The sequence below is a fragment of the Bufo bufo genome, chromosome 4 (genome assembly GCF_905171765.1).
Source record: "Bufo bufo chromosome 4, aBufBuf1.1, whole genome shotgun sequence".
NCBI classification, from domain to species: domain Eukaryota; kingdom Metazoa; phylum Chordata; class Amphibia; order Anura; family Bufonidae; genus Bufo; species Bufo bufo.
The window spans coordinates 631,442,554-631,710,706 of NC_053392.1; the positions used below are offsets into that span (position 1 = coordinate 631,442,554).

Sequence of the window (268,153 nt, forward strand, 5' to 3'; positions counted from 1 at the left end):
CAGGTTCTGGTCGCCCGTTACGCTGACAACGACTTGGGAATTGACTTTGACAACTTTGTGTGCTGCCTGGTGAAGCTGGAGGCCATGTTCAGTGAGTAACCCCCCCCAGGGCCGGTGCAAGGATTTTTACCGCCCTAGGCAAGATAAAAATTGCCGCATTTCCCCTTATCAGATGATCTGCCCATATCATGACGTCACATATGTTCCAACCCATTTAAATTAAAAGAGAGTTATATGTTGCAATAAGGAATGGTGGAGAATAACTGCCATAAACTAAGCCACAGCTAAAGAAACAAGCCTGGGGCGAAAAACAATAAGGCCCCCCCCCCCCCCAATAACACTTGATGACTTTTACAGAAGAAACTGTATATTGTGGGGCACAGTGTAGAGGTATACTGTATATTGTGGGGCACAGTGTAGAGGTATACTGTATATTGTGTGGCACAGTGTAGAGGTATACTGTATATTGTGGGGCACAGTGTAGAGGTATACTGTATATTGTGTGGCACAGAGTAGAGGTATACTGTATATTGTGTGGCACAGTGTAGAGGTATACTGTATATTGTGGGGCACAGTGTAGAGGTATACTGTATATTGTGGGGCACAGTGTAGAGGTATACTGTATATTGTGGGGCACAATGTAGAGGTATACTGTATATTGTGTGGCACAGTGTAGCGGTATACTGTATATTGTGGGGCACAATGTAGAGGTATACTGTATATTGTGGGGCACAGTGTAGAGGTATACTGTATATTGTGGGGCACAGTGTAGCGGTATACTGTATATTGTGTGGCACAGTGTAGAGGTATACTGTATATTGTGGGGCACAGTGTAGAGGTATACTGTATATTGTGTGGCACAGTGTAGCGGTATACTGTATATTGTGGGGCACAATGTAGAGGTATACTGTATATTGTGGGGCACAGTGTAGAGGTATACTGTATATTGTGCGGCACAGTGTAGAGGTATACTGTATATTGTGGGGCACAGTGTAGCGGTATACTGTATATTGTGTGGCACAGTGTAGAGGTATACTGTATATTGTGTGGCACAGTGTAGAGGTATACTGTATATTGTGTGGCACAGTGTAGCGGTATACTGTATATTGTGCGGCACAGTGTAGAGGTATACTGTATATTGTGGGGCACAGTGTAGAGGTATACTGTATATTGTGGGGCACAGTGTAGAGGTATACTGTATATTGTGTGGCACAGTGTAGAGGTATACTGTATATTGTGGGGCACAGTGTAGCGGTATACTGTATATTGTGGGGCACAGTGTAGAGGTATACTGTATATTGTGGGGCACAGTGTAGAGGTATACTGTATATTGTGTGGCACAGTGTAGAGGTATACTGTATATTGTGTGGCCAGTGTAGAGGTATACTGTATATTGTGTGGCACAGTGTAGAGGTATACTGTACATTGTGGGGCACAGTGTAGAGGTATACTGTATATTGTGTGGCACAGTGTAGTGGTATACTGTATATTGTGTGGCACAGTGTAGAGGTATACTGTATATTGTGCGGCACAGTGTTGAGGTATACTGTATATTGTGTGGCACAGTGTAGTGGTATACTGTATATTGTGGAGCACATTGTAGCGGTATACTGTATATTGTGCGGCACAGTGTAGAGGTATACTGTATATTGTGGGGCACAGTGTAGAGGTATACTGTATATTGTGCGGCACAGTGTAGAGGTATACTGTATATTGTGTGGCACAGTGTAGAGGTATACTGTATATTGTGCGGCACAGTGTTGAGGTATACTGTATATTGTGTGGCACAGTGTAGTGGTATACTGTATATTGTGGAGCACATTGTAGCGGTATACTGTATATTGTGCGGCACAGTGTTGAGGTATACTGTATATTGTGTGGCACAGTGTAGTGGTATACTGTATATTGTGGAGCACATTGTAGCGGTATACTGTATATTGTGTGGCACAGTGTAGAGGTATACTGTATATTGTGCGGCACAGTGTAGAGGTATACTGTATATTGTGTGGCACAGTGTAGTGGTATATTGTGGGGCACAGTGTAGAGGTATACTGTATATTGTGGGGCACAGTGTAGAGGTATACTGTATATTGTGGGGCACAGTGTAGCGGTATACTGTATATTGTGCGGCACAGTGTAGAGGTATATTGTGGGGCACAGTGTAGAGGTATACTGTATATTGTGGGGCACAGTGTAGAGGTATACTGTATATTGTGGGGCACAGTGTAGAGGTATACTGTATATTGTGTGGCACAGTGTAGCGGTATACTGTATATTGTGGGGCACAGTGTAGAGGTATACTGTATATTGTGTGGCACAGTGTAGAGGTATACTGTATATTGTGTGGCACAGTGTAGAGGTATACTGTATATTGTGGGGCACAGTGTAGAGGTATACTGTATATTGTGTGGCACAGTGTAGTAGGGTTGTTGCGGGTATCGAAATTTCGATACCCAATCGATACTTTTGTCCCGGTATCGATACGATACCGGGATTTCCGTTTTTTCGATACTGGGCTGCGCTTCTGCGCAGTCTAGTATCTCTGAACATTAGCGCGCTGCTATCGGCGCGCTCATGTTCTCTCTCAGCAGCACGGGGAGAAGGAAGCTGTCCTCCCTCCCCCTGTGCTGCTGCTGCTGCTGCCGCTGCCACCAATGAGAAGAGAGGGGCGGAGGAGGGGCGGCAATGAGAAGAGAGGGGCGGAGGAGGGGCGGCAATGAGAAGAGAGGGGGTGGAGGAGGGGCGGCAATGAGAAGAGAGGGGCGGAGGAGGGGCGGCAATGAGAAGAGAGGGGCGGCAATGAGAAGAGAGGGGGTGGAGGAGGGGCGGCAATGAGAAGAGAGGGGCGGGCGCACTGCGCCACCAATGATAGGATTACTATCGGAGCGATGGGAGGAGACATCAGCTTCACTAGTGGGCGTTCCTTTTCCCTGCGCTGCGATTGGACAGCGCTACAGCCAGGGAGAAGGAACGCCCACTAGTGAAGCTGATGTCTCCTCCCATCGCTCCGATAGTAATCAGCAGCATGTGGAGCAGGAGAGGAGACAGTAATGGGGCACTGCGGGCGAACGGAGCGGCGCCCAGGACTAAATGGTGAGTGCTGAGACATCGCTGGGCGCCGCTCTGTGTGGCCTAATAGTGAAAGTCTGGACTCATATACAGTAGTCAGTCTTTAACACATACAGGAGGCGGGTGCCGGCAGCAGAATCGCATTGCCGGCACCCTGCCCCTGACAGGGAGCTGCGATCAGCGGCAGTTAACTGCCGCTGATCTGCTAGTACCCGCCTCCTGTATAAAGGGGTAAAATCATTGGTGGTGCAGTGTGCCCCCCCCCCTCAATCCCCCCATCCCATTAAAATCATTGGTGGCACAGTGCGCCGGCCCCTCTCAACCCTCCAGTATTAAAATCATTGGTGGCAGTGGCCACAGGGACCTCTCCACTCCCCCTCATTGGTGGTGCAGTGGCAGCTTCTGATCGGAGCCCCAGCTGTGTAAGCCTGGGGCTCCGATCGGTTACCATGGCAGCCAGGACACTACAGAAGCCCTGGTTGCCATAGTAACATCCCTGATGCTGTGTGCACAAAGCACAGAGCAGCAGGGACAGTGTGGAGTCCTATTCACCCTGATAGAGATCTATCAGGGTGAATAGGACAAGGGATGAAAGATCCCAGGTTCTAGCCCCTAAGGGGGGAAATAGTTATTAAATAAAAAGTGAAAAAAAAAAAACCCACTAAAATATGAAGTATAAATCACCCCCCTTTTCCCAATTTCACATATAAAATATATAAATAAACATATTACATCGCCACGTCAGAAAAGTCCAAACTATTAAAATATAAAAAAAAAATCTAGGTGGTGAATGCCGGAACAGAAAAAATAAAATAAAAACTGCACGATTCGCCATTTTTAAAAATGAGGAATGCACGTGGCTTTTTTTGTTTATTTTTTTCGCGTGGTATCGAATGGTATCGAGTATCGCAATACTTTTTCATGGTATCGAAACCGAATCAAAAATTTGGTTTCGCAACAACTCTACAGTGTAGAGGTATACTGTATATTGTGTGGCACAGTGTAGCGGTATACTGTATATTGAGGGGCACAGTGTAGAGGTATACTGTATATTGTGCGGCACAGTGTAGAGGTATACTGTATATTGTGCGGCACAGTGTAGAGGTATACTGTATATTGTGTGGCACAGTGTAGAGGTATACTGTATATTGTGGGGCACAGTTTAGAGGTATACTGTATATTGTGGGGCACAGTGTAGAGGTATACTGTATATTGAGGGGCACAGTGTAGAGGTATACTGTATATTGTGGGGCACAGTGTAGCGGTGTACTGTATATTGTGTGGCACAGTGTAGAGGTGTACTGTATATTGTGTGGCACAGTGTAGCGGTATACTGTATATTGTGGGGCACGGTGTAGCGGTATACCGTATATTGTGGGGCACAGTGTAGAGGTATACTGTATATTGTGGGGCACAGTGTAGCGGTATACTGTATATTGTGGGGCACAGTGTAGCGGTGTACTGTATATTGTGTGGCACAGTGTAGAGGTGTACTGTATATTGTGTGGCACAGTGTAGAGGTGTACTGTATATTGTGTGGAACAGTGTAGAGGTATACTGTATATTGTGTGGCACAGTGTAGCGGTATACTGTATTGTGTAGCGGTATACTGTATATTGTGTGGCACAGTGTAGAGGTATACTGTATATTGTGTGGCACAGTGTAGCGGTATACTGTATATTGTGTGGCACAGTGTAGCTGTATACTGTATATTGTGTGGCACAGTGTAGAGGTATATTGTGTGGCACAGTGTAGAGGTATATTGTGTGGCACAGTGTAGAGATATACTGTATATTGTGTGGCACAGTGTAGAGGTATACTGTATATTGTGGGGCACAGTTTAGAGGTATACTGTATATTGTGGGGCACAGTTTAGAGGTATACTGTATATTGTGGGGCACAGTTTAGAGGTATACTGTATATTGTGGGGCACAGTTTAGAGGTATACTGTATATTGTGGGGCACAGTTTAGAGGTATACTGTATATTGTGGGGCACAGTTTAGAGGTATACTGTATATTGTGGGGCACAGTTTAAAGGTATACTGTATATTGTGGGGCACAGTGTAGCGGTATACTGTATATTGTGGGGCACAGTGTAGAGGTATACTGTATATTGTGGGGCACAGTGTAGAGGTATACTGTATATTGTGTGGCACAGTGTACAGGTATACTGTATATTGTGGGGCACAGTGTAGAGGTATACTGTATATTGTGTGGCACAGTGTAGCTGTATACTGTATATTGTGCGGCACAGTGTAGAGGTATACTGTATATTGTGTGTCACAGTGTAGAGGTATACTGTATATTGTGTGGCACAGTGTAGAGGTATACTGTACATTGTGTGGCACAGTGTAGAGGTATACTGTACATTGTGTGTCACAGTGTAGAGGTATACTGTATATTGTGGGGCACAGTGTAGAGGTATACTGTATATTGTGGGGCACAGTGTAGAGGTATACTGTATATTGTGTGGCACAGTGTAGAGGTGTACTGTATATTGTGGGGCACAGTGTAGCGGTATACTGTATATTGTGTGGCACAGTGTAGAGGTATACTGTATATTGTGTGGCACAGTGTAGAGGTATATTGTGGGGCACAGTGTAGAGGTATACTGTATATTGTGTGGCACAGTGTAGCGGTATACTGTATTGTGTAGCGGTATACTGTATATTGTGTGGCACAGTGTAGAGGTATACTGTATATTGTGTGGCACAGTGTAGCGGTATACTGTATATTGTGTGGCACAGTGTAGCTGTATACTGTATATTGTGTGGCACAGTGTAGAGGTATATTGTGTGGCACAGTGTAGAGGTATACTGTATATTGTGTGGCACAGTGTAGAGGTATATTGTGTGGCATAGTGTAGCGGTATACTGTATTGTGTAGCGGTATACTGTATATTGTGTGGCACAGTGTAGAGGTATACTGTATATTGTGTGGCACAGTGTAGAGGTATACTGTATATTGTGGGGCACAGTGTAGCGGTATACTGTATTGTGTAGCGGTATACTGTATATTGTGTGGCACAGTGTAGAGGTATACTGTATATTGTGGGGCACAGTTTAGAGGTATACTGTATATTGTGGGGCACAGTTTAGAGGTATACTGTATATAGTGGGGCACAGTTTAGAGGTATACTGTATATTGTGTGGCACAGTGTAGAGGTATACTGTATATTGTGTGGCACAGTGTAGAGGTATATTGTGTGGCACAGTGTAGAGGTATACTGTATATTGTGGGGCACAGTGTAGAGGTATACTGTATATTGTGTGGCACAGTGTAGAGGTATATTGTGTGGCACAGTGTAGAGGTATACTGTATATTGTGTGGCACAGTGTAGAGGTATACTGTATATTGTGTGGCACAGTGTAGAGGTATACTGTATATTGTGCGGCACAGTGGAGGTATACTGTATATTGAGGGGCACAGTGTAGAGGTATACTGTATATTGTGGGGCACGGTGTGGAGGTATACTGTATATTGAGGGGCACAGTGTAGAGGTATACTGTATATTGTGGGGCACGGTGTGGAGGTATACTGTATATTGAGGGGCACGGTGTAGAGGTATACTGTATATTGTGGGGCACAGTGTAGAGGTATACTGTATATTGTGTGGCACAGTGTAGAGGTATACTGTATATTATGTGGCACAGTGTAGCGGTATACTGTATATTGTGTGGCACAGTAGGTATACTGTATATTGTGTGGCACAGTGTAGAGGTATACTGTATATTGTGTGGCACAGTGTAGAGGTATACTGTATATTGTGTGGCACAGTGTAGAGGTATACTGTATATTGTGTGGCACAGTGTAGAGGTATACTGTATATTGTGTGGCACAGTGTAGCGGTATACTGTATATTGTGGAGCACATTGTAGCGGTATACTGTATATTGTACGGCACAGTGTAGAGGTATACTGTATATTGAGGGGCACAGTGTAGAGGTATACTGTATATTGTGGGGCACAGTGTGGAGGTATACTGTATATTGTGGGGCACAGTGTGGAGGTATACTGTATATTGTGGGGCACAGTGTGGAGGTATACTGTATATTGTGGGGCACAGTGTAGAGGTATACTGTATATTATGTGGCACAGTGTAGCGGTATACTGTATATTGTGTGGCACAGTGTAGCGGTATACTGTATATTGTGTGGCACAGTGTAGAGGTATACTGTATATTGTGTGGCACAGTGTAGAGGTATACTGTATATTGTGTGGCACAGTGTAGAGGTATACTGTATATTGTGTGGCACAGTGTAGAGGTATACTGTATATTGTGTGGCACAGTGTAGCGGTATACTGTATATTGTGGAGCACATTGTAGCGGTATACTGTATATTGTACGGCACAGTGTAGAGGTATACTGTATATTGTGCGGCACAGTGTAGAGGTATACTGTATATTGTGCGGCACAGTGTAGAGGTATACTGTATATTGTGCGGCACAGTGTAGAGGTATACTGTATATTGTGGGGCACAGTGTAGAGGTATACTGTATATTGTGGGGCACAGTGTAGAGGTATACTGTATATTGTGCGGCACAGTGTAGAGGTATACTGTATATTGTGCGGCACAGTGTAGAGGTATGCTGTATATTGTGCGGCACAGTGTAGAGGTATGCTGTATATTGTGGGGCACAGTGTAGAGGTATGCTGTATATTGTGGGGCACAGTGTAGAGGTATGCTGTATATTGTGGGGCACAGTTTAGAGGTATGCTGTATATTGTGTGGCACAGTGTAGAGGTATACTGTATATTGTGCGGCACAGTGTAGAGGTATACTGTATATTGTGCGGCACAGTGTTGAGATATACTGTATATTGTGCGGCACAGTGTAGAGGTATACTGTATATTGTGGGGCACAGTGTAGAGGTATACTGTATATTGTGGGGCACAGTGTAGAGGTATACTGTATATTGTGGGGCACAGTGTAGCGGTATACTGTATATTGTGCGGCACAGTGTAGAGGTATACTGTATATTGTGCGGCACAGTGTAGAGGTATACTGTATATTGTGGGGCACAGTTTAGAGGTATACTGTATATTGTGGTGCACAGTGTAGCGGTATACTGTATATTGTGGGGCACAGTGTAGCGGTGTACTGTATATTGTGTGGCACAGTGTAGCGGTGTACTGTATATTGTGTGGCACAGTGTAGAGGTGTACTGTATATTGTGTGGCACAGTGTAGGTATACTGTACATTGTGTGGCACAGTGTAGAGGTATACTGTATATTGTGGGGCACAGTGTAGCGGTATATTGTGTGGCACAGTGTAGCGGTATACTGTATTGTGTAGCGGTATACTGTATATTGTGTGGCACAGTGTAGAGGTATACTGTATATTGTGTGGCACAGTGTAGCGGTATACTGTATTGTGTAGCGGTATACTGTATATTGTGTGGCACAGTGTAGAGGTATACTGTATATTGTGTGGCACAGTGTAGCGGTATACTGTATATTGTGTGGCACAGTGTAGCTGTATACTGTATATTGTGTGGCACAGTGCAGAGGTATATTGTGTGGCACAGTGTAGAGGTATACTGTATATTGTGTGGCACAGTGTAGCGGTATACTGTATTGTGTAGCGGTATACTGTATATTGTGTGGCACAGTGTAGAGGTATACTGTATATTGTGCGGCACAGTGTAGAGGTATACTGTATATTGTGGGGCACAGTGTAGAGGTATACTGTATATTGTGGGGCACAGTGTAGAGGTATACTGTATATTGTGGGGCACAGTGTAGAGGTATACTGTATATTGTGTGGCACAGTGTAGCTGTATACTGTATATTGTGCGGCACAGTGTAGAGGTATACTGTACATTGTGTGGCACAGTGTAGAGGAATACTGTACATTGTGTGGCACAGTGTAGAGGAATACTGTACATTGTGTGGCACAGTGTAGAGGTATACTGTATATTGTGCGGCACAGTGTAGAGGTATACTGTACATTGTGTGGCACAGTGTAGAGGAATACTGTACATTGTGTGGCACAGTGTAGAGGAATACTGTACATTGTGTGGCACAGTGTAGAGGTATACTGTATATTGTGGGGCACAGTGTAGAGGTATACTGTATATTGTGGGGCACAGTGTAGAGGTATACTGTATATTGTGGGGCACAGTGTAGAGGTATACTGTATATTGTGGGGCACAGTGTAGAGGTATACTGTATATTGTGGGGCACAGTGTAGCTGTATACTGTATATTGTGCGGCACAGTGTAGAGGTATACTGTATATTGTGCGGCACAGTGTAGAGGTATACTGTACATTGTGTGGCACAGTGTAGAGGAATACTGTACATTGTGGGGCACAGTGTAGCGGTATACTGTATATTGTGGGGCACAGTGTAGCGGTACTGTATATTGTGTGGCACAGTGTAGAGGAATACTGTATATTGTGGGGCATAGTGTAGAGGTATACTGTATATTGTGGGGCACAGTGTAGAGGTATACTGTATATTGTGGGGCACAGTGTAGAGGTATACTGTATATTGTGGGGCACAGTGTAGAGGTATTCTGTATATTGTGGGGCACAGTGTAGAGGTATTCTGTATATTGTGTGGCACAGTGTAGAGGTATACTGTATATTGTGGGGCACAGTGTAGAGGTATTCTGTATATTGTGTGGCACAGTGTAGAGGTATACTGTATATTGTGGGGCACAGTGTAGAGGTATACTGTATATTGTGTGGCACAGTGTAGCGGTATACTGTATATTGTGCGGCACAGTGTAGAGGTATACTGTATATTGTGTGGCACAGTGTAGCGGTATACTGTATATTGTGAGGCACAGTGTAGAGGTATACTGTATATTGTGTGGCACAGTGTAGCGGTATACTGTATATTGTGTGGCACAGTGTAGCGGTATACTGTATATTGTGTGGCACAGTGTAGCGGTATACTGTATATTGTGTGGCACAGTGTAGAGGTATACTGTATATTGTGGGGCACAGTGTAGAGGTATACTGTATATTGTGGGGCACAGTGTAGCGGTATACTGTATATTGTGGGGCACAGTGTAGAGGTATACTGTATATTGTGGGGCACAGTGTAGAGGTATACTGTATATTGTGGGGCACAGTGTAGCGGTATACTGTATATTGTGGGGCACAGTGTAGCGGTATACTGAATATTGTGGGGCACAGTGTAGCGGTATACTGTATAGAGGTATACTGTATATTGTGGGGCACAGTGTAGAGGTATACTGTATATTGTGGGGCACAGTGTAGAGGTATACTGTATATTGTGGGGCACAGTGTAGAGGTGTACTGTATATTGTGTGGCACAGTGTAGAGGTATACTGTATATTGTGTGGCACAGTGTAGAGGTATACTGTGTATTGTGTGGCACAGTGTAGACGTATACTGTATATTGTGTGGCACAGTGTAGCTGTATATTGTGGGGCACAGTGTAGCGGTACACTGTATATTGTGGGGCACAGTGTAGCGGTACACTGTATATTGTGGGGCACAGTGTAGAGGTATACTGTATATTGTGGGGCACAGTGTAGAGGTGTACTGTATATTGTGGGGCACAGTGTAGCGGTATACTGTATATTGTGTGGCACAGTGTAGAGGTATATTGTGTGGCACAGTGTAGAGGTATACTATATATTGTGTGGCACAGTGTAGAGGTGTACTGTATATTGTGTGGCACAGTGTAGAGGTATACTGTATATTGTGTGGCACAGTGTAGAGGTATATTGTGGGGCACAGTGTAGAGGTATACTGTATATTGTGTGGCACAGTGTAGCGGTATACTGTATTGTGTAGCGGTATACTGTATATTGTGTGGCACAGTGTAGAGGTATACTGTATATTGTGTGGCACAGTGTAGCGGTATACTGTATATTGTGTGGCACAGTGTAGCTGTATACTGTATATTGTGTGGCACAGTGTAGAGGTATATTGTGTGGCACAGTGTAGAGGTATACTGTATATTGTGTGGCACAGTGTAGAGGTATACTGTATATTGTGGGGCACAGTGTAGAGCAGGGGTGCACAATGTTTTCTGGGAGGGGGCCACATTGTCAGACTGAAGGAATAACAAGGGCCGAAAATAAAAGTTAAAGGGGTATTAACAAGTGAAATACTGTATTTATTGCATATTGTACACACAGTTATATATCATAAATGTCTAGTTATACCTCCAGGACTCCCATCTAATGGGAGAATACATGGAAAATGCATGTGAGCAGCCACAAGACATAGGCATACGTGTCTGTTACCAGATGGTTGGGGGCCGCACAGAATGGTATCAAGGGCCGCATGTGGCCCCCGGGCCGCAGGTTGTGCACCCCTGGTGTAGAGGTATACTGTATATTGTGGGGCACAGTTTAGAGGTATACTGTATATTGTGGGGCACAGTGTAGAGGTATACTGTATATTGTGGGGCACAGTTTAGAGGTATACTGTATATTGTGGGGCACAGTTTAGAGGTATACTGTATATTGTGGGGCACAGTTTAGAGGTATACTGTATATAGTGGGGCACAGTTTAGAGGTATACTGTATATAGTGGGGCACAGTTTAGAGGTATACTGTATATTGTGTGGCACAGTGTAGAGGTATACTGTATATTGTGTGGCACAGTGTAGAGGTATATTGTGTGGCACAGTGTAGAGGTATACTGTATATTGTGTGGCACAGTGTAGAGGTATACTGTATATTGTGGGGCACAGTGTAGAGGTATACTGTATATTGTGGGGCACAGTGTGGAGGTATACTGTATATTGTGGGGCACAGTGTGGAGGTATACTGTATATTGTGGGGCACAGTGTAGAGGTATACTGTATATTGAGGGGCACAGTGTAGAGGTATACTGTATATTGTGGGGCACAGTGTGGAGGTATACTGTATATTGTGGGGCACAGTGTAGAGTATACTGTATATTGTGGGGCACAGTGTAGAGGTATACTGTATATTGTGGGGCACAGTGTAGAGGTATACTGTATATTGTGTGGCACAGTGTAGAGGTATACTGTATATTGTGTGGCACAGTGTAGAGGTATACTGTATATTGTGTGGCACAGTGTAGAGGTATACTGTATATTTGGCACAGTGTAGCGGTATACTGTATATTGTGGAGCACATTGTAGCGGTATACTGTATATTGTACGGCACAGTGTAGAGGTATACTGTATATTGTGCGGCACAGTGTAGAGGTATACTGTATATTGTGCGGCACAGTGTAGAGGTATACTGTATATTGTGGGGCACAGTGTAGAGGTATACTGTATATTGTGGGGCACAGTGTAGAGGTATACTGTATATTGTGGGGCACAGTGTAGAGGTATACTGTATATTGTGGGGCACAGTTTAGAGGTATACTGTATATTGTGGGGCACAGTGTAGCGGTGTACTGTATATTGTGGGGCACAGTGTAGCGGTGTACTGTATATTGTGTGGCACAGTGTAGCGGTATACTGTATATTGTGGGGCACAGTGTAGAGGTATACTGTATATTGTGGGGCACAGTGTAGAGGTATACTGTATATTGTGTGGCACAGTGTAGAGGTATACTGTATATTGTGTGGCACAGTGTGGAGGTATACTGTATATTGTGTGGCACAGTGTAGAGGTATACTGTATATTGTGTGGCACAGTGTAGAGGTATACTGTATATTGTGTGGCACAGTGTGGAGGTATACTGTATATTGTGTGGCACAGTGTAGAGGTGTACTGTATATTGTGGGGCACAGTGTAGCGGTATATTGTGTGGCACAGTGTAGCGGTATACTGTATTGTGTAGCGGTATACTGTATATTGTGTGGCACAGTGTAGCGCTATACTGTATATTGTGTGGCACAGTGTAGCGGTATACTGTATATTGTATGGCACAGTGTAGCTGTATACTGTATATTGTGTGGCACAGTGCAGAGGTATATTGTGTGGCACAGTGTAGAGGTATACTGTATATTGTGTGGCACAGTGTAGCGGTATACTGTATTGTGTAGCGGTATACTGTATATTGTGTGGCACAGTATAGAGGTATACTGTATATTGTGGGGCACAGTGTAGAGGTATACTGTATATTGTGTGGCACAGTATAGAGGTATACTGTATATTGTGCGGCACAGTGTAGAGGTATACTGTATATTGTGGGGCACAGTGTAGAGGTATACTGTATATTGTGGGGCACAGTGTAGAGGTATACTGTATATTGTGTGGCACAGTGTAGAGGTATACTGTATATTGTGTGGCACAGTGTAGCTGTATACTGTATATTGTGCGGCACAGTGTAGAGGTATACTGTATATTGTGCGGCACAGTGTAGAGGTATACTGTATATTGTGTGGCACAGTGTAGAGGTATACTGTACATTGTGTGGCACAGTGTAGAGGAATACTGTATATTGTGGGGCACAGTGTAGAGGTATACTGTATATTGTGGGGCACAGTGTAGAGGTATACTGTATATTGTGGGGCACAGTGTAGAGGTATACTGTATATTGTGGGGCACAGTGTAGCGGTATACTGTATATTGTGGGGCACAGTGTAGCGGTATACTGTATATTGTGGGGCACAGTGTAGAGGTATACTGTATATTGTGGGGCACAGTGTAGAGGTATACTGTATATTGTGTGGCACAGTATAGAGGTATACTGTATATTGTGGGGCACAGTGTAGAGGTATACTGTATATTGTGCGGCACAGTATAGAGGTATACTGTATATTGTGCGGCACAGTGTAGAGGTATACTGTATATTGTGGGGCACAGTGTAGAGGTATACTGTATATTGTGGGGCACAGTGTAGAGGTATACTGTATATTGTGGGGCACAGTGTAGAGGTATACTGTATATTGTGTGGCACAGTGTAGAGGTATACTGTATATTGTGTGGCACAGTGTAGCTGTATACTGTATATTGTGCGGCACAGTGTAGAGGTATACTGTATATTGTGCGGCACAGTGTAGAGGTATACTGTATATTGTGTGGCACAGTGTAGAGGTATACTGTACATTGTGTGGCACAGTGTAGAGGAATACTGTATATTGTGGGGCACAGTGTAGAGGTATACTGTATATTGTGGGGCACAGTGTAGAGGTATACTGTATATTGTGGGGCACAGTTTAGAGGTATACTGTATATTGTGGGGCACAGTGTAGAGGTATACTGTATATTGTCTGGCACAGTGTAGAGGTATACTGTATATTGTGGGGCACAGTGTAGAGGTATACTGTATATTGTGGGGCACAGTTTAGAGGTATACTGTATATTGTGGGGCACAGTTTAGAGGTATACTGTATATAGTGGGGCACAGTTTAGAGGTATACTGTATATAGTGGGGCACAGTTTAGAGGTATACTGTATATTGTGTGGCACAGTGTAGAGGTATACTGTATATTGTGTGGCACAGTGTAGAGGTATACTGTACATTGTGTGGCACAGTGTAGAGGTATACTGTATATTGTGGGGCACAGTGTAGAGGTATACTGTATATTGTGGGGCACAGTGTAGAGGTATACTGTATATTGTGGGGCACAGTGTAGAGGTATACTGTATATTGTGGGGCACAGTGTAGAGGTATACTGTATATTGTGGGGCACAGTGTAGAGGTATACTGTATATTGTCTGGCACAGTGTAGAGGTATACTGTATATTGTGGGGCACAGTGTAGAGGTATACTGTATATTGTGGGGCACAGTTTAGAGGTATACTGTATATTGTGGGGCACAGTTTAGAGGTATACTGTATATTGTGGGGCACAGTTTAGAGGTATACTGTATATAGTGGGGCACAGTTTAGAGGTATACTGTATATTGTGTGGCACAGTGTAGAGGTATACTGTATATTGTGTGGCACAGTGTAGAGGTATATTGTGTGGCACAGTGTAGAGGTATATTGTGTGGCACAGTGTAGAGGTATACTGTATATTGTGGGGCACAGTGTAGAGGTATACTGTATATTGTGGGGCACAGTGTGGAGGTATACTGTATATTGTGGGGCACAGTGTGGAGGTATACTGTATATTGTGGGGCACAGTGTAGAGGTATACTGTATATTGAGGGGCACAGTGTAGAGGTATACTGTATATTGTGGGGCACAGTGTGGAGGTATACTGTATATTGTGGGGCACAGTGTAGAGTATACTGTATATTGTGGGGCACAGTGTAGAGGTATACTGTATATTGTGGGGCACAGTGTAGAGGTATACTGTATATTGTGGGGCACAGTGTAGAGGTATACTGTATATTGTGGGGCACAGTGTAGAGGTATACTGTATATTGTGTGGCACAGTGTAGAGGTATACTGTATATTGTGTGGCACAGTGTAGAGGTATACTGTATATTGTGTGGCACAGTGTAGAGGTATACTGTATATTATGTGGCACAGTGTAGCGGTATACTGTATATTGTGGAGCACATTGTAGCGGTATACTGTATATTGTACGGCACAGTGTAGAGGTATACTGTATATTGTGCGGCACAGTGTAGAGGTATACTGTATATTGTGCGGCACAGTGTAGAGGTATACTGTATATTGTGCGGCACAGTGTAGAGGTATACTGTATATTGTGGGGCACAGTGTAGAGGTATACTGTATATTGTGGGGCACAGTGTAGAGGTATACTGTATATTGTGGGGCACAGTTTAGAGGTATACTGTATATTGTGGGGCACAGTGTAGCGGTGTACTGTATATTGTGGGGCACAGTGTAGCGGTGTACTGTATATTGTGTGGCACAGTGTAGCGGTGTACTGTATATTGTGGGGCACAGTGTAGAGGTATACTGTATATTGTGTGGCACAGTGTAGAGGTATACTGTATATTGTGTGGCACAGTGTAGAGGTATACTGTATATTGTGTGGCACAGTGTGGAGGTATACTGTATATTGTGTGGCACAGTGTAGAGGTGTACTGTATATTGTGGGGCACAGTGTAGCGGTATATTGTGTGGCACAGTGTAGCGGTATACTGTATTGTGTAGCGGTATACTGTATATTGTGTGGCACAGTGTAGAGGTATACTGTATATTGTGTGGCACAGTGTAGCGGTATACTGTATTGTGTAGCGGTATACTGTATATTGTGTGGCACAGTGTAGCGGTATACTGTATATTGTGTGGCACAGTGTAGCGGTATACTGTATATTGTGTGGCACAGTGTAGCTGTATACTGTATATTGTGTGGCACAGTGCAGAGGTATATTGTGTGGCACAGTGTAGAGGTATACTGTATATTGTGTGGCACAGTGTAGCGGTATACTGTATTGTGTAGCGGTATACTGTATATTGTGTGGCACAGTATAGAGGTATACTGTATATTGTGGGGCACAGTGTAGAGGTATACTGTATATTGTGGGGCACAGTGTAGAGGTATACTGTATATTGTGTGGCACAGTGTAGAGGTGTACTGTATATTGTGGGGCACAGTGTAGCGGTATATTGTGTGGCACAGTGTAGCGGTATACTGTATTGTGTAGCGGTATACTGTATATTGTGTGGCACAGTAGAGGTATACTGTATATTGTGTGGCACAGTGTAGCGGTATACTGTATTGTGTAGCGGTATACTGTATATTGTGTGGCACAGTGTAGCGGTATACTGTATATTGTGTGGCACAGTGTAGCGGTATACTGTATATTGTGTGGCACAGTGTAGCTGTATACTGTATATTGTGTGGCACAGTGCAGAGGTATATTGTGTGGCACAGTGTAGAGGTATACTGTATATTGTGTGGCACAGTGTAGCGGTATACTGTATTGTGTAGCGGTATACTGTATATTGTGTGGCACAGTATAGAGGTATACTGTATATTGTGGGGCACAGTGTAGAGGTATACTGTATATTCTGTGGCACAGTGTAGAGGTATACTGTATATTGTGTGGCACAGTGTAGCTGTATACTGTATATTGTGCGGCACAGTGTAGAGGTATACTGTATATTGTGCGGCACAGTGTAGAGGTATACTGTATATTGTGGGGCACAGTGTAGCGGTATACTGTATATTGTGTGGCACAGTGTAGAGGTATACTGTATATTGTGCGGCACAGTGTAGAGGTATACTGTATATTGTGTGGCACAGTGTAGCGGTATACTGTATATTGTGCGGCACAGTGTAGAGGTATACTGTATATTGTGCGGCACAGTGTAGAGGTATACTGTATATTGTGGGGCACAGTGTAGCGGTATACTGTATATTGTGCGGCACAGTGTAGAGGTATACTGTATATTGTGCGGCACAGTGTAGCGGTATACTGTATATTGTGGGGCACAGTGTAGCGGTATACTGTATATTGTGTGGCACAGTGTAGAGGTATACTGTACATTGTGTGGCACAGTGTAGAGGAATACTGTACATTGTGTGGCACAGTGTAGAGGAATACTGTATATTGTGGGGCACAGTGTTGAGGTATACTGTATATTGTGCGGCACAGTGTTGAGGTATACTGTATATTGTGTGGCACAGTGTAGAGGTATACTGTATATTGTGGGGCACAGTGTAGAGGTATACTGTATATTGTGGGGCACAGTGTAGAGGTATACTGTATATTGTGGGGCACAGTGTAGCGGTATACTGTATATTGTGGGGCACAGTGTAGCGGTATACTGTATATTGTGGGGCACAGTGTAGAGGTATACTGTATATTGTGTGGCACAGTATAGAGGTATACTGTATATTGTGGGGCACAGTGTAGATGTATACTGTATATTGTGCGGCACAGTATAGAGGTATACTGTATATTGTGCGGCACAGTGTAGAGGTATACTGTATATTGTGGGGCACAGTGTAGAGGTATACTGTATATTGTGGGGCACAGTGTAGAGGTATACTGTATATTGTGGGGCACAGTGTAGAGGTATACTGTATATTGTGCGGCACAGTGTAGCTGTATACTGTATATTGTGCGGCACAGTGTAGAGGTATACTGTATATTGTGCGGCACAGTGTAGAGGTATACTGTATATTGTGTGGCACAGTGTAGAGGTATACTGTATATTGTGTGGCACAGTGTAGAGGAATACTGTATATTGTGGGGCACAGTGTAGAGGTATACTGTATATTGTGGGGCACAGTGTAGAGGTATACTGTATATTGTGGGGCACAGTGTAGAGGTATACTGTATATTGTGGGGCACAGTGTAGCGGTATACTGTATATTGTGGGGCACAGTGTAGCGGTATACTGTATATTGTGGGGCACAGTGTAGCGGTATACTGTGTATTGTGGGGCACAGTGTAGAGGTATACTGTGTATTGTGGGGCACAGTGTAGAGGTATACTGTATATTGTGTGGCACAGTGTAGAGGTATACTGTATATTGTGCGGCACAGTGTAGCTGTATACTGTATATTGTGGGGCACAGTGTAGAGGTATACTGTATATTGTGCGGCACAGTGTAGAGGTATACTGTATATTGTGCGGCACAGTGTAGAGGTATACTGTATATTGTGGGGCACAGTGTAGAGGAATACTGTATATTGTGGGGCATAGTGTAGAGGTATACTGTATATAGTGGGGCACAGTGTAGAGGTATACTGTATATTGTGGGGCACAGTGTAGCGGTATACTGTATATTGTGTGGCACAGTGTAGAGGTATACTGTATATTGTGCGGCACAGTGTAGAGGTATACTGTATATTGTGTGGCACAGTGTAGCGGTATACTGTATATTGTGCGGCACAGTGTAGAGGTATACTGTATATTGTGCGGCACAGTGTAGAGGTATACTGTATATTGTGGGGCACAGTGTAGCGGTATACTGTATATTGTGCGGCACAGTGTAGAGGTATACTGTATATTGTGCGGCACAGTGTAGCGGTATACTGTATATTGTGGGGCACAGTGTAGCGGTATACTGTATATTGTGTGGCACAGTGTAGAGGTATACTGTACATTGTGTGGCACAGTGTAGAGGAATACTGTACATTGTGTGGCACAGTGTAGAGGAATACTGTATATTGTGGGGCACAGTGTTGAGGTATACTGTATATTGTGCGGCACAGTGTTGAGGTATACTGTATATTGTGTGGCACAGTGTAGAGGTATACTGTATATTGTGGGGCACAGTGTAGAGGTATACTGTATATTGTGGGGCACAGTGTAGAGGTATACTGTATATTGTGGGGCACAGTGTAGCGGTATACTGTATATTGTGGGGCACAGTGTAGCGGTATACTGTATATTGTGGGGCACAGTGTAGAGGTATACTGTATATTGTGTGGCACAGTATAGAGGTATACTGTATATTGTGGGGCACAGTGTAGAGGTATACTGTATATTGTGCGGCACAGTATAGAGGTATACTGTATATTGTGCGGCACAGTGTAGAGGTATACTGTATATTGTGGGGCACAGTGTAGAGGTATACTGTATATTGTGGGGCACAGTGTAGAGGTATACTGTATATTGTGGGGCACAGTGTAGAGGTATACTGTATATTGTGCGGCACAGTGTAGCTGTATACTGTATATTGTGCGGCACAGTGTAGAGGTATACTGTATATTGTGCGGCACAGTGTAGAGGTATACTGTATATTGTGTGGCACAGTGTAGAGGTATACTGTACATTGTGTGGCACAGTGTAGAGGAATACTGTATATTGTGGGGCACAGTGTAGAGGTATACTGTATATTGTGGGGCACAGTGTAGAGGTATACTGTATATTGTGGGGCACAGTGTAGAGGTATACTGTATATTGTGGGGCACAGTGTAGCGGTATACTGTATATTGTGGGGCACAGTGTAGCGGTATACTGTATATTGTGGGGCACAGTGTAGCGGTATACTGTGTATTGTGGGGCACAGTGTAGAGGTATACTGTGTATTGTGGGGCACAGTGTAGAGGTATACTGTATATTGTGTGGCACAGTGTAGAGGTATACTGTATATTGTGCGGCACAGTGTAGCTGTATACTGTATATTGTGGGGCACAGTGTAGAGGTATACTGTATATTGTGCGGCACAGTGTAGAGGTATACTGTATATTGTGCGGCACAGTGTAGAGGTATACTGTATATTGTGGGGCACAGTGTAGAGGAATACTGTATATTGTGGGGCATAGTGTAGAGGTATACTGTATATAGTGGGGCACAGTGTAGAGGTATACTGTATATTGTGGGGCACAGTGTAGCGGTATACTGTATATTGTGGGGCACAGTGTAGCGGTATACTGTATATTGTGGGGCACAGTGTAGCGGTATACTGTATATTGTGGGGCACAGTGGATGCTATATGTGTATACCAAACATATTTCACATGAACACTTACAATTACTTGGCCCTTGGGGATCTCGGACGCCACTTCAGCACTTTGGCCGGGGGCTCGGCGGAGCTGATGTGTTTTATCCTAATGAGAAAGATTTCATAATAAGGATTTGGAGAAGGGGCAGAGGGGTAGCAGAGCAGGGGGAGGCTGGTGCTGTTACTAGGGGATCATACCACGGGGGAGTAATAAAGCCCACTATAATGCCCCCCCCCCAGTAGTAATAATTCTCCTTATAATGTGACAGTGCAAAAAATACCCCCTTGTAATGCCCCCAGTTGAGCTAATGTCCCCATATTGTACCAGTATATAATGCCCCATATATAGTGCCCCAGTAGAAGCCCTCAGTGTCCCCCATAATTTGTAAGTATAAAATACCCCTTCTCAGTGCCCTTGTAGATGACTCCATAGTACTCCTCTCCCCCCCTTACCCATAGTACCCACCACAATGTGTCCCAGTATAAAATGCCCCTATACAGAGCCCCCATATAAAATAGCAGTTCTTAGTGGCCTCAGTAGATGCCCCTACAGTGCCCAGCAATAATGTGCCAGTAATAAGTGCCCCAATGTGCCAGTAAAATGTGCCCTCATAGATGCCCCCCAATCATGTGCCAGTAATAAGAGCCCCCCCATGTCATGTGCCAGTAGCCAGAGCCCCCCCCCCCTATATCATGTGCCAGTAGCCAGAGCCCCCCCCCTATATCATGTGTCAGTAGCCAGAGCCCCCCCCCCCTATATCATGTGCCAGTAGCCAGAGCCCCCCCCTATATCATGTGCCAGTAGCCAGAGGCCCCCCCCCTATATCATGTGTCAGTAGCCAGACCCCCCCCCCCCCTATATCATGTGCCAGTAGCCAGAGCCCCCCCTATATCATGTGCCAGTAGCCAGAGCCCCCCCCTATATCATGTCAGTAGCCAGAGCCCCCCCCTATATCATGTGCCAGTAGCCAGAGCCCCCCCCTATATCATGTGCCAGTAGCCAGAGCCCCCCCCCTATATCATGTGTCAGTAGCCAGAGCCCCCCCCCCTATATCATGTGCCAGTAGCCAGAGCCCCCCCCCCTATATCATGTGCCAGTAGCCAGAGCCCCCCCCCTATATCATGTGCCAGTAGCCAGAGCCCCCCCCCCTTATATCATGTGCCAGTAGCCAGAGCCCCCCCCCCCTATATCATGTGCCAGTAGCCAGAGCCCCCCCCCTTATATCATGTGCCAGTAGCCAGAGCCCCCCCCCCTATATCATGTGCCAGTAGCCAGAGCCCCCCCCCCTATATCATGTGCCAGTAGCCAGAGCCCCCCCCCTATATCATGTGTCAGTAGCCAGAGCCCCCCCCCCCTATATCATGTGTCAGTATCCAGAGCCCCCCCCCTATATCATGTGTCAGTAGCCAGAGCCCCCCCCCCTATATCATGTGCCAGTAGCCAGAGCCCCCCCCCCTATATCATGTGCCAGTAGCCAGAGCCCCCCCCCTATATCATGTGTCAGTAGCCAGAGCCCCCCCCTATCATGTGCCAGTAGCCAGAGCCCCCCCCCTATATCATGTGTCAGTAGTCAGAGCCCCCCCCCCTATATCATGTTATCATGTGCCAGTAGCCAGAGCCCCCCCCCCCCTATATCATGTGCCAGTAGCCAGAGCCCCCCCCCATATCATGTGCCAGTAGCCAGAGCCCCCCCCCATATCATGTGCCAGTAGCCAGAGCCCCCCCCCCCATATCATGTGCCAGTAGCCAGAGCCCCCCCCCCCCATATCATGTGTCAGTAGCCAGAGCCCCCCCCCCTATATCATGTGTCAGTAGCCAGAGCTCCCCCCCTATATCATGTGCCAGTAGCCAGAGCCCCCCCCCCTATATCATGTGCCAGTAGCCAGAGCCCCCCCCCCCCATATCATGTGCCAGTAGCCAGAGCCCCCCCCCCCCATATCATGTGCCAGTAGCCAGAGCCCCCCCCCCCCATATCATGTGCCAGTAGCCAGAGCCCCCGCCCATATCATGTGCCAGCAGCCAGAGCCCCCCCCCTATATCATGTGCCAGTAGCCAGAGCCCCCCCCCTATATCATGTGCCAGTAGCCAGAGCCCCCCCCCCCCCCCATATCATGTGCCAGTAGCCAGAGCCCCCCCCCCCCTATATCATGTGCCAGTAGCCAGAGCCCCCCCCCCCCTATATCATGTGCCAGTAGCCAGAGCCCCCCCCCCTATATCATGTGCCAGTAGCCAGAGCCCCCCCCCCCTATATCATGTGCCAGTAGCCAGAGCCCCCCCCCCTATATCATGTGCCAGCAGCCAGAGCCCCCCCCCTATATCATGTGCCAGTAGCCAGAGCCCCCCCCCCCCCCATATCATGTGCCAGTAGCCAGAGCCCCCCCCCTATATCATGTGCCAGTAGCCAGAGCCCCCCCCCTATATCATGTGCCAGTAGCCAGAGCCCCCCCCCCCCCTATATCATGTGTCAGTAGCCAGAGCCCCCCCCCCCTATATCATGTGCCAGTAGCCAGAGCCCCCCCCCATATCATGTGCCAGTAGCCAGAGCCCCCCCCACCCTATATCATGTGCCAGTAGCCAGAGCCCCCCCCCCCTATATCATGTGTCAGTAGCCAGAGGCCCCCCCCCCATATCATGTGTCAGTAGCCAGAGCCCCCCCTATCATGTGTCAGTAGCCAGAGCCGCCCCCCCCATCATGTGTCAGTAGCCAGAGCCCCCCCCCCCCATCATGTGTCAGTAGCCAGAGCCCCCCCCCCCCATCATGTGCCAGTAGCCAGAGCCCCCCCCCCCTATATCATGTGCCAGTAGCCAGAGCCCCCCCCCTATATCATGTGCCAGTAGCCAGAGCCCCCCCCCCTATATCATGTGCCAGTAGCCAGAGCCCCCCCCATATCATGTGCCAGTAGCCAGAGCCCCCCCCATATCATGTGCCAGTAGCCAGAGCCCCCCCCCCCTATATCATGTGCCAGTGGCCAGAGCCCCCCCCCCATCATGTGCCAGTAGCCAGAGCCCCCCCCTATATCATGTGTCAGTAGCCAGAGCCCCCCCCTATATTATGTGCCAGTAGCCAGAGCCCCCCCCCATATCATGTGCCAGTAGCCAGAGCCCCCCCCCCCTATATCATGTGCCAGTAGCCAGAGCCCCCCCCCATATCATGTGCCAGTAGCCAGAGCCCCCCCCATATCATGTGCCCGTAGCCAGAGCCCCCCCCTATATCATGTGCCAGTAGCCAGAGCCCCCCCCCCCCCCATATCATGTGCCAGTAGCCAGAGCCCCCCCCCCCCTATATCATGTGCCAGTAGCCAGAGCCCCCCCCCCCTATATCATGTGCCAGTAGCCAGAGCCCCCCCCCCTATATCATGTGCCAGTAGCCAGAGCCCCCCCCCCCTATATCATGTGCCAGTAGCCAGAGCCCCCCCCCCCCTATATCATGTGCCAGTAGCCAGAGCCCCCCCCCCCCTATATCATGTGCCAGTAGCCAGAGCTCCCCCCCTATATCATGTGTCAGTAGCCAGAGCCCCCCCCCTATATCATGTGCCAGTAGCCAGAGCCCCCCCCCCCTATATCATGTGCCAGTAGCCAGAGCCCCCCCCCCATCATGTGCCAGTAGCCAGAGCCCCCCCCCATCATGTGCCAGTAGCCAGAGCCCCCCCCTATATCATGTGCCAGTAGCCAGAGCCCCCCCCCTATATCATGTGCCAGTAGCCAGAGCCCCCCCCTATATCATGTGTCAGTAGCCAGAGCCCCCCCCCTATATCATGTGTCAGTAGCCAGAGCCCCCCCCTATATCATGTGCCAGTAGCCAGAGCCCCCCCCCTATATCATGTGTCAGTAGCCAGAGCCCCCCCCCTATATCATGTGTCAGTAGCCAGAGCCCCCCCCTATATCATGTGCCAGTAGCCAGAGCCCCCCCCCCCTATATCATGTGTCAGTAGCCAGAGCCCCCCCCCCCTATATCATGTGTCAGTAGCCAGAGCCCCCCCCCTATATCATGTGTCAGTAGCCAGAGCCCCCCCCTATATCATGTGCCAGTAGCCAGAGCCCCCCCCCCCCCTATATCATGTGCCAGTAGCCAGAGCCCCCCCCCCCTATATCATGTGTCAGTAGCCAGAGCCCCCCCCCCCTATATCATGTGTCAGTAGCCAGAGCCCCCCCCCCATATCATGTGTCAGTAGCCAGAGCCCCCCCCCCCCTATATCATGTGTCAGTAGCCAGAGCCCCCCCCCCTATATCATGTGCCAGTAGCCAGAGCCCCCCCCCCCTATATCATGTGTCAGTAGCCAGAGCCCCCCCCCCCCTATATCATGTGTCAGTAGCCAGAGCCCCCCCCCCTATATCATGTGTCAGTAGCCAGAGCCCCCCCCTATATCATGTGCCAGTAGCCAGAGCCCCCCCCCCCCCCTATATCATGTGTCAGTAGCCAGAGCCCCCCCCCCCCCATCATGTGCCAGTAGCCACCAGTATTGACAACAACAACAAATAATACCCCCTTACACTTACCTCCTTGGCAGCGATGTGATGCGGCCTCTTCCGGCCTGTGTCCGGCGCTGTACGGCTCAGGGCTCAGGATGCGCGATGTCGTCATTGCGCCGCCTGTACCGGCCTCTGATAGGCTGCAGGCACTAGTCTGGCAGCCTATCAGAGGAAGGGGAAGGGACACGCCTCTCCCTCCCCGCCGCAGCAGCCATCTGTATTACTGTCCTGAGGTCCGGAGATGAGCGCTGCTACTTCTTTATATCTATAAGCAGTACCCGGTGTCCGCTTCTAGAGGATTCGCCCTCTCGTCCAAGTATACAGAATCTAGCCCGGCGCTCGCCTTCTGGTCTGAAGATTGAAAGATCTTATTTAATCAATAAAAATAAGGTAAAACTAAATAGTGTGAAGCCTGACGTGTTCTTTGCTGGATTGGAGGATTTATTCTAGAAATCTACAGGAACGGGATTTAGTGCTGAACATATATTGACCTCGTGGTTGTACATTATACAGATCTGTAATCGTCCTTGATGAGGAGCTCGGAGCGATCGGTTTGTTCATCACTAAATCCCATTCATTTGGATTTCTAGAAGAAATCCTCCAATCCAGCAAAGTCAGGGTTCACACTATTTATTTTTACCTTATTTTTATTAATTAAATAAGATATTTGAATATTCAGACCAGATGGCGAGCGCCGGCCCATGTGACGTATAATACTCAACTTCCACTTCTTTTCCAGGATTTTTCCGAGGCATCGACCTGGAGGGCAGCGGCGTGGCAGAGATGAACATGGGCGAGGTGAGTGATGGGGGCCGGACCCCCTGACCCGGAGGACCCTCACCTGCCGTTCTGCGCTGCTCTCTGTTGTCAGCCAATGTCAGAGCCGTTCATCCTGTTTGTAACAAGTGTCATCTACAGAACGGCCACACGGGGGCAGCAGAGCACTGGGCGGACATCCCCTCCTCTCTGCAGACATGACGGCGCATGCGCTCCTCACTGCTTATCATATTGCACACAAGGGGCCCCTGGTCCGGCCCGATCACTTATAGTAGCCAATCAGATGGCAGCTCTGGATAAAAAAAAAGCTGCGCTGGGATTGGCTGAGCTGCATTTACATCTCACAAGATCATTGTAACCAAGGGCAACAGAATAATGGATGATGAGAGTTCCTGGCCGATAACCCTTTCCTGTCTCTTCTCTTGCAGTGGTTGACGCTGACGATGTGCGGATAGATTTGCAGGGGCCCCTGGGCCCCAGACACTCCACTGTGCCCGCGCTCCCTAGCCTCATCCTATAGGGACATAATCACTAGGACGGAACGTGGCGATCACATGACAAGACGAAAACTGAAAAAATGTTCTCATCGCACTGACCCCAGACCCCCAGAACCAGCCAATCAGAGCCCTGATCCTGACACGAGGGGCCCCGGGGACTGTAGACGGTCATACAGTCACTGTGGAGTGTCTGGCCCCTCCCACCGCGACAGGTGGGTCCCCGTATTATCATGTGTTTAGGATCGGGGAGTCCTGGGGCCCCCACATTCTGAACTGAAGGGCTCGATACACGGGGGCGCCGCTCATCATGGAGATCGTTACAGCATGTCAATAAAAAACTATAAAGACAAGGTCTACCGCTTACTGGTGTCCCCCCAAAATGTCATCTGAACCTCACAAAAGGTGGGTGGGGGGGGATAAGGGGTGTAGACAGACGTGTGCTATGTAGATACAGGAGGACTGCTCCGGGACTGTGGCAGGTCCTGTACGCCGGGGACTGTGGCAGGTCCTGTACGCCGGGGACTGTGGCAGGTCCTGTACGCCGGGGACTGTGGCAGGTCCTGTACGCCGGGGACTGTGGCAGGTCCTGTACGCCGGGGACTGCTCCGGGACTGTGGGAGGTCCTGTGCGGGGAGGTCCTGTGCTCCGGGACTGTGGGAGGTCCTGTGCTCCGGGACTGTGGGAGGTCCTGTGCTCTGGGACTGTGGGAGGTCCTGTGCTCTGGGACTGTGGGGGGTCCTGTGCTCTGGGACTGTGGGGGGTCCTGTGCTCTGGGACTGTGGGAGGTCCTGTGCTCTGGGACTGTGGGAGGTCCTGTGCTCTGGGACTGTGGGAGGTCCTGTGCTCTGGGACTGTGGGGGGTCCTGTGCTCTGGGACTGTGGGGGGTCCTGTGCTCTGGGACTGTGGGGGGTCCTGTGCTCTGGGACTGTGGGGGGTCCTGTGCTCTGGGACTGTGGGAGGTCCTGTGCTCTGGGACTGTGGGGGGTCCTGTGCTCCGGGACTGTGAGAGGTCCTGTGCGGGGAGGTCCTGTGCTCTGGGACTGTGGGAGGTCCTGTGCTCTGGGACTGTGGGAGGTCCTGTGCTCTGGGATTGTGGGAGGTCCTGTGCTCTGGGACTGTGGGAGGTCCTGTGCTCTGGGACTGTGGGAGGTCCTGTGCTCTGGGACTGTGGGAGGTCCTGTGCTCTGGGACTGTGGGAGGTCCTGTACCCCGAGGAGTGCTCTGGGACTGTGGGAGGTCCTGTGCCCCGAGGAGTGCTCTGGGACTGTGGGAGGTCCTGTGCTCTGGGACTGTGGGAGGTCCTGTGCTCTGGGACTGTGGGAGGTCCTGTGCTCTGGGACTGTGGGAGGTCCTGTACGCTCGGCTCCGGACTGTCGCTCTGGGGTCTGCACATGGACATTGATTTGAGCTCTAAATGTCATATTAATCCAATGGAGATGGTGAGGCCCAGAAACTCCTCTGTCCCTTCATAGCCATGGAACGGCAGCAGCATTATTCAGGTGTACAGGATGGCGGCATTGGGTTATAGGATGGCAGTATTGGGAGTACAGGATGGCAGTATTGGGAGTACAGGATGGCGGTATTGGGAGTACAGGATGGCGGTATTGGGAGTATAGGATGGCGGTATTGGGTTATAGGATGGCAGTATTGGGTTATAGGATGGCGGTATTGGGTTATAGGATGGCAGTATTGGGAGTACAGGATGGCGGTATTGGGTTATAGGATGGCAGTATTGGGAGTACAGGATGGCGGTATTGGGTTATAGGATGGCAGTATTGGGAGTACAGGATGGTGGTATTGGGTTATAGGATGGGAGTACAGGATGACGGTATTGGGTTATAGGATGGCGGTATTGGGAGTACAGGATAGCGGTATTGGGTTATAGGATGGCAGTATTGGGAGTACAGGATGGCGGTATTGGGTTATAGGATGGCGGTATTGGGTTATAGGATGGCAGTATTGGGAGTACAGGATAGCGGTATTGGGTTATAGGATGGCAGTATTGGGAGTACAGGATGGCAGTATTGGGAGTACAGGATGGCAGTATTGGGAGTACAGGATGGCGGTATTGGGTTATAGGATGGCAGTATTGGGAGTACAGGATGGCGGTATTGGGTTATAGGATGGCAGTATTGGGAGTACAGGATAGCGGTATTGGGTTATAGGATGGCAGTATTGGGAGTACAGGATGGCGGTATTGGGTTATAGGATGGCGGTATTGGGTTATAGGATGGCAGTATTGGGAGTACAGGATAGCGGTATTGGGTTATAGGATGGCAGTATTGGGAGTACAGGATGGCAGTATTGGGAGTACAGGATGGCAGTATTGGGAGTACAGGATGGCGGTATTGGGTTATAGGATGGCAGTATTGGGAGTACAGGATGGCGGTATTGGGAGTACAGGATGGCGGTATTGGGTTATAGGATGGGGTTATAGGATGGGAGTACAGGATGGCGGTATTGGGTTATAGGATGGCAGTATTGGGAGTACAGGATGGCGGTATTGGGAGTACAGGATAGCGGTATTGGGTTATAGGATGGCAGTATTGGGAGTACAGGATGGCGGTATTGGGAGTATAGGATGGCAGTATTGGGAGTATAGGATGGCGGTATTGGGTTATAGGATGGCAGTATTGGGAGTACAGGATGGCGGTATTGGGTTATAGGATGGCGGTATTGGGTTATAGGATGGCAGTATTGGGAGTACAGGATGGCGGTATTGGGTTATAGGATGGCAGTATTGGGTTATAGGATGGCGGTATTGGGTTATAGGATGGCGGTATTGGGTTATAGGATGGCGGTATTGGGTTATAGGATGGCGGTATTGGGAGTATAGGATGGCAGTATTGGGAGTACAGGATGGCGGTATTGGGTTATAGGATGGCAGTATTGGGAGTACAGGATGGCGGTATTGGGTTATAGGATGGCAGTATTGGGAGTACAGGATGGCGGTATTGGGTTATAGGATGGCAGTATTGGGAGTACAGGATGGTGGTATTGGGTTATAGGATGGGAGTACAGGATGACGGTATTGGGTTATAGGATGGCGGTATTGGGAGTACAGGATAGCGGTATTGGGTTATAGGATGGCAGTATTGGGAGTACAGGATGGCGGTATTGGGTTATAGGATGGCGGTATTGGGAGTACAGGATAGCGGTATTGGGTTATAGGATGGCAGTATTGGGAGTACAGGATGGCGGTATTGGGAGTATAGGATGGCAGTATTGGGAGTATAGGATGGCGGTATTGGGTTATAGGATGGCGGTATTGGGTTATAGGATGGCAGTATTGGGAGTACAGGATGGCGGTATTGGGTTATAGGATGGCGGTATTGGGAGTACAGGATAGCGGTATTGGGAGTATAGGATGGCAGTATTGGGAGTACAGGATGGCGGTATTGGGAGTATAGGATGGCAGTATTGGGAGTATAGGATGGCGGTATTGGGTTATAGGATGGCGGTATTGGGTTATAGGATGGCAGTATTGGGAGTACAGGATGGCGGTATTGGGTTATAGGATGGCGGTATTGGGAGTACAGGATAGCGGTATTGGGTTATAGGATGGCAGTATTGGGAGTACAGGATGGCGGTATTGGGAGTATAGGATGGCAGTATTGGGAGTATAGGATGGCGGTATTGGGTTATAGGATGGCGGTATTGGGTTATAGGATGGCAGTATTGGGAGTACAGGATGGCGGTATTGGGAGTACAGGATGACAGTATTGGGAGTACAGGATGGCAGTATAGGGTTATAGGATGGCGGTATTGGGAGTACAGGATAGCGGTATTGGGTTATAGGATGGCGGTATTGGGAGTATAGGATGGCAGTATTGGGAGTATAGGATGGCAGTATTGGGAGTATAGGATGGCAGTATTGGGAGTATAGGATGGCAGTATTGGGAGTATAGGATGGCAGTATTGGGAGTATAGGATGGCGGTATTGGGTTATAGGATGGCAGTATTGGGAGTACAGGATGGCGGTATTGGGTTATAGGATGGCAGTATTGGGAGTATAGGATGGCGGTATTGGGTTATAGGATGGCAGTATTGGGAGTACAGGATGGCGGTATAGGGTTATAGGATGGCAGTATTGGGAGTACAGGATGGCAGTATTGGGTTATAGGATGGCAGTATTGGGAGTACAGGATGGCGGTATTGGGTTATAGGATGGGAGTACAGGATGACGGTATTGGGTTATAGGATGGCGGTATTGGGAGTACAGGATGGCGGTATTGGGTTATAGGATGGCGGTATTGGGTTATAGGATGGCGGTATTGGGAGTACAGGATGGCGGTATTGGGTTATAGGATGGGAGTACAGGATGACGGTATTGGGAGTACAGGATGGCGGTATTGGGAGTACAGGATGGCGGTATTGGGTTATAGGATGGCGGTATTGGGTTATAGGATGGCGGTATTGGGAGTACAGGATGGCGGTATTATGTACAATACAGTGCAGAAACCTCCACGCCTCATGTTAATAAACAGACTCTCATTTATTGGGTTATACAACATAGTACTGATGCACTATTTTAATGCTCCGCCATATAGTCCCTGCTTCAGTGAGATTCGGACGCATGGAAATATCCTGGTAGCATCTGGCTATGTCATGTGACTTGTACCTGAGCGGTGCAGTATGATGGTATTATGTAGGTGTACAGTATGGCGGCATTATTTATGACTGTTCTTTGTACGTCTTTTTTCATGAGGCCGTGCACTGTAGAGCGCAGTATGGCCGGGGTCCCCCTTTAGAGAAGCTCCTGTGTGGCCCCGGGGCCGTAATACGGCGGTGACGATTGTTTTCAGCTCTGGAGTTGGTGACTTCACTGCTGAAAACTTCTCCCCGAGACACAAAACTTCACGGAGATTCCCGGGGCTATTTATACCTTCGGAAACAATAAGAAGTAGAAACTTATCCTGTGAGAGCAACACGGAGGAAATCCCAGGCCCGACCACCGTGCACATGTATCACTCCCATCATCCTTGACCCCAGGAGCTCACAATCTAATATACCCTAAACTCAGACATAAATCACACTCAGCTTTTATATACAGCAGCGTCTTCGAACATAACCAATCGATCCCTGGGCCTAACCTGTTCATGCTGCGCAGACATGACCAATCAATTAGGAGGCCTAGCCAGTTCATACTGCGCAGACATGACCAATCGATCCCTGGGCATATAATATTTATACTGCGCAGATATGACCAATTGATTTGTGAACCTCACTTGTTTATAATGTGCAGACGTGACCAATCGCTCAATAGTAATCGTTAATTTCTAACGATAATTTGTTTTCCCTTAGTCCTAACAGTGGCACAGATGGGGTTAACTGCCCCCCCTGTGGACTGGTAGGACAGGTGAAATATTTATTGACACTTAATAATTAAATAATTGACTAGACCCTCCCACTTCCAATAAAGAGGGGGATCACCCCCAGTCCCCTAGAAATAAGCAACAATAATGTAAAACAATTACTAACGGGGGGGGGGGGGGATATTTGTGTGCCACTGTTAGGACTAAGGGAAAACAAATTATCGTTAGAAAATAACGATTCCCTTACGTCCTAACCAGTGGCACAGATGGGATTAGTAGAACCCCCAAGGGAGGGCCCTCATGCCTGGCGGAGGATAACACTGTCCGGCCAAATGAGGAATAGCGATCTATCCTAGAATCCACTCCATAGTGTGAGATAAAAGTGGAGTGAGAACTCCAGGAAGCCGACCTACAGATGACATCCACTGGAATCGAGCTTCTTTCTGCAAAGGAAGTAGCCACCGCTCGAGTAGAGTGGACCTTCACAAACTCAGGTGGCTCAGAACCCTGAGACACATAAGACTCCCGAATTGCCTCTTTAATCCGACTGATGGAGGGATTAGAGACCTTCCTACCCTTGAGGTTTTCATCTTTCCTAAATACCTTGGACCGCTCCAGGTAAATCCTGAGACATCTAGAGACATTGAGGGTATGGAGCCCTCTTTCTTCTGAGGAGGGGAGTGGAGCCAAAACTGGAAGAGAAATCCCCTGGTTGAATGAAGGCACCTTTGGAATAAAGGTCGGTAAAAACTTGAACAGCACCCGGTCTTGCAGGAACTTGGTGAAAGGCTCAAAAGCAGAAAAAGCTTGGAGTTCCCCAACTCGCTTTGCAGAAGTGATAGCTAATAAAAAAGTAATTTTCCAGGCAAGAAATTTGAACTCCACCTCCTTTTAAAGGTGCAAAGGGAGCGGGGGGGGGGGGGGGATGATAACCCCCCTGAGCACGACCGATAAATCCCATACCGGGATAGGTCTGATTACTGTAGGCTTTAACCTTGAAGCTCCCTTCAGGAACCTCTTCATAAGGGGTTCTTGAGAAATGGACCTGTTGAGACAGGCCGAGATCGCAGAAGTTTGCACTCTGAGTGTAGACGGTGACAGCCCCTTGTCCAGACCATCCTGCAGGAACTGTAGGACGGTAGGCATGGAAGCGTCTGTGGATGACTGTTGACGACTGGAACACCAATTTGAAAAAAATCTTTCAAATTCTTGATTAAGATCTGTTGGTAGCCTCAGATCTGGAGTGCTGTAGGGTTCTCAAGACAGACCCCGATAGCCCTTCTATTCTTGGAAGGGACTAATCAACCTCCAGGCTGTCAGGTTGAAGATTTGAGGAGATCTGAGTGTCCCCTGACATCAGTACTCTCTCTGGGGGAAGCCTCCAAAATTGACCCCGACTCATTTGAATGAGTTGGGTAAACCAAGCTCTTTTCGGCCAGTATGGAATGATGGCGATGACTGACGCTTGGTCCTGCCTGATTTTCAACAATACCCTCGGAATCAAGAAAATTGGAGGGAAGATATAGGCCAGCCCGAACCTCCATGGGATTGACAGTGCATCTATTGCCACCCGGTTGTCCTCCCTGTAAAGGGAGCAATACCTCTCCACCTTGGTGTTGAACCTCGTTGCCATGAGATCGATCTCTGGCATGCCCCACCTGAGCGTTATCTCCTTGAAGACGTCTGGATAGAGAGACCATTCTCCGGTTGGGAGACCTCGGCTCAGGCGATCTGCAATCATATTGTGGACTCCACGAATGTGGATGGCTGATAAATGGGTGAGGTTCAATTCTTCCCAATCCAATATCACACCTATCTCTCTCAGGAGACTTTGTGACTTCGTGCCTCCCTGCTTGTTGATGTACATTACAGCGGTCATGCTGTCTGACTGTACTTTCACCGCTTTGCCTTGAATGCAGGGAGCGAAATGAAGAAGGGCTAGTTTGATCGCCCTGATTTCTAGGAGATTCGATGACAATAACTTCTCCTGAGATGTCCAGGTTCCTTGAACTGTCTTGTCCAGAAGATGTGCTCCCCAGCCTACTAGGGATGCATCTGTGGTAAGTATGATCCAAGAGGGTTGGATCAGGGACTTGCCATCCTCCAGATGGGTCCACCATCTTGGGGAGGACCGGGCACGGTAAGACAGGGAGTGCACGGAATTTAGTCCCACCAGACTGTGATTCCACTTGGCTAGTACCTCCGTTTGTAGCGGACGTAGGTGCCATAATGCCCAAGGAACTGCCTCTGTGGTTGATGACATTAGTCCCAACATTCTCATCAAAGTACGAATGGTTACTTTTCGAGGTACTTAGAGAGAGCGGGCTGTCTCTTGAACAGATGGCCTTCTTTCAGGAGTAAGATAAATAGTCCTTTCCACTGAGTCCACCACGAATCCCAGGAACTTCACTGAGGTAGCTGGCAGGAGATGGGACTTGTCCCAGTTGATTATCCATCCTAGCTGGTGGAGGAAGGCTACAGCCCGCTGAATGTGTTGGGACAGGATCGCTTGGGAAGGAGCTCTGAAGAGCCAGTAGTCCAGGTATGTAATGATGCTCAGACCCTGAAGTCTTAGAGCTGCCACCACGGAAACCACCACATTGGTAAATGTGTGTGGGGTCGAAGAAATTCCAAACGGGAGGGCCACAAACTGAGAGTGTTTTAGGACTCCCCTGACTTGCACAGCGATCCTTAAGAATCTTCTGGACCCAGGCTGGATGGGAATATGGAGGTAAGCATCCTTGAGATCCAAGGTTGCCAGGAAATCTCCTGGCAATAGAAGATTGTTCACTGACTGGATAGTTTCCATCCGGAAATACTTGCGTTTGATGAACTGATTGAAATATCTCAGATCTATGATCATCCTCCAGTCTCCGGTCACCTTGGGTACCAGGAAAACTGGGGAATAAATACCCGCTCCCTGATCCTGAAGAGGCACCTCCTCTAAGGCCCCTTTCCGAAGATACTCCAGGCTATAGTCTTCTAGAATCTTCTGTTTGCTGGATGGAAGCAGTCTTGTTAGAACAAATTTGTCGGATGGGCGACTGTCCAAGTCCACCAGGTATCCCTGAGATATAATACGAAGCACCCAAGGGTCTTGGATGTGGATCTGCCAAGATTCTAGAAAGTGTTGTAGGCGACAGCCTGCGGAAATATGGGGAACAGGGAGTTCTGAGAATCCAGTCAGATCGGCATGGTACCAAGAGCCTCGGGGAGGCCCGCAATCAGAGCATCAAGGATTTCTTGGGGGGCTTAGAGGCCCTGGAGGATTTCCCCCCCTTCTACGGGAGCTCCAATCTCTCTGGGATTTGGGCTGAGGTCCAGACCTGGACCCATACCTTTTGCCCGACCATGAAAGGGCTGTTGGGGGAGGGACTTGCCCTTCTTATCCGACAGTCCCTCCATAATATGGTCAAGCTCTGTCCCAAAAAGTTTGGCGGGTTCATATGCCATGGCGCAGAGATTATGCTTGGAAGGGTTTTAGCCAGAGCGGACGCCTGCCCGCCTCTGAGAGTGCCATAGTCTTGGAAGCCAATTTTAGTTGTTGTGGAGCAGCGTCACACAAAAAAATCAATAGCCAGACCGGCCGTCTTACAAGAGGCCAAGATGTCATCCCTAGAGACCCCCTGGTCCAGGTCAGACTGAACTTGGGCGAACCTGGCCTTGAGAAACTTCGCCACTTCAGAGGACGCAATCAGCCTTGCGGTCCATCGGATCCTGAAGACTTGATCCGTCGTCCGATGGTACCATGGTCCTCTTGGAAAGCTTGGAAATGGCCATATTCACTTTTGGTACTGGCCCCCAAGAGGACAATTGATCTTTTCTTAACGGAAAGACAGACTTAAATCTTTTGGTCAGCACGGGACCCATTTCTGGTTTCTTCCTCTCAGTCTTCATTAATGACAGGAGGGAATCATCCGCTTTAAAGGCCCTGGGCCCCTTAGAGGTGGAGGTAGAGGCTTCACCCTGATCAACATCCTGGTCCCCCGACCGGATGGATCTCAGCAGCCGCTGGGCCTTCTCGGGAGGGAAAAGTAGGAAAACCCATCCTCATCTTCGGAAGAAGAGGCGATAGATCCCTCTCTAGCATCCTGATCCCCCGATACCTCCATCGCCCGATGAGGAGAGGAAGGTCTTTGGTGCTTAGATCTAAAGGCCTGCTTCAGCTCCTCTATAGAGGAGTTCACCTGGTTCATGTTGGACTCCATGTAGTTCTTCACCCAGTCAACTACAGCATGAACGTCTACAGGGCGGACATCGTGAAAATAAATAATTGTCCTCCAGGACCATTTGACGTGGCATTGAAGATGGCATCTTTAGCCAGAACTCTTCCTGCCCGGTTCCCGACCACCGTCCCCTGTAGACGACATGGCTGCAAGAAACAAACAGAATTAACTGTTGAGTCTGGAAGGAGGAAAGGAAATCCAAGCAAATAGGCTTTTACCCAGAAAAACCAAGAAACACCGCAAGGGTAATTGGCAGAGGACCGCACTAGCTGAACAAAGGAAAAACGCTTGGAAGAAGTGAAATTGCTTCACCAATATCCAAGATAGACAGAGTATAGCATACCCATACACCTGCGCTCCAGGAGGCCGAATGACCACTGGTGCAGGATTTAAATAGCAACCTTGGCGGCAAAAAATAGGCTCCGCCCAAAAAAGGAGGCGGGGCTAGCGCTAAAATCTAATCATCAATAAAAATGACTACAAACAGAGAAAAATAGAAGTACTAGGCTAAGGGGGAGCCACTAATTGTTTAATTCGCCAAAACAGGCAAAAAAAATACATTATAAAGGGGGGAAACACTTCCTCCTAAGAAACAGGAAGTGACATCACAGCCGGAGACGTCACTCCCAAAATGGCGGCGCTCACAGGAAACACGTGGGGCCGCCGATTCCTAGCTCCGGGAGCGTCTAGATAGAGGACAGTGGCGAGTGACAAGCGGGCCGAACACAGACATCCTTACCGCCCCGAGACACCGCACGGGAGCGGAAGAGATTACCCTGCGGACAGCCGCCGGAGACGGCCAAGTTAACCCCAAAGGGGTTCAATAGAACAGGGATCTCCACCAGTCCAAACCTGTCCGGAGGACAGAAAAAAACACGAGAGGACTGGGGGTGACCCCCTCTTAATTGGAGGTGGGAGGGTCTAGGTAAATATTTAATGGACCAATTATTTAAGTGTTGATAAAATTTCCACCTGTGCTACCAGTCCACGGGGAGCGAAATACCCCATCTGTGCCACTGTTAGGACGTGTTCATACTGTGCAGACATGACCAATCAATCAGCCTCACGTGTTCATACTGCACAGACTTGACCAATCGTTCACTTGATATAACCTGTCCATACTGCGCAATCGATTCCTAGACCTAGCCTGTCCATACTGCACAGACATAACCAATGGATCATTGGGTCTAACCTGTCCATGCCCTGTACACATGACCAATCGATACCTAGACCTCTGCCATCTTCCACCACACCTGGGGCCCCGCACGTCAGGGTGTTATTGTTATTTCCTCCATACTCATGTAGCAGAGTATTTGTCAGATATGGGGCCACGTTCCCCCCCCCCCCCCCCCCCCACAGAGCAGTCGGCGGCTGCATTGCTGTTTCTCTCTGTGGTCAGAGATTCCACAGATGGTGATGGCGAGAGGACAGCTGCCCCAGGACAACTGATGGAGGAGGAGGAGGACAGCTGTGGGGCCAGGACAATGGCCTGATTGTGTGATGTAAATATAGAGCACTGTAAACGGCTGACGAGATGGTCGAGTGTCAGCTCTGTGGGTCACCAGTCCCCGGATGCTCTGTGTCCAAGACATGTCCTGACTCATGTGTCATCAACTGGAGATGGGAGGGGGACCTAGACACAGAGACATCAGAATCTGCTTCACAAAGTGTAATGTCCACTCACTGCTGTATAATATAACTGATATCTGGAGAGCGGTGATGTCACCTCCTGTATAATATAACTGATATCAGGAGAGCGGTGATGTCACCTCCTGTATAATATAACTGATATCAGGAGAGCGGTGATGTCACCTCCTGTATAATATAACTGATATCTGGAGAGCGGTGATGTCACCTCCTGTATAATATAACTGATATCTGGAGAGCGGTGATGTCACCTCCTGTATAATATAACTGATATCTGGAGAGCGGTGATGTCACCTCCTGTATAATATAACTGATATCTGGAGAGCGGTGATGTCACCTCCTGTATAATATAACTGATATCTGGAGAGCGGTGATGTCACCTCCTGTATAATATAACTGATATCTGGAGAGCGGTGATGTCACCTCCTGTATAATATAACTGATATCTGGAGAGCGGTGATGTCACCTCCTGTATAATATAACTGATATCTGGAGAGTGGTGATGTCACCTCCTGTATAATATAACTGATATCTGGAGAGTGGTGATGTCACCTCCTGTATAATATAACTGATATCTGGAGAGCGGTGATGTCACCTCCTGTATAATATAACTGATATCTGGAGAGCGGTGATGTCACCTCCTGTATAATACAACTGATATCTGTAGAGCGGTGATGTCACCTCCTGTATAATATAACTGATATCTGGAGAGCGGTGATGTCACCTCCTGTATAATACAACTGATATCTGTAGAGCGGTGATGTCACCTCCTGTATAATATAACTGATATCTGTAGAGCGGTGATGTCACCTCCTGTATAATACAACTGATATCTGTAGAGCGGTGATGTCACCTCCTGTATAATATAACTGATATCTGGAGAGCGGTGATGTCACCTCCTGTATAATATAACTGATATCTGGAGAGCGGTGATGTCACCTCCTGTATAATATAACTGATATCTGGAGAGCGGTGATATCACCTCCTGTATAATATAACTGATATCTGGAGAGCGGTGATGTCACCTCCTGTATAATATAACTGATATCTGGAGAGCGGTGATGTCACCTCCTCTATAACATATATTTGGAGAGCGGTGATGTCACCTCCTGTATAATAGAAACCTAGAATGTGTCGGCAGATAAGAACCATTTGGCCCATCTAGTCTGCCCAATATACTGAATACTATGGATAGCCCCCGGCCCTATCTTATATGAAGGATGGCCTTATGCCTATCCCATGCATGCTTAAACCCCTTCACTGTATTTGCAGCTACCACTTCTGCAGGAAGGCTATTCCATGCATCCACTACTCTCTCAGTAAAGTAATACTTCCTTATATTACTTTTAAACCTTTGCCCCTCTAATTTAAAACTGTGTCCTCTTGTGGTAGTTTTTCTTCTTTTAAATATGCTCTCCTCCTTTACCGAGTTGATTCCCTTTATGTATTTAGCAGTTTCCATCATATCCCCTCTGTCTCTTCTTTCTTCCAAGCTATACATGTTAAGGTCCTTTAACCTTTCCTGGTAAGTTTTATCCTGCAATCCATGTACTAGTTTAGTAGCTCTTCTCTGAACTCTCTCTAGAGTATCTATATCCTTCTGGAGATATGGCCTCCAGTACTGCGCACAATACTCCAAGTGAGGTCTCACCAGTGTTCTGTACAGCGGCATAAGCACTTCACTCTTTCTACTGCTTATACCTCTCCCTATACAGCCAAGCATTCTGCTGGCATTTCGTGCTGCTCTATTACATTGTCTTCCCACCTTTAAGTCTTCTGAAATAATTACTCCTAAATCCCTTTCCTCAGATACTGAGGTCAGGACTGTGTCAAATATTCTATATTCTGCCCTTGGGTTTTTACGCCCCAGGTGCATTATCTTGCACTTATCCACATTAAATTTCAGTTTCCAGAGTTCTGACCGTTCCTCTAGTTTTCCTAAATCCTTTTCCATTTGGCGTTTCCCTCCAGGAACATCAACCCTGTTACCTATCTTTGTGTCATCAGCAAAAAGACAAACCTTACCATCGAGGCCTTTTGCAATATCACTTATGAAGATATTAAACAAAATTGGTCCCAGTACAGATCCCTGTGGAACCCCACTGGTAACATGACCTTGTTTTGAATGTTCTCCATTGACTACAACCCTCTGCTGTCTGTCACTCAGCCACTGCCTAATCCACTCAACAATATGGGAGTCCATGCTCAATGACTGCAGTTTATTGATAAGTCTTCTATGTGGGACAGTGTCAAAAGCCTTACTAAAATCTAGATATGCAATGTCTACTGCACCTCCACCGTCTATTATTTTATTCACCCAGTCAAAAAAATCTATAAGATTTGTTTGACATGATCTCCCTGAAGTAAACCCATGTTGTTTTTCATCTTGCAATCCATGGGATTTTAGATGTTCCACAATCCTATCCTTTAATAGGGTTTCCATTAATTTGCCTACTATTGATGTCAGACTCACTGGTCTATAGTTGCTCGATTCCTCCCTACTACCTTTCTTGTGAATGGGCACGACATTTGCCAATTTCCAATCTTCCGGGACGACTCCTGTTACTAATGATTGGTTAAATAAATCTGTTAACGGTTTTGCCAGCTCACCACTAAGCTCTTTTAATAATTTTGGGTGTATCTCATCAGGCCCCTGTGACTTATTTGTCTTCACCTTAGACAGCAAACTTAGAACATCTTCCTCTGTAAAGATACATGCATCAAACGATTTATTAGTCATTCTTTCTAGTGGAGGTCCTTCTCCTTTTTCTTTTGTAAAAACTGAACAGAAGTATTCATTAAGGCAGTCGGCTAGCCCTTTATTCTCTTCTACATACCTTCCGTCCTTTGTTTTTAATACAACTAATATCTGGAGGGCAGTGATGTCACCTCCTGTATAATATAACTGATATCTGCAGAGCGGTGATGTCACCTCCTGTATAATATAACTGATATCTGCAGAGCGGTGATGTCACCTCCTGTATAATATAACTGATATCTGGAGAGCAGTGATGTCACCTCCTGTATAATATAACTGATATCTGGAGAGCGGTGATGTCACCTCCTGTATAATATAACTGATATCTGGAGAGCGGTGATGTCACCTCCTGTATAATATAACTGATATCTGGAGAGCGGTGATGTCACCTCCTGTATAATACTGTATAACTTATATCTGGAGAGCGGTGATGTCACCTCCTGTATAATACTGTATAACTTATATCTGGAGAGCGGTGATGTCACCTCCTGTATAATATAACTGCTATCTGGAGAGCGGTGATGTCACCTCCTGTATAATATAACTGATATCTGGAGAGCGGTGATGTCACCTCCTGTATAATATACCTGATATCTGGAGAGCGCTGATGTCACCTCCTGTATAATATAACTGATATCTGGAGAGCAGTGATGTCACCTCCTGTATAATACAACTGATATCTGAAGAGCGGTGATGTCACCTCCTGTATAATATAACTTATATCTGGAGAGCGGTGATGTCACCTCCTGTATAATATAACTGATATCTGGAGAGCAGTGATGTCACCTCCTGTATAATACAACTGATATCTGAAGAGCGGTGATGTCACCTCCTGTATAATATAACTGATATCTGGAGAGCAGTGATGTCACCTCCTGTATAATATAACTGATATCCGTAGAGCAGTGATGTCACTTTCTGTATAATATACAGTTGCAAGAAAAAGTATGTGAACCCTTTGGAATGATATGGATTTCTGCACAAATTGGTCATAAAATGTGATCTGATCTTCATCGAAGTCACAACAATAGACAATCACAGTCTGCTTAAACTAATAACACACAAAGAGTTAAATGTGACCATGTTTTTATTGAACACACCATGTAAACACTCACAGTTGGAAAAAATATGTGAAACCCTAGACCAGGGATGGACAACCTGAGGCTCTCCAGCTGTTGCAAAAATACAATTCCCAGCATGCCCAGACTGCCTACAGCTATCAGCCTACGGCAGGGCATGGTGGGAGTTGTAGTTTTACAACAGCTGGAGAGCCGCGGGTTGTCCATGCCTGCCCTAGACTAATGACATCTCCAAGAGCTAAGTGGAGTGAGGTGTCAGCCAACTGGAGTCCAATCAATGAGATGAGATTGGAGGTGTTGGTTACAGCTGCCCTGCCCTATAAAATCACACACCAGTTCTGGGTTTGCTTTTCACAAGAAGCATTGCCTGATGTGAATGATGCCTCGCACAAAAGAGCTCTCAGAAGACCTACGATTAAGAATAGTTGACTTTCATAAAGCTGGAAAGGGCTATAAAAGTATCTCCAAAAGCCTTGCTGTTCATCAGTCCACGGTAAGACAAATTGTCTATAAACGGAGGACGTTCAGCACTGCTGCTACTCTCCCTAGGAGTGGCCGTCCTGTAAAGACTACTGCAAGAGCACAGCGCAGACTGCTCAATGAGGTGAAGAAGAATCCTAGAGTGTCAGCTAAAGACTTACAGAAGTCTCTGGCATATGCTAACATCTCTGTTAGCGAATCTACGATACGTAAAACACTAAACAAGAATGGATTTCATGAGAGGATACCACAGAGGAAGCCACTGCTGTCCAAAAAAACATTGCTGCACGTTTACAGATTGCAGAAGAGCACCTGGATGTTCCACAGCAGAACTGGCAAAATATTCTGTGGACAGATGAAACCAAAGTGGAGTTGTTTGGTAGAAACACACAACACTATGTGTGGAGAAAAAGAGGCACAGCACACCAACATCAAAACCTCATCCCAACTGTGAAGTATGGTGGTGGGGGCAGGGCCGGGCCGACACAGAGGCTGGGGAGGCTCCAGCCTCAGGGCGCAGGCTGGGGTGGGCGGAAAAACAAACCTCTTTTCTTTTTTTTTTATCACTTACTTGCCAGCAGCGCAGCCGGGCGCCCTCCCCGCCCCTCCCCTCCCCAGCCAGTGTTCACTCTAAGCTGCGCTTGTAGATAGGAGCAGGAGGCTGCTGATTGGCCAGTATCAGCTAGCTGCCCTGCCATTGGTCCATCCTTTCACACCCCCTTCTCTTTGGAGCTGAACACAGCAGGAGGCAGGCGTTCTCACAGTGGATCATGTGACCAGTGATGTCACAGACCTCCTTCTAACAAATCCATTCCAGCATCTACCCAGCATGTATGGCAGGACTCTGCTGAGCAAAGACCATGTGCCCAGGTGAGGTGACCACAGAAGTGCCCTGGCATCTGTCTGCTGCTGGAAGCTCAATGTGGAGCTTTATGAATGTAAAAACTTATACCCAAGAGGCTAAAGAAGCCCCTGCTTGTCGGCTTCTGACCCTAATCTTCTGACACATAACGTTCATTTGATTGCACTCTACTCTAACACCTAAAGGGATTTTTTTAAAGCCTGCTGTTTCTCTAGAAGATGACCTTATGCTGATAGTAGTGTTAATAGAGTCTCAAAGGTCTGTAAAAATAGGGTAACTGCTTCTATAGATCCTTGAGACTCTATTAACACTACTATAAACATAAGGTCACCTAGAGAAAGAGCAAGTTTTTTTATATTATTTTTTTCCTTTTAGGTGTTAAAACATAACTTATTTGATTGCTTGAACACCTAAAGGAAAACAAATTAAAAACCTGCTGTTTCTCAAGATGACCTTATGTCGATAGCAGTGGTAATAGAGTCTGAAAGGTCTATAGAAGCAGGTACCCTATTTTTACAGACCTTTGAGGCTCTATTAACACTACTGTCAACATAAAGTCATCTAGAGACACAGCAGGTTTTTAAAAAGATTTTTCCTTTAGGTGTTACAGCAATCAAATGAAAGTTATGTTTTAACACCTAAAGGAAAAACATAGTTAAAAAAACCTGCTGTTTCTCTAAATGACCGGATGTTGATAGTAGTGTTAATAGAGTCTCAAAGGTTTGTAAAAGTAGTGTACCTGCTTCTATAGACCTTTGAGACTCTATTACCACTACTTTTAGCATAAGATCATCTGGAGAAACATCAGGTTTTAAAAAAATAATAATTTTTCTTTAGGTGTTAGAGCAACCAAATGGAGGGGGAGAAATGTGACCTGGGTGAGGATGGGGTTACATGATGGGCCGGAGACAATGTCTGTAGTCTGTCTGTGCCATGGACGGGGAGAAATATGACATGGAGGGCTGATGGCTGACATGGGGGTCTGATCTGAGGCATTGGGGCTGTGCCTGTGAGCTGGGGTCTGATGGCTGGTCTGACCTGAGGTGGAATGAAAAATATTGTTTCCTATTATCCTCCTCTAAAACCTAGGTGCGTCTTATGGGACGAACCTACATTTTGGCGCACCCCCCCCCCCCCCTTCCCCCAGGTGAGCTGAAGGGGAAGGGGGGGTCGGGGACGCCAAAATGTAAGTTCGCTTGTGTTGGTAAAAAACCTTGCACCGGCCCTGGGCGCAGGCAGGGGGGGGCGCACTTGGGCAGCTCAGCCTCTGTTGGTGGTGGACCTTGTCCCAGCCCTGGGTGGGGGCATCATGGTTTGGGGCTGCTTTGCTGTGTCAGGCCCTGGACGGATTGCTATCATCAAAGGAAAAATGAATTCCCAAGTTTATCAAGACATTTTGCAGGAGAACTTAAGGCCATCTGTCCACCAGCTGAAGCTCAACAGAAGATGGGTGCTGCAACAGGACAACGACCCAAAGCATAGAAGTAAATCAACAACAGAATGGCTTAAACAGAAGAAAATCCGCCTTCTGGAGTGGCCCAGTCAGAGTCCTGACCTCAACCCGATTGAGATGCTGTGGCAGGACCTCAAGAAAGCGATTCACACCAGACATCCCAAGAATATTGCTGAACTGAAACAGTTCTGTAAAGAGGAATGGTGAAGAATTACTCCTGACCGTTGTGCACGTCTGATCTGCAACTACAGGAAACGTTTGGTGGAAGTTATTGCTGCCAAAGGAGGTTCAGCCAGTTATTAAATCCAAGGGTTCACATACTTTTTCCACCTGCACTGTGAATGTTTACATGGTGTGTTCAATAAAAACATGGTAACATTTAACTCTTTGTGTGTTATTAGTTTAAGCCGACTGTGATTGTCTATTGTTGTGACTGAGATGAAGATCAGATCACATTTTATGACCAATTTGTGCAGAAATCCAGATCATTCCAAAGGGTTCACATACTTCTTCTTGCAACTGTAACTGGTATCTAGAGAGCGCTGATGTCACCAACTGTATAGTAGAACTGGTATCTAGAGAGCGCTGATGTCACCTCCTGCATAATATAACATATCTGGAGAGCGGTGATGTCACGCATCACATTTTACTTGAGATCTCATGTTGCAAGTGGTCATCCAACAGTTATGTTGAGAATTAATAATGGTGGCTGGATACCGCAGTGCCTGGTATGGGGTGAACGCCTGGAATGTGGGTGATACTCCGGGCCACAGGTCAAGTAGACTTCACACCCTGCACTTGTGTTGGAGTCAGGTGGAAACAGCTGCCCTATCCTCAAACTGTACACAAGGTCTCTTTGTGTATGGAGACATGTGCACATACTTCGCCCATCCCTGCTCTCTCTTCCATACTTTTGACATACACCAACCTCTAGTCCACAACCGCACATATGACATCGTCAGATAATGGAGAAATGCTGGAGTGCAGGTCACTGTTGTACCTAAAGGCCTTTTTATCAGCCATTTTTGGGAGAGGATGACTGTAGGACAGGAGAATACAGTCTATTGCCCCTGTTATCAGCCATTTCAGGGGAGAGGATGACTGTAGGACAGGAGAATACAGTCTATTGCCTCCTGTTAGCCATTTCAGGGGAGAGGATGACTGTTGGACAGGAGAATACAGTCTATTGCCCCTGTTATCAGCCATTTCAGGGGAGATGATGACTGTAGGACAGAAGAATACAGTCTATTGCTTCCTGTTATCAGCCATTTCAGGGGAGAGGATGACTGTAGGACAGGAGAATACAGTCTATTGCCCCCTGTTATCAGCCATTTCAGGGGAGAGGACGACTGTAGGACAGGAGAATACAGTCTATTGCCCCTGTTATCAGCCATTTCAGGGGAGATGATGACTGTAGGACAGGAGAATACAGTGTATTGCCCCCTGTTATCAGCCATTTCAGGGGAAGGATGACTGTAGGACAGGAGAATACAGTCTATTGTCCCCCGTTATCAGCCATTTCAGGGGAAGGATGACTGTAGGACAGGAGAATACAGTCTATTGTCCCCCGTTATCAGCCATTTCAGGGGAGAGGATGAATGTAGGACAGGAGAATACAGTATATTGCCCCCTGTTATCAGCCATTTCAGGGGAGAGGATGACTGTAGGACAGGAGAATACAGTCTATTGCCCCCTGTTAACAGCCATTTCAGGGGAGAGGATGACTGTAGGACAGGAGAATACAGTCTATTGCCGCCTGTTATCAGCCATTTCAGGGGAGAGGATGACTGTAGGACAGGAGAATACAGTCTATTGCCCCCTGTTATCAGCCATTTCAGGGGAGAGGATGACTGTAGGACAGGAGAATACAGTCTATTGCTCCCTGTTATCAGCCATTTCAGGGGAGAGGATGACTGTAGGACAGGAGAATACAGTCTATTGCCCCCTGTTATCAGCCATTTCAGGGGAGAGGATGACTGTAGGACAGGAGAATACAATCTATTGCCCCCTGTTATAAGCCATTTCAGGGGAGAGGATGAATGTAGGACAGGAGAATACAGTATATTGCCCCCTGTTATCAGCCATTTCAGGGGAGAGGATGACTGTAGGACAGGAGAATACAGTCTATTGCCCTCTGTTATCAGCCATTTCAGGGGGGAGGATGACTGTAGGACAGGAGAATACAGTCTATTGCCCCCTGTTATCAGCCATTTCAGGGGAGAGGATGACTGTAGGACAGGAGAATACAATCTATTGCTCCCTGTTATCAGACATTTCAGGGGAGAGGATGACTGTAGGACAGGAGAATACAGTCTATTACCCCCTGTTATCAGCCATTTCAGGGGAGGGGATGACTGTAGGACAGGAGAATACAATCTATTGCTCCCTGTTATCAGCCATTTCAGGGGAGGGGATGACTGTAGGACAGGAGAATACAGTCTATTGCCCCCTGTTATCAGCCATTACAGGGGAGAGGATGACTGTAGGACAGGAGAATACAGTCTATTGCCCCCTGTTATCAGCCATTTCAGGGGAGAGGATGACTGTAGGACAGGAGAATACAATCTATTGCCCCCTGTTATCAGCCATTTCAGGGGAGAGGATGACTGTAGGACAGGAGAATACAATCTATTGCCCCCTGTTATCAGCCATTACAGGGGAGAGGATGACTGTAGGACAGGAGAATACAATCTATTGCCCCCTGTTATCAGCCATTTCAGGGGAGAGGATGACTGTAGGACAGGAGAATACAATCTATTGCCCCCTGTTATCAGCCATTTCAGGGGAGAGGATGACTGTAGGACAGGAGAATACAATCTATTGCCCCTGTTATCAGCCATTTCAGGGGAGAGGATGACTGTAGGACAGGAGAATACAGTCTATTGCCCCCTGTTATCAGCCATTTCAGGGGAGAGGATGACTGTAGGACAGGAGAATACAGTCTATTGCCCCCGTTATCAGCCATTTCAGGGGAGAGGATGACTGTAGGACAAGAGAATACAGTCTATTGCCCCCTGTTATCAGCCATTTCAGGGGAGAGGATGACTGTAGGACAGGAGAATACAGTCTATTGCTCCCTGTTATCGGCCATTTCAGGGGAGAGGATGACTGTAGGACAGGAGAATACAGTGTATTGCTCCCTGTTATCAGCCATTTCAGGGCAGAGGATGACTGTAGGACAGGAGAATACAGTCTATTGCTCCCTGTTATCAGCCATTTCAGGGGAGAGGATGACTGTAGGATATGAGAATACAATCTATTTCTCCCTGTTATCAGCCATTTCAGGGTAGAGGATGACTGTAGGACAGGAGAATACAGTCTATTGCCCCATGTTATCAGCCATTTCAGGGGAGAGGATGACTGTAGGACAGGAGAATACAGTCTATTGCCTCCTGTTATCAGCCATTTCAGGGGAGAGGATGACTGTAGGACAGGAGAATACAGTCTATTGCCTCCTGTTATCAGCCATTTCAGGGGAGAGGATGACTGTAGGACAGGAGAATACAATCTATTGCTCCCTGTTATCAGCCATTTCAGGGGAGAGGATGACTGTAGGACAGGAGAATACAGTCTATTGCCCCCTGTTATCAGCCATTTCAGGGGAGAGGATGACTGTAGGACAGGAGAATACAGTCTATTGCCCCCTGTTATCAGCCATTTCAGGGGAGAGGATGACTGTAGGACAGGAGAATACAATCTATTGCCCCCTGTTATCAGCCATTTCAGGGGAGAGGATGACTGTAGGACAGGAGAATACAATCTATTGCCCCCTGTTATCAGCCATTACAGGGGAGAGGATGACTGTAGGACAGGAGAATACAATCTATTGCCCCCTGTTATCAGCCATTTCAGGGGAGAGGATGACTGTAGGACAGGAGAATACAATCTATTGCCCCCTGTTATCAGCCATTTCAGGGGAGAGGATGACTGTAGGACAGGAGAATACAATCTATTGCCCCTGTTATCAGCCATTTCAGGGGAGAGGATGACTGTAGGACAGGAGAATACAGTCTATTGCCCCCTGTTATCAGCCATTTCAGGGGAGAGGATGACTGTAGGACAGGAGAATACAGTCTATTGCCCCCGTTATCAGCCATTTCAGGGGAGAGGATGACTGTAGGTCAAGAGAATACAGTCTATTGCCCCCTGTTATCAGCCATTTCAGGGGAGAGGATGACTGTAGGACAGGAGAATACAGTCTATTGCTCCCTGTTATCGGCCATTTCAGGGGAGAGGATGACTGTAGGACAGGAGAATACAGTCTATTGCTCCCTGTTATCAGCCATTTCAGGGGAGAGGATGACTGTAGGATATGAGAATACAATCTATTTCTCCCTGTTATCAGCCATTTCAGGGTAGAGGATGACTGTAGGACAGGAGAATACAGTCTATTGCCCCCTGTTATCAGCCATTTCAGGGGAGAGGATGACTGTAGGACAGGAGAATACAGTCTATTGCCTCCTGTTATCAGCCATTTCAGGGGAGAGGATGACTGTAGGACAGGAGAATACAGTCTATTGCCTCCTGTTATCAGCCATTTCAGGGGAGAGGATGACTGTAGGACAGGAGAATACAGTCTATTGCCTCCTGTTATCAGCCATTTCAGGGGAGAGGATGACTGTAGGACAGGAGAATACAGTCTATTGCCTCCTGTTATCAGCCATTTCAGGGGGGAGGATGACTGTAGGACAGGAGAATACAGTCTATTGCCCCCTGTTATCAGTCATTTCAGTGAAGAGGATGACTGTAGGACAGGAGAATACAGTCTATTGCCCCCTGTTATCAGTCATTTCAGTGAAGAGGATGACTGTAGGACAGGAGAATACAGTCTATTGCTCCCTGTTATCAGCCATTTCAGGGGAGAGGATGACTATAGGACAGGAGAATACAGTCTATTGCTCCCTGTTATCAGCCATTTCAGGGGAGAGGATGACTGCAGGACAGGAGAATACAGTCTATTGCCCCCTGTTATCAGCCATTTCAGGTGAGAGTATGACTGTAGGACAGGAGAATACAATCTATTGTTCCCTGTTATCAGCCATTTCAGGGGAGAGGATGACTGTAGGACAGGAGAATACAGTCTATTGCCCCCTGTTATCAGCCATTTCAGGTGAGAGTATGACTGTAGGACAGGAGAATACAATCTATTGCTCCCTGTTATTAGCCATTTCAGGGGAGAGGATGACTGTAGGACAGGAGAATACAGTCTATTGCCCCCTGTTATCAGCCATTTCAGGGGAGAGGATGACTGTAGGACAGGAGAATACAATCTATTGCTCCTTGTTATCAGCCATTTCAGGGGAGAGGATGACTGTAGGACAGGAGAATACAGTCTATTGCCCCCTGTTATCAGCCATTTCAGGGGAGAGGATGACTGTAGGACAGGAGAATACAGTCTATTGCCCTCTGTTATCAGCCATTTCAGGGGAGCGGATGACTGTAGGACAGGAGAATACAGTCTATTACCCCCTGTTATCAGCCATTTCAGGGGAGAGGATGACTGTAGGACAGGAGAATACAATCTATTGCTCCCTGTTATCATCCATTTCAGGGGAGAGGATGACTGTAGGACAGGAGAATACAATCTATTGCCCCCTGTTATCAGCCACTTCAGGGGAGAGGATGACTGTAGGACAGGAGAATACAGTCTATTGCCCCTGTTATCAGCCATTTCAGTGGAGAGGATGACTGTAGGACAGGAGAATACAGTCTATTGCTCCCTGTTATCAGCCATTTCAGGAGAGAGGATGACTGTAGGACAGGAGAATACAGTCTATTGCTCCCTGTTATCAGCCATTTCAGGGGAGAGGATGACTGTAGGACAGGAGAATACAGTCTATTGCCCCCTGTTATCAGCCATTTCAGGGGAGAGGATGACTGTAGGACAGGAGAATACAGTCTATTGCTCCCTGTTATCAGCCATTTCAGGGGAGAGGATGACTGTAGGACAGGAGAATACAGTCTATTGCCCCCTGTTATCAGCCATTTCAGGGGAGAGGATGACTGTAGGACAGGAGAATACAGTCTATTGCTCCCTGTTATCAGCCATTTCAGGGGAGAGGATGACTGTAGGACAGGAGAATACAGTCTATTGCCCCCTGTTATCAGCCATTTCGGGGGGGGGGGGGGGTGACTGTAGGACAGGAGAATACAGTCTATTGCTCCCTGTTATCAGCCATTTCAGGGGAGAGGACGACTGTAGGACAGGAGAATACAGTCTATTGCTCCCTGTTATCAGCCATTTCAGGGGAGAGGATGACTGTAGGACAGGAGAATACAATCTATTGCTCCCTGTTATCAGCCATTTCAGGGGAGAGGATGACTGTAGGACAGGAGAATACAGTCTATTGCCGCCTGTTATCAGCCATGTCAGGGGAGAGGATGACTGTAGGACAGGAGAATACAGTCTATTGCCCCCTGTTATCAGCCATTTCAGGGGAGAGGATGACTGTAGGACAGGAGAATACAGTCTATTGCTCCCTGTTATCAGCCATTTCAGGGGAGAGGATGACTGTAGGACAGGAGAATACAGTCTATTGCTCCCTGTTATCAGCCATTTCAGGGGAGACGATGACTGTAGGACAGGAGAATACAGTCTATTGCTCCCTGTTATCAGCCATTTCAGAGGAAAGGATGACTGTAGGACAGGAGAATACAGTCTATTGCCCCCTGTTATCAGCCATTTCAGGCGAGAGGATGACTGTAGGACAGGAGAATACAGTCTATTGCCCCCTGTTATCAGCCATTTCAGGGGAGAGGATGACTGTAGGACAGGAGAATACAGTCTATTGCTCCCTGTTATCAGCCATTTCAGGGGAGAGGATGACTGTAGGACAGGAGAATACAATCTATTGCTCCCTGTTATCAGCCATTTCAGGGGAGAGGATGACTGTAGGACAGGAGAATACAGTCTATTGCCGCCTGTTATCAGCCATGTCAGGGGAGAGGATGACTGTAGGACAGGAGAATACAGTCTATTGCCCCCTGTTATCAGCCATTTCAGAGGAGAGGATGACTGTAGGACAGGAGAATACAGTCTATTGCCCCCTGTTATCAGCCATTTCAGGGGAGAGGATGACTGTAGGACAGGAGAATACAGTCTATTGCCCCCTGTTATCAGCCATTTCAGGGGAGAGGATGACTGTAGGACAGGAGAATACAGTCTATTGCCCCCTGTTATCAGCCATTTCAGAGTAGAGGATGACTGTAGGACAGGAGAATACAATCTATTGCCCCCTGTTATCAGCCATTTCAGGGGAGAGGATGACTGTAGGACAGGAGAATACAGTCTATTGCTCCCTGTTATCAGCCATTTCAGGGGAGAGGATGACTGTAGGACAGAAGAATACAGTCTATTGCCCCCTGTTATCAGCCATTTCAGGGGAGAGGATGACTGTAGGACAGGAGAATACAGTCTATTGCCCCCTGTTATCAGCCATTTCAGGGGAGAGGATGACTGTAGGACAGGAGAATACAGTCTATTGCCCCCTGTTATCAGCCATTTCAGGGGAGAGGATGACTGTAGGACAGGAGAATACAGTCTATTGCCCCCTGTTATCAGCCATTTCAGGGGAGAGGATGACTGTAGGATATGAGAATACAATCTATTGCCCCCGTTATCAGCCATTTCAGGGGAGAGGATGACTGTAGGATATGAGAATACAATCTATTGCCCCCTGTTATCAGCCATTTCAGGGGAGAGGATGACTGTAGGACAGGAGAATACAGTCTATTGCCCCCTGTTATCAGCCATTTCAGGGGGGAGGATGACTGTAGGACAGGAGAATACAGTCTTTTGCCCCCTGTTATCGGCCATTTCAGAGGAGAGGATGACTGTAGGACATGAGAATACAGTCTATTGCCCCCTGTTATCGGCCATTTCAGGGGAGAGGATGACTGTAGGATAGGAGAATACAGTCTATTGCCCCCTGTTATCGGCCATTTCAGGGGAGAGGATGACTGTAGGACAGGAGAATACAGTCTATTGCTCCCTGTTATCAGCCATTTCAGGGGAGAGGATGACTGTAGGACAGGAGAATACAGTCTATTGCCCCCTGTTATCAGCCATTTCAGGGGAGAGGACGACTGTAGGACAGGAGTATACAGTCTATTGCCCCCTGTTATCAGCCATTTCAGGGGAGAGGATGACTGTAGGACAGGAGAATACAGTCTATTGCCCCCTGTTATCAGCCATTTCAGGGGAGAGGATGACTGTAGGACATGAGAATACAGTCTATTGCCCCCTGTTATCGGCCATTTCAGGGGAGAGGATGACTGTAGGATAGGAGAATACAGTCTATTGCCCCCTGTTATCAGCCATTTCAGGGGAGAGGATGACTGTAGGACAGGAGAATACAATCTATTGCTCCCTGTTATCAGCCATTTCAGGGGAGAGGATGACTGTAGGACAGGAGAATACAGTCTATTGCCCCCTGTTATCAGCCATTTCAGGGGAGAGGATGACTGAAGGACAGGAGAATACAGTCTATTGTTCCCTGTTATCAGCCATTTCAGGGGAGAGGATGACTGTAGGACAGGAGAATACAATCTATTGCCTCCTGTTATCAGCCATTTCAGGGGAGAGGATGACTGTAGGACAGGAGAATACAGTCTATTGCCCCCTGTTATCAGCCATTTCAGGGGAGAGGATGACTGTAGGACAGGAGAATACATTCTATTGCCTCCTGTTATCAGCCATTTCAGGGGAGAGGATGACTGTAGGACAGGAGAATACAGACTATTGCCCCCTGTTATCAGCCATTTCAGGGGAGAGGATGACTGTAGGACAGGAGAATACAATCTATTGCTCCCTGTTATCAGCCATTTCCCCTTATGCATTACAGCCATAGCTGCAGTGTCATCACTGCGGTTTGGGATCCATCATTTATAGTCCCTCTGTTTTCCCAGAATTCCCTTCTCTGCTTCCTGTTCTATAGCTCTGCAGATGCTGAGCCTCTTGGTCCAGGAATATAATGTCATAATTACAGTGAAGACTGACACATACACATATACAGATGCTATGCAGTAGGAGGGGTTCATGTCCCTGTCAAGGTCCTTGAAAAGCTGGATGACAGCCCCTATGAACACATTAATGGCGTCTTCCTTGATGGAGACCCTGGAGATATCAGCCACATATCAGACAGTGGATTCTGGAGCAGTATTAGATTGTCAGCTCTTCTTCCTTCTGGCAGCACATGAGATGATCCACCACCTCCGCCATATGACTGCAAAGTGTTAACAGAATGGTGCAGATCTCTGAAGCAGGCTGCGTCCTTTTTGCCCATAGCAACCAATCCCAGCGTAGCTTTCATTTTTTAAGAGCAGAATCTGAAGCGAAAGCTGCTCTATGATTGGTAGCTATGGGCAACAAGGCGGGTCCCTCACACAGCGTGCTGTGATTTCTGCTGTCGTGTGCACTAACACTGTTTTTATATTGTTGTACGGCATTTATGTGTTTTATAATCGATCCTGTTCATTTACACCGTTATTACACTAAAGCTCCACTGCGCTACGAAAGGGTTAAAGGGGTTATCCTTAAATTTATATTGATGACCTATTATCAATATCAGATTGGTGGGGGTCTAATACCTGGGACCCCCGCAGATCAGCTGTTAGAAGAGGCTGGCGCTCCGTGATATGGCCTAGTTACAGCTCAGCCCTATTCAAGTCAATCGGGCTATGGCTAGTTTCACACTGCCGACACAGCCTTCCAGCAGGCAGCGGTGTTTGTCCAGTACGTCCTCTCCATATTTGCCGGGTTTCAGCTGGATCTCCGCTGGACCCATTATACTTAATAGGGCCGGATGTGTAAACGCTAGTGTGAAATTAGCCTAAATACCGAGAGACTTTCCACCGCTTTCATAAGGGACTATGCACTTCTCTTACAGTAAAGAGTCCATAGTCTCACTGCTCTTACAGTATAGAGTCCATAGTCTCACTGCTCTTACAGTAAAGAGTTCATAGTCTCACTGCTCTTACAGTAAAGAGTCCATAGTCTCACTGCTCTTACAGTATAGAGTCCATAGTCTCACTGCTCTTACAGTAAAGAGTCCATAGTCTCACTGCTCTTACAGTAAAGAGTCCATAGTCTCACTGCTCTTACAGTATAGAGTCCATAGTCTCACTGCTCTTACAGTAAAGAGTCCATAGTCTCACTGCTCTTACAGTAAAGAGTCCATAGTCTCACTGCTCTTACAGTAAAGAGTCCATAGTCTCACTGCTCTTACAGTACAGAGTCCATAGTCTCACTGCTCTTACAGTATAGAGTCCATAGTCTCACTGCTCTTACAGTAAAGAGTCCATAGTCTCACTGCTCTTACAGTATAGAGTCCATAGTCTCACTGCTCTTACAGTAAAGAGTCCATAGTCTCACTGCTCTTACAGTAAAGAGTCCATAGTCTCACCGCTCTTACAGTAAAGAGTCCATAGTCTCACTGCTCTTACAGTAAAGAGTCCATAGTCTCACTGCTCTTACAGTATAGAGTCCATAGTCTCACTGCTCTTACCGTAAAGAGTCCATAGTCTCACTGCTCTTACAGTAAAGAGTCCATAGTCTCACTGCTCTTACAGTAAAGAGTCCGTAGTCTCACTGCTCTTACAGTAAAGAGTCCATAGTCTCACTGCTCTTACAGTAAAGAGTCCATAATCTCACTGCTCTTACAGTAAAGAGTCCATAGTCTCACTGCTCTTACAGTAAAGAGTCCATAGTCTCACTGCTCTTACAGTAAAGAGTCCATAGTCTCACCGCTCTTACAGTAAAGAGTCCATAGTCTCACTGCTCTTACAGTAAAGAGTCCATAGTCTCACTGCTCTTACAGTATAGAGTCCATAGTCTCACTGCTCTTACCGTAAAGAGTCCATAGTCTCACTGCTCTTACAGTAAAGAGTCCATAGTCTCACTGCTCTTACAGTAAAGAGTCCGTAGTCTCACTGCTCTTACAGTAAAGAGTCCATAGTCTCACTGCTCTTACAGTAAAGAGTCCATAATCTCACTGCTCTTACAGTAAAGAGTCCATAGTCTCACTGCTCTTACAGTAAAGAGTCCATAGTCTCACTGCTCTTACAGTATAGAGTCCATAGTCTCACCGCTCTTACAGTATAGAGTCCATAGTCTCACTGCTCTTACAGTAAAGAGCCCATAGTCTCACTGCTCTTACAGTAAAGAGTCCATAATCTCACTGCTCTTACAGTATATAGTCCATAGTCTCACTGCTCTTACTGTAAAGAGTCCATAGTCTCACTGCTCTTACAGTATAGAGTCCATAGTCTCACTGCTCTTACAGTATAGAGTCCATAGTCTCACTGCTCTTACAGTATAGAGTCCATAGTCTCACTGCTCTTACAGTAAAGAGCCCATAGTCTCACTGCTCTTACAGTAAAGAGTCCATAGTCTCACTGCTCTTACAGTAAAGAGCCCATAGTCTCACTGCTCTTACAGTAAAGAGTCCATAGTCTCACTGCTCTTACAGTAAAGAGTCCATAGTCTCACTGCTCTTACAGTAAAGAGTCCATAGTCTCACTGCTCTTACAGTAAAGAGTCCATAGTCTCACTGCTCTTACAGTAAAGAATCCATAGTCTCACTGCTCCTACAGTAAAGAGTCCATAGTCTCACTGCTCTTACAGTAAAGAGTCCATAGTCTCACTGCTCTTACAGTAAAGAGTCCATAGTCTCACTGCTCTTACAGTATAGAGTCCATAGTCTCACTGATCTTACAGTAAAGAGTCCATAGTCTCACTGCTCTTACCGTAAAGAGTCCATAGTCTCACTGCTCTTACCGTAAAGAGTCCATAGTCTCACTGCTCTTACTGTAAAGAGTCCATAGTCTCACTGCTCTTACAGTAAAGAGTCCATAGTCTCACTGATCTTACAGTAAAGAGTCCATAGTCTCACTGCTCTTACAGTAAAGAGTCCATAGTCTCACTGCTCTTACAGTATAGAGTCCATAGTCTCACTGCTCCTACAGTAAAGAGTCCATAGTCTCACTGCTCTTACAGTAAAGAGTCCATAGTCTCACTGATCTTACAGTAAAGAGTCCATAGTCTCACTGCTCTTACAGTAAAGAGTCCATAGTCTCACTGCTCTTACAGTATAGAGTCCATAGTCTCACTGCTCTTACAGTATAGAGTCCATAGTCTCACTGCTCCTACAGTAAAGAGTCCATAGTCTCACTGCTCCTACAGTATAGCGTCCTTCTATATTTATGTGGAAACCTTCTTTTCTCTAGATGCAGAGGATGTCCACTCCTTACCGTCCTGTGTATATATAGATGATGGGAGTGATCTCTGTATTGACGCTCAATATATTTATACATAGTTATTATTAGGGATCCAAGATTCGAAGTCTATCTGTTCCCCAACTTCCTTTTATTGCTGTAAGAATTCTCTAAGTCTGAAGTTGCGCGAGACGTCCGTGAATAATTATGGGCTTCGATTCTACAACTTAGAGAACATTTTAAAAAGTAGTCGTCTTCGGTATCGGAATCTACGCCTTTCGTGATAACCGCCATCATCTTACTGGACTTGCGACTTGTCGCACTGGTTTCCTGCAGACTCGGACTCTTGAATTTTTTCCCAATCCCCTCCAGAGATCAGCAGCAGGTGGTCCGGGGATCAGGCACAGTGGTCGGACCCCGCACACACGGTCACTGCAAGCCGTCTACAAAGGCTCCATGTCAGCTGCCGCCACAGCCCTATATATGGGGGATGGAGGACAGGTGCTGGGTGGGGGGCAGCTGGAGGTGAAAGTATGAGGGAGTGATGGGTGATGAGCGGGGGAAGAGGGCAGGTACAGGGGGGCAGCTGAAAGAGGGCAGGTACAGGGGGGCAGCTGACAGAGGACAGGTACAGGGGGGCAGCTGACAGAGGACAGGTACATGGGGGGGGGGGGCAGCTGACAGAGGACAGGTACATGGGGGGCAGCTGACAGAGGACAGGTACATGGGGGGCAGCTGACAGAGGACAGGTACAGGGGGGGGGCAGCTGACAGAGGACAGGTACGGGGGGGGCAGCTAACAGAGGTCAGGTACAGGGGGGGCAGCTGACAGAGGACAGGTACGGGGGGGGGGGCAGCTGACAGAGGACAGGTACAGGGGGGGGGGCAGCTGACAGAGGTCAGGTACAGGGGGGGCAGCTGACAGAGGACAGGTACGGGGGGGGCAGCTAACAGAGGTCAGGTACAGGGGGGGCAGCTGACAGAGGACAGGTACGGGGGGGGGCAGCTGACAGAGGACAGGTACAGGGGGGGGCAGCTGACAGAGGACAGGTACATGGGGGGCAGCTGACAGAGGACAGGTACAGGGGGGGGGCAGCTGACAGAGGACAGGTACAGGGGGGGGCAGCTGACAGAGGACAGGTACAGGGGGGGGGCAGCTGACAGAGGACAGGTACATGGGGGGCAGCTGACAGAGGACAGGTACAGGGGGGGCAGCTGACAGAGGACAGGTACAGGGGGGCAGCTGACAGAGGACAGGTACATGGGGGGCAGCTGACAGAGGACAGGTACAGGGGGGCAGCTGACAGAGGGCAGGTACAGGGGGGCAGCTGACAGGTACAGGGGGGGGCAGCTGACAGAGGACAGGTACATGGGGGGCAGCTGACAGAGGACAGGTACAGGGGGGCAGCTGACAGAGGGCAGGTACAGGGGGGCAGCTGACAGAGGACAGGTACATGGGGGGCAGCTGACAGAGGGCAGGTACAGGGGGGCAGCTGACAGAGGACAGGTACAGGGGGCAGCTGACAGAGGGCAGGTACAGGGGGGTGCAGCTGACAGAGGACAGGTACGGGGGGGGGGCAGCTAACAGAGGTCAGGTACAGGGGGGGCAGCTGACAGAGGACAGGTACAGGGGGGGGGGCAGCTGACAGAGGACAGGTACATGGGGGGCAGCTGACAGAGGACAGGTACAGGGGGGGGCAGCTGACAGAGGACAGGTACAGGGGGGGCAGCTGACAGAGGACAAGTACAGGGGGGGCAGCTGACAGAGGACAAGTACAGGGGGGGCAGCTGACAGAGGACAAGTACAGGGGGGGCAGCTGACAGAGGGCAGGTACAGGGGGGGGGGCAGCTGACAGAGGACAGGTACAGGGGGGGGGCAGCTGACAGAGGGCAGGTACGGGGGGGGGGCAGCTGACAGAGGACAGGTACGGGGGGGGGGGGCAGCTGACAGAGGACAGGTACAGGGGGGGGGGGCAGCTGACAGAGGACAGGTACAGGGGGGGGCAGCTGACAGAGGACAGGTACATGGGGGGCAGAGGACAGAGGACAGGTACAGGGGGGCAGCTGACAGAGGACAGGTACAGGGGGGCAGCTGACAGAGGACAGGTACATGGGGGGCAGCTGACAGAGGGCAGGTACATGGGGGGGCAGCTGACAGAGGACAGGTACATGGGGGGGCAGCTGACAGAGGACAGGTACGGGGGGGGGCAGCTGACAGAGGACAGGTACAGGGGGGCAGCTGACAGAGGGCAGGTACAGGGGGGGGGGGGGCAGCTGACAGAGGACAGGTACAGGGGGGGGGCAGCTGACAGAGGACAGGTACAGGGGGGGGGGGGCAGCTGACAGAGGACAGGTACGGGGGGGCAGCTGACAGAGGACAGGTACAGGGGGGGCAGCTGACAGAGGACAGGTACGGGGGGGCAGCTGACAGAGGACAGGTACAGGGGGGGGGGGCAGCTGACAGAGGACAGGTACAGGGGGGGGGGGCAGCTGACAGAGGACAGGTACAGGGGGGGGCAGCTGACAGAGGACAGGTACAGGGGGGCAGCTGACAGAGGACAGGTACAGGGGGGGCAGCTGACAGAGGACAGGTACAGGGGGGGGGCAGCTGACAGAGGACAGGTACATGGGGGCAGCTGACAGAGGACAGGTACAGGGGGGGGCAGGTACAGGGGGGCAGCTGACAGGTACAGGGGGGCAGCTGACAGAGGACAGGTACAAGGGGGGGGGGGGGCAGCTGACAGAGGACAGGTACATGGGGGCAGCTGACAGAGGACAGGTACATGGGGGCAGCTGACAGAGGACAGGTACAGGGGGGGCAGGTACAGGGGGGCAGCTGACAGGTACAGGGGGGGGGCAGCTGACAGAGGACAGGTACATGGGGGGCAGCTGACAGAGGACAGGTACAGGGGGGCAGCTGACAGAGGGCAGGTACAGGGGGGCAGCTGACAGAGGACAGGTACATGGGGGCAGCTGACAGAGGGCAGGTACAGGGGGGCAGCTGACAGAGGGCAGCTGACAGAGGACAGGTACAGGGGGGGCAGCTGACAGAGGGCAGGTACATGGGGGGCAGCTGACAGAGGGCAGGTACAGGGGGGGCAGCTGACAGAGGACAGGTACAGGGGGGGCAGCTGACAGAGGGCAGGTACAGGGGGGCAGCTGACAGAGGGCAGGTACAGGGGGGGGGGCAGCTGACAGAGGACAGGTACAGGGGGGGCAGCTGACAGAGGGCAGGTACAGGGGGGGCAGCTGACAGAGGGCAGGTACAGGGGGGCAGCTGACAGAGGGCAGGTACAGGGGGGGGGGGCAGCTGACAGAGGGCAGGTACATGGGGGGCAGCTGACAGAGGGCAGGTACGGGGGGGGGGCAGCTGACAGAGGGCAGGTACAGGGGGGGCAGCTGACAGAGGGCAGGTACAGGGGGGGGCAGCTGACAGAGGGCAGGTACAGGGGGGGGGCAGCTGACAGAGGGCAGGTACAGGGGGGGGGGCAGCTGACAGAGGGCAGGTACAGGGGGGGGGCAGCTGACAGAGGGCAGGTACAGGGGGGCAGCTGACAGAGGGCAGGTACGGGGGGGCAGCTGACAGAGGACAGGTACAGGGGGGGGGGCAGCTGACAGAGGACAGGTACGGGGGGGGCAGCTGACAGAGGACAGGTACGGGGGGGGCAGCTGACAGAGGGCAGGTACAGGGGGGCAGCTGACAGAGGGCAGGTACATGGGGGCAGCTGACAGAGGACAGGTACAGGGGGGGGGGGCAGCTGACAGAGGACAGGTACGGGGGGGGCAGCTGACAGAGGACAGGTACGGGGGGGCAGCTGACAGAGGACAGGTACATGGGGGGGCAGCTGACAGAGGACAGGTACAGGGGGGCAGCTGACAGAGGGCAGGTACAGGGGGGGGGGGGCAGCTGACAGAGGACAGGTACAGGGGGGGGGGGCAGCTGACAGAGGACAGGTACGGGGGGGGCAGCTGACAGAGGACAGGTACGGGGGGGGGCAGCTGACAGAGGACAGGTACGGGGGGGCAGCTGACAGAGGACAGGTACGGGGGGGGCAGCTGACAGAGGACAGGTACGGGGGGGCAGCTGACAGAGGACAGGTACATGGGGGGGCAGCTGACAGAGGACAGGTACAGGGGGGCAGCTGACAGAGGGCAGGTACAGGGGGGGGGGCAGCTGACAGAGGACAGGTACAGGGGGGGGGCAGCTGACAGAGGGCAGGTACAGGGGGGGGGCAGCTGACAGAGGACAGGTACAGGGGGGCAGCTGAGAGAGGACAGTTACAGGGGGGCAGCTGATAGAGGACAGGTACGGGGGGGGGGCAGCTGACAGAGGACAGGTACGGGGGGGGGGCAGCTGACAGAGGACAGGTACGGGGGGGGGGCAGCTGACAGAGGACAGGTACGGGGGGGGGCAGCTGACAGAGGACAGGTACGGGGGGGGGGGGGGGGCAGCTGACAGAGGACAGGTATATGTCTGTATATACCTCTATAGCTCTGCTCTGTATATTCCTCTATAGCTCTGTATATACCTCTATAGCTCTGTATATACCTCTATAGCTTTGTATATACCTCTATAGCTCTGTATATACCTCTATAGCTCTGTATATACCTCTATAGCTCTGCTCTGTATATACCTCTATAGCTCTGTATATACCTCTAAAGCTCTGCTCTGTATATACCTCTATAGCTGTGCTCTGTATATACCTCTATAGCTGTGCTCTGTATATACCTCTATAGCTGTGCTCTGTATATACCTCTATAGCTCTGTATATACCTCTATAGCTCTGTATATACCTCTATAGCTCTGCTCTGTATATACCTCTATAGCTCTGCTCTGTATATACCTCTAAAGCTCTGTATATACCTCTATAGCTGTGCTCTGTATATACCTCTATAGCTGTGCTCTGTATATACCTCTATAGCTCTGCTCTGTATATACCTCTATAGCTCTGTATATACCTCTATAGCTCTGTATATACCTCTATAGCTCTGTATATACCTCTATAGCTGTGCTCTGTATATACCTCTATAGCTGTGCTCTGTATATACCTCTATAGCTCTGTATATACCTCTATAGCTCTGCTCTGTATATACCTCTATAGCTCTGCTCTGTATATACCTCTAAAGCTCTGTATATACCTCTATAGCTGTGCTCTGTATATACCTCTATAGCTGTGCTCTGTATATACCTCTATAGCTCTGCTCTGTATATACCTCTATAGCTCTGCTCTGTATATACCTCTATAGCTCTGTATATACCTCTATAGCTCTGTATATACCTCTATAGCTGTGCTCTGTATATACCTCTATAGCTGTGCTCTGTATATACCTCTATAGCTCTGCTCTGTATATACCTCTATAGCTCTGTATATACCTCTATAGCTCTGTATATACCTCTATAGCTCTGTATATACCTCTATAGCTCTGCTCTGTATATACCTCTATAGCTCTGTATATACCTCTATAGCTCTGCTCTGTATATACCTCTATAGCTGTGCTCTGTATATACCTCTATAGCTGTGCTCTGTATATACCTCTATAGCTCTGTATATACCTCTATAGCTCTGCTCTGTATATACCTCTATAGCTCTGCTCTGTATATACCTCTATAGCTCTGTATATACCTCTATAGCTCTGTATATACCTCTATAGCTCTGCTCTGTATATACCTCTATAGCTCTGCTCTGTATATACCTCTATAGCTCTGTATATACCTCTATAGCTCTGTATATACCTCTATAGCTCTGTATATACCTCTATAGCTCTGCTCTGTATATACCTCTATAGCTCTGCTCTGTATATACCTCTATAGCTCTGTATATACCTCTATAGCTCTGCTCTGTATATTCCTCTATAGCTCTGTATATACCTCTATAGCTCTGTATATACCTCTATAGCTTTGTATATACCTCTATAGCTCTGTATATACCTCTATAGCTCTGTATATACCTCTATAGCTCTGCTCTGTATATACCTCTATAGCTCTGCTCTGTATATACCTCTAAAGCTCTGCTCTGTATATACCTCTATAGCTGTGCTCTGTATATACCTCTATAGCTGTGCTCTGTATATACCTCTATAGCTCTGTATATACCTCTATAGCTCTGCTCTGTATATACCTCTATAGCTCTGCTCTGTATATACCTCTAAAGCTCTGTATATACCTCTATAGCTGTGCTCTGTATATACCTCTATAGCTGTGCTCTGTATATACCTCTATAGCTCTGCTCTGTATATACCTCTATAGCTCTGCTCTGTATATACCTCTATAGCTCTGTATATACCTCTATAGCTCTGTATATACCTCTATAGCTCTGTATATACCTCTATAGCTCTGCTCTGTATATACCTCTATAGCTCTGTATATACCTCTATAGCTCTGCTCTGTATATACCTCTATAGCTGTGCTCTGTATATACCTCTATAGCTCTGTATATACCTCTATAGCTCTGCTCTGTATATACCTCTATAGCTCTGTATATACCTCTATAGCTCTGTATATACCTCTATAGCTCTGCTCTGTATATACCTCTATAGCTCTGCTCTGTATATACCTCTATAGCTCTGTATATACCTCTATAGCTGTGCTCTGTATATACCTCTATAGCTGTGCTCTGTATATACCTCTATAGCTCTGTATATACCTCTATAGCTGTGCTCTGTATATACCTCTATAGCTCTGCTCTGTATATACCTCTATAGCTCTGCTCTGTATATACCTCTATAGCTCTGTATATACCTCTATAGCTCTGTATATACCTCTATAGCTCTGCTCTGTATATACCTCTATAGCTCTGTATATACCTCTATAGCTCTGCTCTGTATATACCTCTATAGCTCTGTATATACCTCTATAGCTCTGTATATACCTCTATAGCTCTGTATATACCTCTATAGCTCTGCTCTATATATATCTCTATATATCTATATATCTCTGTATATACCTCTATAGCTCTGCTCTGTATATACCTCTATAGCTCTGTATATACCTCTTTAGCTCTGTATATACCTCTATAGTTCTGCTCTGTATATACCTCTATAGCTCTGCTCTATATATACTTTTATTTTGCTGTATAGAAGTGCAGGGAAAGTATAGGGAGGAATCATTCCGCAGCGTTTCTGTAGAACAGGGTTCAGTCGGGAGGTTACATCCTGGGGAATAGGAACAACCCTATTACACCTTGCTGCGCTGACTGCGGAGCTGGTGTTGTGAGCGGTCAGGCTCCTGAGCCAGAGACGGTTGAGGAGGACATCAGTGACGTGCAGACATTACTCGATGATGATGATGATGTAGCTGGTTGCACTTAGGAGCCGAGTGACGAAGGGGATTCATCATCGGGGGAAGAGGGTGGCAGCTTGCCCGTGAGGCAGCGGCGGAGCCAGCAAGTCACTAGCGTGTACAGGGTAGAGGAGATTTCTTGATGATCCAAGCGGACAGGAGTTCTCTCCTGTGTAACTTCGATGTCAGCCAGTGGCTGGTCAGGGGACTGGAGACGTGGCGCCTAGATCTCACGGCCACATGAGACCTGTGGGGGCTGAACTGGAGGAGGAGGACATTGGAGCACAAGCAATGTGTAGCGAAATGGGTGGTTTTTCTACACAGGTGACAGGAGAGGAGGAGCAGGAGCAGCCGGAGGATCTACAGGGCGATGAGGAAGACGAGGCAGAGGACCTGGACACACCGTGGCAGTATGCAGTGGAGATGGAGGCAAGGAGTACCTCTGAGTCACTTGCACAAATGGCCCGATGCATGCTCACTTGCTTGCGTTGTGACAGCTGAATTGTCACCATTCGGCAGAGGGATGACTTCTGGCTCTCCACCATGTTAGACCCTCGCTACCGGTCCAAAATGGAGGCCTGTTTTACACCCGCTGAGAGGGAGGACAAACTGAACTACTATAGAGACATCCTATGTAGTCATTTGGCCGCTGCCTATCTGCGCCATCGTCCATCCTCTCGCAGGTCTGACCCGGGGGGCCCTGTGTGCTCACATTCCACTGCCATGGCTGCTGGGGAGGGGTGGGGGGGCAGGAGCAGTACCAGCTCCATCAGCAGCAGCCTGAGTCTAGAGTCGCTGATGAGCAGCTTTCTTCACGCGCCTAGTGTACCTGGGGCATGACATGAACCAGCAGGTGGTGGCATACTTGGACAGCACCCTTCCACCCCATATTGAAGATCCGCTGGACTACTGGGCAGCCAAACTGTATTTGTGGCCGCAACTGGCAGTGTTTGCCCTGGAAAATCTCTCCTGCCCGGCCAGTAGGTATCAGAGCGGGTGTTTAGTGCGGCGGGTGCCATAGTTACCCCAAGAACTCACCTTTCCACCCAAAATGTGGAGAGACTGACCTTTGTCAAGATGAATCAGGCATGGATCAGCCAAGATTTCCATCCACCAATGCCTGATGCATGAGACTAGATCATCCATGGTGCCACACCAGCATTTTGACAAAAGAGACCTGCCTCAGCTACTATTCTGATGCTGCCACCCACCTGATGCCACACATCTGATGCCAATTGCTCCTTCTTTCACCCACCATCTTCAGCTCGTACTGGTATTGCCACCCACCTCCCCACTCTGTCACCTTGCCACTCTGTGGTCTCCTGATGCTGCTGCCACCAACACACTATGTCACCTTGCCACTCTGTGGTCTCCTGATGCTGCTGCCACCAACACACTCTGTCACCTTGCCACCCTGTGGTCTCCTGATGCTGCTGCCACCAACACACTATGTCACCTTGCCACTCTGTGGTCTCCTGATGCTGCTGCCACCAACACACTCTGTCACCTTGTCAGTCTGTGGCCTCCTGATGCTGCTGCCACCTCCACACTGTCATTGTGCTACCCTGTGGCCTCCTCCTGATGCTCAAACTATTCAAAAAGCCCTATTGGAGACCCTCGGGATATCAATACAAAAAATCAACGGTCATTGGACCAAAAATTTTTATTAAATTGTCTCTTTATTTCATTATTTTAAAACATACGGTGTCAGGACAGAAAGAAATGTTAAAACTATCAGTCCAAGATGGGATTTGAAACGAATGTACCCAGTGGCTGCTAGTAATCACTAGCGGTGACTGAGAGGCATGTGGCCATATGGCTGTTATAACCACATCCAAATGCTCATTGCACTATATTGGAAAGTGAGCAAGACAACATGTGTGGTTTTAAGTGCAAATTTGCAAAGGGTATACACGTAACCCTATTCCTAAAGGCATGCATTAGCCATTGACAACAGAGTATGGCTTATTTTAGTGATGGAAACAGGCTGGCACTGTGGTCGCTGATTGGTTGTTCATACGTACGCACATACATGCAGGCTTTTGGTGACTGAGTAGTGCTAAAATCTGACCACACAACTCTTTATTGTGGTTGATCTAGGCCTGTTTATTACACAGGTACAGCACGTTGGTCAATTGTCCTGCAACTGTTACAATGTGTATTAAACAGATGACTCGATGGCATACATTGTTGCTGAACACTAGCTATATGCCGCCCCTGTCTTTATCTGTCTATACTGTGCAATGGCAAGCCTCAATGAACACACATGTTGCTAACTAACTTGCCCTCAGGGACACATCGCTCACTGTATTTGACACTTGGACTGTCTAAAAGCTGAAGCGCAGCACGATTACACCCCACCTGATGCTGCTGCCACCCTGTGGCCTCCTCCTGATGCCGCCACCTCCACACTATGTCACCTTGCCCCTCTGTGGTCTCCTGATGCCACCACCTCCACACTCTGTCATTGTGCCACTCTGTGACCTCTTGATGCTGCTGCCACCTCCACACTGTCATTGTGCCACCCTGTGGCCTCCTCCTGATGCTGCCACCTCCACACTCTCTCATTGTGTCACTCTGTGGTCTCCTGATGCTTCTGCCACCTCCACACACTGTCATTGTGCCACTCTGTGGCCTCCTGATGCTGCCGCCACCTTCACACTGACATTGTGCCACCCTGTGGCTTTCTCCTGATGCTGCCACCTCCACAATGTCATTGTGCCACTCTCTGGCCTCCTCCTGATGCTGCTGCCACCTCCAGACTCTGTCATTGGGCCACTCTGTGGTCTCCTCATGCTGCTTCCACCTCACCACTCCATGACTGGGCCACTATTTAGCCTTTTTGGCCTGGCTGACATCATTATTTATTTGACCCTTCATCTGATCTGTCAGAAGGAAGGAAACCGCTATACAGGCACCATGTTCTACACTACTATACAGGCACAGTGTTCTACACCGCTATACAGGCACAGTGTTCTACACCGCTATACAGGCACAGTGTTCTACACCGCTATACAGGCACAGTGTTCTACACCGCTATACAGGCACAGTGTTCTACACCGCTATACAGGCACAGTGTTCTACACCGCTATACAAGCACAGTGTTCTACACCGCTATACAGGCACAGTGTTCTACACCGCTATACAGGCACAGTGTTCTACACCGCTATACAGGCACAGTGTTCTACACCGCTATACAAGCACAGTGTTCTACACCGCTATACAGGCACAGTGTTCTACACCGCTATACAGGCACAGTGCTCTACACCGCTATACAGGCACAGTGTTCTACACCGCTATACAGGCACAGTGTTCTACACCGCTATACAGGCACAGTGTTCTACACCGCTATACAGGCACAGTGTTCTACACCGCTATACAGGCACCGTGTTCTACACCGCTATACAGGCACCGTGTTCTACACCGCTATACAGGCACCGTGTTCTACACCGCTATACAGGCACAGTGTTCTACACCGCTATACAGGCACAGTGTTCTACACCGCTATACAGGCACAGTGTTCTACACCGCTATACAGGCACAGTGTTCTACACCGCTATACAGGCACAGTGTTCTACACCGCTATACAGGCACAGTGTTCTACACCGCTATACAGGCACAGTGTTCTACACCGCTATACAGGCACAGTGTTCTACACCGCTATACAGGCACAGTGTTCTACACCGCTATACAGGCACAGTGTTCTACACCGCTATACAGGCACAGTGCTCTACACCGCTATACAGGCACAGTGCTCTACACCGCTATACAGGCACAGTGCTCTACACCGCTATACAGGCACAGTGCTCTACACCGCTATACAGGCACAGTGTTCTACACCGCTATACAGGCACAGTGTTCTACACCGCTATACAGGCACCGTGTTCTACACCGCTATACAGGCACAGTGTTCTACACCGCTATACAGGCACAGTGTTCTACACCGCTATACAGGCACAGTGTTCTACACCGCTATACAGGCACAGTGTTCTACACCGCTATACAGGCACAGTGTTCTACACCGCTATACAGGCACAGTGTTCTACACCGCTATACAGGCACAGTGTTCTACACCGCTATACAGGCACAGTGTACTACACCGCTATACAGGCACAGTGTACTACACCGCTATACAGGCACAGTGTTCTACACCGCTATACAGGCACAGTGTTCTACACCGCTATACAGGCACAGTGTTCTACACCGCTATACAGGCACAGTGTTCTACACCGCTATACAGGCTCAGTGTTCTACACCCCTATACAGGCACAGTGTTCTACACCTCTATACAGGCACAGTGTTCTACACCGCTATACAGGCACAGTGTTCTACACCGCTATACAGGCACAGTGTTCTACACCGCTATACAGGCACAGTGTTCTACACCGCTATACAGGCACAGTGTTCTACACCGCTATACAGGCACAGTGTTCTACACCGCTATACAGGCACAGTGTTCTACACCGCTATACAGGCACAGTGTTCTACACCGCTATACAGGCACAGTGTTCTACACCTCTATACAGGCACAGTGTTCTACACCGCTATACAGGCACAGTGTTCTACACCTCTATACAGGCACAGTGTTCTACACCGCTATACAGGCACAGTGTTCTACACCGCTATACAGGCACAGTGTTCTACACCGCTATACAGGCTCTTTGCAGCCAGGAAATAGCTGGTTTTTAACGTGATTCGCCACGAATAAATTCGGATCGAACCAAATTTTTTCAAAATTTGCTCATCTCTAACCTCTATAGCTCTGCTCATTATTTTGGTCACTGCTCTGTCCTAGAATATGTGGAAAAGTCTCACATCTACCAGACAATGAAGGGTTAATCCATAGCTAACAGGAGCGGACAGCTGCACCCCCCCCCCCCTCAGCTGTCCCCCCCCCATCAGACATGAAGGCAGGAGGCTTATAAAGAGCCAGGTGTCCCCCCCACCCCAGGGTCTGATCTCTGCAGAGCTCCACAGTGTCCCACTGAGTACTCACCCGACACAAGGTAAGTCTCCAAGGGTGGAATAATCTGCAGGATATATCACTATGTATCTGTCAGGGGGTAGTGAGGACAGAGCGATGTTCTGCAGATCTCTAGAGGTCAGGGGTGTAATAATCTGCAGGATATATCACTATGTATCTGTCAGGAGGTAGAGAGGACAGAGCAATGTTCTGCACATCTCTAGAGGTCAGTGGTGTAATAATCTGCAGGATATATCACTGTGTATCTGTCAGGAGGTAGTGAGGACAGAGTGATGTTCTGCAGATCTCTAGAGGTCAGGGGTGTAATAATCTGCAGGATGTATCACTATGTATCTGTCAGGAGGTAGAGAGGACAGAGCAATGTTCTGCAGATGTCTAGCGGTCAGAGGTGTAATAATCTGCAGGATATATCACTGTGTATCTGTCAGATAACATGGTTGTAGATCTGATGAGTTTACGTTATTAATCTGTAGTATCAGATAATGATACATTGTAACAAACTCTCAGCTGTGGGACTAGGAACAGTTCAGCATGGGGTTTTCCATTCACTGAAAGTAAGCAGAGATCTTGTAGAACTCATCTGTGGTGCAGGAGTGGAGGAGAATTCCATCAGATGTCAGGACCAACCTGCAGATGATGAGAGTTATACACTGATAGAGATGCCCTGTATATGTGATGCAGTGTGTAGTGCGGTACATAAAGTGTTAACAGTGAAGATGGAGGGAGTCTCCAGGAATTGGTGATGTCATCAGAAAAGACTGCAAGACGGGGACCGTGTACAGTGTCTGTACAATGGAGCTATGATATGACGGTGTAATGTACAGTGTAGAGGAGATGACGGTGTAATGTACAGTGTAGAGGAGATGACGGTATAATGTACAGTGTAGAGGAGATATGACGGTATAATGTACAGTGTAGAGGAGATGACGGTGTAATGTACAGTGTAGAGGAGATGACGGTATAATGTACAGTGTAGAGGAGATGACGGTGTAATGTACAGTGTAGAGGAGATGACGGTGTAATGTACAGTGTAGAGGAGATGACGGTATAATGTACAGTGTAGAGGAGATGACGGTATAATGTACAGTGTAGAGGAGATGACGGTATAATGTACAGTGTAGAGGAGATGACGGTATAATGTACAGTGTAGAGGAGATGACGGTGTAATGTACAGTGTAGAGGAGATATGACGGTGTAATGTACAGTGTAGAGGAGATGACGGTGTAATGTACAGTGTAGAGGAGATATGACTGTATAATGTACAGTGTAGAGGAGATATGACGGTATAATGTACAGTGTAGAGGAGATGACGGTATAATGTACAGTGTAGAGGAGATGACGGTATAATGTACAGTGTAGAGGAGATGACTGTATAATGTACAGTGTAGAGGAGATGACGGTGTAATGTACAGTGTAGAGGAGATGACGGTGTAATGTACAGTGTAGAGGAGATGACGGTGTAATGTACAGTGTAGAGGAGATGACGGTGTAATGTACAGTGTAGAGGAGATGACGGTATAATGTACAGTGTAGAGGAGATGACGGTGTAATGTACAGTGTAGAGGAGATGACGGTGTAATGTACAGTGTAGAGGAGATGACGGTGTAATGTACAGTGTAGAGGAGATGACGGTATAATGTACAGTGTAGAGGAGATGACGGTATAATGTACAGTGTAGAGGAGATATGACGGTATAATGTACAGTGTAGAGGAGATGACGGTGTAATGTACAGTGTAGAGGAGATGACGGTGTAATGTACAGTGTAGAGGAGATGACGGTATAATGTACAGTGTAGAGGAGATGACGGTATAATGTACAGTGTAGAGGAGATGACGGTATAATGTACAGTGTAGAGGAGATGACGGTATAATGTACAGTGTAGAGGAGATGACGGTGTAATGTACAGTGTAGAGGAGATATGACGGTGTAATGTACAGTGTAGAGGAGATGACGGTGTAATGTACAGTGTAGAGGAGATATGACTGTATAATGTACAGTGTAGAGGAGATATGACGGTATAATGTACAGTGTAGAGGAGATGACGGTATAATGTACAGTGTAGAGGAGATGACGGTATAATGTACAGTGTAGAGGAGATGACTGTATAATGTACAGTGTAGAGGAGATGACGGTGTAATGTACAGTGTAGAGGAGATGACGGTGTAATGTACAGTGTAGAGGAGATGACGGTGTAATGTACAGTGTAGAGGAGATGACGGTGTAATGTACAGTGTAGAGGAGATGACGGTATAATGTACAGTGTAGAGGAGATGACGGTGTAATGTACAGTGTAGAGGAGATGACTGTGTAATGTACAGTGTAGAGGAGATGACGGTGTAATGTACAGTGTAGAGGAGATGACGGTATAATGTACAGTGTAGAGGAGATGACGGTATAATGTACAGTGTAGAGGAGATGACGGTGTAATGTACAGTGTAGAGGAGATGACGGTGTAATGTACAGTGTAGAGGAGATGACGGTGTAATGTACAGTGTAGAGGAGATGACGGTGTAATGTACAGTGTAGAGGAGATGACGGTATAATGTACAGTGTAGAGGAGATATGACGGTATAATGTACAGTGTAGAGGAGATGACGGTGTAATGTACAGTGTAGAGGAGATGACGGTGTAATGTACAGTGTAGAGGAGATGACGGTATAATGTACAGTGTAGAGGAGATGACGGTATAATGTACAGTGTAGAGGAGATGACGGTATAATGTACAGTGTAGAGGAGATGACGGTATAATGTACAGTGTAGAGGAGATGACGGTATAATGTACAGTGTAGAGGAGATGACGGTGTAATGTACAGTGTAGAGGAGATATGACGGTGTAATGTACAGTGTAGAGGAGATGACGGTATAATGTACAGTGTAGAGGAGATATGACTGTATAATGTACAGTGTAGAGGAGATATGACGGTATAATGTACAGTGTAGAGGAGATGACGGTATAATGTACAGTGTAGAGGAGATGACGGTATAATGTACAGTGTAGAGGAGATGACTGTATAATGTACAGTGTAGAGGAGATGACGGTGTAATGTACAGTGTAGAGGAGATGACGGTGTAATGTACAGTGTAGAGGAGATGACGGTGTAATGTACAGTGTAGAGGAGATGACGGTGTAATGTACAGTGTAGAGGAGATGACGGTATAATGTACAGTGTAGAGGAGATGACGGTATAATGTACAGTGTAGAGGAGATGACGGTATAATGTACAGTGTAGAGGAGATGACGGTGTAATGTACAGTGTAGAGGAGATGACGGTGTAATGTACAGTGTAGAGGAGATGACGGTGTAATGTACAGTGTAGAGGAGATGACGGTGTAATGTACAGTGTAGAGGAGATGACGGTGTAATGTACAGTGTAGAGGAGATGACGGTGTAATGTACAGTGTAGAGGAGATGACGGTGTAATGTACAGTGTAGAGGAGATGACGGTGTAATGTACAGTGTAGAGGAGATGACGGTGTAATGTACAGTGTAGAGGAGATGACGGTATAATGTACAGTGTAGAGGAGATGACGGTATAATGTACAGTGTAGAGGAGATGACGGTATAATGTACAGTGTAGAGGAGATGACGGTATAATGTACAGTGTAGAGGAGATGACGGTATAATATACAGTGTAGAGGAGATGACGGTGTAATGTACAGTGTAGAGGAGATGACGGTGTAATGTACAGTGTAGAGGAGATGACGGTGTAATGTACAGTGTAGAGGAGATGACGGTGTAATGTACAGTGTAGAGGAGATGACGGTGTAATGTACAGTGTAGAGGAGATGACGGTGTAATGTACAGTGTAGAGGAGATGACGGTGTAATGTACAGTGTAGAGGAGAGGACGGTGTAATGTACAGTGTAGAGGAGATGACGGTGTAATGTACAGTGTAGAGGAGATGACGGTATAATGTACAGTGTAGAGGAGATGACGGTGTAATGTACAGTGTAGAGGAGATGACGGTGTAATGTACAGTGTAGAGGAGATGACGGTGTAATGTACAGTGTAGAGGAGATGACGGTGTAATGTACAGTGTAGAGGAGATGACGGTGTAATGTACAGTGTAGAGGAGATGACGGTGTAATGTACAGTGTAGAGGAGATGACGGTGTAATGTACAGTGTAGAGGAGATGACGGTGTAATGTACAGTGTAGAGGAGATGACGGTGTAATGTACAGTGTAGAGGAGATGACGGTGTAATGTACAGTGTAGAGGAGATGACGGTGTAATGTACAGTGTAGAGGAGATGACGGTGTAATGTACAGTGTAGAGGAGATGACGGTATAATGTACAGTGTAGAGGAGATGACGGTGTAATGTACAGTGTAGAGGAGATGACGGTGTAATGTACAGTGTAGAGGAGATGACGGTGTAATGTACAGTGTAGAGGAGATATGACGGTGTAATGTACAGTGTAGAGGAGATGACGGTGTAATGTACAGTGTAGAGGAGATGACGGTGTAATGTACAGTGTAGAGGAGATGACGGTGTAATGTACAGTGTAGAGGAGATGACGGTGTAATGTACAGTGTAGAGGAGATGACGGTGTAATGTACAGTGTAGAGGAGATGACGGTGTAATGTACAGTGTAGAGGAGATGACGGTGTAATGTGCAGTGTAGAGGAGATATGACGGTGTAATGTGCAGTGTAGAGGAGATGACGGTGTAATGTACAGTGTAGAGGAGATGACGGTGTAATGTACAGTGTAGAGGAGATATGACGGTATAATGTACAGTGTAGAGGAGATGACGGTAAAATGTACAGTGTAGAGGAGATGACGGTATAATGTACAGTGTAGAGGAGATGACGGTATAATGTACAGTGTAGAGGAGATGACGGTATAATGTACAGTGTAGAGGAGATATGACGGTATAATGTACAGTGTAGAGGAGATAGGACGGTATAATGTACAGTGTAGAGGAGATGACGGTATAATGTACAGTGTAGAGGAGATATGACGGTATAATGTACAGTGTAGAGGAGATATGACGGTATAATGTACAGTGTAGAGGAGATATGACGGTATAATGTACAGTGTAGAGGAGATATGACGGTATAATGTACAGTGTAGAGGAGATATGACGGTATAATGTACAGTGTAGAGGAGATATGACGGTATAATGTACAGTGTAGAGGAGATATGACGGTATAATGTACAGTGTAGAGGAGATGACTGTATAATGTACAGTGTAGAGGAGATATGACGGTATAATGTACAGTGTAGAGGAGATATGACGGTATAATGTACAGTGTAGAGGAGATGACTGTATAATGTACAGTGTAGAGGAGATATGACGGTATAATGTACAGTGTAGAGGAGATGACTGTATAATGTACAGTGTAGAGGAGATATGACGGTGTAATGTACAGTGTAGAGGAGATGACTGTGTAATGTACAGTGTAGAGGAGATATGACGGTATAATGTACAGTGTAGAGGAGATGACGGTATAATGTACAGTGTAGAGGAGATATGACGGTATAATGTACAGTGTAGAGGAGATGACTGTATAATGTACAGTGTAGAGGAGATATGACGGTATAATGTACAGTGTAGAGGAGATGACGGTGTAATGTACAGTGTAGAGGAGATGACGGTGTAATGTACAGTGTAGAGGAGATGACGGTATAATGTACAGTGTAGAGGAGATGACGGTATAATGTACAGTGTAGAGGAAATGACGGTGTAATGTACAGTGTAGAGGAGATGACGGTATAATGTACAGTGTAGAGGAGATGACGGTATAATGTACAGTGTAGAGGAAATGACGGTGTAATGTACAGTGTAGAGGAGATGACGGTATAATGTACAGTGTAGAGGAGATGACGGTGTAATGTACAGTGTAGAGGAGATGACGGTATAATGTACAGTGTAGAGGAGATGACGGTGTAATGTACAGTGTAGAGGAGATGACGGTGTAATGTACAGTGTAGAGGAGATGACGGTATAATGTACAGTGTAGAGGAGATGACGGTGTAATGTACAGTGTAGAGGAGATGACGGTATAATGTACAGTGTAGAGGAGATGACGGTGTAATGTACAGTGTAGAGGAGATGACGGTGTAATGTACAGTGTAGAGGAGATGACGGTGTAATGTACAGTGTAGAGGAGATGACGGTGTAATGTACAGTGTAGAGGAGATGACTGTATAATGTACAGTGTAGAGGAGATGACGGTGTAATGTACAGTGTAGAGGAGATGACGGTGTAATGTACAGTGTAGAGGAGATGACGGTGTAATGTACAGTGTAGAGGAGATGACGGTGTAATGTACAGTGTAGAGGAGATGACGGTGTAATGTACAGTGTAGAGGAGATATGACGGTATAATGTACAGTGTAGAGGAGATGACTGTATAATGTACAGTGCAGAGGAGATGACGGTGTAATGTACAGTGTAGAGGAGATGACGGTGTAATGTACAGTGTAGAGGAGATGACGGTATAATGTACAGTGTAGAGGAGATGACGGTGTAATGTACAGTGTAGAGGAGATATGACGGTGTAATGTACAGTGTAGAGGAGATGACGGTATAATGTACAGTGTAGAGGAGATATGACGGTGTAATGTACAGTGTAGAGGAGATGACGGTGTAATGTACAGTGTAGAGGAGATGACGGTATAATATACAGTGTAGAGGAGATATGACGGTGTAATGTACAGTGTAGAGGAGATATGACGGTATAATGTACAGTGCAGAGGAGATGACGGTGTAATGTACAGTGCAGAGGAGATGACGGTATAATGTACAGTGTAGAGGAGATGACGGTATAATATACAGTGTAGAGGAGATATGACGGTGTAATGTACAGTGTAGAGGAGATATGACGGTATAATGTACAGTGCAGAGGAGATGACGGTGTAATGTACAGTGCAGAGGAGATGACGGTATAATGTACAGTGTAGAGGAGATGACGGTGTAATGTACAGTGTAGAGGAGATATGACGGTATAATGTACAGTGTAGAGGAGATATGACGGTATAATGTACAGTGTAGAGGAGATGACGGTGTAATGTACAGTGTAGAGGAGATGACGGTATAATGTACAGTGTAGAGGAGATGACGGTATAATGTACAGTGTAGAGGAGATGACTGTATAATGTACAGTGTAGAGGAGATGACGGTGTAATGTACAGTGTAGAGGAGATGACGGTGTAATGTACAGTGTAGAGGAGATGACGGTATAATGTACAGTGTAGAGGAGATGACGGTATAATGTACAGTGTAGAGGAGATATGACAGTATAATGTACAGTGTAGAGGAGATGACGGTATAATGTACAGTGTAGAGGAGATGACGGTGTAATGTACAGTGTAGAGGAGATATGACGGTATAATGTACAGTGTAGAGGAGATATGACGGTATAATGTACAGTGTAGAGGAGATATGACGGTATAATGTACAGTGTAGAGGAGATATGACGGTATAATGTACAGTGTAGAGGAGATCTGACGGTATAATGTACAGTGTAGAGGAGATATGACGGTATAATGTACAGTGTAGAGGAGATATGACGGTATAATGTACAGTGTAGAGGAGATGTGACGGTATAATGTACAGTGTAGAGGAGATGACGGTGTAATGTACAGTGTAGAGGAGATGACGGTGTAATGTACAGTGTAGAGGAGATGACTGTATAATGTACAGTGTAGAGGAGATGACGGTATAATGTACAGTGTAGAGGAGATATGACGGTATAATGTACAGTGTAGAGGAGATGTGACGGTATAATGTACAGTGTAGAGGAGATATGACTGTATAATGTACAGTGTAGAGGAGATATGACGGTATAATGTACAGTGTAGAGGAGATGTGACGGTATAATGTACAGTGTAGAGGAGATATGACGGTATAATGTACAGTGTAGAGGAGATGTGACGGTATAATGTACAGTGTAGAGGAGATGACGGTATAATGTACAGTGTAGAGGAGATATGACGGTATAATGTACAGTGTAGAGGAGATGACGGTATAATGTACAGTGTAGAGGAGATATGACGGTATAATGTACAGTGTAGAGGAGATATGACGGTATAATGTACAGTGTAGAGGAGATATGACGGTATAATGTACAGTGTAGAGGAGATATGACGGTATAATGTACAGTGTAGAGGAGATATGACGGTATAATGTACAGTGTAGAGGAGATCTGACGGTATAATGTACAGTGTAGAGGAGATATGACGGTATAATGTACAGTGTAGAGGAGATATGACGGTATAATGTACAGTGTAGAGGAGATGTGACGGTATAATGTACAGTGTAGAGGAGATGACGGTGTAATGTACAGTGTAGAGGAGATGACGGTGTAATGTACAGTGTAGAGGAGATGACTGTATAATGTACAGTGTAGAGGAGATGACGGTATAATGTACAGTGTAGAGGAGATATGACGGTATAATGTACAGTGTAGAGGAGATGTGACGGTATAATGTACAGTGTAGAGGAGATATGACTGTATAATGTACAGTGTAGAGGAGATATGACGGTATAATGTACAGTGTAGAGGAGATGTGACGGTATAATGTACAGTGTAGAGGAGATATGACGGTATAATGTACAGTGTAGAGGAGATGTGACGGTATAATGTACAGTGTAGAGGAGATGACGGTATAATGTACAGTGTAGAGGAGATATGACGGTATAATGTACAGTGTAGAGGAGATGACGGTATAATGTACAGTGTAGAGGAGATATGACGGTATAATGTACAGTGTAGAGGAGATGTGACGGTATAATGTACAGTGTAGAGGAGATGTGACGGTATAATGTACAGTGTAGAGGAGATGACGGTGTAATGTACAGTGTAGAGGAGATGTGACGGTATAATGTACAGTGTAGAGGAGATGACGGTGTAATGTACAGTGTAGAGGAGATGACGGTGTAATGTACAGTGTAGAGGAGATGACGGTGTAATGTACAGTGTAGAGGAGATGACGGTATAATGTACAGTGTAGAGGAGATGACGGTATAATGTACAGTGTAGAGGAGATGACGGTATAATGTACAGTGTAGAGGAGATGACGGTATAATGTACAGTGTAGAGGAGATGACGGTATAATATACAGTGTAGAGGAGATGACGGTATAATGTACAGTGTAGAGGAGATGACGGTGTAATGTACAGTGTAGAGGAGATGACGGTATAATGTACAGTGTAGAGGAGATATGACGGTATAATGTACAGTGTAGAGGAGATGACGGTATAATGTACAGTGTAGAGGAGATGACGGTGTAATGTACAGTGTAGAGGAGATGACGGTATAATATACAGTGTAGAGGAGATATGACGGTATAATGTACAGTGTAGAGGAGATGAGGGTGTAATGTACAGTGTAGAGGAGATGACGGTGTAATGTACAGTGTAGAGGAGATGACGGTATAATGTACAGTGTAGAGGAGATATGACGGTATAATGTACAGTGTAGAGGAGATGAGGGTGTAATGTACAGTGTAGAGGAGATGACGGTGTAATGTACAGTGTAGAGGAGATGACGGTGTAATGTACAGTGTAGAGGAGATGACGGTGTAATGTACAGTGTAGAGGAGATGACGGTGTAATGTACAGTGTATAGGAGATGACGGTGTAATGTACAGTGTAGAGGAGATGACGGTGTAATGTACAGTGTAGAGGAGATGACGGTGTAATGTACAGTGTATAGGAGATGACGGTGTAATGTACAGTGTAGAGGAGATGACGGTATAATGTACAGTGTAGAGGAGATGACGGTGTAATGTACAGTGTATAGGAGATGACGGTGTAATGTACAGTGTAGAGGAGATGACGGTGTAATGTACAGTGTGTGAGGTGGCGGACAGGCTGACAGTGTGACCTATGGCTGACGGTGTGACCTATGGCTGACGGTGTGACCTATGGCTGACGGTGTGACCTATGGCTGACGGTGTGACCTATGGCTGACGGTGTGACCTGTGGCTGCCCCCGCAGCTGACCCTCTCCTCTCCTGTCTTGCAGGTCTCCTCGCCATGCCCGTCCCGCTCCTGCTGCTCCGGCTTCTGGGCAGTCGGGCGGCCGTGTCCGGGGGCCGGCACCTGAGGCGGGGGGCGCGCTGGGCCGGGGGCCGCCTCTCCCTCCTGCTCCGGCGGCTCTGGGACTATCTGACGTCCGACCAGTTCCGGGAAGCCGTGCTCAGCTGTGTGCTCTGCCTGCTCAGCCTGGCCAGGAAGGTGGGTGAGGGGCCCCGGGGGCCCCGGGGGGGATGGGGGGAGCCTCGGACCTCAGGGAGCGGGCGCTGGAGCCGTCACTGCCGGAGAGAGATCGTCCCGACCCGATCTGCGCGATGTCCTTCCCGTGTATTAGACCCTCAGACCCCTCTCTGTGTATTAGACCCTGAGACCCCCCTCTGTGTGTATTAGACCCTGAGACCCCCCTCTGTGTGTATTAGACCCTCAGACCCCTCTCTCTGTATTAGACCCTCAGACCCCCCCTCTCTCTCTGTGTATTAGACCCTCAGACCCCTCTCTGTGTATTAGACCCTCAGACCCCTCTCTGTGTATTAGACCCTCAGACCCCTCTCTCTGTATTAGACCCTCAGACCCCCCTCTGTATTAGACCCTCAGACCCCCCTGTCTGTGTATTAGACCCTCAGACCCCTCTCTCTGTATTAGACCCTCAGACCCCCCCTCTCTCTCTGTGTATTAGACCCTCAGACCCCCCTCTGTATTAGACCCTCAGACCCCCCCCCTCTCTCTGTGTATTAGACCCTCAGACCCCCCTCTGTATTAGACCCTCAGACCCCCCTCTGTGTATTAGACCCTCAGACCCCTCTCTGTGTATTAGACCCTCAGACCCCTCTCTCTGTATTAGACCCTCAGACCCCCCTCTGTATTAGACCCTCAGACCCCCCTGTCTGTGTATTAGACCCTCAGACCCCTCTCTCTGTATTAGACCCTCAGACCCCCCCTCTCTCTCTGTGTATTAGACCCTCAGACCCCCCTCTGTATTAGACCCTCAGACCCCCCTCTGTGTATTAGACCCTCAGACCCCTCTCTGTGTATTAGACCCTCAGACCCCTCTCTCTGTATTAGACCCTCAGACCCCCTCTCTCTGTATTAGACCCTCAGACCCCCCTCTGTGTATTAGACCCTCAGACCCCCCCTCTGTGTATTAGACCCTCAGACCCCCCTCTGTGTATTAGACCCTCAGACCCCTCTCTGTGTGTATTAGACCCTGAGACCCCCCTCTGTGTGTATTAGACCCTCAGACCCCTCTCTCTGTATTAGACCCTCAGACCCCTCTCTGTGTATTAGACCCTCAGACCCCCTCTCTGTGTATTAGACCCTGAGACCCCCCTCTGTGTGTATTAGACCCTGAGACCCCCCTCTGTGTGTATTAGACCCTCAGACCCCTCTCTCTGTATTAGACCCTCAGACCCCCCTCTGTGTATTAGACCCTCAGACCCCCTCTCTGTATTAGACCCTCAGACCCCCCTCTGTGTATTAGACCCTCAGACCCCCCTCTGTGTATTAGACCCTGAGACCCCCTCTCTCTGTATTAGACCCTCAGACCCCCCTCTGTATTAGACCCTCAGACCCCCCTCTCTGTGTATTAGACCCTCAGACCCCCCTGTCTGTGTATTAGACCCTCAGACCCCTCTCTCTGTATTAGACCCTCAGACCCCCCCTCTCTCTCTGTGTATTAGACCCTCAGACCCCCCTCTGTATTAGACCCTCAGACCCCCCTCTGTGTATTAGACCCTCAGACCCCCCTCTGTGTATTAGACCCTCAGACCCCTCTCTGTGTATTAGACCCTCAGACCCCTCTCTGTGTATTAGACCCTCAGACCCCTCTCTCTGTATTAGACCCTCAGACCCCCTCTCTCTGTATTAGACCCTCAGACCCCCCTCTGTGTATTAGACCCTCAGACCCCCCCTCTGTGTATTAGACCCTCAGACCCCCCTCTGTGTATTAGACCCTCAGACCCCTCTCTGTGTATTAGACCCTCAGACCCCCCTCTCTGTGTATTAGACCCTCAGACCCCTCTCTGTGTATTAGACCCTCAGACCCCCTCTCTGTGTATTAGACCCTCAGACCCCTCTCTGTGTATTAGACCCTCAGACCCCCTCTCTGTGTATTAGACCCTCAGACCCCTCTCTGTGTATTAGACCCTCAGACCCCCCTCTCTGTGTATTAGACCCTCAGACCCCCTCTCTGTGTATTAGACCCTCAGACCCCTCTCTGTGTATTAGACCCTCAGACCCCCCTCTCTCTGTATTAGACCCTCAGACCCCCCTCTCTGTGTATTAGACCCTCAGACCCCTCTCTCTGTATTAGACCCTCAGACCCCCCTCTCTGTGTATTAGACCCTCAGACCCCTCTCTCTGTATTAGACCCTCAGACCCCCCTCTCTCTGTATTAGACCCTCAGACCCCCCCTCTCTCTCTGTGTATTAGACCCTCAGACCCCTCTCTGTATTAGACCCCCCCTCTCTCTCTCTGTGTATTAGACCCTCAGACCCCCCTCTCTCTGTATTAGACCCTCAGACCCCCCTCTCTGTGTATTAGACCCTCAGACCCCTCTCTCTGTATTAGACCCTCAGACCCCCCTCTCTCTGTATTAGACCCTCAGACCCCCCCTCTCTCTCTGTGTATTAGACCCTCAGACCCCTCTCTGTATTAGCCCCCCCCCCCTCTCTCTCTGTGTATTAGACCCTCAGACCCCCCTCTGTATTAGACACTCAGACCCCTCTGTGTATTAGACCCTCAGACCCCTCTCTGTATTAGACCCCCCCTCTCTCTGTGTATTAGACCCTCAGACCCCCTCTCTCTGTATTAGACCCTCAGACCCCCCTCTCTGTGTATTAGACCCTCAGACCCCTCTCTGTGTATTAGACCCTCAGACCCCTCTCTCTGTATTAGACCCTCAGACCCCCCTCTCTGTGTATTAGACCCTCAGACCCCCCTCTCTGTGTATTAGACCCTCAGACCCCTCTCTCTGTATTAGACCCTCAGACCCCCCTCTCTCTCTGTGTATTAGACCCTCAGACCCCTCTCTCTGTATTAGACCCTCAGACCCCCCCTCTGTGTATTAGACCCTCAGACCCCCCTCTCTCTGTATTAGACCCTCAGACCTCTCTCTGTATTAGACCCTCAGACCCCTCTCTGTATTAGACCCCCCCTCTCTCTCTCTGTGTATTAGACCCTCAGACCCCCTCTCTCTGTATTAGACCCTCAGACCCCTCTCTGTGTATTAGACCCTCAGACCCCCCTCTGTGTATTAGACCCTCAGACCCCCCTCTCTCTGTATTAGACCCTCAGACCTCTCTGTGTATTAGACCCTCAGACCTCTCTGTGTATTAGACCCTCAGACCCCCTCTCTGTATTAGACCCTCAGACCCTCCTCTCTGTGTATTAGACCCTCAGACCCCTCTCTGTGTATTAGACCCTCAGACCCCCTCTGTGTATTAGACCCTCAGACCCCCTCTCTCTGTATTAGACCCTCAGACCCCCCTCTCTGTGTATTAGACCCTCAGACCCCCCTCTGTGTATTAGACCCTCAGACCCCCCTCTCTGTGTATTAGACCCTCAGACCCCTCTCTCTGTATTAGACCCTCAGACCCCCTCTCTGTGTATTAGACCCTCAGACCCCTCTCTCTGTATTAGACCCTCAGACCCCCCTCTCTCTCTGTGTATTAGACCCTCAGACCCCTCTCTCTGTATTAGACCCTCAGACCCCCCCTCTGTGTATTAGACCCTCAGACCCCCCTCTCTCTGTATTAGACCCTCAGACCCCTCTCTGTATTAGACCCCCCCTCTCTCTCTCTGTGTATTAGACCCTCAGACCCCCTCTCTCTGTATTAGACCCTCAGACCCCTCTCTGTGTATTAGACCCTCAGACCCCCCTCTGTGTATTAGACCCTCAGACCCCCCTCTCTCTGTATTAGACCCTCAGACCTCTCTCTGTATTAGACCCTCAGACCTCTCTGTGTATTAGACCCTCAGACCTCTCTGTGTATTAGACCCTCAGACCTCTCTGTGTATTAGACCCTCAGACCCCCTCTCTGTATTAGACCCTCAGACCCCCCTCTCTGTGTATTAGACCCTCAGACCCCCTCTGTGTATTAGACCCTCAGACCCCCTCTCTCTGTATTAGACCCTCAGACCCCCCTCTCTGTGTATTAGACCCTCAGACCCCCCCTCTGTGTATTAGACCCTCAGACCCCCCCTCTGTGTATTAGACCCTCAGACCCCTCTCTCTGTATTAGACCCTCAGACCCCCTCTCTGTGTATTAGACCCTCAGACCCCCCTCTCTGTATTAGACCCTAAGACCCCCTCTCTGTGTATTAGACCCTCAGACCCCCCTCTCTGTATTAGACCCTCAGACCCCCCCTCTCTGTATTAGACCCTCAGACCCCCTCTGTGTATTAGACCCTCAGACCCCCTCTGTGTATTAGACCCTCAGACCCCCCTCTGTGTATTAGACCCTCAGACCCCTCTCTCTGTGTATTAGACCCTCAGACCCCCCTCTGTGTATTAGACCCTCAGACCCCCTCTGTGTATTAGACCCTCAGACCCCCTCTCTGTGTATTAGACCCTCAGACCCCCCTCTCTCTGTGTATTAGACCCTCAGACCCCCCTCTCTGTGTATTAGACCCTCAGACCCCCCTCTGTGTATTAGACCCTCAGACCCCCCTCTCTGTGTATTAGACCCTCAGACCCCTCTCTTTGTATTAGACCCTCAGACCCCTCTCTCTGTATTAGACCCTCAGACCCCTCTCTGTGTATTAGACCCTCAGACCCCCTCTGTGTATTAGACCCTCAGACCCCCTCTCTGTGTATTAGACCCTCAGACCCCCTCTGTGTATTAGACCCTGAGACCCCCCTCTGTGTATTAGACCCTGAGACCCCCCTCTGTGTATTAGACCCTGAGACCCCCCTCTGTGTATTAGACCCTCAGACCCCCTCTCTGTATTAGACCCTCAGACCCCCTCTCTGTGTATTAGACCCTCAGACCCCCCTCTCTGTGTATTAGACCCTCAGACCCCCTCTGTGTATTAGACCCTCAGACCCCCTCTCTCTGTATTAGACCCTCAGACCCCCCTCTCTGTGTATTAGACCCTCAGACCCCCCTCTGTGTATTAGACCCTCAGACCCCTCTCTGTGTATTAGACCCTCAGACCCCTCTCTCTCTGTGTATTGGACCCTCAGACCCCCTCTCTGTATTAGACCCTCAGACCCCCTCTCTGTATTAGACCCTCAGACCCCCCTCTCTGTGTATTAGACCCTCAGACCCCCTCTGTGTATTAGACCCTCAGACCCCCCTCTCTGTGTATTAGACCCTCAGACCCCCCCCTCTCTCTCTGTGTATTAGACCCTCAGACCCCCCCCCCCCTCTGTATTAGACCCTCAGACCCCCCTCTCTCTCTGTGTATTAGACCCTCAGACCCCCTCTGTATTAGACCCTCAGACCCCCCTCTGTGTATTAGACCCTCAGACCCCCCTCTCTGTGTATTAGACCCTCAGACCCCCCTCTGTGTATTAGACCCTGAGACCCCCTCTCTCTGTATTAGACCCTCAGACCCCCCTCTCTGTGTATTAGACCCTCAGACCCCCCTCTGTGTATTAGACCCTGAGACCCCCTCTCTCTGTATTAGACCCTCAGACCCCCCTCTCTGTGTATTAGACCCTCAGACCCCCCTCTGTGTATTAGACCCTCAGACCCCCCTCTGTGTATTAGACCCTGAGACCCCCTCTCTCTGTATTAGACCCTCAGACCCCCCTCTCTGTGTATTAGACCCTCAGACCCCCCTCTGTGTATTAGACCCTGAGACCCCCCTCTCTGTGTATTAGACCCTCAGACCCCCCTCTGTGTATTAGACCCTCAGACCCCCTCTCTGTGTATTAGACCCTCAGACCCCCTCTCTCTGTATTAGACCCTCAGACCCCCCCTCTCTTTCTGTATTAGACCCTCAGACCCCCCTCTGTGTATTAGACCCTCAGACCCCTCTCTGTGTATTAGACCCTCAGACCCCTTTCTGTGTATTAGACCCTCAGACCCCCTCTCTGTGTATTAGACCCTCAGACCCCTCTCTGTGTATTAGACCCTCAGACCCCTCTCTGTGTATTAGACCCTCAGACCCCTCTCTGTGTATTAGACCCTCAGACCCCCTCTCTGTGTATTAGACCCTCAGACCCCTCTCTGTGTATTAGACCCTCAGACCCCTCTCTGTGTATTAGACCCTCAGACCCCTCTCTGTGTATTAGACCCTCAGACCCCTCTCTGTGTATTAGACCCTCAGACCCCCCTCTGTGTATTAGACCCTCAGACCCCCCTCTCTGTGTATTAGACCCTCAGACCCCCCTCTGTGTATTAGACCCTCAGACGCCTCTCTGTGTATTAGACCCTCAGACCCCCCTCTGTGTATTAGACCCTCAGACCCCCCTCTGTGTATTAGACCCTCAGACCCCCCTCTGTGTATTAGACCCTCAGACCCCCTCTCTGTATTAGACCCTCAGACCCCCCTCTGTGTATTAGACCCTCAGACCCCCCTCTCTGTGTATTAGACCCTCAGACCCCCCTCTCTGTATTAGACCCTCAGACCCCCTCTCTGTGTATTCTACCCTCAGACCCCTCTCTGTATTAGACCCTCAGACCCCCCTCTGTGTATTAGACCCTCAGACCCCCCTCTCTGTGTATTAGACCCTCAGACCCCCCCTCTCTGTGTATTAGACCCTCAGACCCCTCTCTGTGTATTAGACCCTCAGACCCCCCTCTGTGTATTAGACCCTCAGACCCCCCTCTGTGTATTAGACCCTGAGACCCCCTCTCTCTGTATTAGACCCTCAGACCCCTCTCTGTGTATTAGACCCTCAGACCCCCCTCTGTGTATTAGACCCTGAGACCCCCCTCTCTGTGTATTAGACCCTCAGACCCCCCTCTGTGTATTAGACCCTCAGACCCCCTCTCTGTGTATTAGACCCTCAGACCCCCTCTCTCTGTATTAGACCCTCAGACCCCCCCTCTCTTTCTGTATTAGACCCTCAGACCCCCCTCTGTGTATTAGACCCTCAGACCCCTCTCTGTGTATTAGACCCTCAGACCCCTTTCTGTGTATTAGACCCTCAGACCCCCTCTCTGTGTATTAGACCCTCAGACCCCTCTCTGTGTATTAGACCCTCAGACCCCTCTCTGTGTATTAGACCCTCAGACCCCCCTCTGTGTATTAGACCCTCAGATTCCTCTCTCTCTGTATTAGACCCTCAGACCCCCCTCTGTGTATTAGACCCTCAGACCCCCCTCTGTGTATTAGACCCTCAGACCTCTCTGTGTATTAGACCCTCAGACCCCCTCTCTGTATTAGACCCTCAGACCCCTCTCTGTGTATTAGACCCTCAGACCCCTCTCTGTGTATTAGACCCTCAGACCCCCCTCTGTGTATTAGACCCTCAGACCCCCTCTGTGTATTAGACCCTGAGACCCCCCTCTGTGTATTAGACCCTGAGACCCCCCTCTGTGTATTAGACCCTGAGACCCCCCTCTGTGTATTAGACCCTCAGACCCCCTCTCTGTATTAGACCCTCAGACCCCCTCTCTGTGTATTAGACCCTCAGACCCCCCTCTCTGTGTATTAGACCCTCAGACCCCCTCTCTGTGTATTAGACCCTCAGACCCCCTCTCTGTGTATTAGACCCTCAGACCCCTCTCTGTGTATTAGACCCTCAGACCCCTCTCTGTGTATTAGACCCTCAGACCCCCCTCTCTGTATTAGACCCTCAGACCCCCTCTCTGTGTATTAGACCCTCAGACCCCCTCTCTGTGTATTAGACCCTCAGACCCCTCTCTGTGTATTAGACCCTCAGACCCCTCTCTGTGTATTAGACCCTCAGACCCCTCTCTGTGTATTAGACCCTCAGACCCCTCTCTGTGTATTAGACCCTCAGACCCCCCTCTGTGTATTAGACCCTCAGACCCCCCTCTCTGTGTATTAGACCCTCAGACCCCCCTCTGTGTATTAGACCCTCAGACGCCTCTCTGTGTATTAGACCCTCAGACCCCCCTCTGTGTATTAGACCCTCAGACCCCCCTCTGTGTATTAGACCCTCAGACCCCCCTCTGTGTATTAGACCCTCAGACCCCCTCTCTGTATTAGACCCTCAGACCCCCCTCTGTGTATTAGACCCTCAGACCCCCCTCTCTGTGTATTAGACCCTCAGACCCCCCTCTCTGTATTAGACCCTCAGACCCCCTCTCTGTGTATTCTACCCTCAGACCCCTCTCTGTATTAGACCCTCAGACCCCCCTCTGTGTATTAGACCCTCAGACCCCCCTCTCTGTGTATTAGACCCTCAGACCCCCCCTCTCTGTGTATTAGACCCTCAGACCCCTCTCTGTGTATTAGACCCTGACAGTTTACTGTACAGACAGTGTACTCTATAGGGGTCTGCAGACAGTTTACTGTACAGACAGTGTACTCTATAGGGATCTGCTGACAGTTTACTGTACAGACAGTGTACTCTATAGGGGTCTGCAGACAGTTTACTGTACAGACAGTGTACTCTATAGGGATCTGCTGACAGTTTACTGTACAGACAGTGTAATCTATAGGGATCTGCTGACAGTTTACTGTACAGACAGTGTAATCTATAGGGATCTGCTGACAGTTTACTGTACAGTCGGTGTACTCTATAGGGGTCTGCAGACAGTTTACTGTACAGACAGTGTACTCTATAGGGATCTGCTGACAGTTTACTGTACAGACAGTGTAATCTATAGGGATCTGCTGACAGTTTACTGTACAGACAGTGTAATCTATAGGGATCTGCTGACAGTTTACTGTACAGTCGGTGTACTCTATAGGGGTCTGCTGACAGTTTACTGTACAGGCAGTGTAATCTATAGGGATCTGCTGACAGTTTACTGTACAGACAGTGTACTCTATAGGGATCTGCTGACAGTTTACTGTACAGACAGTGTAATCTATAGGGATCTGCTGACAGTTTACTGTACAGACAGTGTAATCTATAGGGATCTGCAGACAGTTTACTGTACAGACAGTGTACTCTATAGGGATCTGCAGACAGTTTACTGTACAGACAGTGTACTCTATAGGGGTCTGCGGACAGTTTACTGTACAGACAGTGTACTCTATAGGGATCTGCTGACAGTTTACTGTACAGACAGTGTACTCTATAGGGGTCTGCTGACAGTTTACTGTACAGACAGTGTAATCTATAGGGGTCTGCTGACAGTTTACTGTACAGACAGTGTAATCTATAGGGATCTGCTGACAGTTTACTGTACAGTCAGTGTACTCTACAGGGATCTGCTGACAGTTTACTGTACAGGCAGTGTAATCTATAGGGATCTGCTGACAGTTTACTGTACAGGCAGTGTAATCTATAGGGATCTGCGGACAGTTTACTGTACAGTCAGTGTACTCTATAGGGGTCTGCTGACCGTTTACTGTACAGGCAGTGTAATCTATAGGGATCTGCTGACAGTTTACTGTACAGTCAGTGTACTCTACAGGGATCTGCTGACAGTTTACTGTACAGGCAGTGTAATCTATAGGGATCTGCTGACAGTTTACTGTACAGGCAGTGTAATCTATAGGGGTCTGCTGACAGTTTACTGTACAGGCGGTGTACTCTATAGGGATCTGCAGACAGTTTACTGTACAGACAGTGTACTCTACAGGGATCTGCTGACAGTTTACTGTACAGGCAGTGTAATCTACAGGGATCTGCTGACAGTTTACTGTACAGACAGTGTAATCTATAGGGATCTGCGGACAGTTTACTGTACAGACAGTGTAATCTATAGGGATCTGCTGACAGTTTACTGTACAGGCAGTGTAATCTATAGGGATCTGCTGACAGTTTACTGTACAGACAGTGTACTCTATAGGGGTCTGCTGACAGTTTACTGTACAGTCAGTGTACTCTACAGGGATCTGCTGACAGTTTACTGTACAGACAGTGTAATCTATAGGGATCTGCTGACAGTTTACTGTACAGGCAGTGTAATCTATAGGGATCTGCTGACAGTTTACTGTACAGGCAGTGTAATCTATAGGGGTCTGCTGACAGTTTACTGTACAGTCAGTGTACTCTACAGGGATCTGCTGACAGTTTACTGTACAGGCAGTGTAATCTACAGGGATCTGCTGACAGTTTACTGTACAGGCAGTGTAATCTATAGGGATCTGCGGACAGTTTACTGTACAGACAGTGTACTCTATAGGGATCTGCTGACAGTTTACTGTACAGACAGTGTACTCTATAGGGGTCTGCTGACAGTTTACTGTACAGGCAGTGTAATCTATAGGGGTCTGCTGACAGTTTACTGTACAGTCAGTGTAATCTATAGGGATCTGCTGACAGTTTACTGTACAGTCAGTGTACTCTACAGGGATCTGCTGACAGTTTACTGTACAGGCAGTGTAATCTATAGGGATCTGCTGACAGTTTACTGTACAGGCAGTGTACTCTATAGGGATCTGCCGACAATTTACTGTACAGTCAGTGTACTCTACAGGGATCTGCTGACAGTTTACTGTACAGGCAGTGTAATCTATAGGGGTCTGCTGACAGTTTACTGTACAGTCAGTGTACTCTATAGGGATCTGCCGACAGTTTACTGTACAGACAGTGTACTCTACAGGGATCTGCTGACAGTTTACTGTACAGACAGTGTAATCTATAGGGATCTGCTGACAGTTTACTGTACAGGCAGTGTAATCTATAGGGATCTGCTGACAGTTTACTGTACAGACAGTGTAATCTATAGGGATCTGCTGACAGTTTACTGTACAGGCAGTGTAATCTATAGGGATCTGCTGACAGTTTACTGTACAGGCAGTGTAATCTATAGGGGTCTGCTGACAGTTTACTGTACAGTCAGTGTACTCTACAGGGATCTGCTGACAGTTTACTGTACAGTCAGTGTACTCTATAGGGGTCTGCTGACAGTTTACTGTACAGACAGTGTAATCTATAGGAATCTGCTGACAGTTTACTGTACAGTCAGTGTACTCTATAGGGGTCTGCTGACAGTTTACTGTACAGACAGTGTACTCTATAGGGATCTGCTGACAGTTTACTGTACAGACAGTGTACTCTACAGGGATCTGCTGACAGTTTACTGTACAGACAGTGTAATCTATAGGGGTCTGCTGACAGTTTACTGTACAGACAGTGTACTCTATAGGGGTCTGCTGACAGTTTACTGTACAGTCAGTGTAATCTATAGGGATCTGCTGACAGTTTACTGTACAGTCAGTGTAATCTATAGGGATCTGCTGACAGTTTACTGTACAGACAGTGTACTCTATAGGGGTCTGCCGACAGTTTACTGTACAGGCAGTGTACTCTACAGGGATCTGCTGACAGTTTACTGTACAGACAGTGTAATCTATAGGGATCTGCTGACAGTTTACTGTACAGACAGTGTACTCTATAGGGATCTGCTGACAGTTTACTGTACAGGCAGTGTACTCTACAGGGATCTGCTGACAGTTTACTGTACAGTCAGTGTACTCTATAGGGGTCTGCTGACAGTTTACTGTACAGACAGTGTACTCTATAGGGATCTGCTGGCAGTTTACTGTACAGACAGTGTACTCTACAGGGGTCTGCGGACTTCTGCAGGGTTGATGGGGGTCATTAGCGCAGCTCTTTCAGCGGTCAGTCCGGCCGGTTCAGGCCATGAGAGGTGACACCAGAGAGTCGTAGAGGGGCCCCAGGGCCCGGATTGTGTCTCAGCTCCTCATGTCTGCCTTCTTTCTCCAGGAGAGCGCCACGAGCCGCCGGTAAATCCCCGACGACTGTCACAGCGACCGCCATGAGGAAGCCGCAGCCGTTTACTATTGGAACAAGACTCTCCATCCCAAAATGTCCGGATTTATCTACCTCCAGCCCCGGGATGGACGCTCGGAGCGAACGTGTCTCTCGTTACCCGTCACCTCAGCGGGGGTCCGGCCTCTCTCACAGTCCTGAGGATCCCCTATGTCCTGGATCTCTGGTGCGCTCCATCAAAAAGATCACCCTGTCCCTACAGGCGGAGGGTGCGGCACCGAGGGAGGGCACTGGGACCCTGAGCCCCCGGCTGCTCGCCAGAGCCTCCTATGGGAACTGTAATAATAACAACAGCCGGAGCCTGAGACACATGGTGCCGGGCGCCGCTGATCTCCCATGTGACTGGTCTGTACGGGATCCCAGGATGGCAGAATGTCATAAGACGGCCAAGGTAAGGGCTCTCCCTACACCCCAGGTGCCAGAACCAAGATGGCCGCCAGTATGACATTACCCCCTCCCCCATACCATGAATGTCTCACAACTGGACAGTATTTATTATAATGAGACGTTGGATTTGTGGGAATTTTGCTGCCCCAGAGCTTACAATCTACCCCCGCCAGCGCCCATGGCAATCGCCATCCAAAATAATCTGACATTTTCTAGGTCAGAATAAGAACCTGAAAGTGAAACATTGTAACAACACCTGAACAATGTAACAGCATTGGCACATTGTAACATCTATACATTACACCCCCACTAGTAAAGAACAATCACATACCAAAAATCTATATCTTTATTAAATTATGCAAATGGGGACCATATAAAAGTAGTCGCACTGCGGCGAGGATACACTGGCGCTGCAGTAAAGGGTTCTATATATGCAGTGAGCTGCGTCCCACCCCGGATCACAACATGTATACAAAACTAGGTATAAAGTGCATAGTGCAAGTTGAAATACTTAGTACAAATAATACATGTCCCAAAAAGAGAATAGAACAAAAGGACGGCTAAACCAGCACATCGAATGACATCACATCCTAACAATCCAGAATATAACCCGTAATAATCAAAAGCGTAAAGACCAAAGCGCCTGCCATCCCGACGTACGTTTCACTATACAGCTTTCTCAAGGGATACATCTTAACATTGTAACATCTGCACATTGTAGCATCTATCAGTGACTGACAGCTATCTATGTATACACACTTACACAGAGAATACTATCACTGATAACACCCCCCTGTGTACAGATATCAGTGACTGACAGCTATCTATGTATACACACTTACACAGAGAATACTATCACTCATAACACCTCCCCGTGTACAGATATCAGTGACTGACAGCTATCTATGTATACACACTTACACAGAGAATACTATCACTGATAACACCCCCCTGTGTACAGATATCAGTGACTGACAGCTATCTATGTATACACACTTACACAGAGAATACTATCACTGATAACACCTCCCCGTGTACAACTATCAGTGACTGACAGCTATCTATGTATACACACTTACACAGAGAATACTATCACTGATAACACCTCCCTGTGTACAGATATCAGTGACTGACAGCTATCTATGTATACACACTTACACAGAGAATACTATCACTGATAACACCTCCCTGTGTACAGATATCAGTGACTGACAGCTATCTATGTATACACACTTACACAGAGAATACTATTACTGATAACACCTCCCTGTGTACAGATATCAGTGACTGACAGCTATCTATGTATACACTCTTACACAGAGAATACTATCACTGATAACACCTCCCTGTGTACAGAGATCAGTGACTGACAGCTATCTATGTATACACACTTACACAGATAATACTATCACTAATAACACCTCCCTGTGTACAGATATCAGTGACTGACAGCTATCTATGTATACACACTTACACAGAGAATACTATCACTGATATCACCTCCCTGTGTACAGCTATCAGTGACTGACAGCTATCTATGTATACACACTTACACAGAGAATACTATCACTGATAACACCTCCCCGTGTACAACTATCAGTGACAGCTATCTATGTATACACACTTACACAGAGAATACTATCACTGATAACACCCCCCTGTGTACAGCTATCAGTGACTGACAGCTATCTATGTATACACACTTACACAGATAATACTATCAATTACTGATAACACCTCCCTGTGTACAACTATCAGTGACTGACGGCTATCTATGTATACACACTTACACAGAGAATACTATCACTGATAACACCTCCCCGTGTACAACTATCAGTGACTGACAGCTATCTATGTATACACACTTACACAGAGAATACTATCACTGATAACACCTCCCTGTGTACAACTATCAGTGACTGACAGCTATCTATGTATACACACTTACACAGAGAATACTATCACTGATAACACCTCCCCGTGTACAACTATCAATGACTGACAGCTATCTATGTATACACACTTACACAGAGAATACTATCACTGATAACACCCCCCTGTGTACAGATATCAGTGACTGACAGCTATCTATGTATACACACTTACACAGAGAATACTATCACTGATAACACCTCCCTGTGTACAACTATCAGTGACTGACAGCTATCTATGTATACACACTTACACAGATAATACTATCACTAATAACACCTCCCTGTGTACAGATATCAGTGACTGACAGCTATCTCTGTATACACACTTACACAGAGAATACTATCACTGATAACACCTCCCTGTGTACAACTATCAGTGACTGACGGCTATCTATGTATACACACTTACACAGAGAATGCTATCACTGATAACACCTCCCCGTGTACAGCTATCAGTGACTGACAGCTATCTATGTATACACACTTACACAGAGAATACTATCACTGATAACACCCCCCTGTGTACAGATATCAGTGACTGACAGCTATCTCTGTATACACACTTACACAGAGAATACTATCACTGATAACACCTCCCTGTGTACAGCTATCAGTGACTGACAGCTATCTATGTATACACACTTACACAGAGAATACTATCACTGATATCACCCCCCTGTGTACAGATATCAGTGACTGACAGCTATCTCTGTATACACACTTACACAGAGAATACTATCACTGATAACACCCCCCTGTGTACAGCCAAATGACTGACAGCTAAATCTAAGTTCGGCCCATAAAAGTATAACCGGTATGGCCAGCTTTACACAGATAATTCTATCAATCACTTATAAGAAGCCCCTGTGTACAACTGAGATCAGAACGAGCATTTAATAAGCAGAGAGATAAATTAAATGTTTTACTGAATCTTTTCCCAGAAAACTACCTACCAATCTGCTCAGCTCCTCCTGCCTGCACATTGCACTGCATTTCCCGTTGGTAGGTCCACTTTATACACAATCTGCTCAGCTCCTCCTGCTCTATAACACGCTGCCTGCAAATTACATGGTGACGGGTCCGTTTTATGTAATGTCTGGTAGTAAGGCTACTTTCACACTGGTGTTTCTGGGTCCGCTTGTGAGATCCGTTTCAGGGCTCTCATAAGCGGCCCAAAAACGGATCAGTTCAGCCCCAATGCATTCTGAATGGATAAGGATCCGTTCAGAATGCATCAGTTTGGCTGCGTTTGGTCTCCGTCTGACTATGTGGAGCCAAACGGATCCGTCTAGACTTACAATGTAAGTCAATGGGGACGGATCCGTTTTTCACTGACACAATATGGTGCAATTGAAAACGGATCCGTCCCCCATTGACTTTCAATGTAAGTCAAGACGGATCCAATTTGACTTAGACTTTTTTTTTTAATGAATAATGCAAACAGATCCGTTATTAACGGATAGAAGCGTTTGCATTATTGGTGCGGATCCTTTTGTGTAGATACAAGACGGATCCGCACAAAATGCGAGTGTGAAAGTAGCCTTAGAGTTCTGAGCAGCAGAGGATATTTCTCACTGTTCTTCCCTATGGCATTGCCTGTGGCTCTTGCTGGGAGGGCTGTTGGCAGGGAAGGGTTAACTGGTAGCTGGCACGCATCATCGGTATGGATGAGGTCATGGGGAAAGCTGACAGTACGATGAACCCCCATCACTCCGGGAAGGAAGCAAGGAAAAGTGTGGAGGAGCCTTCTCGGGACGTTCCCCTAGGGTCCGGCTGTTCTGGTTCATTGTTCTACTATTGGTGCGGATATTTTAGCCCCCACAATGAGCGGGGCTGAAAGAGAAAGCACATGTCCATGGTGATCTAAGATTGTAAGCTCTGTGGTCCTCGCAGAATCCTGAATGTTTACACGGAATTTATATTATATTTATATTTTGTTATTAAAGTTTGATTTTTTTTTTTATTGAAAAATAATGGAGAAAGTAGAAAAGAGCTGCTGAGCGCCTCCTAATGGTCTCATCACCTTTTCATCTGTAAAGTGCAACAATAAATATTCTGATGGTTTTTCAATGTCACATGTCATAAGTTTCACCAGACACACCACACACACGATTGCGGCTGTACTCCTGTATAGAACACTCAGCTGTACTCCTGTATAGAACACTCAGCTGTATTCCTGTATAGAACACTCAGCTGTACTCCTGTAGATAACACACAGCTACGACTGTACTCCTGTATATAACACTCAGCTGTACTCCTGTATATAACACACAGCTACGACTGTACTCCTGTATATAACACACAGCTACGACTGTACTCCTGTATATAACACACAGCTACGACTGTACTCCTGTATATAACACTCAGCTGTACTCCTGTATTTAACACTCAGCTGTACTCCTGTATATAACACTCAGCTGTACTCCTGTATATAACACTCAGCTGTGGCTGTACTCCTGTATATAACACACAGCTGTGGCTGTACTCCTGTATATAACACTCAGCTGTAGCTGTATTCCTGTATATAACACACAGCTACGACTGTACTGCTGTATATAACACACAGCTGTGTCTGTACACCTGTATATAACACACAGCTGTGTCTGTACACCTGTATATAACACACTAAGCTATGGCTTCTGTATATAACACACAGCTGCGGCTGTACACCTGTATATAACACACAACTGTGGCTGTACTCCTGTATATAACACACAGCTGTGGCTGTACTCCTGTATATAACACACAGCTGTGGCTGTACTCCTGTATATAACACACAGCTGTGGCTGTACTCCTGTATATAACACACAGCTGTGGCTGTACTCCTGTATATAACACAAAGCTGTGGCTGTACTCCTGTATATAACACACAGCTGTGGCTGTACTCCTGTATATAACACACAGCTGTGGCTGTACTCCTGTATATAACACAAAACTGCAGCTGTACTCCTATATATAACACACAGCTGTACTCCTGTATATAACACTCAGCTGCACTCCTGTATATAACACACAGCTGTGGCTGTACTCCTGTATATAACACACAGCTGTGGCTGTACTCCTGTATATAACACACAGCTGTGGCTGTACTCCTGTATATAACACACAGCTGTGGCTGTACTCCTGTATATAACACACAGCTGTGGCTGTACACCTGTATATAACACACTAAGCTATGGCTTCTGTATATAACACACAGCTGCGGCTGTACTCCTATATATAACACACAGCTGCGGCTGTACTCCTGTATATAACACACAGCTGCGGCTGTACTCATGTATATAACACACAACTGCAGCTGTACTTCTGTATATAACACACAGCTGCGTCTGTACACCTGTATATAACACACAGCTGCGGCTGTACTCCTGTACATAACACACAGCTGTGGCTGTACTCCTGTATATAACACACAGCTGCGGCTGTACTCCTGTATATAACACACAGCTGCGTCTGTACACCTGTATATAGCACACAACTGTGGATGTACTCCTGTATATAACACACAGCTGTGGCTGTACTCCTGTATATAACACACAGCTGTGGCTGTACTCCTGTATATAACACACAGCTGCGGCTGTACTCCTGTATATAACACACAGCTGCGGCTGTACAGCTGTATATAACACACAACTGTGGATGTACTCCTGTATATAACACACAGCTGTGGCTGTACTCCTGTATATAACACACAGCTGCGGCTGTACTCCTATATATAACACACAGCTGCGGCTGTACTCCTGTATATAACACACAGCTGCGGCTGTACTCATGTATATAACACACAACTGCGGCTGTACTTCTGTATATAACACACAGCTGCGTCTGTACACCTGTATATAACACACAGCTGCGGCTGTACTCCTGTACATAACACACAGCTGTGGCTGTACTCCTGTATATAACACACAGCTGTGGCTGTACTCCTGTATATAACACACAGCTGTGGCTGTACTCCTGTATATAACACACAGCTGTGGCTGTACTCCTGTATATAACACACAGCTGTGGCTGTACTCCTGTATATAACACACAGCTGTGGCTGTACTCTTGTATATAACACACAGCTGTGGCTGTACTCCTGTATATAACACACAGCTGTGGCTGTACTCCTGTATATAACACACTAAGCTATGGCTTCTGTATATAACACACAGCTGCGGCTGTACTCCTGTATATAACACACAGCTGCGGCTGTACTCCTGTATATAACACACAGCTGCGGCTGTACTCATGTATATAACACACAACTGCGGCTGTACTTCTGTATATAACACACAGCTGCGTCTGTACACCTGTATATAACACACAGCTGCGGCTGTACTCCTGTACATAACACACAGCTGTGGCTGTACTCCTGTATATAACACACAGCTGCGGCTGTACTCCTGTATATAACACACAGCTGCGTCTGTACACCTGTATATAACACACAGCTGCGGCTGTACTCCTGAATATAACACACTGAGCTATGGCTTTTGTATATAACACACAGCTGTGGCTGTACTCCTGTATATAACACACAGCTGCAGCTGTACTCCTGTATATTACACACAGCTGTGTCTGTACACCTGTATATAACACTTAGCTGTAGATGTGCTCCTGTATATAACAGTTAGCTACGGCTGTACTCCTGTATATAACACAGAGCAATGGCTCCTGTGTATAGCGCACAGCTGAAGCTGTGCACCTGTATATCACACACTTAGCTATTGCTCCTCTATATAACCAAGAGCTCTGGCTGTACTCCTATATATAACACACAATTACGGCTGTACTCCTGTATATAACACAGAGCAATGGCTCCTGTATAAATCACACAGCTGTGGCTGTACTCCTGTATATAACACACAGCTGTGGCTGTACTCCCGTATATAACACACAGCTGTGGCTGTACTCCTGTATATAACACACAGCTGTGGCTGTACTCCCTTATATAGCACACAGCTGTGGCTGTACTCCTGTATATAACACACAGCTGTGGCTGTACTCCTGTATATAACACACAGCTGTGGCTGTACTCCTGTATATAACACACAGCTGTGGCTGTACTCCTGTATATAACACACAGCTGTGGCTGTACTCCTGTATATAACACACAGCTGTGGCTGTACTCCTGTATATAACACACAGCTGTGGCTGTACTCCTGTATATAACACACAGCTGTGGCTGTACTCCTGTATATAACACACAGCTGTGGCTGTACTCCCGTATATAACACACAGCTGTGGCTGTACTCCTGTATATAACACACAGCTGCGGCTGTACTCCTGTATATAACACACAGCTGTGGCTGTACTCCTGTATATAACACACAGCTGTGGCTGTACTCCTGTATATAACACACAGCTGCGGCTGTACTCCTGTATATAACACACAGCTGCGGCTGTACTCCTGTATATAACACACAGCTCTGGCTGTACTCCTGTATATAACACACAGCTGTGGCTGTACTCCTGTATAAATCACACAGCTGTGGCTGTACTCCTGTATATAACACACAGCTGTGGCTGTACTCCTGTATATAACACACAGCTGTGGCTGTACTCCTGTATATAACACACAGCTGTGGCTGTACTCCTGTATATAACACACAGCTGTGGCTGTACTCCTGTATATAACACACAGCTGTGGCTGTACTCCTGTATATAACACACAGCTGTGGCTGTACTCCTGTATATAACACACAGCTGTGGCTGTACTCCTGTATATAACACACTAAGCTATGGCTTCTGTATATAACACACAGCTGCGGCTGTACTCCTGTATTTAACACACAGCTACGGCTGTACTCCTGTATATAACACACAGTTGCAGCTGTACTCCTGTATATAACACACAGCTGCGGCTGTACTCCTGTATATAACACAGAGCAATGGCTTCTGTATAAATCACACAGCTGCGTCTGTACTATTGTACATAACACACAGCTACGGCTGTGCTCCTGTATATAACACACAGCTGTGCGGCTGTGCTACTGTATATAACACACAGCTGTGGCTGTACTACTGTATATAACACACAGCTGTGGCTGTACTCCAGTGTAAAACACCCAGCTGTGGCTGTACTCCTGTATATAACACACAGCTCTGGCTGTGCTCCTGTATATAACACACAGCTGTGGCTGTACTACTGTATATAACACACAGCTGCGGCTGTGCTCCTGTATATAACACACAGCTGTGGCTGTACTCCTGTATATAACACACAGCTGTGGCTGTACTCCTGTATATAACACACTAAGCTATGGCTTCTGTATATAACACACAGCTGCGGCTGTACTCCTGTATTTAACACACAGCTACGGCTGTACTCCTGTATATAACACACAGTTGCAGCTGTACTCCTGTATATAACACACAGCTGCGGCTGTACTCCTGTATATAACACAGAGCAATGGCTTCTGTATAAATCACACAGCTGCGTCTGTACTATTGTACATAACACACAGCTACGGCTGTACTCCTGTATACAACACGCAGCTGCACTCCTGTATATAACACACAGCTGTGGCTGTACTCCTGTATATAACACACAGCTGCGGCTGTACTCCTGTATATAACACACAGCTGCGGCTGTACTCCTGTATTTAACCCACAGCTACAGCTGTACCCTTATATATAACAGTCAGGTGTGGTTGTACTCCTGTATATAATACACAGCTGCGCCTGTCCTCCTGTATGTAACACTCAGCTGTAGCTGCACTCCTGTATGTAACACACTAAGCTATGGATTTTGTATATAACACATAGCTGCGGCTGTACTCCTATATATAACACACAGCTACGTCTGTACTCCTGTATATAATGCACAGCTGAAGCTGTGCACCTGTATATAACACACTATTGCTCCCCTATATAACAGAGCTCTGACTGTACTCCTGTATGTAACACACAGATGCAGCTGTACTCCAGTATAAAACACACAGCTGCGGCTGTAATGCTGTATATAACATACAGCTGTGGCTGTGCTCGTGTATTTAATACACAGCTGCGCCTGTACTACTGTATGTAACACACAGCTGCGGCTGTACTACTGTATGTAACACACAGCTGTGGTTGTACTCCTGTATATAATACAGAGCAATGGCTCCTGTATAAATACCCCTATATATAACACACTAAACTATGGATTTTGTATATAACATACTGCTGCAGCTGTATTATAATATATAACACACCGAGCTGCGGCTGTACTCCAGTATGTAACACACTGAGCTGCAACTGTACTCCTGTATATAACACACAGCTGCGGCTGTACTCATGTATAGAACAAACTGAGCTATTGCTCCTCTATATAACACACAGCTGTGGCTGTACTCCAGTATATAACACACACAGCTGTGCCTGTTCTCCTGTATATAATACACTTAGCTATTTCTCCTCTATATAACAGAGAGCTCTGGCTATACTCCTGTATATAACACACAGTTGCAGCTGTACTCCTGTATATTACACACAGCTGCAGCTGTACCCCTATATATAACATAGAGCAATGGCTCCTGTATAAATCACTTAGCTGCGGCTGTACTTCTGTATAAATCACACAGCTACAGCTGTACTCCTGTATATAACACATTGAACTGTGGCTGTACCCCTGTATATAACAGTCAGGTGTGGCTTTACTCCTATATATAATACACAGCTGCGCCTGTACTCCTGTATATAACACACTTAGCTACTGCTCCTGTATATAACACAAAGCTCTGGCTGTACTCCTGTATATAACACACAGCTGCGGCTGTACTCCTGTATATAACACACAGCTACAGCTGTACTCCTGTATATAACACATTGAACTGTGGCTGTACCCCTGTATATAACAGTCAGGTGTGGCTTTACTCCTATATATAATACACAGCTGCTCCTGTACTCCTGTATATAACACAAAGCTCTGGCTGTACTCCTGTATATAACACACAGCTGCGGCTGTACTCCTGTATATAACACACAGCTGTGGCTGTACTCCTGTATATAACACAGAGCTCTGGCTGTACTCCTGTATATAACACACAGCTGTAACTGTACTCCTGTATATAACACACAGCTGTGGCTGTACTCCAGTATAAAACACCCAGCTGCAGCTGTGCTCCTGTATTTAACACACAGCTATGGCTGTACTCCTGTATATGGTGGAAAGACCATGGCACTCTTTTTTTGCTGTTAGATCAAAATGCTTATTTTTATTGCCTTATTGTATCCATACTCCTGTATATAACACACAGGTGCGGCTGTACTACTGTATATAACACACAGGTGCTGCTGTACTCCTGTATATAACACACAGGTGCTGCTGTACTCCTGTATATAACACACAACTGCAGCTGTGCTCATGTATATAACACACAGGTGCGGCTGTACTCCAGTATATAACACACAGCTGCGGCTGTACTCCTGTATATAACACACAGCTCTAGCTGTACTCCTGTATATAACACACAGCTGCGGCTGTACTCCTGTATATAACACACAGCTCTAGCTGTACTCCAGTATAAAACACACAGCTGTGGCTGTACTCCTGTATATAACACACAGCTGTAGCTGTACTCCAGTATAAAACACCCAGCTGTGGCTGTGCTCCTGTATATAACACACAGCTATGGTTGTACTCCTGTATATGATGGAAAGACCACAGCACTCTCTTTTTGCTGTTACATTAAAATGCTTATTTTTATTGCCTTATTGTATCCATACTCCTGTATATAACACACAGGTGCGGCTGTACTCCTGTATATACCGCACAGCTGCGGCTGTACTCCTGTATATAACACACAGCTGCGGCTGTGCTGCTGTATATAACACACAACTGCAGCTGTACTTCTGTATATAACACACAGCTGTGGCTGTACTCCTGTATATAACACACAACTGCAGCTGTACTTCTGTATATAACACACAGCTGTGGCTGTACTCCTGTATATAACACACAGCTGTAGCTGTACTCCATTATAAAACACCCAGCTGTGGCTGTACTCCTGTATATAACACATAGCTATGGCTGTACTCCTGTATATGAAGGAAAGACCACAGCACTCTCTTTTTGCTGTTACATCAAAATGCTTATTTTTATTGCCTTATTGTATCCATACTCCTGTATATAACACACAGGTGCGGCTGTACTCCTGTATATAACACAAAACTGCAGCTGTACTCCTGTATATAACACACAGCTGCGGCTGTACTCCTGTATATAACACACAGCTGCGGCTGTACTCCTGTATATAACACACAGCTCTGGCTGTGCTCCTGTATATAACACACAGCTGCGGCTGTACTCCTGTATATAACACACAGCTCTGGCTGTACTCCTGTATATAACACACAGCTGTGGCTGTACTCCTGTATATGATGGAAAGACCACAGCACTCTCTTTTTGCTGTTACATCAAAATGCTTATTTTTATTGCCTTATTGTATCCATACTCCTGTATATAACACACAGGTGCGGCTGTACTCCTGTATATACTGCAGAGCTGCGGCTGTGCTCCTGTATATAACACACAGCTGCGGCTGTGCTCCTGTATATAACACACAGCTGTGGCTGTACTCCTGTATATAACACACAGCTGCGGCTGTACTCCAGTGTAAAACACCCAGCTGAGGCTGTGCTCCTGTATATAACACACAACTGCAACGGTACTTCTGTATATAACACACAGCTGTGGCTGTACTCCTGTATATAACACACAGCTGTGGCTGTACTCCTGTATATAACACACAGCTGTAGCTGTACTCCTGTATTTAACACACAGCTGTGGCTGTACTCCTGTATATGAAGGAAAGACCACAGCATTCTCTTTTTGCTGTTACATCAAAATGCTTATTTTTATTGCCTTATTGTATCCATACTCCTGTATATAACACACAGGTGCGGCTGTACTCCTGTATATAACACACAGCTGCGGCTGTACTCCTGTATATAACACACAGCTGCGGCTGTACTCCTGTATATAACACACTAAGCTATGGCTTTTGTATATAACACACAGCTGTGGCTGTACTCCTGTATATAACACAAAACTGCAGCTGTACTCCTATATATAACACACAGCTCTGGCTGTACTCCTGTATATAACACACAGCTCTGGTTGTACTCCTGTATATAACACACGACTCTGGCTGTACTCCTGTATATTACACACAGCTCTGGTTGTACTCCTGTATATAACACACGACTCTGGCTGTACTCCTGTATATAACACACAGCTCTGGTTGTACTCCTGTCTATAACACACGACTCTGGCTGTACTCCTGTATATAACACACAGCTCTGGTTGTACTCCTGTATATAACACACGACTCTGGCTGTACTCCTGTATATAACACACAGCTCTGGTTGTACTCCTGTATATAACACACGACTCTGGCTGTACTCCTGTATATAACACATAGCTATGGCTGTACTCCTGTATATGAAGGAAAGACCACAGCACTCTCTTTTTTCTGTTACATCAAAATGCTTATTTTTATTGCCTTATTGTATCCATACTCCTGTATATAACACACAGGTGCGGCTGTACTCCTGTATATACTGCAGAGCTGCGGCTGTGCTCCTGTATATAACACACAGCTGCGGCTGTACTCCTGTATATAACACACAGCTCTGGCTGTGCTCCTGTATATAACACACAGCTGCGGCTGTACTCCTGTATATAACACACAGCTCTGGCTGTACTCCTGTATATAATACACAGCTGTGGCTGTACTCCTGTATATAACACACAGCTGCGGCTGTACTCCTGTATATAACACACAGCTCTGGCTGTGCTCCTGTATATAACACACAGCTGCGGCTGTACTCCTGTATATAACACACAGCTCTGGCTGTACTCCTGTATATAACACCCAGCTGTGGCTGTACTCCTGTATATAACACAAAACTGCAGCTGTACTCCTATATATAACACACAGCTCTGGCTGTACTCCTGTATATAACACACAGCTCTGGTTGTACTCCTGTATATAACACACGACTCTGGCTGTACTCCTGTATATAACACACAGCTCTGGTTGTACTCCTGTATATAACACACGACTCTGGCTGTACTCCTGTATATAACACACAGCTCTGGTTGTACTCCTGTATATAACACACGACTCTGGCTGTACTCCTGTATATAACACACAGCTCTGGCTGTACTCCTGTATATAACACACAGCTCTGGCTGTACTCCTGTATATAACACACAGCTCTGGTTGTACTCCTGTATATAACACACAGCTCTGGCTGTACTCCTGTATATAACACACAGCTGTGTCTGTACTCCTGTATATAACACACAGCTGTGGCTGTACTCCTGTATATAACACACAGCTCTGGCTGTACTCCTGTATATAACACACAGCTCTGGTTGTACTCCTGTATATAACACACAGCTCTGGCTGTACTCCTGTATATAACACACAGCTCTGGTTGTACTCCTGTATATAACACACAGCTCTGGCTGTACTCCTGTATATAACACACAGCTCTGGCTGTACTCCTGTATATAACACACAGCTGCCGCTGTACTCCTGTATATAACACACAGCTCTGGCTGTACTCCTGTATATAACACACAGCTGCGGCTGTACTCCTGTATATAACACACAGCTCTGGCTGTACTCCTGTATATAACACAGAGCTCTGGCTGTACTCCTGTATATAACACACAGCTGTAGCTGTACTCCAGTATAAAAGACCCAGCTGTGGCTGTGCTCCTGTACTTAACACACAGCTATGGCTGTACTCCTGTATATGATGGAAAGACCACAGCACTCTATTTTTGCTTTTAAATCAAAATGCTTATTTTTATTGCCTTATTGTATCCATACTCCTGTATATAACACACAGGTGCGGCTGTACTCCTGTATATAACACACAGCTGCGGCTCTACTCCTGTATATAACACACAGCTGCGGCTCTACTCCTGTATATAACACACAGCTGCGGCTCTACTCCTGTATATAACATTCAACCCTGGCTGTACTTCTGTATATGACACAGCTGCGGCTGTTCTCCTGTATATAACACACAGCTACGGCTGTACTCCTGTATATAACACACAGCTGCGGCTGTACTCCTGTATATAACACACAGCTGCGGCTGTACTCCTGTATATAACACACAGCTGCGGCTGTACTCCTGTATATAACACTCAACCCTGGCTGTACTTCTGTATATGACACAGCTGCGGCTGTTCTCCTGTATATAACACACATCTACGGCTGTACCCATTTTCCCCAGAACATAATATAACCCAGAATCAGCCGGGGTGAATTCCTCAGGATGATTCTCTACATTACAATTATAGCAGCATTTGCTGGGGATAATAGAACCCTTTCTATGAATCCCATCGTTTATGCCCTTGGGGCGGCCGCCCTGTGACCCCTGCTCTGCCTCATACTGCACAAACCTTTTCCTGTGTTGTAAACTAAGGGGTGTGGGGTCCATCCTGGTGAGGTCCGGTGTGTGCGGAAGTGACTGTCCCTGACATCACAGTTAGGGCTCATGCACATAAATGTTGTTTTGTGGTCCGCAAAACTTGGATACTGTCCGTGTGCATTCTGTATTTTGCAGAACGGAACAGCTGCCCCTAATAGAACAGTCCTATCCTTGTTCATTATGTGGAGAATAATAGGACATGTTCTATGTTTTTATGGAATGGCCATGCGGACCTACAGAAACTGAATGCACAGAGAGAAATTTCGGGTTTTTTCTGCCGTCCAATTGAAGTCAATAGTTCGACATAAAAATAGAATGGACACAGGCAGAAAATACGTTTATTAGAATCGGCCAGCTCACCTCCTCATAAGAACTCCTGGGCACGGATAGGGCCAACTAAGTCCATCCATGAAAATCCTAAAGAGTAAATCCAGCAGGTACAAAAATATGTTTGTGTGCATGAGCCATTGTAAAGATAATGATCCCTGAAGTCTTTTTATGGGAGTGTGAGGGGCATTGTGGGGTCCAGTATTAGGGTGTCAGTCACCTGGGATGACTCTCTGATCTCTCTTACAGTGTCCTGGAGACGCCTGTGATTCTGCCCTGGGTGACAGTGTGAGGATAGTGCCCTCTACTGGAATCTGCGACATCAGAACCGGGAGAGCCTCCAGAGAGCCCCCCGACACTGAAAAGCTCAACCAGAAGATCGAACAGGTACAGTGGGGGCTGCTACTTTATTAGGAAGCCAAGCTGTAGATTGTGAGCTCTTGTGCACAGAACTGCAGAACAAGAGGGTTGTATGGACATGTTGAGTACAGGTGATATTGGTGACCCACTGACTGCAGGGTGTCAAACAGTACAGTGTAACAAAATCTCAGCTATGAGAAGTATCAGGTTAGGATAAGTTTTAGCCTTGTCGGTAGGGAGACTGACTGTAGGACAGGAGAATACAGTCTATTGCCCCCTGTTATCAGCCATTTCAGGGGAGAGGATGACTGTAGGACAGGAGAATACAGTCTATTGCCTCATGTTATCAGCCATTTCAGGGGAGAGGATGACTGTAGGACAGGAGAATACAATCTATTGCTCCCTGTTATCAGCCATTTCAGGAGAGAGGATGACAGTAGGACAGGAGAATACAGTCTATTGCCCCCTGTTATCAGCCATTTCAGGGGAGAGGATGACTGTAGGACAGGAGAATACAGTCTATTGCCTCCTGTTATCAGCCATTTCAGGGGAGATGATGACTGTAGGACAGGAGAATACAGTCTATTCCCCCTGTTATCAGCCATTTCAGGGGAGAGGATGACTGTAGGACAGGAGAATACAGTCTATTGCCCCCTGTTATCAGCCATTTCAGGGGAGAGGATGACTGTAGGACAGGAGAATACAATCTATTGCCCCCTGTTATCAGCCATTTCAGGGGGGAGGATGACTGTAGGACAGGAGAATACAGTCTATTGCCCCCTGTTATCAGTCATTTCAGGGGAGAGGATGACTGTAGGACAGGAGAATACAGTCTATTGTCCCCTGTTATCAGCCATTTCAGGGGAGAGGATGACTGTAGGACAGGAGAATACAGTCTATTGCCACCTGTTATCAGCCATTTCAGGGGAGAGGATGACTGTAGGACAGGAGAATACAGTCTATTGCCCGATGTTATCAGCCATTTCAGGGGAGAGGATGACTGTAGGACAGGAGAATACAGTCTATTGCCACCTGTTATCAGCCATTTCAGGGGAGAGGATGACTGTAGGACAGGAGAATACAGTCTATTGTCCCCTGTTATCAGCCATTTCAGGGGAGAGGATGACTGTAGGACAGGAGAATACAGTCTATTGCCTCATGTTATCAGCCATTTCAGGGGAGAGGATGACTGTAGGACAGGAGAATACAATCTATTGCTCCCTGTTATCAGCCATTTCAGGAGAGAGGATGACAGTAGGACAGGAGAATACAGTCTATTGCCCCCTGTTATCAGCCATTTCAGGGGAGAGGATGACTGTAGGACAGGAGAATACAGTCTATTGTCCCCTGTTATCAGCCATTTCAGGGGAGAGGATGACTGTAGGACAGGAGAATACAGTCTATTGCCTCCTGTTATCAGCCATTTCAGGGGAGATGATGACTGTAGGACAGGAGAATACAGTCTATTCCCCCTGTTATCAGCCATTTCAGGGGAGAGGATGACTGTAGGACAGGAGAATACAGTCTATTGCCCCCTGTTATCAGCCATTTCAGGGGAGAGGATGACTGTAGGACAGGAGAATACAATCTATTGCCCCCTGTTATCAGCCATTTCAGGGGGGAGGATGACTGTAGGACAGGAGAATACAGTCTATTGCCCCCTGTTATCAGTCATTTCAGGGGAGAGGATGACTGTAGGACAGGAGAATACAGTCTATTGTCCCCTGTTATCAGCCATTTCAGGGGAGAGGATGACTGTAGGACAGGAGAATACAGTCTATTGCCACCTGTTATCAGCCATTTCAGGGGAGAGGATGACTGTAGGACAGGAGAATACAGTCTATTGCCCGATGTTATCAGCCATTTCAGGGGAGAGGATGACTGTAGGACAGGAGAATACAGTCTATTGCCACCTGTTATCAGCCATTTCAGGGGAGAGGATGACTGTAGGACAGGAGAATACAGTCTATTGTCCCCTGTTATCAGCCATTTCAGGGGAGAGGATGACTGTAGGACAGGAGAATACAGTCTATTGCCTCATGTTATCAGCCATTTCAGGGGAGAGGATGACTGTAGGACAGGAGAATACAATCTATTGCTCCCTGTTATCAGCCATTTCAGGAGAGAGGATGACAGTAGGACAGGAGAATACAGTCTATTGCCCCCTGTTATCAGCCATTTCAGGGGAGAGGATGACTGTAGGACAGGAGAATACAGTCTATTGTCCCCTGTTATCAGCCATTTCAGGGGAGAGGATGACTGTAGGACAGGAGAATACAGTCTATTGCCTCCTGTTATCAGCCATTTCAGGGGAGATGATGACTGTAGGACAGGAGAATACAGTCTATTCCCCCTGTTATCAGCCATTTCAGGGGAGAGGATGACTGTAGGACAGGAGAATACAGTCTATTGCCCCCTGTTATCAGCCATTTCAGGGGAGAGGATGACTGTAGGACAGGAGAATACAATCTATTGCCCCCTGTTATCAGCCATTTCAGGGGGGAGGATGACTGTAGGACAGGAGAATACAGTCTATTGCCCCCTGTTATCAGTCATTTCAGGGGAGAGGATGACTGTAGGACAGGAGAATACAGTCTATTGTCCCCTGTTATCAGCCATTTCAGGGGAGAGGATGACTGTAGGACAGGAGAATACAGTCTATTGCCACCTGTTATCAGCCATTTCAGGGGAGAGGATGACTGTAGGACAGGAGAATACAGTCTATTGCCCGATGTTATCAGCCATTTCAGGGGAGAGGATGACTGTAGGACAGGAGAATACAGTCTATTGCCCCCTGTTATCAGCCATTTCAGGGGAGAGGATGACTGTAGGACAGGAGAATACAGTCTATTGCTCCTGTTATCAGCCATTTCAGGGGAGAGGATGACTGTAGGACAGGAGAATACAGTCTATTGCTCCCTGTTATCAGCCATTTCAGAGGAGAGGATGACTGTAGGACAGGAGAATACAGTCTATTGCCCCCCGTTATCAGCCATTTCAGGGGAGAGGATGACTGTAGGACAGGAGAATACAGTCTATTGCTCCCTGTTATCAGCCATTTCAGGGGAGAGGATGACTGTAGGACAGGAGAATACAGTCTACTGCCCCTGTTATCAGCCATTTCAGGGGAGAGGATGACTGTAGGACAGGATAATACAGTCTATTGCTCCCTGTTATCAGCCATTTCAGGGGAGAGGATGACTGTAGGACAGGAGAATACAGTCTATTGCTCCCTGTTATCAGCCATTTCAGAGGAGAGGATGACTGTAGGACAGGAGAATACAGTCTATTGCCCCCTGTTATCAGCCATTTCAGGGGGGAGGATGACTGTAGGACAGGAGAATACAATCTATTGCCCCCTCTTATCAGCCATTTCAGGAGAGAGGATGACTGTAGGACAGGAGAATACAATCTATTGCCCCCTGTTATCAGCCATTTCAGGGGAGAGGATGACTGTAGGACAGGAGAATACAGTCTATTGCCCCCTGTTATCAGCCATTTCAGGGGAGAGGATGACTGTAGGACAGGAGAATACAGTCTACTGCTCCCTGTTATCAGCCATTTCAGGGGAGAGGATGACTGTAGGACAGGAGGATAAAATCTTTTGCCCCCTGTTATCAGCCATTTCAGGGGAGAGGATGACTGTAGGACAGGAGAATACAGTCTATTGCTCCCTGTTATCAGCCATTTCAGGGGAGAGGATGACTGTAGGACAGGAGAATATAGTCTATTGCCCCCTGTTATCAGCCATTTCAGGGTAGAGGATGACTGTAGGACAGAAGAATACAATCTATTGCCTCTGTTATCAGCCATTTCAGGGGAGAGGATGACTGTAGGACAGGAGAATACAATCTATTGCCCCCTGTTATCAGCCATTTCAGGGGAGAGGATGACCGTAGGACTGGAGAATACAATCTATTGTCCCCTGTTATCAGCCATTTCAGGGGAGAGGATGACTGTAGGACAGGAGAATACAATCTATTGCTCCCTGTTATCAGCCATTTCAGGGGAGAGGATGACTGTAGGACAGGAGAATACAGTCTATTGCCCCCTGTTATCAGCCATTTCAGGGGAGAGGATGACTGTAGGACAGGAGAATACAATCTATTGTCCCCTGTTATCAGCCATTTCAGGGGGAGAGGATGACTGTAGGACAGGAGAATACAGTCTATTGCCCCCTGTTATCAGCCATTTCAGGGGAGAGGATGACTGTAGGACAGGAGAATACAGTCTATTGCTCCCTGTTATCAGCCATTTCAGGGGGGAGGATGACTGTAGGACAGGAGAATACAGTCTATTGCCCCCTGTTATCAGCCTTTTCAGGGGAGAGGACGACTGTAGGACAGGAGAATACAGTCTTTTGCCCCCTGTTATCAGCCATTTCAGAGGAGAGGATGACTGTAGGACAGGAGAATACAGTCTATTGCCCCCTGTTATCAGCCATTTCAGGGGAGAGGATGACTGTAGGACAGGAGAATACAGTCTATTGCTCCCTGTTATCAGCCATTTCAGGGGAGAGGATGACTGTAGGACAGGAGAATACAGTCTATTGCTCCCTGTTATCAGCCATTTTAGGGGAGAGGATGACTGTAGGACAGGAGAATACAGTCTATTGCCCCCTGTTATCAGCCATTTCAGGGGAGAGGATGACTGTAGGACAGGAGAATACAGTCTATTGCCCCCTGTTATCAGCAATTTCAGGGGAGAGGATGACTGTAGGACAGGAGAATACAGTCTATTGCCGCCTGTTATCAGCCATTTCAGGGGAGAGGATGACTGTAGGACAGGAGAATACAATCTATTGCTCCCTGTTATCAGCCATTTCAGGGGAGAGGATGACTGTATGACAGGAGAATACAATCTATTTCTCCCTGTTATCAGCCATTTCAGGGGAGAGGATGACTGTAAGACAGGAGAATACAGTCTATTGCCTCCTGTTATCAGCCATTTCAGGGGAGAGGATGACTGTAGGACAGGAGAATACAGTCTATTGCCCCCTGTTATCAGCCATTTCAGGGGAGAGGATGACTGTAGGACATGAGAATACAGTCTATTGCCCCCTGTTATCAGCCATTTCAGGGGAGAGGATGACTGTAGGACAGGAGAATACAGTCTATTGCCCCCTGTTATCAGCCATTTCAGGGGAGAGGATGACTGTAGGACAGGAGAATACAGTCTATTGCCCCTGTTATCAGCCATTTCAGGGGAAAGAATGACTGTAGGACAGGAGAATACAGTCTATTGCTCCCTGTTATCAGCCATTTCAGGGGAGAGGATGACTGTAGGACAGGAGAATACAGTCTATTGCCCCCTGTTATCAGCCATTTCAGGGGAGAGGATGACTGTAGGACAGGAGAATACAGTCTATTGCCCCCTGTTATCAGCCATTTCAGGGGAGAGGATGACTGTAGGACAGGAGAATACAGTCTATTGCCCCCTGTTATCAGCCATTACAGGGGAGAGGATGACTGTAGGACAGGAGAATACAATCTATTGCTCCCTGTTATCAGCCATTTCAGGGGGGAGGATGACTGTAAGACAGGAGAATACAGTCTATTGCCTCCTGTTATCAGCCATTTCAGGGGAGAGGATGACTGTAGGACAGGAGAATACAGTCTATTGCCCCCTGTTATCAGCCATTTCAGGGGAGAGGATGACTGTAGGACAGGAGAATACAGTCTATTGCTCCCTGTTATCAGCCATTTCAGGGGAGAGGATGACTGTAAGACAGGAGAATACAGTCTATTGCCTCCTGTTATCAGCCATTTCAGGGGAGAGGATGACTGTAAGACAGGAGAATACAGTCTATTGCTCCCTGTTATCAGCCATTTCAGGGGAGAGGATGACTGTAGGACAGGAGAATACAGTCTATTGCTCCCTGTTATCAGCCATTTCAGAGGAGAGGATGACTGTAGGACAGGAGAATACAGTCTATTGCTCCTTGTTATCAGCCATTTCAGGGGAGAGGATGACTGTAGGACAGGAGAATACAGTCTATTGCCCCCTGTTATCAGCCATTTCAGGGGAGAGGATGACTGTAGGACAGGAGAATACAGTCTATTGCTTCCTGTTATCAGCCATTTCAGGGGGGAGGATGACTGTAGGACAGGAGAATACAGTCTATTGCCCCCTGTTATCAGCCATTTCAGGGGAGAGGATGACTGTAGGACAGGAGAATACAGTCTATTGCTTCCTGTTATCAGCCATTTCAGGGGAGAGGATGACTGTAGGACAGGAGAATACAATCTATTGCCCCCTGTTATCAGCCATTTCAGGGGAGAGGATGACTGTAGGACAGGAGAATACAGTCTATTGCTTCCTGTTATCAGCCATTTCAGGGGAGAGGATGACTGTAGGACAGGAGAATACAGTCTATTGCTCCCTGTTATCAGCCATTTCAGGGGAGAGGATGACTGTAGGACAGGAGAATACAGTCTATTGCTCCCTGTTATCAGCCATTTCAGGGGAGAGGATGACTGTAGGACAGGAGAATACAGTCTATTGCCCCCTGTTATCAGCCATTTCAGGGGAGAGGATGACTGTAGGACAGGAGAATACAGTCTATTGCCCCCTGTTATCAGTCATTTCAGGGGAGAGGATGACTGTAGGACAGGAGAATACAATCTATTGCTCCCTGTTATCAGCCATTTCAGGGGAGAGGATGACTGTAGGACAGGAGAATACAGTCTATTGCTCCCTGTTATCAGCCATTTCAGGGGAGAGGATGACTGTAGGACAGGAGAATACAGTCTATTGCTCCCTGTTATCAGCCATTTTAGAGGAGAGGATGACTGTAGGACAGGAGAATACAGTCTATTGCTCCCTGTTATCAGCCATTTCAGAGGAGAGGATGACTGTAGGACAGGAGAATACAATCTATTGCCCCCTGTTATCAGCCATTTCAGGGGAGAGGATGACTGTAGGACAGGAGAATACAATCTATTGCTCCCTGTTATCAGCCATTTTAGGGGGGAGGATGACTGTAGGACAGGAGAATACAGTCTATTGCCCCCTGTTATCAGCCATTTCATGGGAGAGGATGACTGTAGGACAGGAGAATACAGTCTATTGCCCCCTGTTATCAGCCATTTCAGGGGAGAGGATGACTGTAGGACAGGAGAATACAATCTATTGCCCCCTGTTATCAGCCATTTCAGGGGAGAGGATGACTGTAGGACAGGAGAATACAGTCTATTGCCCCCTGTTATCAGCCATTTCAGGGGAGAGGATGACTGTAGGACAGGAGAATACAATCTATTGCCCCCTGTTATCAGCCATTTCAGGGGAGAGGATGACTGTAGGACAGGAGAATACAGTCTATTGCCCCCTGTTATCAGCCATTTCAGGGGAGAGGATGACTGTAGGACAGGAGAATGCAATCTATTGCCCCCTGTTATCAGCCATTTCAGGAGAGAGGATGACTGTAGGACAGGAGAATACAATCTATTGCCCCCTGTTATCAGCCATTTCAGGGGAGAGGATGACTGTAGGACAGGAGAATACAATCTATTGCTCCCTGTTATCAGCCATTTCAGGGGAGAGGATGACTGTAGGACAGGAGAATACAATCTATTGCTCCCTGTTATCAGCCATTTCAGGGGGGAGGATGACTGTAGGACAGGAGAATACAGTCTATTGCCCCCTGTTATCAGCCATTTCAGGGGAGAGGATGACTGTAGGACAGGAGAATACAATCTATTGCCCCCTGTTATCGGCCATTTCAGGGCAGAGGATGACTGTAGGACAGGAGAATACAATCTATTGCTCCCTGTTATCGTCCATTTCAGGGGAGGGGATGACTGTAGGACAGGAGAATACAATCTATTGCCCCCTGTTATCAGCCATTTCAGGAGAGAGGATGACTGTAGGACAGGAGAATACAGTCTATTGCTCCCTGTTATCAGCCATTTCAGTGGAGAGGATGACTGTAGGACAGGAGAATACAGTTTATTGCCCCCTGTTATCAGCCATTTCAGGGGGGAGGATGACTGTAGGACAGGAGAATACAGTCTATTGCCCCCTGTTATCAGCCATTTCAGGGGAGAGGATGACTGTAGGACAGGAGAATACAATCTATTGCTCCCTGTTATCAGCCATTTCAGGGGAGAGGATGACTGTAGGACAGGAGAATACAGTCTATTGCCCCCTGTTATCAGCCATTTCAGGGGAGAGGATGACTGTAGGACAGGAGAATACAGTCTATTGCTCCCTGTTATCAGCCATTTCAGGAGGGAGGATGACTGTAGGACAGGAGAATACAGTCTATTGCCCCCTGTTATCAGCCATTTCAGGGGAGAGGATGACTGTAGGACAGGAGAATACAGTCTATTGCTCCCTGTTATCAGCCATTTCAGGGGAGAGGATGACTGTAGGACAGGAGAATACAGTCTATTGCTCCCTGTTATCAGCCATTTCAGGGGAGAGGATGACTGTAGGACAGGAGAATACAGTCTATTGCCCCTGTTATCAGCCATTTCAGGAGAGAGGATGACTGTAGGACAGGAGAATACAGTCTATTGCTCCCTGTTATCAGCCATTTCAGGGGGGAGGATAACTGTAGGACAGGAGAATACAGTCTATTGCCCCCTGTTATCAGCCATTTCAGGGGAGAGGATGACTGTAGGACAGGAAAATACAGTCTATTGCCCCCTGTTATCAGCCATTTCAGGGGAGAGGATGACTGTAGGACAGGAGAATACAGTCTATTGATTCCTGTTATCAGCCATTTCAGGGGAGAGGATGACTGTAGGACAGGAGAATACAATCTATTGCCCCCTGTTAAAAGCCATTTCAGGGGAGAGGATGACTGTAGGACAGGGGAATACAGTCTATTGCCCCCTGTTATCAGACATTTCAGGGGAGAGGATGACTGTAGGACAGGAGAATACAGTCTATTGCCCCCTGTTATCAGCCATTTCAGGGGAGAGGATGACTGTAGGACAGGGGAATACAGTCTATTGCCCCCTGTTATCAGCCATTTCAGGGGGGAGGATGACTGTAGGACAGGAGAATACAATATATTGCTCCCTGTTATCAGCCATTTCAGGGGAGAGGATGACTGTAGGACAGGAGAATACAGTCTATTGCCCCCTGTTATCAGCCATTTCAGGGGAGAGGATGACTGTAGGACAGGAGAATACAGTCTATTGCCCCCTGTTATCAGCCATTTCAGGGGAGAGGGTGACTGTAGGACAGGAGAATACAGTCTATTGCCCCCTGTTATCAGCCATTTCAGGGGAGAGGATGACTGTAGGACAGGAGAATACAGTCTATTGCCCCCTGTTATCAGCCATTTCAGGGGGGAGGATGACTGTAGGACAGGAGAATACAGCCTATTGCTCCCTGTTATCAGCCATCATTTCAGGGGAGAGGATGACTGTAGGACAGGAGAATACAGTCTATTGCCCCCTGTTATCAGCCATTTCAGGGGGGAGGATGACTGTAGGACAGGAGAATACAGTCTATTGCCCCCTGTTATCAGCCATTTCAGGGGAGAGGACGACTGTAGGACAGGAGAATACAGTCTATTGCTCCCTGTTATCAGCCATCATTTCAGGGGAGAGGATGACTGTAGGACAGGAGAATACAGTCTATTGCCCCCTGTTATCAGCCATTTCAGGGGGGAGGATGACTGTAGGACAGGAGAATACAGTCTATTGCCCCCTGTTATCAGCCATTTCAGGGGAGAGGATGACTGTAGGACAGGAGAATACAGTCTATTGCCCCCTGTTATCAGCCATTTCAGGGGGGAGGATGACTGTAGGACAGGAGAATACAGCCTATTGCCCCCTGTTATCAGCCATTTCAGGGGAGAGGATGACTGTAGGACAGGAGAATACAGTCTATTGCCCCCTGTTATCAGCCATTTCAGGGGAGAGGATGACTGTAGGACAGGAGAATACAGTCTATTGCTCCCTGTTATCAGCCATTTCAGGGGAGAGGATGACTGTAGGACAGGAGAATACAGTCTATTGCTCCCTGTTATCAGCCATTTCAGGGGAGAGGATGACTGTAGGACAGGAGAATACAGTCTATTGCTCCCTGTTATCAGCCATTTCAGGGGAGAGGATGACTGTAGGACAGGAGAATACAGTCTATTGCTCCCTGTTATCAGCCATTTCAGGGGAGAGGATGACTGTAGGACAGGAGAATACAGTCTATTGCTCCCTGTTATCAGCCATTTCAGGGGAGAGGATGACTGTAGGACAGGGGAATACAGTCTATTGCCCCCTGTTATCAGCCATTTCAGGGGAGAGGATGACTGTAGGACAGGAGAATACAGTCTATTGCCCCCTGTTTTCAGCCATTTCAGTGGAGAGGATGACTGTAGGACAGGAGAATACAGTCTATTGCCCCCTGTTATCAGCCATTTCAGGGGAGAGGATGACTGTAGGACAGGAGAATACAGTCTATTGCTCCCTGTTATCAGCCATTTCAGGGGAGAGGATGACTGTAGGACAGGAGAATACAGTCTATTGCCCCCTGTTATCAGCCATTTCAGGGGAGAGGATGACTGTTGGACAGGAGAATACAGTCTATTGCCCCCTGTTATCAGCCATTTCAGGGGAGAGGATGACTGTAGGACAGGAGAATACAGTCTATTGCCCCCTGTTATCAGCCATTTCAGGGGAGAGGATGACTGTAGGACAGGATAATACAGTCTATTGCTCCCTGTTATCAGCCATTTCAGGGGAGAGGATGACTGTAGGACAGGAGAATACAGTCTATTGATTCCTGTTATCAGCCATTTCAGGGGAGAGGATGACTGTAGGACAGGAGAATACAATCTATTGCCCCCTGTTATCAGCCATTTTATGGGGGAGGATGACTGTAGGACAGGGGAATACAGTCTATTGCCCCCTGTTATCAGACATTTCAGGGGAGAGGATGACTGTAGGACAGGAGAATACAGTCTATTGCCCCCTGTTATCAGCCATTTCAGGGGAGAGGATGACTGTAGGACAGGGGAATACAGTCTATTGCCCCCTGTTATCAGCCATTTCAGGGGGGAGGATGACTGTAGGACAGGAGAATACAATCTATTGCTCCCTGTTATCAGCCATTTCAGGGGAGAGGATGACTGTAGGACAGGAGAATACAGTCTATTGCCCCCTGTTATCAGCCATTTCAGGGGAGAGGATGACTGTAGGACAGGAGAATACAGTCTATTGCCCCCTGTTATCAGCCATTTCAGGGGAGAGGGTGACTGTAGGACAGGAGAATACAGTCTATTGCCCCCTGTTATCAGCCATTTCAGGGGAGAGGATGACTGTAGGACAGGAGAATACAGTCTATTGCCCCCTGTTATCAGCCATTTCAGGGGGGAGGATGACTGTAGGACAGGAGAATACAGCCTATTGCTCCCTGTTATCAGCCATCATTTCAGGGGAGAGGATGACTGTAGGACAGGAGAATACAGTCTATTGCCCCCTGTTATCAGCCATTTCAGGGGGGAGGATGACTGTAGGACAGGAGAATACAGTCTATTGCCCCCTGTTATCAGCCATTTCAGGGGAGAGGACGACTGTAGGACAGGAGAATACAGTCTATTGCTCCCTGTTATCAGCCATCATTTCAGGGGAGAGGATGACTGTAGGACAGGAGAATACAGTCTATTGCCCCCTGTTATCAGCCATTTCAGGGGGGAGGATGACTGTAGGACAGGAGAATACAGTCTATTGCCCCCTGTTATCAGCCATTTCAGGGGAGAGGATGACTGTAGGACAGGAGAATACAGTCTATTGCCCCCTGTTATCAGCCATTTCAGGGGAGAGGATGAATGTAGGACAGGAGAATACAGTCTATTGCCCCCTGTTATCAGCCATTTCAGGGGAGAGGATGACTGTAGGACAGGAGAATACAGTCTATTGCCCCCTGTTATCAGCCATTTCAGGGGAGAGGATGACTGTAGGACAGGAGAATACAGTCTATTGCTCCCTGTTATCAGCCATTTCAGGGGAGAGGATGACTGTAGGACAGGAGAATACAGTCTATTGCTCCCTGTTATCAGCCATTTCAGGGGAGAGGATGACTGTAGGACAGGAGAATACAGTCTATTGCTCCCTGTTATCAGCCATTTCAGGGGAGAGGATGACTGTAGGACAGGAGAATACAGTCTATTGCTCCCTGTTATCAGCCATTTCAGGGGAGAGGATGACTGTAGGACAGGAGAATACAGTCTATTGCTCCCTGTTATCAGCCATTTCAGGGGAGAGGATGACTGTAGGACAGGGGAATACAGTCTATTGCCCCCTGTTATCAGCCATTTCAGGGGAGAGGATGACTGTAGGACAGGAGAATACAGTCTATTGCCCCCTGTTTTCAGCCATTTCAGTGGAGAGGATGACTGTAGGACAGGAGAATACAGTCTATTGCCCCCTGTTATCAGCCATTTCAGGGGAGAGGATGACTGTAGGACAGGAGAATACAGTCTATTGCCCCCTGTTATCAGCCATTTCAGGGGAGAGGATGACTGTAGGACAGGAGAATACAGTCTATTGCTCCCTGTTATCAGCCATTTCAGGGGAGAGGATGACTGTAGGACAGGAGAATACAGTCTATTGCTCCCTGTTATCAGCCATTTCAGGGGAGAGGATGACAGTAGGACAGGAGAATACAGTCTATTGCCCCCTGTTATCAGCCATTTCAGGGGAGAGGATGACTGTAGGACAGGAGAATACAGTCTATTGCTCCCTGTTATCAGCCATTTCAGGGGAGAGGATGACTGTAGGACAGGAGATTACAGTCTATTGCTCCCTGTTATCAGCCATTTCAGAGGAGAGGACGACTGTAGGACAGGAGAATACAGTCTATTGCTCCCTGTTATCAGCCATTTCAGGGGGGAGGATGACTGTAGGACCAGAGAATACAGTCTATTGCCCCCTGTTATCAGACATTTCAGTGGAGAGGATGACTGTAGGACAGGAGAATACAGTCTATTGCTCCTGTTATCAGCCATTTCAGGGGAGATGATGACTGTAGGACAGGAGAATACAATCTATTACCTCCTGTTATCAGCCATTTCAGGGGAGAGGATGACTGTAGGACAGGAGAATACAGTCTATTGCTCCCTGTTATCAGCCATTTCAGGGGAGAGGATGACTGTAGGACAGGAGAATACAGTCTATTGCTCCCTGTTATCAGCCATTTCAGGGGAGAGGATGACTGTAGGACAGGAGAATACAATCAGGTTCCACATGCTTGCTGAGCCTACGCTAATACAGTCGGGGCTCAGCATGCATGTGGAACCTGAATTTAATGGAGGCCGATATGACACCAGTGGATGTGGTATTTAGCTTAGGTTCCTGTATTAAAAAGATCGCCTTGTCGTTGGCGGACAGGCACAAATAATTTTGTACAAAATGTATTTGCCAAAAATCTCACATTTATGACGCAGCATTAGTAGTAGTACATTTCTATGGTGAGTGCGGCACTATTGTATTTACTTATTATTTGTGTTTGCGGAGCGCTGGTGCTTTGTATGTTTTGTTCTTATTATATCAAGTCCTACATAAATAGTGCATCCACACCCATCCTTTTTTCCCCCATTACATTTTACCTGCACCCCCCATTACATTATACCTGCACCCCCATTACATTATACCTGCACCCCCATTACATTATACCTGCACCCCCATTACATTATACCTACACCCCATTACATTATACCTGCACCCCATTACATTATACCTGCACCCCCTTTACATTATACCTGCACCCCCATTACATTATACCTGCACCCCATTACATTATACCTGCACCCCTATTACATTATACCTGCACCCCCATTACATTATACCTGCACCCCCATTACATTATACCTGCACCCCCATTACATTATACCTGCACCCCATTACATTATACCTGCACCCCCATTACATTATACCTGCACCCCCATTACATTATACCTGCACCCCCATTACATTATACCTGCCCCCCTATTACATTACAGCTGCACCCCCCATTACATTATACCTGCACCCCCATTACATTACAGCTCCCCCCCCATTCCATTATACCTGCCCCCCCATTCCATTATACCTGCCCCCCCATTACATTATACCTGCCCCCCCATTACGTTACAGCTGCACCCCCATTCCATTATACCTGCCCCCCCATTCCATTATACCTGCACCCCCCATTACATTATACCTGCACCCCCATTACATTACAGCTGCACCCCCATTCCATTATACCTGCCCCCCCATTCCATTATACCTGCCCCCCCATTACATTATACCTGCCCCCCCATTACGTTACAGCTGCACCCCCCTGACTATCACACCTATCATCCTCTTTGCAGGTGGATGATCCTGTGTCCCGTACTCCATCCGCAGCCTCCGTCCACCCCCAACTCCAGACTCTGAGGGACCAATGGCATCTGCTGAAGCAGGCAGCGGCCAATCAGGGCTGCGCAGTGGGCGGGGCTACGACTGTGCTGGAGTTTAATAAGAAGGCGGATGAGCTGGAGATGTGGATGAGAGAGAAGGTGAGAGCGGCGGGGGGTCCAGGTCCCATCACCTGTGCCATGTGCCCCCCTATCTATGCGGTATTCATACGTGTCCTGTCTGTGCAGGAGGAGATCCCCCCCCTCCATGTCCTCCTGGACCAGAACCTGGACAAAGTTCACATAACCCGCAAAATCCTGGATCTGAAGCAGGTGAGATCAGCGGCGCCGGCATGAGAGGGTTCATTATTGGGGCTGCAGAGTAATGGGGGCCCTCTGTAATAGACGTGACTGCCCCCTAATACGTGGCCACCATGTGTACTGCAGCCGAGGTGCCCAAGATCAGTGATCCCCACATATTAGTGCCCTCTGAGGTCTGATATAATGCTCCCTGAGGTCAGTGGTCCCCAGATTAATGCTCCCTGAGGTCAGTGGTCCCCAGATTAATGCTCCCTGAGGTCAGTGGTCCCCAGATTAATGCTCCCTGAGGTCAGTGGCCCCCAGATTAATGCTCCCTGAGGTCAGTGGCCCTCAGATTAAAGCTTCCTGAGGTCAGTGGTCCCCAGATTAATGCTCCCTGAGGTCAGTGGTCCCCAGATTAATGCTCCCTGAGGTCAGTGGTCCCCAGATTAATGCTCCCTGAGGTCAGTGGTCCCCAGATTAATGCTCCCTGAGGTCAGTGGTCCCCAGATTAATGCTCCCTGAGGTCAGTGGTCCCCAGATTAATGCTCCCTGAGGTCAGTGGTCCCCAGATTAATGCTCCCTGAGGTCAGTGGTCCCCAGATTAATGCTCCCTGAGGTCAGTGGTCCCCAGATTAATGCTCCCTGAGGTCAGTGGTCCCCAGATTAATGCTCCCTGAGGTCAGTGGCCCCCAGATTAAAGCTTCCTGAGGTCAGTGGTCCCCAGATTAATGCTCCCTGAGGTCAGTTGTCCCCAGATTAATGCTCCCTGAGGTCAGTGGTCCCCAGATTAATGCCCCCTGAGGTCAGTGGTCCCCAGATTAATGCCCCCTGAGGTCAGTGGTCCCCAGATTAATGCTCCCTGAGGTCAGTGGCCCCCAGATTAAAGCTTCCTGAGGTCAGTGGTCCCCAGAGTAATGCTCCCTGAGGTCAGTGGCCACCAGATTAATGCTCCCTGAGGTCAGTGCTCCCCAGATTAATGCCCCCTGAGGTCAGTGGTTCCCCAGATTAATGCTCCCTGAGGTCAGTGGTCCCCAGATTAATGCCCCCTGAGGTCAGTGGCCCCCAGATTAAAGCTTCCTGAGGTCAGTGGTCCCCAGATTAATGCTCCCTGAGGTCAGTGGTCCCCAGATTAATGCTCCCTGAGGTCAGTGGTCCCCAGATTAATGCTCCCTGAGGTCAGCGGCCCCCAGATTAATGCTCCCTGAGGTCAGTGGTTCCCAGATTAATGCTCCCTGAGGTCAGTGGTCCCCAGATTAATGCTCCCTGAGGTCAGTGGTCCCCAGATTAATGCTCCCTGAGGTCAGTGGCCCCCAGATTAAAGCTTCCTGAGGTCAGTGGTCCCCAGATTAATGCTCCCTGAGGTCAGTGGTCCCCAGATTAATGCTCCCTGAGGTCAGTGGTCCCCAGATTAATGCTCCCTGAGGTCAGTGGTCCCCAGATTAATGCCCCCTGAGGTCAGTGGTCCCCAGATTAATGCTCCCTGAGGTCAATGGCCCCCAGATTAAAGCTTCCTGAGGTCAGTGGTCCCCAGATTAATGCTCCCTGAGGTCAGTGGCCCCCAGATTAATGCTCCCTGAGGTCAGTGCTCCTCAGATTAATGCCCCCTGAGGTCAGTGGTTCCCCAGATTAATGCTCCCTGAGGTCAGTGGTCCCCAGATTAATGCCCCCTGAGGTCAGTGGCCCCCAGATTAAAGCTTCCTGAGGTCAGTGGTCCCCAGATTAATGCTCCCTGAGGTCAGTGGTCCCCAGATTAATGCTCCCTGAGGTCAGTGGTCCCCAGATTAATGCTCCCTGAGGTCAGTGGTCCCCAGATTAATGCTCCCTGAGGTCAGTGGTCCCCAGATTAATGCTCCCTGAGGTCAGTGGTTCCCCAGATTAGTGCTCCCTGAGGTCAGTGGTTCCCCAGATTAGTGGTCTCTGAGGTCTGTGGTCTGCCTATTGGCTGTAGCTCATACAGCCCTTGTGCTGAATAGTGAGTGCTGCTCTGGGGGCTGCTGCAGTGTGTAAATCAGGGAGGTCTGTGACGTCAGCAGAGGCATTTATAATGTAGAGTTAATACCAGGCATTTACTACTGTACATTATTAATGTCTCGTTTCCATGGTTACGACCGCCCTGTAATCCAGCAGCTGTGGTCGTGCTTGCACACTATAGGAAAAAGCACCGACCTGTACGCACTCCCGCGGTCCCGGACACCAGAGAGGTCAGTGCTTTAGTGTGGAAGCACGTCCACCTCTGCTGGATTACAGGGTGGTCGTAACCATGGAAACGAGCCGTATATCATGTGATGGAGGCAATATGTAGAGTCACTATACATTAGGATTTAGAAGAGAATAGAGAAGGTCCGCGCCCCCCGTGTGTGAACTGTGCGCCCCTAATTGTCGGGGATTGCAATGACTGGATCAGGTTGTGCGCGCCACCAGGCAGAACGCTGGGAATCGGATGTGGAATAACTGCGCTACCGAAGCCGCTCCCTTCTGCCGCGGGTCCCGATGATCAGAGGTAAGTTTAGGGAAAAGAACAGGAAATGACATCATCAGACTGACAGGTTCAGTCCACAGATACATTCAGCAGCATAAATAATAAACATTGTGCAAATATATTATATACAGGGAGATAATGGATAGTATAGAACTAGATGTGACAGTAGAGTTCAAAGGGCAGCAATGTCCTGTTTATGTAACAAATTCTAATTAAATAATAAATTATTACATTAAATAAAAAAAATTAAAAAAAGATGGCGGACAGAAATCCTTAAATTCCGTATTCTTCTCTAGTAGGAGCTTGTGGGAGGAGCCTGAATACCACGTATTTCGTATGTTCTGTGCCTTCATTGAGCCCCTCGGCTCCGGGGTCTGCAGACGCAATATCCGGTCGGATTCTTTATTTACTAATTGTTGGAATCTATGTTTAACCCTTTCTACTTCCTGCCCAGGCCATTTTTTTGCAAACGTGTCACTTTATGTGGCAATAATTCCGGAACGCTTTTACTTATCCAGGCCGTTCTGAGACGTGTTTCTCGTGACACATTGTACTTCACGACAGTGGTAAATTTGAGTCATTATATTTTTCCTTTATTTATTAGAAAAAAATCACAAATTTACCAAAAATTTGAAAAAATTCACAATTTTCTAAATTTGAATTTCTCTACTGTGCCGCTTCCGTAGGGTTCCGTTCTGTGCTTCCGTTCCGCATCTCCGGATTTGCAGACCCATTGAAGTGAATGGGATCGCATCCGTGATGCGGAACGCACACAGAACGGTACCCGTGTATTGCGGATCTGAAAATGCGGTCCGCAATACGGCAAAGGGCAGCACGCGTTCGTGTGAACGAGCCCTAAGACAGATTCCTCATAAAATAGTGTCAGTCATCATATGTTGGCATCATTTTGTAAATGTCATTTTTTTTTTTTTAGACGCTTTGAAGTTTAGAAGCAATTTTTCAAATTTTCAACAATAATTCCAAAACCATTTTTTTTAAGCACCAGTTCAGATATAAGGTGATTTAGAGGGGCTTACGTAATAGAAACCACCCATAAATGACCTCATTTTAGAAACTACTCCCCTCAAATTATTTAAAACTGATGTTACAAACTTTGTTAACCCTTGAGGTGTTCCACAAGAAATAAAGGAAAAATGTCGAAGTTTATTTTTTTATGCAGATTTTTCATGTTAATAAATTTTTTCTTGCAACACAGCAACGGTCAACAGCAAACTAAACCTCAATACGCATTACTCTGATTCTGCAGTTTACAGAAATACCCCATATGTGGTGGTGAACTGTCCTATGGGCACGTGGCAGTGGTCAGAAGGGAAGGAGCGCCATATAGATTTTGGAGACAGATTTTTCTAGAATGGTTTTTGGGCACCAATTTGTATTTAAAGAGACCCTGATGTACCCCTACAGTGGAAACCCTCAAAAAGTGACCCCATTTTGGAAACTACACCCTTCGAAGAGTATATTAAGGGGGGTACTGAGCACTTTGACCCCCTAAGCGTTTTACGGAATTTAAAAACACTTGGCTGTGAAAATGAAAAGTTTCATTTCTTCTAATAAAATTTTGCTTTAGCCCCAAATTTTTCATTTTCGCAAGGGGTAGCAGGGGAAAAAGCACCCCATCATGCGTTACTCATTTTCTCCTGAATATGACAACACCCTATATGTGGTGGTAAACCTCTGGGGGGCACATGGCAGGACTCAGAACGGAAGGAGCGCCATATGGCTTTTGCAGCACAGATTTCGATGGATTGGTTTATGGGCGCAATTGGTTTTTATTTTTTGAGTGATTGTCTTATGTGGGGGCTCATTTTTTGCGGGAGGAGTTAACCTTTTCATTGGTACCATTGTGGGGTACATAAGACTTTTTGATTGCTTGGTATTACACTTTATGTGAGTCAAAGTAAAAAAAAAAGGCTGTATTGGCATAGTTTTTTTAAATCAGATTTTACCTCATTGTCGGGCGGTAATAATTAAATTGAGAATTATTAATTTTGCTCATAAAAAAAATTAACCATGAAAAAATAAAATGTTTAAAATTTGTCATAAAGTCTTAAAATCATGACCTGGTGCATTGTAGACAAACTAATCGATACAGTTCACATCTGAGTCCGACTATTTCCTCGGATAATAAGTCCTTTTGACGTGAGATGACGTTAATGATAAAGGTGTAGTTCTCCATTATATAATAATACACAGGGTTATTGGTTACAAGGTTATAAACATATATAAGTAAATAAACACAATGATACATGTGAATGAATATATATAGCGTTAATATAAAGCATTACAAGCTTAACAATACATGTGAGTGGAAATAACTTGTCACATTATAACCAAGCTATTATCAGGTTAGGATATCAAAGTAGGAACATAATTTATATACAGTACAGACCAAAAGTTTGGACACACCTTCTCATTCAAAGAGTTTTCTTTATTTTCATGACTATGAAGGCATCAAAACTATGAATTAACACATGTGGAATTATATACATAACAAACAAGTGTGAAACAACTGAAAATATGTCATATTCTAGGTTCTTCAAAGTAGCCACCTTTTGCTTTGATTACTGCTTTGCACACTCTTGGCATTCTCTTGATGAGCTTCAAGAGGTAGTCCCCTGAAATGGTCTTCCAACAGTCTTGAAGGAGTTCCCAGAGATGCTTAGCACTTGTTGGCCCTTTTGCCTTCACTCTGCGGTCCAGCTCACCCCAAACCATCTCGATTGGGTTCAGGTCCGGTGACTGTGGAGGCCAGGTCATCTGGCGCAGCACCCCATCACTCTCCTTCATGGTCAAATAGCCCTTACTTTCAAAGTTTTCCCAATTTTTCGGCTGACTGACTGACCTTCATTTCTTAAAGTAATGATGGCCACTCGTTTTTCGTTACTTAGCTGCTTTTTTCTTGCCATAATACAAATTCTAACAGTCTATTCAGTAGGACTATCAGCTGTGTATCCACCTGACTTCTCCTCAACGCAACTGATGGTCCCAACCCCATTTATAAGGCAAGAAATCCCACTTATTAAACCTGACAGGGCACACCTGTGAAGTGAAAACCATTTCAGGGGACTACCTCTTGAAGCTCATCAAGAGAATGCCAAGAGTGTGCAAAGCAGTAATCAAAGCAAAAGGTGGCTACTTTGAAGAACCTAGAATATGACATATTTTCAGTTGTTTCACACTTGTTTGTTATGTATATAATTCCACATGTGTTAATTCATAGTTTTGATGCCTTCAGTGTCATGAAAATAAAGAAAACTCTTTGAATGAGAAGGTCTGTACTGTACATCACTTCTGTTCAGAGGAAACCTCATGATATCAGGACGGGCATGTCTAATCCTAGACATCATAATAGAATGCTAAATACATTCCACCCCCCTCTAACCAACTACACATCACATGACTTCAAGGTGGGCCAATCCACCCAAGGATATAACTTAGAAGAGATAACTGTATCCTTCCGCCCCATCCTGGACTATTTTCACACATATGACTTCGGTAAGACTATTAAGACACATAACAGGGATCTAGGATCTTTGCTAGACCATATCTTAAATGGGAAGGACTTGAAACAAGTCTTTCCTGTGGGAATCCATCACTTAGTTTGGTGAAGAATGTTCTATCAATATATATATATATAAGCAATTATTTAATGCTTTGCTAGATTATGAGTCTTGATTCTTCTGCAGGTAGAATGAAGCCTCACAATATCCTAAGACCACATCTCAATATGGAGATGATCAATTAATTAATTTATTTATTCGCCAATCTAGATGGTATAATTTCACCCACACAATCCAATTAGTCTTAATAAAATGAAATATCATTCTTTGTGTCTCTTACCAAGTCCTGGTAGGAATCTCCCTTCTGCTCCTAGGAAAGCTGGGTGGTCCCTCATAGGTATCTCACCATGGCTTCCATCTTGATAGACCCCTTTTTTCTTTCTTTCCTTCCTTTTTCTCTAATGTGTGCTTACTTATCAAATGATCACACCCTTCCAGATTATGTTTTTCCAATCACATCGGATGGGTGTGCTCATATGGTAATGATCCTTTGAGATCATATTTACCCAAAATGCAATATTGTGGCGAATGGTGTCATGATATCCACCTGTCTCCAGGTGGCACTGTTGTGTAACATATTAGCATCAGAATTATGCTGCACATTATACCTTTGACCTTTGCAACCTATATCAATGAGGAGGGATACTTCTTTGACACCCTGAAACTATTTTCCCAGACTTAGTGGGAACATCATGACTTTCCCAGACTCTTGAATTTATGGGTTTGATAAGAAATACAATGGGCCTTACACTCGCACTGTGGGTTAGTATATTCTAACTGTCCAAACGACTGATTCATTAGGTTAGAATAACACCAGTCCCTCTGAGTAAATCCCATTAGCAGAAAACCAACGTAAATGCTTTCCGTATATCCTAAGAATACATTTTCTTTTAGTGGGTTACACATTGCATCAAGTATATATATATATATCTCAATACCTTGTTATAACATGTGCCAATATGGAATATTATATATATGAGTTATCAATTCGTTTATGCTAAAAGTATTAGAACCAGATTGAAAAACCATAGAAGCAATAATAGTAACGGAATACACCGCCATAGCGTCTCTAGACCTTGTGACACACGGCACAACCGCCATATACGGATTCCTTCAAACAATAAGAAAAGATTCCAGCAATTAGTAAATAAAGAATCCGACAGACAGAGCTTTCTATTATAAATAATGATTTCTGTCCGCCATCTTGATTTTTTTTATATATACATATATTTTTTTATTTTATTATTATTTATTTTATTTAATAATTTATTATTTAATTAGAATTTGTTACATAAACAGGACTTTGAACTCTACTGTTACATCTACATCTAGTTCTATACTATCCATTATCTCCCTGTATATAATATATTTGCACAATGTTAATTATTTATGCTGCTGAATGTATCTGTGGACCGAACCTGTCAGTCTGATGATGTCATTTCCTGTTTTTTTTTGTGTAAATCCCGGTTTGTGCCGCTCCTCTGGGTCAGCCTGAAGAAGCCGACGGAGCGTCGGAGAAACGCGGAGCTGAACTAAGAAGCGATCACTGTGTCTATGTCTAGTTTTATACTATAATAAAGTGTCAGTTTCCCTAAACTTACCTCCGATACATTAGTAAGTGCCTGGTATTAACTTCCTTTACATGATAAATGTCTCTGCTGAAGTGAGAGGACCCCTTTATTGAGATCAGGACGCGAGCAGTAGAAGGCGCCGCTGATCAGCGACTCTGCTTCTCTCCTAGGAGCAGATCCATTACTGCGGCCTGGAGGAGAACGTCAGCCGCCTCAGCCAGAAGCTGGAGAAGCAGGGGCGCCCGGAGAGCCGAGCCGCGTCCGCCCGCCGTAGACACCTCAACCGCATGTAAAGTCACCCCCAAATCCCCCGCCATTCACTGTCTGAAGTGTTATCAGCTCTGCTCAGCCGCCCATTGGTTTTATCTGTCTCTGGGAAAGCTGGGTGTGAGACTATGACCACTGTTACCAGAGTCTCTGGGAAAGCTGGGTGACATCCCCCGGGCGCTGGTATCAGGAGGCCACCTCTTGTCTGTAACGGGGGGCTCTGTCCTCCCCCATGACCTGGATGTTATCTGTCCTGACAGGTGGCTGCGGCTTCAGAGCGCACTGCAGGAGCATCACCAGAGTCTGCAGCTGGCACTGGAGGCGGCATCACTGTGGCATCAAGCAGACACCATCGAGAGAGCCATCCAGGAGAAGGTCAGGGGCTCTATCGATGTTTGTGATTGTGTAGTGTATATGAGGAGGGTGCACAGTGTATGAGGAGGGTGCAGTGTATGAGGAGGGTGCAGTGTATGAGGAGGGTGTGCAGTGTATGAGGAGGGTGTGCAGTGTATGAGGAGGGTGCAGTGTATGAGGAGGGTGCCGTGTATGAGGAGGGTGCAGTGTATGAGGAGGGTGCAGTGTATGAGGAGGGTGCGCAGTGTATGAGGAGGGTGCGCAGTGTATGAGGAGGGTGCAGTGTGTATGAGGAGGGTGTGCAGTGTATGAGGAGGGTGCAGTGTACGCAGTGTATGAGGAGGGTGCAGTGTATGAGGAGGGTGCAGTGTATAAGGAGGGTGCAGTGTATGAGGAGGGTGCAGTGTATGAGGAGGGTGCAGTGTATGAGGAGGGTGCAGTGTATGAGGAGGGTGCAGTGTATGAGGAGGGTGCAGTGTATGAGGAGGGTGCAGTGTATAAGGAGGGTGCAGTGTATGAGGAGGGTGCCGTGTATGAGGAGGGTGCGCAGTGTGTGAGGAGGGTGCAGTGTATGAGGAGGGTGCAGTGTATGAGGAGGGTGCGCAGTGTATGAGGAGGGTGCGCAGTGTATGAGGAGGGTGCGCAGTGTATGAGGAGGGTGCTGTGTATGAGGAGGGTGCGCAGTGTGTGAGGAGGGTGCAGTGTATGAGGAGGGTGCGCAGTGTATGAGGAGGGTGCGCAGTGTATGAGGAGGGTGCAGTGTATGAGGAGGGTGCAGTGTATGAGGAGGGTGCGCAGTGTGTGAGTAGGGTGCAGTGTATGAGGAGGGTGCCGTGTATGAGGAGGGTGCGCAGTGTATGAGGAGGGTGCAGTGTATGAGGAGGGTGCAGTGTATGAGGAGGGTGCAGTGTATGAGGAGGGTGCAGTGTATGAGGAGGGTGCAGTGTATGAGGAGGGTGCGCAGTGTATGAGGAGGGTGCGCAGTGTATGAGGAGGGTGCAGTGTATGAGGAGGGTGCAGTGTATGAGGAGGGTGCAGTGTATGAGGAGGGTGCAGTGTATGAGGAGGGTGCAGTGTATGAGGAGGGTGCAGTGTATGAGGAGGGTGCAGTGTACGCAGTGTATGAGGAGGGTGCAGTGTACGCAGTGTATGAGGAGGGTGCAGTGTGTATGAGGAGGGTGCAGCGGACGTTGTGTATGAGGAGGGTGCAACGGACGTTGTGTATGAGGAGGGTGTAGTGTATGCCGTGTATGAGGAGGGTGCAGTGTACGCCGTGTATGAGGAGGATGCAGTGTATGAGGAGGGTGCAGTGTGTATGAGGAGGGTGCAGCGGACGTTGTGTATGAGGAGGGTGCAGTGTACGCCGTGTATGAGGAGGGTGCAGTGTATGCAGTGTATGAGGAGGGTGCTGTGTACGCTGTGTATGAGGAGGGTGCACCGTGTATGAGGATGGTGCAGTGTATGCTGTGTATGAGGAGGGTGCAGCGTGCCCCGTGTATGAGGAGTGTGCCCCGTGTATGAGGAGTGTGCCCCGTGTATGAGGAGTGTGCCCCGTGTATGAGGAGCGTTCCCCGTGTATGAGGAGCGTGCCCCGTGTATGAGGAGCGTGCCCCGTGTATGAGGAGCGTGCCCCGTGTATGAGGAGCGTGCCCCGTGTATGAGGAGCGTGCCCCGTGTATGAGGAGCGTGCCCCGTGTATGAGGAGCGTTCCCCGTGTATGAGGAGCGTGCCCCGTGTATGAGGAGCGTGCCCCGTGTATGAGGAGCGTGCCCCGTGTATGAGGAGGGTGCAGTGTGTATGAGGAGCGTGCCCCGTGTATGAGGAGCGTGCCCCGTGTATGAGGAGCGTGCCCCGTGTATGAGGAGCGTGCCCCGTGTATGAGGAGCGTTCCCCGTGTATGAGGAGCGTGCCCCGTGTATGAGGAGCGTGCCCCGTGTATGAGGAGCGTGCCCCGTGTATGAGGAGCGTGCCCCGTGTATGAGGAGGGTGCAGTGTACGCCGTGTATGAGGAGGGTGCAGTGTATGCAGTGTATGAGGAGGGTGCTGTGTACGCTGTGTATGAGGAGGGTGCACCGTGTATGAGGATGGTGCAGTGTATGCTGTGTATGAGGAGGGTGCAGCGTGCCCCGTGTATGAGGAGCGTTCCCCGTGTATGAGGAGCGTGCCCCGTGTATGAGGAGCGTGCCCCGTGTATGAGGAGCGTGCCCCGTGTATGAGGAGCGTGCCCCGTGTATGAGGAGCGTTCCCCGTGTATGAGGAGCGTGCCCCGTGTATGAGGAGCGTGCCCCGTGTATGAGGAGCGTGCCCCGTGTATGAGGAGGGTGCAGTGTGTATGAGGAGCGTGCCCCGTGTATGAGGAGCGTGCCCCGTGTATGAGGAGCGTGCCCCGCGTATGAGGAGCGTGCCCCATGTATGAGGAGGGTGCAGTGTGTATGAGGAGCGTGCCCCATGTATGAGGAGCGTGCCCCGTGTCTGAGGAGCGTGCCCCGTGTATGAGGAGCGTACATACAGCGCACACGTCTGAGGTCCGCTTCTGATCAGTGTCTCTTCCTCTCGCAGAGCCGCTGTGCGGAGCTGAGGAGCAGAGATCAGGATCTGAGGGACATCGCCGGCCAGGTCATGGTATGAGGACGCTGTGGGATGGCGCCCCCTCTGGTGGGTTGGGACTTCATGGTCTCCTTTCTCTCCTGCAGATGTTTGACGTCTCCGTCTCCCAAGTCTCCGACCTCCATCCTCTGCTGTCGTCCAGAGCCCGGCACAGGCAGCGGCAGGTGAAGGAGCGATGGGCCCGCCTCAGGTACCCGCTGCCCATCATGCACTGGGCTGCACTGCATTCTGGGAGCTGTAGTGGAGTCTGCATAATCCAACATCTCCCACTGTGCACTGCCCCACAGGCAGGAATGCAGGCTGCAGCTCTTGATGTGACTAGAGTGACATGTGAAAAGTGAATGCAGCTTTGGCTGTGACTAGAGTAAGAGACAGCTGTGAATGTGACTAAAGTATAAGTCATGATGCAGCAGAATGGTGAATGCAGCTTTGGCTGTGACTGCAGTTGACCATGAAGTGTTACAGTGTGTCAGAGGATGGTCTGCGCTGACACATTGTAGCGAGCGCTCAGCTGTGAGAGGTGGCTGCCTACAGGGCTGAGCTCCTGGATTTTCCCACAAGGACTATAATTAGATCCTGATGTCTCCCAGGACCGAGAAAGCCTCAAGCAGCGCCGCGTCCACCGATCCCACCAGAGACACCAGAGACCATGTGACCTGCGGCAGCGTGGGAAGGGGCCGCGCGGTGCACCAGGTCAGTGGGGGAAGGGCAGAGAACAGCGCCCCCCAGCGGTGGCCCGGGAGTCAGGTCATCGACCAGCGTCCGACCAAGAGGTAGATAAGTATAAGAAGTGCGCCGCCCGCCGTACATTATAACTGCAGCGTTATACACTGATCTCCTCTTTATATCAGGTCAGGGACCTGCGAGACACAAGCCAATCACAATCTTCAGAACGGTCACCAGCTTCAGAGACCACCCGAGACCCCCAAGGTGAGTGCCTGAACCCCCAGACCTGAGGGTCCGACAAGTCAGAGCCTATAGACGTTATTACCCCACCTCAGAGCCTATAGACGTTATTACCCCCACCTCAGAGCCTATAGACGTTATTACCCCCACCTCAGAGCCTATAGACGTTATTACCCCCACCTCAGAGCCTATAGACGTTATTACCCCCACCTCAGAGCCTATAGACGTTATTACCCCCACCTCAGAGCCTATAGACGTTATTACCCCCACCTCAGAGCCTATAGCCGTTATTACCCCCACCTCAGAGCCTATAGACGTTATTACCCTTACCCCAGAGCCTATAGACGTTATTACCCCCACCTCAGAGCCTATAGACGTTATTACCCCCACCTCAGAGCCTATAGACGTTATTACCCCCAACTCAGAGCCTTTAGACGTTATTACCCCCACCTCAGAGCCTATAGACGTTATTACCCCACCTCAGAGCCAATAGACGTTATTACCCCCAACTCAGAGCCTATAGACGTTATTACCCCACCTCAGAGCCAATAGACGTTATTACCCCCAACTCAGAGCCTTTAGACGTTATTACCCCACCTCAGAGTCTATAGACGTTATTACCCCCACCTCAGAGCCTTTAGACGTTATTACCCCCACCTCAGAGCCTTTAGACGTTACTACCCCCACCTCAGAGTCTATAGACGTTATTACCCCCACCTCAGAGCCTTTAGACGTTATTACCCCCACCTCAGAGCCTATAGACGTTATTACCCCACCTCAGAGCCTATAGACGTTATTACCCCCACCTCAGAGCCTTTAGACGTTATTACCCCCACCTCAGAGCCAATAGACGTTATTACCCCCAACTCAGAGCCTTTAGACGTTATTACCCCCACCTCAGAGCCAATAGACGTTATTACCCCCAACTCAGAGCCTATAGACGTTATTACCCCCAACTCAGAGCCTTTAGACGTTATTACCCCCACCTCAGAGTCTATAGACGTTATTACCCCCACCTCAGAGCCTATAGACGTTATTACCCCCACCTCAGAGTCTATAGACGTTATTACCCCCACCTCAGAGCCTTTAGACGTTATTACCCCCACCTCAGAGCCTATAGACGTTATTACCCCCAACTCAGAGCCTTTAGACGTTATTACCCCCACCTCAGAGCCTATAGACGTTATTACCCCCAACTCAGAGCCTTTAGACGTTATTACCCCCACCTCAGGGCCTATAGACGTTATTACCCCCACCTCAGAGCCTATAGACGTTATTACTCCCAACTCAGAGCCTTTAGACGTTATTACCCCCACCTCAGAGCCTATAGACGTTATTACCCCCAACTCAGAGCCTTTAGACGTTATTACCCCCAACTCAGAGCCTATAGACGTTATTACCCCCAACTCAGAGCCTTTAGACGTTATTACCCCCACCTCAGAGCCTATAGACGTTATTACCCCCACCTCAGAGCCTATAGACGTTATTACCCCCACCTCAGAGTCTATAGACGTTATTACCCCCACCTCAGAGCCTATAGACGTTATTACCCCCAACTCAGAGCCTTTAGACGTTATTACCCCCACCTCAGAGCCTATAGACGTTATTACCCCCACCTCAGAGCCTTTAGACGTTATTACCCCCACCTCAGAGCCTATAGACGTTATTACCCCCACCTCAGAGCCTATAGACGTTATTACCCCCACCTCAGAGCCTATAGACGTTACTACCCCACCTCAGAGCCTATAGACGTTATTACCCCCAACTCAGAGCCTATAGACGTTATTACCCCCAACTCAGAGCCTATAGACGTTATTACCCCCACCTCAGAGCCTATAGACGTTATTACCCCCAACTCAGAGCCTTTAGACGTTATTACCCCCACCTCAGAGCCTATAGACGTTATTACCCCCAACTCAGAGCCTTTAGACGTTATTACCCCCACCTCAGAGCCTATAGACGTTATTACCCCCACCTCGGAGCCTATAGACGTTATTACCCCCACCTCGGAGCCTATAGACGTTATTACCCCCACCTCAGAGCCTATAGACGTTATTACCCCACCTCAGAGCCTATAGACGTTATTACCCCCACCTCGAGCCTATAGACGTTATTACCCCCACCTCAGAGCCTATAGACGTTATTACCCCCACCTCAGAGCCTATAGACGTTATTACCCCCACCTCAGCTCCTATAGACTGTATTACCCCCACCTCAGAGCCTATAGACGTTATTACCCCCACCTCAGAGCCTATAGACGTTACTACCCCCACCTCAGAGCCCATAGACGTTATTACCCCCATCTCAGAGCCCATAGACGTTATTACCCCCACCTCAGAGCCTATAGACGTTATTACCCCACCTCAGAGCCTATAGACGTTATTACCCCTACCTCAGAGCCTATAGACGTTATTACCCCCACCTCAGAGCCTATAGACGTTATTACCCCTACCTCAGAGCCTATAGACGTTATTACCCCCACCTCAGAGCCTATAGACGTTATTACCCCTACCTCAGAGCCTATAGACGTTATTACCCCCAACTCAGAGCCTATAGACGTTATTACCCCCACCTCAGAGCCTATAGACGTTATTACCCCCACCTCAGAGCCTATAGACGTTATTACCCCCACCTCAGAGCCTATATACGTTATTACCCCCACCTCAGGGCCTATAGACATTATTACCCCTACCTCAGGGCCTATAGACGTTATTACCCCCACCTCAGAGCCTATAGACGTTATTACCCCCACCTCAGGGCCTATAGACATTATTACCCCCACCTCAGAGCCTATAGACGGTATTACCCCCACCTCAGAGCCTATAGACGGTATTACCCCCACCTCAGAGCCTATAGACGGTATTACCCCCACCTATGCACATGTTAGATCTCCCCCACTCCTCTATTAACCATTTTCGCCCCCAGGACAGACATCTTCTCCGGGAGCTCGCCTCTACATCGCAATGGCTTCAGGGGGTGGAGCTGCTGCTGTCGGAGCCGGCCGCCATGAGAAGCCCCGAGCTGATCCGTAAGGACCTGAAGCAGGTGTCTCTGCTGGAGAGAGAGCTGAGGTCTCGGAGTTCAGCTCTGCAGCGCCTCCGCCGAAAGAACAGGACTAGTCAGAAGGCAGAATGGAGTGTGACTGAGGAGGTGAAGGTCCAGGAAGTGGAGGAGAGGTGAGGGCACAGGGGACGGCTGCTGCCACTGCAACCACTTCTCCAGTCACATCCAAAGCAGCGGACACAATTGTGCTTTTCGGAGGCACGGAACCCCACGGTAGCACTACGGAGTGCTTACGTGGGTTTTCTGTTCGTTCCTCCGCACCGCAAAAAAATATAACTTGTTAAAAAAAATTTTACTGTGCGGACGGATCATGGACGCATTCGAGTTGAATGGGTCTGTATCCGTCTACGCCAGCCACGCGGACAGTGCCCGTGCATTGCGGTCCCTAAAGCATGGAATGGGCGGCACATGTTCGTGTGCATGAGCCTATACAGTGCTCAAATGATACCGCCATACAATGCTGACATAATACAGCCATACAGTGCTCAAATGATACCGCCATACAATGCTGACATAATACAGCCATACAGTGCTCAAATGATACCGCCATACAATGCTGACATACTACAGCCATTCAGTGCTCAAATTATACCGCCATTCAATGCTGACATAATACAGCCATACAGTGCTCAAATTATACCGCCATACAATGCTGAAATAATACAGCCATACAGTGCTCAAATTATACCGCCATACAATGCTGAATTAATACAGACATAGAGTGCTCAAATTATACCGCCATACAATGCTGACATAATACAGCCATACAGTGCTCAAATTATACCGCCATACAATGCTGAAATAATACAGCCATTCAGTGCTCAAATTATACCGCCATACAATGCTGAAATAATACAGCCATACAGTGCTCAAATTATACCGCCATACAATGCTGACATAATACAGCCATACAGTGCTCAAATTATACCGCCATACAATGCTGAAATACTACAGCCATACAGTGCTCAAATTATACTGCCATACAATGCTGAAATAATACAGCCATACAGTGCTCAAATTATACCGCCATACAATGCTGACATACTACAGCCATACAGTGCTCGGATAGGACCACCACAGAATGCCTGAACTATAACTGCCCCATGTAATGCAGTGGAGACCATTAGGGCCGCGTTGCCCGCAATATATTGCGGTGCGTTCTGTACGTTGCGCGTGCGTCTGATTGTCTCCCTCCCCCTCTCAGGTTTCAGACGCTCCAGGACGCGCTCCAGCGGCGAGTCTCTGATCTGAGGGACACACTGGTGCTGTCCGAATTCATGAAGGTCGTACAAATGGAGGAAGAACGGAAGAAGAAGGAAACGGTGAGGCCTGAAATATGGCGGGTCCCATCCTGTCACCCAGCTTTCCCAGTGCCCGGAATGGCTGACCCAGCACTGCTCCATTCTCTGATTGGTCAGGCATTCAGCAGCTGGGATAGCTGGGTCACCTCTGTGGTGCACCCTGTAGTGACACACTGCCTTTCCGCTGGCGCAGGTTCAGGAGACGTGGCGAGGTGTCGTCCGGAGTGACCCCGATGTCCTGGCTGTGGACAGAACGGAGACGTTCACCCCATTAGAGGAGCTGCAGGAAGCGGTGGAGATGCTGAATGACGCTGTCAAGGAGAGAGAGCGAGCGCTAGCAGCCACCAGAGAGGACGCAGAGCTAGAGAGCAGGGTGAGGATCGGGCGCCCCAATGTCATATTCACTGTGATGCTCCTTACATCTTTCCCTGCACCCCAGGAGCTTGCAATCTATCCTCTTAAGCACAGCAGTAACTACAAGGCAGAAAAGAAAATGAACCTGACCCTCCGAGACGCACCCCCCCTCCCATCCGCCACCTTGTCGGTTCTGGTTCCGTCTTTCCGGGCAGGTCATTAGGTGACATTAAGCGCTGAAGTAAGCGGCCGCCCTGACCCTTCCGTCTCCTCAGGTCTCAGGATTGTCACAGACGATGGCGGCCGCCTGCTCCAAACTCCACGACATCTGGTCCCAGCTGGAGGCAGCGGAGAAGGAGATGATGGCGGTGAAGGGGGAGATGGAGCTGCCGGATCTGCAGGGAGTCATCAGTCAGCAGCAGCAGGTGGAGGTGAGATGTCCGGACCGCGGGGTGCTGGAGTCAGACAGCAACGGCGTCAGTCACGCCCCCCCCTAATTATGAGGGACGCCATGGGAGGCAGAACCATTGCAGGAGCACCTGGAGGTACAATGTGACTTCTCTGTCCTACAGGCAGAGATGTCAGACATCATCGACCTGGAGGTGAGGAGGCTGCAGGAGCGGGCGGAGCAGCTGGAGGGCGAATGTCCGGCCTGGAGACTGTCAGCGGGCAGGAAAATTGAGGAGGCAATGAGGACACGGACCGACTTACAGACCCTAGTCCAGAAGAACCAGGCACGGCTACAGAGGACAAAGCGGCTGCGGGAGTTCTTCCTGCTCTACCTGAGGATGATGTCAGTGTTAGGAGACCCCCGAGATCTGTATCATCTCCTCCACTGCTCTGTGTCTTCTCTGTATCATCTCCTCTGCTTTGTGTCTTCTCTGTATCATCTCCTCCTCTGCTCTGTGTCTTCTCTGTATCATCTCCTCCACTGCTCTGTGTCTTCTCTGTATCCTCTCCTCCACTGCTCTGTGTCTTCTCTGTATCATCTCCTCTGCTCTGTGTCTTCTCTGTATCATCTCCTCCACTGCTCTGTATCTTCTCTGTATCATCTCCTCCTCTGCTCTGTGTCTTCTCTGTATCATCTCCTCCTCTGCTCTGTGTCTTCTCTGTATCATCTCCTCCACTGCTCTGTGTCTTCTCTGTATCATCTCCTCTGCTCTGTGTCTTCTCTGTATCATCTCCTCCACTGCTCTGTATCTTCTCTGTATCATCTCCTCCTCTGCTCTGTGTCTTCTCTGTATCATCTCCTCCTCTGCTCTGTGTCTTCTCTGTATCATCTCCTTCTCTGCTCTGTGTCTTCTCTGTATCATCTCCTCCTCTGCTCTGTGTCTTCTCTGTATCATCTCCTCCTCTGCTCTGTGTCTGCTCTGTATCATCTCCTCCACTGCTCTGTGTCTTCTCTGTATCATCTCCTCTGCTCTGTATCTTCTCTGTATCATTTCCTCCTCTGCTCTGTATCTTCTCTGTATCATCTCCTACTCTATGTGTCTTCTCTGTATCATCTCCTCCACTGCTCTGTATCTTCTCTTTATCATCTCCTTCTCTGCTCTGTGTCTTCTCTGTATCATCTCCTCCACTGCTCTGTGTCTTCTCTGTATCATCTCCTCCTCTGCTCTCTGTCTTCTCTGTATCAACTCCTCCTCTGCTCTGTATCTTCTCTGTATCATCTCCTTCTCCGCTCTGTGTCTTCTCTGTATCATCTCCTCCTCTGTTCTGTATCTTCTCTGTATCATCTCCTCCTCTGCTCTGTATCTTCTCTGTATCATCTCCTCCTCTGCTCTGTATCTTCTCTGTATCATCTCCTACTCTATGTGTCTTCTCTGTATCATCTCCTCCACTGCTCTGTATCTTCTCTTTATCATCTCCTTCTCTGCTCTGTGTCTTCTCTGTATCATCTCCTCCTCTGCTCTGTATCTTCTCTGTATCATCTCCTCCACTGCTCTGTGTCTTCTCCGTATCATCTCCTCCTCTGCTCTCTGTCTTCTCTGTATCATCTCCTCCTCTGCTCTGTTTCTTCTCTGTATCATCTCCTCCACTGCTCGGTATCTTCACTGTATCATCTCCTCCTCTGCTCTGTGTCTTCTCTGTATCATCTCCTCCTCTGCTCTGTATCTTCTCTGTATCATCTCCTCCTCTGCTCTGTATCTTCTCTGTATCATCTCCTCTTCTGCTCTGTGTCTTCTCTGTATCATCTGCTCCTCTGCTCTGTATCTTCTCTGTATCATCCTCTCTACTGCTCTGTGTCTTCTCTGTATCATCTCCTCCTCTGCTCTGTATCTTCTCTGTATCATCTCCTACTCTATGTGTCTTCTCTGTATCATCTCCTTCTCTGCTCTGTGTCTTCTCTGTATCATCTCCTCCTCTGCTCTGTATCTTCTCTGTATCATCTCCTTCTCCGCTCTGTGTCTTCTCTGTATCATCTCCTCTGCTCTGTGTCTTCTCTGTATCATCTCCTCCTCTGCTCTGTGTCTTCTCTGTATCATCTCCTCCTCTGCTCTGTGTCTGCTCTGTATCATCTCCTCCACTGCTCTGTGTCTGCTCTGTATCATCTCCTCCACTGCTCTGTGTCTTCTCTGTATCATCTCCTTCTCTGCTCTGTGTCTTCTCTGTATCATCTCCTCCTCTGCTCTGTGTCTTCTCTGTATCATCTCCTCCACTGCTCTGTGTCTTCTCTGTATCATCTCCTCCTCTGCTCTGTGTCTGCTCTGTATCATCTCCTCCACTGCTCTGTGTTTGCTCTGTATCATCTCCTCCACTGCTCTGTGTCTTCTCTGTATCATCTCCTTCTCTGCTCTGTGTCTTCTCTGTATCATCTCCTCCTCTGCTCTGTGTCTTCTCTGTATCATCTCCTTCTCTGCTCTGTGTCTTCTCTGTATCATCTCCTCCTCTGCTCTGTATCTTCTCTGTATCATCTCCTCCTCTGCTCTGTATCTTCTCTGTATCATCTCCTCCTCTGCTCTGTATCTTCTCTGTATCATCTCCTCTTCTGCTCTGTATCTTCTCTGTATCATCTCCTACTCTATGTGTCTTCTCTGTATCATCTCCTCCACTGCTCTGTATCTTCTCTGTATCATCTCCTTCTCTGCTCTGTATCTTCTCTGTATCATCTCCTTCTCTGCTCTGTGTCTTCTCTGTATCATCTCCTCCTCTGCTCTGTATCTTCTCTGTATCATCTCCTCCACTGCTCTGTGTCTTCTCTGTATCATCTCCTCCTCTGCTCTGTGTCTTCTCTGTATCATCTCTTTCTCTGCTCTGTGTCTTCTCTGTATCATCTCCTCCTCTGCACTGTATCTTCTCTGTATCATCTCCTCCACTGCTCTGTATCTTCTCTGTATAATCTCCTTCTCTGCTCTGTGTCTTCTCTGTATCATCTCCTCCTCTGCTCTGTTTCTTCTCTGTATCATCTCCTCCACTGCTCGGTATCTTCTCTGTATCATCTCCTCCTCTGCTCTGTGTCTTCTCTGTATCATCTCCTCCTCTGCTCTGTATCTTCTCTGTATCATCTCCTCCTCTGCTCTGTATCTTCTCTGTATCATCTCCTCTTCTGCTCTGTGTCTTCTCTGTATCATCTGCTCCTCTGCTCTGTATCTTCTCTGTATCATCCTCTCTACTGCTCTGTGTCTTCTCTGTATCATCTCCTCCTCTGCTCTGTATCTTCTCTGTATTATCTCCTACTCTATGTGTCTTCTCTGTATCATCTCCTTCTCTGCTCTGTGTCTTCTCTGTATCATCTCCTCCTCTGCTCTGTATCTTCTCTGTATCATCTCCTTCTCCGCTCTGTGTCTTCTCTGTATCATCTCCTCTGCTCTGTGTCTTCTCTGTATCATCTCCTCCTCTGCTCTGTGTCTTCTCTGTATCATCTCCTCCTCTGCTCTGTGTCTGCTCTGTATCATCTCCTCCACTGCTCTGTGTCTGCTCTGTATCATCTCCTCCACTGCTCTGTGTCTTCTCTGTATCATCTCCTTCTCTGCTCTGTGTCTTCTCTGTATCATCTCCTCCTCTGCTCTGTGTCTTCTCTGTATCATCTCCTCCACTGCTCTGTGTCTTCTCTGTATCATCTCCTCCTCTGCTCTGTGTCTGCTCTGTATCATCTCCTCCACTGCTCTGTGTCTGCTCTGTATCATCTCCTCCACTGCTCTGTGTCTTCTCTGTATCATCTCCTTCTCTGCTCTGTGTCTTCTCTGTATCATCTCCTCCTCTGCTCTGTGTCTTCTCTGTATCATCTCCTTCTCTGCTCTGTGTCTTCTCTGTATCATCTCCTCCTCTGCTCTGTATCTTCTCTGTATCATCTCCTCCTCTGCTCTGTATCTTCTCTGTATCATCTCCTCCTCTGCTCTGTATCTTCTCTGTATCATCTCCTCTTCTGCTCTGTATCTTCTCTGTATCATCTCCTACTCTATGTGTCTTCTCTGTATCATCTCCTCCACTGCTCTGTATCTTCTCTGTATCATCTCCTTCTCTGCTCTGTATCTTCTCTGTATCATCTCCTTCTCTGCTCTGTGTCTTCTCTGTATCATCTCCTCCTCTGCTCTGTATCTTCTCTGTATCATCTCCTCCACTGCTCTGTGTCTTCTCTGTATCATCTCCTCCTCTGCTCTGTGTCTTCTCTGTATCATCTCTTTCTCTGCTCTGTGTCTTCTCTGTATCATCTCCTCCTCTGCACTGTATCTTCTCTGTATCATCTCCTCCACTGCTCTGTATCTTCTCTGTATAATCTCCTTCTCTGCTCTGTGTCTTCTCTGTATCATCTCCTCCTCTGCTCTGTATCTTCTCTGTATCATCTCCTCCTCTGCTCTGTATCTTCTCTGTATCATCTCCTCCACTGCTCTGTATCTTCTCTGTATCCTCTCCTCCACTGCTCTGTATCTTCTCTGTATAATCTCCTCCACTGCTCTGTGTCTTCTCTGTATCATCTCCTCTGCTCTGTATCTTATCTGTATCATCTCCTCCACTGCTCTGTGTCTTCTCTGTATCATCTCCTCCTCTGCTCTGTGTCTTCTCTGTATCATCTCCTTCTCTGCTCTGTGTCTTCTCTGTATCATCTCCTCCTCTGCACTGTATCGTCTCTGTATCATCTCCTCCACTGCTCTGTATCTTCTCTGTATAATCTCCTTCTCTGCTCTGTGTCTTCTCTGTATCATCTCCTCTGCTCTGTGTCTTCTCTGTATCATCTCCTCCTCTGCTCTGTGTCTTCTCTGTATCATCTCCTTCTCCGCTCTGTATCTTCTCTGTATAATCTCCTCCTCTGCTCTGTGTCTTCTCTGTATCATCTCCTTCTCTGCTCTGTGTCTTCTCTTTATCATCTCCTTCTCTGCTCTGTATCTTCTCTGTATCATCTCCTCCTCTGCTCTGTGTCTTCTCTGTATCATCTCCTTCTCTGCTCTGTGTCTTCTCTGTATCATCTCCTCCTCTGCACTGTATCTTCTCTGTATCATCTCCTCCACTGCTCTGTATCTTCTCTGTATAATCTCCTCCTCTGCTCTGTGTCTTCTCTGTATCATCTCCTTCTCTGCTCTGTGTCTTCTCTGTATCATCTCCTCCTCTGCTCTGTGTCTTCTCTGTATCATCTCCTTCTCTGCTCTGTGTCTTCTCTGTATCATCTCCTCCTCTGCACTGTATCTTCTCTGTATCATCTCCTCCACTGCTCTGTATCTTCTCTGTATAATCTCCTTCTCTGCTCTGTGTCTTCTCTGTATCATCTCCTCTGCTCTGTGTCTTCTCTGTATCATCTCCTCCTCTGCTCTGTGTCTTCTCTGTATCAACTCCTTCTCCGCTCTGTATCTTCTCTGTATAATCTCCTCCTCTGCTCTGTGTCTTCTCTGTATCATCTCCTTCTCTGCTCTGTGTCTTCTCTGTATCATCTCCTCCTCTGCTCTGTGTCTTCTCTGTATCATCTCCTTCTCTGCTCTGTGTCTTCTGTGTATCATCTCCTCCTCTGCACTGTATCTTCTCTGTATCATCTCCTCCACTGCTCTGTATCTTCTCTGTATCATCCCCTCCTTTGCTCTGTATCTTCTCTGTATCATCTCCTCCTCTGCTTTGTATCTTCTCTGTATCATCTCCTCTTCTGCTCTGTGTCTTCTCTGTATCACCTCCTCCTCTGCTCGTTATCTTCTCTGTATCATCTTTTCCTCTGCTCTGTGTCTTCTCTGTATCTTCTTCTCCTCTGCATATTCTCTGTATCATCTTCTCTGCTCTGTATAATCTCTCTATCATCTCCTCCTCTGCTCTGTGACTTCTCTGTATCATCTCCTCCTCTGTTCTGTATCTTCTCTGTATCATCTCCTCCTCCTCTGGTCTGTATCTTCTCTTTATCAACTCCTCCTCCTCTGGTCTGTATCTTCTCTGTATCATCTCCTCCTCTGGTCTGTATCTTCTCTGTATCATCTCCTCCTCTGTTCTGTATCTTCTCTGTATCATCTCCTCCTCCTCTGGTCTGTATCTTCTCTTTATCAACTCCTCCTCCTCTGGTCTGTATCTTCTCTGTATAATCTCCTCTTCTGCTCTGTGTCTTCTCTGTATCATCTCCTCCTCTGCTCTGTGTCTTCTCTGTATCATCTCCTCCTCTGCCATGTGTCTTCTCTGTTTCACTTCCTCATGTGCTCTGTATCTTCTCTGTATCATCTCCTCTGCTCTGTATCTTCTACTTATTACCAGTTCCTTTGCTCTGTATCTTCTCTGTATCATCTCCTCCTCTGCTCAGTGTCTTCTCTATATCATCTCCTCTTCTGCTCTGCATCGTCTCTGTATCATCTATTCCTCTTCTCTGTATCTTCTCTGTATCATATCTTCCTCTGCTCAGTGTCTTCTCTGTATCATTTCCTCCTCTGCTCTGTATCTTCTCTGTATCATCTCCTCCTCTGGTCTGTATCTTCTCTCTATAATCTCCTCCTTTGCTCTGTATCTTCTCTGTATCATCTCCTCCTCTGCTTTGTTTCTTCTCTGTATCACCTCCTCCTCTGCTCTGTTTCTTCTCTGTATCATCTCCTCTGCACTGTGTCTTCTCTGTATCATATCCTCCTCTGCTCTGTGTCTTGTCTGTATCATCTCCTCCTCTGCTCTGTGTCTTCTCTGTATTATCTCCTCCTCTGCTCCGTGTCTTCTCTGTATCATCTCCTCCTCTGCTCCGTGTCTTGTCTGTATCATCTCCTCCTCTGCTCTGTATCTTCTCTGTATCATCTCCTCCTCTGCTCTCTGTCTTCTCTGTATCATCTCCTCCTCTGCTCTGTATCTTCTCTGTATCATCTCCTCTTCTGCTCTGTGTCTTCTCTGTATCATCTCCTCCTCTGCTCTGTGTCTTCTCTGTATCATCTCCTCTTCTGCTCTGTGTCTTCTTTGTATCATCTCCTCCTCTTCTCTGCATTATCTCTTCCTCTGCTCTGTATGTTCTCTATATCATCTCCTCCTCTGCTCCGTATCTTCTCTGTATCATCTCCTCCTCTGCTCCGTATCTTCTCTGTATCATCTCCTTCTCTGCTCTGTATCTTCTCTGTATCATCTCTTCCTCTGCTCTGTATCTTCTCTGTATCATCTCCTCCTCTGCTCTGCATCATCTCCTCCTCTGCTCTGTATCTTCTCTGTATCATCTCCTCCTCTGCTCCGTATCTTCTCTGTATCATCTCCTTCTCTGCTCTGTATCTTCTTTGTATCATCTCTTCCTCTGCTCTGTATCTTCTCTGTATCATCTCCTCCTCTGCTCTGCATCATCTCCTCCTCTGCTCTGTATCTTCTCTGTATCATCTCCTCCTCTGCTCTGTATCTTCTCTGTATCATCTCCTCCACTGCTCTGTATCTTCTCTGTATAATCTCCTCCTTTGCTCTGTATCTTCTCTGTATCATCTCCTCCTCTGCTTTGTTTCTTCTCTGTATCACCTCCTCCTCTGCTCTGTTTCTTCTCTGTATCATCTCCTCTGCACTGTATCTTCTCTGTATCATATCCTCCTCTGCTCTGTGTCTTGTCTGTATCATCTCCTCCTCTGCTCTGTGTCTTCTCTGTATCATCTCCTCCTCTGCTGTGTCTTCTCTGTATCATCTCCTCCTCTGCTCCGTGTCTTCTCAATATCATCTCCTCCTCTGCTCTGTATCTTCTCTGTATCATCTCCTCTTCTGCTCTGTGTCTTCTCTGTATCATCTCCTCCTCTGCTCTGTGTCTTCTCTGTATCATCTCCTTCTCTGCTCTGTATCTTCACTGTATCATCTCCTCTCTGTTCTGTATCTTCTCTGTATCTTCTCCCCTTCTGTTATGTGTCTTCTCTGTATCATCTCCTCCTCTGCTCTGTATCTTCTCTGTATCATCTCTACCTCTGCTCTGTATTTTTTCTGTATCATCTCGTCTGCTCTGTATCTTCACTGTATCATATCCTCCTCTGCTCTGTATCTTCTCTGTATCATCTCCTCCTCTGCTCTGTGTCTTCTCTGTATCATCTCCTCCTCTGCGTCTTCTCTGTATCATCTCCTCCTCTTTTCTGTGTCTTCTCTGTATCATCTCTTCCTCTTCTCTGTGTTTTCTCTGTGTAATCTCCTCATCTGCTCTGTATCTTTTCTATATTATCTACTTCTCTGCTCTGTATCTTCTCTGTATCATCTCCTCCTCTGCTCTGTATCTTCTCTGTATCATCTCCTCTGCTCTGTATCTTCTCTGTATTATCTCCTCCTCTTCTCTGTATCTTCTCTTTATTATCTCCTCCTCTTCTCTGTATCTTCTCTGTATCATCTCCTCTTCTGCTCTGTATCTTCTCTGTATCATCTCCTCCTCTGCTCTGTGTCTTCTCTGTATCATCTCCTCTCTGTTCTGTATCTTCTCTGTATCATCTCCCCTTCTGTTATGTGTCCTCTCTGTATCATCCCTTCCTCTGCTCTGTATCTTCTCTGTATCATCTCCTCCTCTACTCTGTATCTTCTCTGTATCATCTCCTCTGCTCTGTATCTTCTCTGTATCATCTCCTCCTCTGCTCTGTATCTTCTCTGTATTATCTCCTCCTCTTCTCTGTATCTTCTCTTTATTATCTCTTCCTCTTCTCTGTATCTTCTCTGTATCATCTCCTCTTCTGCTCTGTATCTTCTCTGTATCATCTCCTCCTCTTCTCTGTGTTTTCTCTGTGTAATCTCCTCATCTGCTCTGTATCTTTTCTGTTTCATCTCGTCTGCTCTGTATCTTCACTGTATCATATCCTCCTCTGCTCTGTATCTTCTCTGTATCATCTCCTCCTCTGCTCTGTGTCTTCTCTGTATCATTTCCTCCTCTTCTCTGTGTTTTCTCTGTGTAATCTCCTCATCTGCTCTGTATCTTTTCTATATTATCTACTTCTCTGCTCTGTATCTTCTCTGTATCATCTCCTCCTCTGCTCTGTGTCTTCTCTGTATCATCTCCTCCTCTTCTCTGTGTTTTCTCTGTGTAATCTCCTCATCTGCTCTGTATCTTTTCTATATTATCTACCTCTCTGCTCTGTATCTTCTCTGTGTCATCTCCTTCTCTGCTCTGTGTCTTCTCTGTATCATCTCCTCTCTGTTCTGTATCTTCTCTGTATCATCTCCCCTTCTGTTATGTGTCTTCTCTGTATCATCTCTTCCTCTGCTCTGTATCTTCTCTGTATCATCTCCTCCTCTGCTCTGTATCTTCTCTGTATCATCTCCTCTGCTCTGTATCTTCTCTGTATCATCTCCTCCTCTGCTCTGTATCTTCTCTGTATTATCTCCTCCTCTTCTCTGTATCTTCTCTGTATCATCTCCTCCTCTGCTCTGTATCTTCTCTGTATCATCTCCTCCTCTGCTCTGTATCTTCTCTTTATCATCTCCTCCTCTGCTCTGTGTCTTCTCTGTATCATCTCCTACTCTGCTGTGTCTTCTCTGTATGATCTCCACCTCCTCTGGTCTGTATCTTCTCTGTATCATCTCCTCCTTTGCTCTGTATCTTCTCTGTATCATCTCCTCCTCTGCTTTGTATCTTCTCTGTATCATCTCCTCTTCTGCTCTGTGTCTTCTCGGTATCACCTCCTCCTCTGCTCTGTATCTTCTCTGTATCATCTCCTCCTCTGCTCAGTGTCTTCTCTGTATCATCTCCTTCTATGCTCAGTGTCTTCTCTGTATCACCTCCTCCTCTGCTCTGTATCTTCTCTGTATTATCTCCTTCTCTGCTCTGTATCTTCTCTGTGTCACCTCCTCCTAGGCTCTGTTTCGTCTCTGTATAATCTCTTCATCTGCTTTGTCTTCTCTGTATCACCTCCTCCTCTGCTCAGTGTCTTCTCTATATCATCTCCTCCTCTGCTCTGTATCGTCTCTGTATCATCTATTCCTCTTCTCTGTATCTTCTCTGTATCATCTCCTCCTCTGCTTTGTTTCTTTTCTGTATCATCTCCTCTGCTCCGTGTCTTTTCTGTATCATCTCCTTCTCTGCTCTGTTTCTTCTCTGTATCATATCCTCCTCTGCTCTGTGTCTTGTCTGTATCATCTCCTCCTCTGCTCTGTATCATCTCCTCCTCTGCTCTGTGTCTTCTCAATATCATCCCCTCCTCTGCTCTGTATCTTCTCTGTATCATCTCCTCTTCTGCTCTGTGTCTTCTCTGTACCATCTCCTCCTCTGCTCTGTGTCTTCTCTGTATCATCTCCTCCTCTGCTCTGTATCTTCTCTGTATTATCTCCTCTGCTCTGTATCTTCTCTGTATCATCTCCTCTGCTCTGTATCTTCTCTGTATCATCTCCTCCTTTGCTCTGTATCTTTTCTGTATCATCTCCTCTTCTGCTCTGTGTCTTCTCTGTATCATCTCCTCCTCTGCTCTGTGTCTTCTCTGTATCATCTCCTCCTCTGCTCTGTGTCTTCTCTGTATCATCTCCTACTCTGCTGTGTCTTCTCTGTATCATCTCCACCTCCTCTAGTCTGTATCTTCTCTGTATCATCCCCTCCTTTGCTCTGTATCTTCTCTGTATCATCTCCTCCTCTGCTTTGTATCTTCTCTGTATCATCTCCTCTTCTGCTCTGTTTCTTCTCGGTATCACCTCCTCCTCTGCTCTGTATCTTCTCTGTATCATCTTTTCCTCTGCTCTGTGTCTTCTCTGTGTCTTCTCCTCTGCTCTGTATCTTCTTCTCCTCTGCATATTCTCTGTATCATCTTCTCTGCTCTGTATCATCTCTCTATCATCTCCTCCTCTGCTCTGTGTCTTCTCTGTATCATCTCCTCCTCTGTTCTGTATCTTCTCTGTATCAACTCCTCCTCCTCTGGTCTGTATCTTCTCTGTATCAACTCCTCCTCCTCTGGTCTGTATCTTCTCTGTATCATCTCCTCCTCTGGTCTGTATCTTCTCTGTATCATCTCCTCTTCTGCTCTGTGTCTTCTCTGTATCATCTCCTCCTCTGCTCTGTGTCTTCTCTGTATCATCTCCTCCTCTGCTATGTGTCTTCTCTGTATCATCTCCACCTTCTCTGGTCTGTATCTTCTCTGTATAATCTCCTCCTTTGCTCTGTATCTTCTCTGTATCATCTCCTCCTCTGCTCTGTATCTTCTCTGTATCATCTCCTCCTCTGCTCTGTGTCTTCTCTGTTTCACTTTCTCATCTCCACCTTCTCTGGTCTGTATCTTCTCTGTATAATCTCCTCCTTTGCTCTGTTTCTTCTTTGTAGCATCTCCTCTGCTCTGTATCTTCTACTTATTACCAGTTCCTTTGCTCTGTATCTTCTCTGTATCATCTCCTCCTCTGCTCTTTGTTTTCTCTGTATCATCTCCTCCTCTGCTCTGTATCTTCTCTGTATTATCTCCTCCTCTGCTCTGTATCTTCTCTGTATTATCTCCTCCTCTGCTCAGTGTCTTCTCTGTATCACTTCCTCCTCTGCTCTGTATCTTCTCTGTATTATCTCCTCATCTGCTCTGTATCTTCTCTGTCTCATCTCATCCTCTGCTCTTTATCTTCTCTGTATCACCTCCTCCTCTGCTCTGTTTCTTCTCTGTATCATCTCCTCTTCTGCTCTGTGTCTTCTCTGTATCATCTCCTCCTCTGCTCTGTGTCTTCTCTGTATCATCTCCTCCTCTGCTCTGTGTCTTCTCTGTATCATCTCCTACTCTGCTGTGTCTTCTCTGTATCATCTCCACCTCCTCTAGTCTGTATATTCTCTGTATCATCCCCTCCTTTGCTCTGTATCTTCTCTGTATCATCTCCTCCTCTGCTTTGTATCTTCTCTGTATCATCTCCTCTTCTGCTCTGTTTCTTCTCGGTATCACCTCCTCCTCTGCTCTGTATCTTCTCTGTATCATCTTTTCCTCTGCTCTGTGTCTTCTCTGTGTCTTCTCCTCTGCTCTGTATCTTCTTCTCCTCTGCATATTCTCTGTATCATCTTCTCTGCTCTGTATCATCTCTCTATCATCTCCTCCTCTGCTCTGTGTCTTCTCTGTATCATCTCCTCCTCTGTTCTGTATCTTCTCTGTATCAACTCCTCCTCCTCTGGTCTGTATCTTCTCTGTATCAACTCCTCCTCCTCTGGTCTGTATCTTCTCTGTATCATCTCCTCCTCTGGTCTGTATCTTCTCTGTATCATCTCCTCTTCTGATCTGTGTCTTCTCTGTATCATCTCCTCCTCTGCTCTGTGTCTTCTCTGTATCATCTCCTCCTCTGCTATGTGTCTTCTCTGTATCATCTCCACCTTCTCTGGTCTGTATCTTCTCTGTATAATCTCCTCCTTTGCTCTGTATCTTCTCTGTATCATCTCCTCCTCTGCTCTGTATCTTCTCTGTATCATCTCCTCCTCTGCTCTGTGTCTTCTCTGTTTCACTTTCTCATCTCCACCTTCTCTGGTCTGTATCTTCTCTGTATAATCTCCTCCTTTGCTCTGTTTCTTCTTTGTAGCATCTCCTCTGCTCTGTATCTTCTACTTATTACCAGTTCCTTTGCTCTGTATCTTCTCTGTATCATCTCCTCCTCTGCTCTTTGTTTTCTCTGTATCATCTCCTCCTCTGCTCTGTATCTTCTCTGTATTATCTCCTCCTCTGCTCTGTATCTTCTCTGTATTATCTCCTCCTCTGCTCAGTGTCTTCTCTGTATCACTTCCTCCTCTGCTCTGTATCTTCTCTGTATTATCTCCTCATCTGCTCTGTATCTTCTCTGTCTCATCTCATCCTCTGCTCTTTATCTTCTCTGTATCACCTCCTCCTCTGCTCTGTTTCTTCTCTGTATCATCTCCTCTTCTGCTCTGTTTCTACTCTGTATCATATCCTCCTCTGCTCTGTGTCTTGTCTGTATAATCTCCTGCTCTGCTCTGTGTCTTCTCAATATCATCCCCTCCTCTGCTCTGTATCTTCTCTGTATCATGTCTTCTTCTGCTCTGTGTCTTCTCTGTATCATATCCTCTTCTGCTCTGTTTCTTCTTTGTATCATATCCTCCTCTGCTCTGTGTCTTCTCTGTATCATCTCCTCCTCTGCTCTGTGTCTTCTCAATATCATCTCCTCCTCTGCTCTGTATCTTCTCTGTATTATCTCCTCTGCTCTGTATCTTCTCTGTATCATCTCCTCCTTTGCTCTGTATCTTTTCTGTATCATCTCCTCTTCTGCTCTGTGTGTTCTCTGTATCATCTCCTCCTCTGCTCTGTGTCTTCTCTGTATCATCTCCTACTCTGCTGTGTCTTCTCTGTATCATCTCCACCTCCTCTAGTCTCTATCTTCTCTGTATCATCCCCTCCTTTGCTCTGTATCTTCTCTGTATCACCTCCTCCTCTGCTCTGTATCTTCTCTGTATCATCTTTTCCTCTGCTCTGTGTCTTCTCTGTGTCTTCTCCTCTGCTCTGTATCTTCTTCTCCTCTGCATATTCTCTGTATCATCTTCTCTGCCCTGTATCATCTCTCTATCATCTCCTCCTCTGCTCTGTGTCTTCTCTGTATCATCTCCTCCTCTGTTCTGTATCTTCTCTGTATCATCTCCTCCTCTGCTCTGTGTCTTCTCTGTATCAACTCCTCCTCCTCTGGTCTGTATCTTCTCTGTATCAACTCCTCCTCCTCTGGTCTGTATCTTCTCTGTATCATCTCCTCCTCTGCTCTGTGTCTTCTCAGTATCATCTCCTCCTCTGGTCTGTATCTTCTCTGTATCATCTCCTCTTCTGCTCTGTGTCTTCTCTGTATCATCTCCTCCTCTGCTCTGTGTCTTTTCTGTATCATCTCCTCCTCTGCTATGTGTCTTCTCTGTATCATCTCCACCTTCTCTGGTCTGTATCTTCTCTGTATAATCTCCTCCTTTGCTCTGTATCTTCTCTGTATCATCTCCTCCTCTGCTCTGTATCTTCTCTGTATCATCTCCTCCTCTGCTCTGTGTCATCTCTGTTTCACTTCCTCATCTCCACCTTCTCTGGTCTGTATCTTCTCTGTATAATCTCCTCCTTTGCTCTGTTTCTTCTTTGTATCATCTCCTCTGCTCTGTATCTTCTACTTATTACCAGTTCCTTTGCTCTGTATCTTCTCTGTATCATCTCCTCCTCTGCTCTTTGTTTTCTCTGTATCATCTCCTCCTCTGCTCTGTATCTTCTCTGTATTATCTCCTCCTCTGCTCTGTATCTTCTCTGTATTATCTCCTCCTCTGCTCAGTGTCTTCTCTGTATCACTTCCTCCTCTGCTCTGTATCTTCTCTGTATTATCTCCTCATCTGCTCTGTATCTTCTCTGTCTCATCTCATCCTCTGCTCTTTATCTTCTCTGTATTACCTCCTCCTCTGCTCTGTTTCTTCTCTGTATCATCTCCTCTTCTGCTCTGTATCGTCTCTGTATCATCTATTCCTCTTCTCTGTATCTTCTCTGTATCATATCTTCCTCTGGTCTGTATCTTCTCTGTATAATCTCCTCCTTTGCTCTGTATCTTCTCTGCATCATATCCTCCTCTGCTTTGTTTCTTCTCTGTATCATCTCCTCCTCTGCTCTTAGAATGTATACAAGTCCACCCGCGCTCCCAGATACACTCAAACCTACGTATCAAGCAGGGAATCGCTGCAAAGTTCACTGCCACGGTCTGCTGCAGCGACCGTAAAGTGAAAGTATTAACAAGGTCTGATTTGAGCACAAATCAGAATCGGAACCTGCGCTGATTCAGATACGTTTCAGATTATTGGGTGGGTATGCAAAGGAAGGGGTATTCACAGTATTAGGTGGGTGTGTAAGGGAAGAGGTATTCACAGTAATCTTTGGTGCGGTTACCTTATTTGGCAGGTAGTCTATCCGTGGAGTGTCCGTCTTTCTGGATCCGGTGGGTAGGTTTCCAAAGTGCCTTCAGGTTCAACCTCTAGCGTAGGTGGTGCTCCGGCCGGCAGCAGATCACTCACGCGAGGCAACCCCAGTTGAAGTCCGGGAACTTGGCGTGTGACGTCACCGCACTGAGTATGGAAGCCTTCAGGGGACAAATTCAATTTCCACTTTGGAAACCTACCCACCGGATCCAGAAAGACGGACACTCCACGGATAGACTACCTGCCAAATAAGGTAACCGCACCAAAGATTACTGTGAATACCTCTTACCTTACACACCCACCTAATACTGTGAATACCCCTTCCTTTGCATACCCACCCAATAATCTGCAACGTATCTGAATAAGCGCAGGTTCCGATTCTGATTTGTGCTCAAATCAGACCTTGTTAATCCTCCTCTGCTCTGTTTCTTCTCTGTATCATCTCCTCTGCACTGTATCTTCTCTGTATCATATCCTCCTCTGCTCTGTGTCTTGTCTGTATCATCTCCTCCTCTGCTCTGTGTCTGCTCTGTATCATCTCCTCCTCTGCTTCGTGTCTTCTCTGTATCATCTCCTCCTCTGCTCCGTGTCTTCTCAATATCATCTCCTCCTCTGCTCTGTATCTTCTCTGTATCATCTCCTCTTCTGCTCTGTGTCTTCTCTGTATCATCTCCTCCTCTGCTCTGTGTCTTCTCTGTATCATCTCCTCCTCTGCTCTGTATCTTCTCTGTATCATCTCCTCCTCTGCTCTGTGTCTTCTCTGTATCATCTCCTCCTCTGCTCTGTGTCTTCTCTGTATCATCTCCTCTTCTGCTCTGTGTCTTCTCTGTATCATCTCCTCCTCTTCTCTGCATTATCTCTTCCTCTGCTCTGTATGTTCTCTGTATCATCTCCTCTTCTGCTCTGTGTCTTCTTTGTATCATCTCCTCCTCTTCTCTGCATTATCTCTTCCTCTGCTCTGTATGTTCTCTGTATCATCTCCTTCTCTGCTCTGTATCATCTCTTCCTCTGCTCTGTATCTTCTCTGTATCATCTCCTCCTCTGCTCTGCATCATCTCCTCCTCTGCTCTGTATCTTCTCTATATCATTTTCTCCTCTGTTCTGTATTATCTACTTCTCTGCTCTTTGTCTTCTCTTTATTATCTCCTCCTCGGCTCTGTATCTTCTCTGTATCATCTCCTCTATGTTATGTATCTTCTCTGTATCATCTCCCCTTCTGTTATGTGTCTTCTCTGTATCATCTCCTCCTCTGCTCTGTATTTTTTCTGTATCATCTCGTCTGCTTTGTATCTTCACTGTATCATCTCCTCCTCTGCTTTGTATCTTCTCTGTATCATCTCCTCCTCTGCTCTGTGTCTTCTCTGTATCATCTCCTACTCTGCTGTGTCTTCTCTGTATCATCTCCACCTCCTCTAGTCTGTATCTTCTCTGTATCATCCCCTCCTTTGCTCTGTATCTTCTCTGTATCATCTCCTCCTCTGCTCTGTATCTTCTCTGTATCATCTCCTCCTCTGCTCTGTATCTTCTCTGTATCATCTCCTCCTCTGCTCTGTGTCTTCTCTGTATCAACTCCTCCTCCTCTGGTCTGTATCTTCTCTGTATAATCTCCTCCTCTGGTCTGTATCTTCTCTGTATCATCTCCTCTTCTGCTCTGTATCTTCTCTGTATCAACTCCTCCTCCTCTGGTCTGTATCTTCTCTGTATAATCTCCTCCTCTGCTCTGTATCTTCTCTGTATTATCTCCTCCTCTGCTCTGTATCTTCTCTGTATTATCTCCTCCTCTGCTCAGTGTCTTCTCTGTATCACTTCCTCCTCTGCTCTGTATCTTCTCTGTATTATCTCCTCATCTGCTCTGTATCTTCTCTGTCTCATCTCATCCTCTGCTCTTTATCTTCTCTGTATCACCTCCTCCTCTGCTCTGTTTCTTCTCTGTATCATCTCCTCTTCTGCTCTGTTTCTACTCTGTATCATATCCTCCTCTGCTCTGTGTCTTGTCTGTATCATCTCCTCCTCTGCTCTGTGTCTTCTCAATATCATCCCCTCCTCTGCTCTGTATCTTCTCTGTATCATGTCTTCTTCTGCTCTGTGTCTTCTCTGTATCATATCCTCTTCTGCTCTGTTTCTTCTTTGTATCATATCCTCCTCTGCTCTGTGTCTTCTCTGTATCATCTCCTCCTCTGCTCTGTGTCTTCTCAATATCATCCCCTCCTCTGCTCTGTATCTTCTCTGTATCATCTCCTCTTCTGCTCTGTGTCTTCTCTGTACCATCTCCTCCTCTGCTCTGTGTCTTCTCTGTATCATCTCCTCCTCTGCTCTGTATCTTCTCTGTATTATCTCCTCTGCTCTGTATCTTCTCTGTATCATCTCCTCCTTTGCTCTGTATCTTTTCTGTATCATCTCCTCTTCTGCTCTGTGTGTTCTCTGTATCATCTCCTCCTCTGCTCTGTGTCTTCTCTGTATCATCTCCTACTCTGCTGTGTCTTTTCTGTATCATCTCCACCTCCTCTAGTCTGTATCTTCTCTGTATCATCCCCTCCTTTGCTCTGTATCTTCTCTGTATCACCTCCTCCTCTGCTCTGTATCTTCTCTGTATCATCTTTTCCTCTGCTCTGTGTCTTCTCTGTGTCTTCTCCTCTGCTCTGTATCTTCTTCTCCTCTGCATATTCTCTGTATCATCTTCTCTGCCCTGTATCATCTCTCTATCATCTCCTCCTCTGCTCTGTGTCTTCTCTGTATCATCTCCTCCTCTGTTCTGTATCTTCTCTGTATCATCTCCTCCTCTGCTCTGTGTCTTCTCTGTATCAACTCCTCCTCCTCTGGTCTGTATCTTCTCTGTATCAACTCCTCCTCCTCTGGTCTGTATCTTCTCTGTATCATCTCCTCCTCTGCTCTGTGTCTTCTCAGTATCATCTCCTCCTCTGGTCTGTATCTTCTCTGTATCATCTCCTCTTCTGCTCTGTGTCTTCTCTGTATCATCTCCTCCTCTGCTCTGTGTCTTTTCTGTATCATCTCCTCCTCTGCTATGTGTCTTCTCTGTATCATCTCCACCTTCTCTGGTCTGTATCTTCTCTGTATAATCTCCTCCTTTGCTCTGTATCTTCTCTGTATCATCTCCTCCTCTGCTCTGTATCTTCTCTGTATCATCTCCTCCTCTGCTCTGTGTCATCTCTGTTTCACTTCCTCATCTCCACCTTCTCTGGTCTGTATCTTCTCTGTATAATCTCCTCCTTTGCTCTGTTTCTTCTTTGTATCATCTCCTCTGCTCTGTATCTTCTACTTATTACCAGTTCCTTTGCTCTGTATCTTCTCTGTATCATCTCCTCCTCTGCTCTTTGTTTTCTCTGTATCATCTCCTCCTCTGCTCTGTATCTTCTCTGTATTATCTCCTCCTCTGCTCTGTATCTTCTCTGTATTATCTCCTCCTCTGCTCAGTGTCTTCTCTGTATCACTTCCTCCTCTGCTCTGTATCTTCTCTGTATTATCTCCTCATCTGCTCTGTATCTTCTCTGTCTCATCTCATCCTCTGCTCTTTATCTTCTCTGTATTACCTCCTCCTCTGCTCTGTTTCTTCTCTGTATCATCTCCTCTTCTGCTCTGTATCGTCTCTGTATCATCTATTCCTCTTCTCTGTATCTTCTCTGTATCATATCTTCCTCTGGTCTGTATCTTCTCTGTATAATCTCCTCCTTTGCTCTGTATCTTCTCTGCATCATATCCTCCTCTGCTTTGTTTCTTCTCTGTATCATCTCCTCCTCTGCTCTTAGAATGTATACAAGTCCACCCGCGCTCCCAGATACACTCAAACCTACGTATCAAGCAGGGAATCGCTGCAAAGTTCACTGCCACGGTCTGCTGCAGCGACCGTAAAGTGAAAGTATTAACAAGGTCTGATTTGAGCACAAATCAGAATCGGAACCTGCGCTGATTCAGATACGTTTCAGATTATTGGGTGGGTATGCAAAGGAAGGGGTATTCACAGTATTAGGTGGGTGTGTAAGGGAAGAGGTATTCACAGTAATCTTTGGTGCGGTTACCTTATTTGGCAGGTAGTCTATCCGTGGAGTGTCCGTCTTTCTGGATCCGGTGGGTAGGTTTCCAAAGTGCCTTCAGGTTCAACCTCTAGCGTAGGTGGTGCTCCGGCCGGCAGCAGATCACTCACGCGAGGCAACCCCAGTTGAAGTCCGGGAACTTTGGCGTGTGACGTCACCGCACTGAGTATGGAAGCCTTCAGGGGACAAATTCAATTTCCACTTTGGAAACCTACCCACCGGATCCAGAAAGACGGACACTCCACGGATAGACTACCTGCCAAATAAGGTAAGCGCACCAAAGATTACTGTGAATACCTCTTACCTTACACACCCACCTAATACTGTGAATACCCCTTCCTTTGCATACCCACCCAATAATCTGCAACGTATCTGAATAAGCGCAGGTTCCGATTCTGATTTGTGCTCAAATCAGACCTTGTTAATCCTCCTCTGCTCTGTTTCTTCTCTGTATCATCTCCTCTGCACTGTATCTTCTCTGTATCATATCCTCCTCTGCTCTGTGTCTTGTCTGTATCATCTCCTCCTCTGCTCTGTGTCTGCTCTGTATCATCTCCTCCTCTGCTTCGTGTCTTCTCTGTATCATCTCCTCCTCTGCTCCGTGTCTTCTCAATATCATCTCCTCCTCTGCTCTGTATCTTCTCTGCATCATCTCCTCTTCTGCTCTGTGTCTTCTCTGTATCATCTCCTCCTCTGCTCTGTGTCTTCTCTGTATCATCTCCTCCTCTGCTCTGTATCTTCTCTGTATCATCTCCTCCTCTGCTCTGTGTCTTCTCTGTATCATCTCCTCCTCTGCTCTGTGTCTTCTCTGTATCATCTCCTCTTCTGCTCTGTGTCTTCTCTGTATCATCTCCTCCTCTTCTCTGCATTATCTCTTCCTCTGCTCTGTATGTTCTCTGTATCATCTCCTCTTCTGCTCTGTGTCTTCTTTGTATCATCTCCTCCTCTTCTCTGCATTATCTCTTCCTCTGCTCTGTATGTTCTCTGTATCATCTCCTTCTCTGCTCTGTATCATCTCTTCCTCTGCTCTGTATCTTCTCTGTATCATCTCCTCCTCTGCTCTGCATCATCTCCTCCTCTGCTCTGTATCTTCTCTATATCATTTTCTCCTCTGTTCTGTATTATCTACTTCTCTGCTCTTTGTCTTCTCTTTATTATCTCCTCCTCGGCTCTGTATCTTCTCTGTATCATCTCCTCTATGTTATGTATCTTCTCTGTATCATCTCCCCTTCTGTTATGTGTCTTCTCTGTATCATCTCCTCCTCTGCTCTGTATTTTTTCTGTATCATCTCGTCTGCTTTGTATCTTCACTGTATCATCTCCTCCTCTGCTTTGTATCTTCTCTGTATCATCTCCTCCTCTGCTCTGTGTCTTCTCTGTATCATCTCCTACTCTGCTGTGTCTTCTCTGTATCATCTCCACCTCCTCTAGTCTGTATCTTCTCTGTATCATCCCCTCCTTTGCTCTGTATCTTCTCTGTATCATCTCCTCCTCTGCTCTGTATCTTCTCTGTATCATCTCCTCCTCTGCTCTGTATCTTCTCTGTATCATCTCCTCCTCTGCTCTGTGTCTTCTCTGTATCAACTCCTCCTCCTCTGGTCTGTATCTTCTCTGTATAATCTCCTCCTCTGGTCTGTATCTTCTCTGTATCATCTCCTCTTCTGCTCTGTATCTTCTCTGTATCAACTCCTCCTCCTCTGGTCTGTATCTTCTCTGTATAATCTCCTCCTCTGGTCTGTATCTTCTCTGTATCATCTCCTCTTCTGCTCTGTGTCTTCTCTGTATCATCTCCTCCTCTGCTCTGTGTCTTCTCTGTATCATCTCCACCTTCTCTGGTCTGTATCTTCTCTGTATAATCTCCTCCTTTGCTCTGTATCTTCTCTGTATCATCTCCTCCTCTGCTCTGTGTTTTCTCTGTATCATCTCCTCCTCTGCTCTGTGTTTTCTCTGTATCATCTCTTCCTCTGCTTTGTATCTTCCCTGTATTGTCTTCTCTGTATTATCTCCTCCTCTGCTCTGTATCATCTCTGTATCATCTATTCCTCTTCTCTGTATCTTCTCTGTATCATATCTTCCTCTGGTCTGTATCTTCTCTGTATAATCTCCTCCTTTGCTCTGTATCTTCTCTGTATCATCTCCTCCTCTGCTTTGTTTCTTCTCTGTATCATCTCCTCCTCTGCTTTGTTTCTTCTCTGTATCATCTCCTCTGCACTGTATCTTCTCTGTATTATCTCCTCCTCTGCTTTGTTTCTTCTCTGTATCATCTCCTCTGCACTGTATCTTCTCTGTATTATCTCCTCCTCTGCTCTGTATCTTCTCTGTATCATCTCCTCCTCTGCATCTTCTCTGTATCATCTCCTCTTCTGTTATGTGTCTTCTCTGTATCATCTCCTCCTCTGCATCTTCTCTTTATTATCTCCTCCTCTTCTCTGTATCTTCTCTGTATTATCTCCTCCTCTGCTCTGTATCTTCTCTGTATTATCTCCTCCTCTTCTCTGTATCTTCTCTGTATGATCTCCTCCTCTGCTCTGTATCTTCTCTGTATCATCTCCTCCTCTGTTCTGTATCTTCTCTGTATTATCTCCTCCTCTTCTCTGTATCTTCTCTGTATTATCTCCTCCTCTGCTCTGTGTCTTCTCTGTATCATCTCCTCCTCTGCATCTTCTCTGTATCATCTCCTCTTCTGTTATGTGTCTTCTCTGTATCATCTCCTCCTCTGCTCTGTATCTTCTCTGTATCATCTCCTCCACTGCTCTGTATCTTCTCTGTATTATCTCCTACTCTTCTCTGCATCTTCTCTGTATCATCTCCTCCTCTGCTCTGTATCTTCTCTGTATCATCTCCTCCTCTGCATCTTCTCTGTATCATCTCCTCTTCTGTTATGTGTCTTCTCTGTATCATCTCCTCCTCTGCTCTGTATCTTCTCTGTATCATCTCCTCCTCTGCTCTGTGTCTTCTCTGTATTATCTCCTCCTCTGCTCTGTATCTTCTCTTTATTATCTCCTCCTCTGCTCTGTATCTTCTCTGTATCATCTCCTCCTCTGCTCTGTGTCTTCTCTGTATTATCTCCTCCTCTGCTCTGTATCTTCTCTTTATTATCTCCTCATCTGCTCTGTATCTTCTCTGTATCATCTCCTCCTCTGCTCTGTATCTTCTCTGTATTATCTCCTCCTCTTCTCTGTATCTTCTCTTTATTATCTCCTCCTCTGCTCTGTGTCTTCTCTGTATCATCTCCTCCTCTGCTCTTATGTCTCTGATGCTTTCTTCTCTTCACAGATCATGGTCGGAGGTCACCAGAGATCAGATCCTGTCAGAAAGTCCGAGGGGATGTCTCACTCCTGCGCAGAGGGATCTAGAGAGGACTGTGGAGGGCAAGTTGAGGGAGTTTGAAGTGCTTGCCGGGATTGGCTGGCAGTTGATTGGAGAAGATCATCTCCTGGCGCAGACGGTGAGAGTGATTGTTCTGGCCGATTTCTGCTGGTACTGTCATGGCTGCTCGTTATATCTGACATGTTTCATGTTGATGACCCCACAGATCAGGGAGCGTCTGGAGGAGGTGCAGGGGCTGCTCAGCTGGTTACTCGCGTGGTGGAGATGCCAGAAACAGAAGACAAAAGAGGCAGCCGCCAGTGTGGACGCCCGAACGGTCTGTATCCCTCAGGACAACAACATGTGAAGCGTTATCACTTATAATATTTTGTGTATTATCACGTGTAACATTATAATCATGTGTAACAATAACCACATGTAACATTGTATCACATGTTATAAACAGACAAAAAAGGTACAGGCCACTACAAGCTTTAGTGGACACAATGGATTAACCCCTTAGTGACCACCAATTCGCCTTTTCACAGTGGTCACTAAGGGGCCTTAGGCTCGGCCACCACCTTTTTATGGCGACCCAGTCTAAGCGCTGCATGGGTCTTCCGTGCAGTGGAGAGCGGGGGCACGGCTGTAACACCTGAGCCGCGCCCCTGCTCTACCGTCCCAAACCAGTACAAGTGCTGATCCGGGCCGTTTAACCTCTTACATACCGCTGGCAATGTTGCCCGCAGCATGTAAGCTGCTGCAGATTGAGTGGACTCTCCACAAATGAGATTGCGGGTGCTGATGTCAGTGCATGCAGGCCGGGGCCTAGTGTAGGCCCCAGGCCTGACTCTAGTGTTTCCCAGCAGGCTGAACTGACATTAACATTCATTGTACTACAGAAAATTAGAAGCAATGAATAGATCGCCTATTATAGTCCCCTTGTGGGATTATTAAATGGTTAAAAAAAGTAACAAAAAATTGTCAAATATAAAATTTAGCAAATGAAAAAAACACCTTTTTTCCATAACAAAAAAAACTATTTCTTTGAAAAAAAATAGCAAAAATAATCATGTAATTTATTCTGTACAGTGAACGCTGTAAAAAAAAATTTGCCAGAATTGCTTTTTTTTGTGTATTTGCCACAAAGAAAATGAAATAAAAAGGGATCAAAAATTTCAAATCATCCTGCAAAAATGAAGCCTTCACTAAGCTCCATAGAAAGAAAAGTAAAAAAGATCTTACTGACCCAGAGAATAAAATTATTGTGTTATTTCTGCTGAAAAATGAACGTCGCAGAATTTATAATGTAAAAACTCAGTGGCAGTATTGCTGTTTTTTCCCCATTTCCCTCCCAAAACACGTTAATAAAAGTTAGTAAGTTAGGTGCTCCTGAAAATGACGCCATTCAAAACTACAACTTGTCCCACAAAAAACAAGCCCTTATACAGCTACATAGATGGAAAAATAAAAAAGTTATAGCTCATGGAAGGTGACAATGAAAAAATGAAAAAAAATGGCTGGTCATTAAGGCCCAAAACAGGCTGGTCACAAAGGGGTTAAAGGCAATTAAAAACCATATGTAACATACTGTACACGGTGTCCCTGTGCAGAAAGTGAACCAGGGACCCCTCCACAGCGCTGCCCGCAGTAAGGCATATAAAGAAGTAATACAAGGTCACAATTCCTCCAATGTATTAATAGAGAAAAGCAAACATAAAAAATCCAAACAATGTAAGACAATAAGTAAATGAAGGAGAAGACACTTCAGAAAGGTATCCGGCAGAATACAGAGCAGATAGAAGATATCCGGCAGAATACAGAACAGATAGAAGATATCCGGCAGAATACAGAGCAGATAGAAGATATCCAGCAGAATACAGAACAGATAGAAGATATCCGGCAGAATACAGAGCAGATAGAAGATATCCGGCAGAATACAGAGCAGATATGAAGATATCCGGCAGAATACAGAGCAGATAGAAGATATCCGGCAGAATACAGAGCAGATAGAAGATATCCGGCAGAATACAGAACAGATAGAAGATATCCGGCAGAATACAGAGCAGATAGAAGATATCCAGCAGAATACAGAACAGATAGAAGATATCCGGCAGAATACAGAGCAGATAGAAGATATCCGGCAGAATACAGAGCAGATATGAAGATATCCGGCAGAATACAGAGCAGATAGAAGATATCCGGCAGAATACAGAGCAGATAGAAGATATCCGGCAGAATACAGAGCAGATAGAAGATATCCGGCAGAATACAGAGCAGATAGAAGATATCCGGCAGAATACAGAACAGATAGAAGATATCCGGCAGAATACAGAGCAGATAGAAGATATCCAGCAGAATACAGAACAGATAGAAGATATCCGGCAGAATACAGAGCAGATAGAAGATATCCGGCAGAATACAGAGCAGATATGAAGATATCCGGCAGAATACAGAGCAGATAGAAGATATCCGGCAGAATACAGAACAGATAGAAGATATCCGGCAGAATACAGAGCAGATAGAAGATATCCGGCAGAATACAGAACAGATAGAAGATATCCGGCAGAATACAGAGCAGATAGAAGATATCCGGCAGAATACAGAGCAGATATGAAGATATCCGGCAGAATACAGAGCAGATATGAAGATATCCGGCAGAATACAGAGCAGATAGAAGATATCCGGCAGAATACAGAGCAGATAGAAGATATCCGGCAGAATACAGAGCAGATAGAAGATATCCGGCAGAATACAGAGCAGATAGAAGATATCCGGCAGAATACAGAGCAGATAGAAGATATCTGGCAGAATACAGAACAGATAGAAGATATCCGGCAGAATACAGAGCAGATAGAAGATATCCGGCAGAATACAGAACAGATAGAAGATATCCGGCAGAATACAGAACAGATAGAAGATATCCGGCAGAATACAGAGCAGATAGAAGATATCCGGCAGAATACTGAGCAGATATGAAGATATCCGGCAGAATACAGAACAGATAGAAGATATCCGGCAGAATACCGAACAGATAGAAGATATCCGACAGAATACAGAGCAGATAGAAGATATCCGGCAGAATACAGAGCAGATAGAAGATATCCGGCAGAATACAGAACAGATAGAAGATATCCGGCAGAATACAGAGCAGATAGAAGATATCCGGCAGAATACTGAGCAGATATGAAGATATCCGGCAGAATACAGAACAGATATGAAGATATCCGGCAGAATACTGAGCAGATAAGAAGATATTTGGCAGAATACTGAGCAGATATAAAGATATCCGGCAGAGTAAAGACCAGATATGAAGCTATCCGGCAGATGTGAATATATCCAGCAGAATACAGAGCATATAGAGGATATCCAGCAGAATACAGAACAGATAGAAGATATCCGGCAGAATACAGAGCAGATATAAAGATATCCGGCAGAGTAAAGACCAGATATAAAGATATCCGGCAGATGTGAATATATCCAGCAGAATACAGAGCAAATAAAAGATATCTGAGAGAATACTGAGCAGATATGAAGATATCCGGCACAATACTGAGCAGATATGAAGCAGCCAATACATGCATGGTATAGTGAAATAGAATGTGACATCACAGGAGACAGAGGTTGATGTGCGAGTGTCAGTAGATATAAAGTAGTTGGGATTGCTGTGGGAGAAGGCCCCTGGCATTTCGCTGCCCTCAGGGTCGCGCACCGTTCCTTGTATGATTATCTGGGGCTTCTTTCATGCTGGCAGCACTGGCAGGGTAGCATTCATGTTGGTGGTGCCCGTCTTCATGTAATCACATGATTCATGTCTCGGGCACGGACGTCCTGGACTACAGTGAAGCTTTATTTCAGAATGATACAATGCAGCACTCCTGTCCTACGCGCTACAAACTCACCATGGCCATGATTAAGATCCGGCGTGTTTGAAACGCGTAGGAAGCTACACGGCACTGCCACAGCTGTATTTGCTTACTTTATCACGATGCCCTGGTGCTTTATCACTTGTGCATTATATTCACAGGTATCGTTATAATTCAATGCACCATTAGTGTCCATGCCTCACACATGATTGGAGTAGTAGTAGTTTCTCTTCTCTCCATCCTTATTAGTTCTGTATCTGCAGGACATGGCTCTCATCTCCTCCAGCTCCGTGGCTTTAGAAGAATTTGAGTGTCCAGAGGACGAGGACATGACCCCCCTCCCGGCCCCCAGGGGCCCCATACTCCGCAAATACAGGAGGAGGGCACTGAGTCCTATACAGTACCAGCCCCCGTCCTGCAGGTCCCCAGACATGGATGAGGGGGTCGACATGCCAGAAGACAGCCCCAGGAAGTGCACCAGAGGGCCCTTGTGGTTAGAGCCCAAGAATCTACCCACAGGATCCGACAGCCCCGAACCGCAGGAAGAGGCCGTCATGGTGAGAAGGAATCGGGCGGCAGGGAAACGTGGGTCATCGGGACTGGGGACACACCCCACAGAGGTCACACGATGAGCAGTCAATGTGGGCTCCAAAATCTGCTCCAAATCCATATTCCCTCCATCTGTGCTGCAGCCCACGTCACCCCGATACTGCCTGCTCCTCGCCCCCATCAACGTATCTTCCTGCCGCAGTGTCCCCAGCACTCGCCCATCATCCTATCCCTCTGCTGCGGTGTCCCCAGCGATCGCCCATCACCCTATCCCTCTGCTGCGGTGTACCCAGCGTTCGCCCATCATCCTATCCCTCTGCTGCGGTGTACCCAGCGCTCGCCTATCATCCTATCCCTCTGCTGCGGTGTACCCAGCGTTCGCCCATCATCCTATCCCTCTGCTGCGGTGTACCCAGCGCTCGCCTATCATCCTATCCCTCTGCTGCGGTGTACCCAGCGCTCGCCTATCACCCTATCCCTCTGCTGCGGTGTCCCCAGCGCTCGCCCATCACCCTATCCTTCTGCTGCTGTGTACCCAGCGTTCGCCCCTCATCCTATCCTTCTGCTGCGGTGTACCCAGCGCTTGCCTATCACCCTATCCTTCTGCTGCGGTGTCCCCAGCGCTCGCCCATCATCCTATCCCTCTGCTGCGGTGTCCCCAGCGCTTGCCCATCACCCTATCCCTCTGCTGTGGTGTACCCAGCGCTCGCCCATCATCCTATCCTTCTGCTGCGGTGTACCCAGCGCTTGCCCATCACCCTATCCCTCTGCTGCGGTGTCCCCAGCACTCGCCCATCATCCTATCCCTCTGCTGCGGTGTACCCAGCGCTCGCCCATCACCATATCCCTCTGCTGTGGTGTACCCAGCGCTCGCCCATCACCCTATCCTTCTGCTGTGGTGTACCCAGCGCTCGCCTATCACCCTATCCCTCTGCTGCGGTGTACCCAGCGTTCGCCCATCATCCTATCCCTCTGCTGCGGTGTACCCAGCGTTCGCCCCTCATCCTATCCTTCTGCTGCTGTGTACCCAGCGTTCGCCCCTCATCCTATCCTTCTGCTGCGGTGTACCCAGCGTTCGCCCATCATCCTATCCTTCTGCTGCTGTGTACCCAGCGTTCGCCCCTCATCCTATCCTTCTGCTGCGGTGTACCCAGCGTTCGCCCCTCATCCTATCCTTCTGCTGCGGTGTACCCAGCGCTTGCCCATCACCATATCCTTCTGCTGCGGTGTACCCAGCGCTTGCCCATCACCCTATCCCTCTGCTGCGGTGTACCCAGCGCTTGCCCATCATCCTATCCCTCTGCCGCAGTGTACCCAGCGCTCGCCCATCATCCTATCCCTCTGCTGCGGTGTACCCAGCGCTCGCCTATCACCCTATCCCTCTGCTGCTGTGTACCCAGCGCTCGCCCATCATCCTATCCCTCTGCTGCGGTGTACCCAGCGCTCGCCCATCATCCTATCCCTCTGCTGCGGTGTCCCCAGCGCTTGCCCATCACCCTATCCCTCTGCTGTGGTGTACCCTGCGCTCGCCCATCATCCTATACCTCTGCCGCAGTGTACCCAGTGCTCGCCCATCACCCTATCCCTCATGCTGCAGTGTCCCCAGCGCTCGCCCATCACCCTATCCTTCTGCTGCGGTGTACCCAGCGCTCGCCCATCATCCTATCCTTCTGCTGCGGTGCACCCAGCGCTCGCCCATCACCCTATTCCTCTGCTGTGGTGTACCCAGCGCTCGCCCATCATCCTATCCCTCTGCTGCGGTGTCCCCAGCGCTCGCCCATCACCCTATCCCTCTGCTGCGGTGTCCCCAGCGCTCGCCCATCACCGTATGCCTCTGACGCTGTGTCCACGCCCCTCCCCCATCACCAGATCCCTCTGCCGCTGTGTCCCCAACTCCTGCCCATCACTGTATGCCTCTGCCGCGGAGTCCCCAGCGCCCACCCCTCCCCCATCACCATATCCTTTTGCCATGGTGTCCTCACCGCTCACCCTATCCTTCTGCCACGGTGTCCCCAGCGCCCACCCCTCCCCCATCACCCTATCCTTCTGCCGTGGTGTCCTCACCGCTCACCCATCACCCTATCCTTCTGCCACGGTGTCCCCAGCGCCCACCCCTCCCCCATCACCATATCCTTTTGCCGTGGTGTCCTCACCGCTCACCCATCACCCTATCCTTCTGCCACGGTGTCCCCAGCGCCCACCCCTCCCCCATCACCCTATCCTTCTGCCGTGGTGTCCTCACCGCTCACCCATCACCCTATCCTTCTTCCACGGTGTCCCCAGCGCCCACCCCTCCCCCATCACCATATCCTTTTGCCGTGGTGTCCTCACCGCTCACCCATCACCCTATCCCTCTGCCGCGGTGTCCCCAGCGCTCGCCTATCACCCTATCCCTCTGCTGCGGTGTACCCAGCGCTCGCCCATCATCCTATCCTTCTGCTGCGGTGTACCCAGCGCTCGCCCATCATCCTATCCCTCTGCTGCGGTGTACCCAGCGCTCGCCCATCATCCTATCCCTCTGCTGCGGTGTCCCCAGCGCTTGCCCATCACCCTATCCCTCTGCTGTGGTGTACCCTGCGCTCGCCCATCATCCTATCCCTCTGCCGCAGTGTACCCAGTGCTCGCCCATCACCCTATCCCTCATGCTGCAGTGTCCCCAGCGCTCGCCCATCACCCTTTCCCTCTGCTGAGGTGTACCCAGCGCTCGCCCATCACCCTATCCCTCTGCCGCAGTGTACCCAGCGCTCGCCCATTACCCTATCCTTCTGCTACGGTGTCCCCAGCGCTCGCCCATCACCCTATTCCTCTGCTGTGGTGTACCCAGCGCTCGCCCATCATCCTATCCTTCTGCTGCGGTGTACCCAGCGCTCGCCCCTCATCCTATCCTTCTGCTGCGGTGTACCCAGCGCTCGCCCATCATCCTATCCTTCTGCTGCGGTGTACCCAGCGCTCGCCCATCACCCTATTCCTCTGCTGTGGTGTACCCAGCGCTCGCCCATCATCCTATCCCTCTGCTGCGGTGTCCCCAGCGCTCGCCCATCACCCTATCCCTCTGCTGCGGTGTCCCCAGCGCTCGCCCATCACCGTATGCCTCTGACGCTGTGTCCACGCCCCTCCCCCATCACCAGATCCCTCTGCCGCTGTGTCCCCAACTCCTGCCCATCACTGTATGCCTCTGCCGCGGTGTCCCCAGCGCCCACCCCTCCCCCATCACCCTATCCTTCTGCCGTGGTGTCCTCACCGCTCACCCATCACCCTATCCTTCTGCCACGGTGTCCCCAGCGCCCACCCCTCCCCCATCAGCATATCCTTTTGCCGTGGTGTCCTCACCGCTCACCCATCACCCTATCCTTCTTCCACGGTGTCCCCAGCGCCCACCCCTCCCCCATCAGCATATCCTTTTGCCGTGGTGTCCTCACCGCTCACCCATCACCCTATCCTTCTTCCACGGTGTCCCCAGCGCCCACCCCTCCCCCATCACCATATCCTTTTGCCGTGGTGTCCTCACCGCTCACCCATCACCCTATCCTTCTTCCACGGTGTCCCCAGCGCCCACCCCTCCCCCATCACCATATCCTTTTGCCGTGGTGTCCTCACCGCTCACCCATCACCCTATCCTTCTTCCACGGTGTCCCCAGCGCCCACCCCTCCCCCATCACCATATCCTTTTGCCGTGGTGTCCTCACCGCTCACCCATCACCCTATCCTTCTTCCACGGTGTCCCCAGCGCCCACCCCTCCCCCATCACCATATCCTTTTGCCGTGGTGTCCTCACCGCTCACCCATCACCCTATCCCTCTGCCGCGGTGTCCCCAGCGCCCACCACCCCGCCGCTCCGCGTCATATAACGCTCTGTCTCTCTCTTCCTCTGCTCAGCCGCCCTCACCCCACAAGTCCTTCTGGAGGCGCTGTCAGGGCGTTCTAGGGGGCACATTTGGGAGCTTAAAGAGAAAGAAACGAGTTTCGCTTCCAGTAGTGGACGAGGTAACCGACCTATCAGAGTGCAGCATGTGGTGACTTGTGGTGCCGTGGTACTTACCTCTACTAATGAACTAACCCACGGGAGGATAAGAGTACAACTGCACCCATCATCCCTACAGGCCACCTCCCTATAACGTCATGTTCCCCAGTCACATCCAGAGCTGTTAGGTCATGTCTTATACTCCAGTCACATCCAGAGCTCCAGTCACAATTTTGTAGGTCACCTCTTGGCTGTCAGGCTTCGCGGCCTCAATTTTCGCTGCTGCTCTGGTTAATGGACAGACATGCCTTGTGGTGGTGCATTGTGGGAGATGTTTACAGAAGACTACAACTCCCACAGTGGACAGAACATGCACTGTGGCGTCCCAGCTGTTAGGAGTATTTCTCCTGGATAAATTCTGATGGATTCTATCACAGAAGAATTGTGGCTGCAGCTCTGGATGTGACTGGAGTAGAAGGGCATGTGCGCATGTCGCTCCCGTAGATTTCCTCAGCGGATTCGCATTCAATTGCCGATGCAGATATCACATTAATGTCAGTGGGAGGCAGACCCTAAGACTTGCTGCAGCTCTGGATGTGACTGGAGCAGGACAGGAGGTAACAGCTCTGGATGTGACTGGAGGAAGGTTTCATCACTCAGGTGTCCCTGTGCCCATTCCATAGGCCGCTGCCGCCGATGACGCCGGTTCATGCCATTTCTCGCCCCTCATTCTGACTTAGATTTAAGGGAATTGTTCCTGAACATGGTTTCCGAGGAGTGACGCCCCCGGGATGGGATGGAGTCAGGGTGCGGACCCTGTAACCTCTTGTATGCACACTGCTGCTTGCTGTTTTCTTGGCCACCAGGGGGCAGTGTCACCGCGCTCACCTGTGTCTCTACAGCACATACAATGTCCTGGGGCGAACTTAGCATCCATGTAACCAGGTGAGGGTCAAAATGGCCTCTTAAAGGGATCAGGTCAGAGTCTAGAAGTATAAAGACCAGGATGGGATGAGAACCCAGTCGTCACCTTCATACCCAGATATCACACTCATCGCCTTCATACCCAGATATCACACTCATCGCCTTCATACCCAGATATCACACTCATCGCCTTCATACCCAGATATCTCACTCATCGCCTTCATACCCAGATATCACACTCATCGCCGTCATATTCAGATATCACCTTCATACCCAGATATCACACTCATCGCCTTTAAACCCAGATATCACACTCATCGCCTTCATACCCAGATATCACACTCATCGCCTTCATACCCAGATATCACACTCATCGCCTTCATTACCAGATATCACACTCATCGCCGTCATACCCAGATATCACACTCATCGCCTTTAAACCCAGATATCACACTCATCGCCTTCATACCCAGATATCACACTCATCGGCTTCATATCCAGATATCACACTCATCGGCTTCATATCCAGATATCACACTCATCGGCTTCATACCCAGATATCACACTCAGCGCCTTCATACCCAGATATCACACTCATCGCCGTCATATCCAGATATCACCTTCATACCCAGATATCACACTCATCGGCTTCATACCAAGATATCACACTCAGCGCCTTTATACCCAGATATCACACTCATCGCCTTGACACCCAGATATCACACTCAGCGCCGTCATATCCGGATATCACACTCATCGCCTTCATACCCAGATATCACACTCAGCGCCGTCATATTCAGATATTACACTCAGCGCCGTCATATCCGGATATCACACTCATCGCCTTCATACCCAGATATCACACTCAGCGCCGTCATATTCAGATATTACACTCAGCGCCGTCATATCCGGATATCACACTCATCGCCTTCATTACCAGATATCACACTCAGCGTCTTTATACCCAGATATCACACTCATCGCCTTTATACCCAGATATCACACTCAGCGCCTTCATACCCAGATATCACACTCGACGCCGTCATATCCAGATATCACACTCATCGCCTTCATTACCAGATATCACACTCATCGCCGTCATATGCAGATATCACACTCAGCGTCTTTATACCCAGATATCACACTCATCGCCGTCATATCCAGATATCACACTCAGCACCTTCGTACCCAGAAAGCACACTCCGCTCCTGAAAACCCAGATATCACACTCATCGAATTCATACCTATATATCACACTCAGCGCATTCGTACCCAAATATCACACTTGTCGCCTTCATACCCAGATATCACATTCAGCACCTTCATACCCAGATATCACACTCATTAAATTCATACCCAGATATCACACTCAGCGGCCTTCATACCCAGACATCACACTCTTCTCCTTCATACCCATATATCATACTCAGCGCCTTCATACCCAGATATCACACTTAGCACCTTCGTACCCAGATATCACACTTGGCGCCTTTATACCCAGATATCACAGTTGGCGCCTTCATACACAGATATCACACTCAGAACCTTCTTACCCAGATATCACACTCATTAAATTCATACCCAGACATCACACTCTTCTCCTTCATACCCAGATATCACACTCAGCTCCTTCATACCCAGACATCACACTCTTCTCCTTCATACCCAGATATCACACTCAGCTCCTTCATACCCAGATATCACACCTGGCGCCTTTATACCCAGGTATCACACTCTTCTCCTACATCCCCAGATATCGCACTCAGCGCCTTCATACCCATATATTACACTCAGTGCCTTCATACCCAGATATCACACTTGTCGCTTTCATACCCAGATATTACATTCAGCACCTTCATACCCAGATATTACATTCAGCACCTTCATACCCAGATATTACATTCAGCACCTTCATACCCAGATATCACACTCTTCACCTTCGTACCCAGATATCACCCTCAGCCCCTTCGTACCCAGATATCACCCTCAGCCCCTTCGTACCCAGATATCACATTCTTCTCCTTCATACCCAGATATCACACCCAGCGCCTACATACCCAGATATCACACTCGGCTCCTTCATACCCAGATATCACACTCGTCACCTTTGTATCCAGATATCACACTCGTCACCTTTGTATCCAGATATCACACTCGTCACTTTTGTATCCAGATATCACACTTGTCGCCTTCATACCCAGATATCACACTCAGCGCCTTCATACCCAGATATCACACTTGTCACCTTCGTACCCAGATATCACACTCAGTGCCTTCATACTCAGATATCAGACTCATCGAATTCATACCCAGATATTACACTCATCACCTTCCTACCCAGATGTCACACTGATCCCTGTCATACCAAGATATCACACTCGTTGCCTTCATACCCAGATATCACACTCAGCGGCTTTATACTCAGATATTACAATAGCGCCTTCTTACCCAGATATCACACTCTTCACCTTCATACCCAGATATCACACTTGTCGCCTTTATACCCAGATATCACACTCTTCACCTTCATACCCAGATATCACACTTGTTGCCTTTATACCCAGATATCACACTCAGCGCCTTCATACCCAGATATCGCACTCAGCACCTTTGTACCCAGATATCACACTCTTCTCCTTCATACCCAGATATCACACTCAGCACCTCTATACCCAGTTATGTCACTCAGCGCCTTTATACCCAGGTATCTCACTCAGCTCCTTTATTCCCAGATATGTCACTCATCGCCTTCATTCATACCCAGTTATCTCACTCAGCGCCTTCATACCCAGTTATCACACTCATCGCCTTTATACCCAGTTATCACACTCATCGCCTTCATACCCAGATATCACACTCATCGCCTTCATACCTAGTCATCACACTCAGCGCCTTTATACTCGGATATAATCTTTATTCTCAGACACCGAACCCATCAACTAGAAATCTAGATATCTCTTACACCTTTCTTCATACACATCCCCGGGTATCTCACAAGTATGATTCTGATGTTTAGGTCTATTGGTTTCTTTCATGTCCAGGTCAGCACTTACTTGAAAACAAAGGAAGAAGGACAAGGGACATACCACAGCCTGACTGTGCCCCGACGTTCTAAGGTTGCTCTTTCAACTGGACACGGACACGAATCCACGTTTCCCTCATGTGAGGCTTCCACTAGTGCTTTACCCAAGATCAGATCCAACGGATTCTTCAAGAGCCTCAGACGGAAGGAGAAAGCTCAGAGATGTACAATACAAGGGATCATGGGACTTTACTCTGACAGAAAACATGACACCAAAGATGCTTCCAGATACCAGACTTCCACGTGGCCTCCAAAGCAGGAGAAGACCTTCCCAACAGCAGAGACAAATATGGAGCTTGAAACATTTCTAAACTATGTGAAAAACCCGCTCAGCAAGGACATTGATGCTGAATGTGGATCTAGTTCTAAGAAGCTGAGAAGTCCCGACTCTGGTCAACAAACCATGCGCAATTCTTGCCCACATCTTACTGTAGGAAGTGTCCTGACCCTGCAGATCTCTAAGGAGCCACACATATTGGACAATACCAAAGATGCAATTACAGTAATATCCGCTGTTGACTCTGGAAATGATGAACATTTACATTCTAAAGAAAAGCTAAAGCATGAAGCTGGTGAGATGCTCACCGAAGAACACTCGTCTATTACTCGAAGGGACCCTCAGTGGCTGGGCACCAGGGCATGGCTGGAAGCCCTGACTACTAGCCCTGGATATTGTAGACAGAACATTCATGGGTATGGGAAGTCTATTGCCAGCTCACAAGAGTCTCAGGAGTTAGAGGCCTTGATTGATACCTTTGAGCTAGACAGACTTTCCCCTCTTGTCTTACGGCATCTTAACTATAACTGGAACACACCGGAGGAAGCCTTAAATTCACCCAAGAGCCTTGAAGATGTTTCACCAAACTGTGATGCCCCATTTCTCCAAGAGAAAGAAAGAGTTACCTCCTTATCCCCAGTCCTCCAAGAAACAAGAGGAGCTACCACCTCATTCTCGGTCCCCCAAGAGACAGAAGGTGCTATTGCCTTATCTTTAACCATTCAAGAGACAGGAGGAGCTACCACCCCATTCTCAGTCCTAAAAGAGACAGAAGGTGTTACTGCCTTACCTTCAACCCTTCAAGAGACAGGAGATGCTACCACCTCATTCTCATTCCTCCAAGATATTGAAAGAGCTACCTCCTTTTCTCCAGCCCTTCAAGAGACCGGAGGAGCTACCACCTCATTCTCAGTCCTCCACGAGACAGAAGGTGCTACCATATCTCCAGTTCCCCAAAAGACAGAAGGAGCTACTGCCACATCTCCAGTCTACCAAAAGACAGGAAGAGCTCACTATTTGAAGAAATATTCTGATAATGGACAGTCAGCTTCTATGTCTTCCTCTGACTATGTCCTCCACACATATGAACCCTCCAACCACTCCTCCTATAGTACCATAGAGTCCCCACCTGATGTTAGGATATTCACTAAGACCAATTCACTTACAGATGTCCTCCATCCAGACCATGACTTCTTGGAGAACGATGATGAGGAGCTGGAAGGCATCTGGAATAATGCAAAGAAGGTTCCACCAGTGTGCCCACCACCAGTATCTCACAACATGGCACCAAAAGTTATGGTGGGGGGTAGTCCAGCTGTAGTAAAACACAACTCTCATAAAGAACTATACGGTCAGGTAGTAATTGGGGCTGAACCAAACATGTTAGTAGCCACATTCACGCTCCCGGATTCTGCTAGGTTATCTACAGCAATAGTGGGGCAGAAAAGACCCAACACCTGGAAAAAGAACAGTCCAAGTACAGTCTCTACACCCACAAACTGTAATGCTGAGGAGATCTGCAAAGGATCATCAAGGCCAAGTCCACAGACTTCTAAACCTGAGACTGTAGAGAATACTTCCATGATGAAGGTGAGAAGGTTTTCATATGACCCCTCCACCTGTTTCCTGGTTGTACTAGCTTATCTGGGTGTTTATATCAGTCCTCCGCTTGTATCCTGAGTGTTTATATGACTTCTCCAGCTGTATCTTGGATATAATGGGTTATTTGGGTGTCTATATGACCCCTCGCCTGTCTCCTAGGTGTTTATATGACCCCTCTGCCTGTATCCTGGGTGTTTATATGACCCCTCCACTTGTATCCTGGTTGTTTGTATGACCCCTCCACCTGTATCCTGGGTGTTTATATGAACCCTCCGCCTGTATCCTGTGTGTTTGTATGACCCCTCCACCTGTATCCTGGGTGTTTATTTGACCCCTTTGCCTGTATCCTGGGTGTTTGTATGACCCCTCCGCCTGTATCCTGGGTGTTTGTATGACCCCTCCGCCTGTATCCTGGGTGTTTATATGACCCCTCTGTCTGTATCCTGGGTGTTTGTATGACCCCTCAACCTGTATCCTTGGTGTTTGTATGACCCCTCCGCCTGTATCCTTGGTGTTTGTATGACCCCTCCACCTGTATCCTGGGTATTTATATGACCCCTTTGCTCTGCCCTGGTGTTCTTTTTTACGGTATCTGCCTGGTTATTGCAGGTGACCCGTAAACTGGACTTTCATTTGATGGAGGGCCCCTTGGAGAAGAAACATGTCCTGCAGGTCGGGGGCCGGAAGGTGAGAGGAACATTCACTGAACAGGGAAGGTTTGGGGGCTGGAGAGGGTTGTACACTGAAGAATTCAGGATCTCCTCTGCCGCATTGGGTGATACCCCATGCCATCTGCCTCAGTGGGCGATATCCCTTGCTCTCTGCCCCAGTGGGTGATACCCCTTGCTATCTGCTCCAGTTGGCGATACCCCTTGCTATCTGCTCCAGTGGGCGATACCCCTTGCTCTCTGCCCCAGTGGGTGATACCCCTTGCTATCTGCTCCAGTGGGCGATACCCCATGCTCTCTGCCCCAGTGGGCGATACCCCTTGCTATCTGCTCCAGTGGGCGATACCCCTTGCTCTCTGCCCCAGTGGGCGATACCCCTTGCTATCTGCTCCAGTGGGCGATACCCCATGCTCTCTGCCCCAGTGGGCGATACCCCATGCTCTCTGCCCCAGTGGGCGATACCCCATGCTCTCTGCCCCAGTGGGCGATACCCCATGCTCTCTGCCCCAGTGGGCGATACCCCATGCTCTCTGCCCCAGTGGGCGATACCCCTTGCTCTCTGCCCCAGTGGGCGATACCCCATGCTCTCTGCCCCAGTGGGCGATACCCCATGCTCTCTGCCCCAGTGGGCGATACCCCATGCTCTCTGCCCCAGTGGGCGATACCTGATACATCTATCATATATTCTTCTCAGGCCTCCAGCCGCGCATGGGGGATGTTCTACGCCGTCCTGGTGAGGAGGACCCTCTGCTTCTACCATGACCACAGACATTCCAGTAAGGTGAGTGTGAGCTCTTCAGCCCAGGGTGGTTTATTTCTTGGCTGCCTGCGCTGCAGACAGAAAACAGCGGGTCCACAATGTACGGGCAGCCGTTTGCCATTGAGTTGAATAGGTCCGCGATCCTGAACATACAACAAAAGATAGGACGTGTTCTACCTTTAGCGGTGCGGAGGAGGATCGGAAGAACGGTGGACCACGTCCTGTCTCTTTTGTTTGTTGAGGGTCGCGAAGCCATTCACGTCAATAGCGGTAATAATAGTCCTATAATTTAAGGTAAGGGGAAACCCCAGCTGCGGCAGAACATCTTTTCCTAGAGAATTTAGAACTTTATACCAGTCCTTGGCTTGACTGACATGCAGTGTCCTCGTCCCAGTTCTGTAGAGCTGTGTGTCATGAGGTTCTGCAGCAGCTGGGATGGAGAATTGCATATTACACAGCTGCTGCAGAACCTCTTCATATCAATCACTGATGACTAACCATGATGGCTATGGAGATTACCAGTCATTAGATTGTCAGCTCTGAGGCGAGTGTTTCTGTCCTGTCTGTGCTCGTATCTACCTCGCTGACTGACCCTCTCCACCCCCATAGAGTTCTGCATCTGCTCCCCCCCTACACCTCACCGGAGCCGTGTGCACCGTGGAGTCCGACTACACCAAGAGAGACAACTGCTTCCGGCTGCGGTGAGTGCAGAGCGTGGCCCCTGTGCAGAGCGTGGCCCCCATGTCACAGTACAGTACATATATATATACACAGTGTATAGCCTTTACCTTGTGTCACAGTACATATATATATATACACAGTGTATAGCCTTCACCTCGTGTCACAGTACATATATATATACACAGTGTATAGCCTTCACCTTGTGTCACAGTACATATATATATACACAGTGTATAGCCTTCACCTCGTGTCACAGTACGCGTTAATTTCTTAACGTTAATTTGTTTTCCCTTAGTCCTAACAGCAGCACATGTGGGGTTTATCCGCCCCAGTGAAACTGGTAGGACAGACGGAATATTTAATGAAGTAAAGTAATCAAATAAATCCACGCCCCCATTACCTCACTATAAGAGGCCAAACCCCCCATACATCAGTGTGTCATAACAAGAAACTCTCAAAAAACTAAAACAAAGGGAGGGATATTTGTGTGCTGCTGTTAGGACTAAGGGAAAACAAATTAACGTTAAGAAATTAACGCTTCCCTTACGTCCTAACCAGCAGCACATGTGGGGACTTAGCAAGAAGTTAGCCTAAAGGGTAGGGACTTTAATGCTGAATGGAACTCAAAACGGACCGCCCAAAGGCAGTGTCTTCTGAACCCCTGAGGTTGAGTCTATAATGGCTCACAAAGGTAGAATGTGAGCTCCAGGAGGCCGCGGAACAAATCTGTTCCAGTGGAATAAGAGACCTTTCGGCCCAACTAGTAGAGACTGCTCGGGTGGAGTGAGCAGTGACAAAGGCAGGGGGACGTCTATTCTGGGAAGCGAAAGATTCTCTGATGGCCTCTCTGATCCATCTACTTAGAGTAGGCTTAGAGGCCTTCTTCCCTTTATTCCTGCCAAAGAACAGGATAAGAAGATTCTCTGACCTTCTGAACTCCTGGGATCTCTCAATGTAGATTCTCAAACATCTGGCCACATCCAGAGTATGGAGGGAACTTTCTTCTGCAGAGGAAGAAGAGGAACATAACACAGGCAAAGACACAACTTGATTAATGTTGTGCACAGAGGGCACCTTAGGCAAAAAGGCGGGTAAAAAACGTAAGAGGACTTTGTCCGGTAAAAATAAAGTGTATGGCTCATACGCCGAAAAAGCCTGAAGCTCTGAAATGCGTTTGGCTGAAGTTACGGCCAACAAAAAGGTTACCTTCCAGGATAAAAACTTAAAGTCCACTTCCTCCAAGGGTTCAAAGGGGGGACCACTCAACCCTTTAAGAACCACTGAGAGATCCCACTGCGGTATAGGTCTTGAAATGCTAGGCTTAAGACGTACGGCTCCTTTAAGGAACCTCTTAATCAGAGGGTCTTGATGTAAAGATCTGCCAAAGGCGGCTGACAGAGCAGAGATCTGTACCTTAAGTGTAGAAGGGCTGAGGCCCTTATCTAGTCCATCCTGCATGAACTGGAGAATAGCAGATACTGGAGGATCCTGAGATGGTACTTGATGAGGTGCACACCATAGAAGAAAAATGCGCTTTACCCTGGCGTAGGCCTTGACAGTCGCAGGAGCTCTGGAATGAGACATCGTTCTTAAGACCGCTGCTGATAGCCCTTCAGGCTCTAGAAGGGACTAATCAATCTCCAGGCTGTCAGATTGAGTCTGGATGGATCCAGGCAGAGCTGAATGCCCCGGGACACCAGGTTCTGCATTGGGGGAAGCTTCCACTATTGCCCTCGGCTCATCTGCATGAGCAGGGTAAACCAAGACCTCCTGGGCCAGAATGGAATCACGGCTATTACTGAGGCTTGGTCCTGCCGAATCTTCATCAATACCCTGGGTATCATGGCGATGGGAGGAAAGATGTAGGCCAGCCTGAACTCCCATGGAATTGACAGAGCATCTACTGCCAAGGGATTGTCCTCCCGATACAGGGAACAGAACGTTTCCACTTTGGCATTGAATCTTGTCGCCATGAGATCTATGTCTGGGCGACCCCACCGGAGAGTGATCTGATGAAAGATCTCCTGGTTCAGAGACATTTCTCCCAGAGCTGGGACTCCTCTGCTGAGCTGGTCCGCAACCACATTCAGGGACCCCCGAATGTGGACTGCTGAAAGGTGGGAAAGATTCTGCTCTGCCCAAGACAGAATTAGACCTACTTCTGAGAGTAGACTCTGAGACCTGGTGCCTCCCTGTTTGTTGATGTAGGATACCGCAGTAGAATTGTCCGAGCGAACCCTTACAGACTTGTTTCTGATAAGGGGGAAAAAATGAAAGAGAGCCATCCGGATTGCTCTGAGTTCTCTCAGATTGGATGACATCAAACGCTCTTGAGGGCTCCAGGATCCTTGAACTTGAAGTTCCTCTAGATGGGCACCCCAGCCTAGAAGGGATGCATCTGTCGTCAACAGGATCCAACAAGGTTGGATCAAGGACCTCCCATCTTTGACCTGTTTCCACCACTTCAGTGAGCGGCGAGCTTGAGATGACAGGGAGCACTTTGTCTCTAGCCCTCTGGGAGTTCGATCCCATAGACTCAGAACTTCCGCTTGAAGAGGGCGAATATGCCACAAGGCCTGCATCCACGGCTGCTGACATTAGGCCTAACATCCTCATCAATACTCTGATAGTTACCCGGCGGGGAACCATGAGTTGATCTGCAGTCTTGGAAATGCGTAACTCCCTTTCCGGAGAAAGGTAGAGCGTCATGTTGGCAGAATCTATTATGAGCCCTAGAAACCTCCTGGTAGTGGAGGGAGAAATCTCTGACTTCTGCCAATTGATAATCCAGCCCAAGCGCTGGAGGAAGGACTGAGCCTGCAGCAGATGAAGATGAAGCGTCTCTACCGAGTGGGCTTTTAGAAGCCAATCGTCCAGATATGGAATGATCTCCAGGCCTCTCAATCTGAGGGGAGCTACTACAGCTATTACCACTTTGGTGAAGATGTAGGGCGCGGTTGTGATGCCGAAGGGAAGCGCGGCAAACTGAAAATGTTTCACCGTCCCCCTGAGACTCACTGCCACTCGTAGATACTTCCTGTGGGCCTGGCACACAGGGATATGGAGATAGGCATCCCTTAGATCCAGTGTAACCATCAGGTCCCCTGGGTTCAGGATGCTGATTACCGATTTGATGGTTTCCATCCGGAACCGCCTTTTCTTTATGAATCGGTTGAGGTAGCGGAGATCTATGATCATGCGCCAACCTCCCGTGGCTTCGGGAACAAGGAAAACTGGCGAATAAACGCCGGATCCAATCTCTTCTGGAGGAACCTCCTCCAAGGCCCCTTTCCGCCTGTATTCCAGTATAGACTCCTCCAACACCGCTTGCTACTCGCGCGGAAGTAATCTTGTCAAAACAAATTTTTCTGGGGGAACAGATAAAAATTCTATCCTGTACCCTGTCCTTATTATATTCAGGACCCAGGGATATGGAACAAACTCTGTCCAGGTATTTAGAAAAAAAGTTAGACGGCCTCCGACTGGGAGGTCTGAAAGAATAGGAGTCAAATTTATGACTGGATCTGACGGAAGGGGAGGGCCGTCACTGGTCGGCTTTATTGTTTTTGTTCCCACCGGAACGATATGATCCTCCCCTCCTGGACCCACGGCCTCGCTGAGGCCTGGATTGGCCCTGAAAGGGTCTGGACCCTCTACCCTGCCTACCCCTACCCCTAGGGGTTTGAGGGAGGCATTTACCTTTTTTATCTGCAAGACCTTCCATAATGCGGTCCAGTTCAGCCCCAAAAAGCCTTCCTCGTAAGGGAGGCTGCATAAATTATACTTGGAGGCATTATCTGCCACCCAAGGTTTTAGCCATAGTGGCCTCCTACCCGCTGAAGAGAGGCATAACCTTAGAGGCTAATTTTAACTGCTGTGGGCCGGAGTCACACAGAAATTCCACGGCCAGTAGAATGGACTTAAACTGCGCCAGGATGTCATCACGGGATATGCCAGAGTCGATATCCGACTGCACCTGTCTGAGGCGTCTTTGGAGGAAGACGGCTACCTCCGTAGAGGATATAGCCACAGATGCAGCAGCAGCAGCGGTGGAGTAAGATCTTCTCAAGGTGCATTCTACCCGCCTGTCCATCGGGTCCTGTAAGTTGGAGCCGTCATCAGCCAGGACCAGAGTCCTCTTAGACAATTTTGCAATTGCCAAATCAACTTTGGGCACAGTGCCCCACTGGTCTAATTGGGATGTCACAATCGGGTACATGGATTTGAAGCGCTTTGAGATGACCGGCGCTTTCTCAGGATGCTTCCATTCTAGCTTCATTAACCGAGACAGAGTCTCGTCCACTTTGAAGGCCCTTGGCCCCCTAGAGGTGGACTCTGAAGCTTCCCCGGGATCAACATCCTGGTCCCCCGACCGGATGGATCTAAGTAACCTCTGGGTCTTCTCTACAGGAAAGAAGTACCTTACAGCCTCTTCTTCCTCCCCGCTAGACTCAGAGGAATGGACTTCGTCCACGGTATGGTAGGCTTCCTCCTGCATAGGAGTGGGTCTCAGAGGAGATCGGACACTGGGTCTTCTGGATGACACGGAATCCCTTAGGGTGTTCATTGAGGACTCCACAAAGTCCTTTACCCAGACTACTACGTCCCGTATGGTAGGCTCCGTATCAGGAGGCAGAGGAGGAGGACGGCAAGAGGGACACCTATTAAATTCATAGGAGTCTGCTAGAGGGGTGTCACAATCCCTACACGCCAAATGCTTGCGCTTGGATGACGTCTTGCGCCCAGACCGATCCCCATCACCGGCAGAGGACATTATCTGCAGAGAGAAAGTTATAATGAATGAACAAGGTCTATTCATTAGATAAACAAAGAAGCAGCAAACCTACCAGGAACAGGAAAGCTGGTAACTAAAGTAGTTTGCCTCAGTAACCAACCCAAGGCTGCAAACAGCACAGCCTGGAAGGACTGGAGGCTTTATATATTCAAATTTGGCGCCCAAAAGTGACGTCAGACGCCAGGTTTGAACAAACTTTAATCATTGTTGTTCACCGACAGACCACCAGAGGGCGCTGGCACACAAGCTCCCGCAGGTGAAGAGAGGAAGCCAAACAGGAAGCTGAATACAGGAGCTCCGTGCCTAGGACAGGAGCTTGCCTGCCGCCACCACGCCGCACAGCAGAACCAGCTTCCATCAGATAAGCTGCAACCCTGAAAGAAAAACACAAGGTTAGCCTGTAATCTAAGAGTACGGCAGCCAAATGGCTGCCCCCGTCTGTCCTGCAGTCCCAAGGACAGAAAAAAACACACTGATGTATGGGGGGTTTGGCCTCTTATAGTGAGGTAGTGGGGGCGTGGATTTATTAGATTACTTTACTTCATTAAATATTCCGTCTGTCCTACCAGTTTCACTGGGGCGGATAAACCCCACATGTGCTGCTGGTTAGGACGTAAGGGAAATATATATATATACACAGTGTATAGCCTTCACCCCCGTGTATATACAGTGTATAGCCTTCACCCCGTGTCACAGTACATATATATATATATACAGTGTATAGCCTTCACCCCGTGTCACAGTACATATATATATATACACACAGTGTATAGCCTTCACCCCGTGTCACAGTACATATATATATACACACAGTGTATAGCCTTCACCCCGTGTCACAGTACATATATATATATATATATATATATATATATATACAGTGTATAGCCTTCACCCCGTGTCACAGTACATATATATATACACAGTGTATAGCCTTCACCCCGTGTCACAGTACATATATATATATACACACAGTGTATAGCCTTCACCCCGTGTCACAGTACATATATATATACACAGTGTATAGCCTTCACCTCGTGTCACAGTACATATATATATATATACACAGTGTATAGCCTTCACCCCGTGTCACAGTACATATATATATATACACAGTGTATAGCCTTCACCCCGTGTCACAGTACATATATATATACACAGTGTATAGCCTTCACCCCGTGTCACAGTACATATATAAATACACACAGTGTATAGCCTTCACCCCGTGTCACAGTACGTACATATATATATATATATATATATACAGTGTATAGCCTTCACCCCGTGTCACAGTACATATATATATATATATATACACAGTGTATAGCCTTCACCCCGAGTCACAGTACATATATATATACACAGTGTATAACCTTCACCTCGTGTCACAGTACATATATATATACACAGTGTATAGCCTTCACCTCGTGTCACAGTACATATATATATATACACAGTGTATAGCCTTCACCCCGAGTCACAGTACATATATATATATATACACAGTGTATAGCCTTCACCCTGTGTCACAGTACATATATATATATATACAGTGTATAGCCTTCACCCCGTGTCACAGTACATATATATATACACAGTGTATAGCCTTCACCCCGTGTCACAGTACATATATATATATACAGTGTATAGCCTTCACCTCGTGTCACAGTACATATATATATATACACAGTGTATAACCTTCACCCCGTGTCACAGTACATATATATATATATATATATATATATACACACAGTGTATAGCCTTCACCCCGTGTCACAGTACATATATATATACACAGTGTATAGCCTTCACCCCCGTGTATATACAGTGTATAGCCTTCACCCCGTGTCACAGTACATATACATATATATACACAGTGTATAGCCTTCACCCCGTGTCACAGTACATATATATATACACAGTGTATAGCCTTCACCTCGTGTCACAGTACATATATATATATATACACAGTGTATAGCCTTCACCCCGTGTCACAGTACATATATATATACACAGTGTATAGCCTTCACCCCGTGTCACAGTACATATATATATATATATACACAGTGTATAGCCTTCACCCCGTGTCACAGTACATATATATATACACAGTGTATAGCCTTCACCCCGTGTCACAGTACATATATATATACACAGTGTATAGCCTTCACCTCGTGTCACAGTACATATACATATATATACAGTGTATAGCCTTCACCCTGTGTCACAGTACATATATATATACACAGTGTATAGCCTTCACCCCGTGTCACAGTACATATATATATATACACAGTGTATAGCCTTCACCCCGTGTCACAGTACATATATATATACACAGTGTATAGCCTTCACCTCGTGTCACAGTACATATATATATACACAGTGTATAGCCTTCACCCCGTGTCACAGTACATATATATATATACACAGTGTATAGCCTTCACCCCGTGTCACAGTACATATATATATATATATACACAGTGTATAGCCTTCACCCCGAGTCACAGTACATATATATATACACAGTGTATAGCCTTCACCCCGTGTCACAGTACATATATATATATACACAGTGTATAGCCTTCACCTCGTGTCACAGTACATATATATATATACACAGTGTATAGCCTTCACCCCGTGTCACAGTACATATATATATACACAGTGTATAGCCTTCACCCCGTGTCACAGTACATATATATATATACACAGTGTATAGCCTTCACCCCGTGTCACAGTACATATATATATACACAGTGTATAACCTTCACCCCGTGTCACAGTACATATATATATATACACAGTGTATAGCCTTCACCCTGTGTCACAGTACATATATATATATATACAGTGTATAGCCTTCACCCCGTGTCACAGTACATATATATATATACACAGTGTATAGCCTTCACCCCGTGTCACAGTACATATATATATATACAGTGTATAGCCTTCACCTCGTGTCACAGTACATATATATATATACACAGTGTATAACCTTCACCCCGTGTCACAGTACATATATATATATATATATACACACAGTGTATAGCCTTCACCCCGTGTCACAGTACATATATATATACACAGTGTATAGCCTTCACCTCGTGTCACAGTACATATATATATACACAGTGTATAGCCTTCACCTCGTGTCACAGTACATATATATATACACAGTGTATAGCCTTCACCCTGTGTCACAGTACATATATATATATACAGTGTATAGCCTTCACCCCGTGTCACAGTACATATATATATACACAGTGTATAGCCTTCACCCCGTGTCACAGTACATATATATATATATACAGTGTATAGCCTTCACCTCGTGTCACAGTACATATATATATATACACAGTGTATAGCCTTCACCTCGTGTCACAGTACATATATATACACAGTGTATAGCCTTCACCCCGTGTCACAGTACATATATATACACAGTGTATAGCCTTCACCTCGTGTCACAGTACATATATATATACACAGTGTATAGCCTTCACCCCGTGTCACAGTACATATATATATACACAGTGTATAGCCTTCACCTCGTGTCACAGTACATATATATATATATACACAGTGTATAGCCTTCACCTCGTGTCACAGTACATATATATATACACAGTGTATAGCCTTCACCCCGTGTCACAGTACATATATATATACACAGTGTATAGCCTTCACCTCGTGTCACAGTACATATATATATACACAGTGTATAGCCTTCACCTTGTGTCACAGTACATATATATATATATACAGTGTATAGCCTTCACCCCGTGTCACAGTACATATATATATACACAGTGTATATCCTTCACCCCGTGTCACAGTACATATATATACACACAGTGTATAGCCTTCACCCCGTGTCACAGTACATATATATACACACAGTGTATAGCCTTCACCTCGTGTCGCAGTACATATATATATACACAGTGTATAGCCTTCACCTCGTGTCACAGTACATATATATACACAGTGTATAACCTTCACCTTGTGTCACAGTACATATATATACACACAGTGTATAGCCTTCACCCCGTGTCGCAGTACATATATATATACACAGTGTATAGCCTTCACCTCGTGTCACAGTACATATATATATACACAGTGTATAACCTTCACCTTGTGTCACAGTACATATATATACACACAGTGTATAGCCTTCACCTCGTGTCGCAGTACATATATATATACACAGTGTATAGCCTTCACCTCGTGTCACAGTACATATATATATACACAGTGTATAACCTTCACCCCGTGTCACAGTACATATATATATATACACAGTGTATAGCCTTCACCCCGTGTCACAGTACATATATATATACACACAGTGTATAGCCTTCACCCCGTGTCACAGTACATATATATATACACAGTGTATAGCCTTCACCTCGTGTCACAGTACATATATATATACACAGTGTATAACCTTCACCCCGTGTCACAGTACATATACATATATACACAGTGTATAGCCTTCACCCCGTGTCACAGTACATATATATATATACACAGTGTATAACCTTCACCCCGTGTCACAGTACATATATATATATACACACAGTGTATAGCCTTCACCCCGTGTCACAGTACATATATATACACAGTGTATAGCCTTCACCTCGTGTCACAGTACATATACATATATACACAGTGTATAGCCTTCACCCCGTGTCACAGTACATATATATATACACAGTGTATAACCTTCACCCCGTGTCACAGTACATATACATATATACACAGTGTATAGCCTTCACCCCGTGTCACAGTACATATATATACACACAGTGTATAGCCTTCACCCCGTGTCACAGTACATATATATATACACAGTGTATAACCTTCACCCCGTGTCACAGTACATATATATATATACAGTGTATAGCCTTCACCCCGTGTCACAGTACATATATATATACACAGTGTATAGCCTTCACCCCGTGTCACAGTACATATATATATATACACACAGTGTATAGCCTTCACCCCGTGTCACAGTACATATATATATATACAGTGTATAGCCTTCACCTCGTGTCACAGTACATATATATATACACAGTGTATAGCCTTCACCCCGTGTCACAGTACATATATATATATACAGTGTATAGCCTTCACCCCGTGTCACAGTACATATATATATACACAGTGTATAGCCTTCACCCCGTGTCACAGTACATATATATATACACAGTGTATAACCTTCACCCCGTGTCACAGTACATATACATATATACACAGTGTATAGCCTTCACCCCGTGTCACAGTACATATATATATATACACACAGTGTATAGCCTTCACCCCGTGTCACAGTACATATATATATACACAGTGTATAGCCTTCACCTCGTGTCACAGTACATATATATATACACAGTGTATAGCCTTCACCCCGTGTCACAGTACATATATATATACACAGTGTATAGCCTTCACCTCGTGTCACAGTACATATATATATATATATATATACACAGTGTATAGCCTTCACCCCGTGTCACAGTACATATATATATACACAGTGTATAGCCTTCACCCCGTGTCACAGTACATATATATATATACAGTGTATAGCCTTCACCCCGTGTCACAGTACATATATATATACACAGTGTATAGCCTTCACCCCGTGTCACAGTACATATATATATATACACACAGTGTATAGCCTTCACCCCGTGTCACAGTACATATATATATACACAGTGTATAGCCTTCACCTCGTGTCACAGTACATATATATATACACAGTGTATAGCCTTCACCCCGTGTCACAGTACATATATATATACACAGTGTATAGCCTTCACCTCGTGTCACAGTACATATATATATATATATATATACACAGTGTATAGCCTTCACCCCGTGTCACAGTACATATATATATACACAGTGTATAGCCTTCACCCCGTGTCACAGTACATATATATATACACAGTGTATAGCCTTCACCCCGTGTCACAGTACATATATATATACACAGTGTATAGCCTTCACCCCGTGTCACAGTACATATATATATATACACACAGTGTATAACCTTCACCCCGTGTCACAGTACGTACATATATATATATATATATACAGTGTATAGCCTTCACCCCGTGTCACAGTACATATATATATATACAGTGTATAGCCTTCACCCCGTGTCACAGTACATATATATATATACAGTGTATAGCCTTCACCCCGTGTCACAGTACATATATATATACACAGTGTATAGCCTTCACCCCGTGTCACAGTACATATATATATACACAGTGTATAGCCTTCACCCCGTGTCACAGTACATATATATATATACAGTGTATAGCCTTCACCCCGTGTCACAGTACATATATATATACACAGTGTATAACCTTCACCCCGTGTCACAGTACATATATATATATATATATATATATACAGTGTATAGCCTTCACCCCGTGTCACAGTACATATATATATACACAGTGTATATCCTTCACCCTGTGTCACAGTACATATATATATATACACAGTGTATAGCCTTCACCCCGTGTCACAGTACATATATATATACACAGTGTATAGCCTTCACCTTGTGTCACAGTACATATATATATATATATACACACAGTGTATAGCCTTCACCCCGTGTCACAGTACATATATATATACACAGTGTATAGCCTTCACCTTGTGTCACAGTACATATATATATATATATATATATATATATATATACACACAGTGTATAGCCTTCACCCCGTGTCACAGTACATATATATATATACAGTGTATAGCCTTCACCCCGTGTCACAGTACATATATATATACACAGTGTATAGCCTTCACCTTGTGTCACAGTACATATATATATATACAGTGTATAGCCTTCACCCCGTGTCACAGTACATATATATATATATACAGTGTATAGCCTTCACCTTGTGTCACAGTACATATATATATATATATACACACAGTGTATAGCCTTCACCCCGTGTCACAGTACATATATATATACACAGTGTATAGCCTTCACCTTGTGTCACAGTACATATATATATATATATACACACAGTGTATAGCCTTCACCCCGTGTCACAGTACATATATATATATACAGTGTATAGCCTTCACCCCGTGTCACAGTACATATATATATACACAGTGTATAGCCTTCACCTTGTGTCACAGTACATATATATATATACAGTGTATAGCCTTCACCCCGTGTCACAGTACATATATATATACACAGTGTATAGCCTTCACCTTGTGTCACAGTACATATATATATACACAGTGTATAGCCTTCACCTTGTGTCACAGTACATATATATATATACAGTGTATAGCCTTCACCTTGTGTCACAGTACATATATATATATATATACACACAGTGTATAGCCTTCACCTCGTGTCACAGTACATATATATATACACAGTGTATAGCCTTCACCTTGTGTCACAGTACATATATATATATACAGTGTATAGCCTTCACCCCGTGTCACAGTACATATATATATACACAGTGTATAGCCTTCACCCCGTGTCACAGTACATATATATATACAGTGTATAGCCTTCACCTTGTGTCACAGTACATATATATATATACAGTGTATAGCCTTCACCTTGTGTCACAGTACATATATATATATATATACACACAGTGTATAGCCTTCACCTCGTGTCACAGTACATATATATATATATATATATATATATATATATACACAGTGTATAGCCTTCACCCCGTGTCACAGTACATATATATATACACAGTGTATAGCCTTCACCTTGTGTCACAGTACATATATATATATACAGTGTATAGCCTTCACCCCGTGTCACAGTACATATATATATATATACAGTGTATAGCCTTCACCCCGTGTCACAGTACATATATATATACACACAGTGTATAGCCTTCACCCCGTGTCACAGTACATATATATATATACACACAGTGTATAGCCTTCACCCCGTGTCACAGTACATATATATATATATACACAGTGTATAGCCTTCACCCCGTGTCACAGTACATATATATATATATACACAGTGTATAGCCTTCACACCGTGTCACAGTACATATATATATATATACACAGTGTATAGCCTTCACCTCGTGTCACAGTACATATATATATATACACAGTGTATAGCCTTCACCTTGTGTCACAGTACATATATATATATATATATACACACAGTGTATAGCCTTCACCCCGTGTCACAGTACATATATATATACACAGTGTATAGCCTTCACCTTGTGTCACAGTACATATATATATATACAGTGTATAGCCTTCACCCCGTGTCACAGTACATATATATATATACAGTGTATAGCCTTCACCCCGTGTCACAGTACATATATATATACACAGTGTATAGCCTTCACCCCGTGTCACAGTACATATATATATACACAGTGTATAGCCTTCACCTTGTGTCACAGTACATATATATATACACAGTGTATAGCCTTCACCTTGTGTCACAGTACATATATATATATACAGTGTATAGCCTTCACCTTGTGTCACAGTACATATATATATATATATACACACAGTGTATAGCCTTCACCTCGTGTCACAGTACATATATATATACACAGTGTATAGCCTTCACCTTGTGTCACAGTACATATATATATATACAGTGTATAGCCTTCACCCCGTGTCACAGTACATATATATATACACAGTGTATAGCCTTCACCCCGTGTCACAGTACATATATATATACAGTGTATAGCCTTCACCCCGTGTCACAGTACATATATATATATATACAGTGTATAGCCTTCACCCCGTGTCACAGTACATATATATATACACACAGTGTATAGCCTTCACCCCGTGTCACAGTACATATATATATATACACACAGTGTATAGCCTTCACCCCGTGTCACAGTACATATATATATATATACACAGTGTATAGCCTTCACCCCGTGTCACAGTACATATATATATATATACACAGTGTATAGCCTTCACACCGTGTCACAGTACATATATATATATATACACAGTGTATAGCCTTCACCTCGTGTCACAGTACATATATATATATACACAGTGTATAGCCTTCACCTTGTGTCACAGTACATATATATATATATATATACACACAGTGTATAGCCTTCACCCCGTGTCACAGTACATATATATATACACAGTGTATAGCCTTCACCTTGTGTCACAGTACATATATATATACACAGTGTATAGCCTTCACCCCGTGTCACAGTACATATATATATACACAGTGTATAGCCTTCACCTTGTGTCACAGTACATATATATATACACAGTGTATAGCCTTCACCTTGTGTCACAGTACATATATATATATATATACACACAGTGTATAGCCTTCACCTCGTGTCACAGTACATATATATATACACAGTGTATAGCCTTCACCTTGTGTCACAGTACATATATATATATACAGTGTATAGCCTTCACCCCGTGTCACAGTACATATATATATACACAGTGTATAGCCTTCACCCCGTGTCACAGTACATATATATATACAGTGTATAGCCTTCACCCCGTGTCACAGTACATATATATATATATACAGTGTATAGCCTTCACCCCGTGTCACAGTACATATATATATACACACAGTGTATAGCCTTCACCTCGTGTCACAGTACATATATATATATACAGTGTATAGCCTTCACCTTGTGTCACAGTACATATATATATATACAGTGTATAGCCTTCACCTTGTGTCACAGTACATATATATATATATATACACACAGTGTATAGCCTTCACCTCGTGTCACAGTACATATATATATACACAGTGTATAGCCTTCACCTTGTGTCACAGTACATATATATATATACAGTGTATAGCCTTCACCCCGTGTCACAGTACATATATATATACACAGTGTATAGCCTTCACCTCGTGTCACAGTACATATATATATATATATATATATATATATATATACACAGTGTATAGCCTTCACCCCGTGTCACAGTACATATATATATATACACACAGTGTATAGCCTTCACCTCGTGTCACAGTACATATATATATATACAGTGTATAGCCTTCACCTTGTGTCACAGTACATATATATATATACAGTGTATAGCCTTCACCTTGTGTCACAGTACATATATATATATATATACACACAGTGTATAGCCTTCACCTCGTGTCACAGTACATATATATATACACAGTGTATAGCCTTCACCTTGTGTCACAGTACATATATATATATACAGTGTATAGCCTTCACCCCGTGTCACAGTACATATATATATACACAGTGTATAGCCTTCACCTCGTGTCACAGTACATATATATATATATATATATATATATATATATACACAGTGTATAGCCTTCACCCCGTGTCACAGTACATATATATATACAGTGTATAGCCTTCACCTCGTGTCACAGTACATATATATATATATATATATATATATATATATACACAGTGTATAGCCTTCACCCCGTGTCACAGTACATATATATATACACAGTGTATAGCCTTCACCTTGTGTCACAGTACATATATATATATACAGTGTATAGCCTTCACCCCGTGTCACAGTACATATATATATATATACAGTGTATAGCCTTCACCCCGTGTCACAGTACATATATATATACACACAGTGTATAGCCTTCACCCCGTGTCACAGTACATATATATATATACACACAGTGTATAGCCTTCACCCCGTGTCACAGTACATATATATATATATACACAGTGTATAGCCTTCACCCCGTGTCACAGTACATATATATATATATACACAGTGTATAGCCTTCACACCGTGTCACAGTACATATATATATATATATACACAGTGTATAGCCTTCACCCCGTGTCGCAGTACATATATATATATATATACACAGTGTATAGCCTTCACCTCGTGTCACAGTACATATATATATATACACAGTGTATAGCCTTCACCCCGTGTCACAGTACATATATATATATATACACAGTGTATAGCCTTCACACCGTGTCACAGTACATATATATATATATACACAGTGTATAGCCTTCACCCCGTGTCGCAGTACATATATATATATATATACACAGTGTATAGCCTTCACCTCGTGTCACAGTACATATATATATATACACAGTGTATAGCCTTCACCTTGTGTCACAGTACATATATATATACACAGTGTATAGCCTTCACCCCGTGTCACAGTACATATATATATACAGTGTATATCCTTCACCCCGTGTCACAGTACATATATATATATATATACACAGTGTATAGCCTTCACCCCGTGTCACAGTACATATATATATATATATATACACGGTGTATAGCCTTCACCCCGTGTCACAGTACATATATATATATATATACACAGTGTATAGCCTTCACCCCGTGTCACAGTACATATATATATATATACACAGTGTATAGCCTTCACCCCGTGTCACAGTACATATATATATATACACAGTGTATAGCCTTCACCTTGTGTCACAGTACATATATATATATACAGTGTATAGCCTTCATCCCGTGTCACAGTACATATATATATATATATACACAGTGTATAGCCTTCACCCCGTGTCACAGTACATATATATATACAGTGTATAGCCTTCACCTCATGTCACAGTACATATATATATATATACACAGTGTATAGCCTTCACCCCGTGTCACAGTACATATATATATATATATACACGGTGTATAGCCTTCACCCCGTGTCACAGTACATATATATATATATATATACAGTGTATAGCCTTCACCCCGTGTCACAGTACATATATATATATATACACAGTGTATAGCCTTCACCCCGTGTCACAGTACATATATATATATATACACAGTGTATAGCCTTCACCCCGTGTCACAGTACATATATATATATACACAGTGTATAGCCTTCACCCCGTGTCACAGTACATATACATATATATATATACAGTGTATAGCCTTCACCCCGTGTCACAGTACATATATATATATATATACACAGTGTATAGCCTTCACCCCGTGTCACAGTACATATATATATATACACAGTGTATAGCCTTCACCCCGTGTCACAGTACATATATATATATATACACAGTGTATAGCCTTCACCCCGTGTCACAGTACATATATATATACACAGTGTATAGCCTTCACCCCGTGTCACAGTACATATATATATATACACAGTGTATAGCCTTCACCCCGTGTCACAGTACATATATATATATATATACACAGTGTATAGCCTTCACCGCGTGTCACAGTACATATATATATACACAGTGTATAGCCTTCACCCCGTGTCACAGTACATATATATATATATACACAGTGTATAGCCTTCACCCCGTGTCACGGTACATATATATATACACAGTGTATAGCCTTCACCTCGTGTCACAGTACATATATATATACAGTGTATAGCCTTCACCCTGTGTCACGGTACATATATATATACACAGTGTATAGCCTTCACCTCGTGTCACAGTACATATATATATACACAGTGTATAGCCTTCACCCCGTGTCACAGTACATATATATATATATATACACAGTGTATAGCCTTCACCCCGTGTCACAGTACATATATATATATATACACAGTGTATAGCCTTCACCCCGTGTCACAGTACATATATATATATACACAGTGTATAGCCTTCACCCCGTGTCACAGTACATATATATATATATGCGTTAATTTCTTAACGTTAATTTGTTTTCCCTTAGTCCTAACAGCAGCACATGTGGGGTTTATCCGCCCCAGTGAAACTGGTAGGACAGACGGAATATTTAATGAAGTAAAGTAATCAAATGAATCCACGCCCCCACTACCTCACTATAAGAGGCCAAACCCCCCATACATCAGTGTGTCATAACAAGAAACTCTCAAAAAACAAAGGGAGGGATATTTGTGTGCTGCTGTTAGGACTAAGGGAAAACAAATTAACGTTAAGAAATTAACGCTTCCCTTACGTCCTAACCAGCAGCACATGTGGGGACTTAGCAAGAAGTTAGCCTAAAGGGTAGGGACTTCAATGCTGAATGGAACTCAAAACAGACCGCCCAAAGGCAGTGTCTTCTGAACCCCTGAGGTTGAGTCTATAATGGCTCACAAAGGTAGAATGTGAGCTCCAGGAGGCCGCGGAACAAATCTGTTCCAGTGGAATAAGAGACCTTTCGGCCCAATTAGTAGAGACTGCTCGGGTGGAGTGAGCAGTGACAAAGGCAGGAGGAGGTCTATTCTGGGAAGCGAAAGATTCTCTGATGGCCTCTCTGATCCATCTACTTAGAGTAGGCTTAGAGGCCTTCTTCCCTTTATTCCTGCCAAAGAACAGGATAAGAAGATTTTCTGACCTTCTGAACTCCTGGGATCTCTCAATGTAGATTCTCAAACATCTGGCCACATCCAGAGTATGGAGGGAACTTTCTTCTGCAGAGGAAGAAGAGGAACATAACACAGGCAAAGACACAACTTGATTAATGTTGTGCACAGAGGGCACCTTAGGCAAAAAGGTGGGTAAAAAACGTAAGAGGACTTTGTCCGGTAAAAATAAAGTGTATGGCTCATACGCCGAAAAAGCCTGAAGCTCTGAAATGCGTTTGGCTGAAGTTACGGCCAACAAAAAGGTTACCTTCCAGGATAAAAACTTAAAGTCCACTTCCTCCAAGGGTTCAAAGGGGGGACCACTCAACCCTTTAAGCACCACTGAGAGATCCCACTGCGGTATAGGTCTTGAAATGCTAGGCTTAAGACGTACGGCTCCTTTAAGGAACCTCTTAATCAGAGGGTCTTGATGTAAAGATCTGCCAAAGGCGGCTGACAGAGCAGAGATCTGTACCTTAAGTGTAGAAGGGCTGAGGCCCTTATCTAGTCCATCCTGCATGAACTGGAGAATAGCAGATACTGGAGGATCCTGAGATGGTACTTGATGAGATGCACACCATAGAAGAAAAATGCGCTTTACCCTGGCGTAGGCCTTGATAGTCGCAGGAGCTCTGGAATGAGACATCGTTCTTAAGACCGCTGCTGATAGCCCTTCAGGCTCTAGAAGGGACTCATCAATCTCCAGGCTGTCAGATTGAGTCTGGATGGATCCAGGCAGAGCTGAGTGCCCCGGGACACCAGGTTCTGCATTGGGGGAAGCTTCCAATATTGCCCTCGGCTCATCTGCATGAGCAGGGTAAACCAAGACCTCCTGGGCCAGAATGGAATCACGGCTATTACTGAGGCTTGGTCCTGCCGAATCTTCATCAATACCCTGGGTATCATGGCGATGGGAGGAAAGATGTAGGCCAGCCTGAACTCCCATGGAATTGACAGAGCATCTACTGCCAAGGGATTGTCCTCCCGATACAGGGAACAGAACGTTTCCACTTTGGCATTGAATCTTGTCGCCATGAGATCTATGTCTGGGCGACCCCACCGGAGAGTGATCTGATAAAAGATCTCCTGGTTCAGAGACATTTCTCCCAGAGCTGGGACTCCTCTGCTGAGCTGGTCCGCAACCACATTCAGGGACCCCCGAATGTGGACTGCTGAAAGGTGGGAAAGATTCTGCTCTGCCCAAGACAGAATTAGACCTACTTCTGAGAGTAGACTCTGAGACCTCGTGCCTCCCTGTTTGTTGATGTAGGATACCGCAGTAGAATTGTCCGAGCGAACCCTTACAGCTTTGTTTCTGATAAGGGGGGAAAAATGAAAGAGAGCCATCCGGATTGCTCTGAGTTCTCTCAGATTGGATGACATCAAACGCTCTTGAGGGCTCCAGGATCCTTGAACTTGAAGTTCCTCTAGATGGGCACCCCAGCCTAGAAGGGATGCATCTGTCGTCAACAGGATCCAACAAGGTTGGATCAAGGACCTCCCATCTTTGACCTGTTTCCACCACTTCAGTGAGCGGCGAGCTTGAGATGACAGGGAGCACTTTGTCTCTAGCCCTCTGGGAGTTCGATCCCATAGACTCAGAACTTCCGCTTGAAGAGGGCGAATATGCCACAAGGCCCAAGGAACCGCATCCACGGCTGCTGACATTAGGCCTAACATCCTCATCAATACTCTGATAGTTACCCGGCGGGGAACCATGAGTTGATCTGCAGTCTTGGAAATGCGTAACTTCCTTTCCGGAGAAAGGTAGAGCGTCATGTTGGCAGAATCTATTATGAACCCTAGAAACCTCCTGGTGGTGGAGGGAGAAATCTCTGACTTCTGCCAATTGATAATCCAGCCCAAGCGCTGGAGGAAGGACTGAGCCTGCAGCAGATGAAGATGAAGCGTCTCTACCGAGTGGGCTTTTAGAAGCCAATCGTCCAGATATGGAATGATCTCCAGGCCTCTCAATCTGAGGGGAGCTACTACAGCTATTACCACTTTGGTGAAGATGTAGGGCGCGGTTGTGATGCCGAAGGGAAGCGCGGCAAACTGAAAATGTTTCACCGTCCCCCTGAGACTCACTGCCACTCGTAGATACTTCCTGTGGGCCTGGCACACAGGGATATGGAGATAGGCATCCCTTAGATCCAGTGTAACCATCAGGTCCCCTGGGTTCAGGATGCTGATTACCGATTTGATGGTTTCCATCCGGAACCGCCTTTCCTTTATGAATCGGTTGAGGTAGCGGAGATCTATGATCATGCGCCAACCTCCTGTGGCTTTGGGAACAAGGAAAACTGGCGAATAAACGCCGGATCCAATCTCTTCTGGAGGAACCTCCTCCAAGGCCCCTTTCCGCCTGTATTCCAGTATAGACTCCTCCAACACCGCTTGCTTCTCGCGCGGAAGTAATCTTGTCAAAACAAATTTTTCTGGGGGAACAGATAAAAATTCTATCCTGTACCCTGTCCTTATTATATTCAGGACCCAGGGATCTGGAACAAACTCTGTCCAGGTATTTAGAAAAAAAGTTAGACGGCCTCCGACTGGGAGGTCTGAAAGAATAGGAGTCAAATTTATGACTGGATCTGACGGAAGGGGAGGGCCGTCACTGGTCGGCTTTATTGTTTTTGTTCCCACCGGAACGATATGATCCTCCCCTTCTGGACCCACGGCCTCGCTGAGGCCTGGATTGGCCCTGAAAGGGTCTGGACCCTCTACCCTGCCTACCCCTACCCCTAGGGGTTTGAGGGAGGCATTTACCTTTTTTATCGGCAAGACCCTCCATAATGCGGTCTAGTTCAGCCCCAAAAAGCCTTCCTGGCTCGTAAGGGAGGCTGCATAAATTATACTTGGAGGCATTATCTGCCACCCAAGGTTTTAGCCATAGTGGTCTCCTACCCGCTGAAGAGAGGGCCATAGCCTTAGAGGCTAATTTTAACTGCTGTGGGCCGGAGTCACACAGAAATTCCACGGCCAGTAGAATGGACTTAAACTGCGCCAGGATGTCATCACGGGATATGCCAGAGTCGATATCCGACTGCACCTGTCGGAGGCGTCTTTGGAGGAAGACGGCTACCTCCGTAGAGGATATAGCCACAGATGCAGCAGCAGCAGCGGTGGAGTAAGACCTTCTCAAGGTGCATTCTACCCGCCTGTCCATCGGGTCCTGTAAGTTGGAGCCGTCATCAGCCGGGACCAGAGTCCTCTTAGACAATTTTGCTATTGCCAAATCAACTTTGGGCACAGTGCCCCACTGGTCTAATTGGGATGTCACAATCGGGTACATGGATTTGAAGCGCTTTGAGATGACCGGCGCTTTCTCAGGATGCTTCCATTCTAGCTTCATTAACCGAGACAGAGTCTCGTCCACTTTGAAGGCCCTTGGCCCCCTAGAGGTGGACTCTGAAGCTTCCCCGGGATCAACATCCTGGTCCCCCGACCGGATGGATCTAAGTAACCTCTGGGTCTTCTCTACAGGAAAGAAGTACCTTACAGCCTCTTCTTCCTCCCCGCTAGACTCAGAGGAATGGACTTCGTCCACGGTATGGTAGGCTTCCTCCTGCATAGGAGTGGGTCTCAGAGGAGATCGGACACTGGGTCTTCTGGATGACACGGAATCCCTTAGGGTGTTCATTGAGGACTCCACAAAGTCCTTTACCCAGACTACTACGTCCCGTATGGTAGGCTCCGTATCAGGAGGCAGAGGAGGAGGACGGCAAGAGGGACACCTATTAAATTCATAGGAGTCTGCTAGAGGGGTGTCACAATCCCTACACGCCAAATGCTTGCGCTTGGATGACGTCTTGCGCCCAGACCGATCCCCATCACCGGCAGAGGACATTATCTGCAGAGAAAAAGTTATAATGAATGAACAAGGTCTATTCATTAGATAAACAAAGAAGCAGCAAACCTACCAGGAACAGGAAAGCTGGTAACTAAAGTAGTTTGCCTCAGTAACCAACCCAAGGCTGCAAACAGCACAGCCTGGAAGGACTGGAGGCTTTATATATTCAAATTTGGCGCCCAAAAGTGACGTCAGACGCCAGGTTTAAACAAACTTTAATCATTGCTGTTCACCGACAGACCACCAGAGGGCGCTGGCACACAAGCTCCCGCAGGTGAAGAGAGGAAGCCAAACAGGAAGCTGAATACAGGAGCTCCGTGCCTAGGACAGGAGCTTGCCTGCCGCCACCACGCCGCACAGCAGAACCAGCTTCCATCAGATAAGCTGCAACCCTGAAAGAAAAACACAAGGTTAGCCTGTAATCTAAGAGTACGGCAGCCAAATGGCTGCCCCCGTCTGTCCTGCAGTCCCAAGGACAGAAAAAAACACACTGATGTATGGGGGGTTTGGCCTCTTATAGTGAGGTAGTGGGGGCGTGGATTTATTAGATTACTTTACTTCATTAAATATTCCGTCTGTCCTACCAGTTTCACTGGGGCGGATAAACCCCACATGTGCTGCTGGTTAGGACGTAAGGGAAATATATATATATATACACAGTGTATAGCCTTCACCCCCGTGTATATACAGTGTATAGCCTTCACCCCGTGTCACAGTACATATATATATATATACAGTGTATAGCCTTCACCCCGTGTCACAGTACATATATATATATACACACAGTGTATAGCCTTCACCCCGTGTCACAGTACATATATATATATACACACAGTGTATAGCCTTCACCCCGTGTCACAGTACATATATATATATATATACAGTGTATAGCCTTCACCCCGTGTCACAGTACATATATATATATACACAGTGTATAGCCTTCACCCCGTGTCACAGTACATATACATATATACACAGTGTATAGCCTTCACCCCGTGTCACAGTACATATATATATACACAGTGTATAGCCTTCACCCCGTGTCACAGTACATATACATATATACACAGTGTATAGCCTTCACCCCGTGTCACAGTACATATATATATATATATACAGTGTATAGCCTTCACCCCGTGTCACAGTACATATATATATATACACAGTGTATAGCCTTCACCCCGTGTCACAGTACATATATATATATATACACAGTGTATAGCCTTCACCCCGTGTCACAGTACATATATATATATACACAGTGTATAGCCTTCACCCCGTGTCACAGTACATATATATATATACACAGTGTATAGCCTTCACCCCGTGTCACAGTACATATATATATATATATACAGTGTATAGCCTTCACCCCGTGTCACAGTACATATATATATATATATACACAGTGTATAGCCTTCACCCCGTGTCACAGTACATATATATATATACACAGTGTATAGCCTTCACCCCGTGTCACAGTACATATATATATATACACACAGTGTATAGCCTTCACCCCGTGTCACAGTACATATATATATATATATACAGTGTATAGCCTTCACCCCGTGTCACAGTACATATATATATATATACACAGTGTATAGCCTTCACCCCGTGTCACAGTACATATATATATATATATACAGTGTATAGCCTTCACCTCGTGTCGCAGTACATATATATATACACAGTGTATAGCCTTCACACCGTGTCACAGTACATATATATATATACACAGTGTATAGCCTTCACCCTGTGTCACAGTACATATATATATATATACACAGTGTATAGCCTTCACCCCGTGTCACAGTACATATATATATAATATACAGTGTATAGCCTTCACCCCGTGTCACAGTACATATATATATATACACACAGTGTATAGCCTTCACCCCGTGTCACAGTACATATATATATACAGTGTATAGCCTTCACCCCGTGTCACAGTACATATATATATATATACAGTGTATAGCCTTCACCCCGTGTCACAGTACATATATATATATACAGTGTATAGCCTTCACCCCGTGTCACAGTACATATATATATATACACAGTGTATAGCCTTCACCCCGTGTCACAGTACATATATATATATATACACAGTGTATAGCCTTCACCCCGTGTCACAGTACATATATATATATATATACAGTGTATAGCCTTCACCCCGTGTCACAGTACATATATATATACACAGTGTATAGCCTTCACCCCGTGTCACAGTACATATATATATATATACACAGTGTATAGCCTTCACCCCGTGTCACAGTACATATATATATATATATACACAGTGTATAGCCTTCACCCCGTGTCACAGTACATATATATATATATATATATATACACAGTGTATAGCCTTCACCCCGTGTCACAGTACATATATATATATATATATACAGTGTATAGCCTTCACCCCGTGTCACAGTACATATATATATATATATACAGTGTATAGCCTTCACCCCGTCTCACAGTACATATATATACACAGTGTATAGCCTTCACCCCGTGTCACAGTACATATATATATATATACAGTGTATAGCCTTCACCCCGTGTCACAGTACATATATATATATACACAGTGTATAGCCTTCACCCCGTGTCACAGTACATATATATATACACAGTGTATAGCCTTCACCCCGTGTCACAGTACATATATATATATACAGTGTATAGCCTTCACCCCGTGTCACAGTACATATATATATATACACAGTGTATAGCCTTCACCCCGTGTCACAGTACATATATATATATATATACAGTGTATAGCCTTCACCCCGTGTCACAGTACATATATATATACACAGTGTATAGCCTTCACCCCGTGTCACAGTACATATATATATATATATACACAGTGTATAGCCTTCACCCCGTGTCACAGTACATATGCGTTAATTTCTTAACGTTAATTTGTTTTCCCTTAGTCCTAACAGCAGCACATGTGGGGGTTTATCCGCCCCAGTGAAACTGGTAGGACAGACGGAATATTTAATGAAGTAAAGTAATCAAATGAATCCACGCCCCCACTACCTCACTATAAGAGGCCAAACCCCCCATACATCAGTGTGTCATAACAAGAAACTCTCAAAAAACAAAGGGAGGGATATTTGTGTGCTGCTGTTAGGACTAAGGGAAAACAAATTAACGTTAAGAAATTAACGCTTCCCTTACGTCCTAACCAGCAGCACATGTGGGGACTTAGCAAGAAGTTAGCCTAAAGGGTAGGGACTTCAATGCTGAATGGAACTCAAAACAGACCGCCCAAAGGCAGTGTCTTCTGAACCCCTGAGGTTGAGTCTATAATGGCTCACAAAGGTAGAATGTGAGCTCCAGGAGGCCGCGGAACAAATCTGTTCCAGTGGAATAAGAGACCTTTCGGCCCAACTAGTAGAGACTGCTCGGGTGGAGTGAGCAGTGACAAAGGCAGGAGGAGGTCTATTCTGGGAAGCGAAAGATTCTCTGATGGCCTCTCTGATCCATCTACTTAGAGTAGGCTTAGAGGCCTTCTTCCCTTTATTCCTGCCAAAGAACAGGATAAGAAGATTCTCTGACCTTCTGAACTCCTGGGATCTCTCAATGTAGATTCTCAAACATCTGGCCACATCCAGAGTATGGAGGGAACTTTCTTCTGCAGAGGAAGAAGAGGAACATAACACAGGCAAAGACACAACTTGATTAATGTTGTGCACAGAGGGCACCTTAGGCAAAAAGGTGGGTAAAAAACGTAAGAGGACTTTGTCCGGTAAAAATAAAGTGTATGGCTCATACGCCGAAAAAGCCTGAAGCTCTGAAATGCGTTTGGCTGAAGTTACGGCCAACAAAAAGGTTACCTTCCAGGATAAAAACTTAAAGTCCACTTCCTCCAAGGGTTCAAAGGGGGGACCACTCAACCCTTTAAGCACCACTGAGAGATCCCACTGCGGTATAGGTCTTGAAATGCTAGGCTTAAGACGTACGGCTCCTTTAAGGAACCTCTTAATCAGAGGGTCTTGATGTAAAGATCTGCCAAAGGCGGCTGACAGAGCAGAGATCTGTACCTTAAGTGTAGAAGGGCTGAGGCCCTTATCTAGTCCATCCTGCATGAACTGGAGAATAGCAGATACTGGAGGATCCTGAGATGGTACTTGATGAGATGCACACCATAGAAGAAAAATGCGCTTTACCCTGGCGTAGGCCTTGATAGTCGCAGGAGCTCTGGAATGAGACATCGTTCTTAAGACCGCTGCTGATAGCCCTTCAGGCTCTAGAAGGGACTCATCAATCTCCAGGCTGTCAGATTGAGTCTGGATGGATCCAGGCAGAGCTGAGTGCCCCGGGACACCAGGTTCTGCATTGGGGGAAGCTTCCAATATTGCCCTCGGCTCATCTGCATGAGCAGGGTAAACCAAGACCTCCTGGGCCAGAATGGAATCACGGCTATTACTGAGGCTTGGTCCTGCCGAATCTTCATCAATACCCTGGGTATCATGGCGATGGGAGGAAAGATGTAGGCCAGCCTGAACTCCCATGGAATTGACAGAGCATCTACTGCCAAGGGATTGTCCTCCCGATACAGGGAACAGAACGTTTCCACTTTGGCATTGAATCTTGTCGCCATGAGATCTATGTCTGGGCGACCCCACCGGAGAGTGATCTGATGAAAGATCTCCTGGTTCAGAGACATTTCTCCCAGAGCTGGGACTCCTCTGCTGAGCTGGTCCGCAACCACATTCAGGGACCCCCGAATGTGGACTGCTGAAAGGTGGGAAAGATTCTGCTCTGCCCAAGACAGAATTAGACCTACTTCTGAGAGTAGACTCTGAGACCTGGTGCCTCCCTGTTTGTTGATGTAGGATACCGCAGTAGAATTGTCCGAGCGAACCCTTACAGCCTTGTTTCTGATAAGGGGGGAAAAATGAAAGAGAGCCATCCGGATTGCTCTGAGTTCTCTCAGATTGGATGACATCAAACGCTCTTGAGGGCTCCAGGATCCTTGAACTTGAAGTTCCTCTAGATGGGCACCCCAGCCTAGAAGGGATGCATCTGTCGTCAACAGGATCCAACAAGGTTGGATCAAGGACCTCCCATCTTTGACCTGTTTCCACCACTTCAGTGAGCGGCGAGCTTGAGATGACAGGGAGCACTTTGTCTCTAGCCCTCTGGGTGTTCGATCCCATAGACTCAGAACTTCCGCTTGAAGAGGGCGAATATGCCACAAGGCCCAAGGAACCGCATCCACGGCTGCTGACATTAGGCCTAACATCCTCATCAATACTCTGATAGTTACCCGGCGGGGAACCATGAGTTGATCTGCAGTCTTGGAAATGCGTAACTTCCTTTCCGGAGAAAGGTAGAGCGTCATGTTGGCAGAATCTATTATGAACCCTAGAAACCTCCTGGTGGTGGAGGGAGAAATCTCTGACTTCTGCCAATTGATAATCCAGCCCAAGCGCTGGAGGAAGGACTGAGCCTGCAGCAGATGAAGATGAAGCGTCTCTACCGAGTGGGCTTTTAGAAGCCAATCGTCCAGATATGGAATGATCTCCAGGCCTCTCAATCTGAGGGGAGCTACTACAGCTATTACCACTTTGGTGAAGATGTAGGGCGCGGTTGTGATGCCGAAGGGAAGCGCGGCAAACTGAAAATGTTTCACCGTCCCCCTGAGACTCACTGCCACTCGTAAATACTTCCTGTGGGCCTGGCACACAGGGATATGGAGATAGGCATCCCTTAGATCCAGTGTAACCATCAGGTCCCCTGGGTTCAGGATGCTGATTACCGATTTGATGGTTTCCATCCGGAACCGCCTTTTCTTTATGAATCGGTTGAGGTAGCGGAGATCTATGATCATGCGCCAACCTCCTGTGGCTTTGGGAACAAGGAAAACTGGCGAATAAACGCCGGATCCAATCTCTTCTGGAGGAACCTCCTCCAAGGCCCCTTTCCGCCTGTATTCCAGTATAGACTCCTCCAACACCGCTTGCTTCTCGCGCGGAAGTAATCTTGTCAAAACAAATTTTTCTGGGGGAACAGATAAAAATTCTATCCTGTACCCTGTCCTTATTATATTCAGGACCCAGGGATCTGGAACAAACTCTGTCCAGGTATTTAGAAAAAAAGTTAGACGGCCTCCGACTGGGAGGTCTGAAAGAATAGGAGTCAAATTTATGACTGGATCTGACGGAAGGGGAGGGCCGTCACTGGTCGGCTTTATTGTTTTTGTTCCCACCGGAACGATATGATCCTCCCCTTCTGGACCCACGGCCTCGCTGAGGCCTGGATTGGCCCTGAAAGGGTCTGGACCCTCTACCCTGCCTACCCCTACCCCTAGGGGTTTGAGGGAGGCATTTACCTTTTTTATCGGCAAGACCCTCCATAATGCGGTCTAGTTCAGCCCCAAAAAGCCTTCCTGGCTCGTAAGGGAGGCTGCATAAATTATACTTGGAGGCATTATCTGCCACCCAAGGTTTTAGCCATAGTGGTCTCCTACCCGCTGAAGAGAGGGCCATAGCCTTAGAGGCTAATTTTAACTGCTGTGGGCCGGAGTCACACAGAAATTCCACGGCCAGTAGAATGGACTTAAACTGCGCCAGGATGTCATCACGGGATATGCCAGAGTCGATATCCGACTGCACCTGTCGGAGGCGTCTTTGGAGGAAGACGGCTACCTCCGTAGAGGATATAGCCACAGATGCAGCAGCAGCAGCGGTGGAGTAAGACCTTCTCAAGGTGCATTCTACCCGCCTGTCCATCGGGTCCTGTAAGTTGGAGCCGTCATCAGCCGGGACCAGAGTCCTCTTAGACAATTTTGCAATTGCCAAATCAACTTTGGGCACAGTGCCCCACTGGTCTAATTGGGATGTCACAATCGGGTACATGGATTTGAAGCGCTTTGAGATGACCGGCGCTTTCTCAGGATGCTTCCATTCTAGCTTCATTAACCGAGACAGAGTCTCGTCCACTTTGAAGGCCCTTGGCCCCCTAGAGGTGGACTCTGAAGCTTCCCCGGGATCAACATCCTGGTCCCCCGACCGGATGGATCTAAGTAACCTCTGGGTCTTCTCTACAGGAAAGAAGTACCTTACAGCCTCTTCTTCCTCCCCGCTAGACTCAGAGGAATGGACTTCGTCCACGGTATGGTAGGCTTCCTCCTGCATAGGAGTGGGTCTCAGAGGAGATCGGACACTGGGTCTTCTGGATGACACGGAATCCCTTAGGGTGTTCATTGAGGACTCCACAAAGTCCTTTACCCAGACTACTACGTCCCGTATGGTAGGCTCCGTATCAGGAGGCAGAGGAGGAGGACGGCAAGAGGGACACCTATTAAACTCATAGGAGTCTGCTAGAGGGGTGTCACAATCCCTACACGCCAAATGCTTGCGCTTGGATGACGTCTTGCGCCCAGACCGATCTCCATCACCGGCAGAGGACATTATCTGCAGAGAAAAAGTTATAATGAATGAACAAGGTCTATTCATTAGATAAACAAAGAAGCAGAAAACCTACCAGGAACAGGAAAGCTGGTAACTAAAGTAGTTTGCCTCAGTAACCAACCCAAGGCTGCAAACAGCACAGCCTGGAAGGACTGGAGGCTTTATATATTCAAATTTGGCGCCCAAAAGTGACGTCAGACGCCAGGTTTGAACAAACTTTAATCATTGCTGTTCACCGACAGCCCACCAGAGGGCGCTGGCACACAAGCTCCCGCAGGTGAAGAGAGGAAGCCAAACAGGAAGCTGAATACAGGAGCTCCGTGCCTAGGACAGGAGCTTGCCTGCCGCCACCACGCCGCACAGCAGAACCAGCTTCCATCAGATAAGCTGCAACCCTGAAAGAAAAACACAAGGTTAGCCTGTAATCTAAGAGTACGGCAGCCAAATGGCTGCCCCCGTCTGTCCTGCAGTCCCAAGGACAGAAAAAAACACACTGATGTATGGGGGGTTTGGCCTCTTATAGTGAGGTAGTGGGGGCGTGGATTTATTAGATTACTTTACTTCATTAAATATTCCGTCTGTCCTACCAGTTTCACTGGGGCGGATAAACCCCACATGTGCTGCTGGTTAGGACGTAAGGGAAATATATATATATACACAGTGTATAGCCTTCACCCCCGTGTCACAGTACATATATATATACACAGTGTATAGCCTTCACCCCGTGTCACAGTACATATATATATATATATATACAGTGTAAAGCCTTCACCCCGTGTCACAGTACATATATATATACACACAGTGTATAGCCTTCACCCCGTGTCACAGTACATATATATATACACAGTGTATAGCCTTCACCCCGTGTCACAGTACATATATATATACACAGTGTATAGCCTTCACCCCGTGTCACAGTACATATATATATATATATATACAGTGTAAAGCCTTCACCCCGTGTCACAGTACATATATATATATACACAGTGTATAGCCTTCACCCCGTGTCACAGTACATATATATATATATATATACAGTGTAAAGCCTTCACCCCGTGTCACAGTACATATATATATATATACAGTGTATAGCCTTCACCCCGTGTCACAGTACATATATATATATACACAGTGTATAGCCTTCACCCTGTGTCACAGTACATATATATATATATACAGTGTATAGCCTTCACCCCGTGTCACAGTACATATATATACACAGTGTATAGCCTTCACCCCGTGTCACAGTACATATATATATATACACAGTGTATATCCTTCACCTCGTGTCACAGTACATATATATATACACAGTGTATAGCCTTCACCCCGTGTCACAGTACATATATATATATACAGTGTATAGCCTTCACCCCGTGTCACAGTACATATATATATATATACAGTGTATAGCCTTCACCCCGTGTCACAGTACATATATATATATACAGTGTATATCCTTCACCCCGTGTCACAGTACATATATATATATATATACACAGTGTATAGCCTTCACCTCGTGTCACAATACATATATATATATACACAGTGTATAGCCTTCACCTCGTGTCACAGTACATATATATATATACACAGTGTATAGCCTTCACCCCGTGTCACAGTACATATATATATATATATACAGTGTATAGCCTTCACCCCGTGTCACAGTACATATATATACACAGTGTATAGCCTTCACCCCGTGTCACAGTACATATATATATATATATATACACAGTGTATAGCCTTCACCTCGTGTCACAATACATATATATATATATATATACACACAGTGTATAGCCTTCACCCCGTGTCACAATACATATACATATATACACAGTGTATAGCCTTCACCCCGTGTCACAGTACATATATATATATATACACAGTGTATAGCCTTCACCCCGTGTCACAGTACATATATATACACAGTGTATAACCTTCACCCCGAGTCACAGTACATATATATATATACACAGTGTATAGCCTTCACCCCGTGTCACAGTACATATATATATACACAGTGTATAGCCTTCACCCCGTGTCACAATACATATACATATATACACAGTGTATAGCCTTCACCCCGTGTCACAGTACATATATATATATACACAGTGTATAGCCTTCACCCCGTGTCACAGTACATATATATATATACACAGTGTATAACCTTCACCCCGAGTCACAGTACATATATATATATACACAGTGTATAGCCTTCACCCCGTGTCACAGTACATATATATATATATACACAGTGTATAGCCTTCACCCCGTGTCACAGTACATATATATATATACACAGTGTATAGCCTTCACCCCGTGTCACAGTACATATATATATATATACAGTGTATAGCCTTCACCCCGTGTCACAGTACATATATATATATATATATACACAGTGTATAGCCTTCACCCCGTGTCACAGTACATATATATATATACACACAGTGTATAGCCTTCACCCCGTGTCACAGTACATATATATATATATACAGTGTATAGCCTTCACCCCGTGTCACAGTACATATATATATATATATATACACAGTGTATAGCCTTCACCCCGTGTCACAGTACATATATATATATATATATATACAGTGTATAGCCTTCACCCCGTGTCACAGTACATATATATATATATATATATATATATATATATACAGTGTATAGCCTTCACCCCGTGTCACAGTACATATATATATATATATATACACAGTGTATAGCCTTCACCCCGTGTCACAGTACATATATATATACACAGTGTATAGCCTTCACCTTGTGTCACAGTACATATATATATATATATATACACAGTGTATAGCCTTCACCCCGTGTCACAGTACATATATATATATATATATATACAGTGTATAGCCTTCACCCCGTGTCACAGTACATATATATATACACAGTGTATAGCCTTCACCTCGTGTCACAGTACATATATATATATACAGTGTATAGCCTTCACCCCGTGTCACAGTACATATATATATATATACACAGTGTATAGCCTTCACCCTGTGTCACAGTACATATATATATATACACAGTGTATAGCCTTCACCCCGTGTCACAGTACATATATATATATACACAGTGTATAACCTTCACCCCGTGTCACAGTACATATATATATATACACAGTGTATAGCCTTCACCCCGTGTCACAGTACATATATATATACACAGTGTATAGCCTTCACCTTGTGTCACAGTACATATATATATATATATACAGTGTATAGCCTTCACCCCGTGTCACAGTACATATATATATATATACACAGTGTATAGCCTTCACCCCGTGTCACAGTACATATATATATATATATATACACAGTGTATAGCCTTCACCCCGTGTCACAGTACATATATATATACACAGTGTATAGCCTTCACCTCGTGTCACAGTACATATATATATATACACACAGTGTATAGCCTTCACCCCGTGTCACAGTACATATATATATATATATACACAGTGTATAGCCTTCACCCCGTGTCACAGTACATATATATATACACAGTGTATAGCCTTCACCTCGTGTCACAGTACATATATATATATACACACAGTGTATAGCCTTCACCCCGTGTCACAGTACATATATATATATATATACACAGTGTATAGCCTTCACCCCGTGTCACAGTACATATATATATATATATACACAGTGTATAGCCTTCACCTCGTGTCACAGTACATATATATATATACAGTGTATAGCCTTCACCCCGTGTCACAGTACATATATATATACACAGTGTATAGCCTTCACCCCGTGTCACAGTACATATATATATATATATATACAGTGTATAGCCTTCACCTCGTGTCACAGTACATATATATATACACAGTGTATAGCCTTCACCCCGTGTCACAGTACATATATATATACACAGTGTATAGCCTTCACCCCGTGTCACAGTACATATATATATACAGTGTATAGCCTTCACCTTGTGTCACAGTACATATATATATATATATATATATATATATACAGTGTATAGCCTTCACCCCGTGTCACAGTACATATATATATACACAGTGTATAGCCTTCACCCCGTGTCACAGTACATATATATATATATACACAGTGTATAGCCTTCACCCCGTGTCACAGTACATATATATATACACAGTGTATAGCCTTCACCTCGTGTCACAGTACATATATATATACACAGTGTATAGCCTTCACCCCGTGTCACAGTACATATATATATACACAGTGTATAGCCTTCACCCCGTGTCACAGTACATATATATATACACAGTGTATAGCCTTCACCTCGTGTCACAGTACATATATATATACACAGTGTATAGCCTTCACCCCGTGTCACAGTACATATATATATACAGTGTATAGCCTTCACCTTGTGTCACAGTACATATATATATACACAGTGTATAGCCTTCACCCCGTGTCACAGTACATATATATACACAGTGTATAGCCTTCACCCCTGGTCTAATTTCCTGTTACTGTGATAGTTTCATGGTCTCCACAAGGTATAACGTTACATTTTAAGCAATATCAGTGGATTATTTTGGTTTTGTACAATTTTACAGAGAAAAAAGGAAATGAGCGCCTTGCAAAAGTATGTGAACCCCAGGGGATGTGAGGACTCTTAGATCTTTAATATCCTGTTAGGGTTAAGGATTGGTCCCAATCATCGTTAGGAAAGACCCGGTGATGTCACAGTTTTATAAATCCCCCGACTCCTCCGACCTTGTCCCACGACCAGCAGCCGTGGCTTCTTCCTTACACTCTGGAAATGAAAATGGTTGAGGCCCACAAATCAGGAGAAGGCTTGAAGAAGATAGCAAAGCGTCTTCACGTCCCCGTTTTTGCAGTTTGAAGTATAATTAAAGAGTTCTTCCAGCCGGTACAAGTTATCGCCTATCCTCAGGGGCAGGCTCCTCCAGAGATTCACCGCTCTTACCGTAAAGAAGGCTTCTCGGCTCTCATGGCTGAATTTTTTTTATCCAGGAGTAGAGAGAGGCCCCTTGTTTTGAAGGGGTTAACACAGAATAGCTTCCCTCAGTATTTTTGTTATGGTCCGTTTCTATATTTCTACAGGTTAATCACGTCTTAGGCGTCTTTTTTCAAGACTAAACAAATTCTGTTCTTTATATTTTTGCTCTATGCTGAGACCCTCCAGGCCCCTCATCAGTTTAGTGGCTCTCCTCTGTACTCTCTCCAGCTCCAGGGCCTCCTTTCTATGGACTGGTGCCCAGAACTGGTGAGGCCGCACCAATGCTTTGTATGGCGGCAATGTTACCTCCCTGCCCCCCCAAGTCCAGGCCTTAGAGGCCGCTGACTGGCATTGCATGCTGGTATTTAGTCTATGATCTCCTAATCCACCCAGATCCTTCTCTACCAGTGTTACTCCCCTCGGACATACGCTGCATGCAGATTATTACCCCCCAGATGCAGAACTTTACATTTCTCTATACTGAACCTCATTTGCCATAGACTGGACCGTATTACAAAGTCTGGTGTCATCTGCAAAAATAGAAACAGCACTACTACTCCCATCCTCTATGTCATGTCATCCTCTTATAACCGGGGCCCACTCAGAGTAGGAATCATTGACCACATCTCTCTGGATACGATCCTGAAGCCAATTTTCAACCCAATTAGAAATTATATACTGTATTTTAAACCAATAGACTTCAATTTACCCATTAGTTGTCTGTATGGGACAGTATCAAACGCCTGTGCAAAGTCCAAAAACACAAACTCCACAGCCGCCCCTCTGTCCAGGCTACTACTCACCTAACTACATCCACAGCTGCCCCTCTGTCCAGGCTACTACTCACCTCACTACATCCACAGCCGCCCCTCTGTCTAGGCTACTACTCACCTCACTACATCCACAGCTGCCCCTCTGTCCAGGCTACTACTCACCTCACTACATCCACAGCTGCCCCTCTGTCCAGGCTTTTTCTTACCTCACTACATCCACAGCTGCCCCTCTGCCCAGGCTTTTACTTACCTCACTACATCCACAGCCGCCCCTCTGTCCAGGCTACTACTTACCTCACTACATCCACAGCCACCCCTCTGTCCAGGCTTCTACTCACCTCACTACATCCACAGCCGCCCCTCTGTCCAGGCTTTTACTTACCTCACTACATCCACAGCCGCCCCTCTGTCCAGGCTACTACTTACCTCACTACATCCACAGCCACCCCTCTGTCCAGGCTTCTACTCACCTCACTACATCCACAGCCGCCCCTCTGTCCAGGCTTCTACTGACCTCACTATATCCACAGCCGCCCCTCTGTCCAGGCTTCTACTCACCTCACTACATCCACAGCCGCCGCTCTGTCCAGACTTCTACTCACCTCACTACATCCACAGCCTTCCCTCTGCCCAGGCTACTACTTACCTCACTACATCCACAGCCGCCCCTCTGTCCAGGCTTCTACTCACCTCACTATATCCACAGCCGCTCCTCTGTCTAGGCTTCTACTCACCTCACTATATCCACAGCCGCCCCTCTGTCTAGGCTTCTACTCACCTCACTATATCCACAGCCGCCCCTCTGTCCAGGCTTCTACTCACCTCACTACATCCACAGCCGCCCCTCTGTCCAGGCTGCTACTCACCTCACTACATCCACAGCCGCCCCTCTGTCCAGGCTTCTACTTACCTCACTACATCCACAGCCGCCCCTCTGTCCGGGCTTCTACTCACCTCACTATATCCATAGCCGCCCCTCTGTCCGGGCTTCTACTCACCTCACTATATCCATAGCCGCCCCTCTGTCCAGGCTTCTACTCACCTCACTACATCCACAGCTGCCCCTCTGTCTAGGCTTCTACTTACCTCACTACATACACAGCCTCCCCTCTGTCCAGGCTTCTACTCACCTCACTATATCCATAGCCGCCCCTCTGTCCAGGCTTCTACTCACCTCACTATATCCATAGCCGCCCCTCTGTCCAGGCTTCTACTCACCTCACTACATCCACAGCCGCCCCTCTGTCCAGGCTTCTACTTACCTCACTACATCCACAGCCGCCCCTCTGTCCAGGCTTCTACTCACCTCACTACATCCACAGCCGCTCCTCTGTCTAGGCTTCTACTCACCTCACTATATCCACAGCCGCCCCTCTGTCCAGGCTGCTACTCACCTCACTACATCCACAGCCGCCCCTCTGTCCAGGCTTCTACTTACCTCACTACATCCATAGCCGCCCCTCTGTCCAGGCTTCTACTCACCTCACTATATCCATAGCTGCCCCTCTGTCCAGGCTTCTACTCACCTCACTATATCCATAGCCGCCCCTCTGTCCAGGCTTCTACTCACCTCACTACATCCACAGCCGCCCCTCTGTCCAGACTACTACTCACCTCACTACATCCACAGCCGCCCCTCTGTCCAGGCTTCTACTTACCTCACTACATCCACAGCCGCCCCTCTGTCCAGGCTTCTACTCACCTCACTATATCTATAGCCGCCCCTCTGTCCAGGCTACTATTCACTTCACTACATCCACAGCCGCCCCTCTGTCCAGGCTTCTACTTACCTCACTACATCCACAGCCGCCCCTCTGTCCAGACTACTACTCACCTCACTACATCCACAGCCTCCCCTCTGTCCAGGATACTACTTCCCTCCTACATCCACAGCCTCCCCTCTGTCCAGGCTTCTACTCACCTCACTATATTCATAGCCGCCCCTCTGTCCAGGCTTCTACTTACCTGACTATATCCACAGCCACCCCTCTGTCCAGGCTGCTACTCACCTCACTACATCCACAGCCGCTCCTCTGTCTAGGCTTCTACTCACCTCACTATATCCACAGCCGCCCCTCTGTTCAGGCTGCTACTCACCTCACTCCATCCACAGCCGCCCCTCTGTCCAGGCTTCTACTTACCTCACTACATCCACAGCCACCCCTCTGTCCAGGCTTCTACTCACCTCACTATATCCATAGCCGCCCCTCTGTTTAGGCTTCTACTCACCTCACTATATCCATAGCCGCCCCTCTGTCCTGGCTTCTAGTTACCTGACTATATCCACAGCCGCCCCTCTGTCCAGGCTGCTACTCACCTCACTACATCCACAGCCGCTCCTCTGTCTAGGCTTCTACTCACCTCACTATATCCACAGCCGCCCCTCTGTCCAGGCTTCTACTCACCTCACTACATCCACAGCTGCCCCTCTGTCCAGGCTGCTACTCACCTAACTACATCCACAGCCGCTCCTCTGTCTAGGCTTCTACTCACCTCACTATATCCACAGCCGCCCCTCTGTCCAGGCTTCTACTTACCTCACTACATCCACAGCCGCCCCTCTGTCCAGGCTTCTACTCACCTCACTACATTCACAGCCGCCCCTCTGTCCAGGCTTCTACTTACCTCACTACATCCACAGCCGCCCCTCTGTCCAGGCTACTACTCACCTCACTACATCCACAGCCGCCCCTCTGTCCAGGCTTCTACTTACCTCACTACATACACAGCCTCCCCTCTGTCCAGGCTTCTACTCACCTCACTACATCCACAGCCGCCCCTCTGTCCAGGCTGCTACTTACCTCACTATATCCACAGCCGCCCCTCTGTCCAGGCTTCTACTTACCTCACTACATCCACAGCCCCCCCTCTGTCCAGGCTTCTACTCACCTCACTATATCCATAGCCACCCCTCTGTCCAGGCTACTACTTACCTCACTACATCCACAGCCGCCCCTCTGTCCAGGCTACTACTCACCTCACTACATCCACAGCTGCCCCTCTGTCCAGGCTTCTACTTAGCTCACTACATACACAGCCTCCCCTCTGTCCAGGCTTCTACTCACCTCACTACATCTATAGCCGCCCCTCTGTCCAGGCTTCTACTCACCTCACTATATCCATAGCCGGCCCTCTGTCCAGGCTTCTACTTACCTGACTATATCCACAGCCGCCCCTCTGTCCAGGCTGCTACTCACCTCACTACATCCACAGCCGCTCCTCTGTCTAGGCTTCTACTCACCTCACTATATCCACAGCCGTTCCTCTGTCCAGGCTTCTACTCACCTCACTATATCCATAGCCGTCCCTCTGTCCAGGCTTCTACTTACCTGACTATATCCACAGCCGCCCCTCTGTCCAGGCTGCTACTCACCTCACTACATCCACAGCCGCTCCTCTGTCTAGGCTTCTACTCACCTCACTATATCCACAGCCGCCCCTCTGTCTAGGCTTCTACTCACCTCACTATATTCACAGCCGCCCCTCTGTCCAGGCTTCTACTCACCTCACTACATCCACAGCCGCCCCTCTGTCCAGGCTGCTACTCACCTAACTACATCCACAGCCGCTCCTCTGTCTAGGCTTCTACTCACCTCACTATATCCACAGCCGCCCCTCTGTCCAGGCTTCTACTTACCTCACTACATCCACAGCCGCCCCTCTGTCCAGGCTTCTACTCACCTCACTACATCCACAGCCGCCCCTCTGTCCAGGCTTCTACTTACCTCACTACATCCACAGCTGCCCCTCTGTCCAGGCTTCTACTCAACTCACTACATCCACAGCCGCCCCTCTGTCCAGGCTACTACTCACCTCACTACATCCACAGCCGCCCCTCTGTCCAGGCTTCTACTTACCTCACTACATACACAGCTGCCCCTCTGTCCAGGCTTCTACTTACCTCACTACATACACAGCCTCCCCTCTGTCCAGGCTTCTACTCACCTCACTATATCCATAGCCGCCCCTCTGTCCAGGCTTCTACTCACCTCACTATATCCATAGCCGCCCCTCTGTCCAGGCTTCTACTCACCTCACTACATCCACAGCCGCCCCTCTGTCCAGGCTTCTACTTACCTCACTACATCCACAGCCACCCCTCTGTCCAGGCTGCTACTTACCTCACTATATCCACAGCCGCCCCTCTGTCCAGGCTTCTACTTACCTCACTACATCTACAGCCCCCCCTCTGTCCAGGCTTCTACTTCCCTCCTACATCCACAGCCTCCCCTCTGTCCAGGCTTCTACGCACCTCACTATATCCATAGCCACCCCTCTGTCCAGGCTACTACTTACCTCACTACATCCACAGCCGCCCCTCTGTCCAGGCTAGTACTCACCTCACTACATCCACAGCTGCCCCTCTGTCCAGGCTTCTACTTAGCTCACTACATACACAGCCGCCCCTCTGTCCAGGCTTCTACTCACCTCACTATATCCATAGCCGCCCCTCTGTCCAGGCTTCTACTTACCTGACTATATCCACAGCCGCCCCTCTGTCCAGGCTGCTACTTACCTCACTACATCCACAGCCGCTCCTCTGTCTAGGCTTCTACTCACCTCACTATATCCACAGCCGCCCCTCTGTCCAGGCTGCTACTCACCTCACTACATCCACAGCCGCCCCTCTGTCCAGGCTTCTACTTACCTCACTACATCCACAGCCGCCCCTCTGTCCAGGCTTCTACTTACCTCACTACATCCACAGCCGCCCCTCTGTCCAGGCTTCTACTCACCTCACTATATCCATAGCCGCCCCTCTGTCCAGGCTTCTACTCACCTCACTATATCCATAGCCGCCCCTCTGTCCAGGCTACTACTCACCTCACTACATCCACAGCCGCCCCTCTGTCCAGGCTAGTACTCACCTCACTACATCCACAGCTGCCCCTCTGTCCATGCTTCTACTTAGCTCACTACATACACAGCCGACCCTCTGTCCAGGCTTCTTCTCACCTCACTATATCCTTAGCCGCCCCTCTGTACAGGCTTCTACTTACCTCACTACATCCACAGCCGCCCCTCTGTCCAGGCTGCTACTCACCTCACTATATCCATAGCCGCCCCTCTGTCCAGGCTTCTACTTACCTCACTACATCCACAGCCGCCCCTCTGTCCAGGCTTCTACTCACCTCACTACATCCACAGCCTCCCCTCTGTCCAGGCTTCTACTCACCTCACTATATCCACAGCCTCCCCTCTGTCCAGGCTTCTACTCACCTCACCATATCCACAGCCACCCCTCTGTCCAGGCTACTACTTACCTCACTACATCCTCAGCTGCCCCTCTGTCCAGGCTTCTACTCACCTCACTACATCCACAGCCGCCCCTCTGTCCAGGCTATTACTCACCTCACTACATCCACAGCCGCCCCTCTGTCCAGGCTTCTACTTACCTCACTACATCCACAGCCTCCCCTCTGTCCAGGATACTACTTACATCACTACATCCATAGCCGCCCCTCTGTCCAGGCTTCTACTTACCTCACTACATCCACAGCCGCCCCTCTGTCCAGGCTACTACTCACCTCACTACATCCGCAGCCGCCCCTCTGTCCAGGCTTCTACTCACCTCTCTACATCCACAGCCGCCCCTCTGTCCAGGCTTCTACTCACCCCACTACATCCACAGCCGCCCCTCTGTCCAGGCTACTACTCACCTCACTACATCCACAGCCGCCCCTCTGTCCAGGCTACTACTCCCCTGTTTAGTCTCACAGCTTCTGTCCTTGGTAAACCCATGTGGGCCATCACGTCTTATATTATTGACAGTTAAGCTCACTGGTCTATAAATACCCAGTGAAGACCTAGCACCCTTTTTGAAAATGGGCGTCACATTCCCCTTATGCCAGTCCCTTGGTATAATGTCTGTCCTTTAAAGAATCTGTAACGACTATCAACAGAAGCAAAGCAATAACTGAACTCAGCTCCCTTAGAACTCTATGGTGTAATCCATCTGGACCCAGGGCCTTGTTCTCTCTTATTAGCATCTTACAGACCATATCTACAGGTAAGTATGTTACCTGAGGCCTGTCTTCTGGATCCCCAGTGGCCAGTACCCCATTACCATTATTTAGGGGCCCTACATGTTCTGACATTTTTTATTTTTTTTGCATTTATGTATTTGAAGAATGTATTGGGGTTGGTGTTCCTTTCTTTGGCCGTCAGTATTTCATTCTCTATTTTCGCTGATTGTATTTCCTCCTTACATCATTTATTTAGTTATTTATACCCCTCCGATTTTTATTTCTTAAAGGCCCTCTTTTTGTAATTTATTGCCCTTTTTATACTATTTGTTACTTTTATTGGCTTGTACTTGTTACCTGTAGTAATGTGTTTCACAGTATACTTTTCCACAGTAGATATAAGGCAGCGCTCCCATTTAGCATCAGTGTCATTATGTGGCAGTAGCTGCCCCCAGTCTACAGTGGATATAAAAAGTCTACACACCCCTGTATGTGTCCTCCATATATACAGTGGATATAAAAAGTCTACACGCCCCTGTGAAAATGTCAGGTCTCTGTGATGTAAAGAAATGACACAAGGATAAATCATTTCAGAACGTTTTCCACCTTTAATGTGACCTATAAACTGTACAACTCAATGGAAAAACAAACTGAAATCCTTTAGGTGGAGGAAAGAAAACAAAAAAAATAATAATAATGTGGTTGCATAAGTGTGCACACCCTCTTATAACTGGGGATGTAGCGATGTTCAGAATGAAGCAATCACATTCACAATCCTGTTAGATCGGAGTCGGCATACACCGGCCATCATGTAAAGGGCCTCTGATTAACCCCAGATAAAGTGCAGCTGCTCTAGTTGGTCTTTCCTGAAGTGTTCTTAGTCACATCCCACAGCAGAAGCCACGGTCCATAGAGAACTTCCATCAGAGGGATCTCAGTGTTAGAAGGTATCAGTCAGGAGAAGGGGACTAAAGAATTTCCAAGGCATTAGATCTACCATGGAACACAGCGGAGACCGTCATCATCAAGTGGAGGAAATATGGCCCAACTGTGACATTACCAAGAACTGGACGTCCCTCCAAAACGGATGAAAAGACGAGAAGAAAACTGGTCTGGGAGGCGACCAAGAGGCCGACAGCAACATTACAGGAGCTGCAGGAATATCTGGCAAGTCCTGGCCGTGTGGTCCATGTGACAACAATCTCCCGTATTCTTCATATGTCTGGGCTATGGGGTAGAGGGGCAAGACGAAAGCCTCTTCTTACCAAGAGAAACATCCAAGCCAGGCGACATTCTGCAAAAACACATCTGAAGTCTCTCAAAAGCATGTGGGAAAAGGTGTTCTGGTCTGATGAAACCAAGGTGGAACTTTTTGGCCATAATTCCAAAAGATATGTTTGGCGCAAAAACAGCCCTGCACATCACCAAAAGAACCCCATCCCCACAGTGAAGCATGGTGGGGGCAGCGTCATGCCAAGGGGCTGTTCTTCCTCAGCTGGAACTGGGGCCTTAGTTAAGCTAGAGGAAATTATGAACAGTTCCAAATACCGGTCAATATTGGCACAAAACCTTCCGGCTTCTGCTAGAAAGCTGAACACTAAGAGGAACTTCATCTTTCAGCATGACAACGACCCAAAGCATACATCCAAATCAGCAAAGGAATGGCTTCACCAGAAGAAGATCAACGTTTTGGAATGGCCCAGCCAGAGCCCAGACCTGAATCCGAGTGACAATCTGTGGGGTGATGTGAAGAGGGCTGTGCCCAGGAGATGCCCTCGCAATCTGTGGGGTGATCTGAAGAGGGCTGTGCCCAGGAGATGCCCTCGCAGTCTGTGGGGTGATCTGAAGAGGGCTGTGCCCAGGAGATGCCCTCGCAGTCTGTGGGGTGATCTGAAGAGGGCTGTGCCCAGGAGATGCCCTCACAATCTGTGGGGTGATCTGAAGAGGGCCGTGCCCAGGAGATGCCCTCGCAATCAGTGGAGTGATCTGAAGAGGGCCGTGCCCAGGAGATGCCCTCACAATCTGTGGGGTGATCTGAAAAGGGCAATGCCCTGGAGATGCCCTCGCAATCTGTGGGGTGATCTGAAGAGGGCTGTGCCCAGGAGATGCCCTCGCAATCTGTGGGGTGATCTGAAGAGGGCTGTGCCCAGTAGATGCCCTCGCAATCTGTGGGGTGATCTGAAGAGGGCTGTGCCCAGTAGATGCCCTCGCAATCTGTGGGGTGATCTGAAGAGGGCTGTGCCCAGGAGATGCCCTCACAATCTGTGGGGTGAGCTGAAGAGGGCTGTGCCCAGGAGATGCCCTCGCCATCTGTGGGGTGATCTGAAGAGGGCAGTGCCCAGGAGATGCCCTCGCCATCTGACAGATTTGGAGGGTTTTTGCAAAGAAGAGTCAAAATGTGCCCATGCTGATAGACTCAGAGCCAAAAAGACTGAGTGCTGGAATAACATCAAAAGGGGCTTCAACAAAGTATTAGTTTAAAGGGTACCTGTCACCTCCAACAAACATCCCCAGCCGGCAGCACTACCTGAGAGTAGCCGGCAGCACTACCTGAGAGTAGCCGGCAGCAGTACCTGAGAGTAGCCGGCAGCAGTACCTGAGAGTAGCCGGCAGCAGTACCTGAGAGTAGCCGGCAGCAGTACCTGAGAGTAGCCGGCAGCAGTACCTGAGAGTAGCCGGCAGCAGTACCTGAGAGTAGCCGGCAGCAGTACCTGAGAGTAGCCGGCAGCAGTACCTGATTGGCACAGAAACCTGACATTTTAACAGGGGTGTGGAGACTTTGTATATCCACTGTATATATAGAGGACACATACAGGGGCGTGTAGACTTTGTATATCCACTGTATATATAGAGGACACATACAGGGGCGTGTAGACTTTGTATATCCACTGTATATATAGAGGACACATACAGGGGCGTGTAGACTTTGTATATCCACTGTATATATAGAGGACACATACAGGGGCGTGTAGACTTTGTATATCCACTGTATATAGCTGCTCACCCCTCTAAGACCCTGGAGTAAGGGGCTCTGACAACTGCCAAAAACACTAAAGCATGAATAGATTGTGTTGACCGGCAGACTTGCACCTAGGAATTGCACGCGGACATCCAATATAAATTGCACGTACGGTTACTTTCATACTAGTGTTTTAGTTTTCCGGTATCGAGATCCGTCATAGGGGCTTCCGTCTTGTCCCCATTCATTGTCAATAGGGACAAAACGTAACTGAACAGAACGGAGTGCGCCAGAATGGATTCCGTTCCGTTTAGTTGCGTTCCCAGACCGGAGAGCAAACCGCAGCATGTCGTAGTTTTCTTTCCATCCTGGGATGCGGAGCAAGACGGATCCGGCATGACCCACAATGCAAGTCAATGGGGACGGATCTGTTTTCTCTGGCACAATAGAAAACGGATCCGTCCCCCATTGACTTTCAGTGGAGTCCATGACGGATCCGTCTTGGTGATGTTATAGATGATACAACCGGATCCGTTCATAACGGATGCAGACGGTTGTATGATCAGTAACGGAAGCGTTTTTGCTGAACCCTGCCGGAGCCAGTAATAGCGCTGGTGTGAAAGTCGCCTAATATTGCACTTATATATTAAAACCTATAAACATTTATTAAAATATAAACCATAAACCGAGGTATATTGGTGATACTGTGACTATTTCCATCTATTCGGTCTAGTGCCAAATAAAATGGTGGTATATATGTATACAGGAGAGGAAGGTGGTATATAAGGTAGAGCCCACAATCCGTATAGATTACTGGCAGCAATTGTCTGTATGGCCGGAGGCGTCCAGTGGTAGGTACTTCTTCTCAGTTACAGTATATTATACAGAAAGTGACATCACTGCTCTACAGATATCAGTTATATTGCCCAGTGCTTCAAAATATCTGAGTACGAACTCAGTAAAATACAGAAGATGTATTAATATATTCCTGCTCTATAAGGACATGTGGTGTGAGTACTTGCTGCGTCCCACGTGGTATCTCTAGCTGCTCGCCTGTGCCTCTTGACATACTGTATCTCGGCGTCCCACGTGGTATCTCTAGCTGCTCGCCTGTGCCTCTTGACATACTGTATCTCGGCGTCCCACGTGGTATCTCTAGCTGCTCGCCTGTGCCTCTTGACATACTGTATCTCGGCGTCCCACGTGGTATCTCTAGCTGCTCGCCTGTGCCTCTTGACATACTGTATCTCGGCGTCCCACGTGGTATCTCTAGCTGCTCGCCTGTGCCTCTTGACATACTGTATCTCGGCGTCCCACGTGGTATCTCTAGCTGCTCGCCTGTGCCTCTTGACATACTGTATCTCGGCGTCCCACGTGGTATCTCTAGCTGCTCGCCTGTGCCTCTTGACATACTGTATCTCGGCGTCCCACGTGGTATCTCTAGCTGCTCGCCTGTGCCTCTTGACATACTGTATCTCGGCGTCCCACGTGACACCAGTCAGTGATGCTTGTCCCTCCATTGATCTTCTGTCTCCTCCGGGGTTTATAGATCACACCGAGAATGATTCTTTATTGTCTTCCCTCTGTAGGTCCACTCACAAGGTTTCCACATCTTCACATCCATCACCCACATTAGTTTCCTTCACACCCTCTTTCAAATCACTCTACGGACATACACCACCTCCTCTGCGGACATACACCACCTCTGAGGACATACACCACCTCCTCTGAGGACATACACCACCACCTCTGAGGACATACACCACCACCTCTGCGGACATACACCACCACCTCTGAGGACATACACCACCACCTCTGCGGACATACACCACCACCTCTGCGGACATACACCACCACCTCTGCGGACATACACCACCACCTCTGAGGACATACACCACCACCTCTGCGGACATACACCACCACCTCTGAGGACATACACCACCACCTCTGCGGACATACACCACCACCTCTGCGGACATACACCACCACCTCTGCGGACATACACCACCACCTCTGCACTCATACACCACCACCTCTGAGGACATACACCACCACCTCTGAGGACATACACCACCACCTCTGAGGACATACACCACCACCTCTGCAGACATACACCACCACCTCTGAGGACATACACCACCACCTCTGAGGACATACACCACCACCTCTGAGGACATACAGCACCACCTCTGAGGACATACACCACCACCTCTGAGGACATACACCACCACCTCTGCGGACATACACCACCACCTCTGAGGACATACACCACCACCTCTGCGGACATACACCACCACCTCTGAGGACATACACCACCTCCTCTGCGGACATACACCACCTCAGAGGACATACACCACCACCTCTGCGGACATACACCACCTCCGAGGACATACACCACCTCCTCTGCGGACATACACCACCTCCGAGGACATACACCACCTCCGAGGACATACACCACCACCTCTGCAGACATACACCACCACCTCTGAGGACATACACCACCTCTGCAGACATACACCACCACCTCTGCGGACATACACCACCACCTCTGCGGACATACACCACCACCTCTGCGGACATACACCACCACCTCTGCGGACATACACCACCACCTCTGCGGACATACACCACCACCTCTGCGAACATACACCACCACCTCTGAGGACATACACCACCACCTCTGCGGACATACACCACCACCTCTGCAGACATACACCACCACCTCTGAGGACATACACCACCTCCTCTGCGGACATACACCACCACCTCTGCGGACATACACCACCACCTCTGCGGACATACACCACCACCTCTGCGGACATACACCACCACCTCTGCGGACATACACCACCACCTCTGCGGACATACACCACCACCTCTGAGGACATACACCACCACCTCTGCACTCATACACCACCACCTCTGCAGTCATACACCACCACCTCTGAGGACATACACCACCTCCTCTGCAGACATACACCACCTCCTCTGCTGTCATACACCACCACCTCTGCGGACATACACCACCACCTCTGAGGACATACACCACCACCTCTGCGGACATACACCACCACCTCTGAGGACATACACCACCTCCTCTGCGGACATACACCACCTCCGAGGACATACACCACCACCTCTGCGGACATACACCACCTCCGAGGACATACACCACCTCCTCTGCGGACATACACCACCTCCGAGGACATACACCACCACCTCTGCACTCATACACCACCACCTCTGCGGACATACACCACCACCTCTGCGGACATACACCACCTCCTCTGAGGACATACACCACCACCTCTGCAGACATACACCACCACCTCTGCACTCATACACCACCACCTCTGAGGACATACACCACCTCCGAGGACATACACCACCACCTCTGAGGACATACACCACCACCTCTGCAGACATACACCACCACCTCTGCACTCATACACCACCACCTCTGCAGTCATACACCACCACCTCTGAGGACATACACCACCTCCTCTGCAGACATACACCACCTCCTCTGCTGTCATACACCACCACCTCTGCGGACATACACCACCACCTCTGAGGACATACACCACCACCTCTGCGGACATACACCACCACCTCTGAGGACATACACCACCTCCTCTGCGGACATACACCACCTCCGAGGACATACACCACCACCTCTGCGGACATACACCACCTCCGAGGACATACACCACCTCCTCTGCGGACATACACCACCTCCGAGGACATACACCACCACCTCTGCACTCATACACCACCACCTCTGCGGACATACACCACCACCTCTGCGGACATACACCACCTCCTCTGAGGACATACACCACCACCTCTGCAGACATACACCACCACCTCTGCACTCATACACCACCACCTCTGAGGACATACACCTCCTCTGCGATCAGCCCTGTCATTTCTAAAGAGTGTAAAACCCTGAAGATTTTTTATGATAATATTTTCCTCCTTCAGAGTTGGTTTGTAACAGATGGATCTCCTTATCCACTTTTCTAATCCTCCCCCACCAATGTATTCTGACCCCTCTCTAACCTGTCTACCTCCATATTTATAGCCATATTGGGACAGCTCTGTAGTATACTGTACACTTGAATAGAAAGGAGCCGTCCTGTAGAAGGGAATGGAGCGGCTTCTTGTAGTTACACTGATCGCTGCGATGTCGACAGCGAGCAGGTAAACAATGAAGTGAAGGCAGCGCTGGCACGGAGTGCGGCCTTCTCTTCAGCCAGCTGATTGGTGTGGCTGCCAGGTGTCAGACCCCCACAGATCTGATATCGATGACCTATCCCGAGGATAGGTCATTAATACTAAAATTCAGGAAAACCCCTTTAAGCATGGGGGTGGATCAATCCTTGCATTGGGGTTGTGTTGCAGCCAATGGCACAGGGAACATTTCACAGAGAGGAAAGAATGAATTCAATGAAATTTAACTGGAAAAAAGCTGAAGATGAAGAGGATGGCTTCTACAAATGGATAATGATCCTAAACACCCCTCAAAATCCACCATAGACAATCTCAAAAGGTTGTACACAGGCCTTGATCTGCTGAAGGTTTTACCATGGCCCTCACAGTCCCCTGATCTGCTGAAGGTTTTACCATGGCCCTCACAGTCCCCTGGTCTGCAGAAGGTTTTACCATGGTCCTCACAGTCCCCTGATCTGCTGAAGGTTTTACCATGGCCCTCACAGTCCCCTGATCTTCAGAAGGTTTTACCATGGCCCTCACGGTCCCCTGATCTGCAGAAGGTTTTACCATGGCTCTCACAGTCCCCTGATCTGCTGAAGGTTTTACCATGGCCCTCATAGTCCCCTGATCTTCAGAAGGTTTTACCATGGCCCTCACGGTCCCCTGATCTGCAGAAGGTTTTACCATGGCTCTCACAGTCCCCTGATCTGCAGAAGGTTTTACCATGGCCCTCACAGTCCCCTGATCTGCAGAAGGTTTTACCATGGCTCTCACAGTCCCCTGATCTGCAGAAGGTTTTACCATGGCCCTCATAGTCCCCTGATCTACCAAAGGTTTTACCATGGCCCTCACAGTCCCCTGATCTGCTGAAGGTTTTACCATGGTCCTCAACAGTCCCCTGATCTGCTGAAGGTTTTACCATGGCCCTCACGGTCCCCTGATCTGCTGAAGGTTTTACCATGGTCCTCAACAGTCCCCTGATCTGCTGAAGGTTTTACCATGGCCCTCACAATCCCCTGATCTGCTGAAGGTTTTACTATGGCCCTCACAGTCCCCGATCTGCTGAAACTTTTACTATGGCCCTCACAGTCAGTCCCCGATCTGCTGAAGGTTTTACCATGGCCTATACAGTCCTCTGATCTTCTGTAGCTTTTACTATGGCCCTCGCAGTCCCCTGATCTGCTGAAGGTTTTACTCACAGTCCCCTGATCTGTTGAAGGTTTTACCATGGCCCTCACAGTCCCCTGATCTGCTGAAGGTTTTACCATGGCCCTCACGGTCCCCTGATTTGCTGAAGGTTTTACCATGGTCCTCACAGTCCTCTGATCTGTTGAAGGTTTTACTATGGCCCTCACGGTCCCCTGATCTGTTGAAGGTTTTACTATGGCCCTCACGGTCCCCTGATCTGCTGAAGGTTTAACCATGGCCCTCACAGTCCCCTGATCTGCTGAAGGTTTTACCATGGCCCTCACAGTCCCCCTGATCTGTTGAAGGTTTTACCATGGCCCTCACGTTCCCCTGATTTGCTGAAGGTTTTACCATGGTCCTCACAGTCCCCTGATCTGCTGAAGGTTTTACCATGGCCCTCACAGTCCCCTGATCTGCTGAAGGTTTTACCAAAAAATAGTTTTTGCTTAAAATACAAAGGGAATGGGTCATCTGCAACTTTATGCCTTTTGGAGATCATTTCATCTTGACCAGGGGTGCACAGACTTTTGCATGGCACTGTATACAGTGTATAGCCATCAGTTACCTCCTTTATTCTCACATCTGTTCCTGCAGATTAATAGACGGATCTGAATATTTGTTTCGGGCCCCCACCCCGGAGTCCCTCCAGCAGTGGGTGACAAAACTGCGCCATAACTCAGGTGAGTGGCCCCTCAAACCCAGTACTACATTTGGTCATACTGGCAGCTATGGTCATACTGGCATGGAGTTGGCAGATGGGCAGTGACTGGTTGAACTGGAAGTTCTGTAATCATTGCATAAATTATCTAATAACTGATAACCAGCATTGAAGAACAGTTCATGTACAACCAGTGCTAATCTGGAGGAGGTAAGTGCTAATTTGGAGGAGGTAGGTGCTAATCTGGAGGAGGTAGGTTCTAATCTGGAGGAGGTAGGTTCTAATCTGGAGGAGGTAGGTGCTAATCTGGAGGAAGTAGGTGCTAATCTGGAGGAGGTAAGTGCTAATCTGGAGGAGGTAAGTGCTAATCTGGAGAAGGTAGGTGCTAATCTGGAGGAAGTAAGTGCTAATCTGGAGAAGGTAGGTGCTAATCTGGAGGAGGTAGGTGCTAATCTGGAGGAGGTAGGTGCTAATCTGGAGGAGGTAAGTGGTAATCTGGAGGTTGCTCATGTGACTGATGTTAAAGGGTTATCCTATGACTAAAATAAAATAAAAATCAGACATCATATCATGAAAGGATAGTGAAATACTAATGATAAATGGAGGGTGAGGAGAGATGGGACAATGTATGATGTAATCCTATGGAACTGTATGACATGACCTTCTCTTATATGCAGGAATGGAAGACTCCGATCTCCTCAGGAAGGCAGTGATGACCTCCGAGCTGGCTGGCTGTCCAAGAGTCTTATCTCGGTGAGATCATGGTGGCCACCATTAATAGTATATTATTGTGTGAGTCTATGCGACCCCTGAGGATGTGGGGGACAGTACATTCCCCCATCATTTCCATTGTCTCCTTTGTCTTGTGTTTCCATGGATTAGTTATGGTCATTCTCCGTCCGGAGGTCTGTTATACACTGCGTGCAGAATTATTAGGCAAATGAGTATTTTGACCACATCATCCTCTTTATGCATGTTGTCTTACTCCAAGCTGTATAGGCTCGAAAGCCTACTACCAATTAAGCATATTAGGTGATGTGCATCTCTGTAATGAGAAGGGGTGTGGTCTAATGACATCAACACCCTATATTAGGTGTGCATAATTATTAGGCAACTTCCTTTCCTTTGGCAAAATGGGTCAAAAGAAGGACTTGACAGGCTCAGAAAAGTCAAAAATAGTGAGATATCTTGCAGAGGGATGCAGCACTCTTAAAATTGCAAAGCTTCTGAAGCGTGATCATCGAACAATCAAGCGTTTCATTCAAAATAGTCAACAGGGTCGCAAGAAGCGTGTGGAAAAACCAAGGCGCAAAATAACTGCCCATGAACTGAGAAAAGTCAAGCGTGCAGCTGCCAAGATGCCACTTGCCACCAGTTTGGCCATATTTCAGAGCTGCAACATCACTGGAGTGCCCAAAAGCACAAGGTGTGCAATACTCAGAGACATGGCCAAGGTAAGAAAGGCTGAAAGACGACCACCACTGAACAAGACACACAAGCTGAAACGTCAAGACTGGGCCAAGAAATATCTCAAGACTGATTTTTCGAAGGTTTTATGGACTGATGAAATGAGAGTGAGTCTTGATGGGCCAGATGGATGGGCCCGTGGCTGGATTGGTAAAGGGCAGAGAGCTCCAGTCCGACTCAGACGCCAGCAAGGTGGAGGTGGAGTATTGGTTTGGGCTGGTATCATCAAAGATGAGCTTGTGGGGCCTTTTCGGGTTGAGGATGGCGTCAAGCTCATCTCCCAGTCCTACTGCCAGTTTCTGGAAGACGCCTTCTTCAAGCAGTGGTACAGGAAGAAGTCTGCATCCTTCAAGAAAAACATGATTTTCATGCAGGACAATGCTCCATCACACGCGTCCAAGTACTCCACAGCGTGGCTGGCAAGAAAGGGTATAAAAGAAGAAAATCTAATGACATGGCCTCCTTGTTCACCTGATCTGAACCCCATTGAAAACCTGTGGTCCATCATCAAATGTGAGATTTACAAGGAGGGAAAACAGAACACCTCTCTGAACAGTGTCTGGGAGGCTGTGGTTGCTGCTGCACGCAATGTTGATGGTGAACAGATCAAAACACTGACAGAATCCATGGATGGCAGGCTTTTGAGTGTCCTTGCAAAGAAAGGTGGCTATATTGGTCACTGATTTGTTTTTGTTTTGTTTTTGAATGTCAGAAATGTATATTTGTGAATGTTGAGATGTTATATTGGTTTCACTGGTAAAAATAAATAATTGAAATGGGTATATATTTGTTTTTTGTTAAGTTGCCAAATAATTATGCACAGTAATAGTCACCTGCACACACAGATATCCCCCTAAAATAGCTAAAACTAAAAACAAACTAAAAACTACTTCCAAAAATATTCAGCTTTGATATTAATGAGTTTTTTGGGTTCATTGAGAACATGGTTGTTGTTCAATAATAAAATTAATCCTCAAAAATACAACTTGCCTAATAATTCTGCACTCCCTGTAGTCATTGTATGGTATATGGGTCAGTTATGGTCATTGTGTTGCACCTAGGGGTCAGTTATGGTCACTTCATGGTGTCTGGAGGTCAGTTATGGTCATTGAATGGTATCTGGGGTCACTTATGGTCATCGTGTGGTGTCTGGGAGTCAGTTATGGTCATTGTATGGTATCTAGAGGTCACTTATGGTCATTGTGTGGTATCAGGGAGTCGTTTATGGTAATTTCTTGATATCTAGGTGTCACTTATGGTCATTGTATGGTATTTTGAAGTCAGTTAAGGTCATTGTGTGGTATTTGAAGGTCAGTTATGGTGATTGAGTTGTATTTAGGGGTCAGTTATGGTCACTGAGTGTAATCTGGGGGTCAGTTATGGTCATTTTGTGGTATCTGGAGGTTCATTATGGGCATTGTCTGGTATCTGGGAATAAGTTATGGTCATTGTGTGGTATCAGGGGTTCAGTTATGGTCAGTTAGTGGTGCCTGGAGGTTAGTTATGATCATTTAGTGGTATCTGGGGTCAGTTCTTGCCATTGTGTAGTATCATGGGGTCACTTGTGGTTATTGTGTGGTATCTAGGCATCAGTTATGGTCATTTTGTGGTATCTGGGGTCAGTTCTTGTCATTGTGTGATATCTTGGGGTCACATATGGTTATTATGTGGTATCTAGGGATCAGTTATGGTCATTGTGTGGTATCCTGGGGTCACTTATGGTCATCATGTGGTATCTGGAGATTAGTTATCGTCACTGTAGGATATTTGGGGGGTCAGTATTTATTATTATTATGAGGTTTTTGTCATTTTGTCTGTTGATCCTTTAAGATCTTTGATGCCAGATTTGCACAAGTCTATACCAGCACAAGCAGCGGATATGGTTCCAGTATATGATCTGCCATCATGGAAGGAGACAGAGAATGTGGCAACAGGTGAGACACCCCGTTGTTCTCTGTTGGGGCTGTTATGTGGGTGTTAGACTGTTCCTGGTATTTTCTAAGGGTTAGTTCAAATCTGCCTTACTTCATCTGGTAATCTATTATGGCAGAGCTGCCGAAACCTGGCACTCATGCCAACAACTGTCCAGATCCCATTGTAGTTACTGGATGTCACGAACCAGCAGGTGTGAACCCACTGTGCCACGTGTCCTACCTCCTCTAAGGGCGTTGTCTAAGTGAACCCCTCGATCTTCACAGTGCTCCTGATGGTGGGGATAGACTTTCCCGAGGGGAACACCACCAGGTCGCTACCTCTTGAGGAGGATAGGCACACGAGGCAGCTGGTCCAGGAGGTACCTGAGAAAGGTACCAGAGGTACAGGCGTTGTCAGCAGGCCGAGTCGTTACCAGGAGCAACAGTGCAGGACCGAAGGATGAGGCAGAGGTGAAGTCAGCCGGGCAATAGGTCAGGGCAGGCGGCACAGGTCAGGCAATTCAGCTCAGCAACAGGAGAGTCAAGGCAAGCAGGGATCAGACGGGTAGCAGAGTCCAGGAATACAAGTACGAGTCAGGATGCTAAGCAGGACACAAGGACCTTGACACTGAGGCATCTGGGAAGGGGGCTGAGCCACTTATATATGTGCAGGAGGGCTAGGATTGGTTGGGAGGTCACATGATCCAACCCATAAAACACAGGAAGTGACGCGCGCCGACCCTTAAGGAAATGCTGCAGGAAAGCGAGCATGCTAAACACGGCGCCCGGGACCACGGCGGTAAGCAGGGGAACAGCGGCGCACAGCAGCCGCTGGAGTCTGGTGGTGAACGGCAGTATTCAGCTATGTTGGATACGGTGAATTCCGGTAGACTGTTCCTCTGCCGGAACAGGTAGTTCAGATGTGAACTTGCCCTAAACCACAGGATCATGGTATGGAGGAGGAGAACCAGGTACACGAACCATATACACCAGATCAGCGCTGCACAATAGCGGGCGTCCAGCGCACGAAGTGTAAAACCGGCCCGTCTGGGCGCTAACTATACATCAGGTTTCCCCAGTAATGATCCCAGTAGCCTCACCTGGGATCTCCTCAGCCAGGGGGAAAGTTCGGTACTGGAGGGAGGGAGGGAATGGCAGGTCCCTCTACCAAACCTACTCACCAGTCCATTAAAGTCCAGGGATCAGAATGGAATTCTCATTGTTTTCTTCATTTGTCAGAAGCCGCCAAAGTGAAATCTCATCATCGTCATCTGCCAGGAAGCTTCCCGCTGTGTGATGAAGATGGAGACCCTGATAATAACCCAACGAGCAGGAGGAGGTCACAGTCCTTCAGCTCCGGTGAGATAAGCAGCCTGTCCATTCACTAAAGATCAGCGGTGACATCACTGAGATCAGCGGTGACATCACTGAGAATACAGAGATCAGCGGTGACATCACTGAGAATGCCACCTATCCATTCACTAGAGATCAGCGGTGACATCTCTGAGATCAGCGGTGACATCCCTGAGATCAGCGGTGACATCTCTGAGATCAGCGGTGACATCTCTGAGATCAGCGGTGACATCTCTGAGATCAGCGGTGACATCTCTGAGATCAGCGGTGACATCTCTGAGATCAGCGGTGACATCTCTGAGATCAGCGGTGACATCTCTGAGATCAGCGGTGACATCCCTGAGATCAGCGGTGACATCTCTGAGATCAGCGGTGACATCTCTGAGATCAGCGGTGACATCTCTGAGATCAGCGGTGACATCTCTGAGATCAGCGGTGAGCGCCGCTTCTCCCTTGATCACGGATGTTGCCTCCTCTCTCTTACAGTGATGTATCGGAAGGTGACGCCCGTTTCCAGCTCTCAGGAGCCCTCCTCAGGCTACTCAGTGACCCTTTATATTGATGACCCTCTGCTCCCCCGTGGACGCTGTCATTCCTTTGCCGCCCCCCAGGGGGCGTTCTTGAGCAGGCACATGGCGGACCCAAAGCTGCGGAATAAATCCGTCTTCAGAAAGTTCTTCCGCAAGAAGGAATAACTGAGACATCACGGGTAATGGCGGCACGTCCGGCCGGGACTGAAGGATTATGGGACATAAAGGGGGTGATTGGCAGCCAGCGATGATGTGACCCGTGTGGTTAGGCTGGCGCCCCCTCGTGTTCGCCGGGGACTCGCCCATCTATCCATATATATATTCAGAGGAAAGTTCTCGCCGGCAGCAGGAAAGCTGCGGACATTTAGACTGCGTCTAAGGGTCTAGAGGTTACAGCGCGAGAGTTCAGGAGTGACCGCGACCCCTGATCCCCACAACGCAGGTGACACGGAGAGTTCTGTGCTTCATACTGGAAACAACAGCCCTGACAGCAGCTGCAATGTACTCCTCAACTGCAGGGGGCAGTATAACATCAGGAGACTGCACAGAGCTGACACCTCCCAGAATGCAAATCACCAGAGCAATCCAGTGAGTGCCGCTCCGGAGTATAATGCAGGATCAGTACAGGATAAGTAATGTATGTACACAGTGACTGCACCAGCAGAATAGTGAGTGCAGCTCTGGAGTATAATACAGGATGTAACTCAGGATCAGTACAGGATAAGTAATGTATGTACACGGTGACTGCACCAGCAGAATAGTGAGTGCAGCTCTGGATTATAATACAGGATGTAACTGAGGATCAGTACAGGATAAGTAATGTATGTACACAGTGACTGCGCCAGCAGAACAGTGAGTGCAGCTCTGGAGTATAATACAGGATGTAACCCAGGATCAGTACAGGATAAGTAATGTATGTACACAGTGACTGCACCAGCAGAATAGTGAGTGCAGCTCTGGAGTATAATACAGGATGTAACTCAGGATCAGTACAGGATAAGTAATGTATGTACACAGTGACTGCACCAGCAGAATAGTGAGTGCAGCTCTGGAGTATAATACAGGATGTAACTCAGGATCAGTACAGGATAAGTAATGTATGTACACAGTGACTGCACCAGCAGAATAGTGAGTGCAGCTCTGGAGTATGATACAGGATGTAACTCAGGATCAGTACAGGATAAGTAATGTATGTACACAGTGACTGCGCCAGCAGAATAGTGAGTGCAGCTCTGGAGTATAATGCAGGATGTAACTCAGGATCAGTACAGGATAAGTAATGTATGTACACAGTGACTGCGCCAGCAGAACAGTGAGTGCAGCTCTGGAGTATAATACAGGATGTAACTCAGGATCAGTACAGGATAAGTAATGTATGTACACAGTGACTACCAGCAGAATAGTGAGTGCAGCTCTGGAGTATAATACAGGATGTAACTCAGGGTCAGTACAGGATAAGTAATGTATGTACACAGTGACTGCACCAGCAGAATAGTGAGTGCAGCTCTGGAGTATAATACAGGATGTAACTCAGGATCAGTACAGGATAAGTAATGTGTGTACACAGTGACTGCACCAGCAGAATAGTGAGTGCAGCTCTGGAGTATAATACAGGATGTAACTCAGGATCAGTACAGGATAAGTAATGTATGTACACAGTGACTCCACCAGCAGAATAGTGAGTGCAGCTCTGGATTATAATACAGGATGTAACTCAGGATCAGTACAGGATAAGTAATGTATGTACACAGTGACTGCACCAGCAGAATAGTGAGTGCAGCTCTGGAGTATAATACAGGAAATAACTCAGGATCAGTACAGGATAAGTAATGTATGTACACAGTGACTGCACCAGCAGAATAGTGAGTGCAGCTCTGGAGTATAATACAGGAAATAACTCAGGATCAGTACAGGATAAGTAATGTATGTTCACAGTGACTGCACCAGCAGAATAGTGAGTGCAGCTCTGGAGTATAATACAGGATGTAACTCAGGATCAGTCCAGGATAAGTAATGTATGTACACAGTGACTGCACCAGCAGAATAGTGAGTGCAGCTCTGGAGTATAATACAGGATGTAACTCAGGATCAGTACAGGATAAGTAATGTATGTTCACAGTGACTGCACCAGCAGAATAGTGAGTGCAGCTCTGGAGTATAATACAGGATGTAACTCAGGATCAGTACAGGATAAGTATTGTATGTACACAGTGACTGCACCAGCAGAATAGTGAGTGCAGCTCTGGAGTATAATACAGGATGTAACTCAGGATCAGTACAGGATAAGTAATGTATGTACACAGTGACTGCACCAGCAGAATAGTGAGTGCAGCTCTGGAGTATAATACAGGATGTAACTCAGGATCAGTACAGGATAAGTAATGTATGTACACAGTGACTGCACCAGCAGAATAGTGAGTGCAGCTCTGGAGTATAATACAGGATGTAACTCAGGATCAGTACAGGATAAGTAATGTATGTACACAGTGACTGCACCAGCAGAATAGTGAGTGCAGCTCTGGAGTATAATACAGCATGTGACTCAGGATCAGTACAGGATAAGTAATGTATGTACACAGTGACTGCACCAGCAGAATAGTGAGTGCAGCTCTGGGGTATAATACAGGATGTAACTCAGGGTCAGTACAGGATAAGTAATGTATGTACACAGTGACTGCACCAGCAGAATAGTGAGTGCAGCTCTGGAGTATAATACAGGATGTAACTTAATGATTTTCCTATTTCATGACGTAAAGTCATAGTTTTATTAAAGACACGGAGGCGAGTATTTGCTTACTCCTTCTTTACTTCCACCAATAGCAGCAAAGGAGAAATTAACATAATCAAAACAACAATGGATCCTCCCCTAACAGATCCTATAATAAGCAGTGTCCTCTTTATATCTTCCTCTTTCTTTGAATCCACGACACCAACCGTCAAACCCTAACTGAAAACGAACCGAACTGGAACTGGCTCCGACACCGACCATTCTTGTCCCTCCAACTGAAGAACTCAAGCCAACATGGCTAACATCTCAGGACACCTGGAACAACTTGGAATTCCATCTGCCAAGGAGTTTTCAACCTGAAACAGAATAAATAATATAGCCAGTGTAAACACATGGGTAAAAATACGCAATCTCGACCCTATAACGGTCGTACATTAAAAAGGTCGCTGAAATAGAACCATAACAAACCTCAACGGTAAAATATCATAAATAACAACAGATACAGCGTAATAGTCAATAATAATACCATAACAGTAATAATAATAGGGTGGGCAGGAGAAACCTAGGGCGGGCAATACTCGCCTCCGTGTCTTTAATAAAACTATGACTTTACGTCATGAAATAGGAAAATCATTAAGTTTTACATCAAGACACGGAGGCTTCGTATTGCAAGTTCAAAGCTGCTCAATAATAGATGAAAACACATGAGGGGGAGGACGGAAATAAAACTCTGTGAACGTCGTGGCCCTAGACCAGTCAGCCAGACGCAGAATGTCCTCCAAACGAGCCCCCGAGACCGCCAGGGCAGTAGCAGCCGCGCCCCTGGCCGAGTGAGCGGTAAAGATCGTCGTATCAATCCCAGAAAGGGACATGACCCACTTCATCCAACGCGCCAAAGTGGGACTGGTAACCGGACCAAAGGGATGGCGAATAGAGAGGAAAAGCTGCGGAGCGTCCGCAGACCGGTGAGCACGAGTGCGCAACTCATATTCCCGTAGACAAGCTACAGGACAGAGTGCCGGGGAAGACGGAAAACTGGGATAGGACACAGACCGAATATTGGTCTTGGTGCGCCGCGTGATGTTAAAAGTAACACCCTCGGGAGTAAAGGATCTCGCATCATGATCCAGAGCCCTGACATCAGAAATCCTCTTACAGGAAATCAGGCAAAAAAGGGTCAGCAACTTGGCTGACAGTTGACGGAGGGAAAGAGCCGCGTTGTCGGGCCAGGAAGAGAGGAAAGAAAGGACCAGGGAAACATCCCACGTAGTGGTGAAACGTGGCCGAGGAGGCCGAGACAAGCGTGAGCCACGTAAAAGTCGAGACACTAAAGGGTGTTGACCAGCAGGAACGCCATCAAATCCCTGATGAGTCGAGGAAATCGCAGAACGGAACAAATTGATGGTCCGATAAGCTTTCCCTGCCTCAAAGAGAGAAGTCAGGAATTGCAACAAATGGGTTACAGATGCCGAAACGGGATCCAGGTCCCGTTCCATGCACCAGCTAACCCAAGATCCCCAAGCTGCCCGGTAAGATTTTCGGGTGCCGGGAGCCCAAGCGTTGTCCAGGAGGCGTCTAGTTGCCTCCGAAATTCCCTCGACCTCTCCTGGAGTCCTGAAATTCGGCACGCAAGAAGTTGAAGGGAGCCTTCGACCAGCAGGGGATGTGGGGCACCCAGAGGGTCCTGGAGGAGATCCGTCCGCGTCGGGAGTAGGAGAGGTACATCGACCAGGAGTTCTAGGAGGATCGGGTACCAGGCTTGAGATCCCCAGAAGGGGATCACCACCACCAGTTCCGCCATCTGACGCCGAGTCTGTAGCAACATCCTCGGAATCATGGCAAACGGTGGAAACGCGTAATGTAGGCCTGAGGACCAGTCCTGTAGAAACGCATCCACCGCTTCTGCCTCCGGGTCCGGCCGCCAGCTGAAGAACCTGGACAGGTGAGTATTGAGCCGGGAAGCAAAAAGGTCTATGGAGCAAGGACCCCAGATGTCCGAGATTGTGGAGAACATTTCCGGATTCAGCCTCCAGTCGCTGCCGTCCGTGAAGCATCGGGAACTCCGATCCGCTTTGTAGTTGTGAAGACCCGGCAGGTACTCCGCTTGAATCATGATGTCCCTGGACAGACAGTAGGACCAGAACTCTTTCGCCAGTCGGGCTAAGGTGGCCGATTGAGTGCCGCCTAGGTGATTGACGTATCGGACCGCCGACACATTGTCCATGCGTAGACGGATGCATGCATGAGTTATGCCCTTGGTGAAACTCCTGATGGCAAACGAACCCGCTAGAAGTTCCAGAGCGTTGATGTGCAGATGGGTCTCTGACTCCGACCATCGACCCCCAGTGGAGATACCCTCGCAGTGGGCACCCCATCCTTGGAGACTCGCGTCCGACTCTACCGTGAATTCCGGTTGGAATCCGAAGATTGCTCTGCCGTTCCAGGCTTCCAAATTGCTCAACCACCAACGAAGTTCCTCCTGAGCTTCTCGATCCAGAATCACAGTGTCTGCAAACGAGGCCCCGGCACGGAGGTGGGCGATCTTCAGGCGTTGTAAAGCCCGATAATGGAGCGGAGCGGGAAAGACTGCCTGGATAGAGGAGGCAAGTAACCCAATGATGCGAGCCAGGTGGCGTAGGGATAGAGAGGGAGTTGAGAGAGCATGTCTCAACTCCTTGCGTATCGTCCTCAATTTCTCTGCAGGGAGGCTGAGAGATTCCGCGACAGAGTCCACCGTGAAGCCCAGAAACTCCATACGTCGAGCCGGTGTGAGGCAGGATTTCTCGAGATTGAGTAGAAAACCCAGACCCGTCAGAAGATCCGAGGTCCACTGGAGATGTTGCAGCAGAGACGACTGACATTGGTGCATAATGAGGATGTCGTCCAGGTAAATGACAAGACGAACCCCACGGCTCCGAAGCCAGGCCATGACTGGGCGCAGTAACTTGGTGAAGCACCAAGGCGCTGAGGAAAGACCGAACGGTAGGCAAGTGCAGCGCCACACTTCGCCCTTCCACAGGAAGCGCAGAAGATCCCTGGAGGAGGAGGCAATCGGGACCGTCAGATAGGCATCCTTGAGGTCCAGCTTCACCATCCAGTCCCCCGGAATCAGCAAGTCCCGAAGGAGGTGAATCCCCTCCATCTTGAAGTGGCGGTAGCGCACCACAGAGTTCAGTGCCCGGAGATTGATGACCGGACGAAATTGTCCCCCTTTTTTCTGAACTAGAAAAATGTGGCTGAGAACGCCCCTTTGGGTAGGAGGGGCCCTTTCTATTGCATCCTTGTGCAAGAGGGAAAAAAGTTCTACGTCCACTAGCTCCCTGTCCGGTAGTGCCAGGGGAGGGGGAGAAGGGACGAGATCTGGCGAACTCGTAAGTTCTATGTGGAACCCCTGCACAGTGTTCAGCACCCATGGATCTGATGTGATGCTGGACCAAACGTGGGAACATAGACGGAGTCTGCCCCCTACACAAGGAGTGAAAGAAGTCCCCACTGGGGAAAGACTTACCGAAAGATTTTCTGTAGTTCGGATTTCCTCTAACCGACCTGGAACGCCATTGGCCGCCTCTGGCCGGGAAGAACGAGGGAGGATTCCTTTGGTCCTGGAAAGGAGGCCTCTGGTTGAAGGAGCCTCTGCCCGAGCTGCGGGCTTGATAACTGGAGCGGCCGGACAGACGGCCCCTACTACTGCCGGCCCTAGTGGAGACCCGTCCCTGAAATACCCTTTTCATGGAGGACTGGGCCTTGTCCAATGCGGTAAATGCTCCAACGTACCTGCTGAGGTCCTTAATGAAGGAATCCCCGAACAGCTGACCCTGGGCATCCTTCCCTGTCTCAGTGAGTGCCAGGTTGGCCAATTTTGGGTCAATCTTAAAAAGAATGGCTTTACGCCTTTCAATGGACAGGGAGGAATTGGTGCTGCCCGCAATGCAAATGGCTCTTTGTATCCAGCCAGTAAGCTCCTCCGGATCAATCGGAGAGCCGTCCACTCTGGCCGATTCGGCCATTTCAAAGATTTTGGCGAGGGGGCCAAAAATGTCGAGGAGCTTGTCCTGACAACTCTTTATAGCGGAATCCAGCCCTTTACGGGGATTCCAGCCGGTTTTTGCCAAAAACTGCGTCATCTTTTGATCCACAGATGGCGTCTCACAGACCTTGTTGGGGATCAATGGTCTAGGGCATTCTGCACGGAGCTTGCTGCGCGCCTCTTTGCTGAGAGGACGACGCACCCAATGCTCCAGGTAGTCGCTCACATGAGCTACCGGCATCCACTCCGCCGACCTAGGGTGGTGGAGGGCATCAGGGTCAAATAGTGGGTTGCCAGAAGGATCCACCAGGTTAGGAGCCGTGTTAGGGGCAGAGGTGGATGCGCCCACGGACCCAGATGTGGAAGGCCTAGGGCCTGAGGTGCTTGGAAACTCAGGTTCCATCTCTAACACTCCTTCAGAGTGGTCACTTGCCTCCGCATAAGCCTCCATGTCCGATTCATTATCAGAATCTATGTCATCAGTTTGTGCTCTAGCACATTTCCACGTTCGCGCCCTTTCTGCCTGGCGCGGTAAGGCTCTTTTGCGCGATCTAAGCGCGCTATCATGGGTGGCTTGGATCACACCAGTCAAAGTCTCCTGGGCAGGAGGTTCAATGGTAGGCTGCGGGATAGTGGGTGTAGGCATTAGATTAGAGGGGCCAGGAGCATGGGCCGATAAGGCCTGAGATATGGTCTGAGAGATCATTGAGGACATGGATCCCATGGCCTCTACAATGGCACTAGACACTGAGCGTTGTAGCTCCAGGGCCTGTGCACTCATGTCTGGCAGGTTGGGGTCCCCTGTGGGTGGGGGTGGATTAGGCCCAGAGGGAGAGCGGTCTGAGGACATGGTTTTGTTTATTATATAGCTAAAATCTAAATGCAGGGTAACCAATGGGGGAACCTAGTCTAAAGGTGCCTAAATTGAGGCAGAAACTAACCTAAACAGGGGTAATCACCCCAAGCGCCGCACTATAGCAGGAGCCGATCCGGAGCCGCTTGAGAGTAGCAAGGCACTGGTGAGCGCTCCCAAATCCCGCGATAGGACGGGCGGGAGCTCCCAAGATGGCCGCCGAGATCTCGCGAGATCTCGGAGCCGCGGGAAGTTACAGAAATATGCCGCCGAGAACCTCTGCCGCCGGGGACCAGAGGGAAGGAATCGGAGCGGCGACTAAGGTAGTGGGAGAGGAGGGGGGTCAAGGCAACACACCCCAAAAAGGGAACGATTCAGGGGATAAATCGCCGATGAAACAAAGCAGAGGGGAAAGAGAGGGAGGGGGGGGGGACGGCCCCCATATGAAGGCCGCAATAGGTGTATGGGAATACAGTAATACAGCGATAAAAACTCCACAAATGAGGGAACAAGGGGGAGACCCTGTTACAGGCAGAAAAGTATATATATACTAGGCAAGAAATAAAATACCATGCAAAGACATAATTGCTTCCCAATCTAAAATCACATAATCGAACATATGGATCACTTAGCTTTGGTGGAGCAGCAAAGAAAGAGGAAGATATAAAGAGGACACTGCTTATTATAGGATCTGTTAGGGGAGGATCCATTGTTGTTTTGATTATGTTAATTTCTCCTTTGCTGCTATTGGTGGAAGTAAAGAAGGAGTAAGCAATACGAAGCCTCCGTGTCTTGATGTAAAACTCAGGATCAGTACAGGATAAGTAATGTATGTACACAGTGACTGCACCAGCAGAATAGTGAGTGCAGCTCTGGAGTATAATACAGGATGTAACTCAGGATCAGTACAGGATAAGTAATGTATGTACACAGTGACTGCACCAGCAGAATAGTGAGTGCAGCTCTGGAGTATAATACAGGATGTAACTCAGGATCAGTACAGGATAAGTAATGTATGTACACAGTGACTGCACCAGCAGAATAGTGAGTGCAGCTCTGGAGTATAATGCAGGATGTAACTCAGGATCAGTACAGGATAAGTAATGTATGTACACAGTGACTGCACCAGCAGAATAGTGAGTGCAGCTCTGGAGTATAATACAGGATGTAACTCAGGATCAGTACAGGATAAGTAATGTATGTACACAGTGACTGCACCAGCAGAATAGTGAGTGCAGCTCTGGAGTATAATACAGGATGTAACTCAGGATCAGTACAGGATAAGTAATGTATGTACACAGTGACTGCACCAGCAGAATAGTGAGTGCAGCTCTGGAGTATAATGCAGGATGTAACTCAGGATCAGTACAGGATAAGTAATGTATGTACACAGTGACTGCACCAGCAGAATAGTGAGTGCAGCTCTGGAGTATAATGCAGGATGTAACTCAGGATCAGTACAGGATAAGTAATGTATGTACACAGTGACTGCACCAGCAGAATAGTGAGTGCAGCTCTGGAGTATAATGCAGGATGTAACTCAGGATCAGTACAGGATAAGTAATGTATGTACACAGTGACTGCACCAGCAGAATAGTGAGTGCAGCTCTGGAGTATAATGCAGGATGTAACTCAGGATCAGTACAGGATAAGTAATGTATGTACACAGTGACTGCACCAGCAGAATAGTGAGCGCAGCTCTGGAGTATAATACAGGATGTAACTCAGGATCAGTACAAGATAAGTAATGTCTGTACACAGTGACTGCACCAGCAGAATAGTGAGTGCAGCTCTGGAGTATAATACAGGATGTAATTTAGGATCAGTACAGGATAAGTAATGTATGTACACAGTGACTGCACCAGCAGAATAGTGAGTGCAGATCTGGAGTATAATACAGGATGTAACTCAGGATCAGTACAGGATAAGTAATGTATGTACACGGTGACTGCACCAGCAGAATAGTGAGTGCAGATCTGGAGTATAATACAGGATGTAACTCAGGATCAGTACAGGATAAGTAATGTATGTACACAGTGACTGCACCAGCAGAATAGTGAGTGCAGCTCTGGAGTATAATACAGGATGTAACTCAGGATCAGTACAGGATAAGTAATGTATGTACACAGTGACTGCACCAGCAGAATAGTGAGTGCAGCTCTGGAGTATAATACAGGATGTAACTCAGGATCAGTACAGGATAAGTAATGTATGTACACAGTGACTGCACCAGCAGAATAGTGAGTGCAGCTCTGGAGTATAATGCAGGATGTAACTCAGGATCAGTACAGGATAAGTAATGTATGTACACAGTGACTGCACCAGCAGAATAGTGAGTGCAGCTCTGGAGTATAATACAGGATGTAACTCAGGATCAGTACAGGATAAGTAATGTATGTACACAGTGACTGCACCAGCAGAATAGTGAGTGCAGCTCTGGAGTATAATACAGGATGTAACTCAGGATCAGTACAGGATAAGTAATGTATGTACACAGTGACTGCACCAGCAGAATAGTGAGTGCAGCTCTGGAGTATAATGCAGGATGTAACTCAGGATCAGTACAGGATAAGTAATGTATGTACACAGTGACTGCACCAGCAGAATAGTGAGTGCAGCTCTGGAGTATAATGCAGGATGTAACTCAGGATCAGTACAGGATAAGTAATGTATGTACACAGTGACTGCACCAGCAGAATAGTGAGTGCAGCTCTGGAGTATAATGCAGGATGTAACTCAGGATCAGTACAGGATAAGTAATGTATGTACACAGTGACTGCACCAGCAGAATAGTGAGTGCAGCTCTGGAGTATAATGCAGGATGTAACTCAGGATCAGTACAGGATAAGTAATGTATGTACACAGTGACTGCACCAGCAGAATAGTGAGCGCAGCTCTGGAGTATAATACAGGATGTAACTCAGGATCAGTACAAGATAAGTAATGTCTGTACACAGTGACTGCACCAGCAGAATAGTGAGTGCAGCTCTGGAGTATAATACAGGATGTAATTTAGGATCAGTACAGGATAAGTAATGTATGTACACAGTGACTGCACCAGCAGAATAGTGAGTGCAGATCTGGAGTATAATACAGGATGTAACTCAGGATCAGTACAGGATAAGTAATGTATGTACACGGTGACTGCACCAGCAGAATAGTGAGTGCAGCTCTGGAGTATAATACAGGATGTAACTCAGGATCAGTACAAGATAAGTAATGTCTGTACACAGTGACTGCACCAGCAGAATAGTGAGTGCAGCTCTGGAGTATAATACAGGATGTAATTTAGGATCAGTACAGGATAAGTAATGTATGTACACAGTGACTGCACCAGCAGAATAGTGAGTGCAGATCTGGAGTATAATACAGGATGTAACTCAGGATCAGTACAGGATAAGTAATGTATGTACACAGTGACTGCACCAGCAGAATAGTGAGTGCAGCTCTGGAGTATAATACAGGATGTAACTCAGGATCAGTACAGGATAAGTAATGTATGTACACAGTGACTGCACCAGCAGAATAGTGAGTGCAGCTCTGGAGTATAATACAGGAAATAACTCAGGATCAGTACAGGATAAGTAATGTATGTACACGGTGACTGCACCAGCAGAATAGTGAGTGCAGCTCTGGAGTATAATACAGGATGTAATTTAGGATCAGTACAGGATAAGTAATGTATGTACACAGTGACTGCACCAGCAGAATAGTGAGCGCAGCTCTGGAGTATAATACAGGATGTAACTCAGGATCAGTACAAGATAAGTAATGTCTGTACACAGTGACTGCACCAGCAGAATAGTGAGTGCAGCTCTGGAGTATAATACAGGATGTAATTTAGGATCAGTACAGGATAAGTAATGTATGTACACAGTGACTGCACCAGCAGAATAGTGAGTGCAGATCTGGAGTATAATACAGGATGTAACTCAGGATCAGTACAGGATAAGTAATGTATGTACACAGTGACTGCACCAGCAGAATAGTGAGTGCAGCTCTGGAGTATAATACAGGATGTAACTCAGGATCAGTACAGGATAAGTAATGTATGTACACAGTGACTGCACCAGCAGAATAGTGAGTGCAGCTCTGGAGTATAATACAGGAAATAACTCAGGATCAGTACAGGATAAGTAATGTATGTACACGGTGACTGCACCAGCAGAATAGTGAGTGCAGCTCTGGAGTATAATACAGGATGTAACTCAGGATCAGTACAGGATAAGTAATGTATGTACACGGTGACTGCACCAGCAGAATAGTGAGTGCAGATCTGGAGTATAATACAGGATGTAACTCAGGATCAGTACAGGATAAGTAATGTATGTACACAGTGACTGCACCAGCAGAATAGTGAGTGCAGCTCTGGAGTATAATACAGGATGTAACTCAGGATCAGTACAGGATAAGTAATGTATGTACACAGTGACTGCACCAGCATAATAGTGAGTGCAGCTCTGGAGTATAATACAGGATGTAACTCAGGATCAGTACAGGATAAGTAATGTATGTACACAGTGACTGCACCAGCAGAATAGTGAGTGCAGCTCTGGAGTATAATACAGGATGTAACTCAGGATCAGTAAAGGATAAGTAATGTATGCACACAGTGACTGCACCAGCAGAATAGTGAGTGCAGCTCTGGAGTATAATAAAGGATGTAACTCAGGATCAGTACAGGATAAGTAATGAATGTACACAGTGACTGCACCAGCAGAATAGTGAGTGCAGCTCTGGAGTATAATACAGGATGTAACTCAGGATCAGTACAGGAAACGTAATGTATGTACACAGTGACTGTACCAGCAGAATAGTGAGTGCAGCTCTGGAGTATAATACAGGATGTAACTCAGGATCAGTACAGGATAAGTAATGTATGTACACGGTGACTGCACCAGCAGAATAGTGAGTGCAGATCTGGAGTATAATACAGGATGTAACTCAGGATCAGTACAGGATAAGTAATGTATGTACACAGTGACTGCACCAGCAGAATAGTGAGTGCAGCTCTGGAGTATAATACAGGATGTAACTCAGGATCAGTACAGGATAAGTAATGTATGTACACAGTGACTGCACCAGCATAATAGTGAGTGCAGCTCTGGAGTATAATACAGGATGTAACTCAGGATCAGTACAGGATAAGTAATGTATGTACACAGTGACTGCACCAGCAGAATAGTGAGTGCAGCTCTGGAGTATAATACAGGATGTAACTCAGGATCAGTAAAGGATAAGTAATGTATGCACACAGTGACTGCACCAGCAGAATAGTGAGTGCAGCTCTGGAGTATAATAAAGGATGTAACTCAGGATCAGTACAGGATAAGTAATGAATGTACACAGTGACTGCACCAGCAGAATAGTGAGTGCAGCTCCGGAGTATAATACAGGATGTAACTCAGGATCAGTACAGGATAAGTAATGTATGTACACAGTGACTGCACCAGCAGAATAGTGAGTGCAGCTCTGGAGTATAATACAGGATGTAACTCAGGATCAGTACAGGATAAGTAATGTATGTACACAGTGACTGCACCAGCAGAATAGTGAGTGCAGCTCTGGAGTATAATACAGGATGTAACTCAGGATCAGTACAGGATAAGTAATGTATGTACACAGTGACTGCACCAGCAGAATAGTGAGTGCAGCTCTGGAGTATAATACAGGATGTAACTCAGGATCAGTACAGGAAACGTAATGTATGTACACAGTGACTGTACCAGCAGAATAGTGAGTGCAGCTCTGGAGTATAATACAGGATGTAACTCAGGATCAGTACAGGATAAGTAATGTATGTACACAGTGACTGCACCAGCAGAATAGTGAGTGCAGCTCTGGAGTATAATACAGGATGTAACTCAGGATCAGTACAGGATAAGTAATGTATGTACACAGTGACTGCACCAGCAGAATAGTGAGTGCAGCTCTGGAGTATAATACAGGATGTAAGTCAGGACACGTACTGTATGCAGCAGTTCAGGGAGGAGATATCTGGCTGTGATTTTGCTCACTGATTACTTTCCTGGTTTGTCCCTGTTGGTCAGTACCGGTGGCTGCACTGTCATCCGGTCGCCTTTTTCATCCCGTGATCATTTGATATCTGATATCTGGGCCGGTATGATCTGTAGGGGGGATATTTCCACAGCGGGGCCCTGTGGTCTGTCTATATCTTCTATCACTGTCCGCCCATCATCTGCTTTGCCTCTGCACTGAGTAACCCCCATCATCCACCACTCCTCTGCACTGAGTAACCCCCATCATCCACCACTCCTCTGCACTGAGTAACCCCCATCATCCACCACTCCTCTGCACTGAGTAACCCCCATCATCCACCACTCCTCTGCACTGAGTAACCCCCATCATCCACCACTCCTCTGCACTGAGTAACCCCCATCATCCACCACTCCTCTGCACTGAGTAACCCCCATCATCCACCACTCCTCTGCACTGAGTAACCCCCATCATCCACCACTCCTCTGCACTGTTTCTTTTTATACATTTTTACTTTTTTGTGATTTTATTTATGTTTTTATTAAAGAATATTCAGACCCCCATCATGCACGTTAATGGCCGTTGTCTGCCCCCCCTGCTGGTGACCCGGTCTGGAGAGAAGCGTCCACCAGGGAGGTTACAGGAATCTGGTCCCGAGAGGGGAGTCTCATCTCTCCTATGGTGGCTTCTCAGCACAGATGCCGGCTCTCGTGGTTGGGGGACACACACTGGAGAAGGTGTTTGCAGGGGTCCCGGAGACACAAGTAGGTGGAGAAGTGGTCAGGGCGCAGCTCGGTGCCCTAGTGGCTAGCACCTTTCCTTGTAGTGATGGGGTCCTGGGTGGGAAGCTGCAGAGTTTCCATGTTCTCTGCGTCTTCATCTGGTCTCCTCTGCATTCTCCGTCTTCCTCCGTCCACTCCAGCATCATGCGTGGACCAACGTGAGTGATAATCGCTGCCCAATATGTTGGCACTATATAAATGCATTGGTGGTTTCACATACCCGGGTCCACCGCGGTGCGCTCACCATTCACATACCCGGGTCCACCGCGGTGCGCTCACCATTCACATACCCTTGTCTCCGTGGTGCGCTCACCATTCACATACCCGGGTCCACCGCGGTGCGCTCACCATTCACATACCCGGGTCCACCGCGGTGCGCTCACCATTCACATACCCGGGTCCACCGCGGTGAGCTCACCATTCACATACCCGGGTCCACCGCGGTGCGCTCACCATTCACATACCCGGGTCCACCGCGGTGCGCTCACCATTCACATACCCGGGTCCACCGCGGTGCGCTCACCATTCACATACCCGGGTCCACCGTGGTGCGCTCACCATTCACATACCCGGGTCCACCGTGGTGCGCTCACCATTCACATACCCGGGTCCACCGTGGTGCGCTCACCATTCACATACCCGGGTCCACCATAGTGCGCTCACCATTCACATACCCGGGTCCACCGCGGTGCGCTCACCATTCACATACCCGGGTCCACCGTGGTGAGCGCACCATTCACATACCCGGGTCCACCGCGGTGCGCTCACCATTCACATACCCGGGTCCACCGTGGTGCGCTCACCATTCACATACCCGGGTCCACCGTGGTGCGCTCACCATTCACATACCCGGGTCCACCGTGGTGCGCTCACCATTCACATACCCGGGTCCACCGTGGTGCGCTCACCATTCACATACCCGGGTCCACCGCGGTGCGCTCACCATTCACATACCCGGGTCCACCGTGGTGCGCTCACCATTCACATACCCGGGTCCACCGTGGTGCGCTCACCATTCACATACCCAGGTCCACCGCGGTGCGCTCACCATTCACATACCCGGGTCCACCGCGGTGCGCTCACCATTCACATACCCGGGTCCACCGTGGTGCGCTCACCATTCACATACCCGGGTCCACCGTGGTGCGCTCACCATTCACATACCCGGGTCCACCGTGGTGCGCTCACCATTCACATACCCGGGTCCACCGTGGTGCGCTCACCATTCACATACCCGGGTCCACCGCGGTGCGCTCACCATTCACATACCCGGGTCCACCGCGGTGCGCTCACCATTCACATACCCGGGTCCACCGCGGTGCGCTCACCATTCACATACCCGGGTCCACCGCGGTGCGCTCACCATTCACATACCCGGGTCCACCGCGGTGCGCTCACCATTCACATACCCGGGTCCACCGTGGTGCGCTCACCATTCACATACCCGGGTCCACCGTGGTGCGCTCACCATTCACATACCCGGGTCCACCGTGGTGCGCTCACCATTCACATACCCGGGTCCACCGTGGTGAGCGCACCATTCACATACCCGGGTCCACCGCGGTGCGCTCACCATTCACATACCCGGGTCCACCGCGGTGCGCTCACCATTCACATACCCGGGTCCACCGCGGTGCGCTCACCATTCACATACCCGGGTCCACCGTGGTGAGCGCACCATTCACATACCCGGGTCCACCGCGGTGCGCTCACCATTCACATACCCGGGTCCACCGCGGTGCGCTCACCATTCACATACCCGGGTCCACCGCGGTGCGCTCACCATTCACATACCCGGGTCCACCGTGGTGCGCTCACCATTCACATACCCGGGTCCACCGTGGTGCGCTCACCATTCACATACCCGGGTCCACCGTGGTGCGCTCACCATTCACATACCCGGGTCCACCGCGGTGCGCTCACCATTCACATACCCGGGTCCACCGTGGTGCGCTCACCATTCACATACCCGGGTCCACCGTGGTGCGCTCACCATTCACATACCCGGGTCCACCGCGGTGCGCTCACCATTCACATACCCGGGTCCACCGCGGTGCGCTCACCATTCACATACCCGGGTCCACCGTGGTGCGCTCACCATTCACATACCCGGGTCCACCGTGGTGCGCTCACCATTCACATACCCGGGTCCACCGTGGTGCGCTCACCATTCACATACCCGGGTCCACCGTGGTGCGCTCACCATTCACATACCCGGGTCCACCGCGGTGCGCTCACCATTCACATACCCGGGTCCACCGCGGTGCGCTCACCATTCACATACCCGGGTCCACCGTGGTGCGCTCACCATTCACATACCCGGGTCCACCGTGGTGCGCTCACCATTCACATACCCGGGTCCACCGCGGTGCGCTCACCATTCACATAACTCTCTTTATTTGGTATCCGGCACAAAGCACGGCATCCGAATCCGGGACCAGAAAACCCAAAGATGAAATCTGCGTCCTTGGCGAGGCCCAAATCTCCGGCAGATGAGACTTTTCTCTGGAGCGCGCTCTCCGTAGCAGACCTGTAGGTGCGTTTATCAGGGCCCGCCGCGCCTGTTCACACGGTGTAAGAGCGTCCATCACCGCTAGTGATCGTCTCAAAGAACGGCGTCCCCCCGTATGGAGGATAAAATGGCCAAACCAAGAATAGGACGCATGAAGCAATGAACCAGCGATGTCTCCCGTTCTCCGCTGATATTAGATGATGACCCCCAGCGAAGGCTATATTATGTAGTGGGTGTAGGTAGGTGGCCGGGGTGTGACCTCTGCGTCCTCAGACCAGTAGACCCTCTCAGCGGCTTCCCTGTAAGGGTTAAATAGATGAGGCCATTTTAAATAGCGAAAGGATAGAGGCAATTGGAGGCAGTCGGGGCGCGCGCACGAGAGATGGTGCATGCGCAGTGAATGAATTAACTGAGAACTTGAAGGTGATGACCTCCGCAAGAAAACTGGAGCGGGCGTGTGAGAGGGTGCGCAGGCGCACTAGGAAAGGCTAGGTTACTAGCTGCTGTCGAAACGTGGCGCAAGCGCACTAGGCACGGAGCGTAAGGCAGCCATCTTGGTTAGGGGCAATCATGTGGGCGCACTGACTGCGTTCATCAGCACAACAAGCACACAGATACCGGCGAGCACCGCGGGGGCCACCGGGGCGGGTGAAGGGTCCTCAATAGTAGATTCCTACTAAGAGGGAATCGGCAAAAACCTCATAACAGCACAATTGTGTAGCGGTCCTAGAGGTAGGGGCAGGGAAACCGCGGGACGTGCTGCGCGCTATTGGACGGCTACGGCCCTGTGGACAAGAGAATAAGACTTATGGCATAAAACGTATAAAAATAAATGTCAACTTTGAGAATTTTTTTTTACATCACCATATTCTGACCCCCAGAACGTTTTTATACTTCTCTCTACTGAGCTGTTTAGGGGCTCATTTTTTGCGGGACAATTCATAGTCTTTATTGATACCATTTTGCAGTGTGCGTGACTTTTTGATCACATTTTGTTTAATTTTTTTGGGTAAGAGAAGCAATGAAAAAATTGCAAATCCTGGGCATTTTGACCGTTTTTTCCGTTAGGGCCGTATTGGATTTTTTTTTTTTAGATTTTAATATTATGGGCGTTTTCGGTCGCGGTAATACCCAGGATGTTTATATTTATTGTTATTTAGGTATTTTTATTATACGGAAAGGGGGGTGATTTATATTTATATTTATTTTTTTTAACTTAAAAAAAAAAAAAAATTATCATTATTTTAAGGCTCATAAATGATCTTATAATTGATGTTTTTGAATTTTTCATTTTCACCTATAAGCGATAAAAAAAAAATGACAATTTCTTTGCCTTTTGCTCATTTCTTATGCTGGCCTGCCATCTGGTGGCCGAAATAAGAATTGCAGCATTAATGCTCTGAATTTCTTCATAGAGACCCGGCGCATTCAGCGCATGTACTGAAGTACCGATTGGCCGCACGGGGCTTCAGTACTAAACCCGGCACTGGTAGCGAAAGGGTTAAAGAAGCAATTAATCACAACAATCTTCTCTGTTAAGAGCAGCAGGTTGTAAGGTGTTAAGACGACGGATCCAGACCATATCTCTCTCGCAGCACCGGCTCGCGGTTAACCCTGTCTCCTTAGAGGGGGAACCCAATCTATAATTTGAAACCGTAATTGGCTGACCACGGATCCAGAGATCCCCACATTCATTGCTCTGCTAGATTTATCTCAAGCTGGCTCCTCGGGGGCGTGTCCTTTCTGGTGAAGGATGGAACCGAGCGTATGTGAGGTGGACGGAGAAATGAGAAAGAGAGCAAACAGCAGGTGGCGCTCTACAGAGAGGTTTCAGGGACTAGCTGAATTATTAATGACATGCAGTATTGGGATCCGGGGGCCGGTTGTGGAGACGCCCGGAGAGAAGCAGCGAACAGTAGATGAAGTGCCCCCAGATCCCGGATGGCGGTGGGATTTTGCCGCCTCACGCTCTCCATCCGTCCCCAGGGGCTTGATCCATTGTAGACACGGAGACGTCACCAGCTCCAGGGTGAGGGTCCGAGGGGCGGTCTGCTCACAGCACGTCAGACACTCCCAGGGGTCCGGCCATGTACTGCAGCATCTGGTCTGGAAGAGGATCTCTGAATGGCGCCCCCTATAGAACGGACCTTCCTGACACCTCCACTGAGCTCTGACTACTACGTCCTAGGACTTCTTATACTGATGCAATGCTAGGAGCCTGGCTAAGAGGGGGAGGGGCTAAGACAGGGGCCCCCAAGAGCCACCATAACCCTGGAGCACATCTCAGCCACTGTTACAGGGGAAATGATGAGGGTTGTAGCCCGCTGCAGACAAAACGACTGCAGTAAAAGACACAGAGACATTCAAGGTAAGGCTACATGCACACGACCCTATGTGTTTTGCGGTCCGCAAAAAAAACGGATGACGTTCCGTATGGCATCCGTTTTTTTTTTTGCTGATCCGTTTTTTTTGCGGATCCATTGTACTAATGCCTATCCCTGTCGGCAAACTAGAAAAAAATAGAACATGCACTATTTTTTTTGCGGAGCAACGGAACGGACATACTGATGCGGACAGCACACGGTGTGCTGTCCAAGTTTTTTGCGGACCCATTGAAATGAATAGGTCCGCATCCTATCCGCAAAAAGAACGGAGCGGACACGGAAACAAAATATGGTCGTGTGCATTAGGCCTAATAAAAAGTGACAGGACTTAAATGGGGCGGGGTCTCATCGGGGGGGTAATAAGCAGCGACAGGACATCAATGGGGCGGGGTCTCGTCAGGTGCGGTAATAAGCGGGGGCAGGACATAAATGGGGCGGGGTCTCATCAGGGGGTGGTAATAGGCGGGGGCAGGACTTAAATGGGGCGGGGTCTCATCAGGGGCGGTAATAGGCGGGGGCAGGACATAAATGGGGTGGGGTCTCATCAGGGGGTGGTAATAGGCGGGGACAGGACTTAAATGGGGCGGGGTCTCATCAGGGGGCGGTAATAAGCGGCGACAGGACATAAATGGGGCGGGGTCTCATCAGAGACTGTAAAAAGCGGGGGCAGGACATAAATGGGGCGGAGTCTCATCAGCGGCGGTAATAAGCGGCGACAGGACATAAATGGTGCGGGGTCTCATCGGGGGGGTAATAAGCAGGGGCGGGGTCTCATCAGGGGCGGTAATAAGCAGCGACAGGACATAAATGGGGCGGGGTCTCATCAGGGGCGGTAATAAGCGGGGGCAGGACATAAATGGGGCAGGGTCTCATCAGGGGCGGTAATAAGCGGCGACAGGACATAAATGGGGCGGGGTCTCATCAGGGGCGGTAATGAGCGGCGACAGGACATAAATGGGGCGGGGTCTCATCAGGGGCGGTAATAAGCGGGGCAGGACATAAATGGGGTGGGGTCTCATCAGGGGCGGTAATAAGCGGGGGCAGGACATAAATGGGGCAGGGTCTCATCAGGGGCGGTAATAAGCGGCGACAGGACATAAATGGGGCGGGGTCTCATCAGGGGCGGTAATAAGCGGGGGCAGGACATAAATGGGGCGGGGTCTCGTCAGGGGCTGGTAATAGGCGGGGGCAGGACATAAATCGGGTGGGGTCTCATCAGGGGGTGGTAATAGGCGGGGGCAGGACTTAAATGGGGCGGGGTCTCATCAGGGGCAGAAATAAGCGGGGGCAGGACATAAATGGGGCGGGGTCTCATCAGGGGCGGTAATAAGCGGCGACAGGACATAAATGGTGCGGGGTCTCATCGGGGGTGGTAATAGGCAGGGGCAGGACATAAATAGGGTGGGGTCTCATCAGGGGGTGGTAATAGGCGGGGGCAGGACTTAAATGGGGCGGGGTCTCATCAGGGGGTGATAAGCAGAAGCAGGACATAAATGGGGCGGGGTTTAATCAGGGGCGGTAATAAGCGGCGACAGGACATAAATGGGGCGGGGTCTCATCAGAGACTGTAAAAAGCGGGGGCAGGACATAAATGGGGCGGGGTCTCATCAGGGGCGGTAATAAGCGGCGACAGGACATAAATGGTGCGGGGTCTCATCAGGGGCAGTAATAAGCGGGGGCAGGACATAAATGGGGCAGGGTCTCATCAGGGGCGGTAATAAGCGGCGACAGGACATAAATGGGGCGGGGTCTCATCAGGGGCGGTAATAAGCGGGGGCAGGACATAAATGGGGCGGGGTCTCATCAGGGGCGGTAATAAGCGGCGACAGGACATAAATGGGGCGGGGTCTCATCAGGGGCGGTAATAAGCGGCGACAGGACATAAATGTGGCGGGGTCTCATCAGGGGCAGTAATAAGCGGGGGCAGGACATAAATGGGGCAGGGTCTCATCAGGGGCGGTAATAAGCGGCGACAGGACATAAATGGGGCGGGGTCTCATCAGGGGCGGTAATAAGCGGGGGCAGGACATAAATGGGGCGGGGTCTCATCAGGGGCGGTAATAAGCGGCGACAGGACATAAATGGGGCGGGGTCTCATCAGGGGCGGTAATAAGCGGCGACAGGACATAAATGGGGCGGGGTCTCATCAGAGGCGGTAATAAGCGGGGCAGGACATAAATGGGGCAGTGTCTCATCAGGGGCGGTAATAAGCGGCGACAGGACATAAATGGGGCGGGGTCTCATCAGGGGCGGTAATAAGCGGGGGCAGGACATAAATGGGGCAGGGTCTCATCAGGGGCGGTAATAAGCGGCGACAAGACATAAATGGGGCGGGGTCTCGTCAGGGGCTGGTAATAGGCGGGGTCAGGACATAAATGGGGTGGGGTCTCATCAGGGGGTGGTAATAGGCGGGGGCAGGACTTAAATGGGGCGGGGTCTCATCAGGGGCAGAAATAAGCGGGGGCAGGACATAAATGGGGCGGGGTCTCATCAGGGGGTGGTAATAAGCAGAAGCAGGACATAAATGGGGCGGGGTTTAATCAGGGGCGGTAATAAGCGGCGACAGGACATAAATGGGGCGGGGTCTCATCGGGGGGGTAATAAGCAGGGGCAGGAGATAAATGGGGCGGGGTCTCATCAGGGGCGGTAATAAGCGGCGACAGGACATAAATGGTGCGGGGTCTCATCGGGGGGGTAATAAGCAGGGGCAGGAGATAAATGGGGCGGGGTCTCATCAGGGGCAGTAATAAGCAGGGGCAAGACATAAATGGGGCAGGGTCTCATCAGGGGGTGGTAATAAGCGGGGGCAGGACATAAATGGGTGGGGTCTCATCAGGGGCGGTAATAAGCGGCGACAGGACATAAATGGGGCGGGGTCTCATCAGGGGCGGTAATAAGCAGGGGGCAGGACATAAATGGGGTAGGGTCTCATCAGGGGCGGTAATAAGCGGGGGCAGGACATAAATGGGGTGGGGTCTCATCAGGGGCGGTAATAAGCGGGGGCAGGACATAAATGGGGCGGGGTCTCATCAGGGGGTGGTAATAGGCGGGGGCAGGACATAAATGGGGCGGGGTCTCATCAGGGGCGGTAAAAAGCGGGGGCAGGACATATATGGGGCGGGGTCTCATCAGGGGCGGTAATAAGTGGGGGCAGGACATAAATGGGGCGGGGTCTCATCAGGGGGTGGTAATAGGCGGGGGCAGGACATAAATGGGGCAGGGTCTCATCAGGGGCGGTAATAAGCGGCGACAGGACATATATGGGGCGGGGTCTCATCAGGGGCGGTAATAAGCGGCGACAGGACATAAATGGGGCGGGGCCTCATCAGGGGTGGTAATAGGCGGGGGCAGGACATAAATGGGGCGGGGTCTCATCAGGGGCGGTAATAAGCGGGGGCAGGACATAAATGGGGTGGGGTCTCATCAGGGGCGGTAATAAGCGGGGGCAGGACATAAATGGGTGGGGTCTCATCAGGGGCGGTAATAAGCGGCGACAGGACATAAATGGGGCGGGGTCTCATCAGGGGCGGTAATAAGCAGGGGGCAGGACATAAATGGGGTAGGGTCTCATCAGGGGCGGTAATAAGCGGGGGCAGGACATAAATGGGGTGGGGTCTCATCAGGGGCGGTAATAAGCGGGGGCAGGACATAAATGGGGCGGGGTCTCATCAGGGGGTGGTAATAGGCGGGGGCAGGACATAAATGGGGCAGGGTCTCATCAGGGGCGGTAATAAGCGGCGACAGGACATATATGGGGCGGGGTCTCATCAGGGGCGGTAATAAGCGGCGACAGGACATAAATGGGGCGGGGTCTCATCAGGGGTGGTAATAGGCGGGGGGCAGGACATAAATGGGGCGGGGTCTCATCAGGGGCGGTAATAAGCGGGGGCAGGACATAAATGGGGTGGGGTCTCATCAGGGGCGGTAATAAGCGGGGGCAGGACATAAATGGGGCGGGGTCTCATCAGGGGAGGTAATAAGCGGCGACAGGACATAAATGGGGCGGGTTCTCGTCAGGGGCTGGTAATAAGTGTGGGCAGGACATAAATGGGGCGGGGTCTCATCAGGGGTGGTAATAGGCGGGGGCAGGACATAAATGGGGCGGGGTCTCATCAGGGGCGGTAATAAGCGGGGGCAGGACATAAATGGGGTGGGGTCTCATCAGGGGCGGTAATAAGCGGGGGCAGTACATAAATGGGGTGGGGTCTCATCAGGGGTGGTAATAAGCGGCGACAGGACATAAATGGGGCGGGGTCTCATCGGGGGGTAATAAGCGGGGGCAGGAGATAAATGGGGCGGGGTCTCATCAGGGGGTGGTAATAAGCAGCGACAGGACATAAATGGGGCGGGGTCTCATCGGGGGGTAATAAGCGGGGGCAGGAGATAAATGGGGCGGGGTCTCATCAGGGGTGGTAATAGGCGGGGGCAGGACATAAATGGGGTGGGGTCTCATCAGGGGGTGGTAATAGGCGGGGGCAGGACATAAATGGGGTGGGGTCTCATCAGGGGGTGGTAATAGGCGCGGGCAGGACATAAATGGGACGGGGTCTCATCGGGGGGTAATAAGCGGGGGCAGGACATAAATGGGGCGGGGTCTCATCAGGGGCGGTAATAAGCGGCGACAGGACATAAATGGGGCGGGGTCTCATCGGGGCTAATAAGCGGGGGCAGGAGATAAATGGGGCGGGGTCTCATCAGGGGGTGGTAATAAGCGGCGACAGGACATAAATGGGGCGGGGTCTCATCGGGGGGTAATAAGCGGGGGCAGGAGATAAATGGGGCGGGGTCTCATCAGGGGTGGTAATAGGCGGGGGCAGGACATAAATGGGGTGCGGTCTCATCAGGGGCGGTAATAAGTGTGGGCAGGACATAAATGGGGTGGGGTCTCATCAGGGGGTGGTAATAGGCGCGGGCAGGACTTAAATGGGACGGGGTCTCATCGGGGGGTAATAAGCGGGGGCAGGAGATAAATGGGGCGGGGTCTCATCAGGGGGTGGTAATAAGCGGCGACAGGACATAAATGGGGCGGGGTCTCATCGGGGGGTAATAAGCGGGGGCAGGAGATAAATGGGGTGGGGTCTCATCAGGGGTGGTAATAAGCGGGGACAGGACATAAATGGGGTGGGGTCTCATCAGGGGTGGTAATAAGCGGGGCAGTACATAAATGGGGTGGGGTCTCATCAGGGGAGGTAATAAGCGGCGACAGGACATAAATGGGGCGGGGTCTCATCGGGGGGTAATAAGCGGGGGTGGGGGGCAGGACATAAATGGGGTGGGGTCTCATCAGGGGTGGTAATAGGCGGGGGCAGGACATAAATGGGGTGGGGTCTCATCAGGGGGTGGTAATAGGCGGGGGCAGGACATAAATGGGGTGGGGTCTCATCAGGGGGTGGTAATAGGCGCGGGCAGGACTTAAATGGGACGGGGTCTCATCAGGGGTAGTAATAAGCGGCAAAAGAACATAAATGGGGCGGGGTCTCATCAGGGGCGGTAATAAGCGGGGGCAGAACATAAATGGGGCGGGGTCTCATCAGGGGCGGTAATAAGCGGGGGCAGGACATAAATGGGGCGGGGTCTCATCAGGGGCGGTAATAAGCGGGGGCAGGACATAAATGGGGCGGGGTCTCGTCAGGGGCAGTAATAAGCGGCGACAGGACATAAATGGGGCGGGGTCTCATCAGGGGCGGTAATAAGCGGGGGCAGGACATAAATGGGGTGGGGTCTCATCAGGGGCGGTAATAAGCAGGGGGCAGGACATAAATGTGGCGGGGTCTCATCAGGGGCGGTAATAAGCGGGGGCAGGACATAAATGGGGTGGGGTCTCATCAGGGGCGGTAATAAGCAGGGGGCAGGACGTAAATGGGGCGGGGTCTCATCAGGGGGTGGTAATAAGCAGGGGGCAGGACATAAATGTGGCGGGGTCTCATCAGGGGCGGTAATAAGCGGCGACAGGACATAAATGGGACGGGGTCTCATCAGGGGCGGTAATGAGCGGCGACAGGACATAAATGGGGCGGGGTCTCATCGGGGCTAATAAGCGGGGGCAGGAGATAAATGGGGCGGGGTCTCATCAGGGGGTGGTAATAAGCGGCGACAGGACATAAATGGGGCGGGGTCTCATCGGGGGGTAATAAGCGGGGGCAGGAGATAAATGGGGCGGGGTCTCATCAGGGGTGGTAATAGGCGGGGGCAGGACATAAATGGGGTGCGGTCTCATCAGGGGCGGTAATAAGTGTGGGCAGGACATAAATGGGGTGGGGTCTCATCAGGGGGTGGTAATAGGCGCGGGCAGGACTTAAATGGGACGGGGTCTCATCGGGGGGTAATAAGCGGGGGCAGGACATAAATGGGGCGGGGTCTCATCAGGGGGTGGTAATAAGCGGCGACAGGACATAAATGGGGCGGGGTCTCATGGGGGGGTAATAAGCGGGGGCAGGAGATAAATGGGGTGGGGTCTCATCAGGGGTGGTAATAAGCGGGGACAGGACATAAATGGGGTGGGGTCTCATCAGGGGTGGTAATAAGCGGGGCAGTACATAAATGGGGTGGGGTCTCATCAGGGGAGGTAATAAGCGGCGACAGGACATAAATGGGGCGGGGTCTCATCGGGGGGTAATAAGCGGGGGTGGGGGGCAGGACATAAATGGGGTGGGGTCTCATCAGGGGTGGTAATAGGCGGGGGCAGGACATAAATGGGGTGGGGTCTCATCAGGGGGTGGTAATAGGCGGGGGCAGGACATAAATGGGGTGGGGTCTCATCAGGGGGTGGTAATAGGCGCGGGCAGGACTTAAATGGGACGGGGTCTCATCAGGGGTAGTAATAAGCGGCAAAAGAACATAAATGGGGCGGGGTCTCATCAGGGGCGGTAATAAGCGGGGGCAGGACATAAATGGGGCGGGGTCTCATCAGGGGCGGTAATAAGCGGGGGCAGGACATAAATGGGGCGGGGTCTCATCAGGGGCGGTAATAAGCGGGGGCAGGACATAAATGGGGCGGGGTCTCGTCAGGGGCAGTAATAAGCGGCGACAGGACATAAATGGGGCGGGGTCTCATCAGGGGCGGTAATAAGCGGGGGCAGGACATAAATGGGGTGGGGTCTCATCAGGGGCGGTAATAAGCAGGGGGCAGGACATAAATGTGGCGGGGTCTCATCAGGGGCGGTAATAAGCGGGGGCAGGACATAAATGGGGTGGGGTCTCATCAGGGGCGGTAATAAGCAGGGGGCAGGACGTAAATGGGGCGGGGTCTCATCAGGGGGTGGTAATAAGCAGGGGGCAGGACATAAATGTGGCGGGGTCTCATCAGGGGCGGTAATAAGCGGCGACAGGACATAAATGGGACGGGGTCTCATCAGGGGCGGTAATGAGCGGCGACAGGACATAAATGGGGCGGGGTCTCATCAGGGGCGGTAATAAGCGGGGCAGGACATAAATGGGGTGGGGTCTCATCAGGGGCGGTAATAAGCGGGGGCAGGACATAAATGGGGCAGGGTCTCATCAGGGGCGGTAATAAGCGGCGACAGGACATAAATGGGGCGGGGTCTCATCAGGGGCGGTAATAAGCGGGGGCAGGACATAAATGGGGCGGGGTCTCGTCAGGGGCTGGTAATAGGCGGGGGCAGGACATAAATCGGGTGGGGTCTCATCAGGGGGTGGTAATAGGCGGGGGCAGGACTTAAATGGGGCGGGGTCTCATCAGGGGCAGAAATAAGCGGGGGCAGGACATAAATGGGGCGGGGTCTCATCAGGGGCGGTAATAAGCGGCGACAGGACATAAATGGTGCGGGGTCTCATCGGGGGTGGTAATAGGCAGGGGCAGGACATAAATAGGGTGGGGTCTCATCAGGGGGTGGTAATAGGCAGGGGCAGGACATAAATAGGGTGGGGTCTCATCAGGGGGTGGTAATAGGCGGGGGCAGGACTTAAATGGGGCGGGGTCTCATCAGGGGGTGATAAGCAGAAGCAGGACATAAATGGGGCGGGGTTTAATCAGGGGCGGTAATAAGCGGCGACAGGACATAAATGGGGCGGGGTCTCATCAGAGACTGTAAAAAGCGGGGGCAGGACATAAATGGGGCGGGGTCTCATCAGGGGCGGTAATAAGCGGCGACAGGACATAAATGGTGCGGGGTCTCATCAGGGGCAGTAATAAGCGGGGGCAGGACATAAATGGGGCAGGGTCTCATCAGGGGCGGTAATAAGCGGTGACAGGACATAAATGGGGCGGGGTCTCATCAGGGGCGGTAATAAGCGGGGGCAGGACATAAATGGGGCGGGGTCTCATCAGGGGCGGTAATAAGCGGCGACAGGACATAAATGGGGCGGGGTCTCATCAGGGGCGGTAATAAGCGGCGACAGGACATAAATGGGGCGGGGTCTCATCAGGGGCGGTAATAAGCGGGGGCAGGACATAAATGGGGCGGGGTCTCATCAGGGGCGGTAATAAGCGGCGACAGGACATAAATGGGGCGGGGTCTCATCAGGGGCGGTAATAAGCGGCGACAGGACATAAATGGGGCGGGGTCTCATCAGAGGCGGTAATAAGCGGGGGCAGGACATAAATGGGGCAGGGTCTCATCAGGGGCGGTAATAAGCGGCGACAAGACATAAATGGGGCGGGGTCTCGTCAGGGGCTGGTAATAGGCGGGGTCAGGACATAAATGGGGTGGGGTCTCATCAGGGGGTGGTAATAGGCGGGGGCAGGACTTAAATGGGGCGGGGTCTCATCAGGGGCAGAAATAAGCGGGGGCAGGACATAAATGGGGCGGGGTCTCATCAGGGGGTGGTAATAAGCAGAAGCAGGACATAAATGGGGCGGGGTTTAATCAGGGGCGGTAATAAGCGGCGACAGGACATAAATGGGGCGGGGTCTCATCAGAGACTGTAAAAAGCGGGGGCAGGAGATAAATGGGGCGGGGTCTCATCAGGGGCGGTAATAAGCGGCGACAGGACATAAATGGTGCGGGGTCTCATCGGGGGGGTAATAAGCAGGGGCAGGAGATAAATGGGGCGGGGTCTCATCAGGGGCAGTAATAAGCAGGGGCAAGACATAAATGGGGCAGGGTCTCATCAGGGGGTAGTAATAAGCGGGGGCAGGACATAAATGGGTGGGGTCTCATCAGGGGCGGTAATAAGCAGGGGGCAGGACATAAATGGGGTAGGGTCTCATCAGGGGCGGTAATAAGCGGGGGCAGGACATAAATGGGGTGGGGTCTCATCAGGGGCGGTAATAAGCGGGGGCAGGACATAAATGTGGCGGGGTCTCATCAGGGGGTGGTAATAGGCGGGGGCAGGACATAAATGGGGCGGGGTCTCATCAGGGGCGGTAAAAAGCGGGGGCAGGACATATATGGGGCGGGGTCTCATCAGGGGCGGTAATAAGTGGGGGCAGGACATAAATGGGGCGGGGTCTCATCAGGGGGTGGTAATAGGCGGGGGCAGGACATAAATGGGGCAGGGTCTCATCAGGGGCGGTAATAAGCGGCGACAGGACATAAATGGGGCGGGGTCTCATCAGGGGCGGTAATAAGCGGCGACAGGACATAAATGGGGCGGGGCCTCATCAGGGGTGGTAATAGGCGGGGGCAGGACATAAATGGGGCGGGGTCTCATCAGGGGCGGTAATAAGCGGGGGCAGGACATAAATGGGGTGGGGTCTCATCAGGGGCGGTAATAAGCGGGGGCAGGACATAAATGGGTGGGGTCTCATCAGGGGCGGTAATAAGCGGCGACAGGACATAAATGGGGCGGGGTCTCATCAGGGGCGGTAATAAGCAGGGGGCAGGACATAAATGGGGTAGGGTCTCATCAGGGGCGGTAATAAGCGGGGGCAGGACATAAATGGGGTGGGGTCTCATCAGGGGCGGTAATAAGCGGGGGCAGGACATAAATGGGGCGGGGTCTCATCAGGGGGTGGTAATAGGCGGGGGCAGGACATAAATGGGGCAGGGTCTCATCAGGGGCGGTAATAAGCGGCGACAGGACATATATGGGGCGGGGTCTCATCAGGGGCGGTAATAAGCGGCGACAGGACATAAATGGGGCGGGGTCTCATCAGGGGTGGTAATAGGCGGGGGCAGGACATAAATGGGGCGGGGTCTCATCAGGGGCGGTAATAAGCGGGGGCAGGACATAAATGGGGTGGGGTCTCATCAGGGGCGGTAATAAGCGGGGGCAGGACATAAATGGGGCGGGGTCTCATCAGGGGAGGTAATAAGCGGCGACAGGACATAAATGGGGCGGGTTCTCGTCAGGGGCTGGTAATAAGTGTGGGCAGGACATAAATGGGGCGGGGTCTCATCAGGGGTGGTAATAGGCGGGGGCAGGACATAAATGGGGCGGGGTCTCATCAGGGGCGGTAATAAGCGGGGGCAGGACATAAATGGGGTGGGGTCTCATCAGGGGCGGTAATAAGCGGGGGCAGTACATAAATGGGGTGGGGTCTCATCAGGGGTGGTAATAAGCGGCGACAGGACATAAATGGGGCGGGGTCTCATCGGGGGGTAATAAGCGGGGGCAGGAGATAAATGGGGCGGGGTCTCATCAGGGGGTGGTAATAAGCAGCGACAGGACATAAATGGGGCGGGGTCTCATCGGGGGGTAATAAGCGGGGGCAGGAGATAAATGGGGCGGGGTCTCATCAGGGGTGGTAATAGGCGGGGGCAGGACATAAATGGGGTGGGGTCTCATCAGGGGGTGGTAATAGGCGGGGGCAGGACATAAATGGGGTGGGGTCTCATCAGGGGGTGGTAATAGGCGCGGGCAGGACATAAATGGGACGGGGTCTCATCGGGGGGTAATAAGCGGGGGCAGGACATAAATGGGGCGGGGTCTCATCAGGGACGGTAATAAGCGGCGACAGGACATAAATGGGGCGGGGTCTCATCGGGGCTAATAAGCGGGGGCAGGAGATAAATGGGGCGGGGTCTCATCAGGGGGTGGTAATAAGCGGCGACAGGACATAAATGGGGCGGGGTCTCATCGGGGGGTAATAAGCGGGGGCAGGAGATAAATGGGGCGGGGTCTCATCAGGGGTGGTAATAGGCGGGGGCAGGACATAAATGGGGTGCGGTCTCATCAGGGGCGGTAATAAGTGTGGGCAGGACATAAATGGGGTGGGGTCTCATCAGGGGGTGGTAATAGGCGCGGGCAGGACTTAAATGGGACGGGGTCTCATCGGGGGGTAATAAGCGGGGGCAGGAGATAAATGGGGCGGGGTCTCATCAGGGGGTGGTAATAAGCGGGGACAGGACATAAATGGGGTGGGGTCTCATCAGGGGGTGGTAATAAGCGGGGCAGTACATAAATGGGGTGGGGTCTCATCAGGGGAGGTAATAAGCGGCGACAGGACATAAATGGGGCGGGGTCTCATCGGGGGGTAATAAGCGGGGGTGGGGGGCAGGACATAAATGGGGTGGGGTCTCATCAGGGGTGGTAATAGGCGGGGGCAGGACATAAATGGGGTGGGGTCTCATCAGGGGGTGGTAATAGGCGGGGGCAGGACATAAATGGGGCGGGGTCTCATCAGGGGCGGTAATAAGCGGGGCAGGACATAAATGGGGCGGGGTCTCATCAGGGGCGGTAATAAGCGGGGGCAGGACATAAATGGGGCGGGGTCTCATCAGGGGCGGTAATAAGCGGGGGCAGGACATAAATGGGGCGGGGTCTCATCAGGGGTGGTAATAGGCGGGGGCAGGATATAAATGGGGCGGGGTCTCGTCAGGGGCGGTAATAAGCGGGGCAGGACATAAATGGGGCGGGGTCTCATCAGGGGCAGTAATAAGCGGTGGGGGGGTAGGACATAAATGGGGCGGGGTCTCATCAGGGGCGGTAATAAGCGGGGGCAGGACATAAATGGGGCGGGGGTCGTCCATCTTCTGCAGCCCCCTTTACCTCAGCTACAAGTTGAGGCGGGATCAGACTTTGCCTTTGTTACTCCCCCCCCTCGCGTGCTCCTGCCTGCACTGATACACTGTGACAAACTCTCAGCTATCCGCAGCCGTCGCTGTAGTCCCCGCCCACACCGCTGTACAGACGATGAGTTCCGCCCTTTTCCGGTCATGTGACAGTCATTTCCCACCTACGGTCGAGGTATACAGTCTAGTAATAGGAGGAGCCGTTAGTGACGCCGATAGTACGTGAGCTGTGATTGGTTCAGGACTGAGTAACCTCCGCTGCTATTGGTCCTGTCTTCGGATTTTCCTGGTTCTGTGATGCCGTAATCTGAAGATGGAGCGGCGGCCGTCTCTGATGTGTTAGGTGAGAGCCCCCGGGTCCGGGCCCCTCCATTCTCCAGGTCACTGGGGTTTCTGTAGTAGCGCTCCTACTGCCCCCGGGGGCCCGTGTCATGTCCTTACTGCCCCAACCCTCCCCGCCGGCGGGCCCCTTGTGGGAGACGTCTTGCTCCTCTACCCCGGGGGGCGCCGCGGCGTCTTGGGCCTCTCCCCCGGGGGTGGGGGGTGGTCTTTGCGTCTTGGGCCTCTCCCCCGGGGGTGTGGGGGGGTGTCTTGGGCCTCTCCCCCGGGGGTGGGGGGTGGTGTCTTGGGCCTCTCCCCCGGGGGTGGGGGGTGGTCTTTGCGTCTTGGGCCTCTCCCCCGGGGGTGGGCGGTGGTCTTTGCGTCTTGGGCCTCTCCCCCGGGGGTGGGGGGGGGGTGTCTTGGGCCTCTTGGGCCTCTCCCCCGGGGGTGTGGGGGGGAGTCTTGGCGTCTTGGGCCTCTCCCCCGGGGTGTGGGGGGGTGTCTTGGCGTCTTGGGCCTCTCCCCCGGGGGTGTGGGGGGGGTGTCTTGGCGTCTTGGGCCTCTCCCCCGGGGGTGTGGGGGGGTGTCTTGGCGTCTTGGGCCTCTCCCCCGGGGGTGTGGGGGGGGTGTCTTGGCGTCTTGGGCCTCTCCCCCGGGGGTGTGGGGGGGTGTCTTGGCGTCTTGGGCCTCTCCCCCGGGGGTGTGGGGGGGTGTCTTGGCGTCTTGGGCCTCTCCCCCGGGGGGGTGGGGGGGTGTCTTGGCGTCTTGGGCCTCTCCCCCGGGGGTGTGGGGGGGTGTCTTGGCGTCTTGGGCCTCTCCCCCGGGGGTGTGGGGGGGTGTCTTGGCGTCTTGGGCCTCTCCCCCGGGGGTGTGGGGGGGTGTCTTGGCGTCTTGGGCCTCTCCCCCGGGGGTGTCTTGGCGTCTTGGGCCTCTCCCCCGGGGGTGTCTTGGCGTCTTGGGCCTCTCCCCCGGGGGTGTCTTGGCGTCTTGGGCCTCTCCCCCGGGGGTGTCTTGGCGTCTTGGGCCTCTCCCCCGGGGGTGTCTTGGCGTCTTGGGCCTCTCCCCCGGGGGTGTCTTGGCGTCTTGGGCCTCTCCCCCGGGGGTGTCTTGGCGTCTTGGGCCTCTCCCCCGGGGGTGTCTTGGCGTCTTGGGCCTCTCCCCCGGGGGTGTCTTGGCGTCTTGGGCCTCTCCCCCGGGGGTGTCTTGGCGTCTTGGGCCTCTCCCCCGGGGGTGTCTTGGCGTCTTGGGCCTCTCCCCCGGGGGTGTCTTGGCGTCTTGGGCCTCTCCCCCGGGGGTGTCTTGGCGTCTTGGGCCTCTCCCCCGGGGGTGTCTTGGCGTCTTGGGCCTCTCCCCCGGGGGTGTCTTGGCGTCTTGGGCCTCTCCCCCGGGGGTGTCTTGGCGTCTTGGGCCTCTCCCCCGGGGGTGTCTTGGCGTCTTGGGCCTCTCTCCCGGGGGTGTCTTGGCGTCTTGGGCCTCTCTCCCGGGGGTGTCTTGGCGTCTTGGGCCTCTCTCCCGGGGGTGTGGGGGGGTGTCTTGGCGTCTTGGGCCTCTCCCCCGGGGGTGTGGGGGGGGTGTCTTGGCGTCTTGGGCCTCTCCCCGGGGGGTGTGGGGGGGTGTCTTGGCGTCTTGGGCCTCTCCCCCGGGGGTGTGGGGGGGTGTCTTGGCGTCTTGGGCCTCTCCCCCGGGGGTGTGGGGGGGTGTCTTGGCGTCTTGGGCCTCTCCCCCGGGGGTGTGGGGGGGTGTCTTGGCGTCTTGGGCCTCTCCCCCGGGGGTGTCTTGGCGTCTTGGGCCTCTCCCCCGGGGGTGTGGGGGGGTGTCTTGGCGTCTTGGGCCTCTCCCCCGGGGGTGTGGGGGGGTGTCTTGGCGTCTTGGGCCTCTCCCCCGGGGGTGTGGGGGGGGGGTGTCTTGGGCCTCTCCCCCTGGGGGGGCATCTTGTGTGTGTTTCTCCCCGGGGGGCTCCATGACATTGTGTCCCTCCCTCTGGGGGTGTCGCCACTTGTGTATTGAGCCGTGTCTTGTTTTGCAGCTGGGGAGCGCTCCACCATGGCGCAGGATTGGGGAGCCAAGAAGCTGGGCCCGCCCCCGGAGGACGTGCGCTATGACTCGGGGTTGGCGGACTCTGTGCAGTCCCTGCAGGAGGAGGCCGTGCTGAGACTCCCCTCGGCTTCTGACGACGGACCCCCAAAATCTGGTGCTGCCTCTCGGCTGCCCCTCGGCGACGCTGCGGACAAAGTCTCCGACGTCCAGGACCTGGAGCGGGTGGACTCCACCTATGGCTCCGTTTCCTTAACAGAGTCCCTGCCTCTGACATGCCTGCCCCCTAGTGGAGCCCCGGAGACTGGCAGCCAGGACACCGAGCAGCTGGACAGCCTGACCTACCTGTCCGAAGAGGGCGACACGTGAGTATCTGCTCTGTCTCTGAAGACCCCCGGCCGGTCTCACCAGGGTCCCCCACCTCGGAGCATTCACACTGGTACTGAAGGAAGGCCCCCCCCCCCCCCCCCCTGCACAGGTGACAGAGCATGCCCACAACACCGTACCATAGAAGGCAATAGGTGATGACCCTGTTTAACCCCTCCCCCCCCCCCGCGCAGGTGACAGAGCATGTACCGGAAATGACGAGGTCAGAGCCGGCTCTCAGCTGTTTGATGTACATGAGAATGTTCCCATTCACTGAGAGCAAGCAGAGATCTTGAAAACAATGAGTAGTCTATTATATACTGAGGCTCCTTCTACAGGGGGCCGGCCCCTGATTATTTGGGGGGCTCTCATCTCGGGGGGCCAGCTACGGGTGGGTCTTGGCATGTGACGGGCAGTTAAAGGGGTCCTCGGACTTCAGCCGATGGCATTTATCATGGAGACTGAGTTCGGCCCCTTTCACACGGGCGAGTATTCCGCGCGGGTGCAATGTGTGACGTGAACGCATTGCACCCGCACGGAATCCGAACCCATTAATTTCAACATGGCTGTGTATGAGCGTTGGTTTTCACGTATCACTTGTGCGTTGCGTGAAAATCGCAGCATGCTCTATATTGTGCGTTTTCCACGCAACGCAGGCCCCATAGAAGTGAATGGGGCTGTGTGAAAATCGCAAGCAAGTGCGGATGCGGTGTGTATTTCACGGATGGTTGCTAAGAGATGTTGCTTGTAAACGTTCCGTTTTTTTATGACGCGTGTGCAAAACGCATTAAGGCTACATGCACACGAACGTTGTTTGTTTCCATGTCCGTTCCGTTTTTTTTTGCGGATAGGATGCGGCTCCATTTATTTCACCGTGTGCTGTCCGCATCAGTATGTCCGTTCCGTAGCCCCGCAAAAAAAATTGAACATGTCCTATTCTTGTCCGTTTTAGGCGTTGTTATAATGGATCCTTTTTTTCTTTTTTTTTGCGGACCGCAAAACACATGGTCGTGTGCATGTAGCCTGGATCGCATTGCACCCACGCGATAAAAACTGAACGCGATCACATACAAAACTGAATGGACTTCACTGAACACATTCGCAACGCATCCGGACCCAATCCGCTCACGCTCGTCTGCAAGGGGCCTGAAAGGGGTTTCCTGAGGCGTTGTAGCCGACGCTCTATTCTTATAACGTGAGCCTTGGTAACGCCCCCGCCGTCAGATACTGGTCAGAGAGGAGTGCGCGTCCGTGAATGTCCGGTATTAGACTGCAGGCGAGGTCTGCTGTGACATCAGGATGTGGTGCAGCTATTTCAGGCTGTGGAAATCCCCCGACACGGCCCAGGAGGAGGAGGGGGGGCCCCGGGGCCGGACTACGGAAATCCCCTGGCCATCGGGAGGAGGGGAGTACAGGATTTCTGCCGTCTGTCCTCGTGTAGGTGACGCCCCCTCCTGACATGCTCCGTCTCTGTCCTCGTGTAGGTGACGCCCCCTCCTGACATGCTCCGTCTCTGTCCTCGTGTATGTGACGCCCCCTCCTGACATGCGCCGTCTCTGTCCTCGTGTAGGTGATGCCCCCTCCTGACATGCGCCGTCTCTGTCCTCGTGTAGGTGACGCCCCCTCCTGACATGCGCCGTCTCTGTCCTCGTGTAGGTGACGCCCCCTCCTGGATATTATAGTGACATGCGCCGTCTTTGTCCTCGTGTAGGTGACGCCCCCTCCTGACATGCGCCGTCTCTGTCCTCGTGTAGGTGACGCCCCCTCCTGACATGCGCCGTCTCTGTCCTCGTGTAGGTGACGCCCCCTCCTGACATGCGCCGTCTCTGTCCTCGTGTAGGTGACGCCCCCTCCTGACATGCGCCGTCTCTGTCCTCGTGTAGGTGACGCCCCCTCCTGACATGCGCCGTCTCTGTCCTCGTGTAGGTGACGCCCCCTCCTGACATGCGCCGTCTCTGTCCTCGTGTAGGTGACGCCCCCTCCTGACATGCGCCGTCTCTGTCCCCGCGTAGGTGACGCCCCCTCCTGACATGCGCCGTCTCTGTCCTCGTGTAGGTGACGCCCCCTCCTGACATGCGCCGTCTCTGTCCTCGTGTAGGTGACGCCCCCTCCTGACATGCGCCGTCTCTGTCCTCGTGTAGGTGACGCCCCCTCCTGACATGCGCCGTCTCTGTCCTCGTGTAGGTGACGCCCCCTCCTGACATGCGCCGTCTCTGTCCTCGTGTAGGTGACGCCCCCTCCTGGATATTATAGTGACATGCGCCGTCTTTGTCCTCGTGTAGGTGACGCCCCCTCCTGACATGCGCCGTCTCTGTCCTCGTGTAGGTGACGCCCCCTCCTGACATGCGCCGTCTCTGTCCTCGTGTAGGTGACGCCCCCTCCTGACATGCGCCGTCTCTGTCCTCGTGTAGGTGACGCCCCCTCCTGACATGCGCCGTCTCTGTCCTCGTGTAGGTGACGCCCCCTCCTGACATGCGCCGTCTCTGTCCTCGTGTAGGTGACGCCCCCTCCTGACATGCGCCGTCTCTGTCCTCGTGTAGGTGACGCCCCCTCCTGACATGCGCCGTCTCTGTCCTCGTGTAGGTGACGCCCCCTCCTGACATGCGCCGTCTCTGTCCTCGTGTAGGTGACGCCCCCTCCTGACATGCGCCGTCTCTGTCCCTCGTGTAGGTGACGCCCCCTCCTGACATGCGCCGTCTCTGTCCTCGTGTAGGTGACGCCCCCTCCTGACATGCGCCGTCTCTGTCCTCGTGTAGGTGACGCCCCCTCCTGACATGCGCCGTCTCTGTCCCCGCGTAGGTGACGCCCCCTCCTGACATGCGCCGTCTCTGTCCTCGTGTAGGTGACGCCCCCTCCTGACATGCGCCTCTGTCCTCGTGTAGGTGACGCCCCCTCCTGACATGCGCCGTCTCTGTCCTCGTGTAGGTGACGCCCCCTCCTGACATGTTTCTGTCCCCGCGTAGGTGACGCCCCCTCCTGACATGCGCCGTCTCTGTCCTCGTGTAGGTGACGCTCCCTCCTGACATGCGCCGGTCCTCTGTAGGTGACGCCCCCTCCTGACACGCGCCGTCTC

At 48.2% G+C, this 268,153-nt stretch overlaps 3 protein-coding genes across 6 annotated transcripts in view; all 3 read left to right on the forward strand.

Annotated features, from left to right (window-relative positions):
* The window catches only part of CAPN11 (calpain 11), a 40,929-nt gene extending 14,586 nt beyond the window's left edge, over positions 1-26,343 (forward strand). Inside the window, exons 20-22 of the mRNA XM_040430831.1 lie at positions 1-91; positions 25,461-25,519; positions 25,927-26,343. The exon at positions 1-91 is cut by the window's left edge and continues 26 nt beyond it. Of these exons, the coding sequence (XP_040286765.1) occupies positions 1-91; positions 25,461-25,519; positions 25,927-25,953 (177 nt within the window). The 3' untranslated portion in view covers positions 25,954-26,343. The remainder of the gene's footprint in view (positions 92-25,460; positions 25,520-25,926) is intronic.
* Positions 26,344-78,251: 51,908 nt separating this feature from the next.
* On the forward strand, positions 78,252-231,638 carry LOC120999820 (spectrin alpha chain, non-erythrocytic 1-like). Of its 4 annotated transcripts, XM_040430828.1 has the most exons (29): positions 78,252-78,478; positions 90,042-90,498; positions 105,428-105,565; positions 119,841-120,026; positions 120,114-120,197; positions 127,969-128,087; positions 128,326-128,440; positions 130,979-131,041; positions 131,113-131,216; positions 131,617-131,799; positions 131,878-131,956; positions 134,858-135,108; positions 136,200-136,317; positions 136,490-136,669; positions 136,926-137,081; positions 137,223-137,443; positions 159,166-159,337; positions 159,425-159,535; positions 163,328-163,621; positions 171,540-172,554; positions 172,633-173,447; positions 174,069-174,146; positions 174,822-174,908; positions 175,497-175,588; positions 225,835-225,920; positions 226,576-226,651; positions 229,196-229,299; positions 230,518-230,637; positions 231,118-231,638. In XM_040430828.1, the coding sequence occupies exons 2-29, from the start codon at positions 90,094-90,096 to the stop codon at positions 231,324-231,326; spliced, it is 5,661 nt and encodes a 1,886-aa protein (XP_040286762.1). In that variant the 5' UTR covers positions 78,252-78,478; positions 90,042-90,093; the 3' UTR covers positions 231,327-231,638. The 4 variants fall into 4 exon arrangements, with proteins under 4 accessions (XP_040286762.1, XP_040286758.1, XP_040286760.1 ...); XM_040430824.1 differs by having other exon boundaries at positions 171,540-173,447; XM_040430826.1 differs by having other exon boundaries at positions 171,540-173,447; positions 230,521-230,637.
* A 30,950-nt stretch (positions 231,639-262,588) lies between these two features.
* NFKBIE (NFKB inhibitor epsilon) overlaps positions 262,589-268,153 on the forward strand; it is a 6,912-nt gene continuing 1,347 nt past the window's right edge. Inside the window, exons 1-2 of the mRNA XM_040430281.1 lie at positions 262,589-262,702; positions 264,707-265,079. Of these exons, the coding sequence (XP_040286215.1) occupies positions 264,724-265,079 (356 nt within the window). The 5' untranslated portion in view covers positions 262,589-262,702; positions 264,707-264,723. The remainder of the gene's footprint in view (positions 262,703-264,706; positions 265,080-268,153) is intronic.

What these genes read in the sequence shown, in the direction of transcription:
- LOC120999820 (XM_040430824.1), top strand. Translation starts at nt 90,094, where the DNA reads ATGAGGAAGCCGCAGCCGTTTACTATTGGAACAAGACTCTCCATCCCA. An exon ending in ACCACAGACATTCCAGTAAG is followed by an intron (nt 174,909 to 175,496) that starts GTGAGTGTGAGC and finishes CCACCCCCATAG; the next exon opens with AGTTCTGCATCTGCTCCCCC. An exon ending in GACAGAGAATGTGGCAACAG is followed by an intron (nt 229,300 to 230,517) that starts GTGAGACACCCC and finishes TTCATTTGTCAG; the next exon opens with AAGCCGCCAAAGTGAAATCT.